General features: G+C 41.4%; 5 protein-coding genes across 14 annotated transcripts in view; 3 read left to right on the top strand and 2 right to left on the bottom strand.

Moving 5' to 3' along the window:
* Larp1 (La ribonucleoprotein 1, translational regulator) overlaps positions 1–71973 on the top strand; it is an 84338-nt gene extending 12365 nt beyond the window's left edge. Inside the window, exons 1-19 of one of the 3 annotated variants that reach the window (XM_027938770.2) lie at positions 20104–20977; positions 48351–48412; positions 48687–48752; positions 49844–50018; positions 51262–51390; positions 51470–51676; positions 51775–51937; positions 52826–52970; positions 56200–56374; positions 56499–56668; positions 58387–58779; positions 59606–59729; positions 59829–60034; positions 60467–60573; positions 61839–61990; positions 63624–63768; positions 65704–65813; positions 65986–66113; positions 68224–71973. In XM_027938770.2, the coding sequence (XP_027794571.2) occupies positions 20542–20977; positions 48351–48412; positions 48687–48752; positions 49844–50018; positions 51262–51390; positions 51470–51676; positions 51775–51937; positions 52826–52970; positions 56200–56374; positions 56499–56668; positions 58387–58779; positions 59606–59729; positions 59829–60034; positions 60467–60573; positions 61839–61990; positions 63624–63768; positions 65704–65813; positions 65986–66113; positions 68224–68433 (3303 nt within the window). In that variant the 5' untranslated portion in view covers positions 20104–20541 and the 3' untranslated portion in view covers positions 68434–71973. Of the gene's footprint in view, positions 1–20103; positions 20978–48350; positions 48413–48686; positions 48753–49843; positions 50019–51261; positions 51391–51469; positions 51677–51774; positions 51938–52825; positions 52971–56199; positions 56375–56498; positions 56669–58386; positions 58780–59605; positions 59730–59828; positions 60035–60466; positions 60574–61838; positions 61991–63623; positions 63769–65703; positions 65814–65985; positions 66114–68223 lie in introns of those variants that run through there. The other 2 variants (XM_071612032.1, XM_027938771.2) reach the window with 2 other exon arrangements.
* A 1070-nt stretch (positions 71974–73043) lies between these two features.
* On the bottom strand, positions 73044–104175 carry Faxdc2 (fatty acid hydroxylase domain containing 2). Of its 2 annotated transcripts, XM_027938613.2 has the most exons (9): positions 103728–104169; positions 88698–88766; positions 86738–86829; positions 86504–86607; positions 82825–82946; positions 77325–77530; positions 76744–76849; positions 76158–76324; positions 73044–75304 (listed from the first exon to the last, which is right to left on the bottom strand). In XM_027938613.2, the coding sequence occupies exons 2-9, from the start codon at positions 88764–88766 to the stop codon at positions 75148–75150; spliced, it is 1023 nt and encodes a 340-aa protein (XP_027794414.1). In that variant the 5' UTR covers positions 103728–104169; the 3' UTR covers positions 73044–75147. The 2 variants fall into 2 exon arrangements, with proteins under 2 accessions (XP_027794414.1, XP_027794416.1); XM_027938615.2 differs by lacking the exon at positions 73044–75304 and having other exon boundaries at positions 76318–76600; positions 103728–104175.
* A 9087-nt stretch (positions 104176–113262) lies between these two features.
* On the top strand, positions 113263–129841 carry Cnot8 (CCR4-NOT transcription complex subunit 8). Of its 6 annotated transcripts, none has more exons than XM_027938646.2 (8): positions 113263–113421; positions 114058–114180; positions 118498–118615; positions 120288–120481; positions 122971–123132; positions 124156–124300; positions 125586–125696; positions 129355–129841. In XM_027938646.2, the coding sequence occupies exons 3-8, from the start codon at positions 118499–118501 to the stop codon at positions 129502–129504; spliced, it is 879 nt and encodes a 292-aa protein (XP_027794447.1). In that variant the 5' UTR covers positions 113263–113421; positions 114058–114180; position 118498; the 3' UTR covers positions 129505–129841. The 6 variants fall into 6 exon arrangements, with proteins under 6 accessions (XP_027794447.1, XP_027794446.1, XP_027794445.1 ...); XM_027938645.2 differs by having other exon boundaries at positions 118488–118615; XM_027938642.2 differs by having other exon boundaries at positions 113264–113421; positions 118432–118615.
* A 2972-nt stretch (positions 129842–132813) lies between these two features.
* On the bottom strand, positions 132814–176464 carry Gemin5 (gem nuclear organelle associated protein 5). Its single transcript, XM_027938640.2, has 28 exons — positions 176239–176464; positions 175269–175429; positions 174384–174565; positions 171355–171506; positions 171025–171144; positions 169708–169840; positions 168038–168203; positions 166999–167211; positions 165887–165972; positions 164254–164336; positions 163201–163337; positions 161477–161550; positions 160411–160592; positions 157651–157790; positions 156479–156650; positions 154538–154765; positions 152653–152766; positions 152139–152261; positions 150512–150607; positions 149560–149697; positions 147450–147597; positions 144180–144299; positions 143458–143668; positions 141163–141414; positions 138990–139152; positions 137940–138432; positions 135077–135173; positions 132814–134531 (listed from the first exon to the last, which is right to left on the bottom strand). Exons 1-28 carry the CDS (start codon positions 176402–176404, stop codon positions 134364–134366), a joined length of 4518 nt encoding a protein of 1505 aa, XP_027794441.1. The 5' UTR covers positions 176405–176464; the 3' UTR covers positions 132814–134363.
* A 1549-nt stretch (positions 176465–178013) lies between these two features.
* Mrpl22 (mitochondrial ribosomal protein L22) lies at positions 178014–221536 on the top strand. 2 transcript variants are annotated; one of them, XM_027938639.2, is made up of 7 exons: positions 178014–178076; positions 178157–178205; positions 205527–205662; positions 211279–211344; positions 212079–212156; positions 213531–213600; positions 221246–221536. In XM_027938639.2, exons 1-7 carry the CDS (start codon positions 178049–178051, stop codon positions 221455–221457), a joined length of 639 nt encoding a protein of 212 aa, XP_027794440.1. In that variant the 5' UTR covers positions 178014–178048; the 3' UTR covers positions 221458–221536. The 2 variants fall into 2 exon arrangements, with proteins under 2 accessions (XP_027794440.1, XP_071468131.1); XM_071612030.1 differs by lacking the exons at positions 178014–178076; positions 178157–178205 and adding an exon at positions 186567–186632.
* Positions 221537–288358: the final 66822 nt, after the last annotated feature.

Genomic DNA, 288358 nt, shown 5'->3' with positions numbered 1-288358 from the left:
ATTAACACAGCTAAAGATAGAATTAGAAAATGAAAAGCAAATCAGTAGGAAGTATCCACATTATAGCACTTATAGTACAGAAAAAAGAATAATATGGAACATGATGAAAATTACTAAATGTATATAATCAAAGGTCTCAGGAAGAGAGAATTTGGAGAGAAGTCAAGCAAAGAAAAAAGAAATGAAGTAAAGTCAGAAGCAATATTTGGTGATGCTCAGTAATTAAAAATCCCTTTAAACTCCAAGTAGAATGCATTTTTTAAAAACTAAGCTAGGACCTATTATGGCATCACTGTCAAAAACCAACTGTATGGGGAAATTTTTGAAGGCAGTTGACAGCTTCTCAACAGAAATAATGGAAATGAAAAGGGAATGGAATAATATCTTACAAAGTGATGAATGGGGATAATATTGTGTGAGCTTTAAGGTTCTTGAGTTTTTATATGTGTCTGAATCACTGGGGAGGTAGACAGGAGTGTTAAAATTTTAGATTCTTAGATTCCACCCCCATACATGTGCATTTAGCATCTCTGGAGTAGCACCAAGACTACTCTCCATGAGCAGTCCGTGAATTCTGATGCAGAGAATTAATGGTAGATGGTTTGCCATGATGGCTGCAACACTTCCTCCTGTTCCTATATGCATACTCCTTGCAATGGGACGTTGCCACTCCTCCAACCAAGAAATGCAGTCTGGGCCAGGCATGGTGGCACATGCCTGTAATTCCAGAGGCTTGGGAGGCTGAGACAGGAGGATCCTAAATTCAAAGCCAGCCTCAAATATGGCAAGGCACTAGGCAGCTCGTTGACACCCTGTCTGTAAATAAAATACAAAATAGAGCTGGAGATGTGGCTCAGTGGTTGAGTGCTCCTGAGTTCAATCCCCAGTACCAGGGATTTTTTTTTTTTGACTCTTGACCTTCTAACTTTACTTCATTTCTTTTTTCTTTGCTTGACTTCTCTCCTCTCCTACCTGTGGCTTGGTTTGACCAATAGGTATTGGTTGTGGTAATGCTTTTATAGCTGAGACTTGGCTTCAAGTAGTCATGTATTTTGGGGTATTCACCCATTTGGAACTCAGTTGCAACAAGGGATTGACTAATAAGAAATCGAGAGAACTCTAAAGAATACAAGGAGCAGCCACCATCCCTGGGGCTGACATAGAACATCCGAGGAGGCATGCTGCCAGGACTGGGGCCCAGGTACTTTAGGAGAGCACATAGCTGTGATTCACTAAACGGTGGAAACGTTGCTATGGTGCCATGCCAGGCCCATGGAAGTTGGTAGAAATCATCCTCTGGAAGTTGCTGGAAATGTGTCCTCTCAGGTGCCAGGGAAAGCCATTCAGAGGGAAATGTCTTATTAGAGATACTGCTACAAAGTCACTTTAAAGGGATTCTTGGGAAGCTGCTGGCTGCTCCTGACCACTGTGCACCCCAGAAGTCTGATACTGGCACCCATGCTGCAGGGGCTGGGCATGGGACACCACCTGCACTGGGGGAGCCTCCACTCAGCAGGAGTCTGCTGAGCCTGCACACCGTACCCAGGAAGCCAAACTCATCTCTCACTTCAATGTCTCTCCAGCACTTCTGCTGACAAACTGAGCCTCCTGCCTTCTGGCAAAGGAAAAGAAGCCCTTCAGAGGCCCAGATCCACTTTAGTGGATCAGGAAAGAAGGGCAAATGTGGAACTGAGACAGTAAACCAATGACCCGCACAGGCCACCTTGAACCATCCAGCCCCAGTCAACCTGCATGAGCACAACTGTGTGAATGACCCTGTTCAGGACCAGCCGAAGAACTGGCTAGCTGCGCCCAGCCCAGATGGCCAAACCTTAGGCAAATGAGCAAATATAAAAAGTTATTTTTGAGTCCTAAATTTTGGGAAACTTTTTTTTTTTTTTTTTTACACAAAATATTGTCATATCAGCATTGGAAGAAAGCTAGGCTGTTTTCCATTTCCCATTCTTGTGACTTTCTTTGTGCTATTCCTTATGTCCAAAGTGACATCTTTTTTTTTTTTTTTTTTTTAACTCTTGCCAGATGAATGGATTTTCCTACAGTTAATTAACTTTTATTTCCTTTCTTTTTCTTTTTTTGTATGAGGGATTGAACACAGGGGCGCTTAATCACTGAGCCACATCCCCAGCTCTTTTTATTTTTTATTTTGAGGCAGAATCTCGCTAAGTTGTAGGACCTCACTAAGTTGCTGAGGCTGGCCTCACTGAGTTGCAGAGGTTGGCCTTGAACTTGTGATTCTTCTGCCTCAGCCTCCCAAGCCTCTGGGATTACAGGCATGTGCCACTGTGCCCAGCAAATTAATTTTTTTTAAACCTGTAACACATGTAGATAAGTAAACACATCATCAATGAATAGCTTCATAATTTTGGCCAAGTGTTTGTGTTCTTGCAACCAACAGCCATACATCCCCACCCCAATAACTCTCCCTTCCTGTCACTAACTATGCCCCGCTGCTGAAGCACAGCTCTGACTTCTTATACCATAGTTTAGTTTTGCTTGGTTTGGCACCTTGCATCAGTGGATCACGCAGAACATTCTTCTTTTGTTCAACATCATATCTGTGAGATACATCCCTGTTGCCATGTGTAGTTGCTGTTTCTGTTTGTTACTGTATCGCTTTCAGTTTTGAACATACCATCACTTGTCCATCTGTTCCCTTGATGTATAGTCAGGTCGTTCATGGATGCTGCTGCTCCCATAGGCCTTGGGTGACCATATATGTGCATCTCTGGTTATTCCTCCGAACTGAATTACTGGGATCAGCATCATCATACTCACAGTATATTAAAACTTTATAAAAATCAAATAGGAAATAACATGCAAATATTAATCACAATCGTGCGAAAGGAGGGGGCAAATAAACCACATACACCTGTGCAAAGAGTGATACGATATCAGAAGAGAAAAAGAAACAAAATGTTGACATGGTTGACGGGTAAAGAAAATAGGAGTGACTTTTCCTCTTGACATTCTGTTTCTCCCACAACTGTATCATAACCATGTAGTATTTTTATAATCGAAAGAAACATTTAATCCTATTGATCACCAGTGTCTTGCTCAAATGTCACTGCCCTCCAAGTAGCTTTAGCATAACCAGATAGCCATCCCCAGCCAATGTCTCACTGCATTTATACACCCCCTAGGGCAGAATCACATTTCTGTAGGAGCAGAGTGGCTTGCCTAAGAAGGTGCCCTCCGAATGTCCAGTCCTTTTCCTACAATCATAGACATTTCGTTAGCAACTCGCTTTTCTTTCTTTTTCTATTTGTTCTTTTTAGATATACATGACAGTACAGTGTATTTGGACATATTATACACACATGGAGTGCAATTTATTCTATTTTTTTTTTTATATTTATTTATTTAAGTTCTCGGCGGACACATCATCTTTGTTTGTATGTGGTGCTGAGGATCGAACCTGGGCCGCACGCATGCCAGGCGAGCGCGCTGCCGCTTGAGCCACATCCCCAGCCCCGCAATTTATTCTAAATAGGATCCCAGTTTTGTGGTTGTATATGATGTGGAGCTTCACTGGTCGTGTATTCATATATGAACATAGGAAAGTTATGTCCGATTCATTTTATTGTCCTCCTGTTCCCATCCCCCCTTACCTTCCTTCCCCTTAGTCTGATCCAATAAACCTCTATTCTTCCCTCCCACTCCTTATTGTGTGTTAGCATCCACATATCAGAGAGAACATTCCCTTTGATTTGGGGGGATTGGCTTATTTCACTTAGCATGATATTTTCCAGTTCCATCCATTTCCAGCAAATGCCATAATTTCATCCTTCTTTATGGCAGAGTAACATTCCATTGTGTATATATACCACATTTTCTTTATCCATTCATCTGTTGAAGAATACCTTGGTAGGTTCCATAGCTTAGTTATTGTGAATTGAGCTGCTATAAATGTTGATGTGGCTGCATCACTGTAGTATGCTGATCTTAAGTCCTTTGGGTATATACCAAAGAGTGGAATGAGTGGGTCAAATGGTGGTTCCATTCCAAGATTTCTGAGAAATCTCCATACTGCTTTCCATAGTGGTTGCACCAATTTGCAGTCCCACCAGCAATGTACACATGTAGCTTTCCCGCCCCACGTCTTTATCAACGTTTATTGTTACTTGTATTCTTGATAATTTCCATTCTGACTGGAGTAAGATGGAATCTCAGTGTAGTTTTAATTTGCATTTCTCTAATTGCTAGAGATGTTGAACATTTTTTCATATATTTGTTGACCGATTGTATTTCTTTTTCTGTGGAGTGCCTAATCATTTCTTTTGTACATTTATTGATTGGGTCATTTGGTTTTTGGTGTTAAGTTTTTTGAGTTCTTTATATATCCTGGAAATTAGTGCTGTTTAGTCAGGTCGCTCTGTATGGTGGTAAAGATTTTCTCCCATTCTGTAGGCTCTCTCTTCACATTCTTGATTGTTTCCTTTGCTGTGAAGAAGCATTTCAGTTTGATACCATCACATTTATTGACTCTTGATTTTACTTCTTGAGCTAGAGGAGACTTATTGAGGAAGTCAGTTCCTAAGTGGACATTGTGGGAAGTTGGGTTGGCCTACATTTTCTTCTAGTAGGCACAGGGTCTCTGGGCTAATGCCTAGGTCCTTGATCCACTTTGAGTTGGCAACTCACTTTTCTTAAAAGAGCACCCTGACTTGCCATTAAGAGAGGCAAGAATCTGAACCCAGGCTGGGGATGTCAGTGAGTGGTCGAGCTCTTGGCTAGGGTTTTCAAGGCACTAGGTTTGATCCCCAGCACTGCACAAACAAAACAATACACACATTCACACACACGCACAATTGCTGTCTCCATTTTTTTTTTTCTTGAACAATACAAAAATGTTGAAAGGCCAATTGTCATTTAGCAAATCATTGGTACAGGTGTTCAAGGGAGCTCACCCTAGTAAAAGGAATCTGGTGTGAGCCATAGAATCAACCAAGTATGGTCTGAACAGAGTAAAGAGGCAGAGGTGGAGATTAAGGGAAAAGCATGAACTTGGGAACCTCAGCTTTGCATTACAGCGGTGCAGCTTGCGGCAAGTTAATTTACGTCTCTGAAGATCCATTTTCTGTCTGTCACGTTGGAGGGATGATGGTGAACTAATTTCCAGGGTAACAAATAGGATTTGACTCTGATTAATTGGTGGTGGCTTCTAGAGAGCTGCATGGAGAAGGATCTTGGGGACCAGTCCAGGCTTTGTGGGGAACACTGCTGTGATTGATTAATAATTTTCTCCACGTGCAAGGGATTTGAAATGGATATTATACTTACCCAACATGTGTCCTTCCTGGACGCAGTCTATTCATCCCAGGTTTAAGTCTATCCGTGTGTCTGGTGGGCATACAATTCATCCCACAGGCAATTTTCTTAATTCCAAAGGGGAAGGAATTTTAATTATCTTCTAAAAACCATAGGGTTTGTCTTCAGCAATGGATGTGATATATATTTAAATAATCCGAGAGACTTGCAGAGCTCCTCGGAGGTGGAAGTGTCTGCATACAAAGTGTTAATTACATACTTATAATCATTCTTTTGAGATAAATGATATTATCATAATTTCCATATTTGACAGCCTTCCCTGTCTGTGCATCACCCTCCCCTCCGTTTTGAAGCCAGTCCTGGGAGGAGGGGATTTAATGGTGGTTGGTTGCATGGGCAGTGGCTGTAGGGTCTAAATGAGTGACCTGGGTGCTGTCCCAGCCCTAGCCACTCAGGGTCCTACCTGAAATGTCATGTGGCTTGAGATTTCTTAATGGAAGTTGGCCTTTGTGTTATCTTTAAAATGATAAGGGGCCATCAGGAGAGTGGTGGGGTATTATTTGAGCACATAAATTATGTGATTATGACTGTCAAAGAGACCCATGAACAAGGTGACAGGTAAGTACATCACCTTTTTAATTTTTAAAAATATATATCTATATTTTGGACCATATATATATGGACCTTTATTTTTTTATATGCCGTGCTGAGAATCAAACCCAGTGCTTCATACATGCTAGGAAAGCATTCTACCACTGAGCCACAACCCCAGCCCCATATTTTTAGTTTTTGAGGAGCCTCCAGACTGCTTTCAATAGCACTGCCCCATTTGACATTCCCACCAAGAGTGCACATAACTGCAGCTTCTCCACACCCTTGCCAACACTTGCTACTTTCTGTTTTGGGGTCTGTTCGTTTGTTTTAGCAGCCATCCTAATATTAGATGAGTAAATGTATTATTTTAATGCAATTCTATGGGGAATGTTCAAAATACTCAAAACAACAACAACACAAACAAACCCTTTTGATAACCTGGAAGCAGGAAAATTTCTTTTTAATATAACAAACTGTTCTGAAACCTCCAGAATTTCGTCTCATGAAACATATTCTGATATACAGCTAATCTCTCTCACCTCTGCCAGTTCTCAAAACCCTTTCCTGCAAGAAACCTCTAAAACTCACCATCTTTGATCTCCTCCTGCCTTTTAATCTCCTTTTCCTCCTCTGTTCCCCATTCCTGTCCCTTCTCATTATTTATTTATTTTATTTTATTGCAGTACTAGGGATTGAGCCCTCAATCCCCAGGCCTCAATGGACTGTTATTTAGCCATAAAAATGTCAGGAGTGCTTAACCACTGAGCCACATCCACAGCCTTTTCATCCTTTTTTTTTTTTTTTTAACTTTGAGACAAGGTCTCTCTGAGTTACCTAGAAAGGCAACTGATCCTCCTGCCCCGGCCTCCTGAGTCATTGGAATTACAGGTGTGTGCCACCACGCCCAGCTCTTAAACAAGGTGTCCTCTGTTGGTCCGGCTCCCCAGCTCTGCTCCGGCCCCCTTCCCCTTCCCCTTCCCCTTCCCTTCAGAGTGCAGCAATATCCCCTTCTTTCCTTCCTTACATCTCTGGGTTCCAGACACCCTGGGGACCCTGTGTTCAGCCTCAGAACCTCCTCCTGAAACTTGCAGGGCCCCTTCATTTTTGGTGAGCCCCTCTAAGGCAAAGGGAGTGAATCAGAGGTAGCTGGCATTCAGGTCTCGTTACACACTCTCCCCCCTCACTCTGGTGAGGTTCAGGATTGTCAAAACACAGAAACCTGCACAAGGAGACTGTCTGCTCTACTAGGCATTTCCTGAGCCCATTAAACCATGTTATCCATTATTTTTGGATGTTGACCTCATGCGGTAGGACTTGGCTATATCATTCTACCATTATTATTATTTTTTAAAATTAATTTTTAGGTGTTTGTTGAGCTGGGAATTGAACCCAGGGCCTCATGCATGCTAGGCAAGTGCTCCACCACGGAGCCACACCCCCATCCCACATTTGACCACTTAAAACAATGGAGTTAAATGTACAATAATATACTGTACAGAGTTTAAGTGTGTAGTTTAATGAGTTTTGTCAAATGTCCTATGACTCAACAATCAGCTTATTTAGAGAAATTGCAAGATCCCTAAAATTGGTGGAAGGAGCATGGAGTTTGGAGAGAAGAGATACCCAGTCAGGGTTCTGCCATTGATCTTCTAGGTGACCTTGGGCAAGTCCTCTCCCCTGTGTAGGCTTCTGTTTCTGATCTGTACAAGGAGAAGGCTGACTCTAGGGGCTCCTTCAGCTGTAGGTTCACATGACAGGGCAGGTTTTGGAAAAAGGTCACTTAAGATCCTGAAATTATGCAGAACTACTGTGTCCTGCTGACATTGGCAGAGTGAAAACGCCTTACCTGGAGCTTCCAGTCACCTTCCTGAAGAAGAGAAACTAGAGAAATCACCATCATCCTAATAAACAAAGATGGCGGAAACCAGCAAAACCAAGACCTGTCTCCCCCAGTAATGTATCTAAGTCGTTGCCATCAAATCTCTTTTTTTCCTTCCAGTACATAAGGGAAAGATTCTAAAGGGATTAGCTTGAAAATTCACAGCAAGTACCCAAAACACACTGTTTGCCAACTAGGTTGAGTTTAGCCACTTTGCTGTTTGGAAGCTAATGTGCCTTAAAAGAAGTCAGGGCTTTTCCAACAACATTCAGGGGAATCTCTCACATGCATGTGGTGGTGTTCACTTTGCAAAAGCTTCTCGCCCATTCCTCATTGGAATGGGCAGAAGTTGTTTTCAGAGGAGCATCCTAAGGCTCCAAAAGACGAAGTTGAATGTCTTCACAGACAGTGGTGAGCTCCCCCCTGTGTTCTTTGGTTTGGGCCCCACTCTCTATTTTGCAAACCAACTAACTCCGAGAACAATCTGAGTTCAAGAGGATCTAAAAACAACAAGAGCACTCCACAGGTGGCAGCTAACAGGAATTGACCCTTCTTGCCCTCCCATTAGGCCTTAACCCTTGTAATTCCTCCAACAGCTCAGTGAAGACTCAGTTTGACAGACAATGAAGCAGAGGCAAAGAGAGGTGTCATGGTTTGCTGGAGCTCCCACGGCAAGTAGGTTAGAGAGGTGGGATTCCACCCAGGCAGCCTGGCTGGAGGCCCAGGCCCTTCACCCCTATGCTACAGTGCCTCACATTACACCATGCTGCTGATTAAAGAACTTTCTAAACAAAGCTGTTCATTGGAGAGATGAGCAGCCTGATAGGCAAGCAAGGCCCCTATTTTGAGCGCTTTCAGAGGAGTCCACTTGGAGGGAGGTTTCAAGGCAGTTAGGTTTAAAGCAATGATTGAGCCCAGTGTCCTAGATGATCCCTCCTAACCCAGAAATGACAGGATTGGTGAAATCTCTTCAAGATTCCAGCCTGACAGCTCAGGATGGCGGCGGACAAGTCCCCCTGTCCTTGGGCTTCCAGATTGAACGTGCTTTCCCAGTCCACCAACCTGCCCACTCTCCTTTTCTTGTGGGCACTAGGATCACTGAGCTGAGAGAGCAGGTGACTGTGTGTGGATCATCCCGGAAAACTGACAGCATGGTCTCTAGCCCAGGGACCAGGAAGGAGGAATGGCAGGACACTAAATTACAAGGTGTTTGCTTCCCGATTTAATCAGTGCAGTGTGTGTCGCACAGTGGAAATGCAACACACTCGGCTCACTTCCGGGCCTGAGGCCCAGATGTTAGTCATAGAGCCATAGTCAGAGCTCCAAGGACTCTCTGCAGCACCCTGTTCAACTGCTTCACTCATGGGACTACAGAGGCCCAGAGAGGGGAAGCAACTTGTCAGAGGCCACATAGCATTCATTCAACAAATATTGAGTGCCTTCTGTGCTGAGCTTGGCACTGGAGGTACCAAAGGTGAGAAGAAGATGGAGCCACAGGATGGATGTGACAGGAGGCAATGGGCCAAAAGCATCGTTCACATACGAACTCAGATTGTGATCTGGAAGTTCTCTCTGAGAAGGGGCCAGTCAAGCTGAGGCTGTATGAGGCAGCCAGTCACAGTGGAAATGTGATGCCCTAGGACTCCTGGGGATGAGATTGGGGGAGTCAAGAGGGATTGTGTGTGTTTGTGTGTGTGTGTGTGTGTGTGCATGCACGTGCGTGCACAGGGTCTTGTGGGCACAGGTGAGAGGCCTGGAGTTTGTCCTTTTAATAGGAAACTCTTGGAGGGCTTCTTTTCAACAGAGTGGCAGATGCGCTCTAACCTTTCCTCTGTTTCCCAGATGCGGGGTTCCCTGGGTACCCGGGTATCGTGGAAGTTTGCAGAAAACACACCAGACAATGCTACCCTCACAGACAAGCCTGGTTTTTCCTTGTCTTTATCTGGTGATCTGTGTGCACTGTCCCCACATTAGGAAAGTAGGCCACTCGGGTTCATTGGAAGCTCCTCCTTCCCACCACGTGTCTCCAGTAGACCTTGAGATCCAAGTGTGTGGGCAGTGAGCAATGTCTCTGGTCCGGTGGCTGTTGCTGGGACTGGCACTCAGACAGCCCTGCCACTTGCCACAGGCTTTCCCCTGCCTCATCCTATGGTCAGCCTTCACCTCCATGCATGGTTAAGGCCCTGAGAGGTCCTGCAGAAAAACCCTTGTTTAATATTGTTCAACCCAACATTTCCTCAAATGGTTTGATGCCACAGACGTAAGGAAACATTAGAAACTGCTATCAGGACTGCTAGGACAGCCCGTGGCACACACCTGTAATCCCAGCTCAGGAGGCTGAGGCATGAGGACCATGAGTTCAAAGGCAGCCTCAGCAACTTAGTTAGGCCCTAAGCAACTTAGCAAGACCTTGTCTCAAAATACAATATAAAATGAGCTGGGGATGTGGCTCAATGGTTAAGCGCCCCTGGGTTCAATCCTTGGTACCAAGAAGAAGAAGAAGAAGAAGAAGAAGAAAAGACTGCTAGGATAGGAAGAAATTTCCAGAACATTTAGGCTTTTTTAAGAAAATGGGTAAACTGAAGTCTGGTCAGGGAAGGGGGAAAGGTCTTTTCTAGGTCTCATAGGAAGTAGCATCAGAGCTGGACCTGGAAAGCAGAACTCCTCCTACACTCCACTGTCTGGTAGTGAGTGGGAGGCCTTGTGACAATCCTGAGCCAGTGTTTCTCAAAGGGTGTTCCAAGGAACGCAGAGGATTTGTTCTACATCTCATGAGTTTGGAAAATGTTGCAATCTCTTCCTCCTTAGAGGAGGCCCTGAGACATCCTACACCAAAACACTGGTTTAACATTGTTTAATTCATTGTTTCCTCAATGGTTTGAGGACAGCATACATCTTTTTTTTTGTTGTTGTTATTTATTTGTTCTGGGGGTTGAACCTAGGTTCACCTAACCACTGAGCAACATCCCCAACCCTTTTTATTTTTTATTTTGTGACAGGGTTTTACTAAGTTGCTGAGACTGGCCTTGAACTTGTGATCCTCCTGTCTCAGCCTCCTGAGTTGCTGGCCCTGAGGTGTGCATGACTACTCCTGGCTAGAATAAATCTTGATGCGTATTGATTCATATTCTGGGGAGTTCTCCCTGGGGAGGAGGCCACCCTCCATGAAAACTCTCCTCTCCACAGGCCCTGGCTCATAGCAATGGCATAGTAAATGTTAGCCATTATCATCATCACCATCACTGAGGGCAGGGCCCACATTTTATATTTTGGTTCATGTGACTGAACCTCCTCCAGGTGCTGTGTCCTCAGGGATGGAGACACAGATCAATTGCTCTGTCAATCAGCCAACACTGACAATGTGTGTTGACTCTGGACCTCGCGGATCACGGGCCTCCCTGAGATAAAGGGCAGCTTACTTCTTTCCTCTTCTCTACCAAAGCAAAGGCCTGGGGAATCCTTGTCAGGAAAGCTCACAGACATCCCTGAAGGTCATCAAATGCCAACTTGACCTGCCCTATTCCCTGCCTTCCTTTTTAGACTGAACAAATCCTCCTCCCCAGATTCAAGTACCAACTCAACTCCAGCCACCTTCAGGAAGGCTTCTCTGGCTACCTCTTCCCTGTCCCTCTCACCTCTCCTTGTGACTGGCCCCTCTTTAGTCTCCTGAACTTGTCTATGCCATGTGTTTAGTGACTGGGATGACATCAGTCTGTGCAGGGATCTAAATGAGGGTAGTCAGGCGGTGGGGGGAGTGACACAGATAAGGGGTGGCCCTGAGGTTCACTAGTGTGGCTGGGCCCATCCAATCCCGTTAAATTCAATTTAAAGAATACTGTATGGGGATTGGGTATGTGGGTCAGGATGAGCATGTGCCTAGCATGTACAAGGCCCTGGGTCTAACACCAGGAGAGAAACAAAAAGTGCCCTTGGGCCAAAGAAAACACGCCTGCGGGGAGGGATATTAGATGTGGAAAACCTTCAGAAGTCCTAGACTTCTAGCAATTAGTAGCAGACTCCAGATAAAACAAATCATCTTTCTGGGCCTCACTATCCTCATCTATAAAACAGGGTAACACCTGTTCCACCATCTTTGTGGGATTTGGAGAACGTTTCTCCCAACAGTGCCAACAACCACTGCCCCCCTTAAGACAACAGCGAAGATATGTTCAGTGTTTACTCTATGTCAGGCCCTGTTCCAAGCACTTTGAATTCTTTAACTCACTTAGCCCTTTCAATAACCCTCAGGGGTAGGTACTGTTATCATTCCCACTTTCCAATTGAGGAAACTGAGGCAGAGAGAGGCAAAGAATTTGTCCAAGGTTACAAAGCTGGTGGGTGACGGAGCAGGGACTGTTAAACACCTTCACGAGTACTGGTTCATTTAATATTCTAAAGGCATAATGAATTTTATCAAGCAAATGTTTCTCTTTTCACCATTTTACATATGGAGACATTGAAGCTCAGAAAAGCAAAGTGATTTGTCTGAGGACACAGAACTAGGAACTAGGCAATAATGAAAGCTGGCCAAAGCCCAGTTCTTCTGATCTCAAACTCTTGGTCCACCTTTTCTGTGCCACGTGTCAAGGCCGGGCAGGTGGTCTATGAGGAGAACAGTGTGCTGGGGTAAGGAGTCGGGTTCCCTGGGCAAGGACCATGCCTGGTCCTTATCCTTTCCACTCCAGTCCTTAGGGCAGGACCCTTCTGTCCTGGAGCTCAGTGCTGCTGTTTGACTGAGTGACAGTTCTATTGGCCAATCCCACGCTTGACTGGTCACGGTCTTGTGGAGGGGGTGCTTTCCTGCCTTCGTTTTGATTTCAGATTTCCATTTGTCTCCGTGCACTTGGATATTTCCTGACCCTGGAATGTTTAAAAATGGTTACCTGAGTTGTTTGTTTGTTTTTTGTTTTTGTTTTTCTTTGTGTACTCTGTTTCTTGACTGGCTTAGGGGTCTGGAATGGGGGAGGAGAGATGGGGCTCAGATCTTTATTCTGCCACGCTGGCATCCTGGAACAAGACAATATCAATGTCTCAGTTTTTCACTGCCAACTAGGGGCAATCATGCCTATCCTGCCTTCATGAAGCCTTTTATAAAATATACAGTGTGATACAAACAGAAGGTGGGTCACTGTAATATAATGCATACCATAGGTACTCAATAGATGATATTTAATTGACCGTATGGAAAGAATTTGCAATGATGTGGAGACAGCAATCATAAAACAAAGTTAATGAAGGAAAAAAGCAAGAAGTAAAATTGCTCTATGTGCAGTATTACATAACTGCTCTATGTGCAGCTATGTAAAAGACAGAAAAAAGACTAGAAGAAAATAAACCAACATGTGGCCAGTGATTGACCCTAGGTTGGAGACCTATATGTGGATTGTTCCACTAGACTTAACTTTTGTTCCTGTTTACTAAAGTTAGCACATTTTATTTTGACATTATATTTTATCATATACGTCATGCAAATACATCATAAAATATAAAATATCATAGTTATGTACTTATCATATACAATTAAAAATGTAAATCAAAATATGTATGACTTACCTGTCAAATATAAAGTAGATAAATTATGATGTATAACTTATATATCAAAATATTTATAATTTATCTACATATTGATATCAATCAAAATATGTATAATTTAGCAATTGGCACTTAACAGTCTTGCTTTCATTACCAAAACTAATGTGATCAGGAGTGATTTGGAATTCATTCATTCATTCTTTTGTTCAGAAAATAGGCCCAAAGTTTCTGTTCTATATAAGGCACCAGTGACAAGTACCACAAGAGACACTATGAAGAATGAGGTATGATTCCTGCATAAAGACAGGGGATAGAGCATGCACAGAGCTAACCATAGTTCAATGCAGAATGTGAAAAATACTTTATATGCTTCAGAGAAATTTTTGCCAAGAGTTAAGAACAGGGAAAAATCTGTTCTAGGTATGGAGATGAAATAAGATTTTGTGAAGAAGTTGAAAGGTAAGTGGAATTCTGGGCCAGTAGAAATGGAAAGGTATTACTGGTAGTAATAACAATAATGAAAGGTAATTAATATTTCCTTAGCACATACCAGGCACCAGGCATTGTGCTATTAAATTGCATATATTATCTCAGTGCTCTCCGAAGAGATGAGGTAAACAGCATTCTCATCTCTAATTTATACACTGGGGAAACTGAGGCTTAGAGAGGTTTAAATCTGTGCCAGGGTTGTAAGGTGATCAAGTTGGCAGACATATTCAAGATCTCACTCTCAACAGCTTTGTTATTTGAACCGTGGCAGGAAAACAATTTGCCATAAGGAATAAGACAGGGAGCTTCCTAAAAGCTGGGAACATGTGTGTCTTGCACATCTCTCTCTGTTCGGAGCCTGGGCAGTAAACAGCAAGTTGTAGATGCTCAGTAAATTTGTCAACTGAGCCGGGCATGGTGACGCATACCTGTAATCCCAGTGATTTGGGCAGCTGAGGTAGGAGGATTGCAAGTTCAAAGCCAGTGTCAGCAATTTAGTGAGACTGTGTCTCAAGATTTTTAAAAAAAAAAAGAAGATTAAAAAGGGCTGGGCATGTGGCGGTAAATTGCCTATAGTTTTCAATCCCTGGTACCAAAAAAAAAAAGTTAGTGGAAAAAAATGAAAGAAACAGTGAGTGGTTCACTATTGCTGGAGTATAGGGTATGTGGTTAGAAGGCAGTGGGACAGGTTAGGATCAGGCTATACTGGGTGTGGATTTTGGAGATTTTGAGCAGAAGCAGAGGCTGTCAAAGTTCCTCATTGCAAACCTTCCTCCTCCTCCTCTACCACCCTTTACTTCCTCTGAGCCTACTCCATCTGTAAAATGGGGATGGAGAGGCTAATTGGATGGAAAAGGATTATCAATTCTTGCTGTTTACATCCACTTCACAGGAGGAGACCTTGGCTGGGCCTCCTCCTGAGAACTGAAATCATTTCATGGCATGTGCCAGAAGATCCAAGAATCTTCAGGGTCTGCCAAAGCCCCTCCCTTTTCAACTCCCCCTCTCTCCTGAATTGTTGGTATAAAGAAACCTCAGAGCCTATAATCTCAGCAACTCAGGAAGCAGACAGGAGGATCACAAGTTCAAAGCCAGCCTCAGCAACTTGGTCAAACCCTGTCTCAAAAAAACATAGACTGGAGGATTTAGCTCAGAGGTAGAGCACCCTTGGTTCAATCCCCAGTACCCCCCCCCCCCCAAAAAAAAGGTAGACTCAAGAGGCTCTGATATCAGGAGTGAGCAGTACAGTGCCAGTTCTTGTATAAATACAGGTCCTGTGAAAAATCAAACTCAAACTCAAAGGGGAACAGAACTACAGATCCAAGTATTGGGGTTTGAACTCGGGCACTCAACTACTGAGCCACACCTCCGGCCCTATTTTGTATTTTATTTAGAGACAGGGTCTTACTGAATTGCTCAGCGCCTGGTGGTTGCTGAAAGAACCATGCCCCCTTCTTTATCTACCTCCCCCCACCCCCCACCCTCCGCCACAAGACAGTTTCATGAAAACTTTGTAATTTCTTTCATGCTTCTAAGCTAGACAGGCAGGTATTCCATTTTTTAAAAATATATGTTTTAGTTGTAGATGGACACAATATCACAATATCTTTATTTTTATCTTTATGTGGTGCTGAGGATCGAACCCAGTGCCTCATGCATGCCAGACAAGTGCTCTACCACTGAGCTATAACCCCAGCCCCATCCATTTTGTAGCAACCCAGGAAAGCTCAGGAGGCTGCCCAGACTCATTCTACAAAGCCAGGAGAGGGGCCTCAGGTTATAAAACAATTCTCCCACCTCTCTAGTCTCTCCCCTGTCTCTCTTTAAGGAAATCAGCACCAGGAAAAAAAAATACATATTTAATTATAAAGAGGTTTTGGATCCACTTTAGAATTTTTAATTAATTAATTAATTAATTAATTTTGCAGTACTGGGGATTGAACCCAGGAGTGCTTTGCCACTGAGCCACATTCCCAGCCTTTTTTTATTTTGTGAGAGGTTCTTGCTAAGTTGCTGAGGCTGGCCTCAAACCTGGGGTCTTCCTGCCTTAGTTTCTCAAGTTGTTGGAATTGCAGATGGGTTCCACTGTGCCAACCTATAATCGCTATTTTTTAAGTTGGATTTGTGTCCCTGTGTGTGCGCCTGTGTACTGAATTTGAGAACATGATCTATTTAAGCCTTGGGCACAAGTTAGCTTGATTGTTGTCACAAAAAGCATACTCTGTCCAACCTTCTCAAACCTTCTTGTTTGGCCTGAGGTCATGGATTGTTTAATTCTTTGGTCCCCTAATTAGAGTTTATCTTTTAGAGACACAGGATTCAACATTTTTAGGATCTTTCAAGGCCTCAGTATTGATGGATATGACAATGAGGGAGGAGAGGCAGGCTGAACAAAGTGGTACATAAGAACAAGGTCTGGGAACTTAGACTGCTCTGAAGAACCCCACACTGACACTCCGTTGCTGCCTATGACCTTGAACATCCATCTTATTTTGTCACATTTTTATTAGTGCATTAAAATCATACATAATAATGGGATTCATGATGCCATATTCATACATGCACATAACATAATTTAATCAAGCTCATTTCCTAGTACTTTCCCTTTCTCTCCCTTCCTCCCCCTCTTCTACTTGCTCTACTCTTCTGATCTTCCATTATTGTTATTTTAATTAGTGCATCTCATTATGGTGTATTTGTACATAGACATAGCGTAATTTGGTAGATTTCACTCTCCAGTATTTCCCCATGTTATCCCCTCCTCCCTGTCTCTCAATCCCCTTCCTCTACCACCTTATAAAGGAAGTGTCCTTCCTTTATAATTGAAGACAATAACAGCTTCAGGGCTTAGTCTATTGCCTGGTACCTAGTAGAAACTCAGCTGACATTTAGGGAAAGAATACCTATCTTATTGGGTTATTATAAGAATTAAATGAGTTAATGAATGTTAAGAATGGGTTCATAGAACTCAGAAAATAATATTTAATAAAAATAGCTATTTTTCACTATTTGGTCGTGACTTGTCATTTACAAAAACAAACAAACAAACAAACAAAAACATACACATAGAATGCCACATTGGGTCAGGAATCCAAAACCTGAATTAAATCCCAATTCCATCTTTTTTTTTTTTTTTTTTTTTGGTACCAGGGATTAAACTCAGAGGAGCTTAACCACTGAGCCCTTTTTTTCATACTTTATTTAGAGACAGGGTCTCACTGAGTTGCTTAGGGCCTTGCTAAGTTGCAAGGCTGAATTTGAACTTTCGATCCTTCTACCTCAGCCTCACAAGTGGCTGGGATTATAGATAATGAGCCACCACACCTGGCCCCAATTCTGTCATTTTAAACTTGTACTTTCCTAGCAGTGGTGACAAATTTGAATTTTTCTCTCCTCTTATTTATTTATTTATTTTTATGGTGCTTGAACCCAGGGCCTGAGCATGCTAGGCAAGTGCTCTATCACTGAGCTATGTGCCCAACCCTCTTTTTTCTCTTTCCACATTTTTTTAAATTGTTGCATTATAGTTGTACAACCCTCTGTTATTTTAATGTAGGAAAAGCTACTGAATTTAGGATTAACAGATTAAGAGGTGAGGACTGGTTCTTCCTGGAGTGGGTGCATGACCTTGGATAAGTAACTTTATTTCTCTGAGGCTTAGTTTCCTCATCTACAAAACAAGGAGATTGAGTAATCACTGAGATTATTTTTTTTTTTTTTTCCCCTAGCTTTAACACTCTCTAATTCCAAGATGTAGCCTAATGAGGATCTCTCTCTCTCTCTTTTTTTCTTTGGCCCCAGTGTGCCCCTCCCTGGTGCTGGGAAGGTCTAGGGTGTGTGGATCCTAGTTCCCCTCCAGGTTCTACAAAGCAGGGCCTGGCCAGGATCCTTTGGCTGTGACTCTCCTGGGTAACATGAACCACTTACTTGTCCACAAAGAACCCTTGTACTACTACAATTCCCAAAACAAAAAAAAAGTTTTTTTTCATAGAAAAAAAATGACCAACAATGACAATTACGTGCCCTGTTAACAACAGAGAGGGTCTAGTGTGAATAATATCACCGGGAAATATTTATAAATAAATATAGTGCTTCCAGTGGCAATGTACAATAGTTTGCCTCATGATTAGGAGTATATATAATGCCATTATGTAAAATCCTGCTTAAATTCATTGGCATACTTTTATTTGTTGCCTTCCTCGATACCACTTTTTAAAACTTCTTTTTGGTGCTGTGGATTGAACCCAGGACCTCTTGCATGCTGGGCAAGAATTCTACCACTGAGCAATATAGCCAGCACTTTTAATTAAATTTATTTACTTACAGTCCTTGGGATTGAACCCAGGGCTTAAATTTTGAGACAGGATCTGGGCTAAATTGTCCAGACTGGCCTCCAATTTGGGATTCTCTTGCCTCAGCCTCTCTAGTCTTTAGGATTATAGGTATGTACCCGGGGCCCTTGATACATCTTTAGAAGCACTGGTCTAAGTGTATATCATTAAAACAGCACTTTGTCTAACATTGCCTCACTTGATCCTTCACCGAAGTCCAGAGAGTTAAGAGTTAAGGCATTATTCACCCCCATTTTTCCTTCCGGAGACAGGGCTCAGAGAGTGTGGAGAGTTGGAGGAGACTGAAAAGTTGGAATAAATTTCAGATTGCCAGGCCTGTTCTCACCAGTACTTAAAACTCCTGATTCAGAGCCCAGCCTTGCTGGCTGGGGCAGTTTCAAGAGCCTTTTCACTAAGCCTTCCTCTACATCCAGCAGGTGGTGTGTCTAATCCTTGTTTTGGAGATGGCCAACATTCCAGGCTGTTAAGTCTGGGGCAGGTGGATCACAGCCAGTCAGAAGCCAAATCTGCCCCGGGGCCCACCTGATGTGTATAAGCGCTAAGGGGTCTTGTTAGACTCTAGATTTCTGGGTCCAATCCCAGGCCACACCTAATTTCTAAGGATACTTTGGGATCTGAATTCAAGGATATCACCCTAAGTGGCCAGTCTAGTCTCACTTATCACAGCAGTAATTACTGTCCTCATACTGAACAAGCATTTGTTTGTCACTTAATGTTTATTTTCTCTTTCCCCACTTTAGAATGTAAATTCCAAGAGGATATGGGCTTGTTAGCCTTGTTTATTTATTTATTTATTTTTTAGAAAGAGAATTTTTTTAATATTTATTTTTTTAGTCTTCAGCGGACACAACATCTTTGTTTGTATGTGGTGCTGAGGATGGAACCCGGGCCGCACGCATGCCAGACGAGCGCGCTACCGCTTGAGCCATATCCCCAGCCCCTAGCCTTGTTTATTGACAAACCCGTTTCCTAGAACTCTGCAGGCCCCCACAGTAGGAGGACAGTAAATATTTATTGAATTGAATGTACACTGAAATTTGAAACCGCTGTCACACATCGCGCCTTCATTTTACAGTGGGGAAATTGAGGCCCACGGAGATGGAAGTGACAGTAGAGTTGCGGAGTTGGTAGGGGTCAAGGCCAGGATAAAATTCATATCTCTGGAGCATTGGTTCAACTCTACTCAAAGCAATTCTTTAGAAAACACAAAAACCTTTTGAAAGAAAAGACATTTCCTGCCTATAAATACTCGGTTCCGGGGGCCTGACCAGGTGGGGGGGCATTGGTAACTCATGCCTACTTCATAGACATCCACTGCCCTGAAAGGTTAAGGGCTGGTCTTCCAGGCCCGGAGTCGAACCCCTCTCGGGACACAGTCGTGGCCCGTCCCGGCTGGGAGGAGCAGAGCAGAGCCAGCGGAGGTGAGGGCGGCTCGCCCAAGGTCACCCGGGCGGGGCCTGAAGGGGAGCAGGTCTGCAGGGCACCGGACAGGGGACGACGTTGGCGTTTCTTCGGTCTTGATGGGGTCCCCTCTTCTGCATGTTCGAAGTCAGGACTGATATCAAAGGGTCCTTACCGCGGATCCAGCATTCAAACTAAAGAGCACGAGCAGGCCGGGCCAGCCGCGTGGCGCGTCCCCATGTGCTCCACCTGCAGCAGTTCTCCAGCGCTGGCCCTTTAAGACATCTCCCCCTCTTCACCCCCCCTTCTCTCCAGTCCCTCTCGCCACCCCGCCCCCTCCCGAATTGCATCAGGCACGTGCTCGCCCCCGTCAGGTCTGGGCACCCCCACCCCCAGCCCGGGCGGTGCTCGGAGGAATCGGAGGCGAGGGGCGGGGAGAGGGGGCGGGGCCACGGGGCCGTGCGCGCGCGCTCCCGCCGCCCGTCGCCAAGGGCCGGCCCGGCGGGCGCGCCCCCGCTGCGCCGTCCCCTCCCCTCGCTCTCCGCGTCGCGAGGCGCGCGCCCGCCCGCCGCCTGCCGCGGATCGCGTGGTCTGCTCCGCTCGCCGCGCCTCTCCCCCGTCCGTCCATATTGCTGCAGCCCCCGAGCCGGGAAGCCCGGGCCGCCCCGGGGGCGGGGGGGAGGGAGGGACGGAACTAGAGGCCTGCCAGGCTCGGGGTGGGGGCGCCCTGCGAGGAACGGGCGGGGGGGGACGCGCGCCGAGGAGGCCTGGACCGCAGAGTGGGGGGCCTTCCTCCCCCCCCCGCCCCGCCACTGGGCCTCGGATCTACGGCGGCTGCATCCGACCGGGAAGGGAGCCGCGCCTAGCGTGAATCCCGATTCTCCTCCGTGGGGACTGGTGCCCGGCGCCCGGGAGGAAGGCGTCGCGGGCGCTCTGCGAGCCAAGTTCGAGGCGGGGGAGGCAACCTCGGGCGCGCCCGGCTTCTCCGGGGGGGCGGGCGCGCAGATGGCCACTCAGGTGGAGCCGCTGCTGCCGGGGGGCGCCCCGCTCTTGCAGGCCGAAGAGCACGGGGGGCTGGTGAGGAAGAAGCCGCCGCCGGCGCCCGAAGGCAAGGGCGAGCCCGGGGCAAACGACGTCGGAGGGGGGGAGCCGGACGGCGGCGCCCGGAGACCTCGGCCGCCCTGCGCCAAGCCACACAAGGAGGCCACCGGGCCGCCGGAGCGCGAGAGCCCGCGGCCACCGCAGCTGCCCGGCGCTGAGGGCCCGGCCGTCAGCGACGGAGAGGAGGGCGGCGGCGAGCCGGGCGCTGGCGGAGGAGCTGTCGGAGCCGCGGGCGCCGGGCGCCGAGACTTCGTGGAAGCCCCCCCGCCCAAGGTGAACCCGTGGACTAAGAACGCGCTGCCGCCGGTCCTGGCCACCGTGAACGGACAGTCCCCTCCAGGTGGGTCTCCCAGTTGGCGTCCGGGGGCCTCTTCCGGGGACTAGGCGTCCCCTCCCCCAGCGGCCTCCGGGACCCGGGGGGTCGGCCACTGATCGTGGTGACTCTGGTGTTTTTGAAATTGTCTCCTGGCTCGTTGGGGTCGCCGTGCTTCCCCCAGCGCACTCTGGGGACCCTGCCCTGCCGGAGGGCCAGGCCTCGGGGAAGCCACTGCCACCGCCTGGGCCGCAGCGGTTAGTGGGCAACGGCGTGGTTCGGGCCTACCTCGCCAGGAGAGGGTGGGCGCTGGCCTGGGTAGGGAGAGCAAAGCCGGGGTCGGCTTAACCTTTCAGGAAGGCCCCTCTGCCACCGCGCCCCACGCTCCTGGTTTTGGTAGCCTTGCGAGCGTCCCCATGTTGTAAATGTTTAATGAGCATATGTCATGGGCAGCCCAGCGCCGGCGAGGAGTTGCCGCCGACCGCACGGATTCGGGGTTTTAAAGTTATCAAGTTTTGTCCTCGGGAGGTGATAGGCGGCTGGGTCCCCAATTTGGATACGCGTTGGGGGTCAGTTAAGGGAAGAGGGGAGAAAAGGAAACCCAGCGTGTCATTGAATTCGGTGGTTTCCCTCCCTGATCCTGGCGTCTTCCGCCTTGAGGGGGAGACCGACGGCGAGTGTGCGGGGGGGAGCCGGTTAAGGGGCTGGCGGAAAATGTGAGGCGGGTGAGGGGCGTGCGGCGACTCGAGGGGCGTGTGCGGCGGGGGAGGGAGTGGCCGGCTGGGCGGGCGGGTGACAGTTGGGCGCCATGCGCCGCGCCGGCGGCCGGCGGGTTGCTCGCGGCCGCTGGGCCTCGGCGTTCGGTGCGGGTCGGGGCGCACGGCGGCGGCGGCCGGGTGTGCGTGTTCGCGGTGTGAGTGCGCCCCCTTCGCGGCATTCCTCCGCTGCCGGGAAGACGTGGTGCCTCCCCGCGCGGGGAGCTGCATGTGACTGCCGACCGGCGCCTCCCGAGCCCTCCTCCCCCTGCGTTTTTTGGTCGGTTTGGACCCGTCCCTTTCGGGGGAGGAGAGGGTGTAGGAAATCCCAGCAGAGCCGTGTCAGCATGGGGAGGGAGGCGGTGCAGAATATGGAGTCTGCTCTTGGCCTCCCTTTGCGGAGAACAGATCCGCGGCCAGTTTGGGGGGCGCGCCCTCGGTCCTCCCCTTGCCAGTGCTTTGGGGCACCGTGGGTCTCGGTTCTTCGGTTTTTGTCCTTTTGAAATGGGCCAGTATTAAAACTGGCTGGGTTAGAATGATGGCCTCTGCCAGTAGCCCGAGTGCTTTTCCAGAACTCCTCCCTTACTTCAGTCGCTGTTGAGGCTGACTTGTTTGAACCGTCAGAATGGGTAAAATTGTAGGGGGAGCCTAATGCCTTCGTATTTTAGAGAGGAGACTCACTCCCTGTCCCAGGGAAACCAGATCAGTCAATCATGAAAACAGCTTGTTACCTTTTTATTCCTTTTTTTTTTTTTTTTTTTACACCCCCGCCCCCTCCGCCAAAGGTTGCTTCATTTAGAGGAGGATTTGGGTTTTACCAGCAGTACCTCAAATCGTGTTTTTTTCCTTTTGCCTCCCTTCCTTTCCCTTCCAGAACCCTCTTTATGCAAAGAGCAGTGCTGGAACCTCCATTTTCTTTCACATCCCTCTTATCCACCCACAGAGTAAGGGAAAACAACTTTAAGACATTCTTTATCCTGTCCCCCTCTTTAAACTCAGAGGTATAATCATCACCAGGAGAGAGCACTCAGAAGTTTAACTGGGGCTACTCATCCTGTCTGCTGCTACTTAACTAATGGTGAACCTGCCTTGTGGGTTTTAAATCAGCCATGACATCAGGTGGTATTGGGTGCCTGAGCTGGCATTTTGTGTAAGTCCAGCGGCCCTTGAGAGCTTGCATCACTGGGGTTATTGATCGTGGGAAGAAGACAGTTTGGCTGGCATCTCGCCTTTCCTTCTGAACGGATAAGCTGACTTGCTTTAACTGCCCAAAGCAAAGTTCTGAGTTGGATAAGATTTGCTCTGTTCTTGTTTTTCTGGAATCTTAAGGCAAGAGAGTGTCTCTCATTGTTTAGAATCTTTGGAGTAGTCTTTGACAGAGTAACTGAATTAATCCAGTAACTTCTCTGTTTAAGCCTGTCATTAGGACTCCGATGCTTTTTGAGAGAAAATTATGTGATTGGGTTCTGTTTGGTGAGATTAGGTGGTGGTGGCCTTTTCTCTGCAGCCAAAATAGATGTCTAAGGCCCTTTCCTGCTCTGGTTTTATTTGCAGCCTGGACAAGTTTAATGTGACACCAGTGGAGTGACTGTGTGGTCTTGGGAATTTTTGTGTTCTGTGATACATATGTTTTTTGGGAGTCTACAGAAATGAATGCCTCATAAGCAAGCTAAAATCTTTCCAAGGCTTGCTGCAAATGCCTATTTTTAGCCCTCCTTTTGGCTCAGATGTTGGTGTTTTAGTTCTTTAAGGGACACAAGCAGTAACTAGTAATAAAATATGTTTTATGATCTCTCTCTTTTCTTGTGGGGTTCTCTATTCTGATTTAAGCTTCCAAGCCCTAGGTTTGTAGTTTTTTAAGTCTTGTGATTTGCTTTTTGGCTTTTTGGACTCCCTTCCTTCCACAGAGTATTTTTTTTTTCCGCCTTATTCTAACCATAACCCTTCTAAGGATGTCTAAGTTAAAAGAAGAAATGGTATATAGCAAAGGCGCTGGAGTCAACTCCCTGGGCTCAAATGCTAGCTCTGCCACTTGTTAGCTGTGTCTCACCTTTCCCATTCATGTAATAGAAATTAATTTATGATGTATTTGCCTTATGGGAACCATTGTGAACATTCCCTGTGATGATACATTTAAATTATTTAGCCCAATACCCAGCATAAGGTAGCTGTTGGGATGCCTGAGAGACTGGGACTTCCTGGGGCTTTTCTCTGAGTTTCATTTTTTCTTCATCTGTAAAATGAGGGTGTTGGCGAATAGAAGCCTTTTTGTGTGTGTATGGCATCAGTGCCCCTGAAATAAGTGGGTTCTCTCTCCTTAAAAATTGACTTTTGCTTTTCCACAGACATAGTATGGGTAATCTTAAGGGTTGGAGAAGCAAAGAATTGGCAATTTCTGCTTCAGAGTATAGTGAGTTTTTTTAAAAAAGAAGTGTTAACATTTTTATTTTTACTTTCGTGAAGACTATGGGGGGGAGGGTACACATGTGTTCCAGGGATGTGGAGAAAGGCCAGCCTAATTGGACTGCATGTGCTGTGGCTGCTGCGCATGTAAGTGCAAACCTTCTACCCAGCAGGGGTAATCCGTGGGTTTGTTGTGTACGTACCTTTACCTTGGTGTAATAAGAATGCTTAACTAGTGCTGGAGTTGGGGACAGGGTCAGAGACTTAAGGTTATCCTGTTGATTCATGGTACCCTAGGGATCCTCCACCACACTGAGCTGGCCCAGATAAACTTGTACTGTCCTTTCACTTTTCTTTTCTAGGTATGGACCCTTCACTGGATTCCTCAGCTGTACTAATTGGCATTGTTATAGATCTGGGGCATCACTATAACCCCACAATGTCAGGGCTACTGCAGACCCTGGCTCCTCTTCCAAGTACAGGAAGTAGCCTGGATAGAAGAAATTTCAAGTTCCTGCCCTAGAATCATATAGTCTGCACTTTGAGTCCTAACTCTCTTCTAACTTGGATGCATTATTCAGAGGAACCCTGTTGCCTCAGTCCTCACAATGAAAATAATGAGTATCTGAAGCCATTTCAGAGTATTGTGAGAATTAAAAGTGGTGTTTATAAATCCCTTAGTGGAGTATCAGGCACAGAACAAGCAACGATACTGCCTATTTAGTTATTGCTATGTTAACTTTTTTGTTAATAAATGATGAGCATTATTAGTGTCAATTCCAGTTTTGATCATGCTCCTGACCAGCATGGTGGATGCCAGCACATCCCATGATTTCTCTGCCTCTGTTTCTTCATCTGCAAAATGAGGGAATTGGTTTTGATATAAATGTCTTCAAGTTTTTTTTTTGTTGTTGTTTTTCTCTTTCTTTTTTTTTTTTTTTTATCAAAGCCACATACACCCCACCACCACCCAAATGCCATTGTGATTAAAATTCCAAGGTCTTTGAGCACCTGAGAGAAACTTTTGGCTTCAGGAACCTAAGTTAATGGATTGCGGGTTCATAAGGAACAGCCAAACACTGTGTGCCTTAACAGTGTGATAATCAAAAGTACATAGTACCACATATGAAAGATTTCCCCCACCAAATAAAAGTTATACCCAGCTCTAATAGAACCATAGGTCTAACTGCCAGTTTATAGGGAAAATAGGGATAGAAGAACAAATTAATTGTGAGGTAGCAGTTATCCAGTTTCTAAATGTGAGAACTCTAGGAAAAATTATTTTTTCAATCATTAAATTGCATTTTTTAATATTTATATTTTAGTTGTAGTTGGACACAGTACCTTTATTTCACTTACTTATTTTTACGTGGTGCTGATGATCGAACCCAGGGTCTCACGTGTGTGAGAGGAACACTCTACTGCTGAGCCACAACCCCAGACCTAATTAAATTGCATTTTTAAAGCTGGGAATTGGTATAGATGAAAGGGTTCAGTCATCAATCAATGCATTGTTGTGAATCCTGATTTGAAGAAATGGGACTATGAAAAGACATTGGTGACAATTTAGGAAATTTGACAATTTTAGATGATATTAAGTAGTATTTTATAGGAGCTGATAATGATGTGATCATTATTTCGTTTTTAACTTTGAGAGGTTATTTTGTTAATGCTTGCCCAATTCTTTGCACTTCTGTTTCAAAAAGAACTGCTAGTTTAGCCTTAGTAAGTGAGGCTTAAGCTACTCCTACCCCCCTTACTTTCTCCTTTCCCAGAGCACACAGTTAGGACATACTCTGCAGGGAGAAGATCACAGCCTTTACCTGGAGCCCTGGGCCACCTTGCCCTTCTCCTTCTAGGCATGGAGTTAGAATTTCACTGTGGCAGGGAAGGGAAGGTATTTCTGACTCTTTAAGGGAGGGGATAGTCATGAGCCCTCTTACCCTAAGGGGGGGGGGGAGGTGGCATTCTCTTTGCTGATCCACCCCTCTGCAATGGGACCTAAGTTGGAGTAAGCATCTTATTATTATTACTCAGCACCCATTCTGTTCTCCGGGAAGAGGAGCACGCCTGAAACCACAAAAATCTCTTTAAAATGGAGAGCTTGGCAGAAGGGAGTGCCCCTATTTGCAAAATCCAAGACAAGCTCAGAGGGGGTAATTAAGGTGTTGGGGGGAAGGGCTCTCAGTCCCACAGGTACCTTAGCCAGGCTTACTTCCATGGCTTGTCCAGAATGCGGTCAGGGTGTGACCAGAAGATATGACCTTACCTTGCCTGGGGTTCAAGAAAAGGAATGTCAGACAGATGAAAAACTTGAGAAACAGCACGGTTCTGTGAAGGGAGAAATTTATAGAATTCAAATCAGAGCATGTTCGGAGGACTTCTGCTCTTTTTTTTTTTTAAATTTTTTATTGTTGGTTGTTCAAAACATTACATAGTTCTTGATATATCATATTTCACACTTTGATTCAAGTGGGTTATGAACTCCCATTTTTAGGACTTCTGCTCTTATGCGCTATGTAACCTTACATAGGTTGCCTAGTCTCTGTTTTCCTTACTCTCAGAATGGGGCTAATCTTTGATCAGAGGTCTTTCTGAGGATCAAGTTGATATTGAGTATGGGGTAGCACAGTTTATGAATTAAAATGTCCCATACAAATGTAATCCATTTGTATTCCACAAGATGCATTCCAAAGCCAATATGTAAATTGAGGTAATCACCTGTTCTGAGGGCTTATCTGGGCCTGTCCTAAATGGAGGTTGATAATCAAGAGTTAACTGAAATTTCATTATGGGCTATTTGTGAAGTGTGGATCTACTGATGGATTTTGTAAAGCTGGCCAGATAAAACTCTGATATATGTTGAGGGACTTCTCTGTCAAGTTTGAGATATTAATAAACTCAAACGACCTTGCATCAGAGGTCTTGTTTATAGAACTCTTGGTAATAATCCTCCAGTTGTATGTGATCACCTTACCCTTATATATTCATTCCAGGAATTTGAACAGCCATTCTTTTCTTCTTGCTTTGGAATGAAGTTGCAAGCTTCTCAGAGGATTGAAAGTTCCAGAGTAGCTAGGAGCCATCAGGATGGATGGTCTGCCTGGGCGCTCTGTATGGTTTTTGCTCTGCTTTTCTCACACAATTTTATTTAGGCCTTGATAACCCCGAGACAAGTAATAGTGATATACTAATTACCATTTACTGAGCATTTCACCTGTTCTAGCGCAGCTTGTCTTGGCAGGTGCTCTTTTATACCCATTAAACACATGAGGAAAGTGGTTAAGCAACTCTGTCCTAGTTGCTCAGAGTAAGGACCTTGGGGTCATACTGCCACTGTTTCTTTGTTACTTCACATCTAATTTGCTAGTACATCCTTTTGACTCATACAAATTGCGTCCAACCTAAACATTTCTTACTGTCTTCTCTGTTGCCAGTCTGGACCACACATCATCACTCACCAGGAGAAATGTGGCAGCCTCTGGTCTCCTGTAACTCCTGCTCAAAATTTCTGCTGGCTTCTCATAGTAGATGGGAGCCTGGCACATAGTAGAAGTGGTAATGGTAAGAGTGCTGTTTTTCTTTTTTTGAGGCTTTGAGAGTCTGGAGACGTTAGAGTATTCTCCAAGAATATACCTGAGTTGGTCCTCCCTTCCCCCACCCCCTCATCCTTCACTGTCTGCTCCTTACTTCACTCCTTTTCACCATCCTTTTCCTGAAACTTGTCCTGTGCTCTTCTGCTTCAGGCCTTTTGTTCTGGAGTGCTCTTCCCACAGATCACTGTAGTGGAGAGTCCTTCCCAGACCACCCTATATCGACTAACAAAAGGCCCAACCTTGGACTCCCTCTCCATTCCTCTTACCCTGCTTCATCTTTCTTAGTTCTTATCTCGAGTGGGTCAAGATAAGTTTGATATTTGACCTCTACTGTATCCCTAGCACTTATAGCAATTCCTGGCCCAATGAGGTAGGCAGCTCAGGGGAATATTTAGTTAGTGAATAAATGGATGAATCTCATGCTTTTAGTGACATTCAGTGCTGTGTGTGAGTAAGAAGGTGAAAAGCATAGGGAAAGGAAAGGATGATATTGGAGGGGAGTACAGCAGGGACACTAAATTCAATCTAGGTCAGAGGAATCTCCTTGGGGGAAGCAATGGTTAGGCTTGAATGGGAAGGCTGAGTAGGAGTTACTGAGAAAAGCCCTGCTTGATCTGTTCATTATGGGTCAAGAAGAGAAAAGTCAGTGTGGTTCAGGGAACAGTTCCCTGTGGTGGTAGTGGACCTGACTGGAAGGTATGCAGTCAAGCCTTGTAGTGAATGCTGAAGTCCGGTCTTAGCTGGAAGGCAGTTGGAAAGCCATGGGAGATTTTAAGTGCGAGAGTGGCATGGTCAAATGTTTTTTCTTTTGAAACATAACTCCATCTGCAAGGCAGAACCTCTTAGGTTAAGACTAGATGGTTCGGGGTTTCTCTTCTGATCTTTTGGGGCAAAGTTCCCAGGTTATAAAAGGATGCAGACTCTTAAGTCATTACTAAAATGTAAATTAGCTGTCCCCTTTTAGGGGTGAGGAGTGGATGGGGTTGATGGGATATCTCTGACTTTCAAGAAGGCTGCATTATCTGGAATGCATCTCAGTTGCTTGAAGAAGCGTCATTGTGGATGGACTGTCCTAGAGGAGCTCATGCTCGCATGCTTACTCCTGCTGCTGCTGGCTGGATAGAAGGAAGAGGTGATCCTGGAAGTGTAGTGGCTAGAGGCAGGCTTCTGGGTGGCAAATTGTCCCCTACCACCAGGGGCGGCCCCATGGTGGAGGACTTCCTGGGCCCACATGCCAGGCAGTTGCTCACCAGCCGTTCTCTGCAGTTTGCCTCTGGACTTTTACAAGGACAGATAGCCATGTGCACAAGGTTTTCTTCCCATAAAAGCTACCTCTCTTTGGCTGCATCCAGCTCTATTTACACCCATATTGAGGACAATGAGTTTGCATATGCCTCCAGATAGGCTGCTGGAATGAGATCCTGTAGTGGTGGGCTGGTTAGGCTTACACAGCTCAATTCCTAGTTGTCAGCTCTGTCCCCATTGCTATACCCTCAGGGACTTGCTTTTCCTTTCCTTCCTTTGAGAGAGGTGGGAGTATTTAGAACTGTAAGAGGCCACAGAGATCATTGAATGTAAAACTCTTCGTTTATAGGTTAGGGTACTTTGGGCCCAGAATGAAAATAGGAGTTGCTGAAGCTCACAGTCAATTCAAAGCAAGGCTGTGACTTAAAATCACATCTACTGCAGTTCAGTTTTCATTCCACCTCTGGAGGAAGAAGTAAAATGGAATCGTTGAGCATGGACTAACCTAGTGCCCTTGACAGGTTGCTAACTTTTGGGTGCATTAAGCGAGGCTATGTCTAGAGTTCCCACCAACCAGGATCACTGTTGAAGGTGAGGTAGGTAAAGATATAGAAGTGTTTGATGGGAGCCTGGCACATAGTAGAAGTGGTAATGGTAAGAGTGCTGTTTTTCTTTTTTTGAGGCTTTGAATTTGACCCAGTTCTTAGACTAGCCTTGCTCTGTTGTCCTGGGTCCTCTTGCCCTTGATCATTGCAGTTCGGATCTGAGCATGCAAAGGAAGGCAGCCCATGTCACATCTTAGAACCAGTTCTTCTGACCTTGGATCATAGTGGAGGGGAATTTAAGGACTCTGGGGGTCGTGATCCAGCAGTGAGCAGTCGCAGTCGTGATGTTTGAGAATTCTCTAGTGGGAGAATATAACAGTGAAAGATAAGCTCAGGCTTTGCACTAAAATTCTGCCACTACAACTTTGGAGTCTTTCTACAGCTTTGGGTTTGTTTGGGAGAACAGAGATCTCTGTTCTTTTGTATGAATATGAGAGAGACCAGTTGGTGTGGAGAGAATAGCCTTGTTTTGGAGCCCATTGTAGGAGTGGGGTTTGGGCATAGTGTGTGAGAGAGACTGCCTCCAGGGAATGTGGGAAGGAGATAGGAAATCCGCAACACAGACAGTGGCTCACTGAAACTCAGGCACCTATGAGGAAGGAATGGTTGAAGAACCAGGATTATGTGTACAGGGAATCAAAGCTTAGGGTAGGTGGGAAATGCCAGTTTTCTTGAGATATAACATCTGAGTAGGCCTACTTCATTATGAGTGTTAACCCTCTATGAGGGTTAGGTGGGAGTTATAGAGTGTTACTGGATTTTGGCTGTGGTGAAGTAATAACTTTCAACAGTGCCCCTAAATGATTCAGCCATCATAGATACTGAATTCCTTGAGTGGTCATATTTTAACCATTTGGATGGTGATTTGCCGTAGGGTCCTGCAGCTGTAAGTTGACAAAGTTCTCTTTACCTTTGTTCATTCGAAATTTTTGAGTATCTGTTAGGGGCCTGAGAATTCAGTGGTAAACAAGACACATTGCTGTTGGGGCAGCGGGATGGGGCTTTATATTCTGAAAGGTAGAAGTCACAAAGGGGCATTCCCCATTGACCTGCTCAGGCCCAGTTTAGCCTGACAAGTTTTGGCTAATTTACATTTAAGAACACTTTAAAATAATCATCTATTTTAAAAATCAGGGAAGTTATCTAGAAGCCTAGGGATTTACAAAACTATCCCACTGCAGTATATACTTCTAAATGGATGAAGGCAGGGTACTATGAATTATCAAAAATGCTATTATGGTTACAGAAAACTAGAAGATCTAGCCATACTGGCCCTCTCACAACTGCTGTTCAGTGGCACTTAAAGGGTCACTAGAGACTTGCCATCCGTGATCCAAACTTTCTTCCAGCACAAGACCTTTGGGCTTAGGACTTCATAAGTTTCATCATTCAAAGGAGAAACTACAGTATTCTGTCCAGCTCACAAACCAAGGAGGATCCTTATGAGTAAACAATGAGAAGACTTTAAGGCCTAAGGCAAGAATTGTGGTCCCAAGGGGGAAGACTGGATACCTTGAGTACAGTGGCCTTTAGGCTCTCCAGCAGTGGTAGAAAGCTCTCTCAGAACTTAGGAATTAGCTTGCCAAGGAAACTGAGCTGTATTAGGCTTCTTTATCTCCACTCCTCCCATCTGTGCAATGGGTATAGCATCATTAATCTAAGTCCCTAAGGCCCTTTCCATCTGCAATGTCCTGTAGGTGTGGGAGTGTCTAAGGCAGATATTAGTTATGGGGTGGAAAGACCTTGGATAGAGGCTGTGGTCCTGCTGTTTGAGGAATGGAACAAAGGATCATTGGATCATTTAATTCTCTCTGGGGACAACGACCTTGGAAAGACTCTTCCAAAACAGCTCATGTTCCTGGCACAGTTTTTGGTCTGGGGGGAAAAAAAAACCCTAGACAGGGAATCTGGAGACTAATTCTCTATACCCTACTCTTTGGTTCACTGACTGGGACACTTTGGTCAACCTTCTGAATCTTTTGGACTTCCTTTCCATTTCCCTATAAATGAAGGTGGTTGAGCTAGAAGACCCTTCAGGATTCTTTCCCACAAAAATTAAAACTGATAAATCACACCAGAGATGAAGATGCAGTTGTTGAGAGAGATTTCATCCAATAGGATTGGCTTCTTCCACGCAGATTGGACGAATTTGAGGAATTCAAATTCCCCCTGAGCTTGGTCAAGGCAGCAGGATTCTTTTTCTTACACCTGGGGCATTCTGCCTTAGGCTTCTGAAAAATCTGGGGTAAGATAAGCTGTTGAAGAAGGTTATGAGTGCCTCAGCAGTGTGCAAACAGTGGTGGCCTACCTCTTGAGAGCAATGTTAAGATTCTGACATCCTGAACTTGGTTAGGCTGGGTGATGCTGAGACCTTTCCTTCTGGCCCTGAGGGTTAGGCTAGGTTGGGTAGAAGTCAGGGTCAAAGTGTCACCCAGCTCAGTTGAAGGGAAGTAGACCTATCTAAGGGGACTGTCTCAGTATTACAAGTGCTCCCAGGCTTTTCTAGAGAGCTACCACAGCTTGAGCTTGACCTTTGTGTGAAAGAAGCAAATTTGGCTGCCACCATATTGAACATCGTATTCAGTCCTTTTTTTGAGCAGCATATTTAAGAATTAGATCGTTTGACTTATGCTGGAAGCAAGACAGAAACTATCCTGCTTTCCTGGTTTCATTCCACTGGGGAAACAGTGAAATAAAAAATTTGTTGTTGCTGCCTAACAACAAATCACCCCCAAACCTAGTAGCGTAAGAAACGACCATTTTACTCACTAATCTGTTGGACAGGATTTGGACAGGGCTTGGCTCTGATTCTGTTCATGTGGTGGTGACATGGTCTGGAGGGCCTTGGCTGGACGACTGAATTCAGGTGGAACTACAGTGTCTTCAACTAGCTTTCCCAAGTGGTTTCAAAGTAGCTAATATGGTAGCTTAGTTCTTACAGAGGACATTTCAAGAGGGGGGAAGTAGATACTGTCAGTATTCTAAGATCCTAGGACATTATTATGATAACACTTTTGCCTTATTCTGTCAGTTGAAGTGGTAGTCCTAGATCATTTTGAGAATCAAGGGAAGGGGACATGGGCTCCATCTTTTAAAGGAAGGAATATCAGTTTGTAGCCATCTTTAGTATCACGTGGTAGTTCAAATAGTGCTAAGGGCTGTGAAAGAGACAGTAAGGCAATCTAGTAGAGAAATGTTGGGGTCAGTGGTGTGGGGCGGGCAGTCATGTTGTTGGAAATGGCTTGGAGAGTGAGCCAAGATGGGCTTGATAAGGAGCTGTTGATGAGCATTCTAGCCTGGGGAAACAGCAAGCATACAGGTAGTAATGAATTTAGAGTTCTCCAAGGAACAGAAGGCCTGCGTGAATAGGTGAAAGGGGCTCAAAAAATCAGGAGGCCTTTGGAGGCCAGCTTAGGAAGTCTGGGTTCTGTTCTGAAAACAGTGGAAGAGGTGACATGATATGATTGCTGCTTTGCCATTACTCAGTTCTGTGGAGCTGGGCATGGGTTGGGTAGAAGGAAGCAAGGAGCAAGGTAGGTATAGACAGACGTATTTGTGCAGTAGTCCAGGAAAGAGTTGGAGAGCAGTGGATAGTGGTACAGTGATATGGACCTTATTTATTTGTTAATTTTAACCCTTTTCCCTGATGGGAGGCCAGCATAAGTCAAACGATTTAACTTTTGGATGGCTATTTCTTACTCGCTTCTCAAACTGTCTAGAAACTGACAGAAAGGCAGCTTTAAGCAACCAGATGTTTTTCCCCTAGTTCTGGGTCTCTTGGCCCCAGAGCCAGCTGAATGCTATCACATGCTCCATGCCCCTGGGTGGAGATGGAAGAGGGGTGTGTGTGAGTAGCCTGGGGGCACCAGTAGGTTTTTGGTGAGGTGGGGAATGATCTTGACCCTGAGTCTTTGTATCACAGTTTTTGCTGTGGGGCTTTTGATTTCAGGTTACTTCTTCAGGGTGAGGTCAGAGCAAGCTGCCCAAACTGAAAGCTTGGGAATCTGAGTTCTGATTTCAGCCCTGTTCTCTAATTTCTCCTAGCTAGGTGATCATTTCTCGCTACATGAGGGAATTGAATCCATGATGTCCAGTGCTGTGCTCAGCTGTTGCTGTTGTGCCTCTGTGCTGTCTCTGGGATTATCAAGGTGTCCTAGAATCTGCCTCATGGGTGGCAGGGATGCCCCAGGGAACCAGACCAAAGTGCCAATATACCCTCCATTTCTTGTGTGCTTTTCAAACCTTCTAAGCCACCACATACATCCCATTCATTATCTCCATTCATTTTCACAACAGCCCTGTGGGATCTAGCTATAGTTGTGATCCTTATTTTGTAGTAAGGAAATGGAAGCTCAGAGAGGCTCTGTAATTTCCTCAAGGCTCTGCAGTAGTTAGTAAGTAGCTGGGATTTGCGCCCACAGCAGATTGACTCCAGAGTTAATGTCTTACATATTGTTTGGCCTTGCATTCTCCATGACCACACAGTGTTCATAAAATCCTGCAAAGAAAACTGTTTCTTGGAGAGAGAGAGGACCCATACATATCTTCAGATTTGATGGCCCTTGTAGCCCTGAAGTCCCCAGCTCCTCTGCCCCTCCTATGGCTCTCTGGCATTAAGCCTAGTGGGTGTGAGCCAGGCCCTAAAACTTCTGATCCTGCTGGGATCCCTGGCCCTCTTAGAGATGTTCCTCTTCAGCTCTGTCAGGCCACCTGCAGACTTGCTGGAAAGAGCTATCTATACCTTGTGGTTTTTTCAGGCCAGGCCTCAAGGCCATTAGGAAGGGAGGGGGCTCTCTGAGCTTTGGTTTATCACCAAAGGGGATGGAAATACTGTTGGTTTTGGGCCTTTTAACTTTTTTTTTTGCCTTTTAACTTTTTTTGAAGGGGAATTTTTTTTCAGATTACTCCGCACCAATTCGTTGTAGAAAAATACCCAAATATATATTAGCAAAAAGGAAAACAATCTTGGCAGTCCCACCAGCCACCAGTACTGTTAAGCAGTGATGGGATTGTGTATCTAAATAAGTGCTGCCTAATAGAAATATAAGCACATAATTTTAAAAATTCAGTAGGCATATTAAAAAATTAAAATAGATGAAATCAATTTTATAAAATAGCCCAAGATATTCAAAATATCAATTCAACATGTAACCAGTGTAATTATTGATATTTTATATATTCTTCATACTAAAGGTTTGAAGTGTGATGTTTTCATACTTAAAGCACTTCCTAATTTGGACTAACCACATTTCGAATGCTTAGTATCCACCAAGTATCTAGAGGCTGCTTTGTTGGATGACACATTCTGGGTGTGTGTGAGAGTGTATACACATATATATCATTTTTTTAAAAATAAACAAAATGAGATAATATTTGTGAGGTGTATTTCTGCCCCATGTAGAAATAGGCTTTCAAGGGCACCTATCTTACAACACTCCAAGCAGCCTTGGAAAGGAAAGTAGCATTTTCCTAATGAGAGAAGGGTTAAGGAGCTGGCCCAATGCTCTGCAGAGAAGAAATGAAGGCGCACATGCCCCAGCGCTGCTGCTCGCTGCAGGCACCCTGGGGTTGAGCCTAGACCATGAATTTGGGTCAGAATTCACACATACACGCTGCGTTTTGCTGAGGGAAGCAGGCCCAGGCAGGAGAGTCTATTTACCGAGGCTGTTACCCAGTGTTTAACACACAGGCATCCTAGACTCCTGTGCTAGTTCTTCCACCACACCCACCTGCCCTCTCAGAGCTTGCCACTTGGTTTTGAAACTTGTTCAGGTACAAAAGGAAACCAGTAGAGGATGAGCACAGGCTCCTTGTTGGTTTTTCTTCAGAGTGTCCCCAGGCCTACAGCACTCCCCACCCCCACAGAGCTAGATAGCATTGGTCCAAGTCTAACCAGGAGAACAAAGGCAGATAGATAAGCAGTGGGAAAAAGACTAGTCCTTGGAACAGAGTGGGTGCAATGGGTTGGCCTAAGTGAGGTTAAGCCTTAGAAATCTCAAAAAAAAAAAAAAATGGGGGGGTGGTTTGAACTCCGGGGCACTCCACCACTGAGCCAAATCCCCAACCCTATTTTGTGTTTTACTTAGAGACAGGGTCTCACTTAGTTGCTTAGTGCCCTGCTTTTGCTGAGGCTGGCTTTGAACTCGAGATGCTCCTGCCTCAGCCTCCTGAATGACTGGAATTAAGGCGTATGCCACTGTGCCCAGCACTAAATGATTGGTTTGTGAAACAGTCCTGTACTCCTTTGTGGCAAAAATCTATTTTTTCTTCTTTGGATATTGGGAATTGAACCCAGAGATGTTCTACCACTGAGCCACATCCCTAGTCCTTACGTTTTTATTTGGGGATGGCCTCAAACTTGTGATCCTTTGGCTCAGCCTCTGAATCTGAGTCCCTGGGATTTAAGGGGGTGCACCACTGTGCTCAGTTACAATAAACATTTTTAAAAAGATACTTGACTGTTGACCTTTCCATCCAGGAACTGTGACAGCAATTTACCCTTTGAAGGGGGAAGTTATCTTTTTAAGAATTGGGAAAGAAGCTTGAGGATTGTGGCAGACAAGGGATCATCACACCCCCACTCCCACTCCTGTTGGCTGTGACTGTGATTGTAGTTGCTCTGAGATTCTTGGCCATTTCAGATCTCCCTACCCCATTCCCTGACTTTGTGATTATAGACTTGAAAAGCCAGAGTTCATAGGAGATTTGGAAGCCATCTGGTTATTTCTCATTTTAACAAAAAGCCAAGGCTATCTTGACCAAAGTCTCCCAGGTGGCACCAAAGGGCTCACAGTGTCCAGTGCCTGGTCTGTTTTCATTCTGCTTTGTTGCTTTGAGGAAGGAGAGAAAGGAGGCCCTTCAGGTGGTGGCTGCTGCCGGAGTGGAAATAGAGAACTAGGCCTGGCAATGTGAATCCCCGAGGCAGATCTAATGTAGATGCTGTAGCTTCTGGCCCTCCAGACACATGCCTTCAACAACACTCTTTCCTGAATCCTGAGAGGGCCAGGGAAGTCCTGCCCAGATGGAGAAAGTGTTGCCTGGTGATGTTCTGTGTTTCCTGGAAATAGGCTGCTTGCCCTCCAGATGAGTTTTTGGTGCTAGGGTCAAAATGAAGCATCTGCTTGGGACTCCAGAACACTAAATAGATATGCAGGGCAAGGAACCCGAAGGAGGCCCACCAGTGGGCTTGGGGATAGGGTAGAAAACCTTGTCAAGTGGTGTTCAGAGATTTGTAATTTTCAGAATAAAAGCAAGTATTGAGTACTTCCTATGTGCCAGGCACTTTTCCAAGAACCTTATAAGTAATGACTCATTTAACCTCTCAATTCCATGAGGTTAGGGACTCTTCCCATTTACAGAAACCCATCATCACCCAGGGAGAAGTGGCAGAACCTGGACTCTGACCCTGGGGTTCAGCCCAGATGCACTGCCCTGCTGGTGGGATGAAGGAAGGTGGACCAGGCCAAGCTTAGAGGAAGGGGGCAGTTTTTCACACCCCCAGCCTACACGCTTTCCATCCACAGAGGTACTGTTGTATAATTCTTGCTCATTTCTACATTTTATTCTTCTGGGTCTTAATTTCTCTAGAAGAACCCAGGCCTAAGAGTTGCAGGTCTTGCCTGGAATGAGGACAGAGTAGTCCCTGGAAGGAAAGAGCCCACCACCCCCCTTGGCAATCTTGTCCACTTCTATATTGACAGTAGCTAGCACATAGTATGGGCTAAATATTTGTCGAGCTGGAGAGCAGTATTCAGTCCTTGACAGACTGGAATTACACATGCTTATGTTCTGTGCCATTCTTTCTCCTGCCCATAACAGACTTGGACCCAGGTTTTTCCTGAGCAGTAGGCTGCCTGGGGTTCCTCTGTACAGCACCCTAGGCAAGACAAGCCTTCCCAGGTGGAGTTAAAAAATTAAAGCCCTTATGTAAACTGAGCCCTGGGAGTATAGAGAACTGTCTTGTTCACCACTGCTTCCTTCCTCTGTGCCTGACACAGATGGAGTGTTGGGTGGAATTCTCTTTAAGAGCTTCTCAGCCCTGGTCACCATAAGGTAATTTCTCTGGTGGTTTATACTCTGTTTTGTTCTTCCCTGTGCCTTGAAGAAGAACCTATAGAACCCCTGCTTTTTCACCTCCTTTTCCCCTCTGCTGCTGTCCTTTGACCTGCAGGGTCTCTTTAGTTTCCTCCATCCATGTTTTCCTGTCTGCTGGAAGAGGTAAAATTCCCCTGGGGCTTAGGTGCTGGCCTGAGCCCAAGGTCTTCAGGTCAAGGGTGGCCTTGGAGTATTGCCTTTGGAATAAACAGTGCTTTAATTCTGATTGTGCTCCCCCTTCTTCCCTGTGCTAAGTGGCACTGTCCTTACCTGGCAGGTACTTATGGGACTGAGAGAAGAGGATTCTGACATGAGTGTCCTCAGTGCTCTGTATGACTTGCAGACTTGAGCTTGGAAGTCCTTTGGGGACATAAAGAACCTAGTGTTTGTCACCTTCAGTACTGAGAGGGGTCTGGGATAGCCTGGGATTTCAGATCTTTGGGATCACATACCTCTCACTGTGTGTCCTTTGATGACAAATAGCTTTGCTTCTTTGAGTCAGGGACTCAAAGGGACAGTAGTTTCTCCATGGTGAGGATTTAAAAAAAAATGCACAAAAGGCTTGTAGCAGGAGGCCTGACTTCCTGAGGTAAATGTTTAGTAAATGGAAGCCATTATTTTAAGGGACCCAAATGTCAGGGCATTGGGTGAACAGACAGCAAGGTTTAGGGTAGGAGAAGGCAGAGGCTGTTTGGCTGAAAAGAGGAAGCAGATGGAAAGCTCCCTTCAGAAACTTCATTTCTCCTGGCACAGCCCCAGTTTGGAACTTGTAAAACTGAACCCAAGCCCAGCCCAGACTGAGCCACGTGACCTCAAATCTGACAAGACATTCTCTTGACCTGACCATTCTTGGTTTCTGGTGCTGGAGAGGGGACTATGGGTAAACAGGGATGAGCTTCTCAAACACCCTGGCTGCTGAGTGTGTGTAATCAAACTGCTGTAGCCTCCTGTCTGCAGGTGCAAGCCCTTGGACTTGGTGACAAGGTCCTTCCTGGCTCTCTCACTCACTGGCAGTTCAGTTCTCACACATTAGTTGGCATCAGCCTTGTACAGAAGAAGCTTGTTAAAACTTGATGCCCCAGGTTGGCCCACCTCCCCACATTAATATCTGGAGTTTGGGAAGAGGCAGGAGTCTGTATTTTAGCCAACCCTGCGCCTCCCTGCCAGGTGCTAGCCGGTGCTCCAGTGTCCACAGACATGAGGTGAGGGTTTTCCACACGGGTTTCTGCTTGGAAACTCCAGCTGAGTGGGAGGCAAGTGAGGAGGGGACTCGGGGCCCATTTCTCTCAGAAAAGCTCTTGTCATTTTGTTCCTTTTTTTCTTTGGTACCAGGGATTGAACCCAGGAGTACGTAATCACTGAGCCATATCCTCAGTTCTTTTTTAATTTTTAATTTTTTGAGACAGGGTCTCACTAAGTTGCTTAAGGCCTATTTAAGTTGCTGAGGCTGGCTTTGAATTTGTGATCTCCCACCTCAGCCTTCTGAGCCGCTGGGATTACAGGCATGCACAGCAACACCCTGCTTTATTTTTCTTTTCAAAAAATTCTTAAATATTTAATATATAAGAATGTAAATGTACTAGCGCATTTTTATTTTATTCTGTTTTGCAGTGCTGAGTGGGGTTTGAACACATGGCCTCATGTGTACTAGGCAAGCATTCTACTGCTGGGCTACACCCCTAGCCCAAGAATGTAAATGTAAATAAAAAGAAATATTAAAACTAGAACCCAAGTACCTACTATTGGCTTAAAAAGTGCAGCCTTGATTTAAAAATGTCAAATGTAGCAGTTCTGGATAATAACCCCTCAGAAGTAACAGTTGAAACTCGTTGGATTGAATCCAAATAACTGATAAATATGTCCAAAGAAAACCAATTATCTAGCAGATTCCTGACCCCACTATTCTTGAGCAGAAATCAGGAGGGTGAGATCACAGGATTCTACATTTTGATGAGCTTCTCAGCTGATAATTCGGCATTCAAAATATTGGGGTTGAAGCCCTTTGTAGCCAGTTTCAGGGGACGCTTGTCCTCCTGGTAAGCTGGCTGCATTTAAGGGGATCTCTGGTGTAAGGACTATAAAGACACTGCAGATGACAGAATTCCACCCACCCTTACCACAGGCCTCTGAATTGAGAGACTAAAGACACTCAGGGAAATTCACACCAAGCTTTACATATAAAGCTTTTTATATAAGATAGCTTGTGCTGCAGTACTTGAGCCAGACCTGGCATCCCAGCCCAGAGGTCTGGTCACTCCCCTACTTTGACCTTGGAACATAGAGCAATGGTCTTTCTTTCTATGATAGCCAGATTTAGCAAATAAAAACAGGACACCAGTTAAAATTGAATTTCAAAGAACAATGATTTTTAAGTATAACTGTGTCCCAACTATTACATAGGATATGGTCTTAAGAAATTACTCACTGTTTATCTGAAATTCAGATTTAACTGGATGTTCTGAATTTCATTTGCTAAGTCTGGCAACCCTGTTCCTTCCCCCATTTCTCTTTTTAGGTCCCAGGGAGATTCTGAAATTGCCCCAAAGAAATAAAAAAAGATGACTGTGGGGTTTTTTTTTTTTTTTTGGTATATGTGTGTTCTAAATTTATTTTTAAATTATCTCATTTAATCTGTCAAACAACTCTGTGAACTATTGTGGATCCCTTTCATAGTTTTGGAAAATGGGTGATTAGATCTAATGCCTAGAATTCTCTCTGTGTGTTGCCTTTTTTTTTTTTTTTTTTGTACATGGGATTGAACTTGGGGGTACTTTACCACTGAGACACATCCTCAGCCCTTTTTATTTATTATTATTATTTTGAGATAGGGTTTTGCTAAGTTGCTGAAAAGGGCTGGGGGTGTAGCTTGGTGGCACAGCAACCCTGGGTTCTATTTCTAGTGTGTGTTGGGAGTTTTTCTTGAGAGTAGAGGGATACTGTGAATAGTGTGAGGAACAGTTCTGTGCCACTTTCAAATCCCTGAGCCCCACCCCCACCCCGCCCCATGAGTGACTGTGGTTGTGCATAGAGCTTTTAGTTGGGGGAGAGTGGGGAAAGCTGTCATTGACTTCCCAACTCCCAACCTGCCGAGTTGGAGGCAGCAATTTGATGGTCCATCCCAGGTCTACAACAATTCACTGGTAACTTTGGATGCTGCCAGGTCATTCTTAGGTCTCAGTTTTCCTGTGTATATATGATGAAATTTCTCAAGTCCTTTTCTGCCCTAGTGGGGTCTGGGATTAGCTTCTCTGCTTCAGTAGTGGGGTTCATCCAAAATAATTTCTTGAGGATTTGGATGCCTCTTTCAGCAGAGAATGCCCTAAGATTTAGGAAATAAAAGTGAGCTTGCTGTCTTGTTTTTATCTACTCTCCATTTGTTTTCCCACAGCTGACTTTTGGTGCTTGACTTGAAGTGTGCTGATTCCAGTTCCAAGGAGAACTGAACCTAGGTCCAGAGACATGCTGAGAAAACCAGATTGTACTCCTATGCTGTTAAGTTGTAATGCAAAGGAATAATTAACCTCTCTCTTTCTCTCCCTGGAAGATAATGCTATGGAAATTGAGAAGCAACCATACTTACGTAAATTTCTTCATTAAGTAAATATTCACTGTGGGCCTACCACACACAGACTGCAATCCTTGACTTGGGACCAGTGAACAAGGTAGAAATGACTCCCTCCCCTCATGGAGTTCCAGTAATTTTCTACATAGGGCACACTAAAAACTAGGAAGGTTAGGGATGGGTGGTCAGTTCCATCTCTGCTGCTACTAGTTTGACCTTGGTTGAGCAAGCCATTGAACGCTAAATCTTGGTCTCCTCATCTGTTAACTGGAGATCATTGTCATACTTTCTCTAGTGGTTGTGAAACAAATGATCTGTCCATGTCAAGAACTTTGGCATTGGACAAGGATGTGGGACCTGAGGATGATTGTGGTCTAGGCGGTTGAGATGTACACAGGTGTAGCCATTTGAGGAGGTGATGGGTACTCTGAGACACCACACTAAAGACTGAATTAGAAATTGATCCAGGGTTGTTGCTGGTTGGCAGCACCTGACACTGGGCAGCTGGGAGTATTTACACTGAGATCTGTGACTAGGAGGAATCCACCATCTTGCTTCAAAATGTGCTGTGTCCTTATATAAGAGCCTTTCTTACAAGTAAAGGAAATTGTACATACAAAGCAGCTTATATCAGTTTTTGGCACCTAATCAGTCCAAGGTGAAAAGTAGTTATTAATTTTAACTAGAATCCAATGTACTCCTTAGAAAAGGCTGGTTAAGGATCTTGGAGGCCAGGGTTTTAATGGCTGCTGATATATTCAGCTGTGATGATTATTAATCAACTTTTGGGCAGGATTTCAGGGACTGCCATAGCCATGGGGTGGCTGTAGGGTTGTAGAGCCCATGTCTGGGCAGGGAGAGTAGAAGCGTGGAGCAGCGCCTGGGTCACCACAGGCTAAAGATAGTCATCTGGGCCTGGGCCAGGCTGGCTAGCATGTGACTGGAGCCTGGCCCGCCCTCTGCCCCTCCTCCGTGATCAAAGGGACACAGACTCCCTGGCTTGGTGGCTGGCCTGAAGCTTCCTTTCACCAGGGCCCCAAGATGGTTTGACCTTCTGAAGGTTTCCCTCCCTTCCTCTCTGCCCACTCCTCTTCCAGACTCCAGAGTGCCTTTCGGCCCTTTCTTGTGTTCCAGCTGCAGGGTGGGAGGGCTGGGCAGAGAGAGGCCTCTGAGAAGTGGCAGCAATGGCAGCCGGAGGAAATTGGTGAACAAGGTGAGGAGGGTTAACCCAGCATTCTTTGAACTCTGTAAAAAAAAAAAAAGAAGAAGAAGAAGTGGTCCTGTCAAGCAGGTGCTGGGGTCTGTAAGGGTGGGGAAGAAAAGCTCTCCAAGTTCCCCTGTGACTCCACCTCATCCCCAGGCTGAGTGACAGCTGAAGGTAGTCAGGCTTTTCATAGACTCTATGCCCAGACTGGCTTGGGAGGGAGGGACAGGCACAGGTGGGTGACTCTCCGCCTGGTTTCACTGCCTTCCACAGTCAAGGTCCCAGTCCGCAGCTCAGACAGTGCTGGCTCTATCTAGGGAGGCTGAGGGTGGGGCGAGTCCTTGTCAGCTGCATCCCCCACTCCAGCAGCTTCTGGTCTAGGGTGTGGCTGAGAAGCCTCTCTGGGGCACAGTCTTCAGTAGAAGAACTAGGAGGTGGACCTGAAGGGAACATTGCTTTCCTTGTAGGGCTGCCACAGTGTTAGAGTTAGCGATTCTGGTGGGGTACACTTGATGGCAGTTTGCCTTGATCCACTGTCTGGAGGTGGGGGATGCTTGTCAGGTCATTGGTATTTGATCCTGGGAGTTTCACCCAACTCTGACCTTAGGTAACCTTGTCATTGAGAGCCTGCCCTGTTTATTGCCCAAAGTGAGGTGGTTACATGGACCCTTCCCCATCTTCTCTTTCACCTCCTCCTGGTGGTTAAGAACACAGGTTTTTGACTCAGAACTATGTAGCTTCAAATCCTGATGTTCTGCTTGGTGACTGTGATCTTGACAAATAACCTTTCTACCATGTACCTTGATTTCCCTGCTTGTAAAATGGGACCAATGAAAGGTACTAATTCAGTGTTATTTTAAGGATTAAGAATTACAGAGTGTAGAGCAGCATGGAGCACTCTCTGCATGCCGTCTGATGCCATCTGCACTTTTTTTTTCTAAATATTTTTTTTTTTTAGTTTCAGGTGGACACAATATCTTTATTTTACATTTATGTGGTGCTGAGGGTCGAACCCAGTGCCTCGTGCATGCTAGGCGAGCACTCTACCACTGAGCCACGATCCTAGCCCTGCCATTTGCACTTGTTTGATACTGTCTTCATTGTGCTGCTGGCACCTCTTTCTTTGATGCGAAATCTGACACCTTGCCTTTTTTTCTCCTCACACCTGTAGAACCAGTATTCCCTTTAATTTGTTGAGGAATGTGTGGCTCTGGTAGTGCAGGAGGGTCCCCACTGTTACCCAGCTGACCAATGCTCGAGTCTGGACAGGGACTTGGCACTGATTCCAGGCAGACAGTTGTCTGAGAGTCAAGTCTGAGCTGAGGCCTGGGTTCCTCTGGGACCCTTCAGTGTCTAGACATTTGTTTCTCTGTCCCTGGGAGGACTGTGTTGCCAGGCTCTGAGCTAAGGCACTGGGGTCGCTGCCCACAGGGAGTGCATAGTCTGGAAAGGCAGATAAGTAGCCAGGCAGTTAGCAGAGGGTAGTGAGAGCACACAACAGAGGCACTTGACTGCACTTGGGATCTGGAGGATCTCCCTGAAGAGGCTGACTAATAGCCCAATGGAGGGCAGCAGACTAGTGGTGAATGTCATGCAGCTCTAAGCCCAGCAGTCAGGGTGAACTGGGCCTCTTCAGCTGCCAGTCTCCAGGAGATGATGCTAGCTCCCAAGAACAAGATAATGTAGAAAATACTTGTTAAACTTTGTATCTGGGTTTAGACCTTTTGGTAGGCTGGAGAGACTGCTGGAGGCCCTCTCTGCCTCTCCCTACCTGATGTCTTGAAGAATGACTAAATTTTCCCATTACTGTAAAACTCTAGGCCTTTTCCATGTCCGTCTTTCCTTTCCAACAAAGCAGAGTTTGATATCCTGCCTGTGGAATCATGGAAGATCTGTGGTAAATTCCCTCATTTTTCTTTCTCCATTTAAGACTGCAAAATTCTGAAAGTTTTTCTTTTCTGGAAAAACTTGCCCTGAGCCCTGTCTGCAGCTGTCTCCTGTCTACAGGGCAGTGCAAGGGTGCACATGCCCTGCCCCCGCCCCCCAACCCTCCATGGATCATTGCCTGGAAGAAGAGCCAAGCTGGGTGGGGATCATTTGTGATCTGGTCTGGGTGAACTGCACCAGTTGATTCCCAGGAGTTCTTTCGATGCCCTCCAATTCTTAAATGATAAAAAATTGGTGACACTGCTCTTTTTCTCTTGGTAAGGATAATGATTGCTTGGAAATATTAAGCTGCTTTTGTGAATTTGAATTGTAATTCTCAGCAGTTGTTGAGTGTTTACTGTGTGCTAGGCACTCTTACTGTCTTCTAAAAGTGTTCCAATGGTCCTGTACAGTAACTAACTGCCTTTGGTTTGTACAAAGGAGGCCTAAGTTCACAGGGCTCTGCAAAAGGCAGAGTAGACAGGGATTTCAACCCAAGTCTAGTAATTTAAGTCTCTTGTGCTTGACAGCAGGGCTGTCTGGCTTTCCTAGGGAATGTTTGAATGAAGGGGTGTTCCACACTTGAAAGCTGAGGCTCATCCCCAGGAGTTAGACCATTGAGACTGTATGGTCAGCCACTGTACCCATCTGGGCACCTGCTATGCTTTCCTTCCATCCCCATATTAGTTCCTCTGTGGTGCCATTCCTCCTTAGCCACCCTATTTCTGTCCTTTTTTTCCTTTCTTTATTAATCAGCATTAGTGGATTAGCTTCTGCTCCTCACCACTCAGAATCATCTGTTTTTAAGTAAAATAACCTAAGTAAAGATGGTGAGTTTGCCATGCATATACAGCTTCAGGAAACTGCCTCTAGTGCCCCTACCTCTACTAAATTCAGATTGCTTCTTGCACATGGACATTTGGTGTGCTTCACTTTTAACAAATGCATGTGTGTGTTACGGAAGCCTTTGACCCTAGAGTTAGAGCCAGTACTGGCTCCTGGCTGATGATGGTCCTGTGGGACAGAAAGTGCTTTTCTTCCTATTCCAGATACCCTTTAGCCTCTGATATGCCTTAGTTGAGGAGGAAGACCCTCCTAGGGCCTCTGTCTGCCATCTTCCCCCCTGGAATCCTGGGCCCCAGAGATCTATGGACAGGTAAGCCAGCTGGGCCCTGCCTGGGCCTGCCTTTCCACACTTGCCCCTCCCTCTCTGAGGACTGCTTCCTTGCCATCGCCAGGAAGCACTCTAACACCAGGGAGGTTTTTGACCCATTCCTGAGACAGTGGAGCCACTGGAATTCCCAGGAGTATTGGCCATGGAGTGGAGACTTGGAGCTCCCATCCCTGGGAAGCCTCTTCCCCTTTTGCATCCTCAGTTTTCTGTCTACAAATAGAGAAGATCAGAACTATGGTCCTTTTTGCTGCTCTGACTTTCTTTCACCGTTTTCTTGGGCAAATGAATAGTGGTGTTCCTTGAGATGGGCTTGGGTCAGTGGTGGCAGACACAGGTTTTAGAATGTAGAAGTAGAAGGAAAGGACTTGTGTCCTGACTAGTTGGGATGGCGCTGTTCATGGGGATTGGTGTCTGCACAAAAGAATGGATTTTGTTGGAAAACATTTCAGATACCAAGTCCTGCTGGACCTGTGTATTCTCTTTGTGGGGGTGAGTATGCACACAAGCTTGCACACACAGTGGGTGGCTGAGAGAGGACCCAGAAAGGGATATATGATTTAAGTCAGAAAACCTAGCCTTTAGTTCAACCTCCAGTAGTGCTGACAGCAGCTCATCTGAGTCTTCTTGGGTTTTCCTGAGGCCCCACATGATTTTAACAGATCTGTGAATTTTATGCAAAGGCTGAAAGGGTTTTCTCTCACTAGTGGATTTTTCTACTCCTTTGGGGGCTTTGTTCTCCTTGTCAGGCAGTCTGAAGCTTTAGCTGGAAGCTAAGCAAGAGCAGGGCAGCATGGATCCTAGGGACAGGACTTGGGTATAGAGCTTTTTCATCTCCACATAGGACTCATGTAGGAATATTCCTGTATATACCCAGACCAGCTTCATTCCACTCATTAGTTTAGGATTGCTGGTGGAGGAGGGAATCAGCAGGGCCTTCTTATGGCAGGAGGTCCTTTATATTGACTGGAGACTCAACTTTCAGTGCTTTACCGTGTTCCATTGTGATCTCTGATAAACAAAATGTTGGGCAGGGTGGTCACAATATGTGTCTCTTTTTAGTTTTGAAAGTATTTTAATAAGAAGAAACAAAAAAGACTATTGACCTGAAAAAACTGCCCCACCTTTTCAGGGAAAGTGTTCAGAACACTTTGCCCCTGAACCCGATTCCCTTTCCAAACTTCCTATTACAGGCCCTTTGGCCTGCTTGCCTCTGGTAGCATGTGTGCAGTATTGTTGAGGACTGGGAGAAATGACCAGCATGGCATGGATATACACTAGCCTGGCACTGAGGCAAAGCAGGTGAAGATCTTTAGCCTAATTAGGGAACGGGTGGTTATAGATCTGTCTGGGTCAACTTAGGAGTTATAGGTCTGGGGGTTTAGAGCTGCCTGCTGGGCCTGAGGCCTCCATCTTCTTGGGACTAAGATACTGTGTTTCTGTACTGCCAGTGCTGGGGGTGAGGGATGCTATGGGTTGGGCCTCACTGCATCAGATATCAGAAGGTATGGGGTATGATGAGGGGGCAGTGACTGGCGGAAGCCAGGAATGCTTGAGCCGCACAATCAGTCAGGCAAGGACACTCTCTACTCATTAAGAGAACATGGGTCTGATCAAGGAGTAGAACATTCCTTTTGAAGCCAGCTGAGTAGATTTCTCTGGTCAGGGACTAGGGGCAGCTCTTGCCCTGGCATGGCTGGCCAGCAGTATAGGCAAAGTGAGGGGAGAAGTGGGTGAGTAGAACCCCAGGATGAATCTTTTCCTGTGGTCTCTGGAGCAGGAAGAGGCAGAAACCCTTGATCTTCAGACATGCTGAGAAAATAAGTGCAGTTGTATAAGGTACTGGACCTTTTAGAACCATTTCCTTTTCAAAAAAGGGGGGAAAAGGACATGTTTCTTTTTTTAAAAAAAGAGTTCATATCTACTTTTGTACAAGAATTAAAATCACTGTAAACACACTACTTCATTCCTGATAACACTCATGTATCCTCCCTGAGTTTTTACTTTGAGTGTGCATATGCACATTTTAATTTGTTTAACAAAAAAGAAATGATTATCATTTATTGTGCCCATCTTGTCATACATATAGAGATATTCTCTTTTTAATGACGGGTGTGAAAATGGATGATCTTAAATTTATTTGGACAGTTACTATCAGATTTATAGGAGTGCTTCTAATTCTTTGAAGTTATAAGTAACGCTTTGTTGGGGTCTTTCTGAACAGTTTTTTTTTTTCTGATTTGCCTCATCAGGATAAAATTTTACTGGTGGAAGTATCAAGTCAAATGGGAGCCCACTTTTTCTTTGGAAACTTGAGAGTCTCGCTGTTTAGAAGATGTTGAGGACAAATATGGTCCCTGGACTTGATTGCCTTTTTATCTTGCCTTCCCAATGGTCACTAGCTCTGGTCTGTTCACACAGATACTTCTAGAATGTTAGGGCCAGAGAGATCTTTCAGATTCTGACTCTGAATCTGCTGTGATTTGGGAGCCCTGAATTAAAGTGCTAGTTTGGGCATGGATTTCCCTCGGGCCCAGGCCCCATTTTATAGTAGGGTGTTGAACTTGAGCCCTGAAAGGGCTCTCCCACCTCAGAGTCTGGGTTTCTGGGTTTTGGCAGCCAACTCTTTGCATGATCTCTCTTTCCATGATTTCTTCAGGGAAGGGCTGGTACAAATGTTACTGGTGCTTGATCTCATCTCTCCTCTGTCCACTCTGACTTCCTCCTCTGGGAATCTGAAGGTTGCCTGGTTGAATAAGGATGGTGGTGAGGGCGAGGAGTTGGCAGTGGCCCTTCACAGGCTTTGCATAACCATTTTCTCTCTGCCTTGTTCCCACAGAACATTCTGCTCCAGCCAAGGTGGTGAGGGCAGCTGCTCCTAAACAGCGCAAAGGCAGCAAGGTAGGAAATGGCATGGGTAGGCCTTGGGGGCTTACTGGTGGCACTGCAGTGCAGTACATTTTTTACCCTTGTAAAGAGTGCTTCTGGACTGCCAGGTACTGCTGGCTTCTCTACAGATAGCAGGGGAATGCTTTCTGGGCCCCAGGATGGATGGTCCTAATGAATAGACTGATTTGGCTCTTGATCTCTCCTCTCGGTAGAGCTGGACCTTGAGTGAGGGGCTGAATGGCAGAGGCAGGGTCACCCTGGGGCCCTCATAGAATGTTCCTTACAGGTTGGTGATTTTGGAGATGCAATCAACTGGCCCACACCTGGAGAGATAGCCCACAAGAGTGTGCAGGTGAGACCGGGAAGGGATGGGCAGATTTGAACTCTGTTTGGCTTCACAAACTTTCAAAACCTTGGGTTTTACCTTTCTTAATTTTTAAAAAAGGGTTTAGTTGGGGACTGGGGTTGTGGCTCAGTGAAAGCACTTGCCTAGCATGTGTGGAGTACTAGGTTTGATCCTCAGTACAACATAAAAATGAATAAAATAAAGGTATTGTGTCCATCTACAATTAAAAATATTTTTTTAAAAGGGGAATGGGTAGTTGGTTGGGCATGGTGGTAAGCACCTGTAGTCCCAGCTACTTAAGAGGCTGAGGCAGGAAGAGGATCATTTTAGTCCAGGAATTTGAGGCAAGCCTGGGCAACATAAAAATAAATGGTCGTTACTATAATGTGGGCGACATTGAAATAGCTAGGCATTCTCATTATTTGAGCCAGTGCCTTCTGTTATGGACTGTCAGATACTGTCTGATCATCCTCTCCAAGTCTCAGAGAAGTTACTTCAGCTCTTGGTGGCTTGTGGGAATTGGCTGTCCAATATTTTGCTGTATTCCAAAGCCTGTCTTCTCTATCACTACACTTGCATTTCCTATAAGCAACACAGGAGAGGATATATTAGGCCAGGTACTGACCTCCAACTTGGGGAAGCTTATGTAGCTCTTCTAGTCAGTTCTCTTCTTCCTAGCACTTGTAACCTAAATCCCTTGTTAACTGGCTGTGACCACTTTGAGTGGGTGAAGTCCTTATTTTGGAGATGATGTAAGTAGGCCAGGGGCCAGCATCTATTCCACCACACAGACTACCAGAACTACATGGTAGTCCCTATTGTGGGGAATAAACATTAGGCTCCTGGGCATTGTCTTTGACATTAGACACAGGTAAGCCTGAGAGACAAGTTGTCTTTCCCACCTCCTGGCCTGTGTGATCTTGCTTTCAGTAAAGGCATCTCAGGTGTTGAAGTAGAGTCTTAGGTTGTATCTAGTCTACCTGCCATCACATGCTGTTGCTCCTCTCCCTACTTTTCTAGTGACAGGAAGCTCTTCCACTCATCCCAAAGGCTCTCCTGCACACGCTCACTTCCTATTGCCTTACTTTCTGCTGTAGCCACAGTCTCACAAGCCTCAGCCTGCCCGTAAGCTGCCACCCAAGAAGGACATGAAAGAACAGGAGAAAGGAGAGGGGAGCGATAGTAAGGAGAGCCCGAAAACCAAATCAGATGAATCAGGGGAGGAGAAGAATGGGGACGAAGACTGCCAGCGAGGCGGGCAGAAGAAGAAAGGTGAGTTGAGCAGGACTTGAGAGGAGATGGCCGCACAGAAATGAAATGTCAGAACTCTGGGGACTGCTGGGTGCTGTGGCACGTGCCTATAATCCCAGCAACTTGGGAGGCTAGGTGAGAGGATCACAAGTTTGAAGCCAGCCTCGGCCATTTATTGAGGCCCTAAGCATTTTAGTGAGACCCTGTCTCAAAGTAAAAAATAAAAGACTGGGGACGGTAACTATGTTGAATCCCCACTACCAGTTTAAAAAAAAAAAAGAACAACTCTGGGGGCTGCTGGAGGATTTTTAGGTCCAGCAGAAGGCTGATTGCTGTAGCCATTGAGATAATAGTATTCTCTGTGGCTGTTGGTCCATTAGTTCACCCTCTTGAAGACAGGAATTTACATTGCTATTTTAAGAGTTTCCAAAAAATTGCTGAAATGGTTCAGATACAGATTCAGCTTTTCCAGTAGAGATCCAAAGTAAAAATGGTTTAAATAAAATAAACGTTGGTTTCTCTATGGGTACGGTGGTGCATGCCTTGTAATTCCAGTGGCTCGGGAGGCTGGGGCAGGAGGATCATGAATTCAAAGCCAGCCTCAGCAAAAGCAAGGTGCTAAGCAACTCTGAGATTCTGTCTCTAAATAAAATACGAAATAGGGCTGGGAATGTGGCTCAGTGGTCAGTGCCCCTGAGTTCATTCCCTGGCCCCCCACCCACCCACCCCCACAAAAAAAATGTTGGTTTATCTCACAGAACATTGGTGTCAATCAGCCAGTCTAATACGACAACTCCTGCCTGCTTTCCTTTTGCAGCAGTGCCTTGGCACTTCAGCATCCAAGATGGCTCCCTATTTCCTGCTCACTCTAGCTATCAGGAAGGGAGAGAGGGAAGGACAGCTCTTTTCCTTGTAGGTACTCCACCTGGAATTGGCTCCTTTATTTCACAGGCAGGATTTTGACATGTGTCTGAAGAGAACCTAGAAAGTGTAGTCTTTAACATCCTGGGTAACCATGTTGATGACTTTAAAAGTTTGTTCTCATACTCTGTAGAAATCAAGATTGAGAGTTAGCCAGGAGTCTCCATCACACTGAAGGCCATAGACCTCCTTACTTTAGAGATGAAAAAGAGGTCTGGTGTGTGGGAAAGGAATCTGCCCGAGGTCACCATAATGTGATTTAAGCCAAAGCCCAGGGCAGCGGGAAAGCTGGGCAACAAAAGCCTCTCTCAAGCCTTTTTCATGTGTTCATGCTGTCCTCCAGGGAATAAACATAAGTGGGTTCCCCTGCAAATAGACATGAAGCCCGAAGTTCCCAGAGAGAAACTTGCCTCACGCCCCGCTCGCCCACAGGAGCCGAGACATACACCTGCCAACCGCGGGGAGATCAAAGGTACACAACTGTCCACTATAGAGGGCCTGGACTTGGGAGATAACCTCAGGCCTGACCTGTTGCTCACTCTCCCCTCTAGGGTCTGAGCCTGCCACCTACATGCCTGTGTCTGTGGCCACCCCCACCCCAGCCTGGCAACCAGAGACCAAACCGGAGCCTGCCTGGCACGACCAGGACGAAACATCGAGTGTGAAGAGTGATGGGGCTGGTGGGGCGCGGGCTTCCTTCCGTGGCCGTGGACGGGGGCGTGGTCGCGGCCGGGGACGCGGCCGGGGTGGCACTCGAAGTACGTGAGGCCCCTTTGGGCTCCGGGATGTCCAAGGGAATGCGGCGGGGGTGGTGGGCAGGAATCTTCTTTCCCTCACAGCACCCATTTCCCCGTAGCCCATTTTGACTACCAATTTGGCTATCGAAAGTTTGATGGTGCAGAGGGGCCTCGAACCCCCAAGTACATGAACAACATTACCTACTACTTTGACAATGTCAGCAGCACTGAGCTTTACAGCGTGGACCAGGAGCTGCTCAAAGACTACATCAAGCGACAGATGTGAGTGTTGAGGGGAGCAGGGTTGCTGAGAACTGGGCGGGAGGTGAGGGGCTTCCAGAGGGTTGCAGCTGGCAGGCAGAGTAGGGAGTGCTCCCTTGGTGGCTAGCAGCAGCTAGGTGACTTTTCTCTTGGTCTTTCATCTGACTTTTCATAGTTAATTGTTGATTACCAAAGTAAAACCATATTTACCTTAAGGAAATTTGAAACTACCACTAATGAAAAGGAGGAAAGATGCCTAGAATCTGCCAACTGCTGTGCCTCCATTGGTAACGAAAGCACTGACTGAATGCTAGCAAATGTTTATAGAGTTCTCACTGTTGGCCAGGCTCAGTGTTAAGTATTTTATAGGCATTATCTTATTTTATACTGTGATCTTTTTTTTTTTTCCAACTGCTGAATTCCTGTGAGTTGGGTCTTTTGTCCCCATTTTATAGGTGAGCAGACAGGACCAGTACACAGCAAGTATTTAACAGTGCAGATCAGAATCCACTTCTGTCTGGTTGCAAAACCTTTGCTCTTAATCACTCTAATATATAGTCTCACTGAGCTTGGAGAACCCAGAAAGGAAGTAGATAATTGCAGTACGGTATTACAAGTGTTTTAGGAGCAAAAGAGAAAGTGGCCAACTATATTGGAACTGGATTTAAAGAGAGATGAGGAGTTTGCCAGTCATGCCAAGGCACTGAAGGGCAGAGAGAATGATTTGATCTAAAGTTAGTGGCCATTGAAGGTATAGCCTCATTTCTTTTCAGCCCTTATACGGTAGGAGAGAGGCAGGACAGGTGAGAGGCAGTGTGAAGGGGGCTGGGGTGGATAATGAAGCAGGGAAGGTGTATTGATGAATTATGCTTCAGTTCCTCAGTGATGCCTCTTCTCCCCTCCACTTAGTGAGTACTACTTCAGCGTGGACAATTTAGAGCGAGATTTCTTCCTGAGAAGAAAAATGGATGCTGATGGTTTCCTTCCCATCACCCTTATTGCTTCCTTCCATCGTGTGCAAGCCCTTACCACTGACATTTCACTTATTTTTGCGGTATGTCTTTCTCTCTGGGGTTAGGGTACTGTGGAAAGAGAGGTCCTTACTTAAAGAGCTGGAGTTTGGAGCTGAGGCAGAATCATTCGGAAGAGGTCCCTATTTAATATCACTAGATATCTATCAGTTTCAGATTCATCCTAATTGTTCCCACTCAATTTTTTTTAAAAATAGTTTTTGAAGATCAGGATTCATATAAGACCCATATATTGTTTTAAGTTTTCTTCTCCCTCTTTTTTCTTGGCAGTTTATCATTTGAATAAACCAGGTTGTTATCTTGTAGGTTTGCCACAGAACAGAGATGTCATTTAACATGTTAATGTGGCCAGGTACAGTGGTGCACACATACCTGTTATCCTAGCGACTCAGGAGGCTGAGACAGGAGGATCACAAGTTCAAAGCCAGCCTTGGGCACTAAGCAACTCAGTGAGACCCATCTCTAAATAAAATACAAAATAGGGCTGGGATGTGGCTCAGAGGTCGAGTGCTTCCGAGTTCAACCCCCAGTACCAAGGGGAAAAAAAATGCTAATCTGTACTACAGTTTTTGGTAAATTGGTGACCTGAAGGCATGATGAGGTTCAGGTTTTTAGAGTTGTTTTTTTTTTTTCCCCTCTTGACAAGGGTGTTACATAGATAATGTGTTTGCTTCAGGTGACTCAACATTTCTTCTGTTTGTCCCTCTTGTAACATAAGCTGCTATTAACTATCACTGTGTATTGTTTCATGAGGAATTACAAAATGGTGATATTCTGTCAGTATTCATTTATTAGCTATAATACCTTTTTGAGGAGAAACTTGCTTCATCAGTTATTCAGTTGTACAGGGAGGGCAGATTTTTTTTATTGTTTTTCCTTTTGTTAAGTTTACAGAAGTATGAGTTGATTCCTAATAACCTTGAGGGTTGACTAATGAGAGTTTTTTTTTTTTTTTTTTTTTTTTTTTTGAAGCATAAGCATGTGAATTTTTATTTTAGTCCATTGCAGTTAATGTTAGATCATATTGTTCCATATTTACTTGGCCAATGGGATTCTCATTCATCTTGTACATCTCCTGTTCCAGACCTAAAATGGCTTTTAATTTTTTTTTTTTTAAATAAAAGAACTCTAGTTCCTTTTGGGTGGGGGAAATAATATTTAGAAACCATGGTCTGAGTTACAGGGATGCTTATTGCTACTTGATTGATCATTTTTTCTAGAGATTTGTTTTTGTAAGAAGTATATTTTGAGAATAATACTGTAAAATTCAGGAGTGCAGGATCTTTATCTAATCCCAACAATCTTATATATCTTCTTTCTACTCTGCCAGAAATACCTAATGGTATCAGCATAATTATTTGTTGTATTCCACAGTATATTCACATTCTTACACTAATTCACATTCTTACACTAATATCTCTACTACCACTGAATTTTATTTTCCTTTTTCGATTTATGTGACTGTTTTCAGTTATATGAAAAACCTGTGTGGTTATAAACTCATTCATGAAAGTTTAACTTAAAATTCTTTTTTCCCATATTTTTATTGATATATTATAATAGTACATAATAGTGAGATTCATTGTGTTTGGACATGCGCACAATATAGCAATATAATTTGGCCAATATCGTTCTTAAGATTCTGTCACTTCCACCTTTTTTCTCTTAAGATTCTGTCACTTCCACCTTTTTTCTCTATCTTCCCCTCTAGGTAACCTTTTCTGAATTCTTCCAGCACCAGCAAAATCGAGGTGCTAAGCAATTCAATGAGACCCTGTCTCTAATAAAATACAAATTAGTGCTGGGGATGGGACTCAGTGGTTGGGTCCCCCTGGGTTCAATCCCCAGTACCAAAAAAAAAAAAAAGAAAGAAAGAGATATTCCTCATTTCTGTCCTTCACCCATGCTGCATGTTTTTTGTTTTGTTTTAACCTGTTGCCTTGTATGGACATTTTGTTTCTAGTATTTTTTACTAAGGCACAAACTGCATTGGTGTTAACAAATAGTTTTGTGTATTTCGTTTTTCATATTTTTACCAGTGTGTCTTTGCTGTAGGTTTCTAGAAGTATGACAGCTAAATTAAAGGTGAATGCATATTTAAATTTTACTTCCTTTTTTAGGGAATGTGCCTTTTACATTTTCACCAGCAAGTTATGAATGCACCTTTCCCCACCTTACGAACACACTATATTTTCACAGGTTGAAATTTTCCCTCTTTCACTTTGAAGATTTTTTTAAAATATTTTTTTTAGTTGTCAGTGGACCTTTATTTTATTTATGTATGGTGCTGAGGATTAAACTAGCCTCTCACATGGCTAGGCAAGCGCTCTGCCACTGATCCACAACCTCAGCCCCTCACTTTGAAGATTTTTTTTAATGTGTTTTTTTTTTTTTTTTTTTTTAGCCAATTACAGTGGCACATGCCTGTAATCATAGCAACTAGAGAGGCTGAGGCAAGGGGATCCCAAGTTCAAGACAGAAGTCATCAATTTAGTGAGGCCCTAAGCAACTTAACATGACCCTGTCTCAAAGTAAAAAGGACTGAAGATGTGGTTCAGTGGTAAAACACTCCTAGATTCAATCCCCAGTACACACATTCCCCCGCTCCCCCGCCAAAAAAATAAGCTTTTTAAATAGACAATTTTCTTCTCCATTCTAATCTTCATTCTTTTTCTCAGAGATAATGCCCATAGCAGTTTACTTGTGAATCCTAGAAAAATTTATGTGTATATCTTTGTTTTTACATAAAAACTGTAAAAGGGATCTTGCACATAGTAGCCAACTCCTGCTTTTTCAACTTTAATATATTTCGTGTCTTTCTATTTCTCCATATGCAAAGCTGTTTGTTTAGTGTCAGAGTAGTGTTCCACTGAATAGATATGCCATAATTTATTTGAATTGCTAGCATGATTGCAAGTTAAATACTTTTTAGGTATTTTTCCTGTATTACTGTGAATGGCCTCTTGTCTAAATCTAAAACATACAGATCCCTGTGTGCAAGTATTTGCTAGATTACTGGAAGTAGAATAGCAAGGACAGTGGGTAGGTGTGGTTCGCATGTTGGTATCTTCCTACAAATTTCAAGATCTTATCTATCTGCCAGTCAGGGAAGAAGGTGCCAGTTTTTTAACATTACTGTTTGCACTGGCCTTAATACCTAAGCCTATGGGGACCCAGTTGTCTATCATCTCCAGGATCTCTGGCTGTCCTTGTCTTTCCTCTTCATTCCTTTTCCCTCCTCCTTTCCTGCAGGCCCTCAAGGACAGCAAGGTGGTGGAAATTGTTGATGAGAAAGTCCGAAGGAGGGAAGAGCCTGAGAAGTGGCCTCTTCCTGGTCCCCCAATAGTGGATTATTCCCAGACTGATTTTTCCCAGCTTCTCAACTGCCCTGAATTTGTTCCCCGCCAGCACTACCAGAAAGAGACGGGTAGGTACCCTGCTGGCATGTAACTGCCTCCTTCTTGTCCTTGTCCTCTGGCTAGCAGTCCATCCTAGGGCTGGCCTCAGGAAGAGGAGTAGAGGGATGAGGACCTCACTTTTCCATCCTGCAGAGTCGGCGCCTGGCTCTCCCCGTGCAGTCACCCCAGTGCCAACCAAAACGGAGGAGGTCAGCAACCTAAAGACACTGCCTAAGGGCCTGTCTGCCAGCCTGCCTGACCTGGATTCTGAGAACTGGATTGAAGTGAAGAAACGGCCTCGGCCCTCCCCAGCACGGCCCAAGGTAGGCTAGACCGTCCCCTGCCTTGGGTTCTAGGACCCTGGGTGGGAGGACTTGCAGGGCCGTGGGGTCTCGAATAGGCACAGAACTCTGGCTCTGAGGGTCAAGAACAATCACAGGTGGTCCAGGGTCGTAATGTGAGTTGAAGTAGTGATTGTAAGAAAATTGATATGGCCCATTTCTACTTTCTGAGACCTCCTTTCAGGACAGCATTGGCAGCAGTGGCCCAAGTTTCCTGATTCTTGAATGTTCTTTTTGCCTCATTGAAATCCCAAGTGCCATGTTTGCAGTGCCTTTTCCCTGAATTTGTTCTCCCTGTCCTATATAAGTGCTTTGGCTCCTTAAAAGAGGGAAGGGAGAGTGAGCAGATGCATGGCCCACATATGGTGACTTCACTGACTTTGAGTCTGGACTGAATCACAGGTCTCCTGCACTGATGGCTCAGTGATTTGTGAAATGTGTTAAACAGCAAGACTTCAGTTAACCATAGGGGATGGTGGAGTTAAACTGCTCTGAAATCTTAAGCTGGGGTGCAGTGGGGGCAGGGGCGAATAGAATCTACTGTTTGAGAAATATTTCCATCTTAAGCTAAAATACTGCCTGCCTCCTTTGCAGGAGCCAAATTTATCTCTACCTGCTCACCCCATCCACTCTTTGGTGACTTTTTTTTTTTTTTTTTTTTTTTTTTGGTAGATGGACACAATATCTTTATTTTCATTTATTTTTTAAATGTGGTGCCGAGGATCGAACCCAGGGCCTTACACATGTGAGGCAAGTGCACTCTGCCACTGAGCTACAACACCAGCCCCAGAGATGACCTTGGACTTCGGGTCTAAGGAATTCTGTGTTTTTTATATTTTCACTGGCTCTCATCATCTTCTCTTTCTGTTGGTTCCAAGAATTCCCCACTGTTATGGCTACAGCCCTTTAAAAGATGCTGTAGACAGGCCCGAGGCACAGGGGAAAGGGAACAAAGGCGAGAGAGGTAGGTTGTGAGTTTACATGGGGTGCTCTTGGCACAGCAGGCATTACTTTTGGAAGTGTGTATTGTGAGGTAGACAAATGGTTTTCCCCAAGAGTATCCAGCGACACTTAGATGCTGGGTTAACTGCCCTTGGGACATGCTGTTCTTCCTGACACTCTATCCCTGTCTTATCTGACTTACTTATGTTCATCTTTTAGTAGCCATTTCTTCCCAAAAGCCTCCCCTAGCAATTCCCACTCCCAGTTGGTTAGGTACCCTCCCATGTGCTCCCACAAATCCTATTTATAGCCTTTATCATACTATTTGCATTTGGGTGGTTTCTTGACTTTTCTCCATTAAACTGAGCTTGATGAACATTAGTTGCTAGGTCCTGACACATATATGAGTGCAAGGTGACTTGCCTTGTAGAGCTTCAACTTTATTATGAGGTGCTGAATAGTTGGAATAATAGATGAATCAACCTGTGGAATTTCTGCTGTGTGTCTACTTCCAGACTAGGTGCTGTGTAGGATGTAAAGTAAATGAGAGCATAATTATGTTTGCAAGTGACTGTTATGTGAGCTGTGCGTGAAGGAACGTGGGTTCCAATGGACTACCCATTTCTCCATGAAGCTCATTCCAGGGAGGGCAGTCTCATGCTCAGGAGCCAGAGCCTCCCTCTTGTGGGACAACTGCGGAAGCCTGGTCCAAGGACCCCTTGGTGTGATTCCTTCTCCATGGTCTGTCCCTGTTTCAGAAGTCAGAGGAGCCCAGGTTCGCCCACCCGACATCTCTGCCACAGCAGCTTCCCTCCCAGCAGTTGATGTCCAAGGATCAGGATGAGCAAGAGGAATTGGATTTCCTGTTTGATGAGGAGATGGAGCAGATGGATGGGCGAAAGAACACCTTCACTGCCTGGTCTGATGAGGACTCTGACTATGAGATTGATGACCGGGATGTCAACAAGATCCTCATTGTTACCCAGACGCCACCTTATATGCGCCGGCATCCTGGGGGCGACCGTACAGGCAACCACACCTCTCGTGCCAAGATGAGTGCTGAGCTGGCCAAGGTCATTAATGACGGGCTCTTCTACTATGAGCAGGACCTGTGGACTGAGAAGTTTGAACCCGAGTATTCCCAGATCAAGGTGAGGCTTAGGCAGAGCAGTGTGTGTGTGCTTAGAGTACCTCTAAGAGAGGCTGATTGGTTTTGTGATCTCCAGCTGGTCCATCAGTCCAGAGCCTCGTATTCTCCTGTATGAGAAGCGTGGCAATTAAAGCAAGAGGAGATGTGTAGACACAACAAACAACATGGGGTGTGATTTATTGTCTTCCTTGAGCATATTTAATATCATAACAGTTGGGTAGATATTTCATTGTTGAGAATAGAATGAGTAGATTATCACATCTATTCCTAAATAATTAGGCATATATAAAAGTTTAAAATCCTTTTAAGGAACTTTCTTTGAGTGTGGAAAATGGAAAAAGATAGTTTTTTGGGAAACAGTCAAGACATCTGTTGCAGTTTTTTGCAGAGTGCGTATGTGGGGTGTTGGTGAGCCTGTGCAGTTAGACAGTGGCAGAGATGTGGGGAGGCACCATACTGCCTAGGGGAGAATCTGTAGTAAGCTTCTGGGGCTCTGCTGTGAGCCTGATATTGGGCAGGAAAGGGGAAAGGCAGACAAAGCCTCATCTCACACAGAGCCCCTACACTTTCCTGGCCTATTGTCTGGGGCTGGGGTCATGCTGCAGGGAGGGCGGGGCTGCACTGCCCTCTCCTAGATTAGCAACCTCATGCCAAAGCAACTGGGATTGAGGAGTAGTGAGTGGCAGCTAAAAGCTTGGGGACCAGGAGTCCCATGGATGTGGATGTGGGAGCTGTCCTCCCCAACTTCCTGCCAGTCTTGATTCCTAAGCAGGCTGGAGCAGCTTGCTGACTAACATTTTTCCCCACCCACCTCACATCCTCTGCAGCAAGAAGTCGAGAACTTTAAGAAAGTCAACATGATCAGCCGGGAGCAGTTTGACACACTGACCCCTGAACCCCCTGTGGATCCCAACCAGGAGGTTCCTCCTGGGCCTCCCCGGTTTCAGCAAGGTAAGGGGCCAGGCCCTTGAGACCTGGCATGGGTGAGAGGGTCTGAGCGCCCATGTTGGGGGCCTTCTGCCTCTTGTTGACCCTTTTCTGCTTGTGCAGTTCCCACTGATGCCCTGGCCAACAAGTTGTTTGGTGCTCCTGAGCCCTCCACCATTGCCCGCTCTCTACCAACCACTGTCCCAGAGTCGCCAAACTATCGCAATGCCAGGACCCCCCGTACACCCCGGACCCCACAGCTCAAAGACTCAAGTCAGACGTCACGGTTTTACCCAGTGGTGAAAGAAGGACGGACGCTAGATGCCAAGGTGAGGTGCGCCTGCTGGGCTAAGTAGGCCCACTTGATCACCTTCCAGTGCTTTGCTTCTCTCCCTTGCCTTGTCTGCACCAAGAAAGGACCAGATCCCCGCTATTCTTCATATCCTTAACCTGAAGGACTCACCCCCATATCTGCAAAATAGACTGGGTGTGGGAATGGTGGCCTAAAGAGACCCAGAGAGGACTGACTAGGTATGAGTCCTTCAGCAGATTCCTCACTCCCAAGCTGCCATTTCTGTGAAACAGATGGATCAGTTGCTTAGCTACAGCTTTGACCATTATGTGGGAGAATGGATACTAAAATGCTTTTGTAAAATGTGAGGAATAAGACATATAGAACATCTTACTCCTATAATCTTACTCCTTGATGCTCCTCAAAATTGTAGGAGTACAAATAGCAAATTCTGGATTCACCTTTACAGATGCCTCGAAAAAGGAAGACAAGGCACAGCTCAAACCCACCCTTGGAGAGCCACGTGGGCTGGGTGATGGATTCCCGAGAGCACAGACCCCGAACTGCTTCCATCAGGTACTGGGGGCCATGGGAGAGAGAGATCTGGTTGCCTAGGGATGGATGAGAGAGTCTTGAAATCCACTAGACCCAGATTGATCTAAAAACTAAAGGGATCCCCAATCTTCCCCCCACTACACCCCCTCCCCCAATCTAAATTCAAACAACCAGAAATATGGCTCCTTAGCCCAGGATCTGGGTAGGGAATGCCTCTTTCTGAAGAGGTGATATCAGAGCCACCTGGAGACCTGATTTTAATAGATTTGATAGAATATTTCAAAATTGATTTAAAAACCTGGGTATCTGCTACCTAACCTGAAAGAGAATGGCCAAGTCATTGAATAAAAATTTTGGGGTTGGGGATGTTGCTAAGCAGTAGAGCCCATGCTTAGCATGGCTAAGGCTTTGAGTTGGATCCCTAGCACCACCAAAAAAAAAAAAACCAAAAACAAGGGCTGGAGATATGGCCTCACATGCCCAAGGCCCTGGGTTCAATCCCCAGCACCATCAGAAAAAAAAAGAAAACAGAAACAAGATTCCTTGGCCCTGCCCTAGCTCTACTGACTGAACTTCTCAGGGTAGGGTCCAAGATCCTTTTTATTTTCCTTAAAATGGCCCCAGTGTTTGTTCCTTGTGTTTTGAAGCAAGATTTGAGGGCCCCAGATCTGTGCATGGTTTCCTGCACAGATGGCACAGACTGAAAATAGGCAAACTTTTGGGAAAAATAGAGATCAACCCATGATGACTCATTAAGGAAAGTTAAATGTTACAAATTAGGTAAATAAATATTAAAAGCTCAGATTTTGAGCCAGCAGGTGGCATACGCCTGTAATCTCAGCAATTTGGGAAGCTGAGGCAGGAGATTGCGAGTTCAAAGCCAGCTTCAGTCAGCAAGAGCCAGGAACTAAGTAATTCAGTGAGATCCTGTCTCTAAATAAGTAAAATACAAAATAGGGATGGGAATGCAGCTTAGTGGCCAAGTTCCCCCGAGTTTAATCCCCAATACCAAACAAACAAAACAAAAAAAGATTTTGGCATCAGACAGATCTCAACGGTTAAATAGCTCTTTGGCTCTAGATGAGTCTCCCAGTTTCTGTGATCCTTAGTGTACCTCCTCTTAAAACTCTGGCTCCAAGAGTTGACTCACAGTACATCAGACCACGTGTGTAAGTTAGAGCCCAGCACAGTGCAAGAAGCTGGATCTTGGATGATAGAGGGGATCAGAAGAACAACGGGCTTCTGTGGGGATTCCAGTGACCTGTAACATCTTATGGCCTCTATAGCTCCAGCCCCTCAGAAGGAACACCTGCAGTTGGCAGCTATGGCTGTACCCCTCAGTCACTGCCCAAGTTCCAGCATCCTTCCCACGAGCTGCTCAAGGAAAATGGTTTCACACAACACGTCTACCACAAGTATCGTAGGCGCTGCCTTAACGGTAAGAAGTCCAGGGGGAGAGGGCAGAGCTTCTGAGTTTGTTACTTAGACCCCGAGGATATGGACTGGAGGTCAGAAGGAACAGGTGACCATTTCTCTGATCTTAGAACCAGAAATAATAGGGCATCATTTCAGCAAGGGCTGAAGTTAGATGCAGGCCAGATAATTTGGAACTTCAGGAAGCTAGGGGAAAGTAGCACTTACAGAGTATTTCAATTCGTGTTCTTCCTTCATTGCTACAGAAAAGCTCTTTCTGTCAATGACTCAGACATTGTCCAGTATGACCCACTGTTCATCACAAAAGGGTATGCAGGAGGTGGGATATATTCTCTAGAATAGGGATTCCAAGTGATGACTTGTGGGCCAAGTCCAGCGAGTGATCTGGAGCTAAGAACAGTTATTATGTTTATGGAGTTATGAAGAAAACAAATTTGTGATACATTCATGTTTCCTGCAAGGCCTAAAATATTTACTCTCAAGCGGTTTACATTAAAAATTTTTCTGGCACTTCTCTAGAAATTAGCATGAAGAGAGAGCTTTGACAAATGCTCTTGGGTGTTCCCTTTTGTCACAGAGATGCCCTTTCCTTATAGATGTTCTGATAGATTGGCTGTAAAGATGTAAAACTTTGCTACTAAATTCTTGGTTCATCTGCCTTATTTGTCCTTAAATGTGCATTTATGTAAATGTAATAGCAATTTCATTGAGATATAATTCACATACCATGCAATTCATTTATTTAAAGTGTATAAACTAGTGACTTTTAATATATCCTTAAGACTGTTTACTGTAGTGGCAGGACTATTTTACTTTCCTAACATTAGGATGTGAGGGTTCTGATTCCTCTGCATCCTCCCAAGACTTGTTATTATCTGTTTTTTATTTTATCCAACCTCTAGGGTGTGAAGTGGTATTTCCTTATGGTTTTAATTTGCATTTCCCTGATCGCTAATGATGTTGAACATTTTTGTGTGTGCTTATTGGCTATTTGTGTATCTTCTGTGGAGAAATATCTGTTCACATCTCTCTTTAGCAGGATTATTTGTCTTAACCACTAAGTTATAGGAATTCTTTATATTCTAGATACAGGTCCTTTGTCAGATACATGATTTTCAAATATTTTGTTACATTGTGTGCATCATCTTTCTACTTTGTTAATGCATAAAAGCTTTTCATTCATATGTTATCTACTTTACCTATTTTCATCTATTTATTTTGTTGCATGAGCTTTTGGTGTTATGCATTTTTTTTTTTTTTGATGTTTCCAGTTTGTACTTGTTAATATTGGTAATGAGCAGAATATAATCTGTTAGAATTCTCAAAAAAGTATTTGTTCATGCTTGGCCTTGTTGTACCTGCGCTTGAAAGGGACAGGTTGAAATGAAGGACTGGAATGAGGGCCTGATCCAGAAGCTGGTGCCACCTGCTTCAGAATGGCCTCAGCCCAGTACCCGGCAGCAGGGACTCATAGAGAGTAGTAAATGCTTAGTAAACATTTACTGAATGACTGAAGTGGCAGATGATGGGTAAGGGAATTGAGAGGCATAGGAGTAAGGACTTGTTCTTAAATCCCAGCATCCTAAGCAAGGACAGCCTGACCCTGACACATGCCTTTCCTTTTTTCCCCCCTGTAGAGCGGAAGCGCTTGGGCATTGGCCAGTCTCAGGAGATGAACACTCTCTTCCGCTTCTGGTCCTTCTTCCTCCGAGATCACTTCAACAAAAAGATGTATGAAGAGTTCAAGCAGCTGGCTCTGGAGGATGCCAAAGAAGGCTACAGGTAAGTGAGGTTGGCCTGGGGGTTCTGGTTGGTGCTTGAGGGCTAATAAGGGGTCCCCAGTGACTCTGCTTTCAGAACTGTGGTTGGAAATCTTTTGCATGTGTGCCTGTCACTTTAAATGGGAAATATATTCACATGGTTCAAATTTCTCAAGAGTTTTTATTTTGTAGTAAAAAAGACTTCTTATCCCTGGCTCCTGCCATCTAGTTTTTTTTTTTTCTCACAGGTAACATGTATTGTTACAATGTTTATAGGTCCTTTCTAAAAAATAGTTTACATCTGTGTAAGCAAGTAGTTCTCTGTTTCCTCTGCCACACCACCATCCGCTCTCAGTCTATACTAGAGATGACCTACATTTTATATAGTATTTTTTTGGGACCTTTTTCTTCCTGCATGCTGGGAATTGAATTTAGGGCCTCAGACATGCTAATAAGCAAGTGCTCTGTCTTGTTGAGTTGCCCCAGTTGGCATCAAATTTGTGATTCTCCTGAGTCACTGGGGTTATAGACGTGCACCACCCTTACCACCCTTATGTCTAGCACACATTGCCCTTTTTTCTTTATTTAGTGCGTTATCTTGGAGGATCATTTTATAACTGAACATAAATACATTTTTTATTATAACTGGTCTTGTTTTGTTTAGCTCATATCCTATTAATAGATAATATAGGTTGCTTATAACACTTTGCTTTTAGAAAATCTCTTTTATTCGTTTCCTCCTCCTCTGATTTCCAAAGTAAAACATTCTCTGTGTAAGCAATTTGAATGTTTGAGGAAGTAGAAGAAACATCCTTTGGTCCAGAGACAACAAGTATTAATGTGCTGTCGTCTAGATCATCCTGTGAGTTGGGCACCAGTAATTCTAGCTACCCAGGAGGCTGAGACAGGAGGACCACAAGTTTGAGTCCCATCTGGGCAATTTAGTGAGACTGTCTCCAAAAAAAAGTTGAAGAAAGGGCTGGGGATGTAGCTCAATGAGTAGTAGAATACCCCTGTGTTCAACCCCCCCAAGTACCTCAAAAAGAAACAAGTCCTGTGAATGTACTTTTCTTAACTTATTTTTAGCATTTATAAGCATGAGCATTTTTCCATGTTAAAATATATAACTTTTCCTTCTCAAAGAAGTTGTTAAATACCTTTTATAGAAAGAAAATACAGATAAGAAAAATCACTTGAGGGCTGGGGTTATAGCTCAGTGTAGCTTCACTAGCATGTGTAAGGCACTAGAGTTCGATTCTCAGCACCACGTATCATTGACAACTAAAAATTTTTTTTAAAGAAAAAGATCACTTGAAAATCCAATTCCCATAGACAACCAATATTAATATTTTTAACTTTGTGCTCTTTCAGACTTTTGCATGCATGTGTAGATGTATAGTTTACATATTTATCTATAAAAATGGGGTCATTCTATTCATGTCCTTTGAAAAATGTCCTTTTTACTTGATGTACATTTGTACTTTTAATTTTTGACAACTTATATCTCATTAGGGATTTACCATGATTTTTTCTTAATGTTTCTGTATTCCTAGACATGTACATTTTGTTTAATAATATTGATACAAACAGTTAAATACTTTTGTAAAATCTTAAGTCTGACTTTGGGCCATTTCCTTGGCATGTGTTTCCAGAAGTAAAATTTCTCAAAAACAGGAACAGGCAGAAATTCTGTAAAAGAATAGGTGGGAACAAATGGATGTGGGCATTGAGGGATACAGAGAGTTTCCTGACTCCCCACAAGGTGCGAACATTTAATACTGGACCCACTTAGACTGCCACTAAATGTCAGCCTTCATAAAGCGTATTTGCCATTTTTTCAGTACAGGAAAAACACATTTTTTAAACTGTTTCATAGTTCCTCTGCTATGCAGGCACATTTTCCCCTCTTACAGATGAGGACACTGTGCCCTGAGTTCACTGACTTGTCCTCCCACAGATATGGTTTAGAGTGCCTTTTTCGATACTACAGTTATGGCCTAGAAAAGAAGTTCCGGTTGGATATATTCAAGGATTTTCAGGAGGAAACCGTGAAGGACTATGAAGCTGGTAAGAGGCAGAGTTGAATTTCTGTGCACCCTGGTCACCTAGGCTTTCTTCCTGTCTTCCCTAGTTCCACCTGGGCTTCACACGCACCTCTCAATGTATGTGCCCTTTGTCTCTACATTCTCTCCAGCGGTCCAAGCCCTTTCTACCCCTCTCTTTCTCCCTTTCTCTACAGGTCAACTCTATGGGCTGGAGAAGTTCTGGGCCTTCTTGAAATATTCCAAAGCCAAAAATTTGGACATTGACCCCAAACTGCAAGAATACCTCGGCAAATTTCGACGTCTAGAAGACTTCCGAGTAGATGTAAGCAAAAGTCTCCCCTCTGATCCTAGTGTTCAGGAATCAAGATACCTGGATTCTGGTCCCTACAGTGCCACTAGCCCCAAGGACACTTTCCCTGGCCTTCCTTCCTCTCCCAGTTTGGGTTTCCTTCTTAGTTTCTTCATCTATGAAAGGGAGGGTGAGGATAGACAGCATCTGCAAGTTACAGTGGCATTTGCCACAGATTTCTTTTCTGAGTCTGTGTTGCTGGGCTGTCATGATACTCTCTCCCTTGTATCTAACAGCCCTCCCTGCTGCCGTGCCAAGTTTCCCACTAATTTTTATCTCGATTAGCTAGCTACAATAAATGTATTTAACTCCAGAAGTTTATAAATTAATATCTAGCATAGTAACGCATGCCTATAGTCCCAGAGACGCAGGAAGCTGAGGCGGGAGGATTGCAAATTCAAGGCCAGCCTGGGTGGCTTAGTGAGACCCTGCCTCTTCCAAATTAAAGAATTTTGAAAGAAGGTGGGGGCGTAGCTCAGTTGTAGAGCTCCCTGGATTCAATCCCCAATATCAAAATAAGTCAATAAAATGTCCAGTTCTCCTCCATCTTCTGGAGTGATGTCTCTACAGTGACATCTAGTGGTGAGTTTACTGCCATGGCTGGAATTACTTGTTTAACTGATTCAGCAAATGTCTCGGTGCTAGGAGCTTCAGGGACTCCGGAAATGAGTGAAAGACTCTGCTTCAAAGAGTTTATAGTGGCTGGGGTGTAGCTCAGTGGTAATGTGTGTGCTTAACATGTGCAAGGACCCAGCACCAAAAAAGAAAAGGACATAAAAAGATCTTTAACCAAATAAGTCCATAATGTAGTAAAAATTTCTGGTGGTTTTTTTTGTTTTGTTTTTTGTACCCTGAATTGAACCCAGGGGCACTTAGCCACTGAATCATATCCCTATCCTTTTTTATATTTTTTATTTAGAGACAGGGTCTGGCCAGTTTGCTTAAGTCCTCACTGGGTTGCTGAGGCTGGCTTTAACTTGTGATCCTCCTGCCTCAGCCTTCCAGTCCCTGGGATTACACACATGCACCACTGCACAACTGGTAATCATCTTAGTCACATCAAACCTTTTAGCAAAAAGTCAGGTAATAAGTAAATGGTAATAATAGCCCTCACATTTATTATTTTAAAACTGCCACTGAGCCGGGCACAGTGGTGCATGTGAATTCAAAGCCAGCCTTAGCAATGGTGAGGTACTAAGCAACTCAGTGAGACCCTGTCTCTAAATAAAATACAAAATAGGGATGTGTTCTATCCCTAGCACAAAAAAGCAAATAAATAAATAAAACTGCCACTGAGTGGTTATTCTCAAGTACTATGCTAGATGATTCTTGTTGACCTCATTGGACACTTTAGTGGTGAAGTAGGAAGGGCTTATTATTATCACATACCCACAGATGGGTACACTGAGGATTGTGACTATCCAGGGGTATAGAAAAATATTTCCCAAGCCTCCTAATATATTCTATCCTTGGGGGGAGGGGTGTACAATTGCAGCGAGTCCTTATATAATTGATTGGTAAACCTCGTAGGTGGAACAGAGGTTTAATTTTGGTACCCGAGAGGGAAGATAATGTTCTTAAGGTCACAGGATCTTTGTTGTGGTGATTTATAATCTTGACATTTCATTCAGTGGCCCGTGGAGGTGCCTGGAGGGGAGTGAGGTGTCCTCCAGAAGCATCTAGGCCTTCTGAGCTGAGGCATATAGTATACTGCATGCCACATTCCATACATCATCCTTCAGCAGATCCCAAGCAATATGGATGTGGATGAAAGTCTGGTCTTTGGGAGAGATGGACCTAGATTTTGTGTTTTCCATTTAAACAGCTATGGGATCCTGGGTAAATTACTTTCCTGTGTCTCATTTTCCACACATGTAAAATGAGATCATCAAAGAAAGATGAGAGCGCCACAGGAGAATATGCATTAAATAGCATAGTCTATGTCATAGAGAAATGCTTAATATCTGGTATTCATTTTTAAGGTCAAATCCATTGTCTACATTTGGAGGTAGATCTCTAGGCAGCCCTGGTAAGAAGTGGATAGTAATTCCCTAATTACCTGTGACTTTCTGCTGTGTTGCAGCCCCCCATGGGTGAGGAAGGCAACCACAAGCGACACCCAGTGGTAGCAGGAGGTGGCAGCGGTGAGGGCAGGAAGCGGTGCCCCTCCCAGTCTTCCAGCAGGCCTGCCACCGTGATCAACCAACCCCCTACACCACCTACTGGCCAGCCCATCCGGGAAGATGCCAAATGGACAAGCCAGCACTCGGATACACAGACTTTGGGAAAGTGAAAAGCCCTTTAGCCCTGGGGTTTAGAGTGGGGAAGGGGTGGGGTGGTCGAGGGTCCATGGGGGTGCCCAGTCCCAGGAGAGGGGACAAAGAAGGGACTGGCCTGGAATTAATAGAGCAGGCCTCTGTGCTGAGTAGCAGTGTGTACACCATTTGGGCTATTAGAGGTACCCTGGGCAGAGCCTCCACGTAACTCCCTTCTCCTCTCTCCATGACTCTTCCATCCCAGCTTCTTCTAAGGGGGGAGGGAAAGGGGGGAGATTTTTTTTATATATATATACATATATATATATATATATCAAGTTTTAAATTATTGATAGTTTGTCTGGATTACCAAAATCACTCTTCAGCCCTGCCCTTGGCTGATATGCCGCAACCCTGGTCCCCACCCACAGCCTCTTCTTGCTCCCCCCCAAGCCAACTATGCAGCCCACCAGAAGGCCCTGTGGGCCCTGTTGCCCAGCACTGTCCTGTGGAAGGCTCTAACAGCGCCTGGGCCCCAGGAGCACTAGCCCCTGACTATGTGGGGTTTGCCATCACCGTGTTCTCTCCCTGCTGTCCCTACCATGCCCTTCTGCCATCTTCTGGGAGAAGGAAACCAAAGGATCTAAAAGTGGGGGTTGGGGGAGGTTTCAGCCTCTCCCACTCCCCTTTCCCCACACCCCTTACTCCCCAGCCCAGAGAGACGCTGCTCATACCAGAAAAGACTATTGAAAGATGATTTATTTTATTTTTCTCTGACCTTTCCATCCTTGGAAAAACGAAAAAAAAAAGAAAAAATAGACCATAAAAAAAAGAAAAAGAAAAAAAATCAGAAAACCCCCACCTAATCCATAGAAAGTGATGTCTTTCCCCTCTCCTTGGAATTTTTTTTGTTTGTTTTGTTTTGTTCTTGGAAATAATATTTTTTTAAAAGTTGCCTTATTGTGGAGCGGGAATCTGAAATAATACCCAAATGCCTGTTTTCCTCGGTGGAGTCGACCTGAAGAGCTCCCACCTTCTCTGGATGTGCCTGGGCTTGGACTGGCTGGATCTTTCTCTGGACTGAGTTGCATGTACAGTGCCTCCCGCCTGGAGGCAAGAGAGTTGGGGGCGGCTGTCAGAGCCGTGCCCAAAATATCCCTGCTGTTGCATCGTTGAAGCTGACGTCCTGTGTCTGTACACTGCTGCCACTTTCGTGTCCTTGCTCTGCTTGCTGTTGCCTCACGCCAGGCCCCGTCCTGCCGTGACACCCTTCATCCTACCCTTGGAATCCCAAGGCCAAGTTTGCTTCAAACTGTTGGAAAACAGAGTTGGCCTGGATCTGGAACACACTTGTCCTCAGCCCGAGCGTCTTCCCCATGCCAGAGGGGAAAGGGGAACACCTGGTAGCTGAGGCTTGGATATGTTTCTCACATTGTCCTGAAAGATCACCGAGACCTCAAGGAAGCTTTATGTCTCGTGAAAGGTGGAGAAAGGTGCCGTTCTTTTCCGAGGGTCTGGTGGGGTCTCCCCATCTTGCATCCCCCCCCCTCTGCAAGCCATCTCTGCCCACCCTCTCTCTGATCAACCCCAACTGGGAACGAGACCCCGCCTGGGAACGAGGGATGAGGAGGAATTGGGGGCTGGGGGGAATCCTGCCAGTTGGTGAAGCCCTGTGGCAGGAAGGTATATGTGGACATAGAGTATACCTAACTTCTCTTCTCCAGCCACTGACTGCTTGAGTTGGGCTGTGAATGACAATGGAATGGCTGGAGTCTACTGTCGTCAGAAGCTAGGGAGGGTGACCGACTGACCCGCACAGACTGGGATGTGTGTCAAGTACGGGCATGACTGCATGTTCACCCCCAATGGGAACTGGGCAACACGGAGAAGTTTGCAGTCTTGTTGCTCAATTACTGAAACTTCTTTGGCCCTCCTTTTCAACAGGTTTCTCTGTTGGCACAAAGGTTGGGAATAGGAGACAGTATCCCAGGCTGACAGGGGCTCACTTGCCCTCTGTCTTTGGGTACCTCATTGCTTTTAGTTTGTGTGCCCCCTCACCTCTGTCATCCCAGTGCTTAGTATGTGGGAAGCCCATCTCACTTCCTGTGACCCAGTCGTCTTGAACCAAGGATGAATGTCTGGTCTCTGCTATGACAATGGGATCTGAGGCCTCTCCCTAACCAGTCTGGTGTGCCTGCCCCACATTGTCCCAGACACTGGACTCCTGGACCTCCTTCTCCCTCCCTTTCCCCCTTTTTTTCCTTTGGGTCATTCAGCCCTGTATTGTATCCAGCACCGCAAAAACCTCAGTGTTTGACCCTTGCTGGGTTTGGGGACACAAGGAAGCCTTGGAGGTGGGAAAAGGCTGCTCTCGTCTAGTTACTCCCAGGCCAGGGGCTGCCATCCTCTCCCTGATCCTCTCAGATATCCCTGAAGGAGGAAGCACCTTTGGGGTGAGTAAGTGAGAACTTCATCTCAACATAGGCTGAGGAGGGGTGAGGGGCTATTTTCTTTTCTTTTCTTTTTCTTTTTTTTTTTTTTTGTAACATGTTAGGAGTTAATGTTGCAAAGAGTAGTTTACATCTTCACTTTCTGAAGACACTTGAATTTAGGACCGATGTATCTGTGACAAGTATGAGTGGCAGGGGCCATCAGGACTAGCCACTTCACATCCACCACCTTCCCATGGGAATCTTAAGACCTGAGACACAAAGCAACAGCCTTCCCCAACCCCCTGTTTATTCTCTGCCCTTCTAAGGTTGGTCCATGCCAGAATGACCTGTAGGTGTCAAACAGAAGGTCTGTGTGTGCCTAAGCCCTGATGAGGGACAGGTTTTTCTTGTGCCCTCTCCAGAACCTGAGACACATGCACTATCAGTAGAGAAGGCTACCCAGTCCTGCCTCAGCCTGGACCCCTAGGGCTCAGAACGACAGCAAGAGGCACTGAGCCCCCATGTCAAAGTTAAATGTTTTTGTTTCATTGTAGCTCTTCCCCCCCCCCCCCCCTTTTCTAATGATTGATTTACAAAAGAAAGTAAGCTGCTCAGGAGGCTCTGGAAGTGGGGTGGAGGAAGCGAGAAGACTAGCCTTTGGGAGAGCTAGGGGTGTTTTGCCAAAAGCCTGGGTAGAGTGGTCTGGATCATCTGGCACCCTCCCAAATGGGAACCTCAAAGTACCTCTTGTGTGGAAGGGTTCCTGGATTCTCCCCAGCCCCACCCTCTCCTTCAGCCATGTTGATGGCAGAGGCAGAGAACATAAGAACTTACAGCCCAATTCTCACTGGAGAGGAAAACTTGTCATCTGGCTTTGCGAAGAAGGTTCCACCTTACGCTCGTAGTACATTATCTTTACCATGTGCTAGGATATCACATTTAAAAGGACAAAAAAAAAAAAAAAATGTAAAATACTTGAATGAGCTTGTATTATAACATTAATATTATTGAGAGTATCTGCTTTCCAGGCTGAAGTGATTCATTCATTATTCTAGTCCTGCTTTAGTCCTTTGTAATTTGTGGTAATTATGCTTTTCTTTTTAATACAAAAAAAATGTATAAAAATAAAAATTTGAAAAGGCAAAATACTGGCTTGTCTCCCATATGGGGTGCTGCTATTGGGTGTGAGATAGAGCCCAGATAGGGTTCCCCAGAGCCAGAGGAAACTTGCGCTGCATCTGAGTGGCACCTGCAAGGGCATTATCAGTGGACTTTGGGGGAGTCTGCTGAAGGCAGGGCCTCCATTGGGCTGCCAGTGCATCGAGGTGGCTTCCTCAATGGTCTTTAGAGCCTTTTTTTTTTTTTTTATACCAGCTTTAAATCCATGTCTTAAGTGAGAGTTGGGGGACATAGACTGCCAGATGTGAGTGGGAGCGTACTTGATGGCACTTGGGCTCCATCCGCTGCCTGGGCCTGGTCTTGTAATCAAAGATAGCCAAGAAGAAAAAGTTAGTGTCCCTTGTAGAGTGTTGGCACAGCTCCTCCCTGAAGAGACTCTTGTGAGTGAAGAAGTAACGGTTCAGTAATCATACCTTGTGGAACCTGTGTCGTACAGGGATCCCTGAGACGGGGATGGAACAGTGAGCCCCACTCTACAGAGAAAAAAGTGAGTCATAGCCTCACGTGGTCATCTGACCATTTTCTGTCTCCCATACATGGTGCAGTCCCTAGCAAATGGTCTTCTAGAGTTGATTTTTCCCCCCACTAGTCTTTGATGGGCACTTAACTTCAGTACCACCCAGGACCTCTACTGGCCAAAGGAAGCTTAGAAGTGGCCAGGGTTCTGTGGATTGGTACTTTGGGAACAGGGAGATGTATTAGTTCATCCTCACTTCCACACATTCCTGTCAGGAATGGTCATCAAAGAGGCTACTGATTGGGGCTGGGGATGTGGCTCAAGCGGTAGCGCGCTCGCCTGGCATGCGTGCGGCCCGGGTTCGATCCTCAGCACCACATACAAACAAAGATGTTGTGTCTGCCGAAAGCTAAAAAATAAATATCAAAAATTCTCTCTCTCTCCCTATCTCTCTCTCTCACCTCTCTGTTTTAAAAAAAAAAAAAAAAAGGCTACTGATTGCACTGTCTTAGCTCCCAAATGTCATGATCATGAGCATTAGAACAAGTCTTATAGGAGGAAAAAAAAAAAAAACAAAGTATCAGGAATAAATGGAAGCAGGTTTATTTTAAATGCTTTTTCTTCACATTTTCTGCTGGGACTTTAAGGCTTTTTTCTTTTTTCCCCCAGTCTTATTTACCAACTTCAGGGCCATTCTATTTGAGAAAAGGATAAGTGTAGGTGCCAAACAATGGCAGCCAGGACAATAACAGCCTCTTGTCCCTCTATGCCTTTTGTACAGCACCTTGAAATCTAAAGCAATTCTCATATAGTCTCCCCATCCCCCATCCTCTCAAGTGTACTAAGGGACTTGTTTCCAGATGCTTGGTTGTAGGTGAGTGCAGGCCAGCAGCTGGGAGAACTTAACAGTTGGATACACTAGACAGGACTGGGCCCCTCAAGGCCAGAGAGGGCAGGGGGGCTTGGAAGGCCAGGGAAGGTGCTGCCTGCTGAGTGTTGACTTGGCCTACTGGGCAAGTCCTCTGCGGTCCTGGTGCTCAGGCGGAAGTAGTTTGGGGTAGTCTTGCTTGGAGGCTTGGCCCTGTGTGATCTTCCTTGTCTCCAAAGAGATGGGGGCTCACTGTTGCAAAGAGACTGGCCCCTCCTGCCTCAGCTCCCAGGTAGCTGGGTCTACAGGTCTGTACCAGCTATGTTAAGGTTTTTGTAAAACCACAATAGGTTATTTTCCATATATATATATACACTTTTTCCTGCTACTAAGGATTGAACCCAGAGGTACCTTTACCACTGAGCTCTGTCCCCAGCCCTTGTACTTTTTTGAGGCAGGGTCATGCTAAGTTGTCCAGGCTGGCTTTGAACTGGTGATCCTCCTGCCTTGGTCACATGATTACAGCTGTGTGCACCATCTCACCTGGTCACAGTAGGTGGTTTTCTTGGCCCAAAAGAACTGAAAGTCAGTAATAGGCACAAGTACACATACAAGAATTTAGTAAATGAACTAGATGTGGTGGCACTTGCCTCTATAATCTCAGTGACTCTAGGTTGATAGTAAGAGTCTCACCAGGTCAAGGTCAGTCTGGGCAATATTTTCTATTTTCAAAATAGAAAAATAAAAGGGGCTGGGGATGTAGCTTAGTGGTAGAGCACCCCTGGGTTCAATCCCCAGTAGGGTGGGGGTAAATGATAATAGTAGTAATGGTGGCCTTTCAAAGAGTAGTCTGAATTTTTGGGAGCTACAAGGTTCAAGAGCATGTTGCTCCTAAGGGGAGGTAAGGGAGGTGATTGTTTCAAACCCAGATAGCCCTGTGGCTTTGTTTCAGATAAAAAGGGTCCTGGTTAGATTTCATTTGAAAAATGTATCTGCTAAAACCCAGTCAAATAATCCCTGTTAAGAAAACTGGTTAACCATTTCAGAGAAAAAGAGTTTTGCCCTTTGGCCATTTTTTTCTGGACTCCTCAGGTATCCCCAAAGGGTTGTGACCCTGATCCTTCTGGGTGTAGCCTGTGCTTCCTTGTTATCAGTTGATCAGGGAGGAGCACCTGTGGGTGTTTATGTGTAGTGAGGCAGAGTTGAAATGGGACCTGTGTGTGTGTGTGATGGGAGTGGGTGGAATGGGGACTGGCACATGGCATGTGAAAATCAGACCTGTAACTATTTGCCAGGGACAACTGGCCCTGGCCTGACTAAGGTATGGAAAAGCCCAAAAGGGTAGGAAGAAGCAAAGTGATAGATCTGATTCCCCCACTCCTTGACACCAGAAAGAGCTCTCCCTGGGGCCCAAATTGCCTTAGTCCTACTTCCCTCTCCATCATTCTCTGCATCTTACCTAGGCCACAAGACAGTGGGAAGGGGATGACCTTCCTCCATCCCACAGCAGAGGACCAGAGGGCCTGGCCAGAGCCCTCTTAAAGTGGTTTCCTCCTCTGACTGGCCTCCAGTCTGAGGAACCTTTTTTCCCCTTTTCCTTAAGCTAACTCCTGGTCCCATGAAGGGACAAGGACAGAAGTTTGGGGGAAGCCCTGGCCCTATCCTTGGCCCTGCTTTTCTAGGAAGCCAGCCTCTCCTCTGCCCTAATGGTGCCATCATTAGAGTGTGTGGCTGAAGGAGGCAAGTTGTTAGGTGCAATCATGAGGCCTTGGTGTCTTGGAATCCCACTCTTGGGATAGGACTGGCAAGGGCCCTTTCACTCCATCTTCTTTGGGGAGTCGGGGATGCTCTCCGAGAGTGGGGTGAAGCCCAGCAGCAGGATGTGCCTCTCATAGGCCTTGGTCTGCTTAAACATGGTGTCGGTCCCATGGAGGTGGTCCAGCACCCCCAATACGCCATAGCATTGGTTGAACCTAGAGGAGAGGAGGGTACTGCAGTGCTGGATGGAGGACCATTTGTGGATCTCTCTGTCCTTCATGCTGGCCTCCTATCCACACCTATCACCACCATCCTGACCACATCCATCAGAACAACCTGGAGAGATCCTATGAGCATATATAAGGGGCCACTCCAGACCTACAAAATCTGGAGCTGCATCCCCATCTCCCTGCCCCCCTTTTTTGAGATAGGATTTTGGTAAGTTGCTGAGGCTGGCCTTGAACTTGCAGTTCTCCTGCCTCCCCCTCCAGAATCACTGGGATGACAGGCATGTGCCACCACACCCAGCTTGGAGTCTTCCCTTGGAAACCTCACCATGTGATTCTGATGCGCATGTGCTTAAGAACCTGACAGGACTGTGCTTGCTCAGATATGGTCCAGGGGCCACCTGCTTCAGAACCTCTTGCCACATGTTAAAATGCAGGTTTCTAGGCTGTGCTCCTGCAAATATTTTGATTTGAGATACGGAGTGGAACCCAAGAGCCCACATTTTAAACAAACATTTCATGTGACTCTAGGAAGTACAGAGACCACACTTGAAAAAATCCTGGGGGCTTTCAGAAAACACAACTTCCCTGGAAATGCGTGCAAGATTTTCCTGCACACACACATTTTTCTGAAGACTGTCCATAACTACATTAGAGACTCAAAAGGTTAAATTCCCAGCGACAGAAGAGCCCAATGTCAGAAAGAAGGAAAAGGTCAAGATGGTCATTTTCCCGCCTCCAAACCTCTCTCCCCACTAGCACCCACACAGTGTGCTGAGAGGCTTGAAGAGTGTGGGTGGTGGTTGTTGGTCAAGGACCCCTGTGGGGAGGAGGGCCTTACTTGAGATGGTGGTAGTCATGGAATTCAGGCGAAGGCAGGAAGGGTAGGTGGTAGCCACAGTGGGAGATGGTGGTGATGATGAGGGCCAAGGAAAACCACACCGTGATGGAGGACAAATGGGAGCCCATCACAAAGGGGCCTGCGATCACTGGCAGCATGTTGGAGGCCTGGAAGAGGAAGGATGATTGGATGCAGGCCTAGGAGAGGGAGGGGACCCAGGTGGGTGTCCACTTTGCCCCAAGGTGGTACCAGGAGAAGACTTGCTTGACTCAGATCTGGAGAAGATGGAAGTATCAGGACCTTGTTTTGTTGGAGACATTCACCTTTGTACCTTGGAACATGTTATTAATTATTTGAGTCCCAGCTTCCTCATCAGCAAAATCAGGATTACAGTGGTTGTTGGGCGAATTAAGGGATTCAGCTTGTGAGGCTCCTAATATAGTCTGGCACAAGGCAGGTTGACAATAAATGGCAACTAATTAATTGGAAGAAGAAAGGCCTTATGTGGCCTGATTCTCTGCAGGAGCCCTTAGGGAAGATGGTTGGGACCACCACTCTTCTCTGGAGATCCCGGGGCTGTACTCACCACATGCTCTATAGGGTGGGCATAGAGAGAGGTCACCCCAATGGGGGCTGTCCACTCGTGATGTTTCTTGTGAATTCTCTTGTAGAATGTTGGGTGGTGAAGGAGCCTGGGAAAATAATTAGTACTTAATAATCTGCCAATTCTCCTTTCTCCTTTCTCCCTCCCTACCATCAGAAGTCAATGGTAGGGACTAGGGGTGACATCTGTGGAGTCAAGTGGAAAACACTGATTGCACTCCTCTAGGTCTGACCCCACTCCTGAGGCTGTGTGCTCAGGGAATGGGTTACTTGGTCTCTCTCACATTCGAATTAGCTGTGAAATAAGGGTGCTGCCCAGAAAGGATTCAATAAGGCAATGAATGGGAGACCGCCCACCCCCCATACAAATGGAAAAGCTCTTTCTTGGCTGGACATTCCTCAGTCGCTTGAAGCCGTCAGTTATGGGAAAAATACTTGTCTCCCTGCCACCCACTAGCGGGAGACTTGAGATCAGAGGGTGTTGGTCCCACACTAACAGAAGCTTCAGTGCAGAGCCACAGGTAGGATGGGGGTGAGCTGTGCTCAGGCAGAGCCCCTGCTCACCGGTGTGAATAGTAGAACAAGACTTCCTCAATCAGGGTGAAGATGGTCAGCTCCAGAAGGAACAAGTGGAAGGTAGGCAGCTCTCGGCCGCAGGGGTCTCCCCGCCACTTGAGGAGGGGAAAGAAGAAGACTGCCATAGGGAGAGTGATCACGAACTGGTTGAAAAGAACTGTGCGCACAGCCTGGCGGAGTTTCATGGGGTCTACCTGTTGAGGGAAGGAAGTGTGAGAAGTAGGTCTTTCCCGTCTGGAAAAGTGGCTCCACTGTGACCTGCTCACAGGAGCCTGTAACTCAGAGATAAATTTGGGGTGATGTCTGGGCATAGCTGGAATCTCCTGCCTGACCCCCAGCCCTGGGACTGGGGACATCGCAGCAGGAAGGCCCTGGCTGTCGGGTGGATGAGTAACACCACTCCCTTGGAGACTGCGCCACGCAGTGTTCAGGCTGCCCAAGACTGCTTCTCCCTTCCTGGTTCTGCAGATAACACCACTGTCCTCTCCATCTCAGGCCAAGCATCATGTCTTCCTGGCAGGCATCCTGAGGAGCCACCATATTTGGAGAAGGTGCCAAATCCCCTGAGTGGGAGAACCTTGTTAGTGAAGAATGCAGAGACCCGAGTTATCTGCCTCCTGTGTGTCCAGCCTCACTGAACTGGGCCCAGGACAGACAGGAAAAACAAGGCAGGGTTGCTCTTCTAGCCTCTTGACTACCTCCTGGTGGTGGTGATGGGCTGTCAGGAGGGAGGCCTGCCCAAGCGTTTTCACCTGGGCCCACTGTGCACAGCTCACACCCCCCTTTGACCTCAAAATTCACTCATGTTTTATTTCTGTCCCATAATGAGGCCAGACCTGGCCAGCCTCATTTGAGATCACATGTAAGATGAGGCCATGAATGTCTTCTGGAAATCTTGACCAAGAAGAAGGTGCCAATCTTGTCTGTTTGTCCATCCATGCATTCAACTGGTACTTAGTGTTTACTATGTAGTGTTCTAGGTGATGAAAATCATTAAACAACAAAATTCCTGGCTTAATGGATTTATATTCTGGTAGGGAAGACAGGCTTTGCAAATATCAAAATATATATTGGGTGATAAGTGTTTTAGTGACAAGGAAGTTTAAAGGAGAGAAGGACAGCAGCAGGACCCCCAGGTCAGGGGCGAGGCACCTGTTCACCCTGAATAGACCCGGCAGGGTAGCCTCACTGACATGGTAAGATGTAGACACACAAAAGAAGAGAAGGGACCCGGCCAAACAGACACGTAGGGAAAACGCCTTCAAGCGAAGGCCAGGCTGGTAAGAAGGTCTAGGACAGCCATATTCCTGGCCTGTGTGGCTGGAGAAGAGCAAGGAGGCCGCAGGGTATTTGAGCCTGGAATTCAAGAGAGAGTTCTATAGGAGCCTCAGTGTACAGGTGGTGTTTAAGGTCATAACACTGAAGAGATAAGGAGGGAATGAAGATAAAGAGGAAAAGAGGATCCAGGCCAGAGCCCTGGGGCAGTCAACTTTAAGAGGTTGGGGAGAAGAGAAGGAACCAGAAGGCGTGACTCTGAAGGAGATAAGGGGAGCGCCTGAGAGTGGGGTGTCCTTGAAGCCAAGGACAAGGGAATGCACAACTGTGGTGATGCATTTGGGGACTTAATGACACAAGCCTGAGCCTGGATCATTGGTGACCTTGCAGAAAGGACTTCTGGTGGAACCCTGTTTGGGGGAGACCACCCATTGGAAGAATGTTTCTAGAGAGGCTGAGCTTTTGTGATTATTCCTAGGAGACGTAGGCTGAAGGACTTAGGGATGAAGTCTTACAATGTCCTGAGCTTACCTTCAAACATTTAGGTAAAATATTACACATGCGTATATATTTATACATAAAGCAGAAACTGTAAAATGTTTACAATTGATGAATCTGAATGTATGTAAATGAGTGATTATTGTAAGAACCTTTCAACATTTTTGTGTCTGTGTGTTTGATTTTTTTCATTATAACAAAATTTTGGGGAAAAAGTTGGACGGGGATGATTGGGAACTGGCTACCATGCTAGTGATTTGGGGGAGGCGGGGTCAAGGATTGCTTTCTTTTTTATCATGGGAAAAATGAAAAATTATAGCCTATTTATAATACAGAGAGGAATAATCTGGGGTTGTGATGGGGTAGAGAGAGAGAGAGAATACAAAAAAAGATGAGCCAGGTGTGGTGGCACACGCCTGGGATCCCAGTGGCTTAGGAAGCTGAGGAAAAAGGATCCCTAGTTCAAAGCCAGCCTCAGCAACTTATTGAGGCACGAAGCAACTCAGTGAGACCCTGTCTCTAAATAAAATACAGTAAGGGCTGGGGATATGGCTCAGTGGTTAAGTTCCCCTGGATTCAATCCCCAGTACCCACCCACCCCCCCAAAAAAAAAAGAGAGAGAAAGGTGACTGGGTATGGCGGCGCACATCCGTAATCCCAGTGGCTTGGGAGTGTGAGGCAGGAGGACTGTGAGTTCAAAGCCAGCCTCAGAAACTTAGTGAGGCTCTGAGTAACTTAGGGTGTCCCTGTCTCAAAATAAAATATTTTTAAAAAGGGGGCTGGGGGGGCTGGGGATGTGGCTCAAGCGGTAGCGTGCTCGCCTGGCATGCGTGCGTCCCGGGTTCGATCCTTAGCACCACATACAAACAAAGATGTTGTGTCCGCCGAAAACTGAAAAATAAATATTGAAATTCTCTCTCTCTCTCTCTCTCTCTCTCTCTCTCTCTCTCTCTCTCTTTAAAAAAAAGGAGGGGGCTGGGGATATGGCTCACAGATTAAGCACCCCTGGGTTCAATTCCTGGGACCCCTCCCCCTGCCAAAAAAAAAAAAAAAAGGTGAGAATTGCTGAAATTGCTAAGGCACTTTCCTGGTGCAGACAAGAGGTGATAGGTGCTGCACACAGAGTGCAAGAAACTGCAGGTCAGAACAGGAAGAGTTCACCTGCAGAACCAGATGGGCAGGCGGAGGACACAGACACTGTTGCCAGGAGGCCCATGAGGTGTCTGCGAAGCTCTCTTGTGCTTTAGTTCTCTGAATGAAGCAGGGAGCAAGGCCAACCCCAGGGAGGGAGGTTAGTTGGGAAGGCGCTGGTGATTTGAGCTTGCAGGTGTGCCCCAGTCATTCAGGGGAGTGGGACAGTAGCTAGACAGAGATGGACTGTGTGAGTGCCAGGTAGCATTTGGCCCCCATTTGAGGATCTGCTTCTGATAGTTTCTCCTGGGGTCAGTCCTTTCTGGAGAAAGCCAAAGACTAAATGGTCCTGGGAGGTTCCTTCCTACCTGTGTGCCCACCTGGGCTGCACACAGTACAGGAGCACTGAATTTGGAGTCAGCTGGGATGGGCCCTGGCTCTGGGTCCTAGTCACAGACTGATCTTCAGCAAGTCTCTGCACCTTTCTGAATCTTAGCCTCTGCAAAATGCAATGGAACCTCCCTACTATCTCCTCATCATAAACTTTCAGGTTGTACAGAGGTTGGTGATGTTCTTGAGCTGATTTGTTGTTGTTGTTTGGTACTGTGGATTGAACTCAGGGGCACTCGACCACTGAGCCACATCCCAGCCCTATTTTGTATTTTATTTCTCAGGATCTCACTGAGAGACAGGCACTCACTGAGTTGCCTAGTGCCTCGCCATGGCTGAGGCTAGCTTTGAACTCGCAATCCTCCTGTCTCAGCTTCCCAAGCCACTGGGATTACAGGTGTGTGCCATGGTGCCCGGCTTGAGTTGATGTTGACTGGTAGTTAAGAGCATGAGTCCTGGAATCAGGAAGCCCAAGTCTGAATCATAGTTCTACCTATGGAACATTTTAGAGCCTCCGTTTCCTCATCTGAATAGTGATGCTAATTATAGTTCTTGGCCTCGAAGATGTAAGAATTTAGTCAGTGGTGGCTGCTAAAGAGAGCCATCATGCTGGGAGCTGTGGCCCACGCCTGTACACCCAGGGACTTGGGAGGGGCAGGATGATCGCAAGTTCAAAGTCAACCTCAGCAACTTAGTGAAGCCCTAAGCAACTCAGCAAGACCTTCTCTCAAAATAAAAAATAAAGGGCTGGGGATATGGCTCAGCGGTGAAGCGCCCCTGGGTTCAATCCCTGGTACAAAAAAAAAAAAGAGAGAGAGAGAGATCCATCAATGAAAGATGAATATCAGGCTTTGACTCTCTGGGCTCATGTCCTGCCAGGCTAGACCTGGAGGAAGTCTTCCCGGCTGGCTGGTGGTTGTCATCTCAAGAGAAGGGCAGTGTGTGCCAGGCCAGCAGCTCCCTTTCAGGAAGGGGGCATTCTGAAGGGCTGAGTCAAGAGCACAGTTTACCTGTTCCGCCTTTCTGAAGTGCTAGGCCGGGTCAAAATGCCCTGAGAGCTGGGTGATTCACCCAGGCACCTAGCCACATGATCAAAAGATGATTGTTGTTTTAGCAAGGAAAGCAGCCAGAATGTATTTAGGGTGGAGCTGAGGAAAGAATCTGGGTTTCAGAACCAGGCTTTTTCCTGTTGTGTAAGAGAAGGTTTGTGGAGCTTGTCAGAGCACCAAGCAGGCCAGCCAGGCCCCTGGAGTGGTGGGACTCCCTTCCTGGTGCCAAGCAGGTTGGAGCTCCCCCTAAGCAGGGTCTGGGATGTTGTTCATCATAGATTTTCCCAAGTAACTTGCCCCATTGTTTCAGTTGAATAATTAGGAAGGAGGACCGGCTGAAAATGCAACTATCTCAAGCTGGGTTCTGTGGTCCACCACTGTAATCCCAGCTACTCAGGAGGCTAAGGCAGAAGGATCGCAAGTTCAAGGCCAGCCTGGGCAACTTAGTGAGGCCCCCATCTCAGAATAAAATAAAAAGGGCTAGGGATGTATTTCAGTAATAGAGTGCTATTATTATTAGCATGTAATAAGGCATGGGTAGACTCCCTAGTACCAAAACACAACAACAATACAACTGCCATCTCTGCATTCAGAATCCATACTCCTCTGTTAAGGTGAGATTATTGCTTGTCTTGGTGGCTGTCAGTCTCACTACCCAGTGGCAACCGCATCCTGCTCTCCTTGTCTAGGTTCCCATGACAAAGAGGAGCCATTCAACATCCCTGGCATGGCCCAGTACCAGGCTGAGATGACTACTTTTTTTTTTTTTTTTTTTGGTGGTGGTGCTAGGGATTGAACCCAGGGCTTTGTGAAAGTGATGCAAGCACTCTACCAACTGAGCTATGTCCCCAGCCCCCTGAGATGATGACTTCTGTCCCTACAATGCCAACTGTAGGGTTGAAGGGCAGCACCCCAGGTACAGAGCCAGGCCTGGGAATCAGGAGACAAGAACACTGGTGTACACTGACCCCTGGCTGAGTGACTCTGAGATTCAGGGCAAATGATTTTCCTCTCCTAATCTAAATTGAGGGAGACTTGTCAATGACTTCTTTGCTCACACTGGCCTTTGTCCCTCTGGGCCGGCAGTAAGAATTCTGAGACTGGCTTTCTGGGCTTTGACCAAGAGAAGTCACAGCAACTCTTACCGGTTCGTTCTTGCCAACCTGAATTCGATAGCGGGAGATGAAGTTGGGTCTTCCAGTGGTGTCCACCACCAGTAGAAGCCCATTGAAAGCCCAGAAGAGCAGACAAGGCACTTGGGTGGCACCTGCAGTTTGAAAGCAGAAGGGAACAATCAGGGTGGCATCGGGCTTTGCAATACACATATTAACTGAACACAAAAGTTAGGGTGACTGTGCCTGGCTATGGGGGACACCTGGCTGGACACCAAGGGCCCTACTTAGAGTCCTGGTTGAAAAACCAGCTGTGGGACCATGGACAGGTCACTTAAGAAATATCTGTATTTTTTTTTTATCTTGGCTGTAAAATGGGGACAACAATCTTTAAGGTTGTTAGATACAGATGTGCTCACACACACACACACACACACACATCAAAGGGTGTTCCTGCACATCATATACTCTAACAGAAATGATTTGAAATTGGCCTTTGGGAGGCTGTGCCTACAAAGCCTTTATGAACTAACTGGTGAAGTGCTTGGGTATGGAGGGTTTGCGGTGGGCCCTGGTCTAGGAGTCACCTGGGGAACCTGATCCCTGTTACCTAGCATGGAGGAGTGGGACTTCAGGTGTCATCAGGGCTGCATTTCCTGAAGTGTAAGGTTCTCAACTCTTTCATCAGAGTCTTCATGCCCTACTCTTTTGGAGAACCCCGTCTGGTCCATAAAAGTGTATTCACGGCTCGGAGAATTCCTACAGCAGGAAACCTGTTTGATTTTGTTAATATCAATCTTTCCCAGCCTTGTTTGACCTTGTTTTCTCAGAACATCTAAAAATAGGATGTCACGTGTCCCTGTTTGCACAGGATGATTTCAATTTACAGCTGGCATTGTAGAATAATTATGAATAACACCTCATTTTACCCTCATGAGTTTCCTTATTTGGATAATAAATAGTATATCCTCTTCCACCTATTAACATTCTACAGCATTGACTTGCTACAGAATATTTCAGAAAATATTCAAAACTTAAAACAGATTTGAGTGGTGCACACCTGTAATCCCAGTGGCTTGGGAGCCTGAGGCAGGAGGATCACAAGATCAAAGCCAGCCTCAGCAATTTAGCGAGGCCCTAAGCAACTTAGTGAGACCCTGTCTTCAAACAAAAAATAAAAAGGGCTGGGGATGTGGCTCCATGGTTAAGTGCCCTGGTGTTCAATCCCTGGTACCAAACAACAACAACAACAAAAAAAACCTTATATTTTGTTTTTTGCTCCACATCCCACTTTTTCATGAACTCATTCCAAGCATCTGATTTCCCACTGTGAACAAATAGCACTTTGTCCACCCCAGGTGGCAGTTATTCAAGTGATATTACAGGATTGCCTAAATCTTGAACTGCTAGCTTTATTTCTCCATATTTTGCCTCCTCCTCTAGATTCAAAATCCCAGAAGGCAAGGACGTTTCAAGGACAACTTCACTCTGGGTCTCTGCTCCCCTTCCCCCAGCCCCCTCCATCCTCCATCAGTGTCTTGTGGTAGGTAGGACATGGGAGAGACCTGGCCATCACTGTAGGGGCAGATGATTGGTGCAAACCATCTGGAGGGTAATTTGGTAATATCTGAAGTAAAAAAGAAAGTGAGACAGAGACAGAAAGAGAGAAAGAAAGCAAAAACATATAGATTCATATACAAACATGTCCATCACAGCATTTTTTTTAATCATAAGAAAACATTAAAAGCAGACTTAAAGTCTGTTAGTAGGGAATGGCTAATATGTTAGAATCCTTTTATATAATGGAATAGACTGGGCCACTGAAAATATTGTTTATATTGATTGACATAACAGCCTATTCAATGAAAAAAAAATGGGTTTTAAAAAAATAGTTGGTGTGCTAATCATGGTGGTACACGTCTGTAATCCCAGCAATTTGGCAGGAGGATCTTAAGTTTGAGGTCAGCCTCAATAACTTAGAAAGACCCTGTCTCAAAATAAAAATAAAAAGGGCTGGAGATATAGCTTAGTGGGAAAGCCCCCCTGGGTTAAATTCCCAGTCTATATATACTTGATGTCTGATAGGTATCACTATATATCCAAAGTATTAGAGATGCACATTAATATATTAATAGTGGTTATTACAAGTTGTCTGATTTTTATTTTTAACAATGAACACGTGTATTTTTACACTCAGATATAATAAATAATTTCTTTTTATGCTGGGAAGAAAAATGTTGGGTTAGTAGTTACCCAGGGTGTAGGGGTGTGTGTGGGGTGTCCACTAAAGTTCCTACTTGGAATTGTGAAGGTGAGTGGAGGAAGGCAGTATGCAAACCACTATGTAAAATGCCCTTGAACTTTCCAGCAAATGTCTTCTCTCTCTAGTGTTTTTCTTACCTCCCAGATAATAGGTGGTTTATCTGTTTCATATCATTGAAACAGAAGCATATAAAATGATTTCTAGTCACTTTCCCACACGTCTGTGATCTGTTGTTCTCTCAGTGATTGCTTAATATCCCACTGAATCTTTTGAGTTTGATCAGAATTCTCCCAGCTGAAAATGATCCCCAGGGACATTGTTTGTACTTTTGCTTTGGGAAAACTGACACTTTGTTTGGTTAACAGTGGGGACTGAACCCAGGGATGCTCTACCACTGAGCTATGTCCCTTTTCATTTTTTGAGACAGGGTCTTGCTAAATTGCCCCGACTGGCCTCAAAATTGCAAAACTTCTTCCTCAGCCTCTGTTATTGGGATTATGGGTGTGCCCCACTGTGCCAGGCTGGGACTGACACCTTTTATCTCCCCTTCTGGACTATGACCTAGTTTTTGAATAGGGTAGGCAAATACTTCATCTGAAATATTTCTATATCTTCATATAAGTTTGGCATATTGTACGATTTTGTTTTGTTTTTTGGTACTGAGGATTGAATCCAGCGACCACTCAACCACTGAGCCACATCCCCAGCCTTTTTTTATATTTTATTTAGAGATGGACTGGCTAAATTGCTTAGGGCCTTTCTAAATTGCTGAGTCTGGCTTTGAACTTGAGATCTTCCTGCCTCAGCCTCCCAAGCAGCTGGGATTACAGGGATGTGCCATCAAGCCCGGCCACATTGTACTATTAATATCATTTGAGTGAATGAATGTGTAATTGAGGATGTTCACTATGATAGATAATGTTACAAATGTCTAGGTTTAAATGGATTTTTCCTTCCATGATGTTTTCTTAGGCTAGTTTGGAGGCATTTATGCTATCTAAATATTATCGAGTGGCCACTTGCTAAGAACTAGATTGTACCAGGTACAGGAGCACAGCTTAAGACAAAATAGTGTAGTTTTCTGCCCTTGTGGAGTTACATGTAGAAGCAGGATTATGGCTCTAAACATGCATTCGTTTTTACATAAAACATTTCTTATTTTTCTATATTTGCAGTAGAGGGTCTTCAACTTTTTTTTTTAATAATTTTGTCTCCATTTTTAAAAAGTTGTTCTACTTAGTTATACATGGGGTCTTAAACTTCTTAGCTTCTTTTCTTAGATATCCTGTGTCTGTACTGTCCTCAAGCTTAGTACTCTTTTGTAGCACCCTTGTCAAGTCCTCATCCCTGGGAATAAAGAACTAAGAAGTCTCCAAGTAGAGAACAAAAGAAAAAGAGTGAAACCAGGCTGTGCCCCCTCCCCTAGGCACTGTGGTCTGGAAACCTCACCTATAATGAAGAGGATCCACTCTTTCCCTTCAAAGGTCGACAGCAGTCTCTCCCACTGGGCTTGCCAAAAGTAGCCAGAAGCACCCCAAAATCGCTGAAGATGCCTTGGAAGAAAATCCATTAGGTTTCTGGATAAAGACTGATAGGCGGAGAGTTCCTTCCTCCAAGCTCTGCCCCCGACCACACCACAACTGCCCGCAGGTCCTGGATTTGAGCTGGGCCAAGCCGACTTACCATGTGACTGAGTTCCAGAAGGCCACAAACAAGAGAAGACCAGAGCCCAGGATGAAAGCTGTCCTCCTCATGGAGCCCCAAATGTGTCCCTCCTGGAGGAGGACAAAGAAGCCTCAGACCCAGCAAGCCTCCTGCCTTCCCCCAGTTCACTGCCGAGACACAGCTGGGACACCGCGGGACTATGGTCACCACCAGCTGACTTTCTCTCACATCCTGTGGGAGGCTGTTTGCTATCAAAGGTTCTGGGCCATACCTGGGTGTGTTATATAAAGCAGAGCTTCAGGTTCAGAGAGGGAAGGGAATTACTCTGACCCTGGAAAAATTGTTTGGCAATTTAACATTCAGAGAGAGACAAGCAAGTTTTTCAGCTATTGTGCAATTTGTCAGCAGGCCTCTTGGCACATGGAGATAAACCATCCTCTGCACTTTGGAATCACCATTAAAATATATATCACAATGCCCAGGGTCCTCTCCAACCCAGTTACACAAGAGTCTCAGGGAGGGCCTGGATCAATCTTTCCAGTAATTCTAATGAACAGGCAAAGTTGAGACAATCACCAGGGAAGGACCTGCGGAATCTACGAGGAGCAAAACTCTCCTAGGTCAAAGGGGCTCACTGTGTGCATGGGTCAGGCCTGTTTTCCCAGCTCCACCACCCTCTTATCCTTGAAGAAGAGTGTGTTGAACACACACTCTTGACTTTTAATAATCCCTTTGTCTTAGATTAGCCGGGGCTGCCAGCTGGAGGGGAAGATTAGCTGTTCTGAGAGAGGCCATTGCTGGGTGGCCCTCATATGTTCTTTCCAAAAGGTCCTTCTCTGAATCAGAGGTCACTGTGAGCTCAAAGGGCAAAGAGCAAAGTGCCAGACCCGAGCAGGAAAACACTGGCTTCTAGGTGTGTCACTAATTCCCCTTGCACTATGGATAGGAATGACAAATGTCATACCCATACTGTGTGTCTAAGTCTCTTTGTAAGAGAGAACTGGAGGTGGTAGTCCCAGCTCATCTACAGTTGGTGAATGAGGTCAGGTACAGGGGATTAGGAGGGGTTGCTGACTGAATGAGGGCAGGTACAGTTCAATCCAGACCTTCAAGATCTGAGGGTTTTTGAGATGAGGGTCTCCTGTGTGGCCCAAATTGGCCTTAACCTCGTGGTCCTCCTGCCTCAGCCTCCTAAATAGCTGGGATTATTGGTGTGTGCCACCATGTTCAGTTGAGCACATTCAAGCAGTCTGAATTTTCACTGAACTAAATTATTTCTCCTCAACATTACCCCATCCCACATTTGATCAAACAACAACAACAACAAAACAAGTCATTTTTCTTTTCCCCATGGCCACTCAGATTTTTGCAGGACTGTGCTTGTCAGGATGCTGAACTCTGGAAACAACTCCTCTCTCTCTCTCTGCCCCCTGCCCCCTCCTTCTTTCTCTCTCTCTCTCTCCTTCCTGACCCTCGTCAGACTGCATTGGCCAGACAGATTGCTCTTCCACACAAACCATTCCGAAGTCAACCTGAGTCACTAAACGGGTTACCTTGGGCTATTCAGATTATTCCCTTTTTAGGATTCCCAAGACTCTTTTCAGGAACTTTTCTTGGGAATTTTTCATCTTTTGAGTATCATCAAACCAAATTAAAACCTCAATTTCATATACAGGATTATAAATTTATCAGGGATGGTGGGTCTTCTAATTTGCCTAGCAGCTCCCCGAAATTGTAGAAAGGGGTGGAGCAAGCTGCGGGCTGCAGGCGGGCAGGGCAGGGCAGGGGACAACAGTGAGACTGAACCCCCTCCTTCCCTCACTCACTAGGGAAGATATAGGGGAGTTTGGAGTCAGCTGTCCTCTGTTCAGCCAATAAAATGAGACCATCACCGTGTGGCGGCCACCCCTAAACCTTGGGGGAAACCACAGATCCACACCAGTGCAAATATGGAAAGAGCCCCTAGCTACCGTCTTACCAGTATGCTGGGTGGGGTGCTCACATTGAGCTGCTTGGACTTCCCGACATTCCCAGCCTCTCCCTTCATCTGGAAAGAGAAAGCACGGGTGAGCGGGTTTCCTTCCACATGCAACTAAGCAAAGGGGGAATGGAAGAAGTCAAGCCTGGCAGGGGATTTAGGGTAAAAATGGGAGTTCATAACCCACTTGAATCTAATGAATGAAATATGATATGTCAAGAGCTTTGTAATGTTTTGAACAACCAATAAAAAAAAAAAAAGCCTGGCAGGGGTTTTTATTTTTATTTATTTATTTATTTATTTATTTTGGTACAGGGGCTTGAACCAGGGGTGCTTGGTTATTGAGCCACATCCCCAGCTCTTTTTAGTTTTTATTTTGAGACAGGTCTTGCTGAGGTTGACCTGAAACTTTGGATCCTCCTGCCTCAGCCTCCCGAGTTGCTGGGATTACAGGCATGCACCTGGCTAAACTGGCAGCTTTTGTCCCTGGAACCAGACAAATTATTCTAAAATTTATACAGAGAAATAAATAAGCAGGAAATAGCTAGAAAAATGCCAGAAAAGAACAAGAGTGGTACAAGGAAGGGCACAAAATACTAGATCTACCTACTGTAAAAACATAAAGCTTCTTTAGAAATGTGATTATTCTCTTGCTGGGTGTGGTGGCACATGCCTGTAATCCCATCAACTCAGGAGGCTGAGGTGAGAGGATCATAAGTTCAAGGTCAACCTCTACAATTAAGTGAGGCCCTGAGCAACTTACAGGGTCTTGTGAGACCCTCGCTCAAAATAAAAAATAAAAAAGCTGGGATGTGGCTCAGTGGTAAAACACCCCTGGGTTCAATCCCCAGTATCATCAAAAAAAAAAAAGAAAGGAAAAAAAATGTATTCATTCTCTCATTTCTTGCAGTTAGTAAAGAGTTTTTGCTATAAAAGAACAGACTTGCTGGGCACTGTGGCACATGCCTGTAATCCCAGCTCCCTGGGAGGCTGAAGGAGGAGGATCTTGAGTTTAAAGCCAGCCTCAGCAATTTAGCAAGGCTGTAAGAAACTTAGTGAGACCTTGTCTCAAAATTTAAAAAATAAAATAAAAATAAAAAGGGCTGGGGATGTGGCTCATGGTTAGGTGCCCTGGGTTCAATTCCTCATATCCCCCCACAAAAAAAATTCCAGTGTTAAACTTAAAAGCTGATAAACACATCTTAAAAACTGATAACATCTCTACCAGATAACCCATATGAGGCACTGTCCAATGTATATGCTGAATTAGATATTTCTTAATTCTGAACATACAGACATATTGAATAAAATTTTCCTCTGCTTTATTATTTTATATATCCCAGTCAACGTGTACATACATAAACTCCTTTGGATTTTAGAAAAACTTTATTCTAAGTAGATTAGGTAGTACTTTGGTACTACAATTTTGGTCTAACTTTGGTAGAGGAAGATTATTTCATAAAAGTTTGTCAACAACATCCACAAAAATATGTCCCCTACTTTTATATGAGATGTTAGTCTGGTAACAGACTTTCTGGAATTTCCCGATAGACTTTCTAATGAAACTCTAGAGTAACATGTCTATGATGTACACCCAAGCAATATCTCAGAGGCAAGAGATATTTTAAATAAAATTTTGAAAACTGGGAATGTTGCTCAGTGGTAAAGGACCCCTGGGTTCAGTTCCCAGTACTGAAAAAAACCCAATTTCCCACCAAAACAAAGACCTTTTTCCAGGCTAGATTCTTCCATGGACTCCTATAATCCTGCCTGGGGCAGCTGAGGCACACCCTCATTCAGCCACTGCTACTCATAATAGCCAGGAACAAGCACGTGTCTGAGGATGGCTGAAGAGATAAGATTTGGTTATGCACATAGGATTGAATTTTATTTGGCCTTAAAAAAAAGCAAATGGGCGAGTGTTACGCAAGTCACAGTAAGTGAAATAAGTCACAAAAAGAGAAATACTGCATGAATCCACTTTCTGAGGTAAGGTACATAAGGTAGTCAAATTCATGGAATCAAAAAATTAAGTGGTGGTGACACGGGGTTTGGGTGGGGAGGGGAAATGTGGAATGGTTGTTGAATGCATATGAGCATCAGTTTTGCAAGATGATAAGATTCTGGAGATCAACAGATGTGAGCATATTTAGTGCTGCTGGACCAGACACTTAAAAATGGCCAAGATGGTGCCAGGCAGCGGAGGTGGTGCACACCTGTAATCCTAGAGATTTGGTAGGCTGAGGGAGGAGTTTCGTAAATTCAAGGTCAGCCTCAGTAGCTTGGCAAAAACTTGTTTCAAAATAAAATTAAAAATAGGGCTGGGGAAGTAGCTCAGAGGTAGAGAGTATGCCTGGGTTAAATCCCTGATACCATAAATAAATAAATACTGACAATTAATTTTATGTTTTATACCACAGTTCGGGAAAAAAAGCTTTAATAATTAAAAGTGAAGTGCTAGTACTTATTTTGGTGGGGGGGGGTATCAGGGATTGAACTCAGGGACACTCGACCACTGGGCCACATCCCCAGCCCTATTTTATATTTCATTTAGAGACAGGGTCTCACTGAGCTGCTTAATGCCTCGCTTTTTTTTTTTTTTTTTTCCTGAGGCTGGCTTTGAACTTGTTGTCTTCTTGCCTCAGCGCTGGGATTATAGGTTTATAGGCGTGCTCCACCGTGCCCCACTTTGTTAATTTTTGTATGTGGTGTAAGGAAGGGGTCCATCTTCATTCTTTTGAATGTGAATATCCAGTTGTTCCCACTCCATTTGTTGAAAACCATTCTCTGTCATTGAATTGTGTCCGTGTCCACCCCCCTACCCCCCCCACCCCCATCACACTGAATTGAATTGTCATTGAAATGTCTATTGGCAACAAGAGTGTTTCTTTGTGGTTGAAATGTGGGGCCATATGAATGTGTTAACTGGCCAAAACTTCCAATTCTAATTTTTAAAATTACGATTGATAATCAGAAGGCACTTTCTCCTCCATCATTCTGTCATCTTGGCAGACATCACCCAGCATCTGTCACCTGAGCCTGGACAAAGCTCACAGGCACAGCCACAGCCAGGGCAGGCATGTCAGTCCAGAGGAGGTGGCCCAGGTTAACCCTGTGGCACCCCTGGTGCTTAGGGTCATCAGGTGGCTGAAGAGGAGCATTACAGATCATCAGGGGGCAGGGATGACAGAGCCCAGACTAAGGGAGACCAGGTGAGCTCCCAGAGTCTATAGGTGACATGCCAGAGAGCCAGGATCAGGCCTAGCTTCCACGTGGGACTTCGTGCCCCTTATTTTCCTTTCTACAGGTATGTTTTGTTCTTGGTTTTACTATTTCAGAGGCACAATGACCAGTTGTGACTGTGGGGAATACTGCTCCCCTTGATCCACCATCCTTATTGACTGCTTAGTCTGGGGGAAATGGCAGAGAGAAGGGAAAGTAGCTTTCCAGTGTGTGAGGAGTTGGGACATCAGAAGGAGGCGCCAAGCAAGCTGAATTCCAGGAGGCACATCCTGTCAGCCAAGAGGCTTCCAGGGGAGAACTCCTGAGCCCTCTAAACCCACTCAGGGAGGCAGCCTCTGACTCAGGAAAAGTCTCCGGATACTTGGTGTGTGGGTCTGACTCCCACTTGGAGCCAGGACAATGGATTTCAGCCACGCCATAGGACAGGGCTCTGTCCCTACCCCTGAGCCTGCTCTCTCCTCCTACACCCTTCCACACCACTGCCTGGCTGACAGCAACCTGCTGTGGCTTGTCCATGTGCCGCATCTGCCCCAACAGGAGCTCTTACGAAAACCAACAAAAGAGAAGCAGTAGAGTGAAGCTGTGGCCTTGGCTCTCAGTTCTGCTGGGATGGCAGCTCCTCTGTGCACCTGCGCCCCGTCTTGTTCTGCACCGCCTAAGCTTTTCAGAAGGATGGGCGTGAAGCATTTCACCATTCAGCTCCAACCTGCGGCAAACACTTCTCCACCACCAGGTTTATGAGGACTTGGAAGCATAATCCTTTAAACAACAAATTTCTCTGATTTCCTTGTCCTGAGAAGTTCCTAGGGCTTCATCCTGAGTTCGGCTCACATCCCCAGGTGGATAGGGATCTGTTGGAGAAGCAACCCTTCCCATCAAGCTAGGATTCTGGGGTGAGGTGGTGCGATTTTTAATCTGGTGGTTTGCTTGCTGTCTGGGGTCCTTGTAAACAGGGTGCCTTATGCACAAGGGAGATGGTGGTGCTAGGTTTTTTTTGGGGGGAGCTAAGCCAATCAAATGTTTTCAGACATGAAACAAATGTCAAAGGAAACGAAGTGGGGAAATAGTTGGAAATCTGAATGTCCTCAAAACATTTGCAGACAGGCAGAGCCTTCGTTATCATCAGGGGTTTTCCTCATCCTGGCTTGTTAGAAAGTGTGAGAAGGACCGTTGACTCTCAAGTTAGCCATCTTGTTTGGGAAGGAAGCTGAGGGGGGTTTGGGTCTGTTTGTTTTTAACGTGTCCAGGACTCTGATGTCATGTCACATGCCACAAGGAACTTCACTCTCTGACTCAGTCTCCTTGGGGCATCTGCCCTGTCTCATCAACCTCAGCATCTTTGCCAAGAGCTCTTGGGACATGGCCTTTGATCTTGGGGGACTCCCGATCCCCAGAAATGTATGTGCGTGGAGCTGGGGGAAGCCCTGGAGATGCACAGGTGAATGAGAAACTTGAGGTCTAGATGCACAAATCCACCATCCAAAAGTCTCTCTCAGAAGTACTGAGCTAGAGGTCAGGGCCACAGCTAGGAAATTTCTGAGTAAAACACAGACTTGGTACACCCAAGAAACTCTGAGAGGACAGTGTCCAGGCATTCTCCCTGCTCATGGATACACTGTAGTCCAACCCCAAATAAACCTTTTCCTCCCAGATTGATTCTAGCTTATCCAAGGAATGCTATTTTTAGTCATTATATATATATATATATATATATATATATATATATATATATATATATATATATATCACACTGAGGATTGAATCCAGCGACATTTTACCACTGAGCTACATCTTCAGTCCTTTTTATTTTTATTTGAGACAGGGTCTTGCTGAGTTGCTGAATACCTCGCTAAGTTGCTGAAGCTGACCTAAACTTTCAGTCCTCCTGCCTCAGCTACTTCAGTTCCTGAGATGATAGTTGTGCATCACACATATATTTTTTAAAATATTTTTTAGTTGTTAATGGACTTTTACTTTATTTATTTATATGTGGTGTTGAGACTCAAACCCAGGGCCTCACACATGCTAGGCAAATGTTCTGCCACTGTTGTTCTGCTACAACCCCAGCCCAACACCTATATTTTTAAATCAAAATAGATGTAAGATTCAGATATATGAGTATCAAAACTGCCATTAAAGATAATCTTTATTTCATTACTGAGTTCCAGAGAAGCAGCTATACAATTTTTATGAGGATGTAGATGATAAATTCCAATAAATAAATTAGTGCGCATAAGTTCTTCTTTCTGAAAGAAGTGGAACACTTTCCTGTGGAGTGCAAAGTCAACTGGACAAATCATTTTTCCCTTCCTTTTTCCTTTTTCTACCAGTAAGCTCAGAGTTAAATTTAATGCTCCATTATACTTCTTGGGATTATTTTTCTGATACATACTCTTGTGTATTCATTCAACCAAATGAGAAAATAAGACAAATCAAAAACCAGAAATAAATCAAAATGACAGGGAATACAAATCGTATCTCAATAATAACTGTGAATGTTAATAGCCTAAACTCATCAATCAAAAGATGTAGACTGGCAGATTGGATTAAAAAACAAGATCTAACAATATGCTCTCTTCAAGAGACTCACCTCATGGGCAAAGACATCCACAGGCTGAAGATGAAAGGATGGGAAAAAACTTATCACTCATATGGATGAGTAAACAAGGAGTTTCCATTCTCATTTCAGATAAAGTAGACTTCAAACCAAAGTTAATCAGAAGAGACAAAAAAGGCCATTTCATACTTCTCAAGGGAAGTATATATAAGAAGGACATAAATTGTAAATATTTATGCCCCAAACAATGGAACATCTATGAACATCAAACAAACCCTTCTCAATTTGATCCTTCAAGAGTTAAATAGACCACAATACAATAATACTGGGTGACTTTAACACACTTTTCTCACTACTGGACAGATCTTCCAAACCAAAACTAAATAAGGAAACTATAGAACTAAATAATACAATCAATAATTAAGACTTAACAATTATATATAGACTATTTCATCCATCAATGAGCAAATATACTTTCTTCTCAGCAGCACATTGCTCCTTCCCTAAAATAGACCATATCTTACGCCACTAAGCAACTCTTAGTAAATACAAAAAAAAAAAAACAAAACAAAACAAAACAGATAATACCCTGCATCAGAGCACAATGGAATGAAATTAGAAATCAATGATAAAATAAAAAATAGAAGCTACTGTAACAAATGGAGACTAAATAATACACAATTGAATGATGAATGGACAGTAGAAGAAATCAAGGATGAAATAAAAAATTCTTAGAGGTAAATGAGAACACTGATACAACATATCAAAATTCTGGGACACTATGAAGGCAGTACTAAGAGAAAAAATTATTGCATTGAGTGCATTCATTAAAAGAATAAAAAGTTAACAAATAAATGACCTAACACTACATCACAAAGTCCTAGGAAAAGAAGAACAAATCAACACCAAAAGCAGTAGAAGACAGAAAAAATCAGAGCTGTAATCAATGAAATTGAAACAAAAGAAATCATTGAAAAAACTGACAAAAACAAAAAGTTGGTTCTTTGAAAAAATAAATAAAATAGATAAACCCCTGGTCATGCTAATGAAGAGAAAAAGAGAGAAAACTCAGATTACTAAAATACAAGATGAAGAAGGAAATATCACAACAAACATGCCTGAAATACAGAAGATAATTAGAAACTATTTTGAAAATGTATACTCCAATAAAATAGAAAATATCAAAGACAATCAACAAATTTCTGGAGACATACAACCTACCCAAATTGAATGAGGAGGTCACACATGATTTAAACTAATCAATTTCAAGTAATGAAATAGAAAACTCCATCAAAAGCCTACCAACCAAGAAAAGCCCAGGACCAGATGGATTCTCAGCCAAGTTCTACAAGATTAAAAAAAAAAAAAAATTAACATCAATACTCCTCTCAAAGTATTCCATGAAATAGAAAAGGAGGGAAACCTTCCAAACTCATTCTATGAGGCTAATATCACCTTGATACCAAAACCAAAGACACATCGAGGAAAGAAAACTTCAGACCAATATCCCTGATAAACACAGATGCAAAAATTCTCAATAGGATTCTGGCAAACAGCATACAAAAACATATTTAAAAGATAGTGCACCATGATAAAGTGGGTTTCATCCCAGGGATGCAGGATTGGTTCAATAGACAGAAATCAATAAATGTAATTCATCATATTAATATACTTAAAAATAAGAATCATATGATCATCTCAATAGATGCAGAAAAAGCATTTGACAAAATACAGCACCCATTCATGTTCAAAACACTAGGAAAAACTAGGGATAGTTGGAACATACCTCAACATTGTAAAAGCTATCTATGCTAAACCCAAGGCCAGCATCATTCTAAATGAGGAAAAATTGAAAGCATTCCCACTAAAAACTGGAACAAGACAAGGATGTCCTCTTTCATCACTTCTATTCAACATCATCCTTGAAACTCTAGCCAGAGCAATTAGACGAAAGAAAGAAATTAAATGGATACAAATAGGTAAAGAAGAACTCAAACTGTCACTATTTGCTGATGACATGATTCTATACCTAGAAGATCCAAAAAATTTCACCAGAAAACTTCTAGAACTAACAAATGAATTCAGCAAAGTAGCAGGATATAAAATCAACACCCAAAAATCAAATGCTTTCCTATATATCAGCAATGAATCCACTGAAAGAGAAGTTAGGAAAACTACCCCATTTATAATAGCCTCAAAAAAAACAAAAAACAAAAAACCTAGGAATCAATCTAATAAAAGAGGTGAAAGGCCTCTACAATGAAAATTACAGAACACTAAAGAAAGAAATTGAAGAAAACCTCAGAAGATGGAAAGATCTCCCATGCTCCTGGGATAGGAAGAATTAATATTGTCAAAATGGCCATACTACCAAAAGTATTATACAGATTTAATGCAATTCCTGTTAAAATCCCAATGACATTCTTCATAGAAATAGAAAAAGCAATCATGAAATTTATTTGGAAAAATAAGAGACCCAGAATAGATAAAGCAATCCTTAGCAAGAAAAGTGAAGCAGAAGACATCACAAAACCAGACCTTAAACTATACTACAGAGCTATAATAACAACAATGGCATGATATTGGCACCAAAATAGACTTGTAGACCAGTGGTACAGAATAGAAGACACAGAGACAAATCTACATAAATACGGTTGTCTCATGCTAGACAAGGGTGTCAAAAACATTCCCTGGAGAAAAGATAACCTATTTAACAAATGGTGCTGGCAAAACTGGAAATCCGTATGAAGCAAAATGAAATTAAACTGCTATCTCTCACCCTGCAAAAAAATCAACTCAAAGTGGATCAAAGACTTAGGCACTAGAACAGAGACCCTGAACCTAATAGAAGAAAAAATAGGTCCAAATCTTCACCATGTTGACCTAGGATCTGATTTCCTTAATAAGACTCCTAAAGCACAAGAAGTAAAATCAAGAATCAATAAATGGGATGGATTCAAATTAAAAAGCTTCTTCTCAGTAAAGGAAATAATAAGTAATGTAAGGAGAGAGAGCCTACAAAATGGGAGAACATCTTTACCATATGCACCTCCAATAAAGCATTAATCTCTAGGATATATAAAGGACTCAACAAACTTAACACCAAAAAAAAAATAATAATAACCCAATCAATAAATGGGCTAAGGAACTGAACAGACACTTCTCAGAAAAAGAAATATAATCAGTTAACAAATATATGAAGAAGTGTTCAACATCCCTAGCAATTAGAGAAATGCAAATCAAAACCACTCTAAGGTTTCATCTCATTCCTGTCAGAATGGCAATCATCAAGAATACAGCAACAAGCCTGGGGATATAGCTCAGTTGGTAGAGTGCCTGCCTAGCATTCACAAGGCCCTGGGTTCAGTCCCCAGCACTGTCAAAAAACAACAACAACAAAAAAAACAACTTTACAACCAACAATAAAAAATTAAAAAAAAAAAAAAAGAATACAGCAACAATAAATGTTGGCGAGGATGTGGTGGAACAGGTACACTCATACATTTCTGGTGGGACTGCAAATTGAGCAACCACTATAGAAAGAAGTATGAAGATTCCTCAGAAAACTGGGAATGGAACCATGAATCCCACTCCTTTGTTTATACTCAAAGGACTTAAAATCAGCATACTATACTAACAGCCTCAACAATGTTTATAGCAGCTTAATTCACAATAGCTAGACTATGGAACCAACCTAGGTGTCCCTCAATAGATGAATGGATAAAGAAAATGTGGTTTTATATCCAATGGAATATTACTCAGCTTTAAAGAAGAGTGAAATTATGGCATTTGCCAGTAAATGGTTGGAATTGGAGAATGTCATGCTAAGCAAAATAAGCCAATCCCACAAAACCAAAAGTCAAATGTTTTCTCTAATATGCGGGTGATAATTCACAATAAGGCAGGGGGCACTAGGGAAGAATAACATTACCTTAGATTAGGTAGAGGGAAGTGGTGGAAGGGAAGGGGAGGGGATATGGGGATAGGAAAGACAGTAGAATGAAACAAGACATTATTACTGTATGTATATATGTGACTGCATGACCAATGTGATTCTGCAACATGTACACTCAGAAAAATGAGAAATTATATATGATATATCAAAGTGCATAAATGCATTCTACTGTCATATATAACTAATTAAAACAAATTTTTAAAAAAACAATGACATATCTACAAGGATGTTCATTATGACATTGCTTTTAATAGCTAAAGACTGGGAACAATCTAGATGACCACCAATAAAGTCTGGATATGGGCTGGGGTTGTAGCTTATTTGGCAGAGCATTTGCCTAGCATGTGTGAGGCACTGGTTTTGATCTTAAGCACCACATAAAAATAAATAAAAAATATAAAGTATTGTGTCTGTCTAATATATATATATATATATATATATATATATATATATATATATATTATATATATATATTTGAAAAAGGACTGGATAAATAAATTATAGTGCAGTTTACCACAATGAGATATTACCTCACCCCAGTAAGAATGGCTATGATTAAACTCATGAGATGAACCTGGGAATAAGGTATAAGTTAACAGAATCAGACATTAAAATCAAAAGCAGAAGTCCGTAGAGACCAGGCTCTCAGTACAATCATAAGACCTTGACCCTGGAATGAGGCAGGCCTGGTGCACTTCAGGTCATTGTGTCTGTGGAAACTGGCCATTGATACAACTGAGTGATTAGGGACTGATATCCAAGTTCAACCTCTGACCGTGAGGTTCCACAACATCTCTGGCAAAAGGGAGAATGACTTTATCTTCTGGTGGTGAGAAAGTCTGTATGAGTATGTGTAGGAGTAGCAGCATTTATCTAAGGACATCTGATTTTATTAGCACAACCGAAACATTTTCTAACTTGCCCCTTATTCTTCAGCTTTGCCAGAACGCCTGTAACCAACTCCTGAGATAATTATCTAGGTGTTGAATCCTCTAAGATTCACAACAGTATCATTCTGCTGAATATTTTATACCAAATCAACTTGCTTTCTGAGCCTCTCTGCCTTCCTGTTGACACATTTTCAGTTTTATGTGAACACAGTAAGAAAGTTTCTGGAGGAGACCTCAAAAATGGGGGTGCAGGTGGGTCTTTACCCAAAAAAGCGTTCTTTCCCAATCATAGTGTTCAAGTTAGAAAATTTGCCAAGTAAAAGCTGGACAGGGTTCACCTGTAATCCTAGCTACTCAGGAAGCTGAGGCAGGAGGACAGTTCCGGACAACCTAGAAGATTCTGTCTCAAAATAAAATAAAAAGAGCTGGGGCTGGATTTGATGGAGCACACCTGTAATCACAGCAACTTGGGAGACTGAGGCAGGAGGACTGCAAATTCAAAGTCAGCCCCAGCAATTTAGCAAGGCCCTAGGCGACTCAGTGAGACCCTGTCTCTGAATAAAATACCAAAAATGGGCTGGGAGATGTGGCTCAGTAGGTAAGTGCTCTTGGATTCAATTCCTGGTACCAAAATTAATTAATTAATTAAAAGGGCTAGGGATGTGGTTCAGTGGTAGAGTGATCTTAGGTTCAATCTTAAGTGCAAAATAAAAAAAAAAAAAGAAGGAGGAAGAAAATTTGGTAAGTAAAATTTAAGGCAATTTTGTAAATATTTAAAATATTTAAGTACTACAATCATTATTTTTTAAAAAATATTTTTATAGGGTGACACAATACCTTTATTCATTTCTTTTCTTAAATATTTATTTTTTAGTTGTAGTTGGACACACTACCTTTATTTTATTTATTTATTTATTTACTTTTGAGAATATTTTTATTATTTATTTTTTAGTTTTCGGCGGACACAACATCTTTGTTTGTATGTGGTGCTGAGGATGGAATCCGGGCCGCACGCATGCCAGGCGAGCAGGCTACCGCTTGAACCACATCCCCAGCCCTACTTATTTATTTTTATGCGGTGCTGAGGATTGAACCCAGGGCCTCGAATGTGCTAGGTGAGCGTTCCACTGCTGAGCCAAAACCCAGCCCTATTTCTTTCTTTTTATGTGGTGCTGAGAATCGAACCCAGTGCCTCAGAAGTGCTAGATAAGCACTCTGACACTGAGCCACAACCCCAGCCCATAATCACTATATTTTTATTGGGTTTTCTTTCTCTGGCTTGACTGTCTTCTTCTCCTCCTCCCCTTCCCCCTCCTCCTCCCCTCCTCCTCCCCCTCCCCCTCCTCCTCCCCTCCTCCTCCCCTCCTCCTCCTCTTTTTGAAATCTCCCTAATCTAAGAAGTTGTCTAGAGCTTGTTTCTTCTGATGCCCCCATTTCCCTTCTGAAGAAATGGAGGCATAGAAATGTTCAGTGTTTGGCTTCAAATTTGACATAGTTAGAGGCAGAATTTGAATTTAGTATTCACTATCACATCTAAGACTGTAGAAAGTATAGAATGTGTTGATGTTGATGAATGCAGGATGTCAGAGATTGAAAAGTCCACAATGGATAAGACCAGCCATGAATAATGGAGCTGCTACTAAAGTACATGTTTCTGTTTTTGTTTTTAAATCAAAGACTATTTATTTCCTTATGGTGCTGGGGATTGGACCCAGGGCCTTGTACATTCGAGGCAAATACTCTACCAACTGAGCTATATCCCCAGCCCCTAAAGTACATATTTTCTCTAAAATATTAATCATTCTTTCAGGAGATATTTATTTATTTAATTTTTTTTAAAGAGAGAGAGAGAGAGAGAATTTTAATATTTATTTTTCAGTTTTCGGCGGATACAACATCTTTGTTTGTATGTGGTGCTGAGGATCGAACCCGGGCCGCACGCATGTCAGGCGAGCACGATACGGCTTGAGCCATATCCTCAGCCCCTCAGGAGATATTTATTATGTGCCAGACACAATGCTAGACATGTGGGATATGAGGATAAATAAGATAAGATTTTTTTGCCTTATTTCATAAAATAATATTATATAATTTGATTTTCCAATGATAAAGTATTGAAGAGGAAAACATGAAATAGTGATTTAAGAAGGAAATGCAGTCAGGGAAGATAAAGAAATAAAACTCACTAAAAGTAAAGTTTCTAATATTTTATAGCTATGGATAGCTATAAATTTTATAGCTCCTCAAAGGCAATCTGATATAAATTATGAGAGTGTCCAAATTAAATAATCTCTGTGGGTTCTTATTGAAAGTAGGTGATTCTGGCTGTGCAAGCTTTTTATTGAAAAATCTCCAATCTAGATCAATGATACAACAAAATCATAGCTGGTGTTCATGATTGTAAGAATTTGAACACAGGCCGGAAAAATAGGGTAAGGGTGGGAGGAGTAGAGACAGTTGAATTTTGAGGTTTTTCTGCATCCAGTCTTTCAGATTCTAGGTTCCTGGCTTGACTGCATGGTCACCTATTCCTTTTTCATAGGTATATGATATATCATCTTCATGGGAAGATGTATTGTTTCTTTATAAACATAAAATTATTTTAAAAATTTACCCTTAGAGGACAAACGAAAAAAAAAAAAACACAAAAAGCCCTCATGATCACCTGGTCTACCTTTTCCATCTTAGAGATAAGGACATGAAACTTAATAGCAGAGGGGACCCACTCCAAACTCCACACAGTTTCTGGCAAAATCCAGGTTTCTAGCTGGATGTAGTGGAACATGCCTGTAATCCCAACAACTCTGGAGGCTGAGGCAGGAGGACTGCAAGTTCAAGGCCAGCCTCAGCAATTTAGGGAGTCCCTGTCTTGAAATTAAAAAATAGAAAAAAAAAATAGGGCTGGGGATGTGGCTCAGTGGTAAAGCCCATCTGGGCTCAATCCCCAGTACAGCAAAGGGGAAAAAAAAAAAATTTCAGGTTTCCTAACACTTTGTCTGGTGCTGCATGTGGTTTTGGAATAGCACAAATAAGTGGGGAAATGGAGAGACACGGGGAGAAGGCACCTGAGGAAGAACGCCCCTTACTTCAGCCTTTGTTCTTAGGCTGTTTGTATTCTAAAAAAGAACCAAGCTTTCTTCCTCCAGAGCTGGGGAAATTGAGCTGAAATGCTGGAACACAGCCTAACACCTCTGGTGAAGGTTCTGAGAGCTGCTGCTATGACCCACGGTCTGTTCAAGTGTGAGGCTCCTACAGAAGGAAGAGCCATAGGTATTGATTCAGGAAGAGAAATGCTTCCAGGTAAAGGTTAGCCTCCGAGACAGAAACAACTCCCTTTGGGCTGTTTTACTCCTTTTGCTACATGGTCCTTGCAGTGCTAGCAAGGACCTTGAGTTCACTGCCCCACTTGACTGCACTCCTGGGAGGGGACTCAGAGAGCCTGCCTGTCTTGTTTACTATGAGATCACAGGACTGCACCTGGCATGGAGCAGACACTCAGGAAGTGTTTGCTGAATAAGTGAAAGATGAGAAAAAGCAACAAAAAGCATTGCTTTTTGTCCTGAGAATGTGTCCAGCGTTTGCTGTTGAGCATTTCAGTGACTTTCCCTTGTGCTACCTACTATTTGGTCAATATCAGAAGCTTATGCTCAGTGCATTTCTGTTCTAGCAAATTGAATCACATCTCTGTGTTCCAACCAGAGAAATGTAGTTGAACTTCCATATGAAACTGACACAACCCAAGAGTCAGCATCTTGTCTTGCTGATCTGAGGCTCCAAAGGGCCTGTAGGGGTACCCTGAAAACACTGGCCTCGGATTTCTCTCCATCTACACACCCTGAGGGCATGCTTCTCACTCCATAACCTTGGTGGGAGTCCTGTGGGTCCCATCAGACCACTAACAATTCCATACCTGGAACCACTATGGATAGATCTTAGAATGTTGCGGGAAACAGATTTGACCTGGTTGTCCAGCTCAAAGCCCACACATCCTTTCAGAGATTTAAAAACTGTTATTATTGCCCCATTCCCTCCAGGTGATGTCAGATTAGAGATGAGCAGCAGTCAACAGTAGCTTCCCAACAGTCTTCCAGTTTGATTTGCCTCTTGGGAATTGTTCCTGTGCATGAATCTGAAGCCAAACCCAGTCCATTCGAATTACTTGTCAATTGCCAGGAAAACAAATAGGCAGAGGATTCAGACATCTGTGAGAAACAGGTAGGAAAATGTCCCAGGACATTATTCGGAGGCAGACCTCACCTGTGGTGTAAGTAGGGAGGACAGGATGGTGGCAGAGGTGGGAAGAGTACATTTTGCCCTTCTGTAGGTGAACTTGAATGTGTCCTGACCTTCCCAAACAGCTCTCCTCCCCAGTAGCTCCCACTTACCTCTGCGGTGGGCTGTTCCCAAGCTTCTCCAAGGTCCTGGTGAGAGGTCAAGCCTGGATCTCTTCCCTTTAAAAGTGCTCAAGTGTCTGTTGCCGGCTTACCCTGTTGTTATTTGGGTGGGTCGGGAGGCTGGCCCTAGAGATCTGATCGCATTACAAAGCCTCCCACTGGCTCCAGCCAGGCACGTGATGAGAAAAAAAGTTTGGGTCTGTTTGGACTGAAGACAAAATGCCCTTTTTTTCTAAAAGGCATGTCCTTAAAACTGAGAGGACACACGCACTTCAAACAAGAGCCTGAATAAAGTGCATTTAGTCACTGGTCTGGGTTCCTTTCTTTTTCTTTTCTTTTATTTTTTCTTTTAAAAAACTCCCTTCCTCTTCTATACTTAAGAAAATGTCCCCATCTTGTAGGGGACAGGTTAATAAAAGATTTGGGAATCGGATGATGGAAGGCAGTCTGCGTTAATAAAAAGAGTTAGAGACCGGAAGATATAACTTTCTTCTTTTGTATTGTTTCTTTTCCTGCGGAGGCAGGCAGGGAGGGAGGGGCAGGAGAGCTGCACATGTGCTGTTGCTTCTAGAGACTCCAGATGTAGGAAAGGCAAAGCTGTAGAGGGTCTGTGTATTTCACAGGGGAAGTTAGCAAACAGGAGGCACATCACGGAATGGGGAATGCCATTGTAAAAGAACTGAGTTATTTTAAAATTTCTAAAAAATCTTTTTAAAACAGGCAATATATGCATATGATATAAAACACAAAGGAGTCAGTCCAGGGGTGCTCTACCACTAAGATACATCCCCAGCTTTTTTTTTTTAATTATTTTAATTTTATTTTTTATTATTAGTTGTTCAAAACATTACAAAGCTCTTGACATATCATATTTCATACATTTGATTCAAGCAGATTATGAACTCCCATTTTTACCCTGCATACAGCTTTTAATTTTTCTTTTAAGACAGTCTTGCTAAATTGGCTAGGCTGGCCTTGAACTTGCAGTCCTCCTGCCTCAGCCTCTCTAGTAGCTGGAATTACAGGTGTGTACCACTGTGCCCTGTTGCCCTGTTTATTTATTTATTTATGTACTGGGGATTGAACCCAGGGGGACTTTAACATTGAGCCATACCCCTAGCCCTTTTAATTTTTTATTTTGAGACAGGGTCTTTCTAAGTTACTTAGGGCCTCACTATAAATTGCTAAGGCTAGTCTCAAACTTGCAATCCTGCCTTAGCCTCCCTAGCCGCTGGGATTACAGGTGTGAACCACCACTCCTGGCTTCCATGTTCTTTTTAGTGGTGGTATGCTGTGCCACTGTATGGATGTGTCATACTTTATTTGACCAATAAAAGACCATGTCTTGGGGGCTGGGGCTGGGGCTCAGTGGTAGAGTGCTCACCTAGCATGTGCAAGGCCCTGGGTTCGATCCTCAGCACCACATAAAAATAAGTAAAGGTATTGTGTCCAACTACAACTAAAAAATAAATATTAAAAAAAAAAAGACCATGTCGTAGACATCTTACCCTGCCTAATTCCTTCTACAAAGCCAGGGCTCAGTAAATCTTCAATGCTTACTCACAAATTTATTACGTTTTATATAGTTTATGTTTTTGCTCATTTCTCAGAATATTAATACTTTCTCTCTCTCTCTCTCTCTCTCTCTCTTTTGGTACTGGGGATTGAACACAGAGGTGTTTTTACCGCTGAGCCACATCCCCAGCCAGGGTCTTGCTAAGTTGCTTAAGGACTCCCTATAAATTGCTGAGGCTAGCCTCAACCTTGCATTCCTCCTGCTTCAGCCTCCTGAGCTGCTAGGAGTATAGATAGGCATGAACCACTCTACCCGGCAAGAATACCAATCTTTTTTTTCAACATTCTAGATGCTTATGTTTTCATCCCCTGGCAGGCCAAATCTATCTTGTTCACTGATCTAACCTGACTACCTGACTTCCGAGGTTCTCCTTAGTCTGGCTCCTTTCATATAAGATTATTTCCACTCCTTTGTCCTTACTAATGCTCAAACGTCCTTGTCATTCACAATTGTTGTTCACTGATGACAATGCACAGAAACTGTTTTTCTTTTCTTTTCTATTACCCCTACCTGAATATCACCGCTGATGCTGATCCTCCCGCTTGGAACATCCTTCCTGTTCCTGTCCACTCTTCTATGCCAGTGCTTTTCTTTCTGAACTTTTTTTTTTTTTTTTTTAGCTTATGAGAACAACATGCAGAGTAGCAGGAACTGTTTTCCTATAATCATTTCATTTAGGACCTTTATGTATTTCCATGGCACTAATAACTTTGGTATATAGTAGATCCTCAGTAAATAGCTGATGGCTGGACAAGAATTACAGGGAAGACTCTCTTTCCAGTGAGAGTATCTCTAGAGCTGTCTTTGGAAGGCTGCTCAGCTTTTCTTGTCTCATGGGATGTGAGACACCCCCTCCTGGATGATCTTCTTGAATGGAAGTGCTCCTGGAGATAGGAGCCTGTCTGAGCTCAGAGCACTGTCACCAATCAGCTATTGTGACCTCCACCTCACTGAGTCTCAATCTTTCGTCTGTAAAGTGAACGAAGCGGATCAGTGGATCTCTTAGGCCTCTCCTGATTATCATGTCTGAAGATCTGGAATTGAGATTTATAATCATGTTTATCAATTTCTCTGGAATACGTTCCTTATGGCCCTTTCTACCAACACACATCAGGTTAGCAACTTCAGAGAAACTCTGAAGCCTTTGGGGTCCCTTTGCTACTAGGACATTATAGAATGTTACCGAAATTTTGAGACAAGATTCTTAAATGCTGTTCATAAAAAAAATCACAGAAGTTTTTGTGATTGGGCTGTAATATTGAAGACTATGGGTGTTGTATGCACACAGAGCAGAGAGAGAGTTTTAGAACTAGAGAATTCCAAAAGACAGATTTTACTCTTACCTGTAATAATGTACTCTCTTGCCTTCTTTCCATTGGCCTATATTTCCAACCGCCTAGCTCTGTAAAGACAAAGATCATCTTTCTTTGCAAAGTACCAAGTGTTCAGTTAGCAGTCTCAAAGATTTTCCTAAGGGAGGCTGGGGATATGGCTCAAGCGGTAGCGCGCTCGCCTGGCATGTGTGCAGCCCAGGGTTCGATACTCAGCACCATATACAAAATAAAGATATTGTGTCCGCCAAAAAATAAATATTAAAACTCTCTCTCTTTAAAAAAAATTAAAAAAAAAGATTTTCCTAAGAACAATTTTTATAATCAAAAGGATGTAATGACAACTAATTCTCAGTTTTCTAGTAAAATTTCCTAAGTTGTCACCTTATATTTCCATAGGCAACATACTTTCTATGCCTGGAGAAACTAGCTGTCTTTTTCTTCTTATCATGTTTAGTAGAATTAAACAAAACAACAACAACAACAAAAAAAAACAAGCTATCTTTATTCTATGTCCATGAAGTCAAGGTAACTTGAAAAACATAAAGCAGGATCAGGTCATTCCACTTAGAAAAAAATCTTCCAGGGTTTCCACTGCACTTGGAATACAGTCTTTTCGAAGACTGTGCTCTGCAGCCTGGGGTCCAGCCTCTCTGCCTCTGGTCCACCCCATGCAGCTGCCAGGGCCTCTTATCACTACTTCTAACCTGAAAAACTTGTTTTTTATCCTCTGGCACAATTTACTGCTCTCAAGTCCTTATCTGTTTCTCTATGATTGGGTCCTTCCTGTCTTCATCCCTGCCTATAAGTCACCTCTTCAGTGAGGCCTTCTTTGACCTGCATGGAAGTGATTTCCCCTAATCCAGTTATTCTCAGTCACATAATCTCATTAGTTTCCTTCAAGAAAACTACCACAATTTCTCATTATCTTTCATTTCTTACTTGAATGTTTGTTTTGTCAGTCCCTCCCATCAAATGGTCACTGCGAGGAGGCTAAGAACCATGTCTGTTTTATTCACCAATGTGTATCCTCTAGTGTTACCATAGAGCCCTTGTCACAGCAAATGGGCCATAAATAAAAATGACTGGATGAACATTTAATCCCCCAGACTGACCTGGGAATCAGAAACTCAAATCCCCATCTTATCTCTGGAAGCTGGGTGACCTTGAATAAGTTATTTTATTCCTTTCTGTGAAATTAGGGGATCTGTTGGTTGGAATATTTATATTTTTTTAATTTTTAAAATTAATTACAAATTAATTTAAATTAATTAAAAATTAAATTGTAGTTGGACACATGCCTTTATTTTATTCATTTATTTTTATATGATGCTGAGGATCAAACCCAGTGCCTCACACATGCTAGGCAAGTGCTCTATCACTGAGCCACAACCCCAGCCCCTGGTTAGAACATTTTTATGAACTCTCTCAGCATTAGAAATTTAAAGGTCTATGATTACTTACTTTTATTTTTATTTATTTATGTTTGGGGTACTGGAGATTGAACCCAGGGGTACTCTGCAACTGAACTACATGTCCTTTTTGTTTCTTATTTTGAGCCAGGGTCTCATTACGTTGCCCAGGCTGGCATCCAATTTGTGATCCTCCTGCCTCAGCCTCCTGAATCACTGGATAAAATAGATTTAATATATATTTCCAGATTTAAAAAAGATGAACTGGGGGCTGGGGGTTTGGCTCAGTGGTAAAGTGCATCTATAGCATGCAGGAGGTCCTGGGTTCATTCCTACAAACAACCCGAAAACCAAACAACAACGGATTAGAAAAACTCTTCAAAGGCATGAAATCATTAGAGATCAGAAAGTGGTTTTGATTGTAATCAAAATAATGCTCAAATGCTTAATTATGAAACATAACATTTGCTCTATTTTTAGGGGAATTTTGATGGTCTGTGGATAATTTCCAAGAGCCAGAAGAGTTTTTCTTTTTTTATATTATGTAGGAAAAACAGGAACACACACTTTCAAAAGCAGGAACTACAAAAAAAAAAAAAAAAAGCCACTGGGTACTTCCACAGTTCTACTGTAAGACAAATATAAAATCTATTGAGGGGCTGGGGTTATAGCTCAGTGGTAGAGTCCTTGCCTAGCATACTTGATGCACTGGGCTCAATTCTCAGCATCACATTAAAAAAATAAAATAAAATCTATTGAAAGACAGCTTTATAAAAAGTGACAGATTTGTCTATGCCAGGGGAGGAGAGGAGAGGAGGGGGCAAGAATTAAAAAAAAAAAAAAAAAGGAGCTGGGTGCTGTGGCACACAACTGTAATTCCAGTGGCCCAGGAGGCTGAGGAAGAAGGATTGCAAGTTCAAAGCCAGCCTCAGCAACAGCTAGGCACTAGGCACTAAGCAACTCAGTGAGACCCTATTTCTAAATAAAATACAAAATAGGGCTGGGGATGTGGCTCAGTGGCCGAGTGCCCCTGAGTTCAATACCTGGTACCAAAAAAAAAAAAAAAAAAAATGGAGTTAATCAACAGGTTTTTGAAATGTGGGCACAGAGTATGACTTCTTTTTGTTATTAACCTGAAATCATTTACCTTCTGCCCCATTTTCAAAATATTTCAAACTCAAATAAATGTTTTAAATATTTATTTTCCTGTACTTATACACACAAACATATGTAATTTCCTATATTTATATTTATCTTCCTATATATTGTACTTTTGAGAAGTGCATCACGGGCTGGGGTTATAGCTCAGTGGTAGAGCGCTTTCCTAGCATATGAGGCACTGGGTTTGATTCTTAGCATCTCATATAAATAAATAAATAAAATGAAATAAAGGCCCATCAATAACTAAACATATATATATTTAAAAAAAGAAATTCATCCTGCTAGGTTTATTTAGAATTGGGAATAATAAGAAGGCTTGGCTGACCAAGAATGTCACCTGACTGGTTATTTAAAAAAATTTTTTTAGATGTCAATTAACCTTTTTTTTCTTTTTAAATATTTTTTTTAGATGCATGGATCTTTATTTTTATTCATTTATTTATATGTGGTGCTGAGAATCAAACCCAGTGCCTCACACATGCTAGGCAAGTGCTCTACCACTGAGCCATAGCCTCAGCCCCTCAATTAACCTTTAATTTATGCCTCACGCATGCTAGGCAAGCACTTTACCACTGAGCTACAACCCCAGCTCATGACTGGTTTTTAAGAAGACCCATTTAAAAAAAAAAATTATTTTAGTTGTAGAGAGACACAATACCTTTTATTTATTTATTTTACCAGGAATAAACTCAGGGGCACTCGACCACTGAGCCACATCCCCAGCCCTATTTTGTATTTTATTTAGAGACAGAGTCTCACTGAGTTTGGCTCAGTGGTAAAGTGCACGTATAGCATGTTTAGTTCCTCACTGTTGCCAAGGCTGGCTTTGAACTTGCGATCCTTCTGTCTCAGGCTCCAAAGCTGCTGGGATTACAGATGTGTGCCACTGAGTCCAGAAATTTCTTTTTTTCTTTTCTTTTTTTAAAGAGAGAGAGAGAGAGAGAGAGAGAGAGAGAATTTTTTTTTTTAATATTTATTTTTAGTTATCGGCGGACACAACATCTTTGTTTGTATGTGGTGCTGAGGATTGAACCTGGGACGCACACATGCCAGGCAAGCGCGCTACCGCTTGAGCCACATCCCCAGGCCTGAATCCAGCAATTTCACTTTAAAAAAAAAATTTTTTTTTTTAGTTGTCACTTGATCTTTACTTTATTTATTTACATGTGGTACTCAGAATTGAACCCAGGTCCTCATACATGCTAGGCAAGAGCTCTACCACTGAGCTACAACCCCAGCCCAATTTCATTTTTATTTATGGCTCAATATGTATACTACAATTTCTTTATCTATCTGTTGATGGACACCTAGGCTGGTTCCATATTGTGAATTATGCCGTTATGAATGTGGTATGCATGTATGACTTTAATTCTTCAGAAAAATACAGAGAGGTATTATAGCTGAGTCATATGGTGGTTCCATGCCTAGTCTTTTGAGGAACTTCCATACTTATTTCCATAGTGGTTGTACTAATTTACAATCCTTCCAACAGCGTAAAAGTGCTCCCTTTAAAAAAAAATTATTTTTTAGTTATATGTGGACATAATACCTTTATTTTATTTTTTTTTATGTGGTGCTGAGGATCTAACCCAGTGTCTCATGCCTGCTACGTAAGCTCTCTGTGAGCCACAACCCTAGCCCAAAAGTGTTCCTTTTTTTCCACAACCTCTCCAGCATTTATTATTGTCATACCTTACTATGTAGTTTGTAGTTCAAAAACAATACTTTTTTTTCCCCCCACGTATGAAGTTACTTAATTCATTTCCAACTACTCTCTCAGTGGTTTGGGGCCTTTCTTCCATTAAGAATCACTGATTTCCACAAATGTTCTTTTTTTTTTGGATAATTTAAAAAATTTATTTATTTTTATTAGCTATTCAGCCACAAATGTTCTAATTTTGCCATAGCATGAGTATAGTATAAAAACCATTGTCTATAATGTAATACTACAATGCCTCCTGAAATATAATCCATCTAGGTTTGGTTTATATTTTTCTCCTATAATGAAAAAGGAACACCCAGTTCTAGGAGAGGGGTGGTGGAGGGGATGGAGATGGTGTTTCCTGTTTTGACTGTTTGAGTGCATATCAGGCCTAGGACTGCCCCTCCTGATAGGGCTACTCTTTACCGAATCTAATTACAAGTGGGTGAAAAGGACATTAGAAACCCATAGAACTGACAGTGGGCAGTTGTCTTATTTGCCTTCTCCATCCTAACATGCCTCAACAGAATGACTGTGCCTTGCAGCTGAGCTAATGAACATTGTTTGTTTCAGAGAACAAACTGAGACAGGCCAGATACCATTATTTATTTTTCTTCCTTTGTGCAGGGTGTCTCCTCCATTTATTAATCTTCACCACAACTTTGGGAGAGAGTCATTCTTGTCCCTATTTTATAGTTAAGGGGACATGACACTCATTTGGAGGGAAGGAGTTGAGTTCAGAAATTGCATGTGACACCTGGAGTGGTGGCAGATGACTGTAATCCCAATATCTTCGGAGGCTGAGCAGAAGGATCCCAAGTTCAAAGCCAGCCTCAGCAATTTAGCAAGGGCCCCCAGCAACTTAGGGAGCCTGTCTCAAAATAAAAAATAGCAAGGGGCTGAGGATGTGGCTCAGTGGTTAAAATACCCCTGGGTTCAATCTCCGGCAAAAGACAAAACAAAAAACAAACAAAAATTAAGAAAGAACGAAAAGCAAGAACATGTGATCTTGTGATGCTTGTGACGCTCTTTATCCAGGAGGCTGGATTTCCCCAGAGAATAGCTTTTGGGAAGCCATTTGCTGCTTAAGGCCAAGCTAGCATCCACCATGGGCAAAAGAATTAGGATTTTGGAGAATCAAACCAGGGAGAACTGTGCAACGTGCAGGAGTGAGCGGGAGGCAGGCACTAGGGGTACAGTTGCTGCATGCACACCAACGTCCCTTTTGAGGCACCTGGGACTAAGACTAGACGTGTGTGTGTGTGTGTGTGTGTGTGTGTGTGTGTGTGGCCCCGCCCCCTCTCTCGGACAGGGGCGGGGTCTTGCAAGAGCGACTGTGAGGGCGGTCGGCAGTAGACAGCTGCGTGCGCCGAGTCGGTGCTTTGTCTTCTTTTCCACCAAGCTCCACGCAGTGGTGCGACCCAGCCTGGCCAAACGCTCCCAAGGGCAGGGCTGGCAAAAAGACCTTTCTCCAGCCAGGACTGAAAAAGGGTCGAGGGTGAGACCTCCTAGGTCCGCTTGGGCCCCTCAGCTCTAGCGACCAAGCTCAGTGCGTCTGCTCAGCGTCGCGCCCACTTCGGGGCGCCTCGGAAACCCGGGCGATGCCTGCTCCCGAAGGCGTAGTTGTCTTTGTGCTCCGGCGGGCCGGGGCGAGCCGGTTGCTATGGGAACCCTCCTCGCAGGAGGTGGGCCTTGGCAGTCGCCCAGACTCGGTTTGGGAGTGCCGCCCCACCCCCAACCGTTTGCCAGAAAGAATCCGTGAGGTAGAGGTTTTGTGAGGGGCCTGGGGGCTGCGTTAATACAGAGGGCGCGACCGGGCTACACCCGCAAACTTCCCTAAGTCCCCTCCTGCCAAGGATTTTAAAGGTACTTTAAAGCAGGGAGGAGGGGGCGTTGTAACCTGGGGGATGTAGTCAGAGGGGACACACCCGTCACTAGGCCTTAGGTCTCCCTAGGCCACGCCCACTCGTGGGGACTAGTTGTAGGCCACTCCTCTTCCTTGGGCGCGCGGAGGGACAAGCTAAATAGAGTAGGAATCGAAGATCCTGGGCCGCTAATCGCGCGGACTAAAGCCGGCCGTCCTCCGCATACGTCTTCCACCCCACCTTTTTCACGGCGCGCGGCTGTTCCAGCGCCTGCGCAGTTCTACCCGCTAGTTCACGAGCTGAAAGAACATGCACGGAATCACTGGGGCGCGCAAAAAGGGAGGAGCCGGCGTGATCCCTAGCGCGCGCGCTCCTGGAGTGACGCAAGAGAGCAGGCGAGTCGGGAGGATCGGGCGGATAGAGTGACACAACCAGGTTGTTGGTTGGGCGGTACGTAAGGCCGCTCTGGGAACGAGTGCGCCTATCTCACTGGCCCGCTCGGTTCTAGGAACAGATCCGGGGCAGAGGGAGGAGAGCGCAGGGTTAGGGCTTGCTGCTGCTGGGGCTGCCGCTACTGCTGCTGGGGTTTGCCGCCCGCCCGCCCGCCAGCCCGCGCTTAGCGGGCACTGACAGTCAGGGTAAGTCGGAACCCCTTACTGGGCGGATGACCGTAAAGATGAAGTAGTGTGGGAGGTCAGGGGCCTTGTGGGTGGGAGGAGAGTGGGGGCGTGTGTGTGGGGCAAGGTTCCTAAGAAGGGGCAAAAGCCCGTCGAATAGTAGTAGTAATAGCCAGCACAACAGTAGTGTTCTAGTGATATATGTCAGAACTTTGCGGAGTACCCTTATATCCTTCATTCTACGTAGCCACTAATGCAGTCTTCATAGCTGCGTGCTGCTTTCAGACCCATTGTACAAGATGGGAAAACTGAGGTGTAAGAGGTTAAGTAGTTTATTCCGGGCCACACCTTTAGTACATGGTCAGGCTTTGAATTTGGGCTTGTCTGGCCCTAAGGCCTGTAATGTTTAAATCTTTGCCTTACCAAGGGAGACAAAAAGGAATGAGGTGCTAGAATCTCGGTGGGCAGGGCGGGGTGAGTGGGAGAGTATGGTTCGAAGTGGAAGGGTGACCCTGAACTGGAAGAGAATGACGGCGGGAGTAGGGGAGCTGACCCGAGTTTGGAACTTTGCGGGCCTCCCCCTTCTAACTCGCTGCCCCTCCTCTTTAGTTCTTGCGGCCTCACTTTTCTTTGCTGTTCTTTGACTTTGTGAATCAGAGCCATTTTGGAGGAGCCAGTGCACAGATTTGGAGCCCTCGGCCGTTTTAAGAACTGAACTGCGGTTTTCAGGGCTGTGTCTTCGGACACTGTTTTCTTCGGAGATGCATTGAGGAGACGGAGGTCAGCGGCGGCCCTTGGTGCCGCTTTTTGTACCGTGCGTCTACCACTTCCTTTTTCATCTGTCTACTCACGGCAAAGCCTTTGTTCATGCTCTCTGGGGAGGTTCAATCTAGCGAAGTGATGTTTATTTTTTTTCCTTGCACATAGGCTAAAACCCAGAAAAAAACAAAGAGAGTATAAATGTCCTTTTCCCAAGCAAGCCTCGTACTCTGGACTGCTTGCAGGGGAAACTGGTCGCTGGCTTTATCATTAGTTGCTCTTCAAAGGTTTCCTGGATGAGCAAGAAACTCGTGTTTAGGAGTTTACATTACAGTTCATCAGGAGCGACCTGAACAGATGACTGTGCGGGTCAGCACAAGGCAGGGATCTTGGTGATTGATTTTGTGTGTGCATGTTTGTATCTGTTTATGAACATATATATATATATATTTTTTTAAGTTTCATACGTAGCTCACGTGGGAGTCAGGTTTTGATGTCAGCTTGTAAAGTAAACATTGCTTAGTGATCAAAATCATTTTCTTTAAAAATTCCTTAGGAAAGTGCAAAGTTTGTAATTACCATTTTATTTCTGAGTACATCCAGCGCTGTCAGATTTTTTCTTCTGTTTTGAAACTTCTTACTGTTTCTTTGGTTGTAACCCAGAAAAGTATTTAGGTTATCTTTAAGGGGTTGTGCTCTGCAAATATTTGAAAGGCATGGAGTCATTCTGCCTGTGAAATGCTGGCATTGAGACGCTTAAAAGAAGGAAGATAACCCCCCCAAAACAGCATGTTTGTGGTTCCTATCTCAGACTCATTTTGGAGCAGTTGTTCACTGAGTGGAAAGTGGCAGGCCAGTTGCTGGTATTCAGTTGCTCTTTCTCTCACCTTTTTACATTACATTACATTCAGTAATTTGACTTGCTAAGTTAAATGTCCATTGAGTGACTTGTCTTGTTTTTTAGTGGTACATTAGGGACTTGCAAGCTATCATTTATTTCCCCACAGATTTTCTAGCTAAAGATTTGATGCAAGAGTGTCTTATAGATTCGATTTGGGGGGAGGGTATTGGGGATTTCCCAGGGGCATTTTACCATTGAGCTACATCCCCAGTCCTTATTTTTTATTTTGAGATAGGGTCTCCTGTCTCCCTAGGTTGCTAAGTTGCTGAGGCTGGTCTCAAATTTGTGATCCTTTTGATCCTCTTGTTTTCTTTTTGCCAGTGTTCTCTTGTGTAGTCCCCATTTGTCAGATATGTATAACAATGGCATTTTTTTTTAGAGTGGTTAGCATAGCATTTTAATAACAAATTGGTAAAATGAAGGCCAAATTTTTTTCTTTTTCTGTTTTTTAAAATTTTTTGGCCTCTTTCTCTTTTGTTGCTTTTGCTTTTTGCTTGGGTGGAAACATCTCTCAAAAACTCCAGACTGGAAAAAAAACAAAAACAAAAACTAAACAAACCCTATACTGATACTCACTTCCCCTAAATAAGTTGTCTTTGAAATGACACCAGAAAGGAAGTATACTTTTCAGTGAGGGAAATAGGAAGTGGTACTGATTGAACATTAAATGGAGATGGAAAATGGTTTTAACTCCTTTTGCAGGGGAAAATCATAAGCATGGTTAGAAATCTAAAATTCTGAGCATGTTCTTAATTATGGTCAGATAGTGGAATTCCTCCACATTCAGTTTAACTTCTTTCTTTTTGTCTTTATCAGTTAATTTATTAGCTTTTTTTTTTTTTTTTTTAGAGAGAGAGAGAGAGAATTTTATTTTATTTATTTATTTATTTATTTTGGCGGACACAACATTTGTTTGTATGTGGTGCTGAGGATCGAACCCGGGCCACACACATGCCAGGCGAGCGCGCTACTGCTTGAGCCACATCCCCAGCCCCAATTTATTAGCTTTTAATAAAACAAAAACAAGAATAAATGGATTCTCATCTAAGAAGTTTCTCTCTATATTTGTTGGGGAGATATCATATAGTCTACTTACATTTAATAAGTGTAATTTTGGAAAAACGTGTATAAGTGTAGGACACCTTGAATAAATGTTCTTAAAGGATGGTTGACAAAGCAGTAGATTGGTTTCTTGATGTTTGACAGTGCCATTTTGTTTTGTTCCAGATTCTCATAGTTCCATCTGTCAATCTTATAGAAGAGAGCAAAGATTTTTCTTGCTCTGTCCTTTGGAAACCATTCACATTCATTTTGCTGTTTCTAGGAAATTGCCCTGAATATATACACTTTATATTGTGTTCTTGGATTCATGTGATGGGCTTGCCTTAAAGGCTGGGGCTCAGGCTCAGGCTCAGCGGTAGCACACTTGACTGGCATGTGTGAGGCAATGGGTTTGATTTTCAGCACTCATATAAATAAATAAATAAATAAATGAATAAAATAAAGGTCTATCAACAACTAATAAAATATATGTATTAAAAAAAAGCAAAGGCCCTTAGAATAAGCTTCTTACTTGGTCTTTTTTTTTTTTTTCTTCCTTAAGATGAGACCTTGAATGTTGCTCAGAATGTTGTTATAGGACTGGGGCCTTCTGGGATACTGAGGCAGCAAGAAGGCCTTCTTTCGAATCCTGGTTCTTGTGATCAAGTCAGAAAGATTTCAGACGGGTCAGAGTAACAGGCATAAATTTATTGTAGGGATAGAAAAAGAGAATGGGTATACTCTCAAGGGAGAGAGTGCTTCCTTTCAGACAACAGCTTTCCACATTTATTGAGATCTCAGAGAAGTTTCCAGAGAGTCCTGCCTAGGACTCTCTTTTGACTGACAGCGAAATGACATCATACTTTTAAGTTTCTACTGCCATGACCACTGTAGGTCACTTTGACCCATGCTGACCAGTTCTAATCGGAACCTGTTCTTACAGATTTTATGGTTAGGGAGTATTATCCTTATTTTCCTGAATTCTGGAGTCTTGTCTGTGAAAGGGTCACAAAAGTCCCTCCTCCATCTTCAAAGTAATTTGAGTTCTTCTTATTGACATTATTTTGGGCCTTCATTTCTCCTGCAGATAACAGGTAGTTTGCTGAGGAATGTGATATATTCTGTCCAGTTTAGCCAGATGGGTCTATGGATAAATTGCTTTTTGGAAAAGAAAGCACATAGGGGTCATTTTACAGAATTATTCCTTTAACCCCATGTTCCTGCTATTCATGTCTGTATGTTTCCTGTCTGTTAATCTCAAACTAGTGATCCTCTGGCCTCAGCCTTCTGAGTAGCTGGGGTTACAGGTGTGGTCCACTGTACCTGGCCATAGTATGCTTTTTGAGTTTTTTTGTGGTGCTGGGATTGATCCAGGACCTTGAACATGTTAAACATGAGCTCTATCACTGAACCCTCTCATGTGGCATTTATTGTAATAATAGCATTACCCTGAGGCTACATGATATTTAATTTTGTCTTTAGAATGTTCCTCTTCCCTAGTTTCATCCTGGAGGCATACCATAATTTATGTATACCTGCCATCCTCTCTTCTTACTGTTGAATTGCTATTTAGTTTTTTTTAACAATATTATGTATTTAAAACTAGACATTAGTAACTTAAATTTTGATTTTCATTGTGGTTTTTTAAGGTTTCAAATTGATTTTTACTGTTTACAGCCTACCTTTCATAATGTAGTTGCATAAATATAAAGATTTCATTGTCTCCAGTCGTATTTGAGTTGGATTGTGGGGAAAAATAATTTCCTTTTTTGGAGAATGAAAGGAGGAGTCCCGTGTCCTTCTTATTCATCAGGAGTGTAAAGACAGGAGTGTGGACACTTGAGTGAGAGAGTTTAGGTCTCCCTTTGTTATTTTAGGCTTTCAGAGATTATAAGTACATTTAAAGGCTAAAGTGATTCCTTAAGAAATATTTCCACGATTTGCTCTTTGTGCAAAGTGATGTCAAAGTCATGGAAAAGGGCATATTTGTGGACCAAGGGAATAGTTTATCTTTAGTAGTCTGCAGAGTGCTGAAAAACTGGTTTAAGGTAGTGTTTTCAATTTTGTGCTAAAGGACAATTTGGGCATATGTCCTTTAATAACTTTAGTTTCTTCAGGTTAAAGAAATTTTGTGTGTACCTGTGTTCATGTTTGTCTGTCTTGACAAAGGCAAGCTTTCCTGTCATATAAAATGGAAAATAAATATGCTTATTTTATCCTTTTAGCTTAAACTAATGAAGTTATGGCAAAATGTTGTTTTGGTGTTTTTGTTTTTGTTGACATACTACTGTACTAACTTACTTGATTTCAAAATATGTTTTTAAATCTAGATCAGATCAAACATTGGATTACTTTCTCACATAGTTAGCTAAAAGTGACTTCTCAGGTTTCTTCAGGATGCCTGCAGCACTTGTGGAGAATAGCCAGGTTATCTGCGAAGTCTGGGCCAACAATTTAGAAGAAGAGATGAGGAAGATCCGAGAAATTGTGCTCAGTTACAGTTACATTGCAATGGTAAGGAGCACTATTCTATTTGATTCACTTTCTTGTGTGGACTCAAGAATGTTTAACGTGAGATTTTGAGAAGAAATTATTATATTTCTGTAAAGCCTTGGTAAGTTAAACTTCATAGAGTTTAGTATTGTTTTTATGAAACATGAGAGTGACCAGTGGGTCTCTGAGGAAGGTGTACTCTGTAATATAACTGTTTGAAAAGTTAAAGCAGAAGTTGTATCAGCCCATAGGGTGCATCTGTTCCAGTGATATGGTGAATTTGACTATAGTGTCTTTGAAGGTTTGTTTCTAGAATTTAAAAATCATGAGCCCTCACTTAAATTCCAGATTTCTGGCATCTCTGGAAAAAAAAAAAAGAAGATTTGGAAATAGATGGTACACATTCCTGCCTAACTAACATCCAGTGGCTGGAGAGGACAGGGTATCTTGGCAATTCCTCTTGTAGAGAGGCATGTGCTCTCTATTTTACTCCAGGGCCCCTGGTGTGTTGCTGTTTCTTTCTTTCTTTTTTTTTTGGTACTAAGGTTTGAACTCGGGCACTCGACCACTGAGCCATATCCCCAGCCCTATTTTGTATTTTATTTAGAGACAGGGTCTCACTGAGTTGCTTAGAGCTTTGCTTTTGCTGAGGCTGGCTTTGAACTTGGGGATCCTCCTGCTTCGGTCTCCCAAGCTGCTGGGACTACAGGTGTGCGCCACCGCACTTGGCCGAGTCCTTACTGTTTTCATAGCTAGCTTGGTTTATTCTTTTATGTAAGTTACCTGGAGTTTGTGACTCCTGTTTTAAAGGTAATATGGTTAAGTCTTTAGCCTAGTATTCAGAACTCTGTGATTTCTGTTCATTCTTTTTATTCAAGATAAATGTGGTGTTATTATTTTTTTCTGAGAGGCTATGTCACTTCCCTGTATTTTTATTTTAATTCATGTGTTAACTATCAATCTAGAATTTTTTTTTTTAAAAGAATGTTCTTAATTAACTCTCTGTAGTTATCCAACAACTACTTCTACTTACATCCTGCCTTGGTTGGTTGGTTATCTATCTATCTATCTATTTATTTATTTATTTATTTTGTACTACTGGGAATTGAACCCAGGGGTGCTCTACAAGTGAGCTATATCTCTAGCCCTTTTGTTTTTTATTTTGAGATAGAGTGTCACTAAGTTGCTAAGGCTGACCTTGATTTGTAATCCTTATGCCTCAGCCTCTGGAGTAACTGGGATTCAGGCATGGACTACTGCATCCAGCTACTTAGGATTTTTATGTTTTTTATTTTTTATTTATTTATTTTTTAAAAAAGGGGGGTGGGGGGGAGAGAGAGAGAGAGAGAATTTTTTTTTAATATTTATTTTTTAGTTTTTCGGCAGACACAACATCTTTGTTTGTATGTGGTGCTGAGGATCGGACCTGGGCCACACGCATGCCAGGCGAGCGCGCTACCGCTTGAGCCACATCCCCAGCCCAGGATTTTTAAATAGTTGTGCAAAGCTTTATGATTCTAGTGCTTCTTCAGTAGATATAAAAAGATCACTATTTTAAAATAGATTTTTTTGTGCTCAAGTGTGGGGTTTATCTCATAACTTTTATATATTGAAGCAAAATTTTACTGATGTAAATTTGTATTTCTGAATTATCAATTTGTGAAACCTAATGAGAGACTTTTTCCTTTTTTAGGACACAGAATTTCCCGGTGTTGTGGTCCGACCAATTGGTGAATTTCGTAGTTCCATAGATTACCAGTATCAGCTTCTGCGGTGCAATGTTGACCTTTTAAAAATTATCCAGCTGGGCCTTACATTCACAAATGAGAAGGGAGAATATCCTTCTGGAATTAATACTTGGCAGTTCAATTTCAAATTCAATCTTACGTAAGTTTCTGAGACACTTCTCAGTGTTACTCATTGATCTGCTATATCAGTGCAAACTGTGATTTCTACTGATTTTAAGTTTTGTTTCTACTGAACCCAGCTAGATGTTGAACAGAATATAGTGAAACAGAGAATGGAATAGGGAATCTTAGAAACCCACTTAAAGAATTCTTAAAACTTAACATGAAAGACAACTTTGGGTTGAGAGTGTAGATCAGTGGTAGAGACTTTCCTAGCATGCACCCTAGATGTAATCTCCAGCACCAAAAAAAAAAAAGACAACTCAATTAAAAATTGGTGCTGGTCATTGTGGAGCTTGCCAAGCTACTGAGGAGGCTGAGACATAAGGATCACAAATTAGCAGTACCCTAGCAACTTAGTGAAACCCTGTCTCAAAATAAAAAATGAAAAGGGCTGGGGATGTGGCTCAGTAGCTAAGCACCCCTGGGTTCAGTCCCAGTATCAAAAAAAAAAAAAAAGGAAATGGCAAATGATCTGAATAGGGGTTTTGCCAGAGAAGATACAGAAATGGCCAGCTGGTGAGAAGATGCTCAATAATTAGTCAAATCAAAACCACACTACTGGGCCTGGGGTTGTGGCTCAGTGGTAGAGTGTTCACCTAGCATGCATGAGACACTGGGTTCGATCCTCAGAACCACATAAATGTAAAATAAATATATTGAGTCCACCTAAAACTAAAATATAAATATTAAAAAACCTCCCACTACTTCACATCTACTGGAGTGGCTATAGTCAAAAAAGATATAATGACTTAGAATAATATTTAATAATTAACAGAATTTAGCATAATGTAATTGAGTGTTGGTGAAGGTGTGGATATATTGAAATCCTCATACATTGCTATTGGGAAAGGTAGAATTCTTGGAACTATATTGGATAATAGTTTGACAGTTTCTCAAAAAGTTAAAGAGTTGCCATATGACCCAGCAGTTCCACTGCTGGGGTTATGCACAAGAGAAGTGAAAGCTTTACTTATTTAAAAACTGTACATAAGTTCATAGCACATTATTCAGAAGAGCCCCAAAAAGGAAATGATCCAAATGTCTATGATTTGGGGAATGGATAAATAAAATGTGGTTTGTCCATGTGAAATAATGTTATTTTATTTTATTTTTTGTGGGTTACTGAGGATTGAACTCACTCAACCACTGAGCCACATCCCCAGTCCTATTTTGTGTTTTATTAGAGACGGTCTCACTGAGTTGCTTAGCGCCTCGCTCTTGCTGAGGCTGGCTTTGAACTCATGATCCTTATGAAAAGGAGTGAAGTTATGATTCATGCTGCACATAGAGGAACCTTGAAGCATTGTCTGTTTTTTAAGAATAATTTTTTGACTGTTATTCATGTGTTTTGGAAATCTCTTTGAGGTTCAGATAATTTTAGGAGGTGATTGAATCTTTCAGATCATAGTGGTTTTTTTTTTTTTTTTGTTTAAATATTTTTTAGTTATCAATGGATATTTTATTAATTAATTAATTTATTTGCGGTACTGAGGATTGAACCCAGGGCCTCACACTTGCCAGGCAAGTATTCTCCCACTGAGCCATAACCCTAGCCCTGTAATGGTTTTCTTTATGATTATTTCATGCAATTATATCTGGAAACAAAATTGTGAAATCTAGGTGTTGGGGTTGTGGCTCAGCGGTAGAGCGCTTGCCTAGCATCTGCAAGGCCCCTTAGCACCACATAAAAATAAGTAAATAAAATAAGGGTATTATGTCCAACTACAACTAAAAAATAAATATGTAAAAAAAAAATTTGTGAAATCTAGTGGAAAAGGAGTTATTTAGCTTAATATATTTTCCTATTTTTGTATTTTGTGGTATTATAAATATTACTCTATTTAAATTGATGAGAATATCTTTACAGTGAAATATTATGCCAGAGTTAAAAAGGATGTTATTGAGTATTGATTTCAAAAGGTAATCTATGGTACACAGATATAGGGATGCAGTTATATTTGTGTAGGTAGAGAAAATAGTATTATAAAAATAAATAGTTATTTCTGTAGGGTAGCATTATATAAACATTAATAATATAATTATCTCTCTCTCTCTCTCTCTCTCTCTCTCTATATATATATATATATATATATTTTTTACACACAGGAAATTTGTATCTTTTGTAATTAGGACATTTAGCTGGGGCAAAAATCTCATTTTTCCATCTATCACAGAAATAAGGTTTTTTGCTTTGTATGCTTGCTGAAATACTGGAAGAAATTAATGAAATGAAAGATTTTTTTTTTTTTTTTTTTTTGGTGGTGCTGGGGGATTGAACCTAGGGCCTTGTTCATGTGAGGCAAGCACTCTATCAATTGAGCTATATCTCCAGCTATATCTCTATTTTTAAATTATGAAAAGTATTTCAAGAATATGTGTACTATAAATACAAATTGATGGTACTATAGTTGCCTTCTACTTGTTTTGTGATCCACCAGCTAATTAAGAGAACACTTTGTTTTTCAGAGAGGACATGTACTCTCAGGATTCCATAGACCTCCTTGCTAACTCAGGACTACAGTTTCAGAAGCATGAAGAGGAAGGGATTGACACGCTGCACTTTGCGGAGCTGCTTATGACATCAGGAGTGGTTCTCTGTGACAATGTCAAATGGCTTTCATTTCACAGGTCAGTTCTGGAGAATGAGTATCTCTCTCTTCTTACCCTTTAGCAAGAATTGAATTATTAGTTATTTTTGGAGTCCTGTTGGCTCTGTTCTATTCATCAGCAGCAGTTAGAAGTTGAAAATTGTAACTGGGCACAGTGGTGCGTTCCTGTAATCCTAGCTACTCTGGAGGCTGAGGCGGGAGGATTGAAAGTTCAAGGCTAATCCGAGCAACTTAGACCCTGCCTCAACAATAAAAAATAAAAATGGCTGGAGATGTAGTTCAGTGATTGAACCCCTGGCTTCAAACCTTAGTACTGAAGAAAAAAAAAAACAAAACAAAAAACCAAAACTCAAATGGTACTTACTTACAAGCTTCAGTTTTTCAGAAAACACTTTGAACATGTTGGTGATTATATTGGTTTATGTTACATAGTATTGGACCCATCATTTGGCCATCAGTGGCTGTGTTTCCAAGTGGAAAGATGGAGGTTGGAAAGGATTACACACTTGGTTGTCTTTGTACTTACTCTGGAGTTTCCCAGTTATTCAAAATGCAGATTCCTGTTAGTCTTTTCAGTACTTTTGGATTTTTTTTTTTGGTACTGGGGATTGAATCCAGAGGCCCTCAACCACTGAGCCACATCCCCAGCCCTTTTTTTAATTTAGAGAGTGGGTCTCCCTAAGTTGCTTAGGACCTCGCTAAGTTGCTGAGGCTGACTTTGAACTTGTGATCCTCCTGCTTCAGCCTCCCAAGCCATTGGGATTACAGGCATGCATCACGGCACCTGGCACTTAAATTTTTGATGAATCAAACCCACATTTATAAATCCTTGGGTTCTCTTGTATTTCTTGCATGATAGCCTGTTATATGTTACTTAGTAGAAAGTTCACATTATAGTAGAGTATACTATTTGGAAGAGTGAAAGCTCCTAACATGAAGTAGCATTATAAAGTTTAAGAAATAAAGTGGTTGAACATTGGGATCTGGTAACTGCTGCTTTTTTTTTTTTTAATTAATTTCCTTGCTTTATTCTCTCTTATAGTGGCTATGATTTTGGCTACATGGTAAAGTTGCTTACAGATTCTCGTTTGCCAGAAGAAGAACATGAATTCTTTCATATTTTGAATCTTTTCTTTCCATCTATTTATGATGTGAAATACCTGATGAAGAGTTGCAAAAATCTTAAGGTACAGAATATTTTTCTTAATATTAGCAAACAGAAAAGCAGACTTGTCATTTTGCTTTATCCCTGTGTGTTCTGCATGCATTCTTTTTTTTTTTTTGGTATTGGGGATTGAACTCAGGGGCACTTGGCCACTGAACCACATCCCCAGCCCTATTTTGTATTTTATTTAGAGACAGGGGCTCACTGAGTTGCTTAGCGCCTCAGCCTCCTGAGCTGCTGGGATTACAGGCATGCGCTACCAAGCCTGGCCCCTGCATCATTCTTGAGTTTCTGCTGGGTGCCAGCATTCTGCTAGATAGGGTGTCAAATAGGACTGATTTTTTTTTTTTTAATTAGTTGTTCAAAACATTACATAGCTCTTGACATATCATATTTCATACATTTGAATCAAGTGGGTTATGAACTCCCATTTTTCCCCCATATACAGATTACAGAATCACATCGGTTACACATCCACGTTTTTACATACTAGTGTCTGTTATATTCTGCTGTCTTTGCTATCCTCTACTATCCCCCCTTCCCTCCCCTCCCCTCCCCTCCCATCTTCTCTCTCTACCCCTACTGTACTTCATTTCTCTCCCTTTTTTTTTTCCCCCCTTTCCCTTCAGCTCCTCTTATAGGACTGATTGATGTAGGATTTATTATTATTATTTTTTTAGTTGTTGATAGACCTTTATTTTGTTTATTTATATGTGGTGCTGAGAATTGAACCCAGTGCCTCACACATGCCAGGCAAGTGGGCTACCACTGAGCCCCAGTCCCAACTCTGATACAGGATTTTGTTTGGCAGTTGTCCATGCGGGATGACCTGGGCATGAAGGGAGTTCTCTGTTTCTCTCATTCTAAGGCAGTGTTCTTCACCTGAGGCCCACAAAACCAGGGAAATATCTGGTAACATGAGGTGTATGTTCAGTGTGTTAGGGATGGGCTCTATGTTGTGTCAGATTCTCAGAGGGGTTCTTAACCATAAAAGTTCAAGAAGTCACTACCCTAATGAATTGTTGGCATAAGAGATTTGCTATCTAGAACTGGATTGGTGTTTATCATTTATTTAACCCATTTCTATATTAAAAATGTAGAAAAGAAAGGAGTCAGAAACAGAATGTAACACAATGTATCAGTTGGAGTGAAGTAGAGTTAAACACCAAAAAGAGGATTGGGAGGCATATTAAGTAAATGGCCTCACTTCTTGCCACCACAATAAAATGAACTCACAAGTGGACTTAGTTGAATCCAGTAGGGTAGTGTTGGGTCTATAATATTGTCTGTTCTCTGGACATCTCCAGGGAGGTCTTCAGGAAGTTGCTGATCAGTTGGATTTGCAGAGAATTGGAAGGCAGCACCAGGCAGGCTCAGACTCACTACTGACGGGAATGGCATTCTTCAGGATGAAAGAGGTAAACTCCATTGACTATGAGGACCTCTCTGAAGGGTTTTGCTATTTAGAAATGGACTGGCAACTAACTTGCTGAAGGATAAGGAGGTTGGTGATCTTTGTGGGCTGAGTTTGTCAAACCTTTATAGTTTCTGCTGGAAGTTAGTGGCCACTCTGAGAGCAGTTGTTTTTGTTTATTATGGTACATAATCAAATGTAGTTTGAGAGGCAGAAGCATTCTGAAGTGAACCACTTCAGAATACTCAAGTATTCTTGAGCATACTCAAGTCCAGAGTATATTTGGTGTTCCTAGCTGCTCTAATTCTTTAAGTTATTTATTTTTCTTATTTTAGGAACACAAACACATTTGTTAGGCCACTCATTTATGTATTGCTGAATTCTGTTAATTGTTAAATACATGGAGTTTACTCTAATTCATTAATGAACACTGAATATTTCCTTTGATTTCTTACTTAATTCTAAGTTTTAAAATGTATTTGAAGAGATAGAAGAGTGAAAAACTGCTTTGAAAAATTAAAATGATTTTATTGACACCTTTGAGAAGTGAATTAGATTAATTGATATGTTTTCTTGTGTTATTCCTAGTCACAAACCACACTGTTAGCCATGTTCTGGGAAATTGTGTTAGTCCACATTCCATCACTGTGATAAAATACCTAAATTGGGCTCTGTGTTGTGTCTGATTCTCAGAGGGGTTCTTAACCATAAAAGTTCAAGAAGTCACTACCCTAATGAATTGTTGGCATAAGAGGTTTGTTGTCTAGAACTGGATTGGCATTTATCATTTATTTAACCAATTTCTATATTAAAAATGTAGAAAAGAAAGGAGCCAGAGATATTCAACTTAAGGTGGAGAAGTCAGTTTTGGCTCACAGTTTCAGAAATCAGTTTTGGCTCACAGATGTTATTGGCTTTGTAGTCTTGGGGCTGTGGTGAGTCACAAAATCATGTCTGAGAGTGGGTGGTGGAGGAGGCCTGTTTACCTCATGGTGGCTGGGAAGTAGGGAGAAGGAGGCGCTGGAGTCCCAGTACCCCTTCAAGGGCGCCCCCTCAGTGATCTAACTTACTTCCACTAGACCTTACCTCCTAAAGGTGCACCACCTCCCAGTAATGCCACATACTGGAGGCCGTCAACACATGGCCTTTGGGGGACATTGGAGATCTTATCTGTAACATTCTGCCTTTGACCACCAAAGGCTCATGTCCATCTCACAGTGCAAAATACATTGAGTCCATCTCCAAGAATTTTCAGATTGTTATTGTTACAGCATTCCTCCAGTGTTCAAACTCTCCTGAGACTTAAAGCAAACAGCTTTTAGCTCCAGTAAAAAAAAATAAACAAACAAAAAAACCCCTAATTTTCAATTACATATTTCCAAGATAAAATGGCGTAGGGTAAACATTCCCATTCCAGAAGGGAGAAACAGGGCCTAGGAAAGGAAGGATTGAGCCAAAGCAAGACTGAAAACAAGCAGGGCTAACATTAAATCCTGTAGTTTTGTCCAGCATCCTGTGTACACGGTGGCATGATGTGAATTCCAAAGGACTTGGACAGCTCTGCCTTCATGGCTACAGACCATGTGGCCACTTTTGGGCTGGTTCTGCTTGTGTTGTGCTTCCTTTGCCCAGACATTTTGTGGCTTCCTTGAGCAGATGTTTTTTGTTTTGGGCATCTAACTTCCTGGGGTCTCCAGTGCAGCTTTGGCTTTACTGTCATGAATTTATGTCATGTATCACAGCTTTATGTGTCACCCTGTCAGGGGCTGCTTACAGGCATTTGACCCTGACATATACTGCTTGGTTCCCTGGCTTTCCTATGAAATCTTGGTGGAAGCCTTTGGGACCCCATAATTCTTGGCATTCTGCACGCAAAGTCAGCATCATATGGACTGCCACGGTTTGTGGCTGCCTGAGCTATTCCTGGGTCCATTTGAATCCTAGCTGCAACAGCCTTAGTGCCTTGATAGCTGAACAAAGAAAACAAGAAAAACAATTCTATACATACCTCTGTGAGCAGGGAACCCAAGGATAGTGGTGGTGGGGTTTTTTCCTAAATCTTTGAGCCTGCCTTAGGTGGGGTCTTGATGATCCCTGAGGTGTCCTCAAGGCATCTTTCCTGTTGTCCTTGAATAAAGTACTTTGCTTCCTTTTAATGATTTTCATGGCACTAATTTCTTTGCTCCAACTTTAAATAGACTTCTTTTCTGATCAAATTGCATGTTTTCCAGATCTTTCTGCTCTGATTTTTGCTCCCAGTTTCGCTATAAATCTGGCTAAAAGAAGCTAGCAGTTTCCATGCTGTTGCCTGAATGCTCTGCTTTTTTGCAATTTCCTCTGCCACATAAACTTGTCTTTCATTTTTAAACTCAGCCTCCTACAAAGTTTCAGGGCATGAACAAAATGTAGACTTCTTAGCCAGAAATGTAACAAAAATGGACTTGAATCCATTTCCCAAGAGTCCTATTTCTCTGAAACCTCATTAGCACAGCCTTTACTGTCTGCATTCCTATCAGCATTTTGATTTGGGCTCCTACCAGAATTACCCATTAATCTCCACTCTAGCAATTCAGGCTTTCTCTCGCCCCCTTTTCCACACTTTTCCAACTTCTTCCTGCAAACCAGTTCTAAAGACTTCTGAGCCATATTGTGAGGAACAGTCACCAGTTTTCTGTTAGCTTTTGATTGCTGTGACAAAATACCCAAGACAATCAAAAGGATGAAAAGTTTATTTTGGCTTATATTTTCAGAGGTTTGAGTTTATTGTTGGTTGAATATTGTTTTTGGACCAATGGCAGACCAGCATGACTGGGAATGTGTGGAAGAGATTTGTTCACTTCATGGCTGCTAGGAAGTAGAGAGAAGGGAAGGGGCAGGGTTCCAATAAATAGCCCCTTAAGGGCATACCCCTAATGACCTCCTTCCTCACACCAGGCCCCACCTCCTAAATGTTCTGCCACCTTCCAGTAGTACCACAGGCTTGTGACCAAGCTTCATTATGGCCTTTGGGGAAAACATTTAAGATCCAAACCATAACAGAAGTGTTTTGGGTCGGTGGTTCTCAACTGGGAATGATTTTGCTTATCCCAGTAATGTCTGGGGACATTTTGGGTCACCATAACTTGGTGGGGGAGGATGGTGTGTTGCTGGGCAGGAACATTGCTAAACATCCTGATACACTGCCAAATAAAGAATTATCTTGCCCTGTAGTGACATTGTTGAAATATCCTGCTCTAAGTGCTCAATGTCCATAACTCATGCCTTGTAACATTTCTGTTATCCCATTTTATACATAAGAACCATGGCTTAAAAATTCTTGAAATGACATTGCCAGAGTCACAAGGTGAGTCAGTCTGAGTCCAGAGCCCAAATTCTTAACTGCTGACTCGCCTGTGAAAGAGAAGGGGCAGGGGTACTAAACAGTACAGGGATCCTGCGGTAAGCAAATTCCTGGGAGGTCTGAGTTTGCTTAGGAGACAGTCTATGTTTAGAGAAAGAATGAAAAGACTATGTACAGGAAAGGTGTGGAGCCCTTTAAAATTAGTTTCTAGTTTGCTAGATTTTCAGGGTTTTTAGAGAGCTGAGAGGGGTGATGTGGCAGTGTTTAGACTGGTGTGACTCCTGGACTGATTTTCACTGCAGTTCTCTGTCCTACTCTGCAGTTATTTTTTGAGGACAGTATTGATGATGCCAAGTACTGTGGCCGGCTCTATGGCCTAGGCACGGGAGTGGCCCAGAAACAGAATGAGGATGTGGACTCTGCCCAGGAGAAGATGAGCATCCTGGCGATTATCAACAACATGCAGCAGTGATGGTGGCAGGCTCTGCTGGGTGGGCCCGATCCCAGAGTGGTGCTTCCTGTGCTGACTGTGTACTCATCTTCCCCAAGAGAGAACACTTTTGAGCAAACTGTACCTGCCATCTGCATCGAGCAGAAAGACTTGTTTTACTGAAGACAGAAGATGTCTTTATTTTAGATCCAGAAGAGGGGAATTTGCTCTGAATTTGTAAACAAGTCTTCCCTGTTCCTCATCCCCACGCCTCTCCTCTCCTATTGCCTCTTACCACCAGCATCCAGGGCTCATTTGACACCTTTTAAAATATCCAGGACAGGTCTGAAACAAACTAGTAAAATGTATATAACTCTTACCTGTTGTCATTCTTTTTATTTTAAATTTGTTGCTGATCTCTAATGAAAGATTCTTGCTATGGTTCTCAGCTGAGCTGAGCGCTTCCAGGGAAAATGGTACAAAATGGTGTTCTTGGGAAATGGGTTATACATTTTGAGGTTTTTCCCTTTCCTTTTTTGACCCTTCTTGAGGACATTTACTTTCCTCATACTTTGGTAGTCCTTGATGTACTGTTATATGGAAATGAATTGCCCACTGCTGAAATTTGAAGACAATTTTACATCATCTTGTCTACCCTTCATTCATGATCAACTCCAGGATGGATATTAAGTTGACCACTAAAGTACCTTGAAGTCTGCTCCACTGTGCCATTGAGATTTGGTATCACTCAGGCATCATCTGAGGTCATTTTAAGTTTTCATATAATGAATTCGATCCTGAAGGAAATGAGTAAGTTCAGATTTTAGGGTCTTATGCATATTGTATTTTTAATAATGTGCTTTCAGATGGTTGTCTGTATTCTCCCACCTCTTCTCCATTTTCCCTGTTTAACTTTCAGCAAACTCCAGGAATTAGATGGATTAATGAGTACCAGGAACGAGACTCTTTTAAGAAAGTTACAGTAACTTATAAACAGGGCAGTAAAGGAACTTGGTTTAGAAAGATCTCTTGGAGTAATATCCCACAAATGGGGATAGAAAGCTCAGGACTTTTTTTTTTTTTTTTTTAAACTAATCATTTAAAAAGTACACTGTGATTTTTCAAATGACTACAGAATGGAGTTTTGAAAAACCAAAAACCTCTTTGGAATGGTGGAAATAAAAACCAGTAATTCGCTGAAGTGGATGAATAATCTTGCATTTTAAAAGCTTATGGAAAACTCAATTTGAAATGATTAAAAAATGTCAAGTATTATAAGCTGGTATTTAAGATGCTTGTAAATATAATTTATGTTTTTAATTTTGTAAAATAAAGATTTTTTTAACCACTGGCATGAAGGTTTGGTCTTTGGAAGATGGAATGACGCGGAAGGGTCTTGCCTTTATTATGTTACATTCAAAACATTTCATCTGGTAGGAACTTACTAAGGAGCACCAGTGGACAGAATTGTCTGCTTCTTACGCTGCTGTCAAGCCTTGCTACGAAATCAATTTTATTTTCTGGGGCCACTCATCATCTTTGGTGGATTAGCTTGTTGTTAATTAATGGAATTCTTTAGGATGTACGAATGTGAGGTATGCTAGACTTGGCTCAGGGTATTGTTTCTGTCTTTCTATTCTACTGCATAAAAATGTGGAATTATAAATCCAAAACAGAGCTAATATTTAAAAATTTGTATCCAGTCTGGGTTTTGTTGTTGCCCAGGCCAACCTTGAACACCTGGGCTCAAGCTGTCCTACTGCCTTAGCCTCCTGTACAGCTGGGACTACAGGCTTGTACCACTGTGCCCAGCAGATCTAATTTTGGCTGGGAGGGAGGTCGTGTATAAGAGGATATTTATTACTGTAAAATTTGGAAAGCTGCACTCAGCAGTCAAGGAACCCTGGCACTAATGAGTCTCTTACAGGTGTCCTTCCAAATTTGGATTAAAATAGGGATTTATCTTTTCTACAACTGAGAACAGAATTACATGTCAGGAGAAATGCTGAGATGAAGGGTTGAGGAACCCAAATGTTGAGTAGAGGTCTGATCACTGCACGGGAGAGGCTTGAGATTATTAAAGTGGTTTTAACTAAAGAACTGGCCAGAACTCTGCATAGTGTGTAAGTAGTCATTTTCAGAAAAGCATGGCGTAGAAGGGTCAACTTTGGGTATAGTTCAATCCTATATATATTGCCCAATATTTTGAATTCCCGTGTTCTGTTGTTCTGGTAAGGTGGACTGTCAACCACAAGCCACTGCTGGAATGAATGAAGTCACTTTAGAGCTCTTTTAAGTCCAAGCTACCAGTGAATTAATTTTCTCATTTATTCAAGTCAGTGAATTCTCATTGAGCACCTACAAAGTACTGGGCACTTGCTAGGGTCTCTACCCTCCCTGGAGTTTACAATTTCCCTGTGTTGTCAGACAGTAAATAATTCATACAAATAGAGTTTAACGTATGAGTAACTGGGGTTGACATTGAGGGAGTATTTTCAGAGAAAGGGCATTTAGGCTGAGAACTAAAAATGGGTTAAGTCATCCAGGGGAACAATATAGGTAAACCCCCAGAGGTGACAGAATTAAAGTTGGTGTGTTCCAGCAATAAAGACTATTGTGGCTGGAATCTAGGAACAGGATGATAGTAGCCAAGAGGTGGCATGGGAACAGGCTTGCCCATGTAAACTACATTGAAGATTTGTATCTCCCCCCTCCCCCCGCAAGACTCATGGGAAAGGTTGTTAAGAAGGGAACTCATGAAGCTAGAGGAAGAATGGAGAATTAGTAATAAGCGTGCATTCAGAGAAACTCTGGAAGGCCACTGCAATCATCCAGGTAACTAGGTGGTGGTAACCAGATGTTGATCTGGGATGTTGTAGGGGTAGGGGGAAATTAGAGATGAAGAACCAAAACGACTGCTTTGCCACTTAAGTACCTGAGTCATCTGCTTGGTGCTCTGGCTTATTATGGTTCTGATAATTAGGGAGATATAAATGATAATTATTTACTCAAATTATAATAAACATACTATACAGTATTAGACTAGGGAAGGAGTTTAAGAGGAAGATGAGTTGTTTTTGTTATACTTCTGCTATTGTTTTTTTTTTTTTTTCCTTTTCAGAGAGGAAAGCAGATGCACATTCAAGGGAGAAGGGATATCTCAAGGGAGAGACATCTTTTGGGGTTAAGTTAGAAGTACACATTCAAGGGAGAAATGTGGACCATCGATAGGAGACAGCCTTGTTTTTACTGCAGTTTTCAAGTAGCAATTCTTGGGTCTTACCAAGCAGTATTTGTATTTGTGCAGAGTTCCTCCTCCCACAGGTAATGTTTTAGTGAATCACACAGGAGTTTGGAATTTCTAGTTTAATAACTGCTCATTACTCAAGTTGGAAGGGAATACATTTTTTTTTTTTTTAAATTTGTTGTGGAACCTGCCATCTAGTCTGCAGTTAGCCACACCCATTTATCTTTGCATTCAGAGATTCTCTACCCTTAGGACCACTGCATCTTCTTATTAAAGTTCAGTTACTATGTAAAGGACTATGAGGATTTAAATTTTACTGTATTTCCTTTTTGTGATTTAGCATTTTTTTAAACATTAAAGCTAGGCACTTACAAATGTCTTTTAAACAAAACTGTCTCTCAAGCCTTTTTCTTATTTGAGAGTCCCTGTTAATTTCATTCTTGCTGTTTTTACAACTCCAACCTTAGGAATTAATTGAAAAACTAGATACCCAAGCAAAAAAGCCTTCACAATGAATCTTAAAAGAAAACAGTTAAATTATTGGGAAGGAGTACTCCCTCCCCCACCTGAGATTGTCTAATTTTCCTGTCTTAGTAACTGGATATGAAATATTGTTCAACTGTTTAAATCTGCAGAAGGAAGAATAAGAATTTACAGGGGCTGGGGTTGGGGCTCAGTGGTAGAGCGCTTGCCTAGCACACATGAGGCCCTGGGTTTGATCCTCAGCACCACATAAAAATAAATAAACAAAGGTATTGTGTCCATCTACAACTAAAAATATTAAAGAAAAAAAAAACAATTTGTAATTAAATAGTATTAGGGTTCCTTTGTGGTAAGACTGTAGTCCAATGATCCAAAACTTATATACATAAAATTAAGAATATGCATTTTTCTCCAAAGAGTATTTGTGGTTTTAATTCTCAAAAGGGTTCTGTGACCACAAAAGATTAAGAATCACTGAAATAATTTCTTCCTGAGCTAATTGATCACCATCAATCATTTGTCACAAAACTGAAGGGATAACACACATTTGAGATAATTATTTGTTGCTGTAAAGCTTTAGTAACTGATTTGTCCAAATAAGCAATTCTGTAAAACAATAAAATCAAACTTTCAACCTAAAGTTCAGATGAAGGATCAAGAGTCAACATGATGAGAAAGGCCTATATCACATTCAAACTTGAGTCTTGGAAAGAGTATGTGTGGGAGAACCTAGGTTAATAAAAATAATTAAAAACAAAACTATACCAATAGCCATAAAATGTGGCAATTCCACCTTCAACAAAAATGAGTTGTTTACGATCAGGTGAAGTATTTATAAAGGTAGCTGTGTTCAAGAACATAACACTTTGGGTGGTTACAAAAGTTTCTCCTCTTTGGGTGAAACCTGCATAAGGCTTTAGAGATGACATAATCACTCTGCAGGTATTAGTTCTGAGCAACTATTGCTGGCTTCCCATGATTTTGAGTTCCAAGTCAGACTCCACTGTGTCTAAGGGTAGACAGTTGATTCAAGCTTAACCACCCTCACTGTATTAGTCTGGATTACTGAAAACACATCTAGGGATCAGAGTGAATGCCTGGCGAGGTGTAACTGCAGAGTTGAAAGATGTCAATAATTCTGTGGCACAGTTTCTGCAAGGTCCCTGAAAGTTCACGTGCAGAAGGTCTGGCAGTGTCTTTTGTAAGCTTTAGTGTTGCTGTATTTCTGAAGGAGTTCTTGGGCCTGTTGTTGCATTTCTTGGGTCACACAACCAGGGTACTGGGACCCAATATGAAGCAGGACGAGGCAGCACTCCAGCACATCTGGGAAGGGCCAGGTCTGAAAGATGTAAGGATGAATAAAGACACATTTGCAAAAGAGCCACAGACGACACTACTAATCCAGATTCATCTAATCATTCTTCTCAGGCTGGACTGAACCATTTCTCTCATAAATGACATGCAAAACTAGGGTGGCTACTAGATTTCCTTGTCAAGTGATCATTTTTCTAGTGGCCTACTAAAATCAACTCAAAAAATGCTGCTGCTCTTCTTCTAGAGCCACAGCCAATTTTCTTACATATTTGTAAGCTATCAAATATGTGGCACCATTTACATTTTACTTCTTACCTTCCAATTGTAAAATGTTTGATTTCTCTTTGGACTCAGTTTTCAGACTATCTTGTGTGATCAATAATTCTAGTTTCATTTCCACAAAACATTTTAGCTAACCAGAAACAACTGGATCCTAAATTTTTAAGTACATAAATATTTAGATTTTAGAGACTCTTTGAAGAGAGAAGTAGATTACCTTTAAAAATCTGTAGAGTCAAGTGATAACACAAAAAGTAGTGTCTTATCAGAAGTACTGCTTATAGAGCTTACCTTAATGCTCTCAGGAAAGTCAGCCATTCTTTTGTTTGCCTCCGTAAGCCTTTTGGTTAATTCAGGCAGAGAGACCATCTCATTTTTTTCTTCTTTACTAGTAATAATAATAAAGTACAAGTCAGGTATCTTGCCTTTAACTTTCCCCCTTAATTATTTTTATTACGGTAAAATACACATATCATAAAATTCACTATCTTGACCATTTTTAAGTACACTTGTTCTGTAGTATTGAACACTTTCCCCTGATGTTGTAAAATCATCATTCCCATCCACACCCAGAAATCTGTTTCTTTTTATCTTGTAAGATTGAAATTCTACACACATTAAATGATAACTCTCCATTCTCTGCTTCCCCCCTCTTGGCAGCCACCACTCTACTCTGTCATACAGTTGGAATCATAGTCTCTATCTTTTTGTGACTGGCTTATTTCACTTGGCATAATATCCTCAAGATTCATTCTCAAGAGTTGTAGATAAGCAAGGAGGGAAATTTTGACATTCTCTCTCTCTGGATATTTAGGTTGTTTCCTTGTTTTAGCTCTTTTGAATGGCTCTGCTATAAACATGGCTATACAATTCTGAGACCTTGCTTTTTAATTCTTTGGCTGTATATCCAGAAGTAAAATTGTTAGATCATACGGTAATTCTGTTTTTAATTGGATGAACTGCCTATTGTTTTCCATAGTGGTTGTCTCGTTTATATTCCTACCAACACTGCAGAAAGGTTCTAATTTCTAATGTACCCTCATCATCACTTGCCACTTTTTTTTTTGGCAGGGGGTGGGTGGGATACTGGGGATTGAACTCAGGGGCACTTGACCACTGAGCCACATCTCCAGTCCTATTTTTTGAAAAAATATTTATTTTTTATAGTTGTAGTTGGACACAATACCTTTATTTTATTTATGTATTTATATGTGGTGGTGAGGATTGAACCCAGAGCCTTGCACATGTTAAGTGTGCGCTCTACTGCTGAGCCACAACCCCAGCCCTGTTTTGTATTTTATTTTGAAACAAGGTCTCATTGAATTACTTAGTACCTCACTTTTGCTGAGGCTGGCTTTGAACTTGCCATCCTCCTGCCTCAGCCTCCTGAGCTGCTGTGAATACAATTATGTAATGCCACCACGCCTGATTATATCTTGCTATTTTTCTTTTTATAGTAATCATCATAATGGATATGATGTGCCTTTTGTTTCACTGAAGTCTTGATTTACATTCCCTAATGATTACTGATGTTGAGTCTATTTCATGTGCTTACCAGACATTTGTATATCTCTTTGGAGGAATGTCTATTCAAGTCCTTTACTTATTTTGAACTGGGTTATCTGCTATGCATGGGTAATCTCCCTCCACCCTCCATGACACTGGGGATTGAATCTTGGGTACTCTACTACTGAGCTACCTCCCCAGACCTTTCATTTCTTTTTCATTTTGAGACAGGTTCTCCCTAAGTTGCCTGGGCTGGCCTCAGCTTTCTGAGTCACTGGGATCACAGTGCCACTGAACCTGGTGTGCCTGGGTAACTTTTCTCACAAATAACTGAGATCAAGAGATGGCAATTTAATTTGAGGTGATTTACTCATAGGCAGGAAGGGCCTCATGCATTCCTGGTAAGCACTCTACCACTGAGATACACCACAAGCCCAGACATAAAATTTTCAAAATGTACTATTGTTCTTCACCATTTTCCAAATCCTTCAGACACACAGCTCCAATAATAATAATTTAGGACTTTTCTGCATTTGACTGAAGTCAAATGTAGGCCTAGGTTTCTTTAGAAGATGGTTACACTGAGCCAGGGCTCCTAACTACAGAGATGTGTGGATGCATTATTTTTTTTCTGCACAGAGTATTTCTTAAGCTTCTTAAAGGGGTCCTGTGATTCAACTCTAAGAGCCACAGATTAGAATCCACCCAGGCCTTGTGTAGGCCAGGCAGCACTTTACCACTGAGCTACAACTTTAGCCCTAACCCATGTTTTCATGGGAGCATTTTGAAAGGATTTAAGGCTTCAAAGTTTTAATTTTTTTAAGGTAGTAATAATAGCTATGTTTATTGATTGTTCTAGTATTTTCTGGGCTTTGTGCTAGGGAACATAATGAAGGTAAAAGGTACTTAGCATAATAACCAAGCAGAAATTATCAGTCACTGTGAAGCTTCCAGCAAAGCTCTGTAGTGGTCAGTGATTGGCTCCCATCCTCCACTGGCCTGTTTTCACTGGACATGATTAGGAAGTGACAGCATCCCATAATTTAGATTTTGTCATCTAAGTGTCCAGTTTTATACACTATCCTTTGTGTGTGTGTGTGTGTGTGTGTGTTTAATAGCATAGAATAATAGAATTATTTTTCATTAATGATGCAGTCATGTGACTCCACATTTTATATGACTGATTTTTTGTGGGGGAGGTAGGAGTTGGTAGCCTCATTTTTCTTGGTGGTACTAAAGCTAGGAACTTCTGCCTCTAAGCTACATCCCTAGCTCTTTTTAAAATTTTATTCTGAGAAAAGGTCTTTCTCAGTTAGCCAGGCTAGCCTTGAACTTGAGATCCTCCTGTCTCATCAGCTTCTTGAGTAGCTGGGATTATAGGACTGTGCCGTCTGCCAGGCTCTGGTATATCCTTGGTGAGGAAACTAAAGCTGAGACATTAAAGAGACTTATCTGAGGTTATTTGGTGGGGCCAGACCCTAGAACTCACAACTCATTTCGAAGTCAGTGCCTTTGGAATTTAATTTAAATACTGTATTATGCTATTTCCAAATGACTCCAATCATTTACATCATGTACTTGAGACATAATGACATGAGAGTTCACGAGGATAATTTTCATTCTGTGTTGTGCTCAACTCAGTACTTACCACTGGCTCTGAGGACTAGCAAGGTCTTCTTCCTGTTCAGGTTCATTCTTATCAGGACCATTGGCTGTGGATTTACAGAGCTGACTTTTCTGGTGTTGACGGATCATTTCTGCTAAAGTCTCTTGGACTTCAGCAACAGTTCTGCGTGAGTTCTGGAGACTGGCATGCTTTTCTGAAAAGAGCTCCTTACAAGCACTTAGCACTCGCTTACTTTCTTCTGTGAGTCTCAATAGTAGTTCTGCAGGTCTGCTTGGCTCTGGCTGAGGAGCAGCTTCAGGGTCAGTCTCTTCAGCCCTGGCACTGTCCAGCTGCTCAACAGAGAGAGTCCTCCCATGACCAGCCCTCGCCGAGTCACTGGACTCAGGGCAAGGCCTGGAGAGAGACCACCAGATTTCATACAGACGCCCGTAAATAAAAAAGGCCTCCAAACTTTTGAAAGCTGGTATGGCTGGGGATTGATGGTCACCCAGTTTGTCTCTTAGGTAGTCACAGCCTAGGAGAAGAAGGAGAGTACCGAGTTGTACGTTTCTCTATTTGCCAGAAATCTGGCATCTTGCCCTGTTACCCAAGAGGAACACCCCAAGGAAAAGGACAGCAGGAATCCCACGCTTCTCCCCACAGCCAACTGAAGCTAAGTAGTTCCTGGCATGGGACAGTATGCCATCTGTCTTACTGCAGGCTCTGGGGCACAGTGACTGAGGTAAGATCACAATGTGCTCTGAAAAAAATCACAATGATTTACTTCAGTGATGAACTGTGCAGCTTAAGGAAGGTCTTTTACTGTGCTTTTCTAATCTTACTAGCTTGTGACGCATTACCATTTCTGTTCCTCTTAAACTGGGAAGGCAGTAAGGTGGCAGGTAAAGGAAAATAGTGTAGACATCCTGGTTACCTCTTAGGAGCTTGAATTAGAGAATTCAAACTTGCTATCAAATGACACAACTTGGCCAATCTTCATCTTTTAATAACCCTGATACTCCTGGTGACACAGCTGTGTATAGATTGTTCATTAATGGATGTGCCCCAGAGGCAGAGATGGGGGTCACTTACCATCAGGGAGGAAGGCCGAGTAGACTTCCTGCATGATGGTGAAGTTCCCAGAGTCGTAGCTCCGGATCACAGCCCGAAGCAGTGCTTGCACAGCCTCATCCCAGGAGGCCACCTGTTGGCTCAGCACTGCCAAGGTCAAGTCATGGCAAATATGAAGCAGGAGCTGGAGAGGGGCCAGAGTTTCAGTTAAACCTCCTTTTGTGGCAGGCACTGCGTGTAGGTACACTCAAGTCACAATTCTGAAAGGTCCCATTTTCACAACCCATCTTTGCTTCCCCATAAGAAACTTTCATATCTACTTTCATAGCAACATACAATGTCTGGAATTAAAGTATCACATTGAGAAAATGCCTTTACATTTTCATTTCCTTTAAATAAAAGCTATAATAAAAATCAAAACTGACAGTATAATTAAGATACAAATCAACCAGTTTTAGATACATAGTTTGATGAATTCTGGCAAATGTATAGTTCAGTAACGTATCACCAAAATCAAGATAGAACACCTTCATTAATCAAAACTATTCTGTACTCCTCACTCTAGTCCCTAGAGAACACCGATCTATTTCCTGTCACTTAAGTTTTGTTGTTTCTAGAATTTAGATAAATGGGACCATAGAATCTTATAGTCTTTTGTTTCTTTTAGTTAGCATGTTTTCAAGATTCACTGACATTATTTGTGCAGCAGAAATGTGTTCCTTTTGTTAACTGATAAAAATATTTAATTATATAAATGAACCTTTTTTTTTTTGAGGTACCGGGGACTGACCCAGGAACCCAGGCGGGGGCTTACCCACTGAGCTACATCCCCAGTCTGTTTTTGTATTTTATTTAGAGACAGGGTCTTGCCAAGTAGCTTAGGGATTTGCTTAAGTTTCTGAGGCTGGCTTTGAACTCATGATCCTCCTGCCTCAGCCTCTGGAGCTGCTGGGATGACAGGTGTGTGCCATCGCACCTGGCCCAAATGCACCTCTGTCTGCATATGGATTTACCAGTGGATGAATATTTGGGTTGTTTCTAGTTTGGGCTATTGTGAACTAAGTTGCTACAAATGACTGTATGCAAGTACTCATATAGACACCTGATTTCATTTCTTATAGTGAAATATCTAAGCAATGGAATTGCTGGGTCACACGGTACATGTATATTTAACTTTAGAAAAAACTAGGGCAGCCTTGGTGAAACATGCTTGTAATCCTAGCTAGTTGGGAGGCTGAGGCGAAGGACTGCAGGTTCGAGGCCGGCCTGTACAACATGAAATCCTGTCGTTTAGTACCCAGAACTGCAAAAGATAAAATAACAACAAAAACCCTGCCAGACTGTTTTCCAAAGGTTTTTTTTTTTTTTCCCCTTAAAAATATAAAAGGATCCTTTCATTTTAAAATGTAGGGGGCTGGGGTTGTGGCTCAGTGGTGGAGTACTTGTCTAGCATGTGTGAGGCACTGGGTTTGATCCTCTGCACCACATGTAAATAAATAAATAAAAATAAAGGTCCATCAATAATAATTAAAAAAAAAAAAAAATATATATATATATATAAAATGTAGGGGCTGGGGCTCAGTGGTAGAGTACCTGCCTCGCACGTGTGAGGCACTGGGTTCGATCCTCAGCACCACTTATTTAATATATAAATAAATAAATAAAGACACTGTGTTCATCTACAACTAAAAAATATTTAAGAAAATGTAGATAAATCAAGGCATATTCACAAAATGGACATAGGCAATCAAAATAAATAAACTTGATCTCTTTGTTTCAACATGGATAATTTTACAGTGGCCACTGAAATAAACAAGTCACAAAATAATATATATGGTACAACACAGAAGCTGCCTTTGATGAGCCAGGAAATGGGGATGGGGCTGAGAAAAGGAACAACAGTGATTTCAATTTTTTTCCTACTTTTGAACCAAACAAAAAACCCCAAATGAATATGTGTATTTACATTATTCTGTTTTTCTCCATACTATTCAGACTTAGAAAAAAAAAATACTGACCCAAGACTATTTCAAAGCTAAAGGGCTTTAAGTAATCTGAGGGGTTCTGGACCTGCCTTGTTTTTCTTCTGAAAGGCAACCTGTATTTCACTTGCTTCCCTATTATACTGACATGAATTAAGGAAGCCTTGTTACTGAGTGATTAATATCAAGTGCTGGCATAGATACCCAGGTACCTGTTTGGAGGGAGTGTTATTTGTGGCAGATGGATACTGGACGTTTTGCAGCTTCTGAAAGACAGCCTGATACTGCTCTGGGGTGTCCAGGCTGAAGATGCTCTTCCACACTGCAGTCACTCTCTGCACAAAGGGCCCTTCGGTGCCTATGGCCCAAGCGTGGTAAGAAGAGAAGCCTCTGCCTTCTGGAAGCTGTTTTTCCTCCAGATGCCTGCACAGGAGCTCAAGCAGGCAAAACACCAGTCTCTGACTCTGGGATCCAACAACAAAGAGGAGAAAGCATTACACAGAAAAGCAGTTGATTCCCTAGAGAGCTTTCCCCGTTCTTGAAAGTATTCCCCTTCGCATCTGCAGCAACCAAGGCCCATCATTGTGAACTGCCTGTTCAAGTCAAGTGATATATGAGTGGGAAAAAGAGGCAGAGTCTAATGGATATTTTCCAGGGGCCTTTTGGGGGAATTCCATCCTTTGGTCCTTGGAGCCCAAGAAACCATTTTTATAACAAATCCTCAACTATAGTATCTTTTACTATAATTTAAGCCACATATAAGGCCAGCCACCTAAAACTTGTGGCCCAGTTTGAGAAAAGATGGGCTGGGCTTATCAGGTTCCTTCTACCTTCCCAAGCCCCAGAATGAAGAATACAGAAGTAATGCATAAAGGCTGAAAGTATTGGGACAGACAAGCTTTGCAGATCTGAGGGAGGGGCACGGAGCACGGACCATCTCCAAGGAGGTTTATAAGGGAATCATCTGATACAGAACAAAAGCAAAGACCATACAGTCAAAATGCACTCTTCAGAATATTTAGTACAGCTGATACGTTTTTTTTTTTTTCTCCTTTGTTCTTTGATACTGTGTCAAAGGAAAAAAAGAAATGTGAAATAACTGTTCTGACTTTTTTTTTTTCTGTAAATTAAAGTCTCTTCAGATTTTGGTCATTTTATAAAAAATAAACTCAGTGGCACTCTTTAAGATATACCATTTGTGCATCCATTTTTTATTTGCTCTTTCTGAAAGCTACTCCCCATGTAGCATTTTCTTTGGGCTTTAAATACTCAGCTAGGAACTGTCTTAAGCCTATTTACTATTGCTAGGGAAGAGGAATTTAAAAAACTTTTTACTGGCTGGGTGTGGTGGTGCATGTCTGTAATCCCAGCAGCTCCAGAGGCTAAGGCAGGAGGATTTTGAGTTCAAAGCCAGCCTCAGCAACAATGAGGAACTAAGCAACTCAGTGAGACCCTGTCTCTAAATAAATACAACACAGGGCTGGGGATGTGGCTTAGTGGTTGAGTGCTTGAGTTCAATCGCCGGTATAAATCAAATCAAAACAAAACAAAACAAACCCAAAAACAAAGAAATAGAAAATCAACACTAAAAACAACTTCATTAGTATCTGACAAGCAGATATCTAAAAGGGACCAAATGTGTATATTCTTTGGAAACTGGGTGAAGAGTGCCAATGCTTTAAATGTCATCTCAGTTTTGATGTGTTAAAAAAAATCATTGGTAAGTTACTCATCATTATTTTTTATTGCTGAGGATCAAACCCAGGCCTTCAGGCACACTAGGAAGTGTTCCACCACTGAACTACATCTTCTATCAAATTACTAATTTTTAGCTACATAGGGACAAATAAGCATTTAAGAAATAAAACACTTCTATTTCCCTACATATTTTTATAATTTTTTTATAGCCTACAGCTGACGAGAGGTGTTACAGGAAAAGCATCATGATTTTTGTTGGAGGCCAACCATGCTCTCCCTTCCAGGATGACCCTGTGATTACATCAATGCAGAAACACTAGACTATAATCCAGAGGCTGGGGCCTAAAGGCTATTCACAGATTTTTTTTTTTTTGGGTACCGGGGATTGAACTCAGGGGCACTCGACCACTGAGCCACATCCCCAGCCCTATGTTGTATTTTATTTAGAGACAGCGTCTCACTGAGTTGCTTGGCGCCTCGCCATTGCTGAAGCTGCTTTGAACTCACGATTCTCCTGTCTCAGCCTCCCAAAATACTGGGATTACAGGTATGTGCCACTGTGCCCAGTTTCACAGATGTTTTGTATAAACTGATGAGCAAAGGGAATTACTGTGAATGTCTACATTACCTCTTGTAAGTACAGTAACTGAGAAGACATGGTACTTCAGTGGGATAAAATGGCCAGGGCTTGCTAGACACTTCTAAGGATAAAATTAAGAGTTTGTGCAATTGGGGTTATTCACTTGGATTTGACTAGAAAAGGATTTGGGACTCATCCCTCTTAAATCCCAGGAGAAAATAAGACTGACCTGTAGGCTTTCATGTAGCTGCAAGGCTTCCTGGGCTCCCACCCAATTCTTGGCTAGAAGCAGCTCTTGGGCACATCTGAGAGCCAGAGAAGCAGACAACTCATCCTCTCCTACGATTGCAGCCAGCTCCGCCGCTGTTTTAAGTGATGCTGCATCCCCTTTTTTCGCCAAAACTTTGGCAGCATCATAAGGGGAAGTGGCTCCTAAATAGCTGTAATGTGAAGGCAAAACCCAAACAGGGCATTGTCATCAGAGCACCTATCCCTGCCCACCCGAGGGTAGCATTACTTCTTTCTGTCCACTTTGCTATGGCCTCAGGTGCCACTGCGTCTGGTTGTTTTTGTGAAGGGTCAGGCCAGTGTAACTCAGCATGGTGTGTGACAGACAGTAGCTTGAGTTAAGAATATAGGGAACCTGGATGAGAGCCAATCTGAATCCAAACAGAAGGGTCATTCTCTCCATTCTCCTTATTGGGAAAGGTATAAAACATCACTAGAAAATGGCAGAATCTCTGGGCCTGCTATTGAGGTTTTCAGATGTTATGATGACTTATATAATACCAAACAGTCAGATCCTTCTAAATCCTGTGAAGTTGGGTTTAATACACATTTTTAAACATTTTCTAGCTACTTTGCTTCCACTTCTAGACTTGTACTTTAATTTTGTCCTGCTCTTGCTGGTGGAGGCTGTTCCTAGGTCACCCATGCTTCCCTCGAGCTTACCATTTGGCTGCTATGGCATAATGCCCATCTCTTTCTAGGATGGTTCCCCAGGTGAGGTACAGGTCCTTCAGGACTGGGTCCTCTGGGCGCAACCGAGCCTTGGCAACTGCAATAGCTTCCCTAAAGGCAAGAAGAGATACTTTAGCCAACACCAAAAGGTTCCTTTCTAGGAAGTCCCAGGAGGGACTGCAGGGAAGAATAAACTGTCCCTTTTATGTTGTCTGTAATGTTCCAACTTCCTGTAAAAAACGGAACTCCTCCGTAACACTGGCAAGTTAAAAACACATGATTTTGTTCAATCTTCATCAAGCCAGAAGTTCTTACAGAATGGTCTATGGATTCCTTAGGGGTTCAAGGCCCTTTTGAGGGTTCATGAGGTCAAAACTATTTTCATAATAATGCAAAGAGGTTATGTGCCTCTTAAAAAGTGTGCTGACATTTGCACTGATTGTGAAAAGTTATGGTGGATAAACTGGTGTCATGTGATCAGGAATCAAGAAAGTGATACTAATTAAACATTACTAATTTTACTAAACCCCTCAAGCCAACATTTTAAAATTTATGTGACAAAATGGGAAGAACATTTTATGTTCTTTGCTGTATTCCAAAGAATGACTGTCTCTAATAAAAACCTGAACTGCAAGTTGAACAAGTTGCTTTCTTCATGGCACCCCATTTCTTTAAAAAACAAAAAAAACCCCTAACAGATCAGTGTTATTTAGAGTTGGGTATCTGAAAGATGTTTTCTTAAAAATGAACAAAGCAAGCTTATCACTGTAGGGAAATCAACAGTAACCATTGCCAACGATAAAATCTAAGCTTGCTAGTGAAGATTCAAATTTTAGAAAACACTGGGAACCTGATAGCTTCCCAAAAGATAAAGACTTTTCTTATGAGATTGATGGTGATTACAGAGAAATGTGATTAAAAAAAAATATTTTTATAATGAACTGTGTCAACATTTGGAAGATCTGTATAACTCAGCAAACTAATATTTTCCAAATGGTGTACAAATTCTGAGTTGCGGCAAAATAAAGTTATAGCTGGAATAAAAGTGTTTTAGATTAAATATTTAAGAAGTATTGCAGGACTTCTATCTATAGTTGTAATGGAGCATTGGGACCAGAATTACTCCCTTGCCATAAAACTTTTTTTAAACACTGAGTAGAATTTGTATGAAACAATTGTTTTCTTTTTTTTAAAGAGAGAGAGAGAGAATTTTTTTTTAATATTTATTTTTTAGTTTTTGGCGGATACAATATCTTTGTTTGTATGTGGTGCTTGAGGATCGAACCCGGGCCGCACGCATGCCAGACAAAGCGCGCTACCACTTGAGCCACATCCCCAGCCCAAAACAATTGTTTTCAACAGTGCAAAGCTGTCATCTCCAAGAGAAAAGGAACAATGTGAGCCCTATTGTGACAATGACTTCCTATCTAAAGCACTTTCTAAGTGGAATCTTAGTGAAGATTCAGCAGACTCAAGAGTTGAGGAGAAACAGAACAAATGGAATTTGAGGGACAGGATACTAGAAAGGAAGAAGCTGTCCAGAGAAAGACTGCCAAAATTCTGCATGGGATTCTGTTTAGTCTCTGGCTAAATACAAAGCCATGATGTGTAGGACATTCCTTAAGGATGAACAAAGGACATTTAGGGAACCATAAGCTGAGCGATCCCAGAGCTCATTCAGAGCTTGGAGACATCAGATTTGTGAGTTGCTGAATAACACAAGGTAATTCAGTGAAGACTTCAGAAGGTAGAAGAGCTAAACTACTTCTGGGCTATGGATTTTTCTAATCCTGCCCTAAAAAAGCTTAGACCATGTCATGAAAAAAATCTAGATGTCTTCAACTTGCCAAAACAAAACAAACTTCAACACTCTCTGAAGGAAGAGAGCAAAACCTAACCAGGATAAGCAAAAGAAAATCTCACCAAAGCACATTATATCGAATTGCTGCAAATTAATGAGAGAAAAGTCCTAAAATGAGAGAAAAAAAAAACCAAAAACCCACAGTTCCTGCAAAGAGAGAAATTTAGCAGTCAAGTAAAGAACAATTCAAAAAAGGAGAAAATAGAACTGCTGAAGCAGTGACAAGACAAACAAACAAACAAACAACAACAACAAAAACAAAGAATTTGTTGCTGGCAGAACATAGTATAAAAAAGTGTTGGAAGTTCTTCAAGTGAAGACATTGATAGCAAATGGAAATTTGGATCTACATAGAAGAAAGAAAAATGTTAGGAAATAATAAACATGGATAAATATAAATGCTTAAAAAATCACTAAAAGGTAAAGAATTGTTTAAAGCAAAATATTCATAGTGTAATGAGGGGTTATTACATGTACAACATATTAAATATCATATGAAAATAGCAGACAGGATGGGAAGAAGGAAGTACAATGATACACATTTACTTGAAAATAAATTGTGATAAATTAAAAATACTCAATACAAACTCCAAAGGAACCACTAAAAAGTAAAGAATATACAGCTAATAAGTCAATATTACAGTTTTAAATTAGAAATTAAGGGGCTGGAGTTGTGGCTCAGCGGTAGAGCACTTGCCTGGCATGGGACCCTAGGTTTAATCCTCAGCACCGCATTAAAAATAAATAAAAAATGGGGGTATTGTGTCCAACTACAACTAAAAAATAAATTAAAAAAAATACTTAGAAATTAAAAACACTCAGTTCATCCAAAAGAAAACTGGAAAAGAAGAAAAAAAAAAAGAATGGGACAAATAGAAAACAAATAGCAGGGCAGTAAATTTAAATCAACCACATCAATATTTACATTAAATATAAATGGTCTAACCTTCCAACTAAATGGCAGTGATATCAGACTGGGAAAAAACAAGACCCAATTGTATGCTATGTACAAGAACTATTTTTCTCATATTGTTTTTGGTAATTACATATGTAGTATAGTGAAACATAATATATATGGGAAAGATTCGTATCATTCTCAGGAATGTTGTTACTTCTAGAGAAGAGGGAATTAGGATAGAATAGAGGAAAGGCATTTCAACTAAATGTGGAATGTTAGATTTTTATTTAAAAAAAAGGGGAGGGGTGTCAGGAGAACTTCTGTAGTGGCTCAAAAGATCCTGTTTCGTTTCACAGGCGGGCTTCAAAAGGGAGTAGGGAGTTCCCACTGTAATAACTTGTTCATCTATTACCTGTTTTGTGTAGTTTCTTCATTTTACATTGCTTTAAAGTTTAGATTATATTATGTACAACTACTGGATAAATTCTAGGACCATACAAACCTGTAAAAGTGGTTTGACTTGAGCAGCTCCACAGCTTCATACACTTTGTGAATAGAAAGCAGATGAGAGGCAGCTTTGACATACTGATCCTGGAAACACAACTGTTTGGCAAAGGCTTCCACAGCCCATAGCCATACATGGTAGCCAGCTGAAAAAAAGGAAAGATAGTGGTTTAAAAAAAAAAAAAGGTTTATGGAAGGGGAGGAGGGAGCAGGTACATTTGGGCTGAAAATTTTGTTTCCCTAGATAATGCATTAAGCAGAACATTCAGATGTTGATTCAACTGCCATTATAGATCAGTTGCTTCTTTTGCCTCTTTTCACTTCCATGTTCAAAACATAAATAGTTCCTTTGCTTATATTATTCAAAAGACACAAAAAAGTATTAAGTTCCGGAAAGTGGTTACCCCCTTTGGGGTTAAGGGAAAGAGCAACTGGAAGGTAGCATGGGGTAACTTCCAGAGTTTATCTAGTGGTATATTTTCTTCTTTTTTCTCTTTCTTTTTTTTTGGTACTGAGGATTGAACCCAGGGGGGCTCAACCACTAAGCTATATCCCCAACACTTTATTTTTAAGACAGGGTCTCCCTAAGTTGTTGAGGCTTGCCTTGAACTTGCGATCCTCCTGCCTCAGCTTCTGGAGTTGCTGGGATTACAGGCATGAACTATCATGCTTGGCTGTAAGGATATATTTCTTGATATGGGTGCTGCTTACGAGAGTACATTCAATTTGTGAAATTTATTGTACACTCAAGATTTGTGTACTTCTTGCTCTACATATATAGCATAACTGGATAAAAAGTATAAAACAAAACTAGGATGGCATAAAAGGTTTCTTTTTTATCTTGGAACCTTTCTATCATATCTTGCCCAAATTCCTTTCCCTTTAGGCAATACCCATTACCAAAACTTAGGAAACAGTCTATGAATATGTAACTACATTACTGTGTAAATACAAATGAATATTGCAATATTCCGTTGTGGACCTATACCCTGATTCTTTTCTGTCTGTATTTTGGATGTCCATTCCATGACAGAATGCATACAGCTGCCTCATTCTTTTGGTATCTACAAAGACTTAATGTATGGATATACCTGCTGTAATCAGTCTCTTACTGATGCTGATGGACACAGAGGTTCTTGCAATCTCTGCTATTATAAACATCACTTTGATGAAAGTCATTCGTGTATCTGAATATACTTAAAATCCTATAATTAGAATTGCTGAGCCAAAGGTTATGTGTATTTTAATTAATGGTCAAACTGTCCTTCAAGAAGTTTTCACTGGCTATGGTTTAGATGTGTTTTGTACCTGTTCATGTGCTAGAGGCTTGGTCTCTACTGTGGCAGTGGTAAGAGGTGTTAGAACCTTTAAGAGGGGGGCCTAGTGGATGATAATTAGGTCAAGAGGGCACCACACTTGGAAATGATGTTGATTGTATAGAATGGACTGATTCCTATGACAGTCGGTTCTTAGAGAAAGAGCAAACCTTGGGCTGGTGATATAGCTCGTATGTATATTTAATGTGTGTAAAGTCTGGGTTTAATCTTCAATGTGTGCGCTGAAAAAACAAAATCCAAAAAAGCAACAAAAAATCCTCAAGAAGCCGCTTGACCTTCCCCTGATCTCTGGCTTACTGTCTGCCTCTGTTCTGCTTACAGTGCTACCACTATGATGCTTTTGACCAGAAAGTTCTCACCAGAGCTGAACAGACACTGGCATTATGCTTTTGAACCTCTATCCTATGAGCTACATAATACATAAGCTCCTTTTCTTTAGGTGTTTTATTATAGTCACACAGAATGGACTAATGTGTCGCCAATTATGCTTTTGGCATTAATGTGTCAATTTCCTGCCCTCTTGTGGGATCTGAGTTGAGGTATTAGCCTACTGTATTATAGTGAATTGAACCATTTAAAAAAAAATATTTATTCTTAAGTTTTAGGTGAACACAATATCTTTATTTTATGTTTATGTGGTGCTGAGGATCGAACCCAGTGCCTCATGCATGCTAGGCAAGCGCTCTACCACTGAGCCACAACCCCAGCCCTGGTGAGCCATTTTTAGTGGTTATATATTAGATGATAGTACTTTTGTCAGAAAGAACATACCTACTGGTGCCATAGCCACAAGATTATCTGTCAGCTCCCCTCTTTCTGCTGCTGTTTGGAGAACACCCTTTAAATCTCCTTTCCAAAGCATAAGCTGGTGAAATAATTCTGGGTGGCCATTTTCCAAGTGACCTTTTCCTGTATGGAAGAGAGACAGTATTTGAAAGATGTTTCAGAAAATCTGTCTTTGATGATTTCTAGAAACAGGCAGACTGAAAGAGGAAATTAAACAGTCACTCACTTATGAATTAGTCACCTACCAGAATGATTTTAAGGGGGCCTGGAACCAGGGTGGTGAGTTGCCCACTCAACTATTTTCATGTGCATCCTCTCACCCAAAATGAACATGTTTAGGGCATTATGATAATGCAGGGGATGGATACAAATATCCAAGTCAGGGGCATATTTGCAAATATGTAAAAGCATGGAGTTATGGAAAATAATATTTTTACAAAATAGCCCCCAAAGGAAAATGAAGCAAATGGAGGAGGGAGGGAAGTTAGCCAAGCATTAATGTCCCTGGGAATCCTTTTCCAATTACAACAGGCATTGAAGGAAGGAGGCAAAAATACCCATTCCTCACAATCTGGGCTCCTATCTCTCTAAGTAACAATGAGTTTCAGCCTTTTAATCTTTTAATAACTAGCCCCTGACTATCCAACCGGCATGCCCACAAGTTCCAATGATGAAACCACCCTAATTGTATCCTATAAACCCCAAATCCTCCCTATAACCAAAGACCACTGTTGCATCCATGAAATGAGCCCCTACAGTGCCCGAGTGCTTGAATCCTCGAATGAATAAACGGCTTCTCTCAATCTGCTGAGGTGTGCACCTGTCATTTTGTGCTTACAATGACAATAACAGAGAATAGCAATCACAAAAAGAGGTGCATATAAATGTTAGGGAAGGATGAATACGGAAGGGATTACGTTGACTGGATTTGCCTCACCTTCAGTTTCAATCATTCTGTACAAGGTAGCCCTATCTGTGAAAAGCCCCAGGTGAAATCTTTCCTCAAGATCAGCAGACACATCCTCATTTAGCTCTGTTAATACAAAATAAATAGAGGAAAAAAAAAAAATCAGATGAAATCATCACATAGTTTACTGTTTCCTATCCAATAACTTCTGAATGTTTTTCAAAACACCCACTTAAGACAGTAAGCAAAGCAGATCTGTGCCCTTAATTTACTCCAAAAGGGACCCTAGCTCATTGTGAAGGTAGCAAAATATGAAAATATATCTAAAATTTTTAGCTCAGGTGGGCAAAATCCAGAGACAATGTAGTTTGCTCAGAACAAAATTTTTGGTGAAAAAATGTTAAGGAAACCTAAAATTCAACATTTAAATGCTACATCTAAATAAAAAGCACGCAAAACAAAACTAACAGGCAGGGGCTGGGGATGTGGCTCAAGCGGTAGTGCGCTCGCCTGGCATGCGTGCGGCCTGGGTTCGATCCTCAGCACCACATACAAACAAAGATGTTGTGTCCGCCGAGAACTAAAAAAAATAAATATTAAAAAAAAAAAACAAAAAAACCAAAACCCCCCAAAAAACTAACAGGCAAAGAGTGTCCTTCGTATTCACTGCCATACAGCTGGGTGTGGTGGTGCACGCCTATTATATTCAGGAGGCTGAGGTAAGAGGATTCAAGGCAAATTCAAGGCCAGCCTGTCACAAAATAAAAAATTGAAAGGGTAGAGGGTACAGCTCAGTGGCAGAGAAGCTCTGGATTCAATCCCTAGTACCAAAATAAACAAAACTATACACTGGGACCTACTGTAAAGGTTCATTCTCTGATTTTCAATAAGGGAAACAATGTAAAACTATATCATTAATTAAATAAAGGAAGTCTTTGCAAAGATCCAAAGGCTATGTATAGTAAAAAAGAGCATAAAATATCTCTGGCAAGACACAGGAAACTGATGATAATGTAGCCTCTAGGGAGGAAAAGAGGAGAATTGGGTTTTGGGGGAAGATTTACTTTCTTTTTGTACTATCAGAGTCTCATTTTATCATGTGCATCTCTTACAACTCAACAAATTGAAAATAAAAAAAAATAAAGTTGCTCAGATATCAAAATAATGGGCATTAAATGAGGGCTTTTTTTTTTTATTAGTTGCTCATGACAACACAATGATCTTGACATATCATACATTTGAATCAAATGGGGTGTAATTTCTCATTTTTCCAAAAATAAAATAAAGGAACTGCCACATTATGAGTGTATTTCCAATAAGGAAAAATGGCACCTAAGATACTGTTCAATCGGGGAAAATGGTGGAAGGAGTTGACTTATGCTGAGATATTAAAGCCAAAATCCTGGTTTGGGCACAGAGATAGCTGGTAGCAGCTAGATGAGAATAATTAAAGCAGAGCACTACATCTAAAAGGAACTAAACAGGGAGTCTGACAGCAGGGTGTGGGGGTGAAAGTGGGTGCAAAGGATGCCAAAGAATGCAGAAACACAGAAAACAACTTTAGAATCTGTGCTCATTAATTTAACAAATAGTAAGCACCCGATACATGCCAGTTCCCAGAAGACTACACATGGGTCGAGGAAATGTATTTCTGTACCTCTGCAGTGTTTTGCAGTTGCTAGCACCAAACAGTCATGATGAAGCTCTTCTTTGGACCTATGGTCCAGGCTTGTGCTCAGAGGAAGCATGGAACGAGCTTTTCTCTTTTTGATTAAGGCTTCTGAAATGTAATCAAAGTACAGACCGTCTCAAGAGCAGATCAGAAACACAACAGAATGATTACCTCTTATGGGATTGCAACCTTAGCTAGAGGGATACTACGGGACACACAAGTTCTTACTCCTATAAACAAACTTTCACACTTAATTCGTGGGTGCAATGTGCACACCATGTATAAAATGCCCTTGGTAACATTTATGAAGCAATGTATCAACTATCAACTCCAAAACGTTTCATCAAGTGCTAAAATAATGTTTAAAAAGAATGAACCCGATGGAAACACAATCAGAACACCCACAAATATTTAAAACCTCAACAAACTAATCAACCTCAAATACTTTTTTGAGTTCTCAGTTGCATGTAACAAAGTATTTCAATTATTAGATACTGACCTGGCTTCTCTTTAGGTGGCTCCTTTTTCGGTAAAGTGACTTTGTTATTAATAGTGCCTTTTGACTTTTCAAAGCCTGAGGAAACTGGAGTACTAATAACTGGTTCTCTAGAAACTGCACCACAAAGGAAAAACAGGAAAAATGTTTGGGATAAGAATAATGTAGAATTCAGTTTACTTATATATATATATATATATATATTTTTAATTAAGAGCTTTATTAGGCCTAGTAATGTAATTTTATCTATTACCAAAACATGCTTTGGAAAGGATGTATGGGTGGTCTCTCCTCAGCCTCACCAACTGGCTGTTTCAAAATCCTGTACGTTTATTAATCAGAACTTTTGGCTAAGAAAAAGACTTCTAGCCTCTTTAACTACATTATCCTCAAACTCAAGTGATAAGTTGCTTTTCATATATTTAGGTCACTAAATAGTAATAACATTTATTATGTAAACAAGGAATAACTTAACTATTAGAGAATATTAAGTATACATGTTACAGAATCACAACCCATAATCCTAAACACATATTTTTTCCCTTAAAAAACAAACAAACAAAACAAAAAAACAAAACCAACACACAAAAAAACCAGGCTGGGGTTATGACTAGCATGTGCAAGGCCCTGGGTTCGATCCTCAGCACCAAATAAAAATAAATAAAATGAAAGTATTATGTCCAACTATTCAAAAAAAAAAAATATTTAAAAACCAAAAACAACAATAAAACAAAACTTGCTGGACAGGGTGGCACAAGCCTCTAATCCCAGTGGCACAAGAGGCTGAGGCAGGAGGATCCTAAGTTGAAAGGCAGCATTGGCAATTTAGCAAGGCCTCAAGCAACTCAATGAGATCCTGTTTCAAAAAAAAAAAAAAAGAGCTGGGGATGTGGCTCAGTGGTTGGGACCCCTAGGCTCAATCTCTGATACCAAAACAAACAAAACCAAAAAATCCTGTTGGCCTATAGGAGTAAAGAACATTTGTATAACCATTAGGTGATATGAAGACATTCTGATGAACCTAAAATATAAATTATGTTTTTAGCTTTTTTTTTTTTTAACCCAGACTACGGGTCCAGCAGCCATTCTTTGGGACACAGTAGGTCAGGGATGCCTCTATACTATATATTCTGGTTGCACTGATTCTGCCACATCAAAAATAGTGTTTTAGAATTAAACATAAATCATCAGTTCTATTTATACTGTCTTCTACTTAATCATATTTTTTAGTTGGTAACAGGCATCCGATATTTAAGGTTGTATATAAAAGGATAAAAGTGTTAACACTTTACTTATCTACAACAATTTACTTATCCTTAACAATTACTTCTCTTCAAACATGAACTAGAATACATTATTGAAAATTAGTAATGGAATTTTTTTTGTGTGTGAGAAATCTGAGAACTGCCATATAACTTAACTGGATGGAAGAACTTAACAACTGTTCTTCAGTTTCCCTCTGATAAGGCAGAAAGGTAGGAATGAGCTCCAGGGAGGATGGGTGGGAACTCCTAAGTTCCCAGAGAGGAGTGGCTTGTATAGTCAGACATTTTTAAAGGACAGTGGCTTCTTTGAGTAGATATGACCAATAACGTCATACTGTTAAGACCTTTTCCTGGTATTCTCTACAGGGTTCTATTTCCTTTATTCCTTCATCAAAGATGTTTATTTTAGAGACTTTAAAAGCTTTGAAGAAAACGCACCAAAGACACCAAGGTTGCACCAAGCAACCAAGGTTGCTTGCTAGGGAGTTGGGAAATGAGGAAAGAAAGTAGTTGGGAAATAAGGCAAGTCAGAGATAGAAATTTCAGACCGAGTAAGAATCCAGCTTAGTTTCCTAGATATGACAAAATCTTAAGAGTTAGTGGCATCCAGTATCTGCACACACCCACTAAAGCAAGGCCACAGGGTGACTCTGGCTCCTGTGCTTCTTCCTCCCCTTCCTGGTCTGACACTCCATTTTCAACAGGTCCTGAGTTCTCCTTTATGCCCTCTTCTTCGTTCCCGTCAAATGACTCTTGCTTTACAGGCACACGGAAGGTGGGCTTTTTCTTCTTTTTGGCCTTTGGCTTAGGTTGAGAGAGCCGTTTTTTCTCTAATTCAATACTTTTTTTGCCTGCAAAAATCACAAAAAAGAAAAAAAAAAAAAATCACAAAAAAGCACAGGCTGAACTACACATTCATGGTTAAAAGTGCCCTGGATGGTCATCTCCAGTACATCATTATATTACTCTTTGCTCTGACAGCCTTACTCGCCTTACTTTCTTTTCTTCCCAATGAAGTTTTATAGTCTTATTATCACAATGTTAACCAAGCCTTTTGAGATTTCATTAAATCATCAAGAAAGACTTTCTCCAACATCACCATGCCACAGCCGCTGAGGTCCGAAAATCAACACTGCTACACTATCTACTCCCCACACTCATTAATCAACTTTTGCCAACTGCACCAAGGATGTCTTTATAGCAAAAGCAACTGAACCAGGACCACCCACTGCATTGGACCGTCCATGCCTTCAACCTGGAAGAGTTGCTTAGCTTTTCTTTGACTTTCATGACTTGAAATTTGAAGATTACAGGAGAGTAATTTTGTTAATTTCCCTTCAATTTGGGTCTGCCTGCTGTTTTTTAAAGATTCAGTTATGCATTTTCAGCAGGAATATACAGAAGTGAAGCTGTGTTCATTTCAGGGCAGCCCTACCTATGAGGTAGCATGTAATTTTTATTTGTTCCATTGTTTGGTTTAATCACTTTAAATTAATAGGGCATACTGTAGGTTACCCACCGAAAAAGTAAAATATCTCCTGTTTATTATTAAGCATCCATGGATTTTTTTTTTTTTACATCAGTATGAATTTCTTCATTAGAGTATAATTTGTTAGTGTTACTCATTTTTTAAGTTTTTATTCTTATTTTAAAAATCACCTGTACTGTGGAATGATTTAATACAATAAATACCCACATTTTTAATACTTTGATAAATTGTGACAGATCATAATTGTGTAACCCACCACCATGAAATGCATCCCCGCCCCAAGCTATCACTGACCTGCTATTACTCTAGTTTTGCCTTGTCTAGAGCTTCATAAATAGAATTATATAGTATGTAGTCTTCTGTGTTCAGTTTCTTATGCTCAGCATAATTTTTTTGAGATTCACTAATTTTGTTGTTTATCAGTACCTTTCTATTCTTTGATTTGGGGACTGAACTCTGGGTCTCGTGCTAAGCACATGCTCTACCACTAAGCTGCATCTCGCCTGTTACTTTCTCTTTTATGACCAAGTGGAATTCCATTGCAGGGATACTACACGATTTACTCATTTATCTACTGATCAGCATTTGAGCTGTTTTTAGTTTTTGGCAACCACAGATAAAGCTGCTATGAGCATTCTTCAAGTCTTTATGTGAACACATAATTTCATTTCCTTTGGGGAAATTTCTAGTTGCTTAATATATTCTAATTTTTCCAGTTGCTTATGGCCAGAGTAGAATTTTCCTTTTACTTATTTTCAAGTACAAATCCTCTCAAATTTGGTCAAGCTGGCTTTTGTGTCCTTCTGATGTGTCTCCTTAATTCTTTGAGTTCATCTTTCCTTTCTGGCATAAAGGAAGGTTCTAGGTTCATATTTAGCAACCAAGATCTGACCCCTAGGCACACTTGCTACTGTCTGAGGGTGTTGTTCTCAGCCCCCAAAGCCTGCCTGCTTTGCATGGGCTGCAGACCCCCTGCATGAATGTCTTCCTTGCTTGTCTCTTATAAACTCAATTAAGAGAGCAAGAGAGAGAGGGAATTAGGCAAGCACTGTATGGGTTCCATGTTCTGACTGACCTTGAGGAGGCCGGGAATGAACTTGCATGGAAGTTAGCCATTTGTATACACAGAAGTCATCTGCCCCTGAGTAGATGCAATCCGGATCCAAAGGAGACCATGCCACACAAAGCAGTCGGCCTCGATGTCCTCGGAAATTATAAAGAGGCTCTTCTCGGAGAGTATCCCATACCTGAAACCAGAAGTCACATACATGACAATAAATTTTCTGGTTATTCTATTGTTTGGGGGGGGCATAATTTATTCAATTAAAAAAATCTGTAGGGGGGGGTTGAGTTGTGGTTGAGTGGTAGAGCACTTGCCTAGCATGTGTGAGGCACTGGGTTCGATTTTCAGCACTGCATATAACTAGGTATATAAAGGTCTATCAACAACTAAAAAACATTAAAAAACAAAAAAACAAAAACAAAAACCTGTGGGCTCTTTATTTCCTCATGTGGTTTGTAATTTCTCTCTTAGGAGTTCAATTTCACAGTACTATTTCACGTGGGAGGCTTATATGCTCCAGTGAGTTTAGGTATTCCTAAAGGGAGATTCTGAATGGGCTTTTATTGATGCACCATGGATCACACTGTTCCAAACTGGATCTATCTGCTAATATTTGGTCTGGGGCTTCTGGCATCATGAAAAAAATAATCCATACCTACATTAGAAATTGGAGTTATAATTTCCCATAGGTAATTCTTTTGTTCCCAAGTCCTTGGACAAATGATTAGCTGCTTTGTTATTTCTTTAATTATCTTTGTGTCCAGTTCATAGAAAGCAGGCCTGTCTTCATGGCTCCCAGTTTGTGCAAACAACTGAATTACAATTCAATACTGAGACAGACACCAATCACAGATGTTAGTTCCCTAGCTGCTATGGTCAATTCTGGTTTTAACACCTAAACTTCTTCAACATAGCTCTGGCCTGGCAGCTCATCTTTATTTTCATTTTTCTGTTTGAAGAAAGAGAACTTTTCATATCAATTTATCCTACCATATTCATGGTATGTCACCCGGCTTGGCCTGCTAAGGGTCCAGATAAAACTAAAATGCCTTCTAGAGTTCAGATAATCTCTTTCTGTAGAGGGTGAGAGTGGAGATGGAAAACATGTTCACAACTGGAGGGGGAGGGGGAAGAGGACAGAGTTTAAATTAGTGAGAGCCCAAGTGGCCAGGACAAAACAGTACCTGGGCTGTACCATCATAGGAAGCAGACACCAGCCTTCCATCATGATGTGGGCTCCATGCCAGACTAGTGATCTTGGCCGTATGTCCAGAGAGGGTCCGGTAGGGCTCTGTAATGGTCACTGGAGCCTCAGGATTGCTCTCTAAAAGGTAGGAGAAAGATGTTACTACTACTGTTACTAGCAATAACAAAACAGACTAGATGAAGGTGTTAACTCTTATTAATGCAAGAGTCAAGATTCTGTCAGATCTGATTTTTAGCAGATAATACTGTTAGTGGCTAAGTATATGGGCCTATTAACAGGGTCTGGGCAAATACAGGTTTAACACAAAAAGTGTTAGCTATTATTATTTCCTTCCAGAAGCCATCACAATGAAAATAATGACTTTTAGATGTAATCCTATGAAGTACATATCCTTAATGGTACAGTATTCTAGATAAAAACATATAATCTCAAGCTAATTATGAGAAAATCCCAGATAAAACCAAATTGTAGGAACTTGTAAAAAAATAACTGTTTTGAGCTAGGGATATAGCTCAAATGGTAGATTGCTTGCCTCACATGCACAAGGCCTTGGGTTCTAATCCCCAGCACCACAAAAAGAAAAAAAAAAAAAAGTTTAGTATTCATCAAACATAGCAAAAATGCTAAATGAATCTGGCAAAAGGTAGATGAAAGTCTTTGCATTCTTATTGCAACTTCCTTTAAAAACTGAATTATTTAAAAAAAAAAAGAAGATAAAAATATCAAAACTAGGATGGTAGCTGGGTGTGGTGGTGCACTCCTATAAATCCAATAGCTCAGGAGGCTGAGACAGGAGGGTCACGAGTCCAAAGCCAGCCTCAGCAAGAGTGAGGCCCTAAGCAACTCAGTGAGACCCTGTCTCTAATAAAATACAAAATAGGGCTGTGGATGTAGCTCAGTGGTAAGTGTCCCTGAGTTCAATTCCTGGTACCCAAAATGAATGAATGAATAAATAAATAAATAGTTAAAAAACAAAGATCTGTGCTGCTATGAAAAATAAGTTGATGTCCTTTGCCAAAGTGGATAATCACAAGGACAGGATTGGCTCTTTAACAATGCTCATTAGTTATAGTGTATCTACTATGTATTATTACAACCCTAATGTGTCTAAACTTTAATACTTTTCCCACATTGCTTTTAATTCAGGAGAGTGACTGTTAGAATAAAAAAAAAATTTTTTTTTTTGTTTCAGAAAACAAAAATTAGTTCCACAGAAATTAAAAATCAACTGTTTTCACTATTGCTGAAAGAAATCACTCTGCAACACTATGAACAGTTTAGTGATAGGTAATTTCTATATATTGGGGGAAAATGTAATCTCATTTCCCTGATATTAAAAAGAAAGGTCCATTGGGGCTGGGGTTGTGGCTCAGTGGCAGACCACTTGTCTGGCATATGTGAGGCACTGGGTTCGATTCTTAGCACCACATATAAATAAATAAATAAAATAAAATTAAGTAAAGACAAATAAATTAAATAAATTAAAGATAAATAAATAAAGATAACTAAAAAGAAAAAAATAAAGAAAGATCCATTAGGTGTGGTGGCTCATGCCTGTAATCCCAGTGACTTGGGAACCTGAGCCAGGAGGATCCCAAATTCAAGGCCAGACTGGTCAATTTAGCAAGATCCTGTCTCAAAATGGCTGGATATGTGAGTCAGTGAGGGTGCTCCTGGGTTTTGTTTAATTGCCAATACTGCAAAAACAAAACAAAATAAAACAATAACAACGAAAAGCAAAAGCCCTTCTGACCTTCTGAACTGTGGTTATCAGTAGGTGCTGAAAGGGACTCAAAGCTGTTTAAGGTTCCTTCAGAGGTAAATCACTCATGAAAAAGTTAAACTACCAGGCAGGAATAGTATTCCTAGAACACATGCAGACTCTGGGATGAGGCTGTAAGCTTGGGTCTCGACTCTGTCGTATACTAGCTGTGGAAGAAGTTAGCTAACCTCTTTGGACTGGACCTCAGATTCTACATGAGTGAAGTGAGGAGAACAACAGCCATCTCACAAGATTATGAGCTTTAGATGTCATCAAAGATGGGAATGGGCTGTGTGTCGAAGGTGGATATAACACAGCAGCCCTGCTGAAGGGAGTATAAACTGGCAGCTTTTGGGACAGATTTCAGCATTAACTATTTAAAAAACTGTTTTTTTTTTAAAAATATCTTTTTAGTTATCAATTGACCTTTATTTTATTTATTTATATGTGGTGCTGAGAACTCAGTGCTCTGCCACTGAGCCACAACCCCAGCCCCCCCCCCCAAAATCATGTTTTTAATGTCCACATCTCTTCACATCTACTTTTAGAAATTTTATGTAAGAAAACTAGTCATGCTCCTGAAGATTTCAGAAGTAATATTACTTCTGAAAAAATGTAAATAATTTTAATGATAATCAATTGTGAATGGATAAATTCTGGTGTATTCATATTATGGAATGAATACATATTTGCTAATACCAAATTTTCATGTTTTGAATTTGTACAAGAAAATTCACAATATAAATATAATAATATATAATGCGTACACATACGTGTATGTATTCTTCATTCTCTAAATTAACATTTTTGTCATGTTTGTAAGACTTTTAGAGTAAGATGAATACAGTGTTTTTGAAAGGAAAAAAAGAAAGGAAAAAAAAAGCCAAAAATAAAGTAAAAACATACAAAGAACAGAATGGAAAGTAGGTGAATGAGCAATATAACCCCCCCAAGTATGGAAGAAACCAAAGTTACCTAGGACAGTTCTCAGATTGTGCACATAAATGACGGCATTGTTGGAGCCAGAGGCCATCAGATAGCTCAGCTCAGGCTGGCTGCCATGATCGTGATGCCAGGAAATGGTATTCACAAGCTTGTGATGCTGTTGGATGGTGCAGATCAGTCTTAAGTTGGGAACCTGAAATATTTCTATTGATCTGGAATAAGAAACACCAAGACAAGAGGGATAATCAAATTACAGTGCAGTGCAAACAAATAGCTCCCTTATCCACCAGTCTAGGAAAGGTGAAATAGAATGAGATAATACTCACCGTAAAGGCCATTCTCTCATGGAGAACCAGATATAAAAGGTTGCTTTATGAAATAAGCATATTCAGCATTTAAAAATTCTAACATGGGCTGGGGATGTGGCTCAAGCAGTAGTGCGCTTGCCTGGCATGCGCATGGTGCTAGGTTCAATCCTCAGCACCACATAAAAATAAAATAAAGATGTTGTGTCCACCGAAAACTAAAAAATCAATAAAAAAGAGATTATTTCTAAAAAAAAAATAAATAAATAAAAATTCTAACACTGTCTGGAAAGTTGTATTTGTTAGGCATTAATAAATAATACATGGTGGTGGGAAGCTAAAAGAATTAATGACCGTTGTATGAACTTGGACTATGTATGTCATTGTGACTAACAATGGAAGGAGTGAGATCTACAAAGGATTTCTGCTTATTATTATTAAAGAGATGCTGGGATTACAGGCATGTGCCACCGCACCCAAGTTAGTATTATTTCTTAAAAATGGAGTGTAATGAAGGCAGTTTAATGAAGGAGATGACCATTTGTGAGGCATAAAATAGCCTAAACATACTATAGGCAAATGCTATCTTTGAACTAAAATTAATCTAAATAATTCTGCTGTTCTCAAAGATGCAGAGAGCTCCTGGATCAGTTAAAGATATCAATGATAAATCAGAATATGAATTACAACGTGGCTTCCCTCATTAACATTACAGATGGCATCAGCCAGCTTGTGATTCAAAATACGTACTACTGCAAAGTTATTTCTTTTTTAAGAAAACAAATACATACCCATCTTCATTGCCAAGAGCCATGATTTTGCCATCTGCTTTCCAGCTGATCTCTGTGTGTACAGGCAATTTGTACTAGAAGCAAAACAAACCAATCCTGACTATAAACACTGTTCTTTTCTCCACACATCTTATAAATCAGTGATGACAGGATGGTGTGGGGGGGAGTCCCCAGAGTTAAAACATGTTCTAATTATACAACAGCCATTCTCCTAAACAGTCTTCTTAATTAGTTCAAGAATTACAAAGAACAAAAATTCTTATTATGACTTCCAAAATGGCACAGAGAGACCAGTAACAACTAAACATCTACAATGTTTAACCTTGTGAAATAAAATTAACTGAAGCAACTTTTGTCCCACAGGGAAGAATGAAATGTGCCCACTAGTCTTCCCAGAAGGTTTCTTGGTCCTTAACAAAAGCTTTTCTTGTTTTCTTCTTATCCTTTCAGTTTTCCAGAATTCCCACCCTTGCCACCTTTATATTTTGTAGGTCCCTAAGACATCTTGGGTCCTCTTCTTTTCTTAGTTTTATTTTTCTTTTTAATCCTATCTCACACACACCCAGAAGTTTTTCATCTATCATTTATGTGAAGGGATTCAAAATTTCTATTTTCAGTTCAGACTCCTTGTATAAACTTTTGATGCATATAACCAATTGCCACTAAACTAAAAACTTGTCAGAACAGTAATTTCTTTTCATTATTGAAGGTTAATGTATAGATAACACTTTAGACAATGAAGGAATATAATTAATTTATGATTAAGTGATATTTTTATTCTGGCCATACAAAAATATTGAGCAGTGATTAAAAAGAATACTCATTTGAAGGGCTGGGGTTGTGGCTCAGAGGTACAGCGCTTGCCTAGCATGCGTGAGGTACTGGGTTAAATCCTCAGAACCACATAAAAATAAAATATATTGTGTCCACCTAAAACTAAAAAATAAATATTAAAAAAAAATACTCATTTGAAAGGGTAAGGAAATCTTATGGTTAGACTTTAAAAGACATTTCTGGCATACACATGCATTAATAGGAAGTTAAAGCAAAAGTGATTAAATATTGGAATCTAGGTAAAGGAAACAAGAAAATTGTATTTTTTTTTGCAGCTTTTGTAATTCTGAAATTATTTCCTTTAAAGACAAAATTCCAATTCAGTCTTGAGAAAAAAAAAATCTGTAGCCACATTTAGAAACCATATGACAGGGCCATTTTTGCCACAGTATCATTTTGGTTGAAGTGGTTGGCATAAAAAGGATGTTTATTGTCAAGATCTGAAAATCAAGTGGAGCACACCTGTATTCCCAGCGGCTCACAAGGCTGAGTCAGGAGGATCATGAGTTCAAAGCCAACCTCAGCAAGAGCGAGGTGCTTAGCAACTCAGTGAGATTCTATTGCTAAATAAAATACAAAATGGGGCTGAGGATGTAGATTAGTGGTCGAGTACCCCTGAATTCAATCACCAATACCTCCCCGCCAAAAAAAAAGAGATCTGAAAATCATAAATCACTATTGCAATTGAGACACTTTTTTTTTTGGGGGGGGGGGCGGGATTCAAGGATAAAGACTCTTAAGATATATATTAGAACCTAAGTTCACTCACAGCCTGCTTCACGGTATCTGCAATGTCTGACTTGACAAGCCGCCTCTAAGAATGGCATTTAGTATGCAAGATGGAAAAACCAGAGGAATCCAACAGGAAACTCCAGATCACGATAACTCACTTTGAATGAATTGGTGTCCCTGATGAGTTTGTTGATGTCAAAGGCCTCCCCACTCAACTTCCAAGGGTTATGCTGTAGGACAATTCCTTCCCCTCCACAGCTGTATAAAGTGAGGGAAGGTCTGTCTCCTTCTCCTCCTACATGAGATAAGAAAACTTATCAGTCTTGAACTTCACCAGTTTAACTATTTGTTATTACAGATTTGACCATGCCCTACTATGAGAATTAAGAATTAAAAAGAATTATGCATTTGAAGCATTCTAATACATGAGAATAAAGTTACTGTTCTTTCCATCTGAAGAGTTATTGGGAGAAGTAAAAAGGTATACTAATTTTATGTTAAATTCTATGATGGAACACATTCACTTGAAACATTCTTCTAACATTCAAAGCTTTAGAGAATTCACATTTTCTTCTAGAAATAAGTACTTTACTTTGGGCATTTAAATACATGAAGCTACAGGATTTCCCAGGACTAGCTATAAGGAGGTATCTTCAAAGGAGTGATTTTCTAAGTATTATAGTAATCCTCTTGTTGGATGAACAGAATATAATTCCAATGCTGCTTGAGTTCTGATGATACTATTTATCCTCTCCACAGTAAGGCGATTACTATGGAAATTTACAGTTGTTTCATTGTAGTTAAGGAAAGTGTATCAAAGACTTTCGTTGAATACACTCAAAAAGATATTATGAAAGACCCATCACTTATGGGAAAGACAAGACTGAGGGGCTAGAAGTGGGAAAGGGGTGAAAAGTAGTAGTCAAAGGCCACGATCCAGCATGAGAAAACTACGTAAAATGAAAAAGTTCAAGTTTAAAGACAGTAATGCTTAAGAGTTGTGGGGGCAGTCTGGAGAAGCTTATAGGTAAATGTTTTCTTCTGCAATTCTAATTTGTAACCTGCCACTATTGCTTTCATGGACCCCTAGGACTAGCAGACAACCAAGCAGTCACTGCACTAGAACATTTATGACTCTTTCTTACTTTCATATCCTAGAATTAAATTGAAGAAAAGAAATTATATTTGTTAAGAATGGCTCAGACACTTACCAAGTGACATTGGGGGTACGGGTGGTCCCCAAGCTAACGTGTACACAGTCTTCTTATGATATGTGCTAGAAATCTGGGGAGGTCTTTGCGGGTAAGGAGAGGTGGAGAACAAATAAAGATTTAAACTAAAAGGCACGGTGAAAAATACACCATATTTTTCTCAAAAGTCCCTATTTATAAATTTAGTTGCTGTATTATAGAAAAACTATTGAGCATTACTCTTCTCCAAATATTCAACTATAAAAAAAGCAAACATTTAAATAACATACAACATAATAATATCCCATCATAACCAAAATGATTAAGCCCTAAACATATTTCACCCAGATAAAAATGTTACTCCCATAACACTTGCCTAGCACACACGAGGCCCTGGGTTCGATCCTGAGCATCACATATAAATGAATTAAATGAAGGTGTTGTGCCCAACTACAACTAAAAAGTAAATATTAAAAAAAAATATTACTCCCATACATCTGGCAAGTTTGGTATGCTTTTTCTCATATCTCCTGCTTTCTTTCTTTTTTGGACTGGGGATTGAACCCAGGGGCTCTTAACCACTGAGCTACATCCCCAGCCTGTTTTTTACTTTGAGACAGAGTTTCACTAAGTTGCTTAAGGCCTTGTTATGTTGCTGAGGCTGGCTTGAACTTGCAGTCCTTCTGCCTTGGCCTCCTGAGTTGCTGGGATTACAGGTGTATGCCGCTGTACCAGGCTAAAAGGTAATTTAAAACTAAAATATTTTTGAGATATTTTGTATTCTTTTCTAATACTAATACTTCAATATATTTTATACTTATAGCACATCTCAACTTGGACTTAGCACTTTTCTGGTGCTGACTAGTCACCTATGACTAATGACTACTGTAAAGGGATAAGGTTGCTTAGCTATGACTTGCAGTTGATAGCAAATATAATAGGGATGATAGGAATACATAAATGAGTTAGAAATCACCATAAGGGAATAACTAGACAAGTACAAGATATGGAGTAATCTATTTATCTAGGGGCTGGGGCTGTAGCTTGGTGGTAGAGGTCTTTCTTGCCTCACACGCCTGTAATCCTTAGTGGCTCAGGAGGCTGAGGCAGGAGGATCGAGAGTTCAAAGCCAGCCTCACCAACTTAATGAGACCCTAAGAAACTCAGTGAGACATTGTCAAGCACCCCTAGGTTCAATCCCTGGTAAAAAAAAAAAAAAAAAAAAAAAATCAAAACCAAAAATCCTGCAGAGGAGTGTCATGATACCTGCGACCTTGTTTCTTGAGAAGGGGGAATATCACAATTTTATGTTTGAAACTTTGTTTCATGTTTTAGATGAGATAAATACAGAGACACACAGATAAATGGTATGGCTAAAAATTGAGATAAGGCACAGATGTTCTACTTGTCTTTCAACTTTCATGTCTGCACGAAAACTTTTGTAAAAATAAAAGCAAATGATTTATGTTAATGGTTCCCCCAAATCAGATGGGCTGAATCAATATCACCTGAAAAAAATTAAAAAAATAAGATTCTGAGTTCTGAACCTCATTCTTCAAGTTAGAATTTTTTGTACATTACGTGTATAAACTCAAATTAAATCCATCACTGACATTTTGGTGAATTGGCCAAACAAGAATCAAGTATTGCTTACTTGCTGGAGTAGGTGTCATACAATCCCACTTTTCCATCATCAGTTCCAAATGCTAAGCAACCTTCCTTGTTTGGGTGCCAGCACAGCTACAAGAAAAGAGTTTCCAAATGAAAATATATGAGAAAGGGGACACACTGTTATGGGAATCTTAAGCATCTAAGCATTCAAGTGGGAGACTTTCTTGCTGTTGATTTCTTTTAATTTTCATTGTTTAAAAGAAAAAAAAAAAAAGATGGATTAATAGCAAAGTGAAAGTCATCTGTAATTTCACCATGCAAAACAAAAATTAATTGCCAATTTTGTTATCTTTCTTTTCAGACATTTTTGTGAATAAACTTAAATACTTATGATAGAAAAAACATGACATATTGTAGACTAGGGTAAAAGATTCTAGAATAGGGGCTGGGAATTCAGCTCAGTGATAGAATGCTTGCTTAGCATGCATAGAAACCTATCCCTGGCACTATAAAAAGAAGAAAAAGATTCTAAAACAATTTAGAAAATACAGTTTAATTAATAATTAATAAATTTGGAATGATGTATCTCAAATTGTCAAGACTATTTCTCTGGGTCATGGTAATGGGGGCATGGAGTAGAGGGTATTGTAGAAAAGAAAGTCTAGTTTCTACACTTCGTTATTTAGTGTTCTTTTAAAATCACCCATATTTATTGGGTTTAGACTAAATAGCCAACACAGAGGTATCATTTTAGAGAAAACAAAAAATCAAAACATGTTTTCTACCCTGCATTCCATTTTATAATTTTTATAAATGATTAACATCCTTTCATAGTTAAAAAAACCTCACTACTATTTTTAGTAATTTGATACCATTCTAATATGTAGTTATATTATAATAATAATCTCCCATAAATACATATTTAGGTTGTTTTTAATCAATTTATTTCTGTTAGAAACATGACAAGTAAAACAAAGCCTTAATAATTTCAAACTCTGAATCTAGGGATGGTGAGTTTGTTTGGAGGATTCTGCTTTCCTAGTTTCAAACTTCATCAAAAATACCTTTAAACAACTTTTGATTTATAACAGAGTTCACTTAAATGAGTGGATATTCTTAAAAAAAAAAAAAAAAATTCAAAGAAAGTATCCTTACCGCTGTAACCTTGGACTTGACACCCTGCCAAAAGTTTTTCACATCATAGTTGTTCTTTATGGAGAGAGTGTTCCACACACGGATCATGCCATCCCCAACGCCTATAGCCAAACAGCCCACATCCACAGGAGAGAAAGCTAGGCTGTAGGCAAACCCACCGAGGGAAGGCAGGGTCCAGCAGCACTCCAGTGTGGCCAGGTCCCAACATTTTACCTGGAAAGATTAAAAGTTAGGGCCTAAATATTTCAAAAAAGCAGAGAAATAGGAAAAAGACTCCAATATTCCAAATGGGAATAAGCTCATAGTGAGCAAGGACAATGTAATTTAACCATTCAGTAGGAACTGGAAAAAGCATCTCTTAGGGGAAAAAAATCAGCAATAATCACACAGCTCAACAAGATCTTGGAATATATTTATTCCCAGAGATGTCCAGTGAATTCAGGGTCATAGAATAAACCAGAACCCAGACCTCCCATTTCCCAGAGGTCAGTGGTCTTTCCATTCCTGGTAATCTCCTCATTCAGCAAACTAAATAAGGAGGAACACTTCTTCAGCATGTGGAAAGATGGGAGTTACAATCTAAAAAGCAAAATGGCTTACATTCTAGGAGTAGAAAGTTTTTAGTTATTACCTAAATAGAGAGACTTGAGAGAAAATGAAGTTTATGAGCCCAGCTTAGAAGCAGAACAGCAAGGTCATGGGCTCTAAATACAGCCAATTCTCCCTCAGAGAGATTTCACCACGAGCAGATGATTCTGCTTCTTAAACTACAGATGGGGATAAGTCAAAGCATGATGATCTTATGTGCCCTTCTGAGGACACTTCTGCTCATCTTTATCATAAACACTTTAGCAGAAAAGCATCTTGGTGGTTCCTCACATTTCTCCTCTCTGTGCACTGCTGATATATAGAGTGCCAACTGGCAACAGCACCTCTAAAACTTTAAGTAGGGAGGCGGTATGAAGACCGAGACTTTCTAATCCCACCCAGATTGCAAATCCCTATTTTACAAAGCTGATGAAATCTAAGCAGTTCTTACATCTCTATCCATTGATGTGGAAAGAAGCAGCTGCTTGTCGTCCTCAGTTTGCAAAGGACATAAATTAAACACGATTCTGGAATGATTCTGTCCTTCTGATGAAGTGCTAAAGAGGGTATATTTCCGTCTCCAAGACTGAGTGAGATCCCAAAGCAGCAGTTCACCCCTGTGAAGAAGAACACAAGCAATCTAAAGCAAGGATTATTGAGTCAGAGTCTGAGTCCACAGTTGTAAAATAATTATTATTGGTCCTTTGATAAAATAAAAATCAACATGGCTGCAGAAGGGTCAAAAAGAGAGCCATCTTCCTTTTCTGAGCCTTAAGAGATTCGCTGCCATGCAGAAATGTCACAAACCGAATCTGCCAGAGGGAAAATACTTGACTGCCTATTTGCCTCTTGACTTGAACATTCCAAAGGACTGGTAACATTTATGACAACCCTGCTCTGTGACAGTTTCCAACTGCTAGACCTGCTTCAATCCCCCAGACAATGCTAAGTGGCAGGTACCCACTTCTTGTTAGAAAGTACAAACCCATGCATTTCCAATTTGCAAATCTGTTTTGCACCTGAATAAAAGTAGTTTTACTTTTCTTTTAACCTTGTTTGTGATCTTGATTCACACCTTTATGGAGAGAAAAGCTGCATTTTCTGCCATATTCACAAAATATTTCTTGGAGAACACAGAAAATCATGAATGCCTACAGAAAGAGAAGCAAGTAACATGGACGAGAAGTAGGAGGGGTGTTTTATTATGCATGCTTTCATTCTTCTTTGAAATATGTAAATGTTCTAGACTAACTTTTGAACAGAGTTCTCTACCAGCTTTAATTATAAAATACCATTATAATCTGAATAGCTTCAAAGCTCAAGAAACAATCTCTTTTTTTGGATATTGGTGGAAAGTAGGGTCGTGGTTAATATTTTGGAAGGACTCTATGTGTTTTACCTGTATCACCTCATTTAAAGGAAAGAACTTGTCTACTAAATTAATTTATCATCTTCAGCAACTACGCATTTAAAATGTCTATGGCTTGCCTCTCCCACCCAAAGTGCATGCTGGTCCCCTGGGAGCCTTCCAGAGGCTCAACTGGGGGGCATGACATTCTGCCAGAACTGAAGTGGAAGATACCTAGCTGCAGAATTAATCACTTGCTTGCTCGGCAGGAGAAATCCCCATGCCTTTTGGAGTCTCAGAAGTCTTCTGGATTGATAATTGTGGTGTGAAAACAGAGGAAAAATGGTTTGTATTTTCCCATGGAAAGTGCTCAATCAGTTTTGTTACTGAGTGGTCACAGCCATGCTATGGGACAAAAAATAGTATCACCCTCTATGCCTCTTGCACACATAAGGCAGGTAAGCAGCAGGTTGATTCTGAAATTCAGATGTGTCTGACTTCAGAGTCAGATACTCTTTAACTCCAGGCTTATTGTGTGTGTGTGTGTGTGTGTGTGTGTGTGTGTTTTAAACAATTTTGTTTGCAGACAGCACAGGTCTCATGATTTTTACATTTCAACTGGCCCATCATAACACAAGTCAATACTTGGGTCATAATGGGCCACTTGTGTGTGTGAGACCCATCTTCTGTGTCTCTAATGAGAAGCCTAGGAATCTTGAGGCCACACAGGAAAACAAAATTTATCAGAAAAGTTATGACCAAAGCAGACTTACCCAAAACAACTGGACACCAGCTGCGTTGGCTGATCCCTGGGCCAGTAGAGTGTCAACCATAGGCGCTCTTTGACGATTGGGTCTACACCCCCTCCTCTTCTCTTCAGAAAAGGTAGTTTCAAAATCATCACTCCTGTAGGTGAAATGGCCAGTGAGCACGAAAGACACTGAAACCATCAACTTAAAGACAATACATGATCTGCGATTTAAAGGTTTGTATTTTCCCATGGAAACATTATACATGGTGATTAATACCAGCTCACCTACCTTTAGGTCAAGCAAGATCTTCAGGCTGTCTTGGCAACCCAAACACATTAAGGATATTTCTTTTGGTCTGGAAAAATGAGCTCCCAATTAGAACTGAGAACTCAAAGTGGTAATGCAACCCAAATTCAGAGCTGGAAGGACAGAGAGCAGGAATCCTCCTCCTGTTGGTCATAAATCCCTTTGGCAGACAACACATTGTGACAGGGGAGCATCTCTTGTCAGCACTAAGCTGGTGGTTCCTAATCTGTACTGGGTGTTAGAACCACAGGTATAGTTTTAAAAAATACATGTGTCAGGGTCCAGCATCTAGATTCTGATTCAGTAGATTTGAAGTGGGGTCTAGGAGCCTATATTTTTCCAAAACTCTCCAGCTGATTCTGCTGCACAACCAGAACTGAAGGCCACTGTATTACACAGCTGTAAGTTTAGAGGTTACCCTGCTGGAGGGATTCCCATCCAGATGCCCACATGTGGATTTTTAGCTTCTTTGGACAAAGTGAGTGTTTGTATGTAAACACATATCTATGCTGGAAATACACACACACACATATCTATGCTGGAAATACACACACACACACACATACACACTCTTATTTATTTAATTATTTGGGTGGTACCAGGGATCAAACTCAGGGTCTTACACAAACTACGTAACCTCTCTACCACTAAGCCATATTCCCAGAATATGTTATTTATTCTGCATTTATACAGTAGAGATCTTTTTCTTTCCTTTGCCTCAGGTCTTGCCAAGTACCAACATTCATGTCCTTAAATGTCTTTCTCTCCGTGGCAAATAGTGACCCTTCTATAAAGCAGGGGTCCCTGCCTTCTCTTAGAATGCATCATAAACTCTAACACTCAAAAAAATTCAGAGTACAAAGTTTTAGCACAGGCTAAACCAGGGCAGCAATTTTTATATACAGGAAAGTAAAAAACAAATTTCGGACAGATGAGGCACTCTCAGAACAAGAAGACAGAACAAAAGAACAGCTAATTTCACTGGATCAACATAGCTTATATTACAAAAGAAACATCCAACATCAATTTTACCTCGGCCTCGAGAGCAGCTCCAGATTCGAATGGTCTGGTCTTTGCTTCCAGTCGCTAAGTAACAGCCTTTTGTTACTGGAGTTTGAGCTATAAGTTTCCCATTGGGGATTTCAGGCTCTTCTAAAAGAAAGAGGGTAATTTTGTTTTTATTTTGCATTAAACATGTACTTGTGAAAGAAAAATTAGTTTCCAAGGGTTCCCAAAACTTAGTGATCACTTTTCATAGGTCTGGTATGTGAAATCTCAAGTTTTAAATGTAATTCAGACAACCCAAGTCTACCTACTTTGTTTTTTAGGTCTAAAGAATACTCTCCTTTCATTCATCTCTACCTGAATTTTCCTCTTGGTTTATGGATAAACAGTCTTCACCAGGCAGGGGACACCAGGCTATGGAGTGGATTTCATCATCGTGGCCTCGAAGCCTGTGAATAACTTCTCCTTTCTTACTGATGTCTATTATAACCACTATGCCATCCTTATAGCTAAAAAAACAAGAGTTAGAAATATTAGTGAAAAATGAAGACAGATAGTCTCTCTAGTAAATATTCTTGCTTAGGATTTATCACTGTGAACTTCTAAAAGTTATGTAGGTGCATTTGGGGTAGGGGAGAAGGAGAAAGAACAAGAAATACTTCTGTTGTTTTTCCTAAGTGTTTGATGCTTCCTAGTTTTGTTAACACCCTTCTCCATGTTGCCTTTCAAAAGTTCCAGCAGTGGAGCATACTTTTATTCTAAGGGAACTGACAGGAGTTCCAGTTCTGATAGAAGTCCAGCAACTCCTCTAAATTAGAGATGAATTTATTCTAGTTCTCTGAAAAGTTTCCTTTTCATAAATGACACTACTTTTCTAACTGGAAACTGAAAAGCCAAAGCACTCAATATTCTAGATCTGTATGTTCCATGGTTGCCATTTTATGAATCTAGAAAAAACCAGAGACATTCTAAGAGCTTTAAAAATATGATGAATTATTTCAGACACATAACAGAATATCTACCACCTAGCATAAGAAAAAAATAATTACCAAAACATCTGAAATACTTTGCTTTACCACATAGATCAAACCTCTTTTTCCCCTTCCCAGAGATAAATCACTATTTCTTAACTTTGCTAGCCTTTTTTGGGTATATATTTTTAAATATAAAATAGAAGTAGTCTGTATATCTAAAAACCTCATAGTAAAGGTATCATGCAGGTTTATTTACTATTTTTTTTTTTTTTGAGCTTGCTTTTTCCACTCATTCTGTTTCTGAATCATCCATGTTGATACATGTAATTCTAGTTCGTGGTCAGTCATTCACACTATTGTATGTATGAATCCTGTATTATATGGACTACATCACAGTTTACTCACTCAGAGTCCTTTTGAAGGGTTTCCATTTTTTCTGCCATTACAAACATAAAAGCTGCTACTAATGTACTATAACAATTTCACATGTGATGCCTAGAAATAGGACTGCCAGAATGTAAGATATGTGCACCATTGCTTTACTAGATAGTGCAAAACTGCTTTCCAAAGTGGCCACATCTACTTACACTCCCTATACAACAGATAATTCTACAGGGAAAAAACAACACTGCAGATTAAAAAACAAGCAAAAAAACCCCAAGAATATATCAATCTTTTGACTACCTGGACTTTGAAGATCATCAAGTTATACTACCTGTCACGAGATCCAGCTGTTTTGAAATCTTGAGTTAAGCTTTCTGGGAATAATGTCTTAAAGATCATCTATAAACAAATGCTTCTGAGCCAATCTTCTGTGCCTGACGATGCAGTTCCCTCCTCCTTACAGACTTTACTTCTAAGAATTGCTGCTTTTTTCAAGGTTTATTTGATTTAAGTTTCTTTGACCCCTGGACACTACTACCCTTTCTGCTCACTCTCTAGTACCCTCACTACAACAATGCTCCCACTTCCTGAGACTGCCCATCTATAGACCCCCGATATTTTCGTTACCACTTGCCCTCACCCATCTTCCTACCCTTCCCTTCATGCAGAACAGATTTCAGGATCCATAATTATAGTTGCTCTTTAAAACACTACAATCTCCCTTTCTTCTCTCCCTCAGGGTTATTTATTCCACAAAACCCCAAACCTTGTTGAATCCAAAGATCTCCTTTTTCAATCGATTTGACTAATTTAAATTCATGACCATGGTCCTTAGCTTGGCCACTCAGCAGTGAACACTGAACCACCAATTTCTCTAAGTTCATTTTCCTATTTTTTGGAGTGTTCATGCCTTCTTCTTGACCCTGAACTTGACTCTACCTCTTTCATTTATGCTTCACAGAGAAAATCTGAAGCCACAGAATGGAATATTCTCTACTTCCAAACCTACCTGTAATTATTTCCATATTCATTTTCTCTTTCAGTACCGAAGACTGAACCAAGGGGCGCTCTATCACTAACTACCTCTCCAGCCCTTTTTACGTTGAGATGGGGCCTCACTAAGTTGCTGAGGCTGGCTCCAACTTGATATCTTCCTGCCTCATCCTCCCAAGTCTCTGGAATGCATGCATTACCACACTCAGCTTATTTCCATATTTTCAACTGTTTTTTATTCTACTTGTTATCTAAATCCAATCTCAACTTTTCCATAACAATCTTCTGTATTTATCAGTTTACCCTCAATAAGCTGCATCCCCGCCCCATTATGGCAACATGTCCTTGTATCTTTCATTTAATACTCTCTTGATCCCATACCTCATATCCGTGCACACTTTTACAAGTGTGTTAGGATAAGTTAATAGAAATAAAATTTCTCACACTTGGAGAAAAATTTATTTCCATTAATTTATCCTACCCCAAAACAAGTCTCTCACATCCACTTCCCTCAGACTTTCATCTCTAACATACTAGTGGAAATACTTATGTGAAATCTTCAAAACGGAGGGAATAAATATCTTTGTGTGAGAAGTACATGGACTGGAGAGGGAAGGGGATGCCCACTCAGGCAGCTCATGTGGAACAACCTCAGTGATCAGGAAGAACACAGATCCCAAGGCCACATCACTTCGCCAACCTAATGGGAATGACTGGAACCAGAGACAGCAGTCCTCTGGGAATCATAAAAGATAGTGAGAAAAAAGTGAAAGAGGACATTTCTAACATTTGAAGGTTGACTGGAAAAATCAGATAAGAAGAACAAGGAAAGCAGAGTACAGCAGAAAAGAAGAAAACAAAGAGGGAGGGAGAGAGAGAGAAAGACTTAGAGATCAAAGGAATAAATGATCCCAAGGGCTCAGGGGAGCAGTTAACATCTGTATTCGAGGAGTAAAGGCATTGGAGAAGGTAATGCAAATGAAAAATATGAGCAAAAACAAAGTAAACTATCCATACAGATGGCAGAGCACTTACCCAATGGCAACTAAATCTTCATGATGAGGTGAACAAGTAAGACAGAAAATTGTCCTGGGTTCTATAAAGAGGTGCTGGCTGTCATTTCTGTTAAACCAATAACAGAAAACGATTCCTTTTTCATCCCCAGATACTATTAAGTCCTTTACTCGAGGAGACCAATGCAACGCTGATATTGTATGCTTCAAAACAACAACAACAAAATATTTGTTTCTGATTTGTCAATGCCCAATTTTTACTTATTTTTAACCTGTTTCACAAATAAGCATAATGTTAAGCATGATATAGGTACTTCATAAATACTTATTAATGCTACCTGTTTAGCAACACTATATTAACTGTAGAAAAATTTGGACTACTAGGGAATTAAAGAATCGTTAATTTTTTTCCTTCCTTCAATGCAAAGTTCTTACAAAGTTTAAGCAGGTCTTTTCCTTTCCTTTGTTCTCTTAAAAGGCAGGTACATCATGTAATCATCTGTTTTAGAAATGAGTTTCAGTCACTCATTTATAGTTTATACCAGGTGTCTATTTTAAATGCACAACCAACTATTGAATATTTTAGACTTCACGAGTCTTATTGTCTCCTTTGCAACAGAATTTTGCTGTATGAAAGCAGCCATAGAAAGGATTTAAATGTGGCTGTATTCTAATAGTTCTTTGCAAAAACAGGTGGCACAGTAGTTTGCTAACTTCTGATTTATAAACAAAATACGCAGCCTCTTTAAAAAAGTTTTGAGACAACTTACAATATAGGGCTTCTTATTTAATTAATGAGTACATTCATAAGTTACCCTGCAATGATAAGTTACCAAGACTATTTGAAACAAAAGAACTCCCAAAATATACATAAAAAACATTATGAGAAATCAGCAAGCCATGGTACCTGATGGAGTGCATGTTCTGTCACAACTGTTTTTGTCTCTACATCCCAGATTTTCACAGTCCCATCATCGGAGCTGGTGGCACAGAGGTTGTACTGACCAGGGTGATGAGAAAATGTGAAGCCAGAGACTCTTTCAGTGTGTCCCACCAACTCTCCTATGACTTCAGGTAAAATTACACTTTAGGTTAATTAAACTGCTATCCCAAATTCCAGACAGAATCATCCTGTTGTTGGATGATAAGTTAGCAAATGCTTTGGAGTTACTTAATCTATGTATAATAAAAATACCCACAGACTTATAACCAGAACTCTAGGTGCTTGTACTGGCTCTTCAGACAAGTCATTTTTTCCCTTTGAACCTCAATATTCTCAACTGTAAAATAATGTTGATATCCCTTGCTGTGCTTAGTTCACAGGCTGGGGGGCAACTCAAAATAAGAAATATAAAAGCCATTCAACTTCAGTCTGGCTACAGGTAGTTTGAAATGGAATAAATATCTGGCATGTCATATTCTAAAGCATAATCAAAACCTAGTTTGGAGCTGAAAGCATCTGACTCTTCCCATTTATCACACGGAACCAAGAGTGTCACATAATTTTGCAGGATCTTGTATAGGGGCTGCAGCTGCAAGCAGTCCCCAACTCCTGGAAGGCTCCCAGGGGACCAGCGCGCACTTGGGTAGGGGAGGCAAGCCAAGACATCTTAAATGCCTGGGTCTGGACACTGCTAACTTCAGTAAGCTAGCGGTCCCACGTGCGAGCGTCGGGAGGCGGGACCGCTCGGCCACAGCGTGGTGGGGATCATTCTTGTAGACTCATCGCGACTCATCTTAGTGACTTTGGGCAGACCCCTTCTCTCTGCCGCAGTCGCAGACTATCTGGAACTATAGGAAAAGGGGTGACTGGAGACGATCAGCCGGCGTTCCGGGGAAGAGCAGGAGGGCTGCGGCCCAGAAGTGGGGGGAGTTACCTCGAAACGCGGGAGTCCCCGGGGTCGTGCCTGCTCCCGGGCCCACGCGCACAAGGAAGACGGAGGTCCGGGCCGCGAAACCGAAGAGGCCCCCGGGCACTGCATCGCTGCAGCGGGTGCAGTACCAGTTAGGAGAGGGCGGCAGCGTCCGCGGTTCCTGCCCCATAATCACCGGCAGCCGAGGCAGAAGGAAGCAGCTACAAGGATGGATCTTTCGCAGCTCCACGCCGCAGCCTGGAAGGGGGCGGGTCTACTTCAAGCCCCGCCTCCTCGGGCCGCCGCTACGGCGCGCGCCGAGGTCCACACGGCATCGCGCGCTCCTTTCCCGCTACCTCTGGGCTGGGAAGGGCGGGGCCGCGCCGCGCTCACTGCGCTGCTCCTCCCAGCCTCGAGGAAGGCAAGAGTACGCCCAATCCGGTTGGAGGGTTCTGTCCTGCCTAAGCTCAGCCCTGAGGTTAACTATTTTCACTTCCCACAGCAAACCATTTAATTAACGGTTTAGACTGTTGGAGCCACCTCCGCCCACTGCCGCTTTATTCTTTGGCCCTGTGCGATCACTGGCCCATGCGAGGGTACCTTGCTAGTTCCAGACATATTTTAAAGACATCTGTAAGAATGTAGTCAATGAAAAATTAAAATATGGGTCAGAAATCAGAAAGGGAAGGAATAGTTTTTGCAGCTGGGTCCGAATCCTGATCCTGAGATTTTGGTATTCAAAGATTAAAGAGGAATGGAGTGCCTCTTTTGGTTTGCTTGATTGTGCGCCAACTCTGAAGGGAATTGTATGCGGTTAAATTCTGTGGAGGAAAAAGAATGGAACTCCTTCCAACTCAAACATGCCAAAACGCTCATATTGTGTTCCACAACTGTGTTGTTTATTGCTTGTTCGCACTGGGTACCTGGTGGCAAACAGAAACCTGAAATACCTATCCTCAGAATAGAGATGTCAAATGTATTGGGATGTCTAGGGGCACTAACTTTGGAGGCCCAGAACCCTACATTGATCACTGGCTTTGCCAGTGCTTAGGCGAGACTTTAACCTATCCAGAGTATGTTTCCCATTTGAAGATGTTAATCCTTGCCTTGTTGGATTGCTGAGATGAATACACGAGGTTTAGTGAAGCGGCGGCCAGGCACATTGGCGGTAATAAATATCTGGCAATAAATATCCTTACCACTGTTCTACATCTCTTGGATGTAGGGGTTAGAAGATCATACGTCGTATTTCAGGTATCTGTTCTTTTAAAAGGCTTTACACGACTTCCAATGACCTTTACAAACTTGTGCCACAGGGAGTTATTTCTGACAAGAAAACTCAGGTCTATTTCGGGGACTCTGCACCCTTACTCCTTTCAGACCACTTGTGAGATAAGGCTTCATGATTTTTCTAAATACTGGTGAATTTCTACAAATCCACCATTTTTCGGTTTTTTTTTTTTTTTTTTGGCTCTGAAGGTAAAGCCCAGGGACGCTTTACCACTGTTCTACAACCCGAACCATTTTTATTTTGAGGCAGGATCTCTTTAAGTTATAAGGATTTCGCTAAGTTGTTGAGGCTGGCTTGTGAACTTGCGATCCTCGGTCATTGGGATTATAGGCTTGCGCCACCGCGCCCCGTTAGCTTTCGGTCTTTATTAAGTCATTCAATTTCAAGTCAGGCTGGCCTGGCTATACTTTAAACCTGGGCCGCGTCTTTGCTGTCTCCATGGCAACACTGCTTCCGGGTGAGGGGGGCCAATCCTGAGTATCGCGCATGCGCCTTGCCTCGCTGGCCTTTGAACTCGGAGGCTTTCGCCGGGGGAGGGGAAAGATGGCGGCGGCGGTCCTTGCAGACTTTGGTAAGAATTGGTTAGTGGTTCAGGGGCAGGAGAAGGGTTAATAGGGGGGTGCGAGTTGACAGTTTGTATTAATGTTGCAGGTGCATCATGGATACAGAGCCTGAGGAGCCGGGGGAAGCTGGCCTTGGGGTAAGTCTATCGCCTTGGCATTTCATTGGGGCTCACGGCCACCTGACTAGTCAGTGTCTGCTTCTGGGTCAGTCTGTGCTTTAGGCTGTCCGGCCACAGAGGTGAACTAGACGGCCTGAGTCTGCCCTGTCACCCCGTTTTTCCACCGTAGCCCCCGGCTGTTCTAAATGTGTGTTTTTAGCGGCCGCCTCGGTCTTTCTGAACGCCATGTCATTCTCCCCCCTTACCTATGGGAGAGACTAACCTTTTTGCTTACCTCTTTGGTCACTTGCTTACGTGGGCGGGAGCTCTGTTGTGGACAGTCTTGGCTTGCAGGGTACCCGACTTGTTGTGACGCGTTGGATGCATTATCACTTCCTCCTAACTTTCTGCATACATAGTAGGTACAGCTTTACCCATTTTTTTGGAGAAAAAAATTGAAGCTTTCAAACGTGACCACTTTCCCAAGGCCACTCCGTTATGGGAAGTTTTGAAGCTTTGTACTGTACTCCGCAGAGCATTCTGTAACCTCAGGACAAAAATGTTCTTTAAAAGTGAGGAAATGTCATGGAATTGGGAGCTGGGAAGAATCCTGTCCTCTTCTGCTTGTCTCTTCTGCAGTACAGTATTGATATTGGAGATGGATAATTTTTTTTTTTTTTTAAAGAGAGAGTGAGAGAGGGGGAGAGAGAGAGAGAATTTTTAATATATATATATTTTTTTAGTTATCGGCGGACACAACATCTTTGTTTGTATGTGGTGCTGAGGATCGAACCCGGGCCGCAGGCATGCCAGGCGAGCGCGCTACCGCTTGAGCCACATCCCCAGGCCTGGAGATGGATAATTTGATTGTAAATTTTCTGATTGGTTCATTTTTTTCACGTTTATTAGTTCATAGGTTCTGGAGACAGATGAATTGGGTATGAATTGGGTATGAATCCACCTATTAACTGTGTGATTTAGGAAAAAAGTTACTTATTCTTTGTGTCAATTATCTCTTATGTGATATGAGTGATGTTATCACCTATTGCATACATTTTATTTTTCTCTTGCCTGAACCTAGGGCCATTGGAATGCTAGGCAAGCTCTCCACCACTGAACTACACCCACAGCCCTTGTAATATTTTTAAATGAGGATTAAAGGAGATAGTGCTTATGAATTGTTTAGTATAGTGCATGTAATAATCCCACCCTAAGTCTCAGCTGCCATTAATATTGTCATTACAAGTTATTATTAAGTTTTTATTATATTTAACTGTGTCCTAGGCTCATGAGTCCTAGGTGGATGAAGAGGTAAGCTAAAAAAGGCGAATAAGAAGCACTGGCTCTTGGGATTTGCCACACTTTGCTTTCTTAGATTACTTCTGTTACTCTGCCCCCCAACTATGCTGTTTTCTGAATATTCTGTTCATCGACTTGCTTCTTGGTTTTTCATGCTGTGCTCTCGCGTCTTGCTTATAACAGCAGGCCTACTCATTACTCAAATCCCTGTTCAGATATTTCCCCTTCAGAAAGTTTTCTCAAATCTTTCTAGAACTGGAGAAATTAATTTTTCCTTTCTCTTAGCATGTGTGCCTTGTTTAATGGCTACGTGTATGTGTGTGTTTATATTTCTGTGCCTTTACTAACTTGTATATTAGAGTGGTAGGGACAGTTGACTTGTTTCTCTTTGTAATTCTTATATAGGGTCTTAAAAAATATTTTGGTAATGTTTGTCAATTTCAATTGTTTTGTGCTGACTTATACTAGGAAACTTTTTTTGGTACTGGGTATTGAACTTAAGGGGGCTTTACCACTGAGCCAATTCCCAGCCCTTTTAATTTGTATATTTTTGGAAACAGGGTTTCACTAAGTCGTTTAGGGCCTCACTATGTTGCTGAAGTGTGCTTCAAACTTGAGATCCTTCTGCCTCACTGTGGGAGACCAACTTTACACATGACTGAGTACACTCCCTGGCTGGGTGCTGAGGCGCTCAGTTGCAGAAATGTGCCAGAGCTTTCCCCCCCCCTTCTTGGGTTCGAGGGTCAGTGTCTTGTGCATGGGTGTATCTTGTTACAGCCCCATGGGTGATGCTACGCTCACCTGTTCCTTTGTAATATAACCCCTTGCCCTATTTAGGATAGAATCTTCCATGGAAGTGTCTTGTGTGTGTCCCCTTCTCTTACTGTGCTCTTGGGTGTGGCCTACCCAGGTGTCAGTCAACCTGTTGACAGTGGACATCACGAAGATACTCAGCCCCCTGAAACTTGACCCCTTGCCTCATTTGAATAGCTTCCCTCAATAAAAGGGGTCAGCGAGTGCTCTTGCTCTCTCTCTTTCTGCGGACCCTTAAGGTCAGAGGAGCCGTCACAGCGACCCCAAAGAAAAAGGTATTTGTGTCTCTTGTGTAGCTATTTCATGCAGCCCAGTTAGCCCAGTTTAACTGGAGTGACCCCTGAGCCTTTTAGTTTCGAGAACAGAAACCCGGCGCCTCAGCCTCCTGAGTCTCTGGGATTACTGGTATGTGTCACCAAACCTAGCTTATACTAAAACTTTGAGTAAATAACTTGAGCAATTTGATTTCAGTTTTTCCATTTATGTCATGATACAAGAATGTGTTAGGTAATCTGTATGGGTCTTTGCAGTTCTGAAGTTATATAATTTTATGAATCCTCATTCTGGACTTTCTAATCGGGGAAATGACTATATGAAAACTAAGTAAAATGGTGTAACTAATGCTCACATTAATCATGTAAAATCTTTTTTTTATTATTATTAAAAAATAAACATGACTGTTTAAACTAGGGATTTAAGCCAGGGGCATTTTACCACTGAGCTACATCTCCAGCCTTGTTTATTTGGTTAAGAAAATAATATTGTTGGCCAAGAAAAGCTTTTCTATAATCTGTGTTTAGTAGCAGACTGACAGGTTTCAGTCTTTTAATTTAAAGTCTAATATTTTACCATTGGGTGCTTTTGGTAAGTTTTGTGACTTATTGAACATTACACAGTTAATTTAGGTAAAGTTAGTATTTAAACAAAAAATTTTCTGGCCTTAAGTTGTACTCCATCACATTATAGGGATGGCAAAGTGATGGGCTCAGAAGGAATTTGTCAGGTGGATCTTTTTTGCAAGGGGTGATTTTAAAGTTTAGAGAATGAAATAGTATATTTTGGTGGTTTCAAAATAAAAGGGTTAGTGTAAAAGTGTGAGGGGTCTAGTGTTTAACCTGTGTATAGGTTAAAAATTTCCACAATGAAAGCCAGGTTGGAATTGACATGATTTAAAGTTTGGAAAAATGATGATAGCCGTATGATATATTCGAATAACCATTGGGCTGCAGGAGGTAGGTCTGGATTTTATATGTATGCCTAGGACATATGTTGTGGCCTTGGGTAATTTGCTTAACTTCTCTGAGGCTCAATTTCCTTATCTCAAAAATAAAAAAGAATGAGAATAGTATCTACCTTAGAGAATATTGTGAGAATGAGAATGAAGAGGCTAATATGTAAAGATGTCTACTGTAGTATCTGGCCCTGTGGAGGTGTGGTGTGGGGATGATACTGCTATGAAGTTCTTTAAAGGAACCAGACTTTATGCTGAAACCATCAATAGCTACTCTGTACTCTTTTACAAGAGATTGCATGTCTTTATTAGCCCTGTTTACATAGAACAGTTAGCAAGATGATAAGAACTGGGACATAAATTAGTCTACTTTTCTGTTGAGCCAAGTTACTCTTTGAAGACTTTTCTGAAGTAGAGGGTAGAAGTTTACCTTTAGTTTTCATTTATCTGTGCTTTTAGTATTCTGATTGCCATGACTAATGGATTTTGACAGTTACAATGATTTTGTGTCCTCTTAATTAAATCTTACATCATGACTTGATGAGTTGTGTGTCCTTTAGGAAAATGGTGCTTAAATATGAGTCATACATCTCTTTAAAAGTGTAAGGAAATCGATGAAACATCTTTGTGATAATTGCATTTCTAGTTTTGCTTATAATTTCATAATCTTCCATGTAGACATCATGGATTGTTTTCCAATCTTTATCTGCTATCTTTATGTTGCCTTTTTCTTTGTGTCTGTCTCAAAAGTTCCTTTGCTTCTTGCATAAAAGCTTATGTAGTTGTGTTTATGGCAAAATAACAACCCAGGATAAGCTCCTTGCTTTTAAGATCCCAAATGGGGTCACATCTTTTGCCATTCAGATCCCAGGGGTCAGGATGTTCACATGTCTTTAGGGCCATCATTTGGCCCACTGCATTCTCTTTCAAAAGAGGTCCTGTGGATCATTTTTTTTTTTTTTGAAGAGTAATGTATTTTATTAAAGTCAACTGATTATGAATATTAATTACATCTGCAAAGTATCTTCACAGCAACATCAAAATGAGTGTTTAAAAAACTGGGTACCAAAGTCTAGCCAAGTTAACACATAATAACACATGATAGAATATTAATCACTGTTAAAAAATATGCTTTTTTCCCCTTAATATATTTTACAAGTCATTCTTCATTGATAAAATTTTATTATATGAAGGTATCATAATCATATAATTAGTCTTTAATTGTTGAATATTCAGTTACTCTTTGCTTTTAAAAACATTGCAGCAAATATTCTTTTTTTTTAACTCACCAATCATTTTTATTTTTGTTTTATTTTTTTCATATTTTTTATTGGTTCCTTTCAGTTATTCATGATAGCAAAATCTATTTTGATATATTTATACAAACATGGAATATATCTTATTCAATTAGGATCCCAGTCTTGAGGATTCATCATTGAGATTCACTATGGTATGTTCATATATGTACATAGAAGTTCAGTGTTATAGCAAATATTCTTTTTTTTTTAAATTTTTTATTGTTGGTTGTTCAAAACATTACAAATTTCTTGATATATCATATTTCACACTTTGATTCAAGTGGGTTATGAACTCCCATTTTTACCCCATATACAGATTGCAGAATCACATCAGTTACACATCCATTGATTTACATATTGCCATACTAGTGTCTGTTGTGTTCTGCTGCCTTTCCTATCCTCTACTATCCCCCCTCCCCTCCCCTCCCCTCCCCTCTTCTCTCTCTACCCCCTCTACTGTCATTCATTTCTCCCCCTTGTATTATTTTTCCCTTTCCCCTCACTTCCTCTTGTATGTACTTTTGTATAACCCTGAGGGTCTCCTTCCATTTCCATGCAATTTCCCTTCTCTCTCCCTTTCCCTCCCACCTCTCATCCCTGTTTAATGTTAATCTTCTTCTCCTGCTCTTCGTCCCTACTCTGTTCTTAGTTACTCTCCTTATATCAAAGAAGACATTTGGCATTTGTTTTTTAGGGATTGGCTAGCTTCACTTAGCATAATCTGCTCTAATGCCATCCATTTCCTGTGGATCATCTTAAAGCATTTTTTTTTTTTTTTTCCTACAGAAAGATGCCCTGTAGTCACACCTTTACTTCTGCTACTACTCCAGCCTAGAGTGTACTTCACTTGGTCTCTGTGCAAGTCTTGGTTTGTTCAACACTCAGCTTGAGTCCCATTTCCTTAAAGTCTTCCTAATTTCAGCCCTTATGTTTTTCCTTTTTTGGCATCTGAATGCCAAATGTATATATGTGGTTAATTAACTGAATCTTAAATCACTTGCGGGTTGGAAATGTTTTATCTCTCTGCATTCTCATCACCTAGAATAGTACCTATGGTATAAGAAGAAATAGAAGTGTATATATAAGTTGATAAAATGTAAGCCATCCTGAAGAGATCTAAGTTTTACTCTGGAAGGAATTGGGATTCATGTTTTTCTTTTCCAGTGCCAAAAAGGAATATTAATTGCAAATTCAGCCTAGTACAGATTTCCATCTTTATGTAATAGCATAGCTTGTGTGCTTTTCCAAATGGTTTTCACTGTTTCAACTATTCTTTAGAACTAAATGAGGCCTTTAGAAGTTCTGTCTACTCATGCTATAAGTTTCTGATTAGAAAATGACTTAATACTCTGAATAATATAACAGTGATCTGAAAGGGATAATGTCTTATTGCCAAATGATATTTGACACCAAAGCCTTCTCTTTGTTTATATTTTGGGTCTGTGAAATAGGAAGTTGATCAAGAATATATGTATCTCCAGGCATGATGGCACCTGTGTATAGTCCCAGCTACTCAGGAAGCTGAGGCAGGAGGATCACAAGTTCAAAGCCAGCCTGGGCAATTTAGCAAGTTCCTATCTAAAAATAAACAATGAAAAGGACTGGGGATATAGCTCCGTGAGATAGCACACTTGGGTTCAATCTCCACTACTGAGAATGAAGAGGCTAATATGTAAAGATCTCTACTGTAGTACTGAAAAAAACCACTTGAAAAAAGAAAAAAAGAATATATGTATGTGCTTGTTGATTTAGTCTCAGATTATCCTCAGAGAAATCTAGATATGTTGTTAGGAAAGGGACCTTATGAGGGTCAGCAGCAACAAATTGGATATGATCCTGCCATGTACTCACAAATTGCTGCAGCTGCGGTTAGGGCATGGAAAACTTTACAGGGGCATGGAAATTTACAAGGTCAATTATCTAATGTAATACAAGGAACTAATGAACCTTATGTTGAATTTGTAGATAGGCTTATACAAACAGCTACCAGAATCTTTGGGGATATAGAACAAGCAATGCCATTAATTAAACAGCTAGCCTATGAGCAAGCAAACAAATGGTGCAGGGAGGTCATTAGACCATGGAAACATGAAGATTTAAACACATATATTAAATTATGTAGAGACATTAATGAACAAGGGCAAGTCTTGGCAGCTGCAGTACAGCAGGTTTTAGGTACCAGGCCAAAAACATGCTACAATTGTGGACAAACAGGACATTTTAGAAGGAGTTGCCCCATAGGAGGAGGGTTTAACAAAACTGGATATGATCAAAGGGGTAGAATACCGGGTATTTGCCCATGATGCCATAGAGGGAGACATTGGGCTAATGAATGCCGTTCTCAAACCACCATAGAGGGTACTCCGTTATCAAAAAACGAACAAGGACCAGGTGTTTACCCATGATATCGTGGAGAAAAGCATCGGGCTCCATTGCCAAAAAATGGACAGTGGGGCCCAATGCTCCGGGGCCCACAACCACAAATTTACACGGCAATGGAGGAACACAGCAACACCATCAGGGTAGTGCCCAGGACACATTATCCATTAGATCCCTCATTAGACAAACCAGAGGGAGTGCAGGGTTGGACATCTGTGCCTCTGCCAGAGCAGTACTAACTCCAGAGATGGGAGTTCAAATCATTCCCACAGGGGTAAAAGGACCTGTTCCTCAAGGAACAGTAGGCTTATTATTAGGACGCAGTTCTTCTACTCTAAAAGGACTTATGATAAGTCCTGGGGTAATTGATCCTGATTATGAAGGTGAAATAAAAATTATAGCCAGTTCTCCAAGGGGTATATCAGTAATTTCACCAGGAGATAGAATAGCACAGTTATTAATAATACCCAGCCTACATGATAAATTTTCCAGCCGTACTATAGAAAGAGGTTCTAGGGGATTAGGCTCCACAGGTGTAGATTGGGCTATGCTTTCTTTAAATTTAGATTCTCGCCCCATGCTAAAACTAAATATTCAAGGACATGAATTTAGTGGGCTACTGGATACAGGTGCAGACCTTAGCATCAACTCTCATCAAGAATGGCCAAAACATTGGCCATTACAACAAGCCACTCAAACGCTTCGAGGCCTAGGAGTGGTGACTAATCCCCACAGAAGTGCAATGGTATTAGATTGGAAGGATCCTGAAGGATGTGAAGGAACTATACAGCCATATGTATTGGATCATCTTCCCGTAAATTTATGGGGACGAGATGTCCTAGATCAATTAGGTTTGACATTAACAAATAACATCAATCCAAATGCGCCCACTATTATGGCTAGACAAGGTTTTAGGAAAGGAAAAAGATTAGGAGAACAAGAACAAGGTATAGCAACACCAATACAAATAGATCAAGGAACAGACAGACTTGGATTGGGTTTTCAGGAGGGGTCACTGAGACAATAAAAATTCCTTGGAAATCAGAAAGGCCAGTATGGGTTCCTCAGTGGCCCCTGACTAAAGAAAAGATACAAGTAGCCAATGACCTGGTCAAACAACAGTTAGCGGAGGGACATATACAACCTTCTGTATCTCCCCATAATACTCCCATTTTTGTCATCAAAAAGAAATCTGGTAAATGGAGATTATTGCAAGATTTAAGAGCTATTAATAACGAGATGGTTATTATGGGACCTGCTCAATCAGGGATTCCTCAATTGTCTGCTTTGCCAAAAACCTGGTATGTTTTAGTTATAGATATTAAAGATTGTTTTTTTTTTCAATTCCAATTCATCCTGAGGATAGTCCACGTTTTGCATTTACTGTCCCTGCGTTGAATCATGAAGGTCCTGATCAGAGATATGAATGGAAAATACTCCCTCAAGGTATGGCTAACAGCCCAACTATGTGTCAAATTTATGTTAACAAAGCAATGCAGCCACTTAGAAATCAAAATCCTGAACTACAAATATTTCACTATATGGATGATGTATTATTAGCACACAAAGATAAAGAAACACATTGCTAGAATGTTATGCCACACTTACAAACTTATTAAAAAATTATAATCTAGAGATAGCAATAGATAAAGTACAATTAAATTTTCCAATTAATTATTTAGGAGTTCTATTATCCTCAACCATGGTCCGTCCACCAAAAATTCAAATACGAGTAGATAACTCAAATCACTTAACGACTTTCAAAAGTTATTAGGAGACATAAATTGGATAAGGCCTTATCTAGGCATACCAACAGGAGAGTTGGGACCTTTATTTGATATCCTAAAAGGTCCATCAGATCCAAATTCACCCCGCATGTTAACGCCTGAAGCAAGAAAGGCATTAAAAATCATTGAAACATATGGAAAATATGCATTTGGATAGAATTGATATAAGTTTGCCTTTATTATTTATTGTACTACCAACAAAAAAATACTCCTACAGGAGTATTTTGGCAAAATGCCAGGGCCATTCCGACTCGGCTGTGGCTCTCAACAGAATATATGTATGTGCTTGTTGATTTAGTCTCAGATTATTTCTTAATATTGTTCTGTTGATACTGATTTTTATGATTTGTTCTTATTCCTCTATGGTGGTCCAAAATCCCTGTTATATACGTTATATCATGGAAAAGGAAAGTAACATAGGGACAGGAAAGAATGGAACATTCTTTAAACTGTTGCTTTAGGGCTATGCTGATTTGTCTCAAGAAGTTACAGACTGAAGATCTGTGTGACAAATCACACTTGCAGATGTGTGTAGTTTGCTCTGCACAGTGTAAAATCTTCTTTTTATTTTTTATTTCTTTAATATTTATTTTTTTTAGTTGTAGTTGGACACAATATCTTTATTTTATTTTCATGTGGTGCTGAGGATTGAACCCAGGGCCTCACACGTGCTAGGCAAGCACTCTACTGCTGAGCCACAATCCAAGCCCAAAATCTTCTTTTTAAATTGACATTTAAAATGGGCAGTTTTGTCAGATGAGATGTGGTGGCTCTGCTTGTCATCCCAGTGACTGAGGAGACTGAGGCAGAAGGATCATAAGTTCAAAGCCAGCCTGCAACTTAGCAAGGCCCTAAGCAACTCGCTAAGACTCTGTCTCAGAATAAAAATTAAAAGGGCTGGGGATGTGGCTCAGTGGTTAAGTGCCCTTGGGTTGAATCCCTAGTACCAAAAAAAAAAAAAAAAAAGAAAGAAAGAAAAAAAGACAAAATTTCCATAAAAAATGAGGTTTCTAGATTCTTTTATCCATTGCAAGGCATGGCAACAATTTTATATAGTTGAAGGATGTGCTGCCTTCATATGGGTCATTTACCCTTCGGTATTCCACAGTTTTTCTGCCATGTATAAATTTTTTGTAGTTACTCATGCCTAGCCTTCCTACTTTACCTGCGGCCGCCTGTATTCTTTCATTCATTCTACACATATGTATTGTTGTCTGCTGTCTGCCAGAAATGATATCCTAGCACTGAACAGAAATCCCTAGAGCAGCATATAGAGCATAGAATCTTGTGAGAGGTGCAAATGATAAGTACTATATAGTATATATTAGTGACATCTTAGGAGAACATGCATGCTGAGTTTGGAAATGTGGGGATAGGATTATGCAGGGTTTTTTTTGTTTTTTTTTTCTTTTAAATGGTGCTGGGGATTGAACCCAGGGCCTTGTGCTTGCGAGGCAAGCATTCTACTAACTGAGCTATATCCCTAGCCCGAGTATGAAGGTTTGGATAGAGAAGCCTCTAATGTTTGGGAACAGATCTGAAGGGAGTAAGGGAGAAAGCTGTGCTAACATCCAAGCAGAAAGCGTTCTAGACAGAGGAGACCATAAGTGCAGCAGCTTAGAGGAGCCATGTCTGGTGGTCAAAAACAGGGAGTGCAAGGCTGGGGATAGTTGTGGGAGGTGAGTTCTGGGATAGGAGGAAAGAGTAGGATATCCTGGAGATCCTTGGGGAGTCATTGAGAATACTTTTGGTTATTCTGAGTGGGATGAAAAAATTCATATAGGAGTAATATGATCTGACTTAGGATTATGAGGGGTCTTTTTGCTGCTGTGTTAAGATTAGGGTGGGGATAGGGAGCAAGGATAAGAGGAGAGATCATCGGATGTTTCAGGTAGAGATTTGCTTTCTGGCAGTAGTGGCTGTGAAGAGATGGGTACATGGTTATGTTCTGGCATCATGTTAACAGAAGCTGGTGGGACTTGCTGGTGGAGTATGAGAAAGCATGGTGACCCCAGACTTTATGACCTGAACAACTGGAGGGATGGAGTTATCATTTACTGAGGTGGGAAGACTGCCAGAGGATCAGGTCTTAGGGAGAATATCAGGAGCTCACTTTGGGGCTTGTTAGTTCTGAGATGTCCAGTTAGCATCTGAGTGGAGATGTGAGTTAGCAGTGGGGTATAGGAGTTTGGAATTGTGGAAGGGATGTAAATTTGGGTGTCATCAGTGCATGAATAGTACTTAAAGCTTTGAGATGGGTAGTGAGGGTAGATGGGAAACAGAAGAGTCCAAGGGCTGATTCCTGCCTAGGATATCAATGTTATGATAGGTCAGAGAGATGAGGAAAAAACAAAGGAGACTGTGGGGTAGTGGCCAGAGAAGTGAGAGGAAAACCCACAGTGTCCTGGAACCCATCTGAAGATAAAGTTTTAAGGAAGGGAGAATGACCAGAGATATTTAGATCTTTCTCAGCTGAGGACTAGAATTAACCGACGGGTTTTGCAACAGATATCTTCAGGGAGCTTGATGAAGCAGTTTTGGTGGAATTTGTTTTCCTAGACTGTAGGAGCTAGGAAAATAAATGGCCTTAAGGACCATTTGGGTTTATGAACACAATTGTAAAATTTAAGCATTTGTCTATCCTTGGCCTACACATTAAGGAAATATGACTTATTAACCATTCATATGAATACCACATGATGATGTCAACCTTTTGCAATAGAGAGGTTGTGCTTCTCATTCTGCAACACAGCACTACTTTATTTATTTTAGTGTTACTACTGCTAATAGGGACTTTCATCTGGGGGCAATTTTACCCCTCCTCGTGCAGGAAACATTTGACAATGTCTGGACACATGTTGGTTGTCACGACTTGGGCAGGCAGAAATATTATTGGTATCTAGTAGATGTAAGTGCTAAATATCCTATGTTGCCCCAAATGTGAATACCTCAGAGGTTGAGAAACTCTGAGTGTATTTTTGTTCAAAGTTTCTGGAATTTCATTTTTATGAAAGTTTGCTAAACAGTTATTTCCTTGTTTGTCCTTGACTATCCCAAGGTAAAATTATATTGAGCTATGAGAATATACATATTGCTTCAGTCTCTTTATTTCAGATTTTAATTGAGACAAGAGGGAGGATGTTCTTTTATTCAGTCTCAAGTGTATGATTCACTTATTGTTCTGATAAGTAAATACAGAACAAAGAACCTTTTACTTTGATGAGTGTAATAGCACGGTATTCTTAAGATTGAGCCTGAGGCCCTTACTGTCTTCACTTGGGGCTTGGGCATACCTTGCAATGAATTTCAAAATGAAACTTTCAGCAATATATAGGAGGTATTATTCCTCTTTCTCAAATTGTGACTTTAGAAAGTCCTCAGACACACTGTCCTATCTGAATTAACTATTAGTCTTAAAATTTGATTTATCTGCTACTCTTCATTGCCTGATGACTGCGGGCAGAACTTTAAAAATGATACTTAAGTTTATCTGTGTGGGCAGGTGGGAAATACCTGGATACTGAGAGTGAAAATCCAGATAGGAGTTCACAGGTACCACTGTCTTGGCAGGTGCTCTGGCATCCTGACTGCTGTTCGCTGCTGTGTGTGTGTGTGCTGTGTTACAGTCATCCTGGAGACCTGGTTCTTTTTTTTAAACCCAGTTTACAAAGTTAGTGTGAAACTCAAGGACCTGAGTTTCCTAGTGAATGAAAGGTTAGAGGCTATGATAACGATATTTGAATTTTAAAATGATCCAAGTTGATCCTGGGCGTTTTATAAAGTTGCCTTTTGGTACTTCTTTCTTTCTCTTTTTTATTTTCTTTCTTTTTTCTTTTTTTAACTTTCACTTGTTTGCTTTGTTAGAATAGTAGCAGTGAACTAGAGCTATGTGCAAACTTAAAACTTGTTTGGAAGTTTTGTTTGAAAAAAATCACAGTAATCCTTGCCATCAAATTTAATTCCACCAACTTCCTTTTCTTGAGTTTGTTTTCTATACTGACTCTTTTCAGGCTCACTCATGTAAAAAGTCTTATAAGATCTTTACTTTTTGTTTGGTTTGTTTTTTTAGCACTGGAGATTGAACCCAGGGGTACTCCACCACTGAACTACATCCCCATCCCTTTTTATTTTTATTTTGAGACTGGTGGCTAAGTGGCCCAGGCTGGCCTTGAACTTGTGATTCTTCTGCCTAAGCCTCCCTGGTAGCTGGGATTACTGACATGCACTACCATGCCTACCTGTCAGAACTACAATTTTGAATTGGTTTGTGTCTTTTAAGTTTGAGGTTGCTTCATTTTTATTTAAATTTTTTTTTGCTTCATTTTATGTGCTTTAATTTGGTGTTATTCTAATAATTGGCCAGGAGAGGGCACATAGGAACTTTTGATTCAATACACATTAATTACTATTTGGAATAATATTTTAATTTGATGGCAGTATGTTAGCATTTACTCGATAGTTCAGTTTATGAACATTTGAACCTTAAAGTATTGTAGGTATTCAGAAAATTTCTTATTTTTAATTCATAACATTAAATTTATTAAGCATCATACTTAATTCACCAAATATGTATTGTAGATTTAAGGAGTGCAAGGCACTCTGCTGCTATACAGGTGGGGGTTCAGAACGCAAGGACCTTGCCCTCAAGAAATCTCGGATTAGTATAGTCATGGTGTCACTGAAGAATTGAAATCAAAGCCAAGATTTGTATTTCTGTCATCATGCTGTCAGTAATGAGATAGAAGGTAAGTAAGGTTAGGAGGGAACTAGAAATGATACATTGTTTTTACAAACAAAGAAACCAGGCACCAAGAGGTGACAAACAGAGTGTACCCACTAATTGCAACTACATAGAAATATAAATTCTCATGATTACAAATTTAAGAAGAAAGCTTGAAATTATGTAATGTAAATCTCACACTTGAGAGGATTTATTTTGGGGGTGATGGAGAGAGAAGTATTCATAGTGCTTAATTTTAAAAAAATACTAGCTATTACTGTTTATCGTGCTAGACACCATAGGATGCATCATATCCATCAATTGCACAAGGAAGTAGTTTTTATTTCTCATTTTGTAAATAATTATATTTAAAATTTATTGAGTCCTTTAAAATATCAGAGTAAGTATTTTACTTGGAATATCTCATTTTGAGGTAACTTATTGATGGGAAAATTGAGATCTATAAATTTATATGACTTCCCCAAGGTCATTTTCCAAGTGCATTAGAGTTAGGATTTAAGGCCCTGATCTAGCCTCTGCCCTCATCATCTGGCTTATAGATTCATTAGGATATTTTTGCACTGCAGAATCATGTATTCTTACTTTGTACTTTTTAGTTAAAACATTGGAATCTAAATGTGGATGGCAAAAGTACACATTTTAGTAGGTATTTTGATGGCACTGATTTTGACATTAGGATATGAGATGGCAAACTTGAGGTGAAGTAGAAGAAATGATCTACAGGAAGAGAACAGATTTGTTTGATTTTTAAGTCTGAATGGTTTGAGGATCAAGCAAACAAACAAATAAATAAAACAAAACAAACAAACAAAAAAACACCCAACTTTGACAAATGTATCATCCAAGTCCTAGAGTGAGAATCTGCCAGTACACAACTGGGTTAAATTTTTACTCAGCATCTGTGTGCCAGACAGAGTCCTTGGTGGTAGAATACAAGAATGTTAGACTTGCCTCAAGTTGCTCAATGTCTGCACTCTCATTGCATATGATTCTAGTACGTGAGTATTTGTATTTATTTGAGTGTACGATCCAAGTGGCTGTACTAGGCTTCATACGGTACAGTGGTCAAGTCACTGTTGCATGGCTAGCAAGAATGAAATATTAAAACAATGACAGGAATCTCCATGGGGGAAGGGATCAAGTGAGCTTCATGTAGCGTGACTTTTGAGCTGGAGCTTAACATAGGATAAGTATTTCATTCTGGAGGTAATGAGAGAGGAGAAAGCAGCCTGAGTAAAGGTGTGAAGGTCTGAAAGTATGCGGCTTATTTAGGAAACAGTGAACATCTGTGTGACCAGCCATAAAGTGAATAAGGCCAGGAAGGACAGATTGGGGCCAGATTATAAAGGGTCTTCTGTGTCTTGCTAAGGAATTTGGACTCTGTATTTCAGATAGTATGGAACTGTCAAAGTGTGTGTTAACTTTTTACTTGTATACACTGAGACATACACAGAAGTAGACAATATGATGAACTTCCATGTACCCAACATCCAGCTTCAATAATTACTTATGACCGACCTTGTCTGTAATTTTTACTCTCCCTCATCATATTTTTAAAGTAATTACCCATAATATATGATTTTATCCATAAATATTTAACTATGTGTCTCTTTAAAAAAAGGATAAAATATCTTGTTGATGTTTAAATTTCCATTGGCTTAACTGTCATACTTTTGAAACTGTGATAGTTCACACATTAAAATTGACATTTTTCTTGAGTCTTTTAATCTGTAGGTTCTTTATTCCACTCTCTGTTTTTCTCATGTAATTTATTTGTAGAAGACAATGGGTGGTTTGTCTTTTAAAGAGTTTTCTATTGGCTGAATTTTGCTGTGTGCCTCTGTACTGTATTATTTAACATGGTTCCTTTTCTCTGTATTTTTTGTATTGAATCTTGAGTCTTGATCAATTCAGTTTCATATTTTGTGGGAATGACAAAGTCAGGGAGAGTTCCTGGTGTGTTCTTCTGTCAGGAGGCACTTATGCCTCCATTATCCATTAATTCACTACTAAGGATTATAAAAAAATGCTATTATAATTATTCTACTTTTACATTATTAACTCCATAGAAATCAGACTTTTCTACATCTATTGCTTGGCCACTTAGTGATATAGTCCGTATAGAGAAAAGGATAAATGCTTGATTCTGTCTCTTCATTCACCAGTTTTTAAAACATATTGACTCACTAGCATCTTCTGATGGTAACTAATTTTTTTTAAGCTCTATTATGATCTCATGGCTTTGAGCACATTTGCTGTATTTTAACTTGCTGCAGTTATTATTCTTATTAATGCTTAGATTATCCCATCTTTGGTACAAATTATCTCCTGAGTGGCTTTGACATACTCCTGGTAGTCTGGTAGCTTCCTTGCTTTCTGGTATGATGAGTTGTTCCTTGCTCATCTTGTACATTTTCTGTCCAAGGTCTGCAATCAGCTATTTCTCCCAGAAGTTTAGTTCTTTTCAATGGGAAATGAGATTCAGAGTCATAATCTGGATACTAGAGGTGCTCATTGTTCCTAGTGTTACCGCTGTTTACTGGTGAGGAGTCCTTGCATCCCCAATGCTGAAGTATAACACCAGAGAAGCACTCCCAGGCAAGTGGAGAGCAGAAAGTGGAAGGCTTTATTAAAGGACAGCAGAAAAGACTTCCTCCCAGAGGAAGAAGGGGAAAGGTGGGATCTGTGGAAGAGGGAGGTCTTCCTTTTTTTATATTTAAGGTCTTCTTTTAGTCCCCCCACATTCCTGTCCTTTGTTTCCCTCTATCCTGCAAGAATGTAGGTGGGAAGGCCAAAAGGTGGGAGATGGGGGTGAGAGTAGTCTGGGCAGGAAGGGCCTGGGGTGGTTTGATTAGCACCCACCCCTCCCCGTTTGCTGGGAGCTACTTCATTAACAGTTCCTTAGGATGCATTCGGGGCCTTGGGGACATTAACATTTCAATTTCCCCTGGTGTTGTTCTGGTTTCCTGGACTCAATTTTCTTTATCTTACTTGATATTAGACCCGATTTACCTAACTACACTAACTATATATCTTTAAATGTGGCTTCACTAGGTTGGTCATTGTTTCTAGACCTCTTCAGTGGAGAGATCTAACACTTAGATCTTGGAGAGCATTTTGAACCTTATTTTTTTTATATGTGTTTGTGCATCTACTTCCTCTCACACCAAGAATCTCAGTTCTCAATGGCACTGAAAAAAATGTTGGAGTTAGTATATTACATAATTAGCATTTGCTTTATCCCAACAAAGGTGTCTATGCTGAAGAATGACATGAACAGCTAGCTGTATTTTATAGAAGGGTAACTAATTTTGTGCTCAGGCAAAGGAAGATGGTATGGAATAGGTTAGTTGATGGAAGAGGGAGCAATGTAGAGGCTATAGCTGTAGTTCTGAAAGAGAAGAGGTCCTGAGCCAGGGTGGTGGCAGGATTGGAGAAGAGAGAAAGCATTTGAGAAATTTAATGAGAAACATCTGTAAGACTTGGTGGCTCTGGCAGGATAATGTTTGGGAAGTTGAAGATAGGGGACCATTCAAGAATAATTCCATGTAGTGGTTTGGAGGGGCAGAAGGTTCTGTAAGATGGGTGAGGTGGATGAGCATTTGGAGTTGGGGAGATCAAGGAATAGTGAATTTAAGGCCTTCGTTATCAAGTCTCTCAGCATATTAGTTTGGCTGAGACTTTACCCTTGACTACCTTTTTGATATTTTCCAGTACCTAACAAGATTCTCTGATTTATTTAGACTTCTGTTATTTCTCATCTCTGTACTTCTGCGTAGGTGATACATGCCTTTGCCATTGTTGGGAGTGTATGTCCTCTGCTTGTTGCAGTCTTGTTTGAGATTAACCTGAAGCCACATGAAATCCTCTACCTCTGTTCCCTGTGTTATAGTTATGTATGGTTTTATGTTGACCTTTAATTGTCTTGTTTATTTGTCTTGTGTATTCAACAAAGCTGGGCAACTTCACAGGTTCAGTCAGGAACTCATTATGCCTTTTTCAATCTTACTTGGGCCTGAGCTGATTTACAGTAGAGAGTCAGCATTTATTGGCCAGTCAGGGGCAAAAGATCTTGGGTTAATATATTTTTATTATTTGGCTCAATTGAGTTATTAGTTCTTTTTTTAAAAATATTTTTAGTAGTAGATGGACGTAACTTTATTTATTTTTTTATGTGTTTCTGAGGATCGAACCCAGTGCCTCCCACATGCTAGGCAAATACGCTACCACTGAGCCACAACCCAACCCTTATTGATTCTTTTTAGTTTTACATGACAGTAAAATCCATTTTGATAAAATTATACAAGCATGGATTATATCTTATTTTAATTAGGACCCATTCCTGTGGATGTACATGATGGTGGGATTCACTTAGGTATTTTCATAATGTACATAGGAAAATTATGCCAGATTCATTCTAATGTCTTTCCTATTCCTATCCCACCTCACTTCCCTTCATTCCCCTTTGTTTATTCTACTGAACTTCTTTTCTTCTCCTACTTGCCTTTATTATGGTTTAGCTTCCATATATCAGTGAAAACATTCAACCTTTGGTTTTTTAGGATTGGCTTATTTCACTTAGCATGACAGTCTCCAGATCCATCCATTTATTGGCAAATGTCATAAAGTCATTCTTCTTTATGGCTGAGTAATATTCCATTGTGTATATGCACCACAGTTTCTTGATTGACTCATTCATCTGTTGAAGGGCACCTAGCAACCTAGCCACCTCCATAGCTTACTATTGTAAATTGTGCTGCTATAAACAATGATGTGGGAGGACTGCCCACCTTACCCCTCCACACTGGGGCCTAGAGATCTAGAGGAGAGGCCTAACTATACCACATCCAAAGATCCGGAGAGCAGCCCACCCTGCGCCATGTGGAGAGCCAACCTGTGCTGGTGTTCCTTATTCACCAAAGCATGGTTCCACAGCCCAGTGTCAGGGTACATATAGGCTGCTACCACCACAAAACTGGGATATCGATACTTCTATCAAGGGACAACAATAACGACCTGATAAAACGTCACCAAGGTCCCTGTGGGCCTGGCTGCACCAGAGGATCTCTAGTAGATGTGGTAACAAGGAGTCTTGCATGGAGTTGCCTATCTCTTGTTTCTCCTACTAACAGCCAACTTCTTCTTCTTCTTTTTTTATATATTTATTTTTTTAGTTGTAACTGGACACAATATCTTCATTTTTATTTATTTTTATGTGGTGCTGAGGATCGAACCCAGGCCCTGCACATGCTAAGTGAGCGCTCTACTGCTGAGCCACAATCCCAGCCCCAACAGCCAACTTCTTATGATTACCTTCTCACTAGTCATATAATCTAATACCTCCATATTCTCACATCCAACTCCCCAAACCCCCTTCCACCATCAGAAACTGTAAACCATTTCGCAAACCTATTGACTATATGGTAGAAGATAACTTATAATTTCTAATTATAGTGACAGAACTGTAAATGTAAAAATGGAAGCTAACTCATATATGGCTGCATGTTGGGTACATTGAGTGCTGTAATATTGATCTCTCTTAAAAGTGAGGTAACCTATAGGGACTCTATAAGACAATAGGGCAGAAGCTGTAATACCATGGATCTACACTGCAAGAGAGGAAGACACATAGACATTATGAAAAAACAAGGGAGGAAAGTGCCCTTAACAAACCAAGACACTACAACAAGAGGATCCATAGATAGCGCAGATGGTGAAATGTCAGAGAAGGAGTTCAGAATATACATAACTGAAATGATTTGGGAATTAAGAACAACCTAAGTGAGCAAATACAGGCAAAAATCAATCACTCCAACAAAGAGAAGAGAACAAATACAGGCGACCATTAATCACACCAACAAAGAGATAAGAGAACAAATGCAGGTTGCAAAAGATTACTTCAAGAAAGAGAGATACTAAAAAACAAGTAAGCAAACAAACAGACAAACAAACAAAACCAAACAGAAATCCTTGAAATGAAAGAAACAATAAGCCAATTTAAAAAACTCAATAGATAGTATCACCAATAGACTAGATCACTTGGATAACAGGACCTCAGACAATAAAGACAAAATGCACAATCTTGAAAATAAAGTTGACATCACAGTGAAGATGGTAAGAAACCATGAACAGAATATCCAAGAATTATGGGACACCATCAAAGGACCAAATTTAAGATTTATTGGGTTGAGGAAGGTTCCAGAGATTGAAATCAAAGGAATGCACAATCTCTTCAATGAAATAATATCAGAAAATTTCCCAAGCATGAAGAAAGAACTGGAAAATCAAATGCAAGAGGCTTATGGGACACCACATGTACAAAATTACAACAGATCTACACCAAGACACTTTATAATGAAAATGTCTAGCATACAGAATAAGGATAGAATTGTAAAGGCTGCAAGAGAGAAAAATCAGATTACCTATAAGGGAAGACCAATTCGGATCTCAGCAGATTTTTCAACCCAGACTCTCAAAGCCAGGAGATCATGGAACAACATAACATATACCAAGCTCCAAAAGATAATGGATGCCAACCAAGAATCTTATATCCAGTGAAATTAAGCTTCAAAATTGACGATGAAATAAAAACCTTCCATGATAAACAAAAGCTAAAAGAATTTAGAGCAAGAAAGCCTGCATTACAGAACATTCTTGGCAAAATATTCCACGAGGAGGAAGTGAAAAACAATGAAAATCTCCAAAGGGAAGAAATACAATAAAGGAAAAGCCAACCAAAGGAGAAACCAAGTCAAGCCAAATACCGAAAATAAACAAAAATGACTGGTAATGCAATTCATGTCTCTTTCAACCTGTTTTGATAAATTTTTACACATAAAAATTTTAACTACAATATCATCTAATTTTTCAGGTTTTTGTTTATTTCATATTTTTTAAATTTTCCATTTCTCTTCACAAAATTACACAAATATTTTCTTTAAAAGTTTTAGCACTTTATATGTTATATTTTAATATATAATTAATCTGGTGTGTGTATATATACATTGCCTGTGATATGAGATGAAGTATATTTTACTTTCTTATAATTAAAAAAAACATTATTCAAGATTCAAGGATGAAAAAGACCAGTCAGGGTAAAAATTGTTTAATAAGGTAATTATAAAGGTAAGGGCAAGATTGAGGGAAACCAACAAATTTTATGAAGCACCTTTCCTTCCGTAGACTTGGAGCAGTAGGAGGTGAAAGAAGAGAGAGCCATTATGAAAACCTTCTAGGAGAAGGCCAACTAACTGAAGTTATTCCCACTAAAAGCATGAAGAAACCAACTCACAGTCTAATAGGGTCTGATAGGGTTGAATAAAGCACCTCGTTCTATTCTTGTGTATTCTAAGTTCATCTCTTTGGTGTTCCTTTCTGATGGAACTCAACAAGAAACCACATAACAAGAGGACTTATCATGCAGCCTATAACATATGTCTCACCAAAAGGTGAAAGATGGAGAAAGGAGCCAATTGGTTACATGAGGCTACTGCATATTTGAAATTTGTCTAGTCTGAATTGAGGTGTCCTATGTGTTAAATAAACATTAGATTCCAAAGAATTACTAGGACAAATAAAATGAACGTGAAATATCTTATTAACAATTATTTTCTTTGCAAATTATGTGTTGGTAATCCATTGGATTAAATGAAAATGTATAAAATTAATTTCTTAAATAATTTTCTTTTAAAGAAGGACAAGGTAACATATTCTGTATTTTGACTGTAGTATTATATATACATATATATGTTATCATTTTTATATTTGTGTTGTCAAAATTCATATAACTATAAATCTAAATAGGGCAAATTGTACCATGTATAAATTACAGCTCAACAAACATGACTTTAAAAAGAAAAAAAATTAATGCTGACATTATTTTGACCATATATTCAGTATGTTGGAAAAAGATCTTCTTTATTCCATAAATAAATAAAAGACTATGACACTATTATTTTCAGGACAATCTCCTCAGAACACTAACATCAAATACTCAAATGTAATTTTTCTTTTTTTTTAATATTTATTCTCCTGTTTTCCACAACATCTTTATGTGGTGCTGAGGATCGAACCCAGCACTGCACTCGTGCCAGGCGAGCGCACTACCGCTTGAGCCACATCCCCAGCCCTCAAATGTAATTTTTCTGATGATATTTCATTTGTGTCTTTTCTAAAGCAGATGTTGAAATAACAAGCTGATTTGACTGATATTTGGAAACAGGATTTTTTTTTCCCATTTATAAACTTCTAACAATCACTTAGCCATGAGTTTTCTCCATATGCTTGATTAAAATGTTAAATTTCATTTAAAAATAAAAGTCATGCATATAAATTAAGTTTATTTTTAAATACTCCCTCAATTATTCAAAATTTCAGGGGGTTAATCATTGTATTTTGAAAATAATTAGGATGTTACATATTCATAGAACATTTTAATTTTTTTATATTGAATCATGAGTATTTGTCATGACAAATGTTTGAGTAATTCAAAAATTATAAGGCAGTGAACAAATTTATAATAAATCTTAGCTGTTTGACAGGAAAAAAAATAACAATGATATGGCTGCATCACTATATGCCGCAGTCCCGCTGCAGCAAATTAACGGGGGGGGGGGGGGGGGGGGGGGAGGGGGGGGTGAGACGAGCAACTTGTGTAGATTGATACAGCAGGAGTAGGAGCCATTTATTGTAGGACAAGAGGGGTATATATACATTCCACACAGCTTATCTAATTAACATAAACTAGATACAGCAGTCAACCAATAAGGAATCTCCACACTTAATGGCTCGCTGGCGTTACTTCACAAACCACTCCCTCTGGCAGAATGCCAGGCGCCATCTTGACTTGTTTACAGACCCTAACAACTATAGAATGCTGATTTTAAAGCCAAGGAGTTAGATAACTGGGTCAAATGGTGTTTCTATTCCAAGTCTTCTGAGGAATCTCCATAATGCTTTCCAAAGTGGTTTCACCAATTTGCACTCGCACCAACAATGTATGAGCATACCCTTTCCCTCACATCCTAGCCAATGTTTATTGTTGCTTGTATTCTTGATAGTTGCCATTCTGATTGGAATGAGATGAAATTTCAGTGTAATTTTAATTTGTGTTTTTTTAATTGCTAGAGATGCTGAACATTTTTTCATATATTTGTGAGCAAGTGCTCTACCAACTGAGCTATATCCCCAGCCCTTCATATATTTGTTGACCATTCGGATTTCTTCTTTTGAGAAGGGTCTGTTCAGTTCCTTTGTCTATTTATTGACTGGGTTATTTAATTTTTTTAGTTTTAAATTTCTTGGATTCCTAGAAATTAATGCCCTATCTCAGGGGCAGGTGGAAAAGATTTTCTCCCAACTGTAGGCTCTCTCTTCATGCTCTGGATTGTTTCCATTGCTGTGAAGAATCTTTTTAGTTTGATGTCATCCCATTTAGTGATTTTTGATTTTATTTCTTGTGCTTTAGGAGTCTTGTTAAGGAAGTCAGTTCCTGAGTCAGTATGTTGGAGCATTGGGCCTGCCTTCTTTCTAGTAGTGCAGGGTTTCTAGTCATTCCTAAGTCTTTGATCCATTTAGAGTTGGTTTTTGTGCAGAGTGAGAGATAGGGGTTCACTTCATTCTATTAAATATGGATTTCCCTTTTTTCCACCACCATTTGTTGAAGAGGCTATCTTTTCTCCAGTGTATGTTTTTGGCTCCTTTGTCTAGTACAAGTTAACTGTATTTTGGGTTTGTCTTTGTATCTTCTGTTCTGTTCCATTGGTCCTCTTGCCTGTTTTTGTTATTCCAACTCTTTAGTATAATTTGAGGTTTGGTATTGTGTTGTTTCCTGCTTCATTTTTCTCACAAAGGATTTCTTTGGCTCTTTTGGGTTTCCTATTTTTCCAAATGAATTTCATAACAGCTTATTCTATTTCTATGAAGAATATCATTGGAATTTTGATGGGAATTGCATTGAATCTATATAGCACTTTTGGTAGTACGGCCATTTTGACAATATTAATTCTGCCTATCCAAGAACATGGAAGATCTTTCCATCTTGTAAGGTCTCCCTCAATTTCTTTCTTTAGTGTTGTGTAGTTTTTTGTTAGGTTGATTCCTAAGTTTGATTGTTTTTTGAGACTATTATGAATGGGATGTTTTTCCTAATTTCTCTTTCAGCTAATTCATTGGTGGAATATCGTGGTTTTTTTTTTTTTGGGTGGGTCGGGTACCGGGCATTGAACTCAGGGCTCCTTAACCACTGAGCCATCCCCAGATCTATTTTTTTTTTTTTTTTTTTAAGAGACAGGGTCTCACTGAGTTGTTAGGACCTTGCTAAATTGCTGAGGCTGGGATTACAGGCGTGCACCACTGTGCTTGGCTGATATAGGAATGCAGTTGATTTGTTGAATATTGATTTATGAGTTTCAGAAGTTTACTGGTGGAGTGTTTTGGGTCTTCTAAATAGGGTACCATGTTTTCAGCAAACAGAGATAGATTGAGTTTTCCTTTTCCTCTTTGTATCCCTTTAATTTCTTTCTTTTGCCTAACTGCTCTGGCTAGGGTTTCAGGAACTATGTTGAATAGAGGTGGTGAAAGTGGGCATCCCTGTCTTGTTTCTGAGTTTAGAGGGAATGCTTTCAGTTTTTTTGTTCATTTAGAATGATGTGGCATTGGCTTTGTTGTATATAGCTTTTATGGATTTTGAGGAATATTCCTTCTATCATTTTTTCTAGTGTTCTAAACATGAATGGATGTTGTATTTTCTCAATTTTTTTTCTGCATCTATTGAGATAATCATATGGTTCTTTAAGTGATGTATATCCATTCTAATTATGTTACATTTATATTATTATTTATAAATTTATTTATATTTATAAATATAAATTTATATATTTATAAATTTATTTATTTAATTATGTTACATTTATAATGTTACATTTCATTGAGTTTGGCTCTGATTTTAATTACTTCCTGTCATCTATTGATTTTGTTGTTGATTTGTTCTTCTTTTTCTAGGATCTTGAAATGTAATGTTAGATTATTTATTTGGCATCTTTCTATTCTTTTATGAATGAGTTTAATGCTGTGAACTTTCCTTTTAGAACTGCCTTCATAGCGTTCACTATTCTTATTCACTTTTAAGTTTTTTTAAAATTTCACTCCTAATTTATGTATTCATTCATCACTCAATTGTGAATTATTTAGTCTCCAGGTATTAGTTTCTACTTTTTGACTAATTGTTGCTTTCTAATTTCAATTTCTAATGTATTATGATCTTACAGAATGCAGGGCATTTTCTCTCTCTCTTTTTTTTTTTTTTTTCTTTTTTTGGACTTTGCTTTGTGGCCTAAAATATGGTCTAGTTTAGAAAATGTTCCATATATACTGCTCAGAGAAGTTATATTCAGTCATTGATAAATGAAATATTCTATGTATATCCATTAGATCTAGATTATTAATTGTATTTTTTAGTTTTGTATCTTCTTTATTTAGTTCTTGTTTGGATTATTTATCTAGTGTTGAGAAAGGAGGGTTAAAGTTATCCAGTATTATTGTGTTGTGATCTATTTGATTCTATTTGATTCTTTATTGTTTGTGTATGCTCCATTATTTGGTTCATAAATAAATATTACTGTTATATGATTTCCTTAAGCACTATGAATGACCTTCTTGGTCCCTTCTTATTAATTTTGGCTTGAAGTTCATTTTAGCTGATATAAGGATGGAAACCCTTGCTTGTTTACAAGATCCATATGAGTGGTATGTTTTTTCTCATTCTTTCACTTTCAGTCTGTGGATATCTTTGCCTTCGAGGTGAGTCTCGTGGAGACAGCACATGGTTGATTCTTGTTTTCTTAATTCAATCTGCAGGCCTGGGGCTTTTGATTGATGAGTTTAGACCATTACATTCAATGTTATTATTAAGAGATACTTTTCGTTTTCTATCATTTTGATTTATTACTAGTTTTTTGGTTGAATTAGATTCTTCTTTGATTGACTGTTCTTCTAGTGTAGCTTCACCCTCTGCTGGTTTTAATTTTTATTCTCCATTTCTTCTTCATGAATATTTTATTTATTTATTTTTAAATACTTATTTTAGTTGTTGCTAGATATTTATTTATTTATTTGTGGTGCTGAGAATCGAATCCAGAGCCTCACACATGCTAGGCAAGCACTCTATCATTGAGCTACAACCCAACCCAGTGAAATATTTTATTGTGTGTTTCATAGTGCTGGCTATCTAGTTGCAAATTCTTTTAACTTTTTTCATGGAAGGTTTTTACTTCACCTTAAAATCTGAAGCTTAATTTTACTGATTATAGTATTCTTGGTTGGCATCATTTTCTTTCAGACTTCGGTATAAATTATTCCATGACCACCTAGGTTTAAGTTCTGGGTTGAAAAAAATCAATTGACATCTGGATTGGTTTCCCTCTAAATTTGATCAGTCATTTTCTTTAGCTGCTTTAAAAATTCTATCCTTATTCTGTATGTTAGGCATTTTCATAATAGTATGTCTTAGAATGACTGTTGTATATTTGGAGTCCTGTATGCCTCCTGTATTTGATTTTCCATTTCATTCTTAAGGTTTGGGGAATTTTCTGATATTATTTCATTGAAAAGATTGTGTGTTCCTTTAGTTTGTATTTCAGAGCCTTCATCTATCCTAATGAATCTCAAATTTGGTCTTTTATATTATCCCATATTTCTTGAAAATTGTGTTCATGGTATTTTAACATCTTTTCTTTACATTCAACTTTATTTTTAAGATTACATGTTTTGTCTTCATTGCTGGAAACTCTTTTCTTCCAAACGCTCTAGTCTATTGGTGATGCTTTTCATTGACTTTTTAACTTGGTTTATTGATTCCTTCATTTTGAGGATTTCCTATAGATTCTTCTTCAGAATCTCTTGTCTCCTGTTCTTTCACTTATATTTTCTCTCTGATTTCACTCCTTACATCATCTTTTACCTCATAAATCAGTTTAACTATAAACTTTCTAAATCCCATCTCTGACATTTCCTCCACTGTATTATCAGTGGATCTCTTGTTGAGGTATTCTGTGTTGTTTGTGATGATCTGTTCCCTTGCTTTTTCATATTGTTTGTATGTCTACCTATCTATCCAGATGGAACTGAAGCAGTGGAATTTTTACCCTACATGCTTATAGTATCTTTGTAGGTTTCTCATGCCTCTCAGATTAGCGGTGAGCCCAATAATAGCAACAACTTGTGCAAATAATATATAGCAGTAGCCTAGGTACTTTGTTCCTATTTTGTTGTCTACAATATTAATTGGCACAATAAGCAGTGCCAAATAGTAGGGTCAGCAACTTCCATCAGTAAAAACAGTAAATAATCATAGATTATGTCTGGTATAAAATCAAATAGTAGGTGTTGTATATGATTTCTGCCATATTAATTATTGCTATAGCATTGACAGTGGGGATTGGCAGTATATAAACCAATTAGTGTTAAGAGGTGTTAAGGATAGAGTTGATCAAGAGGAAAGAAGAAGAGAAAAGAGGGTAGAAAAGTGTTTGCAATTTTGAGGGGTGAATAGGGCGGATGTAATGGTGATGTAGAATGTGTTGGTTATGAGAGAGGAGAAAATTTAAAAATTTAAAGGAAGAGTGAAAGAAAAGTAGCCTCACACAAACCAGATCTTTGTGATATTTTTTGTAAAAGTGGTCTCTATTAGTGATTACTTCTAGAATGTTTCCATTTGTGATCTTTAAATTGTTTTCAACAAAATGGAGCTAGCTAAAGTAGTAAAGAAGATGTATAAACTCTGCAGAAAGGTTCTAAGTTTCTCTTATCTTGCAGGCTGCTTTCATCTCACAGTGTGTTACCCCAGTCTTCCATCCACATAAGTGCTTCACTTGACATTTCTCGAAAATGGGAGAAGAAGAATAAAATAGTTTATCCTCCACAACTGCCTGGAGAACCTCGGAGACCAGCAGTAAGTTTGTGGGTAGAACTAATCTCTTAAATTTTGATAAAATTTATTCTTCCATGGCAAGAAAAGAAAAAATTATACAACAATTTGCATGATCTTTAATATATCAGATTTCTCTCTGTAATTTACAAAGGTACATCACTGCTTTACTTGTTTGTTTGCCTTTAATAAACCTCTTCATAGGCCCTTAGCTCTAAAACTAAGCAGAAAGTTTAAGACACATTGATTTTGATTCCAGGAGGTTTGCTGATGAATTCTTGATGGAGCATGATGAATTGGCAAGAATGACTTAAACCAGCTGGGCAGGGTGGCTCATGCCTGTAATTCCAGCACCTTGGAGGCTGAGGCAGGAGGATCATGAGTTCATAGCCAGCCTCAGCAAAAGCGAGGTGATAAGCAACTCAGTGAGACCCTGTCTCTAAAAACAATAAAAATAGGGCTGGGGATGTGGCTCAGTGGTTGAATGCCCCTGAGTTCAATCCCTGGTACCAAAAGAAAAAAAAAAAAAAGATTTAAACCAATGGCCAATATTTAAATATATATGGCTTTCTGATGTTATATGTTTGACTAGACATGCTTTTTTTTTCTTTTTGTAGTACACAAACCTTTGAACTTAATGTTGAATTAATCATTGGATTCCTACCAGAGATTTATCCTATTTTTAGCTGTTCAGAATAATTTTACCCTCTCCAAACTGCTAGAGATTATTCTAGTTTGAGATAAAACACTAACTTAACATCTTAATGTGTATTTATTGTGGCATACATACACATCTGCTAAAAAGTCTAAGCAAGTAATAACATAAATAAGATGAGAACATTTAAATCCTTAAGACAATAAACCGTGATAGAATTGTTGTGTTAATTATAGATTATTCAGTTTAGTAGATAATCTGTTATTAAGGAGCTTAGTTTTTATATGGACTTGAAAACATACATAAAAATTTATTTATTTATTTATTTATAATGGAGATTGAACCCAGGGATGCCCTACTACTGAGCCTGCATCTCCAGACCTTTCGTTTTTTTGTTTTGAGACAGGGTCTCGCCAGGTTGCATAGGCTGGCCTAGAAATGGTGATCCTCCAGCTCCTGAGTTGCTGGAATTACAGGTGTGTGCCAGTGCACTGGACTCTAGACAGCATATGTTTAATAAAGACATACTGAGTTGCTAAGTGTTGGTGTGCATTAGTACTGCTTTATGTACTTTTTTTTTTTTTAATCTGGTGGAGTTACTTTATTGACTTTTAAAAGAGCTCTCACTTGGTTAAGAAATAAGAAAAAGAGATGCTAATAATTTAAACAAATAACTTTTAAACTTTCATATTTTATCATGATAGCAGAATTTGAAGGTTGTATTTGTTACAGAATCTGAGCTATAAAGTATTGACTTCATTTTGTAATTAAGCAAAACTTAGTTACATATTTGATAAATACTGTACATAAAATATTATATAATTAATGTACTTTCTTTACTTCTTACCTGAGTTCTTTGAACTTAGACATTAATTGGAACTATATCATGATAATAGTATCTATCATCAGATCCAGAGTCTGAGCCGAATTTTGTACTGTGCAGTGCCATTCTTTTTGGTTACTAAAAAATAGTACTTCAGCATAAATCCCAAATGTCAAAATTCAAATAGTTGATATAGTATTTAATCTGTTTAACTGCAGGAAATGAAGAACAATGTCAGTCTAGTCATTTGTTTTGTATTTATATTTCACCACACATGCTTACATGCACCCCGCCCCCACATGTCCTTTATATAAATGCCAGTGTGAACATATTTGATTTGATTCCATAATCCTTTTGGAGACAAATTATGACTTTAGGAAAATAATGTTTGGTAAGTTGATGTTGGTGTACCAGTTAAATCTGTGAATCAATTACATTTATTATGACTATGAAATATTAATATCTTTTATTGTTACCTAGCTTACTTACAAGGAATTATTTACTCATCCAGCTACACACACACACACACACACACACACACACATATACACACATACATATACTTACTTATTTATTATTTGATACTGGGGATTGAACCCAGGAGTGCTTAACCACTGAGTCACATCCTCAGCCCTTTTTTATGTTTTATTAGAGAGAAAGGGTCTCACTGAGTTGCTTTGGGCTTCGCTAAGTTGCTGAGGCTGGGTTTGGACTCACAATCCTCCTGCCTTAGCCTCCTGAGTCACTGGGATTACAGGCGTGCACTATAGTGCCTGGCTACAAATTTTATAATACTGTACCATTATGCATAGTGTTCCTTAGACTTGCTCAAGTGCTAGTTGAAAACTTTACAATTTTTTTCTGTTGAGGATTTGATTTGGAGCCTCTGTGTGCTAGTCAAGAAGTACATCCCAACCTTTTTTATTTTATTTTGAGATAGGGTTTTGCTGAATTATTGGATGGATTTAAGCTTGTGATCCTCCTGCCTCAACTTCCTGAGTAGCTGGGATTACAGACATGTGCCATTGCACCTTGCTGTAAACATTTTAAAAATTAGTTTTGTCTTGGTTTAAAAGAGATAATATCTACTACTCTACTTAGTTCTGATATTCTGCTTTGGAATACTTAGTTAATAGCTGATAAATAGAGGTAGTAAATAAATTCTGCAGCTGTAAATTAAATGTCACCTATGTAGACATGTTTTAGGCCACTCTCAGTATTTTTAAGATGACTGTTCCTAATATGGCTAGTACCAATTTTCAAACAAAGTAGATTCTTATTTAGACTTATATGTGGCTTCATTATGGTAAAGAAAATAAGAGAGAAATTAAAAGGGCTTTGTTCATGAGAGTCATACATTACTTGGATTTGAGTTTTCTTTTGCAGAATTTAGAAAAGATCCATGTGAAATAAATTAAAACTATAGTGAGAGTATATCAAAACTGAACAGCCTCTTCTATAACAGGCATGATTTTAATGTATGGATTAATCACTATACTGATAATAAGCCACATGTGGATACCATAAAACTTTTTCGTAAGGACTATGTGGCACTTTCTATTTGAATCATTATGTGCATTTAAAAATAAATTGATTTTGGGGTTGGGGGTATAGTATAGCTCAGTAGTAGGATGCCTAGCATACATGAAGTCCTGGGTTTGATTCTTGGCATGATACACATACATGCACACACACACAATAGATAGATAGATAGATAGATAGATAGATAGATAGATAGATTTTTGAAAAAGCTATTGGTTTAGATAGTTCATGGTTTGGACTTCCTTTTACTTAATTTGAATAACTGTTTTGTGCATCTGTCCTCACTCAACTATATCTAGTATATATGTATACTATATTTATCTAGTATATAGTGTATATGCAGTGACCTATAACTGTGTCTTCTGACTCCAACTTTGTCACGTTCTCTATTTGCTATGATAGATGTATATATTGCGACTTTGTCTTGTTATATTTAGAAAGTGTTCTTTAGACTGGGGGTGTAGCTGAGAGGTTGAGTGCTTATCTAGCATGTCTAAGGTCTTGAGTTCAATCTCACCAGCACAAACAAAGGAGGGGGGGAGTATTAGTCATTTCACTTTTACAAAGTACATGTAGAGTACATGTTTGCTCTTGCTAGGATTACTATCTGTATATTTAGATTATTTTTAAACTAATTAATTTTTTTTAATTTTTAATTTTTTTCACTGAACATGGGCACAATACCTTTGTTTTATTTATTTATTTATTTAATGTGGTGCTGACGATCTAACCCAGTGCCTCACATGTGCAAGGCAAGTGCTGTACCACTGAGCCACAACCTCAGCCCCTAAATTAATTATTGATAATTAATTTAAAAATATACATAGTTGAAAATAAGATATATTTTAGATTAGTTTTAAACACACGTGTGTATATTATTATTATATTATTATTATTGTTAATAATAATATTATTATATATATATGAAAATATATGAAAAATTTAAGGACAATAACATAAAATTCAGGTTTAAAATATCCTATCATGGGAATCCATTAATTGAAAAGCTTTTATAGAAAAGATTTTATCAGGTGGATTAATTTTTGCAGATTAGTATTATCAGTCATGACACTTCTCTTGCTTGCTCCCTAGGATACTTTATTGCTGAAAATGTAATTAGGCTATTGGTATAGTTTTCAACTTGTCAGCTTCTATTGCAACTGAAATGAAATTTGCTATATATTTGTTTTAGTCAGCTTTTTCCGCTGGCTGTGACTAAAAGACCTGACAAGAACAATTTTAGAGGAGGAAAAGTTTATTTCAGGGCTCAGATTTTAGAGGTCTCAATCCATAGACAGCTGACTCAGTTCCTCATGGTTGTGGTGACCCTGAACATGGTGGAAGAGTATGGTGGAGGGAAGCAGCTCATATGATGATTAGGAAGCAGAGAAAGAGACTCCACTTGCCAGATACAAAATATACCCCAAAGGCGTGCCCCCAGTGATCCAATTCTCCAACCACATCCTACTCACCTTCAGCTACCACTTAATTAATCCCATCAGGGATTAATTCACTGATTGGATTAAGACTCTTATCACCCAATCATTTCTCCTCTAAACCTTCTTGCATTATCTCACACATGAGCTTTTGGGGGACACCTAATATCTAAACCATAACGATATTAAAAGATGACTACTTGAGAAAACTGCTATTTCTAAGGCATTTGAAAATTTCCAGCAGGAGTCAGAATGTTAAAAAATTGTGAGATCTTCTCACTCTTGTGTGCCTTGAATCTTTTCTGATATTAAAAAAAAAAGCTAGTAGGGAAAATAGTGGAAAGAAAGTGGTTATTAGAGTCAGAAGGGAAACTTCAGAAGGTACACATGTGAGTTACTTTCCTGTTTTTTACTTTGTTTTTCTAAGTTTTGTGTTCTTAGAGAAGTCATTTGATTTCTCAAATTTTCAATTTACAAAAGGATTATAAAATGTTTTCTTTCCCAAGTCATAGAGTTTAGACTAAATGAAATACTGGGAGTGCTTTATGAACTAGAACTTGTTTAACAGATGATTGATTAAAAGAAAAGAAACAAGGTATGTCCACTACTTGAAATAGAAAATTAGAAAAGCTGACCAGCAAAATGTTTCAAGATACTTTCATTCAAACCTTTTACTGTCCTTCTGAACAGAGATGTTGCAAATGTTGGCACATACTAACCATTTTTAGAGTTTCTACTTCTTATTTAGTAATTTTATTTTATTTTTTGGGACTGGGGATTGAACCCCCAGGGGTGCTTAACCATTGAGCCTTTTTTTTTTTTTTTTTTTTTTTTGAGACTGAGTCTCCCTGAGTTGCTTAGGGCCTTGCTAAGTTGCTGAGGCTGGCTTTGAATTTGCCATCCTCCTGCCTCAGCCTCTTGAGTTGCTAGGATTACAGGTGTCCACCACCATCCTGGTTTCTTTAATCTTTTAACATAGTGTGATTTAAGAAAAATTCAACTTTGTAGGGAGAAAGAATCTCCAAATTTTTACTATGTTTTATTTCTTATGGCAGCATTTGTATTGGGCATAGAAAGCAGAAACTTGATCAGTGTATATCACTGTTATTTTGATAAACTTGCTACAGTTTTTGTCATTTTGATAAACTTGTTACAGTTTTTTTTTTTTCTTCCCTGTTTGTAAGGAAGTCTATCATTGTCGAAGACAAATAAAATACAGCAAAGACAAGATGTGGTATTTGGCAAAATTGGTAAGCTAAAATAACTATTACTATATAATGCTTAATAACAAAGCCATGAATCCCCCCCATTATTTGAACAATAAATACATACCTGTTCTGATTTTCCCCAACAGTGAGGAAATATAGCTGCATAATACATAGCTGCATAATACATGTTCAGATAATAAGATAATTTAAAAAGTGATTGTTCAGAGAAGTATGATTTTTGCATGTTTTAATCTTTCTTCTGAGAAACTAAATCACATTGATTTAGTTTTCAAAGGCACCAGGAGTCTGGCTGTAACCAGAGCATCCAGGAAGCTTACTTGCTTATCTGTAAAAGTTGATTTGATCCGTTTTAATACTGTTGATTTTTAAGTTTTTTTCCCCCCAAGGCATGACATTTATCAACGAGAGAAAAGCAGCAAATGTAGTTGCAATTCATCCTGCAGGTGGAAGAGATGCATTTAATGCTAATTGCAGTTGTTGCCAATTTGTGATCTTTTTGTCATGCCATTCTCTTTTAATGTACTTAAAACTATTACATCCCAGGCCTTACAGTTAAGGTGTTTAAGTTCACTTTTGATTTAAAGGTGGGTGGTATCCCTCTTCACACTTGTTTTCTTCTTGTTATGTGGATTTAATTCACTGTTTCTAGAAGTTATTCAGATTATTGTAAGCCTTTTTGCTTTTCACTGAAAAGGGAACATTGATTTTATAAACTAATTTGTTTATTCTCTCTGGTCTGTCACCCTTAATTCTAGATTCGAGGAATGTCCATTGACCAAGCTTTGGCTCAGTTGGAATTTAGTGATAAAAAAGGGGCCCAAATAATTAAAGAGGTAAGTTTGTCAAGCTGGGAATGGAGGAGATAAGGACATGCAGCTATCTTTCAGGTGTTAGTAAACTCAGCTCAAGTCCTGAATTTCCCGAATCTTCTGGTGTAAGTATTCACTCTATATAATACTGATTTAGATTTAAACTTAGTTTTGTTAATTTTTTCCTCAGGAATGTGGTATGCTTCAAGCATTTTTTTCTTAAGATGCTTTTATTTGCACCATGCATTTATTTATTTTTAGTCTATGAAGTGATTACCTTATTTTTAATGATTTGGTGTGATTTTTTTAGAAGATTCTTTTGGGAGAGGGGATCAATTCCAAGAGAGAGCCTATGATTTTATAACTAGCTGAATAGAAGGAGCAGTGGAATGGAACTGTGGAGAATTGGAATCTCGTCCTTTCTCTTACATTTTTCCTGTGACCTTGGACAAGACATTTATCCTGTCCAGTTTTGTTTTGCCTGTGTACACTAAGTGGAATTGGATCTGGTGGTTTCTACAGATCATGCCAACTCCTAGTGTAGCTGATTCACTAGGTACAAATGTGCCAATGGCAGTGGTGCTGACTCATTCTAGGCCCTGATGTTCCTTTTTCAAAAAGCTGAGTCACCATTATCCCTTATAGGTATTTCAGCATTATTTTTTCTCTCTTCAGTTAATTTGCCTCTAAAGTCAGTTCTTACTTTTCAGGTTGTAGTTGACTAGTTGAGATTGGTGAATTCAGGCCTCCCATATAGAGCTTGGTCTTGCGTGAACCAGTTCAAAATGCATTCGCCAAGTGTCTGTTGCTTAGCATTGGACCTCATTCTTTAAAGGAGTAAAAGATCTAGTTTCTGTTGTTTCTGACAAATTGTCCTATTTTTTAAAAAATGTGAGGAAGTTAACTTATTTGAAAATATCTATGGAGCATCAATTTATAATTTTAGATTTTTTTAAAAAAATAATTTTAGCTTTTTGATTTTGTGAACTGATATTGTTTATAGTTACTTTGGATCCAAAGTTTAGAATTTTCAATAAGATGTAGCTCTTGAATTTCTTGGACTTTTTGACGAGTTCCTGACTGAAAGGCATCGTGTGCCTTGTCACGAGCACTGCTTACAAGCACTGCCGTGTTCCTTTATGGCTTACACATGTCACTTAAAATCCAGCAGGATAGACTGCATTCCTGCAATAGCTATTCTTGTCTGAGGAGGGAAAGCTCACTGTATCCCTTATCCTTAGTACTTTCATCATTTGATTTTCTCTTTTTAAAACTGACTATAAAATGGAGGCCTGTGATTAGCAGTCATATTAACAGAGATAACAAGAGATGAGAAATTTAATTCTGTTTTAGTTCAGGATTAGCCGTATGAGAATGCCTTTCTTTTCCTTGTTTAAGGTTCTTTTAGAAGCACAAGATATGGCAGTGAGAGACCACAATGTGGAATTCAGATCCAATTTATATATAGGTAAGATTTTTAATATTCTTAGCATTAAAAGTGTCTTTCAGTGCTGATGCCATATCCCCTATCTAACGATAGTCTTTGATATCTAACTACTTAGGTTGCTTTGACAGTAAAAATTGCTGCCAGTGGCTTATTCTTCAACCTTAAACATATCGATGCTAATCTGTTATAAGTAATATTAACTACTGTTTTATTCTTGCCTGTTCTGAATGAGACTAGATCATGAAATCTCTTGCCAATAATTATTAAATAACCCATTTCAAGATGGGTACTAGCGTGATCCTTTAATCATACAAAAACTAAGAAAGAACATAGGTGATTAAAAAAAAAAAAAACATTAAATTCTTTGTCGACTGGAAGGCAGTGAGTAATCACATGTGGACTTAAAATATCTTTATATGTACCATGCCAGGTTCCTAAGCCATAAAAGTGTCTATAATTTAACCTTCAAGTTATCAGGATGGAAAATCTCTTGAACTGTCAAAGCCAAGGGAACTTGGAAGGTTCACTTGACCCAGATGTTTGTGTCTCTTTGTTATTATGTCCTAAACCATTATCTCTGCTTTTATGTGTTTGTTCCACATCAGATTCGATAAGTGTAGATGGAAATGTTTGGGAAGCGTGATGTGCTATACAAATAAATGTAGGGGATTCTTTGCAGCATACCTTCACACAGCTCTTGTCTTATGAGGAGATCAACAATTATGACAGAGCCATGGTAAAATGGACACTAGCTGGACTTATTTTTTTCCTTCCAGTTCAGCAGCAGTTACTCCTAACATCAGCAGTTTTCTGATCAAAGATGTTGCTCTTGAGGCAGAATTTTCTTCATCTGTCAAACCTACATATCAAAGAAGGATTATTTTATCTAAAGATATTCTAAATTTCAGATCCTGGGAACTGTTATTCTTCAGAAATTGGAGGGTTGGATAGGGCTGATACATTACAGGTGGAATTAGTTGTACTTTTAATTTTTCCAGCAATTAGATTAAAAAGAAATAATCTAAAATGTACTATGTCACATAATCTCTGCCCTACTGGAGATATTTTGCTTAAGTTAAAAAATCTCATCTCTGCTTACCCTAGAATTAATGCCAGCAACCATACCTCCTCCTTAAATTCAAATTAGTTATGGTTTTCAATTGAAATGTCTTACTTTAAAGCTGACTTCTTTATAACTAATTTTATTCTGATACATGCACAAATGTAGAGGGAAATCAAATTGGCAACTCAGAAGATGCAGGGCCATAGTAGTTCAAAATCATGAGCATTTTCTTCTGGAAGCAACATGCATAAATATTAGGAAAGAGCCCAGAATCATTAGATGGGATGAAGAGGATAAGGAGTCAACCCATTTGCTTAAAACCTTGGTGACCTTTCCTGCTCTGTGATTCTGAATATCAAATCAAATTTAATTAATTTTATTCAATTTCATAGGGATATGAGATACTTAGCAGTTAGACTTTGTAATGGATTCAGATACAAATGAAATTGGGATTGTCTTTAAATCTTTTTCACAAACTTTCTTTAAATCCTTTTCAATAATTATAGTAAAGAGAGTCTCAATAATTATGGTAAAGAGAGAGAGAGAGAGGGAGGGGAAAAGATAGGCAGGGGAGAGAGGGGTGCGCTGAGGAGCTTAAGTGAAAGAGCAAAGTCCAGTGTTGCCTTTAAGCAAAAATATACTTTACCAGTCCTATACAGATGGGCCTTTAATTCTGCTGAAAATCTCTGCCCCACCTACAGTCTGTTCAGTTTTGTGTATAAATAATTTTTCTTCAATAGGATTAAGAAGTTTGGATTTGTCTTAAAATTTTAAAAATTTATTAAGTCTTTTGATATGCCTACTTCCACAATCAAGAGATGAATACCCTCAGGCAGATGAAATATCTTTTTTCCATGTCATGTAGACATTCTATCACTATTTTTTGCCAAACTTATTAATAAGAATCCTATGAGGTTCTTACATACTCAGACCTTGCCACAATCCTACTGAACCAGAAACCCTAGGGGGCAGACCTGGGAAACTTTAATAAGCACCCTAGTGATTCTTATAAAATGTGGGAAACCAGTTATTTCATTTTGTTCTTGGAAAGGTATAGTCATTTCATTTCATAGACTTCTCTTAGAATTTTGAAAGACTAATTACTTATTGGCTGCCATTTTGGTTTATTAATGGCTCTTTCAGGGCCCTGAAATAAGTGTACATATTTAAAGGAAAATGCTTTTTTGGTTCTCATTATAAGGTGATTCCTTCAGATGCCTGTCATCGTTCTAAAGCTGATATCTGGTGTTGCACAACTACAGATTTAGAAAGTTCATTTCCTTTTCAAACTTATAGTGATGACTAACGACATTGTGAACAGAACTTAACAAGTGGACTGATGTCACTGTGTAGTGATTCATGGCATCTAAAATGATTCACTTAAGAGAAAGTGATCTGCTGCCTTTGTACATCAGTCTTCTGGGATTAGAGTGCTGAAATGGGAGTTGGGAGGACTTCTAATGTTAAAATGTTTAGATTCACATACAATCAAAACATTGACAATATTTTAAATATATGATACCTATTGGGTATTATCTTAGAAGCATAGGTCATTCCCATTTTTGTGATGTTTTAATGTTTTCTTTCATTTAAAAATTATTTGAATACTTAAACTGTGCATACCACCTACATAATTGGTAATGATAAACCTTATATATCAGTTTAAAACATCTAGCACATGTAATTTTGTTCTTTGACAGTAATATTCTTTTGGAAGGATACATAAGTTCTAAGTTGGAGCAAAACCATATATACCATTAGCATTATATGCATTTTGGAAAACTTTGAAACTTGTATCAGAATTTGAGTAAATTTCTAAGGATATAATTATTTAATAATGATATTAATTAGCAGAGGATGATTTTCACAATAATTTCTGTTCTTTGTGGATTTTTTGGCGGTAGTACAAAAGGAATGTAAGTGGTTGAGGAAGAGATTTCTACATATGAAAAATAAGCATTTATAAAGATAGTGTTTGATTTGGGACCTAAAAGAGTAATACAGAGACATGCTATCAGTATGGGTTAGAGTAGTCATGGATATTTTCCAGGAAAGTTTGGCCTTTGTGGGTAGGTTTTGGGAAACTGGAGTAGGGTCTAGGAGAAGAGCATATTTTTAAAGTGGGGTAACCATTTAAGCAAAGGCACATAGACTAGAAGGAGCAGAAACTGTGTGATATAACTATGAGTGGGACAAAGTGAAGGAGGTGGAGTAGATGTAATTGGAAGAGTAGAGTAGGCTAGGCCTAGGTTTCTAGGGGGCTGAACATGGTAGGTTGTGGCATTTGCTTGAAGCTACATTGAAGAGGAATCACAGGAAGTTTTTGGGCAAGAGATTTATGTTATTAAAGTTAAGTTCACTGAGACTATTAACTATAAGCAGTGGTTTTGAAATTGTCCTCAGAGGGGCCTTTGAGATAGGGCCCATGATATCTTGGTCATGTTATACCCTTGGAGCCCATTATTGAGCCTGGTACCCAGTGGGTACTCAGTAAATATTTGTCAAGTGGAGTGGCACCATTGTGAGTCTTTCCCCACCTGTTTCAATGAGAACAGATTCACATGACAGTGGTGTCTATCTCTATATTGTGCCATTTTAGTTGCAGTGGTTCCATAACAAAGGCAGTTTGAAACCCCTAACATAGAGGACTAGTGGAGGAGAGATTACTCAGCTTTTCATTACTGTAAGAAACACCTGAGACCAGTCAGTTTAAAAAGAGGAAAGTTTAATTTTAGCCATAGTTTTGGAGGTTTTAGGCCATGGTCATCAGGCCATGACCCTATTGCTTTTTGGCCACTTGTAAACCTGCACATCATGGTAGCAGCATGTGGTGAAACCTTTTACCTCAGGGCTGGAGGTGAAGAAAGAATGAGACAGGTTCCTGCAGTACCTTCAAGGGCACGCCCCCAATGACCGGAAAACCTCCCTCTAGGCTTCATCTCCCAAAGTTTCTGTCACCTCCCAAGAGCACCAAACTGGGGACTAATCCTTAAACATGCATGGGTTTTGGGGGGACATTCCAGATCTAAACCATAGCAGTGGCTGTTGTGAGCATTCCTGTTACTGGATAATAAAGAATATTGGCTTTTCAGAAGAATTTGTTTTGACACAAAGAAATGATGGCATTGTGTGGTGAAAGATGGGTAGGTGACCTTTCATGGCTTTATGATGGAATCATGGCTGGTACTTGGCAGGTATTGTGTTTCTGTTCTTGTGCAGACCTGCTCTGAAGTTTGTGCTTGTGGGGAGATGGAAGGAAAATGGGAGTTTAAACATCTGTAGGGTTGATCATTGTATTTTGATGGATTGTATAGTGTGCGCAGTTGACTAGTTTCAATGCTTCTTCGCTAGAGTTGTGTTCCTTATCTTCAGTGTATTTGGAGATTGGTGCTCTCGTAGGGTGCAGTAGCAGTTTTAGATAGAAGTAGCCATCTTGTTTGTAAAATGCTTTTTAGAAATCTCCTGCTCACTTCTGTTTCACCATTCATTTGTAGGTTTCCACCAGGCAGGTTGATCCAGGGAACCTAGTGCTTACTCAAAAGTGTGTAAGGCTGCTATTTTTGTTGTTTGTTTTTAAATATGTTCTAATTAATTACACATGACAGTAGAAAATGCACTTTGACATGTCCTACATAAATGGAGTATAACTTCTCATTCTTCTGGTTGTACATGATGTAGAATCACACTGATCATATAGTCATATATGTACATACAGTAATAATGTCCAATTCATTCTACTGTTATTCCTACCGCCATACCCCTTCTTCTCCCTTTACTCCCTCTGTCTAATCCAAAGTACCTCTATTCTTCCCTAGTCCCCCACACCCTTATTGTGAGTTAGCATCCACTTATCAAAGAAAACATTTGGCTTTTAGTTTTTTGGGATTGGCTTTTTTCGTGTAGAATGATATTCTCCAGCTCCATCCATTTACTGGCAAATGCCATAATTTCATTCTTTTTTTTAAGGCTGCGTAATACTCCATTGTGTATACATACCACACTTTATCCATTCATATGTTGAAGGGCACCTTGGTTGGTTCCACAGTTCAGCTATTGTGAATTGAACATTGATGAGGCTGTTATCACTGTAGTATGCTGATTTTATATTCTTTGGGTATAAACTGAGGAGTGGAATAGCTGGGTCAAATGGTGGGTCCATTTCAAGTTTTCTGAGGAATCTCCATATTGCTTTCCAGAGTGGCTGCACTAATTTGCAGTCCTATCAGCAAGGTATGAATGTACCTTTTCCCCCACATCCTTGCCAACACTTATTGTTGCTTGTATTTTTGGAGTGAGATGATGAGTGGAGTGAGATGATGAAGTCTTAGAGTAGTTTTGATTTGAATTTCTCTAATTGCTAGAGATGTGGAACATTTTTTCATATACTTATTGACTGATTGTATTTCTTCTTCTGTAAAGTGCCCATTCAGTTCCTTAGCTCATTTATTGATTGGGTTATTTCTTTTTTTTTTTTTTTTTTGTTTTGTCTTTATTTTGTTTATTTATTTTTATGTGGTGCTGAGGATTGAACCCAGGGTCTCACATGTGAGAGGCGAGTGCTCTACCCATGAGCCACAACCCCGGCCCCCTGATTGGGTTATTTAAAAAATTTTTTTGGTCTTAAGTTTTTTGAGTTCTTTATATATCCTGGAGATTAATGCTCTATCTGAGGTGCATATGGTAAAGATTTTCTCCCATTCTGTAGGCTCTCTCTTCAGGTTGTTGATTGTTTCCTTTGCTGAGAAGAAGCTTCTTAGTTTGATTCATCCCATTTATTGAATTTTGATTTTATTTCTCGCACTTTAGGAGTCTTGTTAAGGAAATCAGTTCCTAACCTGGTATGGTGAAGATTTGGACCTACTTTTTCTTCTATTAGGTGCAGGGTCTCTGTTCTCATGCCTGAGTCTTTGATCTACTTTAAGTTTTGATTGTGCATGGTAAGAGATAGGGGTTTAATTTCATTTTGCTACATGTGGATTTCCAGTTTTCCCATCACCAGTTGTTGAAGAGGCTGTCTTTTCTGCAATGTATATTTTGGCACCTTTGTGTAGTATGAGATAACTGTGTTTATGTGGGTTTGTCTCTGTGTCTTCTATTCTGTACCATTGGCCAAGTGTCAGTTTTGGTGCCAATACCATGCCGTTTTTGTCATTATGGCTCTGTAGCGTAGTGTAAAGTCTGGTGGTGTTATGCCTCCTGCTTCACTCATCTTGCAAAGGATTTCTTTGGCTCTTTGAATCTCTTATTTTTCCAAATGAATTTCATGAAGCTGTTTTCTTTCTGAAAATTCTTACTAATGTTTTCAGTGCTGAGTAGATGGAGTTGGTGTAAAGGCAGTGACACTTCACTGAGACCTTAGGCAGCTTTCGTAATCACTTTCATCCTTAGCTTTCTCTCTGGCAAAGCTCGGAGGAGCTTCTGCTGGAACCCACTCCAGGACAGGGTGTTGTGGTTACAGGATTGTCCATATTACTTAGATATCGTCCTTGTATTTATAAAGTTAGATTATAGTAAGAATGTAGGAATACCAAGTGTTGAAATGGATGGGTTGATATACATTCTGTAAAATTTACTTTCTTAAAAGGCTTATTAACTCTAAAAGTAACTGACTAAATATATTTAGGAAATAGTAGAAGGTGGCTACTACTAAGAGTGAACAAGTGATCAGTCTCTTACGTACTATTTAAAAGATTTCTTCAGAATTCCGAGGTTAGACTTTGATAGGCCACATGACAGAGGGGAGCTGAGGGTGAGGTTGTGCTATCCACATTCCTAAAACTGGCTGTGAATCAAAATTTCAGATGGGAGTATTTGCTAGGGATTTGATTTCGAAGACCCACTTTAAATATACTAAATTAGAATCCTCAGAGATGGGGGTATCAGTGTCATATTTTAAATGTGTTCCCTAGGTTAGTCTGGTATAGTCTTAGGGGCAAATTTGGGAACCCCTGACTCCAGTGGCTTGTCATCACAAGTATAGAAGAATCAATTAGAACTCTTGACCCCAGCCTGCAGGGCCCTGCGTAACCTGTCCCTTTCTTCATCTCGGATTCCTTTCTATTTTTTGTGCCACACTTACCCTTGCTTAATATAGTTTAGCATGCTGGTCTTTTTTTCTTCCTAAAACAAGCCAAGTACATTCCTTCCAAATGTTCCCTCTGCCTGGAATACTTTCTCCTTAGACATTTGCTGGAATGACTCATTCTCACCTTAGATCAAATGTTTCTTCCTCAGGGATGCCTCTTGACATCCTCAATGTGAAGTTGCCCCCACCATCGCATCAATCTCTGTCACATCTCTGATTTAATTAATTCATTGTACTTGCTACCAACCAGAATGACTGTGTTTTCCCCCTCCAGAATGTGAGTGGTGTGGCGGTAGGGGCCTCACCTTATCTTGTTTCTTCAGCACCTAGAATAGTGCTTGGTCCTTGGTGCTCAGGAAGTACTTGTGTAGAGATGAGCCTACTTCAGCCAGCCAATGAGGCTCATGTAATGAATGCTAGGATCTAGGTGAGGAAAGGTCACGGGTTGCTCCACTGATCAAGCTGTGGTCTTGTGGGGAGCAGTCATTTCCTGTAACTCTCTTTTTCCTCCCTTGTAGCTCAGTCCACCTCAGGGCGAGGCCAGTGCCTGAAACGCATCCGTTACCATGGCAGGGGTCGCTGTGGGATCATGGAGAAGGTTTATTGCCATTATTTTGTGAAGCTGGTGGAAGGACCCCCACCTCCACCCGAGGCACCGAAGACAGCAGTCGCCCATGCCAAGGAGTACATTCAGGAGCTTCGCAACCGGACCATCATTCACACTCTGTGATGGTGAAATTCAGACTCCACAGTGTATATATTTTGTCATTTATTTTTTAAAAATAAAAATTAAAGACAACTGCTTTTTACGATTTGTTGTGGAATTATTGAAACGTGGTATATAACTGCATATTTTATATGAATATTTATAAGGTCTTGCCCATCTCTCTTGAGCCTCTGGGTATGTTTGTGTGCATTTGGAAGCTCGAAGGGGAAGTTAGCTTTCAACTTCAGTTGCAGAATGTATTTCAGAAGGGTTTCTGAGTGTCTTTTGAAGGGAATATTAGCTTTTCAACCAGTGTCCTGCAGATGGCAGCTTCTGTACAGGGATTGAATAGAATGTTCTAAGAAGCTCGTCCTAATTCACTTGATTTCCCCTTGGGGCCAGGGGATGGTGTCGTGGGGTAAGTGTGGCTGCATGTTGCTTCTTTACAGTATTTTAGGGCACTTTCAGCAGTTCTGTTTTCCTTTCACCCTCAGTGTAGACTGGTGTGGGAATGATTATATATTCCTTTACTGTTCTAGCAGTAACTTTAAATTAGAGGAGTTAAGTATACTAATCGAAAACTCCATAAACTCTTCAAATTTCAAGCTTGTTTAAATAAAGCCCATTTTCCTCTCCTAGCAACAGTACTTTGGATATCTTGTTCAAGACTGATTTATTTTTCAAGGTGAATTCAATTGCCGAGAGGGGACTTGAACCAACCTCAGCATTGCATTCTAAAATGAAACAGTAGGTGGCACTCACTCACCTCCTTTTTAGCAGAAAATTGATCTTATCAGATTAAAATGTTCAGCACTACCTGGTTTCCTTTGATATGCATGTTTTCATTGACAAGAGTCACTCTTTGTCCATAGCTATGTGAATAATGTATCTCATACTTTTATAGGCAGAGAAAGGTTCTAAGGTGCTTGCTTGTTAATGCAGACTTGTGGGCCCTACTCCAGTGATTCTGATTCATTAGGTCTTATGGAGGGGCTAGTTCCAAAAATCTATGTTTTAAACAGGCACTTCCAGGCAATTCTGTTTTAGGGGACTACGTTCTGAGAACACTCCTGTAGGAGAACGAAGAATGTAGTTTAGTGCCATTTGGAATCAGTAATAGCCAGTACTTACTGCAATCCCTTTATTGGCCAAGCTCTGTGCTAGTTTTGTAGTAACTCTTCACAACATCCTGCAAACCTAAATATTGTTTTGCCACTTTATAAAGGAAGAAACCAAAGCATACAAATAACTATCAGAGTCACACAGTGTGTGTATGTATGTATATATGCTGTGACTTAAATTAGGTTTCCAAAGAACCTGGCTCTGCATTCCTAACAAAAGCTGGGTTTTTGTTTCTCTCCAGTTAAAGTAAAAGGCTTCAGGGCTCAATGGAAGAAGCCAAAGTTTAGGGTGGACTTCCTCTGGATCCTGAGCCTTACAGTATGGAGTCATGGAAATAACACTGGTGTGTAAAGGCCAGTCTTCATTCTAGTCCTTGGGTGTTCCTTACCTACAAAGAAGACCCTCGGCAAGTCCTTTCCCTGCTGGTCTCCATTTCGCTCATCTATAAAACGAAACTTAGTGTTCTCTGAGGAATTACTTGAAGAATATGTTAAAAAATGCAAATTCCTGGGTTCTGCTCTGAAACTGAGTGAGTCAGAATCTCTGGTGTGGGAGACCAGGAAACACCTGTCCCAGTGGTTTGCTTGTTGAAAGACTGGGCCAGAGGATCCCTGTTCTGTTTCAGCATAGGTGCTCCATGATTCTCAGCCTTGGAGCTTAGAGGTCCTCAGATTTGACTGAAATAAACCAGATGGTGGTGTGAATGCCATAACTGTAAATTATGTAAATGAAAGTACTGCTTTAGTCAGGCTATGAAAGCTGTTTTGAAAAAGGTAAGGGAAAAATTGAGCTTTTTTTTTTTTTTTTTTTTTTTTTATGGTGCTAGGGATTGCATGATAAGCACATGCTCTACCACTGAGCTTCACTCCCAGACCTCTCACTCTGGATTCTAATGAAGAAAATTTGTTTGTGATCTAAGGTAAAAGCCTTAGATTTTGGAACTACTGTGGTGTATTTTGAAGTATTAATAGCTAATGTAGCATTTACCATGTATGTGGTGCCATTTTAAGCACCTTATGTGTATTGTCTCAGTGGACTTTTCCCATTGTGACTGTGATGTAGTAGAAAACATCTGGTGAGTTTCCATGGCTGAGCATGTACTGACTGACATAAAAGAGCGTTGTGGTCCCCAGTCGAAGTTTAACTTTAGTTTTCAGAACTGATGTCCAATATTCTTGATTAATGTCAGTCACTGAATCCTTGTAATTTCCTTTATCAAAAAATTTTGACAGACTTAAACTTTTGTTGCTTGAGTGGGTCACGTTTAGAAGCACACTGACCCCACAAGCATACAGCTCAACCAGTGATCAGCTGGTGAAGAAAGGTGCCCAAGTAACCTCCACTAGGTCAGAAAAGAACATTCATAGCGACTCTGGTACCCTTCCTGCCCCCTCTAGGCACTGCCCACTCTCTGCTCCCCAAAGATAACCATTATTCTAACCTGGTATGTATATTTTTCTGAGTTGTCAGCTTTTTTTTTTTTCAAACTTGGCAAAATTAATTGGAAAATCATCATACTTGTTGTGCCGAGGTATAGCTAATGAACAGAGTAAAGCTGACCACTGCCCAGTGGAGCTCACACTGAGATGGAAGAGACTGTAAATCAGTCATAGCAAGTGTTTGCTGGGTTGCATACGAACATGAAGGGATCAGAGACGGGAGCAGACTTAACTGGTGATCTGGAAAACAGTTTTTTGTTGTTCGTTTGTTACTTGAAGAGATGCAATAAGAGGTAAGGGTCAAAACAGCCAATATGTGAATCAGTGAAGAGTTATATTGACTGGAAAGGTTTTGCTGTTCAGAGTATGAACATAAGGCTCATTTCTTTCCTTCACAAGATATAGGATATAGTATGGTATATATACTATTTTTGTAGCTGAGTTGGATTCAGCAAATTTTATAAGGTTTTAAATCCCAGAGAAAGTCAGGTGAAATGTACCACAAACATTGCAAGTAAAATGAATGTGTTTATCTGACAGTTAAGAGAAATTAGATCTTTTCCATTCATTTTGTTTTAACCCAGGCTGCAAAAACAGTTTTAGTTGTTTACAAGGGCCTCAATTACATGTAGTTTTAAGATGAAATGTTTTTGGAGCATGTGAGTATCTAGATAGATTCCTAAGCAGGAGAAGGGACACAGGTGACATGACATTAAGAGAACTGGCACCTCTTAGGCCTCTGTTCCTGGTGTAACCGTCCAGGATCAGATTTCTTTTTGAAAGGTCTATGCTTTATTCTTATATTAAACCAACCTAGTGTGAATTCTCTTAATGTATAATTTAGAGCCAGGTGCAATGGTGCACACCCGTAATCTCAGCTACTGAGGCAGGAGAATTGCAATTTCTAGGCCAGCCTTGGTGATTTAGTGAGAACTTGTCTCAAAAAATGAAAAGAAGTGAGCACTGAGCTTTTTAGTTCAGTGTTGGTGTGGGAGGCCCCGGCATCAATCCCCAGTCATGACGGGGGGAAAGTATAATTTTAGGATATGTCTATTACAGTGGTGTAAATACTTTGAATAAAAGAGGAAATACTGGTAGACGGATTTTACTTGTATACTAATTTTTTTTTCTTTTAATGCTTCTTCATTAGAGATTTGAAAGAACAAATCATCGTTATTCCACTTTGGAAAGCAAGGGATGGCAACATGGAAAATCTAAAGAAAAATTGTTAAATGAACTGACTGTTATTTAATGTAAATGTGGAGGAACATATTCTGCAATCAATTTGAGAAAATTTCTAAACCTCTTAAAGGTCACCTAAAGGACTTAAAAAGAGCATACTACAGGGACACAGCCACATCAGTGTTTATAGCAGCACAATTCACAATAGCTCAACTGTGGAATCAACCTAGATGTCCTTCAGTAGATGAATGGATTAAAAAAATGTGGTATATATACACAATGGACTATTACTCAGCAATAAAAGAGAATAAAATCATGGCATTTGTAGGTAAATGGATGGAGTTAGAAAAGATAATGCCAACTTAAGTTAGCCAATCTCCCCAAAAAACAAATCTGAGTGTTTTCTCTGATATAAGGAGGCTGATTCATAGTGGGGTAGGGAGAGGGAGCATGGGAGGAATAGAGGAACTCTAGATAGGGCAGAGGGGTAGGAGGGGAGGGGAGGGAGCATGGGGTTATTAATGATGGTGGAATGTGGTGATCATTATTATCCAAAGTACAGGTATGAAGGTATACTTTGTATACAACCAGAGATATGAAAAATTTTGCTCTATATGTATAATAAATATTGTAATGCATTCCACTGTCATATATAAATAAAAGATCATTTATAAATTCCAGGTGCCCATGGTGGACCCTACAGTAAATAGTTGTGATTTTAATGATTTAAGTGTGTCTAGCCATAGTTCTTCACTCCTCCCTATATCCTTGCTCTTTGCACTGACTTTGCAGCTGCTCTGGAGGAAAGAGTCTTGGAATCTGGGCTGACTTTGTGACTTCTTTAGCTTTGCATTAGGAGTGACTATTGCCAATTTTAAGTCTTGGCTTAAGAGACTTTGCTTGTTTCCTCTTTCTTTCTTGGATCTCTGTTTCTGCTATGTAAATATGCCCAGGCTCCCCTGCTAGAGGATGGGAGACCACATGGAAGAGAATAGTGGGCCCCTGGCTGAGAGCCAGCCAGCCCCTCAGTGGCAGAGAAGCCGGCCTATGAGACCAGAATTGACTACAGAAACATGAAAATCCCAGTTGAGGCTAGAACTCTCCTACCCCCCGCCACTGATGATAGACTCATGAACAATAGTAACAGCTTATCGTTTAAGCTGCAGAGATTTGAGGTGGTTTGTTAAACAGTAATTACTCTGGTAAATATTTCAAAGTTTGTACCCTATAGAAATTGTCTGTCCTTTTCAAATGACTGTAAGAGTCTACAAAATTGATCCAAAGCTTATCACACAGAGAGTCATCCAAATTTAGTAGACAACTTTTAAAATTTATATTGTCCTAAAAATAGAAAGTTGTTCTTCTTTAATAAAGTTTAAACATTATTCAGGCTATTGGATAATAGAACTCTCCTTACTCTTTGTTCTTTGGAGGACAATCATTGAAATGCCCAGACTTGTGAAACCAATCAAGAAATACAAATGAAAAAATTAGGAGTGGGAAAAGGGTATACAGAAAAATATTATGACTCCTGTGTTGGAATGTGCTGGATCATTATTGTCAGCTTGGCTGACCTGGAAGTACATTTCCCAGAACTCCCTTTCCTATTTGGTTTTGGATTAGAGTTGGCCAAAAGATGAACTGGAGTAAGAGCGAGCAGTTGGAAGTAATGCTCTAGCTGTCGCTGTGGCATCCTGCTATCTAATATAGTGGAGCCTCAAAGACCCCAAAGCAGCAAGTGTCTGTGTCGTCCAGCCCGGTTATGCCAGGGCAGTGGGGTAGGTCGCAGACAAGCCAAAGAAAGTGCCCAGAGACAGTATGGGAATCACTGTGGAGAGGTAAGTTTACAAGAGACCAGCGACTGCTCCAGTGGGAGTTCAGTGCAGAGGCCGACAGCATCTAAGCTCTGCCAGGCACCACCGCTTCTCCCTCATGGTGCTTTGTCCAGTGGCAGCTGACTGGATGAGTGTCACATGTCCTTTCCACAGTGCCCTCAGTTTTACAACTGTCCCCAGGAGTTTTATATGTTAGGCCTCAGAAGACGTGGCATCATCAGCATTATCTTGCTCGGTTTGCTTTTTTAATTTTTAGTTGTAGATAGATAGAATACTTTTATTTTATATATTTATTTTTATGTGGTGCTGAGGCTTGAACCCAGTGCCTCACACATGCTAGGCAAGCACTCTACCACTGAGCCACAACCCCAGATCTCCGTTTGCTTTTTATTTTATTTTTTATTCTTCCTCCTTTCCCAAGGTTTCTTTGGCTTAGCAAAATTGGCAGCCTCAGGTTATTCTTATAGACTTTATCAACTCTCCCATTAATCCCAACCCATAATATCAATGTCTACATTTAAACACTTGAGCTCTACCTATATATGCAAATAGAGGATATATATGCACACATATATACAGATATATGTGTATATATAAATTTTATATATAAAAAATAGATAAGGTTTTATATATAAGACCTAGACACACATATACTCATATATGAATGTGTATACATGTATTTCCATCCCCAAGAAAACTAAATGATGAGTCACTCAATGATGAGCTCAGAAGTCACTGTGGACCCCATTTTTAAAGTAATGGAGCTAGGGTGCAATCACTTGGCACACGGTACCCTTTGGTATACTTCAGTTTGCTTTTTTGACAGCTTCCAAGGGGCAAGAAAATATCTTCCTACAGATGACACTAATTTGCCCTAGTTACCAGCATAAGAGAAAGCCATTGTCCTTTAACATTACAGGTGCTTGGACTTCAGCACAGGCTTGCTCTCATTGTTCCCTTAACTTGGCTGGGTTTTGGAGAACAGAAAGGGAGCATTCAGGGACGTGATGTTACACTGTCCCCCTTTGTTTTAGGGGTGACACAGCATCCCATTCCAGTATCTTCTAAGAGTAATCTAAGATAAAGTGAATTAATAAGGAATAATAAATAGCTCAAAGAATTGATGAGAGGGCCCAAGAACTTGGCTTTAAAGCTGCATAGCCAGGAGCAGTGCAGCTGGGGTTGACATAGCCAGGAAAACAACCCTCCCTCCCCACAACGGGACAGTTCCAGAAAAAAATGTCACCCATGATGCTGTGGACTTGATACCAGGATTCTGCCATAGCTGCACAAAAGGACCCCTGCATTGTCTTGCTGGAATGTACTGTCTCCTGGTCTGTGATGACCTCATTCTGTTCTCCTCCCATGTTTTAAACTTGAATAAGTAATTGTTATGTATCATCTATGGCTGCACCTTAGCTGTAAGGAGTCTCGAAAGTACCTTTTAGTCTTTTTTTTTTTTTGTACCGGGGATTGAACTCACAGGTGTTCAACCACTGAACCAATGCCCAGCCCTTTTTGTATTTTATTTAGAGACAAGTTCTCATTGAGTTGCTTAGGGCCTTTCTAAGTTGCTGAGGCTGGCTTTGAACTCAAATCCTGCCTCAGCCTCACAAGTTGCTGGGATTACACGCATGTATCACCACTATGCCTAGCTAGTATTTTAGTTTTATAAGCATGGCAGTATCCTCCAGCCAGGGATATCCTTCTGCATGAATACAACTGTAGTTGAGCCAGTTTGCTTTATTGCTTTTGTGGTGGGGAGAATATACATCATGAGGAGTTGGGGTTTGGGGTATCTTAATGAGAGGGCATTAGAACCGATGGCCAGATTTGGGCATTGGTTGGGTGATTTGTGGAGAGTCTAAGGAAGCAGGGGTTCATTCTGGATTGAATGCTGTCAAAAGTGGGGCAAATCTATTGACTTATTTCAAATTGAAGGGGCTTGTTGAATAAGCTAATTTATCTTATCTACTACAAGTCACATCACATTGAATGGAGAAGCTCTGGTGTTACGCTGAAGTCAGGTACAGTGTGCCCGCTGTCCACAATAATTTAATATTTTCTGAAAGTTCAGTCAAAGCAGTAAAGCAAACGAAATAAGGAAAAAAAATATTTGGAAAGGAAGAAACTTGCATATAATTGTCTACCTAGTAACCCACGAAAACCAACAGAAATATTATTAGAAGGAGAATTAAGTAGGACAATTAGGTATAAAATCAGTGTGCAGAAATCGATGCTTATCTTTTAAAATCAATAATCAGCAAAAAGCTGATTTTAAGAAGGCATTAAAATAAGAGATGAAAATATCTAGGAGTAAACTAACATAAGTGAAGGCCCATATAAGTAAAACTGTAAAGCCTTATCGGGGAGCTTGAACGAAAGCTTGACTATATGGTAGGATGTAGGGCACTTGTGGGTGGGATAACTCAGTAATTATGTCATTTCAGGTGTAATAAAAACCTCTATATGTGTGTGTGTGTGTGTGTGTGTGTATGTGTGTTTGTTTGTTTGTTTATTTATTTATGTACCAGGGATTGAACTCAGGGACACTTAACTACTGAGCCACATCCCCGGCCCTTTTTATTTTTAATTTTGAGACAGGAATGCACTAAGTTTCTGAGGCTGGTCTTGAACTTGTGATTCTCCTGCCTCAGCTTCCTGAGTCATTGGGATTACAGGCAGGTATCACTGCTTCTGGTTAGATGGCATAATTCTATTTTTTTTTGGTACCAGGGATTGAACCAGGGGCGCTTAACCACTGAGCCACACCCCATCCCTTTTTGTATTATATTTTGGGACAGGGTCTCACTGAGTTGCTTAGGGCCTTGCTAAGTTGCTGAGCCTGGCTTTGAACTCATGATCTGCCTGCCTCAGCCTCCTGGGCTGCTGGGATTACAGGCGTGCGCCATCTAGACAGCATAATTCTAAGGTCATCCCAGAAGGATGAAGAAATTTTGGAAGGTTAAGGAGTGATTTACACAGCTGGAAGGGAAGATTTATTATAAAGTAGCATAATTTGGGGCTATTGAATAACAATAGCCCCAAGACAGGCTTAAGTCTATACAATTGGTATAGGATAAAGGCAGAATTTAAATGTACTCACACTCTGCTGAGGATATAGAAAGCTGCAGAATGCACCACTCCCACCCAAACTACAAGAAAATGACAAATAGCAAAATTGTTAATTTTGTTGAGCCCATGAGATAGATGAGGTTGTGAGGCAACCATGTAACCTCAAGAGACAAACTCCTCCAAGGACAGAGGGGCTGTGCAAACTCCTAGCCTGGCAGAGCACAAGAAGAGGGGGCACCATGATGCACAGGGGTAAGAGGAAACCAGCCTGAGTGCCCAGCACTGCCCATCCACACGTGGGTGCAAGTGTGAACCTGGAGGAGCTGAGGCAGCACTCGGCTGCAGACTCTTTCCCCAAGATTTCCACAGGGTGCTCCCAAAGAACTACAGAGACAGCAGAAGACTGGCTCCCTCCGGCCCACATCCCTGGTGCTGGCAGGTAGGTGGCACTCAATGCTTGCTGGGAGCACAAAATGCCATGTATTTCCCTGGATTCCTCCCTCATAGGAATCAACATCCTTAAGCCACTGCGGGTAGGTAGCAAATTCACTGTCCCACAGAACTTGAAGAGGTCAGTGGGTATGGAAGAGGCACAAAACCTCACTCCTTGGACAGTTTTCCCTGGACAGTAAACGAAGGCCTCAGGAGACTCTAATGGCAAAATATTCCAGGGCAGACTGACAAGGGTACAAAGCTCAAAAGATGCATGAAAAGCATTTGATAAAAGTGAGCATCCATTTATGGTAAAACTCATCTAACTAAAACTTCTCACTCTCAAAAAGGGCACCTACTAAAGACCTACAGTCAGCATTGTGTTTAGCACTGAAAGATTGAATCTAAATTGTGGTACATCCATGCAAGGGAATACTACTCAGCAAGAAAAAAAATACAGCCAGCATTGTGATTAGCACTAAAAGATTGAATCTAAATCGTGGTACATTCATGCAGGGGAATACTAACTACTCAGCAAGAAAAAGGGTGAACTACTGATGCACCTGGCAACATGCATGAATCTCGGAAGGATCATGCCAGGTCAAAGGAGCCAGACTCAAAGGCTCTCTACTACAGGATCATGTATGTTGATATTTGGGAAAAGGCAAAACTATAGAGCAGAGAGCTGATCAGTGGTTGGCAGGGGAGGGGGGTGGGGCAGAGGAGGGGGACAAGGGATCAACTCCAGAATGACACAAGGGAACTTTTTTTTTTTTAATTTTTATTATTAGTTGTTCAAAACATTACATAGTTTTTTACCTATTATATTTACAAGGGAACTTTTTGGAATGATGGAAATATCCTATCTGTGTATCTTGAATGTGCTGGTGACTGTAAATTGTGCATATTGACCAAAATTCAATACTCTTAAGGGACAAAATTTTCTCTATGTGAATCATATATTAAGAACCTTAACTTTTAAAAATGGTTCAGAAAGAAAGTGTCATTCTGAATAATGCTGAAATTAATTGGTAAACCATTTGGAATACAACAACTTTCCATTTCTCTCATGACATAAAAAGATGAATTCTAAATGGATTATAGATATGTGTGAAAAAACTATTAAAAAAACTTAGAAGTAAGAAGAAAATATAGGTGATGATTATGTAGGAGATAAAAGCATAAAACAAAACAAAGGAGGGAAGAGGTTAATGGGACAGGTTGCCAGAAGGTACAGGGGATGCATCCTTGAGAACAAGACCCACTGGAGTCCCCCGCTGCCCTCCCCGCCTCCTTCCTTTTCAGAGTGTGAATGGTAGGGAGTTATGTGGACATTTACCAGTTATACTCCACACTGTGTAGCCCTCTGTGTGTGACCCATATTTTACAATAAGGAAGAAAAAAAGAAGCTAGGGGTAGCACATCTGTAATCCCAGCACCTCGGGAGGCTGAGGCAGGAAGATTGCAAGTCTGAGGCCATCCTGGGCAACTTAGTGAGACTCTACCTCAAAAAGGGATGGGGATTTGTGACTCAGTGATAGAACACCCCTGGGTTCCATCCTAGGACCACACACAAGAAACGCAAGAGGCAAATTTGGGGTCCACTTATAATTTCCTGCATTTTACACACAGGGGTATGTAGGCTAGGAAGGCCAAAAATTTCTCCCATTTCCTAGGTCAAGTTTCCATTCCTTATCCACGTCCTTACAGCCAAAGCAGCTGCATGATTTAGCAAAAATTAATACACTCTGAACTTTTTTTCAGGTGTGTGTGTGTGTGTGGTGCCGGGGATTGACCTCCGGGTCTGGCACATGCTAGGCAAGCATTCTACCACCAAGCCACCATACACCCATCGTTTGAATTTTTTTTTTTTTTTTTGGAGACAGGGTCTCACTAAGTCGTCCAAGTTGACTTCATCCTTGCGATCCTCCTGCCTCAGCCTCCTGAGTAGTTGGAATTGCAGGTGTGTACCTCCACTCCTGGCTGAGTGAACTTCTAAAAATTAAGGTCAGTTTGAAAGAACCTGGGTTGCAGATATGAGATATTTAATAAAAAAGAATAAATATTTATGAAATCTATTGACCTGGGACAGAGAAAGCCATTTTATAAAGCAAAGGCAGAAACCATGAAGAAAAAGATGGGTATTTTGAGAGTGTTACAGCCATATGTGGGTGATAGGATTATGGGTAACTCTTAGTTTTACTATGTGTGTTTTTCTGATTTTTGATATTTTCTAGGTGGAATGTATATCATCTAGGTGACTGGAAAAAAAAAACAGTAAATTTAAAAATAAGTCTCATTTTGAGAACAGTGTACCGGGGTATCACGGAGGAAGGCAGCTAACCCAGGAGAAGTGAAGGCTTCGGGCTGCTCTCAACGCTGAGTTTTCACATGAAACCTTACGGGTTTTAAAGGTGGAGAGCAATTGATTAAAGGACCTTGAGCGGATGTTGGTGAGAATGTGGCCACATTAGGATGTTGAAAGAAGACGGGGCTTTGACACCTGCCAGCCTTGGACATGCAGGTTGTAACCTGAACAAAACTGTTTTCCCACCCTGCCTTGATCATCACAGATGTTAAGGTCCAAAGAAGGCCCAGCACCGGGTGGAGGACAGATGGAGAGCACAGCAGGAAGCCTGGGCCCAGTCAGAGAGGCGAGGGGAGCCCCTCCACCTTCCACCCGGTGACTTACGCGGGAGGATAGGAGACAGCGGACTTGGTGGCGTTCCTGCTGGTGGCTCCCGGCACTGCATCCTGCAGCTGGGTGCTCCTCGGTGTCTGAGTTCCCTGTTCTGAGAATCGGTTGGTGTGAAGCGAGAGTGTCCAGCGTGGCATCTTCCTTGATGATCTTCCTCTGGTTAAGCTGTGTTAACTGTGTTCATGGGACAGAGAAAACCTGTGACTGAATGAAATGTACAGAGGTCTGTACCCCGAAAACCCTGGCCTAGTTTTACTCCCCTCTCTGCTCTCTAATATTTCACTGCACCGTTTCTGTCATTCCAGGGGCCTTCGGGACAGTGGCTACTTCTCACCTTGGCACATAAAGACCTGCTTTTCCTTCTGCAGAGCAGCGCCCTCATTACCACATACTCCAGTGTACAAACCAGCTGAGTTCTCTGACACTGGGCACGCTATTTCATGGTTCTGGGCTTGTATAGTCTGGTCAATATTATCAGCTGTCTACTGTGTGCCAGGCGCTGTGCTAAACGTATAACCCCTCCTCAGAGCATCCTGTTGAAGTCTTGGTTGTTGTCTCCATACAAGAGAGGACTGAGGTTCAAAGAAATGAAATAATTCGCCTAGGCTCACACAGCTAAGTGACAGAGTTGGGATGGGAATGCAGGTTTAACTCCAAAGCCTGACTTTTTCTTGTTAAAATATAGAAAAAAATGTATCACATTAGCCTTTTTAAAGTGTATTATTCTGCAGCATTAAATACATTCACTTTGTTAGGCAGCTATCACTACTATCCATATTCAGAATTTAACTTTTCCCATCTAAGACTCTGGTATCCATCAGACACTAACTCCCCATTTCCCCTCCCTGGAGTCCCTGGAACTACCCTCCTAATCTTGTCTATGGATTTGACTGCTCCGGCTAGCTTGTGTAAGTACAATCAACCAAATTTGTCCTTTTGTGACTGGTTTATTTTATTGAGCTACTAGTATTTTATCTTTGATCACTACCCAGGCCGGCAGCTGGCAGGTGTCTTTACTGTAAAGTTATTCTTTATTCTCCTCGTAAAAATAAATATCTTTGAGTCAGTACATCTCTCTTTCCTCACCAACCCTTCACTCACTGAATTCTCAGCATCCGCTGATGTTTCTTTACTGAATTAACTACTATTATGGTTGCTGAATGGCGACTTTTTAGTGTAGTGTTATTGTCATTTCTTTTGCATCTAGTAGTTGTATTTGTACTATAAAGTACTTTCTCTTTCCATTTATTTTTAACAGCATGGATTTATGAGTGCATATTGTATTCAATAGTTTTTTCGGGGGGGGGGGGGATTGATCTCAGGGGCACTCAACCACTGAGCCACATCTCCAGCCCTATTTTGTATTTTATTTAGAGTCTCACTGAATTGTTTGGCACCTTACTAAGTTGCTTTGAACTCGCGATCCTTCTGTCTCAGCCTCTGGAGCTGCTGGCATTACAGGCATGGGTCACCGTGCCCAGCTATTCAATAGGTTTTAACATGCTACTGTCATTATTTTAATGATCAGAATTTCCCAGTTTGCCCAGTAGGAGCCACTTCAAAGTGGTTTCTGGTTTTTATTTTTAATTTTTATTTTTTTGGAGTACCAGGGATGGAACCCAGGTCACTTCCCACTGAGCTATATCTCCATTTCTTTTTATTTTATATTTTCAGATAGGGACTTGCTCAATGGCTATGTAAGTTGCTGAGACTACCTTGTATTTGTGACTGTCCTGCCTCAGCCTCTTGAGTCCCAGGGATTAGGGGTGTGCCACCAAGCCCAGCTTCTGGGTCCTTTTAACATGACTTCATGATTGCCTGAGCACTTCCTTACTTTATGACATAAAAGGTGCCCCAAGCTCATGTTAGTTTCAACCTGGATTCAACAATCTGAATACAGCAGACCTAGGGCGGTGGTGCACACCTGTATTCCCAGTGGCTGAGGCAGAAGGGTCTCTCGAGTTCAGAGCCAGCCTCAGCAAAAACGAGGTGCTAAGCAACTCAGGGAGACCCTGTCTCTAAATAAAATACAAAATAGGGCTGGGGATGTGGCTCAGTGGTCGAGTGCCCCTCAGTTCAATCCCCAGTATCCTCCTAAAAAGGCTACCCCTAAATGTTTAAAATGCAAAAACAGAGTAAGTTACTCAGGTTGCTTCTTGGGCCTATTCTCATGCCTGTGCCTGTTTGAGACTTTACCCAGTTTGTTACCAGATTCGTTAAGTAGCAGCCCCCAAGGAGGAAGTGTGCATTTTATGGCCAATTAAGCATTAGCTGTGAACCTGAGCATCCTTGAGAGGGGATACAGAGAGGAGCAAACACTGATGTGCATTGCAGGATTGCAGGGCTTTCTCCTCTCAGACACCAAGGGCCTGCCAGTGTGGGAGCTCTGTCTGGAGGGAGGAGAGTTTTACATATTTCTCTCTAATGGTAATAGAAGTGAGACTGTTGTTGTGAAAAGACACGCGGTTTAGAATGCACCATATGGCCCTGAGAGGTGTTCATCACTGCAGCCTCTCATGGCTGAACTCAGAATGGCTCATATTTCTGCATTGATGGAGGATGAGCCACTGACTGCCAGGAAATACCCATTGTAGCAGCTCTTCAGCCATGTAATTTAAAATAATTACTAATTAAATGAAAATAAAATAGAGTCCATAATAACAATAATAACCACTGTAGCATTGGTCATTACCCAAGTACTGCTTGCTGGAGCGTTACCTAGGGGAAGATCGCCTGCGAAAGGAGAGGGACTTCCAGGCAGCCAGCGGCTTTGTCGCTGCTGTTGAGCAAGGAGGAGGAGCCGCCTCGGTGCTTGGCGTCCACAGACCTCATTTTCTATTCCCCCTCTATGGCTGATCTCATGTGGTTTCAAGGAATTTGTTCACTAGTACAGAAGGCAGGATGCTATTGAAAAATCAAGGCAAAGGGACCGCCATGGGGCACTTGGTGAGGGATTAATATTGTGGCTGGAAACAACTCACAGACAATTACCTTGTATTTGATGGGCATCTCTCTGATCCTCACCTAAAGGCAAGGCCCTTTTGCAAGAAAGCCTTTGAGTGCGTGTCTTCAAAATCCAGTGGCTGGGAGCAAGGGATGTGCACAGTGTCCACGGAGCAGGGTCCTATGACTTACAGAGGTCTTCGGGGACTGAAGAAGGGAAAAAGTGGAGGCTGATCAGCAGGTTTTCTGGTTTTCTTTTGGGGTGGACTAAAAGAATGTGCATTCTCTTCTTCATTCATCCATGCAACAGATGTTTATTAAGTATCTACTATGTGCCAGATGTTGTTTGAGGTGCTGGGAATATTAATTAAGGCAGACATGGCTGCTGACCTCAGGATCTGACAGTCTGCTAGGTAGGGAGGAATATATTAATATGAAAGCAGAAAAGTATTATAGAGGGAAAGAAGAGAGAGCTTGGGAGGATAGCAGAAAAACTGTCAGCAACGTGGCATTTCTGAAGGACAATTTGAGAAAGCGCCATTTCTGCTGAGGCCTGAAGTCAAAGGAGAGTTTGGCTAGGTAACTTCTGAGGGGAGAATGTTCCAGGCTAAGGTATGGTTATGGGCAAAGGCCCTGAATGAACATGCAACTTAATTTGTTTGAGAAACTAAAGAAAGTCTAGGGTGTATGGATTTCATTCCAAGTTCAATGGGAAGTCTCAAAATCAGGAAGTAGCAGCACCTGGTTTATATCTGTAAAAGTTCAGCCTGGTTGCTGGTGGGGAAGATCAGGGCCTGAGCAGAGGCAGGAAAACCAGGGAGGAGTTCCTTTAAGAATTCAGGTAAGAGAGTGCCGCAGTCTGGCTGGGCACAAATGCCGCAGTCTGGCTGGGCACACAATCACGAGCCACCACACAGCTTGTAGATTCAAACAGCAACTCTTTATTCCTGAACTCACACCAGCCGTCTACAATCACGTTCTGGGGAAATCCACGTTCTCTGCCCAAATCCACGTTCTCTGCCCAAATCCACATTCTCTGCCCAAATCCACCTCCACTGGGCATCTGTCTCCCAAAAAATACTGTCTAAATCCCGTGAGAACTCAAGGGGAACTCAGGCAGCAGGATACGCCCTATTCCCAGGAGGATTAATCTTAAACCCGGAACGCCCTAAACCCAATTATCTTAAACCGGGAACACCCTAATCCGCCTTGGTCCTTGAGCAAGGTCACCTACATTCAATGTCACTGCAAATGTCAGCAACATGGGGTACGCTGGCCAGGAAATTGTCATACCTACTTGGCTAATGGCTCCCAGCAAGAGAGGAAGGTCACTTGCACTAGGGAGATGGCAGGAGATGACCGGAAGGAGAGAGATTGGGTGTTTTTTCATTTAGGCAGCAGAATGGACTTGGGATGCTCAGGAGAAGGGAGGAATCAGGGCACAGATACTTGGCTTGAGCACTAAGGAGAATGGTTGCACAGTATGCTCAGGTGTGAAATATCAGAGGACAAATGAACCTGGGGATTAAAGTATTTGGGTTTTAAATTATGGTTAAATATATATATAACATTAAACTTACCATTTTGACCATTTCTAAGGGTGCAGCTCAATTGTATTTCTTGCAGAGTCATCATTATTCTCCGTCTCCAGAACTTTATCATCTTTCCTACAGATGTCCCCTACCCTTCCCCAGCCTCCACTTAGCATTCTGTTTTATGAGTTTGGCTGCTTCGGATGCCTCCTAGAGGTCCCATTGTGGTTGGTACACTAGTACCAAATGGATTTCAGAAGAGACCTCCTGCTTAGTCTGAATCCTACAGGCCAGGGTGCGTAGCAAGCTCTTTAGGAATAATTTATCATGGTGGACCTTCCATTATTATTATTATTATTATTATTTGGTACTAGGGATTGAATCCACAGATGCTTTACCACTGAGCTACATTCCCAGTCTTTTTTAATTTTTTGAGACTGGGTCTCCCTAAATTGCTTAAGGCCTGGCTAAGTTGCTGAGGCTAGTCTTGAATTTGAGATCCTCCTGCTTCAGCCTCCGGAGTCGCTGGGATTACAGTCATGCAACCCTGTGCCTGACTCCATGTTTGTTCTTAAAGGTTCCTATTCCTACCCGGCTGCTCACTATTTGAGGATATGACCATTCTGGTGAACACTCTGCACCTGGTTCTCTCCTTTCTAATCCATGTTGTTGCTTAGTAGAAAATTAATGAAGAATAACCAAATATGAGCTGCAAACAAAAGTGATGGGAAAAGGGAAGTTTATTGTCGTTTTGGGGGGAAGATATATCTAGTGAAAATCAAATACTTTTGACAATCTTTAGAGTGCATGGAAGGCATTTTGTTTGTCTTTCCTTTTCTTTTTGGTAACAAACAAAATGCAGTTTTAAAGTGTTTTCCAATTTCTCTCTGAGCTCCCTTTCGTTCTCTGATTTCTTAACTCCTAATGGGGTAATATAAACCAGTTTTCTGTCGTCTTAGTATTCTTCAAAGCTGTCGATTTACTCTGAACACAACGAAAGCAAAGATGTTATTAAAATAAAACAGCTTCCAATTGAGCTGCTAATAAATGGTGAAATGCATCCACATTTTGCCTATTGATTGTCTCCAGCCGACAAAAGCAAACACAAGCTTGTACGGCATGCTGCCTGTGGAAATGAAAGATTTAATTAGATGAAAACCGAATGAGCTGGAAGATCTACTGCGCTCGGGCCTCCAATGATTGTTATTCATAATTGGCTGTTTGAAATGTCCCCCCTTCTTGAGCCTTTTCACTTAAAAAATTCCCCACAGTGCATTAAGACAAGCTCATTGTTAGACTCTTTCCCCCTGTGCGTTTCCCCAGCTCAAGGATGTGGACTAGAATGAGCCCTGTCAGGCCATAAATCAGGTGTAATAGAACATCTTAAAATTGAGAATTAGCAAGCAAGAGCGGGGAGATTGGTTCCTCTCCATCTCAGGCCCATCTCCAAATGCTGGAGGTGGGAAAGAGGTGCTGGTGGAAGATGTAAGAAAAGGTCCATAAACTCGGAGAGTGGAGTTCTTTAGAACTCACTGGCTCTGTAAGTATCTGCATTTAAAGTTTAGTGTCTGGTAAATGCACTGATAGTTGGCGGCGGGAGTGTATTAAGAAGTTGGTATTTGCTGTGCCAGGAATGTTTCAAACACCTTTCAGGCATCTTGCTTTTGGGAACTCCGCCTAGACAGGTTTCCTGCTTGGAAACCCAAGCATATGGCGAACCCTCGAAGGCTCTGCTTTCTTTCTTCACACAAGGGGGATGTGGATTGTGCCTTTCTCATGGGTTAGTTATGGGGTAAAGCTTTTGGCACAGAGATGGGGCAAATGGGAAGTACTAAATGACTGTCAGCTCTGACCCATCATCCCTTACACATCTGCAGGTCCCAAGAAGAAGATAACATTTCTTTTATTTCCCATAGCACCTTGGCCAACGTCATATACTTCTGCCCACTATAAAAATTAAAGGCCATATCAGTGGCTCAGTATTTAGATTCTCAGAGATTTGAGTGGGAGTTGACAGACATTCAACTAGTATATATTTAAAATCTTCAATTGTTTTTAAAATATCACATTGTGAACAGGCACGGTGGCTCACACCTGTAATCCCAGCGGCTTGGGAGGCTGAGACAGGAGGATCATGAGTTCAGAGCCAGCAACAGCAAGGCGCTGAGCAACTCAGTGAGACCCTGTCTCTAAAGAAAAGCCAAAATAGGGCTGGGGATGTGGCTCAGTGGTCGAGTGCCCCTGAGTTCAATCCCTGGTACCCTCCTAATAAATAAATAAATAAATAAGCACTTTGTTTTTCTGATTACAAAGCAGTAACAACTGATCCTTGTTGAAAATGGTGGTCAAAAGGGCAGGTACATGGAAGCTAGACTACGGGTTGTAGGGCGGGCCTAAGAGGGCTATAGTTAGGCTCCCTTTCTTAGGCTTCTGGCAGGCTATGTTTTTAGTATGTGGTCAAGGTCTTGAACACTCAGATTCAGCATATGGATTCAAAGTCATAAGCATCTGCTCATGCACCTGTCCTTTATGTAACCTGTTGGCATTCTGCCTCTTGGTCTGGTCTGCATATAAAAAGACCTATGGCAAGACTCAGCAGGGAGGGGCTGCTGCCACATCTGAATAAAGCATGTCTACTATCCTAACTGTGCCTCACATCTTTTTCCACCTGCCAAGATCCCAAATCTGTTTCCCAGGGTCTAAGCCCCTGCAGGACCCTGGTGCACGGTCCTGCTCCCCACCAATGGAATCAAAGGACTGTATGGAGATTCCATGAGTTAGTATGTATGCAACATTTGGAATGGGGTCTAGGACATAATATGTGCTCAATAAATACTGACTAGTATTAAAATATAGCCCCCCAAAATAACAGATCACTCATTCTAATGGCCCTCAGATAATTGGCATATGTGTATACATACACATATACATACAGACTCTTTATTTAGTTCTTAATGCCATTGCATACTGTGCTCAGTGATTTGCACATATTATCTCATTTAATTAACATAGTAGTCCTATAAGGTAGGTGATACTATTATCCTTTTGTTTGTTTGAGATGAGTAACAGAATCAGTAAGGTTAGGTGATTTTTCTAAGGTAATATAAGTGAAGGAGCTAAGATTCAAATGCAGGTCTCTGATTCCAGAGTTTCTGCACTACCTTAGAAGCCTGACACTGAATTCAGACAATGCAGCTCGTGTGAAAAAGACAGAAGCGTGATCTAAATTGACTCCATGCTATGACTGCAGCTCTGATAATCGGGCCCCAGATTCTATCTTGCCACAGTAATTTGGACATTGAAACAAAGCTGGCACAGGAGGAGAAACCCTGTCATCTCCAGCACAATGCCACATGTTAAATAAACACTCAGGAAACCTGGATGGGTTCTTCTAAGAAGTCTCTATTGAGTGCTTACATGTTCAGGTCTGATTCTTCGTGTCTTATTATGCTGCATTTATGTGGCCCTAGAATCTCAGGCTACATATTTCCCTTTAATATCTAGTCCCTTTAGTCACTACTACTGTATAAAACTACTGTGATGTGTTCTTGTGTCTCAAATGCAATTTCCAGTCAAGTCAAGCAGATAAATAATGTCAATGAAAATATCTTTTGCAGATGCTGACAGTACTTATCCATCCAGAAATGAGGAGATAAAGGATGAATAAATGTTTAATTTTATTTTGCATGTTAACATAACCATGGAGCACTCTTGGTCACCAAACAAATTAATTGTCACAAAATGAGAGTCAGTGACACACTGTCTGTGCTGAACTGTTGTCCGTTGAATCAGCCACCCTGAGCATGGTATTGTAGGAAAAGCAGGTTTCCAAATCCATGACCAACTGTGTTGCATTAGCATATTGGAAGGGTCCTTGGAAAAGCCAGGGCATTGTTTGCTAGCTTCCTGTTGGTTCTTGGCACAGTGTGGAGTTGGTTATGCAGTGAAGTTTCCCTTCCCTTGTGAGGGGAGGTGCAGGGCAGGATTTAGAGGCTCTGACGTGGAGGCTAGTTTCCTCAGCCCCCAGCGGTGTGACTTTTACAAGTCACAGCCTCTCTGAGCTTTACTTGGTTCATCTGCAAAATGGAGTTGTGACTAATAATTATACATATTTTAAATTAAGATAAAATACACATAATCTAAAATGAAAAATCCTATTTCTAAGGGCACAAGTTCAGGAGACTAATAATTATATCTAAATATAATTGTAATAGTACCAATATCACCATCACTTGCCTAGAAGAGTCATCATGATGATTAAATAAGGAAAAAAGATGGTAAGATGTCTAGTAAAAATAAAGTCTCTTGCAGATACCAGTTGTTACGGTAGGTATGACCTCATCCCCCCCCCCCTTGACTTGGTTTCCCCACTGGGGACTTAGACTTCATATGCCTCACTCCTAGCACTTTGTGAAATGTGAATTCTTACTTGGCAGACGTTTCCGTCTCAGTAGGGAGACAAGCCTTATGCAAAAAGACTAAGTTTTCTCTAGCGAGACAAGCTTCATTATGCATACTTTATCACCCAGGGAGGGAGTCACAGGTAAAATCAGTGTGGCTTTTTGTGATTCCCCATATTTCTCTCCATCTATCTCTATCTTTATCTCTATCTACACCTATATGTATATCATATCTTTCTAAATCTATATCATCTCTATCTGTATCCATATTCATTTATTTTAAAAGTATTTATCCATTACCTCCAAAGTGCTAGGCACTATTTGAGGTCCTAGGGATACAGCAGTGAATGAGAGAGCAGAATCCCCTATGGGGCTTACATTTCAGTGCAGAAGGCAGACAACAAGTCAGTAGATATAAGTTATCAAGTAGGAAGTGACAGATACTATAAAGAAAAATGGCACAATGTAAGGACATGGAGAGTGAGAAAGGTCACTCTCTTTAAATGGAATGGTCAGGGGACGGCTCTCTGAAGAGTAATGTTTAATCAGAGACCTGAATGAAGTAAGGAGATCAGCATGTGCAAGTCTGCGGGAAAAAAGCAAATCAAATCCAACAGCACATTAAAAAGATTATTCACCATGACCAAACGGGATTCATTCCAGGGATGCAAGGATGGTTCAACATAGGCAAATCAATAAACATGCTACATCACATCAACAGAATGAAGGACGAAAGCACCTGATCATCCCAATGGATGTAGAAAAGACATCTGATACAATTCAATGTCCCTTCATGATAAAAACTCTCAAATTGGGAATAGAAGAAACATACCTCAATGTAATAAAAGTCATACATCACAAGACAGAATCATACTGAGTGGAAAAGCTGAAGGATTTTTCTCTAAGATCTGAAATAACACATGGGTGCCCACTTTCACCACTTTTAATCAACAAAATACTGAAAATCCTTGTGAGAGCAATCAGGCAAGAAAGAAATGAAAGACATCCAAATTGGAAAGGAGGAAGTCACATTATCACTGTCTGTGGATGACGTGGTTTCACATACACAACCAAAGATTCCACCTAAACTCAGCAAAGTTGAAGGATACAACACACAAAAAGAATAAGCAGGATTGTTATAAATGGCTAGAAAATTATGTGAAGTAGAAATCAAGAAAGCAATCCTGTTTACAATAGCTAAAAAAATTAAAATACCTAGGAATAAATGTAACCAGAGACTTTAACCAAAAAGATTTCTACAATGAAAACTATAAAACATCAATGAGAGAAATTAAAGTGGGCACACCAAAAACGGAATGACATCCCATGTTCATGGATTGGCAGAATCAATTTTGGCAAAATGCCTATGCTACACAAAGTGCCGTATAGATTCAGTACAATCTATATCAATCAAAATACCAGTGACATTATTCATACTACTAGAGAAAACAACCTTAAAATTTATATGGAAACACACACACACAGAGAGACACCCACCCCCAACCAAACCCAAATAGCTAAATCAATCTTAAACAAAAAGGACAAACAGGAGACATTACACTACCTGACTTCAAAATAGATTACAAATCTACAATAAAAGCTTTAATAATCAGTGCTGGGAAAATTGGATATCCACATTCAGAAGAATGAAACTAGACCCCTACCTCTCACATATCCAAAAAAACCCAAAAAACAAAAAAACCCAAACCACTCAAAATGGAGTCAAGACCTAAATGTAAGACCCCAAGCTGTAAAACTACTAGAAGAAAATAGGGGAAACTCTTCAGGGCATTGGAAAGGACCAAGATGTTTTTGGATAAGATTCCCAAAGCATGGGAAATAAAAGCAAATGAAATTATATCAAACTAAAAATGGAAAATAACCAACAAAGAAAATAAAATCAACAGAGTGAAGAAACAACCTGCAGAATGGGAGAAAATATTTTCAAACTACACAACTGACAAGAGGTTAATTAACCTGGATATATAAAGGACTCAAACAACTCAATAACAAAAACAAAAGCTAAACCAAGTCACCGAATGTTGGGCCCGTGAGTTGGAAAGTAGCCTATGCTGCCTTATGTGAGGGGTTCTCAGGGCTCAGCACGCTGAATCCGGATATTTGTGGTTGGAACACTAACCAGGCTCTGCCCCATCACCATGGTAACCTGGCCACCTTCAGTTGCACAGCATGTTCCTTCCCTTCTGCTTTTTTTTAAACCACTGATTTATTTATTAGCCCATTGGTTGCTGCTCATAAATGTGTTGCTAGCTGCACATAAAAGGCTTGCCTATGAATAATAAAGTGGAGTTCCCTGAAACTGGTCTGGGTGGTCCTCCGGGGCCTGGGCTCCCTCTGTTTTCTTTCTGTGAATATACTAGAGACAGCCCTGGGCCATGGTGTCAAGATGACACACAACACCTACCATTGTGTTCTGTGTTCCAACCAGCAGGAAGGGGAGAGGAACCGGAGGGCAAGGCTGGTTAGTTTTAAGGGTGTAACCTTAGAATCATAGACATCGTTTTATCTTCCATCGGCCATAGTGTTGCCAGACTTAGCAAATTCAAAAACCAGTTAAATTTGATTTTCAGCTCACAATCAGTTTTTTTTTTTCCCAAATGAGACTAAAAATGGAAAATAACCAACAAAGAAAATAAAATCAACCATGTGAAGAAACAACCTGCAGAATGGGAGAAAATATTTTCAAATCACCGGACTTTTAATTTGGGACATATTTATACTCAAAAGTTATTGGTTGTTTACCTGAAATTCAAAGTTCACTGGGGGTCCTGCTTTTCACCTGCAATTCCACCTGGCCATAACCTGGTCACAGGAATCCACCTCTTTGCAAGATGGTGGGAAACGTCACTGTGAGCTGGTTGGTAATGTGTCCATCCACCACTTGGTGCTTCAATTGCTTTGAAGGAAGAAGGGAAGAATAAATGGGGCGGGGGAAGGGAGGCGATGTGTATCGATTAGCAGTCTTTGCCACAAGGGACATGGTCTCATTCATCTTATATTAGTATTTATCAGGCACTTCTCAGAGTTCAAGTACTGGATAAAGAAGACCAAAAAAGCCTCCTGCTCTCAAAAAGTTTATATATTAACATAACCTGCAGTAACATTGTAACATGTAGAATTTCAGGTAGTAATAAAGAAGTTCTGAAGAAAAATATGGCCAGGTTCCAAATTTGTTAGGGAAGCTGCTTTTTATTTTATTTTATTTTTTTTTTTAGTTGTCAATGGACCTTTATTTATTTATTTTTAAATTTATTTTTATGTGGTGCCGAGAATTGAACCCAGGGCCTCACACATGCTAGGCAAGTGCTCTACCACTGAGCCACAACCCCAGCCCTGGGAATCTGCTTTTAAACGGGGAAGTTTCCTTGGGGAGAAGACACTTGAGCTGAGACCTGGTCACGTGAGGGGACAGCCAGGGGCATGGACTTCTTCTGGACCAGCTGGTACAGACGCCTCAGCCTTGGCATGCTTCAGGAGCTAGGGGAAGTCCCATGTAGCTGGCATGCAGGGCCTGAAGGGGACGGCTTAGAAGGCCATGACAAAGAATTGTTTTAAATTCTAGGAAAATTACAAGCTCCTGGAGGATTTGAAACAAGACAGTCATGTGCTTTGACTTTCAAATTTTAAAAAGCTCACTGTGTGCGGGTGTAGACAGTGGGCTGCATCAATAAGAGGGGAAGGAAGGAGAAGCAGTAGGCGGATCTTCCAGTGCTGCCATTTGGATGGGGTCCTGGGGCAGGGGGAGGGAGAAGTGGCAGGAGCCAGGAAGTGCAGGTAGGCACCTGGGTCCTCACCTTACAGAAGAGAGGCTCCGAGCTGGAGCTGGACTCTGGGTCTGTGGGACTCCAGCGGTCCACATTCCCCTAGGTGGTAGCGAGGCACGTGGTCTTGCTGCTTTGAGAGTGGCAGCCCGGATTCTGACGTTGCAGTAGGAACAAGAGAGAGAACAGGGGAGTGAAGGGGACAGAGTTCTCCCTTCCACATGTAGTTCTCTCCAGCACCCAATTCTGAGACTCAGGATCCGAAGTAATCTTGTTATTGGCTTCCTTAGAATGACGTCTTATCTCACCCTCTACGGAGAAAAGAAAGCGTCTGTGCCAACTGCATCATAGTTGGCAACTCTGATACCAGTAGAAATGTCAACTCTGGCAAGAAGGAGGTGATGGGTTTTATTCTTTGTGGTCATCAGGCCCTGGGGTGTAGAGGAAAGAGGCTCTGACACAGCAGCCACACCTGGTTTTTTTTTTTTGCATCTGCAAAGTGGGACCCTGGAACAGCTGCTCCACATAGCTGCTGAGCTCTTGAAGAGAGAGGGAAATGTACCTGAGGGGACCCGCAGCCAGTACATGGGATTCTACTTCCCTTCTTTTGCACAACCAGGCAGGCATGGTTGCTGGATATGAAAGGTTTTATGGGATTGTGGTTGCTCTCAGCACTCGTCTTTATCTTCCCACCAGCTCCCTTAGGATCCTAATCTTTTCAACATTCCCCACCCCCTTCCTGCTGGGAGCCATTAGCCAAGTAGGTATGACAATTTCCTTGCCAGCGTACCCCATGTTGCTGACATGTTGCAGCGACATTGAATGTAGGTGACCTTGCTCAAGGACCAAGGCAGATTAGGGTGTTCCCGGTTTAAGATAGTCGTGTTTAGGGCGTTCCCAGTTTAGGTTCCAGGTTTAAGGTTTAAGATTATTCCTGCTGGGAATAGGGTGTATCCTGCTGCCTGAGTTCCCCTTGAGTTCTCATGGGATTCAGACAGTATATTTTGGAGATAGAAGCCCAGTGGAGGTGGATTTGGGCAGAGAATGTGGACTTGGGCAGAGAACGTGGACTTCCCCAGAACGTGATTGTAGACGGCTGGTGTGAGTTCGGGAATAAAGAGTTGCTGTTTGAATCTACAAGCTGTGTGGTGGCTCGTGATTGTGTGCCCAGCCAGACTGCGGCATTTGTGCCCAGCCAGACTGCGGCATTTGGTGGCCCGTACGGGGAACTTCTGAAGTTTAGAGGTAAGTGAAATTGCTCGCCCCTGAGGAAGAGCGAAAGAATGGGTGACCAATTCAAAAAACAATGTGTTATTGTTTTGATTTATTTTGTTTTTATTTCAAGTTGCCTGTTCCTAGAACTTTCTCAGGCAAACTGGGGGAAATGGTTGACTCAAGGTTTGAAGTTGTTCGCCTCCGAGGAAGAGAAATTGTTAGAGAAAGGAGGCACCCCAGTAAGACCAAGAACAGTTAGGACATATGTTGATACAATACAAAAATGTAGCCCATGGCTTTTTAAAGACAAGTTATTAAGTATATCAATGGGACCATCATGGTATCCTGTAGAAAGATTTTTCTTCAACAAGAAAGAGATGCTAGTTCTGTTTACTACATTTGTCTAAGATCTTGGTTTTTACAGACATCTGATTAATTTACAAAGCTAAAGTGTTAAAATATCAGCCACTAAATATGAAATCAAGTACTCTTTACTTATTAAGTTCCATAAGGTAATATATTTAAACATTATGTGTGTTTTCATAAATTGGTGAATGGAAAAAGTTTAATATTGCTTTGTGTCTGTGTCTTTGCTAAAACAAGGTTACTAAGATTTAAGATTCTATCATGTGTAATTTATATACAAAGTAGAAAAATTTTCAGTTGGGTTTCAATTATAGTATTATAGTATCATAAAAAACATGAAAGTCTTTCATCTTATTAAAGTGGAGTAATTTGTCTAAATCAGAAATTTTATAAGAGTTGTTTCAAAATGTGAATTTATAAAAAGGGTTAACAGTTAAAAAAGAGAGAAAAAGATTCAAGATGTGGAAATATATTTTAATATAAAAGGTTAAAGGAAAAAAATGTTTCTAGATGAGATAATCTCTGTGTGGTAAAGTAAAAAGTTGTAAAATGCCATTTAAAAAGATTTTGAGGAAACTAGACTTACTTTAAAAGCTTGAGAAAGGAAGAAAGAAGAAAAAGGTATTTGTACATGGCAGATTGAGACAAAGCTTCTCAATGGAGTTAAAAAAAAAAAAAAGAAGGCCTTTGGTTGAAGGGCAGCCATGTAAACTAACATTAAAGCGATTTAAACAGAATCTGAGCCTCATTTAAAAGAGTGAAGTTGTAGGTGGTGAAAAAGTACATTTAAAAGTACAGTATAGATGATAATTAAAAGGCTTTAAAAGGTTAAATTGAAGGTGGTCGAGATACCTTCATGGCGGAAAAAAGATTGCTTTATTGCATCATTTGAAGCCTAGTTAATCTTAAAGGCATTACTTAAAAAAAATGGGAAGATAATAGGATAAAAGATATTTAGATAAAGAAGATTAAAAATTTAAAGTGAAAAACTTTAAAGACAGAAGTATAGAAAGTTAAAAAGAGAAAAGATAAAGAAGATGTACAACAAAAAACTAGGAGGAAAATAAGCAACTAAGGGTAAATATACAAACCTTAGAAAAAAACTAGAAGATAGAAATAAGATAAAAAATGGTTGAAAATGTCAAGTAAGGTATTTCAGATAGAAAAATGCAAAAAGCTAGACAACTATTAGATACAGACATATACTTATTAAAGCAAAAAGAGGGAATTGGAAAGGGGTATATATCCCCCATAGATAAACTTAAAATAACCCTTTTTACTCTAAACTTTTTAAATTTGGATTCATCATGACTTAGTGCTGCGGAAAGACATATGTATCCAAAAAATGTACATAAGCCTAAAGTACTTTGGAAAGATATTCTAACAGGACAATGGAAAGGTCCTGACCCAGTGATTGTCTGGAGTCGGGGGTCTGTTTGTGTTTTTCCACAGGGAGAACAGCAGCCGATTTGGATTCCAGAGAGATTAACTAAAACAGTTTCTACAGATCGAAAAGAAGATGATTTGACTCAAATCCATAACAGCTGATATCCAGAACTCCAGCTTGGCCATTCTTACATCTGCGACAGTGATTAACCAGGATGCTTTTTTTCAATAGCTATTTTATTATTACATTTTTCCACATCATAAGGTTCTATTTTTATTTTTTGAGCTCATACAAACCTAGGTTAATGTTTTTCTGATCAGTTTTATTTTTTGACTGTGGAGTTTTTAAACATTGCAATGGAGATTTCACCCAGGTAAAGCTACAAGGCCTTTACTATTTTCTTATGTGTTGTACGTTTGTGTACACTCTTGTGTTTTGTGTTGTATGTCTGTATGTGCGTATGTCCATATTTCTTATATGAGGAGCGCTCATGAAAAAATGGATCCGAATTATTATTATTTTTATTCACGTGATTTAAATGGTTTAATTTAAATTAGGTAAACAGCTGTTAAGGATTGTTTTTAAAGGTGGTTAACAGATCTGTTTGTTTACTAGTTTAAATTAGGTAAAAGGCTGTTAAGGATTGTTTTTAAAGTAGGTTAACAGATCTGTTTGTTTACTTTCACCTTTCCTTTTCGTTATATTTAATAATTCTTTTCAGGATAATGTCTCTTTAGCATCATTGCCAGAATTCCTATCTCCATCCCAGTGCCGGTGAAGAACTCAACAAGTAATGCTCAATCAAAGAGTCAACTTACTTTGGGAGGAAACTTACTTTGGGAGGAAATGGACATATTGATAGATTCCTCCGCTTTGAACTGCTTGCAGAACTTGCCTGGACTATGTAACTATCGTTTGGTGCAGCGAATTGTGGTAATGCTGGCATATCTTTGCTGATGGTGTCACCAGTGATGCAATTTTTTCCCAAGGAGCCGTCAATTGGCTTGGTGTCGTGGCATTTCTGTATCCTCCTCCCTTCTGCTAGTGATGGTCTAAAATTTGGGGGCCAATGGCTTATGCTGGACCGGTAGTCAGTGACGGGTATGATCCAATTACAGTGGTATCAACCTAAGACAGGAGGCTGACGCCTAAAGGTCAGTTTTCCGATGACGGGTAAGAACCATATGTTGAATTGGACAACCTACCAGGCACGGTCCTTAAGCCACATTAACCTCACTCCCCCACTGGCACCAAGGCCAAATTTGGGGGCCAACAGAGGTGAGGCAAAGAACCTCACCCCCCGACTGGTGCATAGACCTATCCACAAGTATGGCTGTATGCTGGACCGGTAGTCAGTGACGGGTATGATTCAATTGCAGTGGTATCAACCTAAGACAGGAGGCTGACGCCTAAAGGTCAGTTTTCCGATGACGGGTAAGAACCATATGTTGAATTGGACAACCTACCAGGCACGGTCCTTAAGCCACATTGCTTGTTGTTTAATTAATCAGAAGGGGGGAGATGCTGGGAGCCATTAGCCAAGTAGGTATGACAATTTCCTTGCCAGCGTACCCCATGTTGCTGACATGTTGCAGCGACATTGAATGTAGGTGACCTTGCTCAAGGACCAAGGCAGATTAGGGTGTTCCCGGTTTAAGATAGTCGTGTTTAGGGCGTTCCCAGTTTAGGTTCCAGGTTTAAGGTTTAAGATTATTCCTGCTGGGAATAGGGCGTATCCTGCTGCCTGAGTTCCCCTTGAGTTCTCACGGGATTCAGACAGTATATTTTGGAGATAGAAGCCCAGTGGAGGTGGATTTGGGCAGAGAACGTGGACTTGGGCAGAGAACGTGGACTTCCCCAGAACGTGATTGTAGACGGCTGGTGTGAGTTCGGGAATAAAGAGTTGCTGTTTGAATCTACAAGCTGTGTGGTGGCTCGTGATTGTGTGCCCAGCCAGACTGCGGCATTTGTGCCCAGCCAGACTGCGGCACCTTCCCTCCTCTTTCTATCCCGTCCTGAGGCCTGGAGGCGCAGACCCCATGGCCTACTTGGAAACTGGAATGAAGAGCAGAGGAGAAAGGCTGGGAGGAGGGGTCAGGAAATATGGAAGGCCCTTCCATTAGCCTGATCCCTATAGGAAGGCAAAATATTGATTAAAGGGAAAGGCCTTATGAACTTATTGTTCCCTCTTCCTTCCAGAAGCACACAGCTGATAAGAAGCAAATTAGGAGTGTAAGTTCCTCCCCACCAAGTGCTATAGAGACAGAGCTGGCCTTCTCCTGTTGGCCAGTTAGGCTCAACCCACAGCATTAACACAGGTGGAAGTCATCACTGCCTCACTGAGGCTGACAGAGACCAGAACCAGAATCTTCAAAAGGGACGGGGAGATGCCACAAGGCCTCTGGCTGCTGCTGAGGGTGGGTGGGGAGCAGATCTCATTTACTGGGTTTCAAATGTAGGCCAGCTGGCCAGAACTTACTTGGATGTAAAGATTCATAGAGCTGTGGACTCACAGCAGGAAGAAGAGCTTTAGAAACCAGGAGAGCTCTTTTTTTTCTACAAAGAAGGATACTGAAGCCCAGAGAGGGTGGCAAAATAAGTAACTTGCCCCAAATCATACAGCTCAAAGCTCTTGGTGGTCTTTGGGGTCAGAGAGAGAGAGAGAGAGAGAGAGAGAGAGAGAGAGAGAGGTATTCAAAATTTCAGTCTATCACTATATTTCTTGGTTAAGTTACTTATTTTTCTAAAGGTTTAGTTTCTCACTTAAAAGGTGGTGCTAAGGGCTGAGGCTGGGGCTCAGCGGTAGTGCACTTGCCTGGCATGTGTGAGGCACTGGGTTCGATTCTCAGCACCACATAAAATAATAAAGGTCTATCAATGACTAAAAAAAATGTAAAAATTTTTAATACTTAATAGGGCGATTATGAGGTCTAACAGGGAAACCCATTTGTTATGGCTTAGATATTAGGTGTCCCCCAAAAGCTCATATATGAAACAGTACAAAGAAGTTCACAGGTGAAATGATTGGGTTATAAGAGTCTTACCTAATCTGTGCATTAATCCACTGATAGGGATTAACTGGGTGGTAACTGTAGGCACTTAGGGTGTGGCTGAGGGAGTGAATCATTGGGGTATGACTTTGGGTATATATTTTTTCTGTGGTGAGGGGAGTCTCTCTCTCTCCCTGCTTCCTGATGTGATGTCCTCAGCCGCTCTCCTCCGCCACACCCTTCCACCAGGATATTCTGACGCACCTCAGGCCTGAGGAATGGAACCAGCTGTCTGTGGACTGAGACCTCTGAAACCATGAGCCTCAAACAAACTTTTCCTCCTCTAAAATTGTTCTTGTCAGGTCTTTTAGTCACAGCAGTGAAAAAGTTAACATACCATAGTAGGGAACTCGGTGCTTGACACTTAGTAAGTGCCGAGTAAATATTGCTGCTTTTCTTTTCTGTGCTGTTAATGATGATGTATTTTGGGGGTCTCAGGGATGGGCCAGTAGGATAACCCTTCTATTGTTAACATGCTTCAGGCCTCTGTAAGGATGGGGGTTGATTTGTGTTCCCCCGTAAGTGCTGACTCCTGGTGCCTGGGAGCATATTTGGAAATAGGGTCTTTGCACATGTAATTAAGCTAAGATGCAGTCATAGGAGTCGGGTCAACCTTCACCCAATGACCAATGCTAAAGAACCGGATTTCTTTCTTCTTTATAAGAAGTGGGAAGCCTGGATTCAGACATCTGGGAAAACCTGTGTGGAGACAGAGGCAGAGATTGGGATGACGGTGCCACAAACCAAGGTGAACACAGAAGGTGTTCTGTCTTCAGGTGAGGTGAGGGCCGGGAGAGTATCAATCTCCCCACACAGAAACAAGGAAGGGTTCTGTCTAGAGCTTTTAAGGGACCTGCCAGCCACCTGATTTAGGACTTTTAGCTTCCCCTCTGGGCAACACTCAGTTTCTGTAGTTTCAAGCCACCCATCTGTGGTGATCTGTTATGGTGGCCCTAGGAAACCAGTACAGAGAATCTCAGTGAGAGGGATCCTGCTTTGCGCCCCCATTTAGGCATCTGGTGGATACTGTGAGCATTCAGGTGTGAATCAGCCACTGAGCAATAACTCCCCACGGAGATCTTGGAATTTGCCTCCTGACTTGGTGATGCCCGAGGCCCACGCACGTGTTGGTTGTAGGGGACCCAAGTGCCACAGTTGAGGAGAGCCAGAGTCGTCATGGGTGGGCCGGACGTTGGAGATCACAGAATGGCAAGCACACACTTGGAAGAGACCAAGGGGACACTATTGGTCAGAGGACAAAGACGTCTGTGGCTAATCTGTCCCAGTTGTGTCAACTCCCTCTCCTTCCCTGTCGAGTGGGTGTTGGGGGGAGACTCGGAGACACTTGCTGGGGTTGATACAGGTGTGGAGAAGGCCTCTTTCTTCAGGTGAGGTGAGGGCCGGGAGAGTATCAGTTCTCCACACAGTGAAGTTACACCAGGTGCCTGAACTTCCCAGCATCAGCCAGGTGTCTGTGAGTTCCTTTGTGTTGCCCCAGGATGGTCCTGAGAGATGGAGGAGTCCTTTTCTAGGACAGAATCCCACCACCCCTGATGCCCACTAGCACCTTCTTCTCTGCTTCTTTTTTCCCAGCAGTGGGGCTGGCAGGTGCACGCCAGGTTCTCCCCCACAGAGCTGTACCTCCAGCACCGAGCAGCTCTGAAAGTTCTCTCCTGCCTTCTTCCACCAGAAGGGAGACAAAATTCACAGACAGAAACCATGAATCAGTTTCATTGTTCACTGCCAGAGCTACTACTATGGGAAGTACTAGGATTAGCTTTGAAAGAAGAGATAATACATCAGGAGAAGGTAGGCAGTTTTCCCAGTTCCTGATTCAGGGGTGAAGGCCAGTGGGAGGTGGGGGCAAGGGCCTGTTCGGTGAGGGGCCCATCCACCAAGGACTTCTGTGCCTGGGCTGAAGTCTGTTGTTTGGACTGCTGGACTCCAATCAAAACCAGTGCCATTTTGACTCTGAACCTTCGCAACCCAAATCAAAAGAGTTACATCATTAGGATTTCCTAGGCCATCCGCTCAGGGGAAGGCTCGATTCTTAGGCCATTGATGGAGAAGCCTTGTTAGGCGAAAATGTGAGACAGGGAAGTGATCAGTCAAGGAGGCAAGAGTCCAGTGGCAGCTCATGGCAGGCTGGGCGGTCAGGGAAGGCACTGAAAGGTAAAGAGTCTCTGCCCAGTGCTTTGAGAATTGGACTCTGGCCTGCAGGATGAGGGGCTTTTGAGGATTGCTGCAGAAGAGAGTCCCCTCACGTGGAGTGTCCACTGCTGGCAATTCCAGGGAGACAGAGAGAGGATTGATGGTTTCTAGAGGATGGGGAGAGGGAGGAATGGCAACGGATTTTCTTTTAGCGTGAAGTGAATAGGTAGAAGTGGTGAGAAACCAGGTGGACTGTGGTTGTACAACATCGTGTTACTAAATACCCCCCCAATTGTAGACTTAAAGCAGCACATTTTATATTATGTGAATTTTAGTTCAAGAAAACAGAAACTCAGACAGAACTCTTTCTCTGGATGGCCTCTGTGGACAGACAGCCGGCTGCGCTGTGAGCCAATGCAGTGCCCTCTATGTGGACACCTCTGTCTTTTGGCCTGCCCTGTCCTTCCCACTCTGAGAAGAGGCCACAGAGTTGCCTCCACCAACCCCACCTGATAATGAGCATGGGCTTCCTGGGACCCTCACCCACGTGTAAGTCCTGATCCTGCCACCCACAGGGTGGATCTGAAGCCACATGTCCCTGGGCTTCGGTTCCCTTCTTTGTTAAGTGGGGTTGACAATGTCTACCTCACAAGGTAGTGGGGGAATGAACTAAGTGTGTCAAGTATTTATCACAACGCAGGACACATCATCACCACTCAGTAAGTGGAAGCGGCTATACAAATAATAATCCTGTGGTCTACACCATCTGCCCCAGCAGAGTTTGGATTGCCAAGATCCAGGTGTAGAAAGAATTTTTTTCTAATGGGGTGACTATTTCATGCACAACCAGAGAAGTGAAAAATTCTGCTCCATTTGTGTACAATGAATCAAAGAAGAGTTTTCTACTGTCTTGTATAACTGATTAGAACTAATATATATATATATATATATATATATATATATATATATATATATTTTTTTTTTTTTTTCTGGTTCTGTTTTTTTTATTCTAATTTTTATTGTTGGTTGTTCAAAACATTACATAGTTCTTGACATATCATGTTTCACACTTTGATTCAAGTGGGTTATGAACTCCCATTTTTACCCCGTATACAGATTGCAGAATCACATCGGTTACACATCCACTGACTTAAATAAATATATTTTTAAAAAAGAATTTTTTTCTTTGGCTAAGTCCTTTAAACAGAATCCTCAACCCCACCGCGTTTTGTTTTCCACCCTGGCTGAGAGAATCTTGAACCAATTGAAAAATAAGACAGAAGTCCAAGGAGAGGGTTAGGAAGGTGTCACCTTCATACGGATCAAACTGATTCTGGGGCTTAAAGGGATTTCTTCCAGTTGAACCCCAGATGGTGACTTCTCACCCATCACAGAAAAAGCCGGGGCTGCCCAGACCAGCGTCTGCTCCTGCTGAATGTCATCCTCTTAGCTCAGGGAACGCAGCAGCCAGCTCTCAGAAAGGTAACTTATTCCGAAGCCGACCTCCCAGGGCAGGGATCGGCCTCCAGGAGGGAGGCCAGGAACGTGGCCACCAGGGGGCAGCCTTCCGAGTGCAACAGAAGGAGGCAGGGCTGTTGGCTGGCTGTGGGCCCATGGGGAGCAGGGGGAGGCTCCTGGGCCATAGGATGGTGATCCCAGCTTGTCCTGCCTGGTCTGCCATGGGAGTGCACATTCTACAGAGGGTGACTCCTTCCTTTACTTCAGTGAGCACTTCTTCATTACCGGAGGAAGAAGAAGAGCACACACACACACACACACACACACACAAAGCCTGGAAGTAGCCTCATTCTATCCAACCTTAGGGCAATTCCAAAGCACAGTACAGGCCATCCGCTCAATGGAATGTTAGGAAGCCGTTTAAAATGGCGGTCTGCAAAGAGTGTGTTACCGCGTGGGAATTATGTAGCATAATGTTGTGACGTCAGGTGGAGACACAATGCAAAATTGCACACACAGCATGTGAACTCAGCCATGTTAAGATTTGCCCAAGGAAACTGAAAAATTTGAGGGGAAATTTCTAAAATAGTCATCGTGGTTGTCTTGTTCGTTTTCCCTCTCCCTAGAGCTAACAAGTGTTTCTGTAATAAGCACGTATTTCCTTTGCAATGGGAAAACCCAACTTTATTTAAAAAATAGAACTAGTTATACAATGGCAAGGGTCATACATTACCAGTCAAACCAACAATTAGAACTCCGTGGATTCATGAGATTGCAGAATGCTAATGTGGCAAGGAACTCTAGAGATTTTCCTAGTTTGAGGATTTTTAAATAGTTTATTTTTATTTATTTATTATTATTATTTTTTTAGTCACAGATCCTTCTGAGAATCTTCTAGAAACTATGACTTTTTTTTTTTTCTTAGAACATATATACATATCGTCATTTAAGTGACTTTTTGTTTCAAGTTACACAAAGCCCTAATCAAAGCATCTTAAATAATGGAGAAAATTCATTGACTCATATAACTAAACAATTTAGGGGGATCAGGTGAAGCTTGATCTAGCACTTGAATAATTTCAACAACACTGTTATTTCTTCTCTCTCTCTGCCATGCCTCCTACAGTATTGGCTTATATCCCAAGACTGGATCACCTGTGGGCTCCAAGATAACTGGTGGATGCTCTTGAAATGTAATTCTTAACATTTATGTCTAGCAAGAAAGAATCTGTTTCTGCATTGCTAGCAAATGTCATAATATTTGATCCGATTATAAAGTTTAGATGCATACTTATCCCTGAACCAATACTTCAACCAGGACATAGAGGACCAATCACCTTAGTTCAGTTACTTGTTGTGCCTGAAGCTGATATGGAATTAATGTCCTTGGGACTACATTACTCTCCACGTACAAATTGAAGACATAAATGTCCCTATACACACAACTCTCTGCATATAATTTATCCTTCTTTTTGTTTCCAGTATTGGTGGCTGAACCCAGGGGCACTCTATCACTGAACTACATTCCCAAGCCCTTTATATTTTTTTTTCTTTAGAAGCAGGGCCTCCATAAGTTGCCCAGGCTGGTCCCAAATATGCCATCCTCCTGCCTCGGCCTCCTAAGTAGCTGGGATTATAGATATGCACTACTGCCCTGTTAGCCTTATTATTAAACTCCCTGAAGTTCTGCAGATTAAGAATTCCTGGTCTAATATGACCCTCCTAGTTTAGTGATCAGGACTTAGAGACCCAGAAAGAGGTCATAAACATCCAAACCACAAGGTCCACTGTCTGCCTGCCCCACACTCCTTCCCAGTAAGAAGTCAGAGATGAGTACATAATAAGTTAGACACTTTGCAGATCCCAAAGCTTCCTGAAGACCAAGACCAGTTGCATTTGGATGAAGAGACAGGGAAGGCCTTGTATCCAGGGGCCAGAAGTGTCCAGAAGGGGTGAGGCAGCTGCCCTGAGCTGTGGCTAGATGTCCCCGATGTAACCTGGCATGGAAGGAAAACATTCAAAGCAAGGAGAGAGGAGCAGCAGTTGCATTACTCACGCCCGTATTTGGAAGATAATCATTGTAATTTCCCTTCCAAGATCCCTGCTTGCTCGGGAAACGACTATTCTAATAAGCACTTGTTTATGAAACAGCGCGGTAATTGGATTGGAATGTGAATTATTAAACTGGATGTGGGTTGGCAAGGCTCGCCAGGTGTTTAATGATTATGTTTGAGTGTGTGGGGCCGGGCCCGTTGGTTGAGAAGATAATACTCCCAGGAAGAAAATCATTTAAGTGTGGGTCAGGGCGGGGGTGTCTTCCACAAATTTCTGAAATAGCTGTGCAGAAGAGGACTTGCGAGGGACCGGGTCCAGCTGCCTCCTTTTAGAGATGGGGAAAGTGAGACCCAGCATGGATTTGTTGAAGGCTTGCAGTTAATTGCTGCTTTATCTGTTTTCCCATGGTATGCACAAGTCCCCAGGCAGAACCCTTACTTTGGCTTATCTAAACCACCAGTTCTTTGTCCCCCTCCCTACCTGGAGAGACTGGAAAACTATTTTTTATTTTTATTTTTATTTTTGTAGTAATGGGTATTGAACTCAGGATTTTGCACATGCGAGGCAAGCACTCTATCACTGCGCTACATCCCCAACCCCAGCTAACCGTTTTGATTACTGCTAAGATTCCTGCTGCAAGGTCAGTTCCACCAGGTGGCTGCTGTGCCTGAGGCTTCTCTGCAACTGGGGCTGTGGAGGCGGGTGGTGGGGATGTGGGCGCCTCCAGGGTCCTAATGGGCAGGGGAGCCGGCGCTTTATAACCCCGGGATTGCAGCCATAGCAGCCTGTCCTTGAGCTCTTGTTCTGTCTCTTCTCCTTGGAGACCCAGACTTCTGTCCTTGGCCTTCTGATGCTCACGGTCTCTCTCTCTTTTGAGCTCATTGCCTGTGTTAAATATCTTTCTATTTGTTAACGCAGTGATTTCTGCTTCTTACACTCACCTGTGAAGTCCAAAAGTAACACCATCACCTTCATCGATCTGCCCACGGTTGACTTTCCTTCTGTGTGGTTTGGATCTGGACTTTCTCTCAAAGGCCTGGGTGTGGAAGGCTGGCCCCCAGCCCACGGTGCTACTGGGAGGCAGTGGGACTTCAAGAGGTGGGACCTAGTGGTGGAGCTTCTCTTCATTGAGGGTATGATTTTGAAGAAATGGGGGACCCTGGCCCCTTCCTCTTCTTTTTTTGCTCCCTGGCCATGATCTCAGCCGTTCTGCTCCACTGCCCACTTCCCACTATAATATGCTTCCTGGCCACAGGCCCAGAAGGCCAGATGACCATGGACTGAAACTTCCAAATCTGTGAGCCACACTAAACCTTTTCCCTTTATAAATTGATCATCTCAGCTATTTGTTCTAGTGACGGAAAGCGGATTCACACACCTTCATCCATCCTCTTTCCCCACTTCGTCCCAGTAAACTCAAATTTGGAGATAGTTTGGGCTTTTCTTCTACTATTCTCATATACAATCAAATCTTATAGATTCTACTTTTTATGGTAGTCAGCCTGTTAGTTTTATAGGATCCCTTTAGATTGGATTAATGAACAGAGAGAATGTGTAGACTTGCCTAACTGTAATGGGCATCAGGCATGGTTGGATCTAGGAGTTTAGCCAATGCCATTGGGACTTGTTTTGTCTCTCCTTTGCCAGGCTGTGCTTTCTGCGTGTCTCTCTCCAGTGGTATACTGGTGCACCGCGAAGCTCTAGGATCACATGATCTTTACATCAAGCCTGTGAGAAGCCGGGCATGGTGGCGCACACCTGTAATCCCAGCTACTCAGGGGGCTGAGTGAGGTGGGAGGATCACAAGTTCAAGGCCAGCCTCAAAATATAATAAACAGGGCTGAGGGTGTAGCTGTGCGGTAGAGCACTTGCGTAGCATGTGCAAGGTCTTGGGTTCAATTCCCAGTACTGGAAAAAGTTCTAGATAAAGTCTTTGTGGGTAAAACTGACCTTACCACTTGTTATAGGTTGAATTGTGTTTCCTCTAAAAGATGCGCTAAAGTCCCAACCTCTGGTACTTCAGAATGTGACCTTACTTGCAGATGTAATGAGTTGAGTCATGATAATGTAACAGTAGAGTGGCCCTGAGTCCAATATGGCTGGTGACCTTATAAGGAGAGGAGAGAGAGGCACAGGACAACACCACGAGACACACAGACAGGGAGGAACGGTGTGTGTGTGTGTGTGTGTGTGTGTGTGTGTGTGAAGATGGAGGCAGTGCTGCCCCAAACCCAGAAGCTAGTGGAGGTGGGGAAGCATCTCTCGGGGGGCCTGTGGGGGACAATGGCTCTGCTGGTGCCTCAATTTCAGGCTTCTATCTTCCAGAAGTGGGAGAAAATTAATTTATTTTGAGTACTGGGGATTGAACCCAGGGGCGTTTAACCACTGAGCTGCATCCAAGCCCTATTTTATATTTTATTGAGAGTCAGGGCCTCACTGAGTTGCTTAATACCTTGCTAAATTTCTGAGGCTGGTGTTAACTTGTGATCCTCCTGCCTCAGCCTCCTGAGCCACTGGGATTACAGGTGTGCACCACCATTCCTGGCAGATTTCTGTTGTTTTAAGCCACCTACTTCGTGATTCTTTGCAATGGCAGCCCCCACTGTTTCAACCCCCACTGTTGCCAGGCAACTGGAATAAGATGCTTGGCCAGGCCTGGGTCCCCCTGTCCACCCCATGTGCCATTTTTCACTCCAGCAACATGGACTGGGAGGGAGGGAATTCTGGATCCATAGAGAAGATTTGGGGAGGCATGTTCCAGAAAAGGGGGACTGGAAGCTCCGTTGGTGAGAACTAAGGTGTCCACTGTCACTCGAGTGCCCTATTTTAGGTCCCAGCGCTTCTTGCATGAACTGCTGATATAATCCCCCAACTGCCCTTGAGTTTCTTCTCTTCCTCTTCCAGCTCATCTAATATGAGATGTTGGATTATTGGTCCTCGTTTTGGGTTTCAATCTTTCCACTCTCTGAGAAAAATCCTTCCAGGGCTCTCCAAACCAGCAGAGTTAAGGTTCCATGCTTAAAAGGTAATTTCAAGCTGGCTTCCACCACCCCTCCATTTCCTTATGGATTTGTTTGTTTAGGGGTGTGTGTGTGTGTGTGTGTGTGTGTGTGGTGTTGGGGATTGGGTCTAGAGTCAACTCGCTCTTGAGGTCTAAATCAAACTAAGTCTCCTCCAAGACTCTTTCCAGATTGAAGAGAAGCTTCCAGACGTCGTCTTAGCTGGAAGTTTTCAGCAGGCCGAATTTCCCCCCTCCATTTCCGTTAAGGCTCCTGTGTTAGTTTTCTACGGCTTCCACAAGAAAATACTGCAGAGTTGGTGCTTTACCACAGGAGTTCATTTTCTCACCACTCTAGAGGCTGGAAGTTCAAGGTCAAGGTGTCAGGAGGGCTTTCCTTGTCTTGCAGAGCCTGTCTTCTCTCTGCGCCCTCACATGGCCTTTTGATTCCAAGAATTAAATGAAAATAGAAAGCGGTGATTAAGTTAAAATGAGGCCATTAGGAAGCCCTGATCCAATAGACTGGCGCCTTGTAAGAAGAAAGACAGCATGGCGGGAGGGGGGGTGGGGGGGTGGGGGGTGGGAGTGGGGGGGGGTGTGTGGCAGTGGCGAGCCCCACAGGCTCTACCCGACCTGACCGCTCCCAGGCCCCGTCTGTTCAGTGTCCTTCTCCACTGGGCTGAGTCTTTCCTCCTTCATTTCTCTCCACTCCAGCCCTTTGCTGTGCCACCATGCAGGTGACACTGGGTCTTTCTGTGTCACCCTCTGCTGTGTCATCCAAAGCCTCTGGATTTTCTCCAAGTCTCCGTCGACACTCGAGCTTCAGCATTTCCCCAGTCCCCCTACACCTCCACGAGTAGCTCCTCTTCAGTTGTGGTGTTTTGTTTTTGTTTTGGGTGGTGCCGGGGACTGGACCCAGGGCCTTGTGCATGCTGGGCAAGCTCCCTACCAACTGAGATATCCTCAGCCCCTCTCCAGATGTTTTGATTCAGTCCTGTGGAGAAATGGGTGGGAGCCGGGCGCCTCTCATCCACCACCTTGAGTCTGTTAATCACCTCTTTGAAGGCCCTCTCCAGATATAGTCCCATGGATGGGGGCCCACCCAAATGACCTCATTTAACCTTAACATCTCTTTAAAGACCTCATTTATGAAAAAGGTTATATTTTGGGATACTGGGGGGTTTGTGACTTCAATATGTAAGTATTTTACTGGGATACAACTGAGGCCATAACAGTACTTAAGACCTTCTATTTTGCTTTTTGAATATATGTATGCTCAATTTTTTTTTTTTTTGGAGGGTAGCAGGGATTGAACCCAGGGGTACTTCACCACAGAACCACATCCTCGGCCCTTATTTTTTAAAAAACATTTTATTTAGAGACTGGGTCTTGCTAAATTTCTCAGGGCCTCAATAAGTTGCTGAGGCTGGCTTTGAACTCTTGATCTTCCTGCCTCAGTCTCTTGAGTCACTGGTATTACATGAGTTTGCCACCCTGACGGGCTCTATGCTCATTTTAACTCTTAGAAGATGGTAAGTGCCTCACAGGTAGAAGGTGTACCTGTCTGTATCCTTTTATCTCCCACAGTGTTTAGTAAGTTTTCGTGAACTTACTAAATGCTCAACAGTTTTGTTGAATGAATGAATGAATGATATATAAAATGATTTTTTGATTAATAAGAATTTCCATTTCCTGCCAGGCACATGCCTATAATCCCAGTGTCTTGGGAAGCCGAGGCAGGAGGATTGCAAGTTCAAAGTCAACCTCAGCCACTTAGTGAGACTCTGTCTCAAAAAAAATTTCATTTTCCAAATTTTATATAAAAAAGTTATCTAGTGGTGGTAACTTTTGGGTTTGATGTTAAGATCCCCAGTTTCCCAACCCCCCAACTCTGTCACTCTGTGTATTCTTGAACAAGTTACTAAATCTCTGGGTCTGTGCTTCCTCATCTGTTAAATGGGGATACAGATGTTTTAAATGATGTTTATGGATATTAATGAAATAGTTTAGTCATTCAAAATATCTTGGGGAGCCTACTATATATACCAGACACTGTTCTAGGCACTGGGGATACCATGGTGAACAAGCCAGCAAGGTTCCTATCCTCATGGTTCTTGTGGAGCAGCTGACGGCAAGGTTGGAGCACAGAAAACCCTTGCAGGAAGTGCTGAGTTCTGTGCGGATGTTAAAGCAAAGGCCGTCTCAGTGCAGGTGCAGGCTCACCTCCTGGAAAGGTGCTTAGTGACCTCTCTGAGGAGGTGATATTTGACTGTGATGTGAAGAAGGAGAAAGATGCGTCTGTTCTGTCCTTGTGGGCCAGGGAGACGGGCATTCCAGGCAGACGAACCAGCAAAGGGGGGGGTCGGTGAGTGTGACCATCACCTGAGCTGGCAGAGCCATGACAATAAAGAGGCTCAGTCCCTGCGCAGCCTCCCCAGGCCTCACAGCAAGGCCCCGGGGAGCTGGGGCTCTACTTTTGACTCCACCCAGGTGCTCACCTGGGACATCATTTTGCTTGCATGCAGACTCGGCCACCTTGCCTCTTCCCTGCCCCTTCAGGCTGCCTGTGCTCAGAGAGGATCAAATGAGACGTGGATCAAGATGCTAGGAAAATCTGAGGTGCTGCCTGAGTTCCTGGTGGCCTCATCATTTGGAAACGCATTGCCCACCATCAGGGGATGTGGACTTTGAGTTTAGCAACTAGCTGGGGATGGGACTTCTTATGGAAAGTGGTTGTCACACCAGCTCAGACCTTAAATAATGCCTGTGCCCAAGCAAACTGATAAGATTTAAATGGATGTGGCCTCAGGGATTTAAAACCTGCCTTTCGTAGGTGTTGAACTCCAACTTTCTTTTCTACTGAGCTCTATACCTGTTTGGTATGTGCAATCGCCTTGTTGGGGCTTTTGGGTGCCTATGAGACTATTGGGGTTAGGCATGTGTGTGCGTGTGTGTGTGTTTGCATTGTAAAAGGGTTTTCTGCCCAGTTACCAAGCATCCTACTGCTGCCAGTGAACTGTACACATTATTTCTTCCATGATGCAATTGTACCCAGATGCATCTAAATGACACAACAACAGATCATTATTTCTAGTTTTTTTTTTTTTCTTTCTTTCGGTACTGGGAGTGAACCTAGGAGCACTCTAACTCTGAGCTACATCCGCAGCCCTTTTTAGTTTTCACTTTGAGACAAGTTCTCGCTAAGTGGACCAGACTGGCCTTGAACTTGCAATCCTCTTACCTCAGCCTCCTGAGTAGATAGGGTGGCAGGTGTGCACCACCAGGCTTGGCTTCTTCCCAGTTGTTGGCAGTAGCATGTATTTCCTTTGAACTTGTTCTCCGGTGTCCCCCTCCACCCCATGAACCACTTCCCTACATCTCTTGCCCCCCATCTCATCTGCTTGATGCTTAAATTTTTGTAATTTAAACATCCTTAAGTGCCCAGCGACTCCTGTTCATTATCGTCACTCTGAAGGTTGGCTGGGAGGCGAGGCCTTTGAGATAATGGATGTGCATGCAGGAAAGGTCACGGGTGCTGAGAGAGAATCTGCGACTGTCAGGGAAGAGGAGCACGCTTCCCACTTTTATCTGTGTGAAGGCAGAAGCGCCAGGGGAATTGAATGCAGTCTGAGTTTAGAACATAACCAGGGTTGTGCTGAAATCCTTCCTGAGCTGTGGAAGCTTAGAGAATTCATTGTCTCCTCTCTCTGCCTCTTCCCACCTGGGTCTCTGGGTCCAACTCTTGCTCTCTGGCTTCTGTGTCTCTCGGTCTCTCTTTGTCTGGTTCTCTGCTGCCTCCGCCCTACCCCACATCCCCTCCTGATTGGCCACAGTGGAATGAAGCTCTGTTCAGTGAAGGGGCATATCAAACCAACAGCAATGGTGACTTTTATTTTTTCAAGGAAAGTTATCAGTTACGAGTGGGTAAGTAATTAAAGATCAAAAGAATCCTATTTCCCTAAACTAATGAGTGGATTTCAGAAGGAGATGAAATGGAGATAGTAGGCATTTTTAAAAGAGAAGGGTGAAGAGCTGGAGGTACAAAGCTCTGGACCGAGGCAGTTTCTTGCTTTGGGTTCAGAGTCTTGAGCAACTGGGTACCACGTGGAGGGTGGGCAGCCTGGGCAGGAGTGCCCAGGAAGTTTAGCGGCTGGGGGCTGCTGGATGGGCCTTTGTAGTCCAAAGGGTTAATACTAACTCAACAGCTACTGCCAGACTGCCTTCTTTTTCCGGCATCAGTGCCTGCTGTCAGCCTCCTGCCGTCTCAGTATCCTGGGGCTTTCAGAGGACAACGCAGCCAGGAGGATTCCCCAGACACCCTGGAGCAAGCCTCTCCTGAAGCCCTCATCCTTGCACATTTCCTGGGTTTGTTTGTCCAGGGAGGTGCAATAGCTGTTTTGCTAATTTTCTCTATCTCTTTGTGTCTCTCTCTCACACACCCACACCCTGCAGAAGCCTCATTCCCCTCAAGCACATTCTCAGCGACAGACTCTTGTGGAAGCACATTTGGCTAGTTAATGGGGGAAAAGGACTAGTGTTATAGAATTGATGAGTTCAAGGAGTTATGGAATAGTATGTTCAACATAGAAAAATTAGAAAATATAAACATAAAACCAAAATTCAACATATATTTATTTTTAAGTTAAATCCTAGCTTTTTAAAATTGAAAAAAATATTCTACAAACAGGAAAGATATAGTCATATACAATGGATGTGGTGGTGCACGTCTGTAATCCTAGTGATTTGGGAGGCTGAGACAGAAAGATTTGCACATTGGAAGCCAGCCTCAGCAACTTAGCAAGGTCCTAAGCCCTTAGTGAGACCCTGTCTTTAAAAAAATTAAAAGGACTGGGGATGTAACTTGGTGGCTAAATCCCCAGTATTGCAAAAAATGAATAGAAAATAAACAAAATCAAAGCTAAAAAATTACTCATACACTTCAGAAGGTTCTGAAATAAAGGGCAAGATCGCTGTCACTGAATCTCTAGTCTTTTTCTCTTTTTGTAACAGGAATTAAACCCAGAGGTTCTTCACCACTGAGCCACATCCCCGGCACATCTATTTATTAGTTTTTTTTATTTTGAGACAGGATTTCACTAAGTTGCTTAGGGCATCACTAAGTTGCTGAGGCTGACTTTGAACTGGTGAGCCTCCTGCCTCAGCCTCCCAAATGGCTGGGATTACCGGTGTGCACTAACATGTCTGGCTCAATCTTTTACTCTTAAAATAGAATATTCCAGAGATTTCCTGTGATTGTATATGCAATCTTAAAAAAAAAACAAAAAAAAAAACACTCGCAATCAAGACGAACACACTGTTCTACACCCTGTTTTCTTCCAGAAGAAAATGTTCATGTATTTATTACAAAACTGACTTACTGATGCAGAGTGTAGAAACAAAGAGAAAAATCATATTCCACCAGAGAGTGGTGGCTTTTCAGCTTGATATGGCATAATGACAGTGACCTTGCTACAGAGTTATTGTGCATGTCCTGCCACGATCAAGTCCTCTTGGGCCTAGCTGGGTACTTCTCCTATGTCTCCTCTTGGAGTGGAACCTGACTCTCCTGCCAGTGCTCATCCAAACCCACTGGTGTATGAGCAGTTTTGCTTCTGTATCTTGGCCAGGAATTGCTTGGTCCTGAGAGTCTTGAACGAGGACACAGGAAGGAGTGGAGTCAGGCACACACACCACGCCAGGGAAGAGCGAAGGAGCTGCCTTGCGTTTTTATTGATTGCATTCCAGACACCTTCCCACGACAGCACACACAGAAGACTTGTTTAGCATGGCAAGCACTCCTTAGCTGCTGTGTGCGGTTATGAGAGACCATGCCAACCTGCGAATGACTCTGCAATACATATTAGAACAAAGAGAGGTAAAACAAGACAAAACACCAGAGACACTCAGCACTACCGGGCAATGGTATTTCGTTATTCAATAATTCATTATATTCATGCCATCTTTGTGGAAGGTTGTGGAAAATAAATCGATTTTCTCCTCTCTAACCTGAGCTCTCCCACTGAATTACCTCCCTTGATGTCAGCAGTGGCACAACCCCCATGCCCTGGCGATACGTAGACTCCGTCACATTTTGTTGGAGGACCCAGGCAAGAACACACCTGCCTCCCTGAGCCCGAATGGAGTTGGTGTTGAGGGCAGGTGTTGAGGGCCTGGGTCGTGCTTGCTCATGTGGAGTTCTGATGGGTGTAGAGAACATTGCCTTTTATGGGTTGAATCTGGAATGTCCCTCAAAGTCCCCTGTGTTGAAAGCTTGGGCCTCAGGATAGCAATGTTCAAAGGTGGAGCTTTTGATGAATGATTGGGTCATGAGGGCGCTAACCTCATCAGTGGATGGATCCGTCAGGACATTCATAATTTGAATGAACTGTTGGAAGGTAATGGAACTGCAGGAGGCAGGAGCTGGTTGGAGGAGTGGGCCTTTGGGGAGTGTGTCCTTGGGGACTATACCTTGTCCTTGGCTCCTTCCTTTCTCTCTGCTTCCTGGCTACCATGAGGTAGCCACACAATCCCCACCATGATCCTCTGCCTCACTGCAGGCCCACAGCAACAGGGCCAAGTGATGAAGGACTGAAATCTCCGAACCTGTGAGCCAAAGTAAATCTTTTCTCCTCTACATTATTTTTCTCAGGTATTTTGTCACAGCAATGAAAAACTGCCTCTTTCTTAATATATGGGGTCCGGAGAAGAAACTCCTCCTATACAGGTTTGTGGGTAGGCCTGTGCCTGATAAGGTTATTCAAATTACATCCATATAGTTGGCAATTACTGCTCCTCTGAGTTTCTAGTGCTCTGTCCCCATGACTCCCTTCACCCTGTCCCTCTCCAAGGATCACCTCACTGGCTCTTCCCCTGATCCAACAATCAAAAGGTGAATGTCAAGTAAAGCCAGGGCCTCCAGAACACTGCTCCAGACCTATTGCTCGTGCCTGTTCTAATTGGCGTAGAGGGGATGGTGGATGTGTCAATCAAGCTGTTAAATGCTTTGAGTGTTACCCTGCTTATGAGTAATAGTCAGTGTAAGCAACACCCCAGCTTCTGCAGAGACAGTTTTGTGACAGGGAGACTAGTGCTGAGCAGAGTAAGGTAAGTATTATGAGAAAACAAAGCCCGGGTGACAGCTGGGATGCTACAAGCCACACCCACTTCACCAGGTGGCGTCCTGAGAGCCACTTTGACCACTTTGGTTTCTCCAGAACAAGCATTTCTGGCAGGATCCCAGCAGCAAGGCAAACTGGAATTGTGGCAGGTGGTTATGTTGCAACCACCTAGCCACGACACCTGGAGAGCCGAGCTTAGGAGCTCCAGAAGATCCTGCTGGACAGCGGTGGAACACTCAGAAAGACACAGGGTTGGTGTCAACTCTTCCTTCTTTGTCACTGTAGTAGACAAGTCCCTTCTTAATGAAACCTAAAACGTAGTGAATGTAATTTAATTGGGTAGATCAAGTGGAAGTGGAATAAATTGCTTTTCTCTCCTTAATTCTCTTAGGTACCCAGGGACCCATTGGAACAAAACATAATCTGACTCATTGGAGATAAATATCTATAAACACATTTTCTCCTTCCAGTCTTTTTTTTTTTTTCCTGGACAGCTAAATATAAATAGGTGGGTGTATTTTTATAAAACTGAAATGATTCTGTTTTACTTAGTTTTGTATTCTGCTATTTATACCTGGCATTATATTAGAAGCAATGAATAGATCATTAAATATGCTTCTAGAACAGAATATTTCATATTTGTGTAATATTTTATCACAGAGCTATATCAACATTTATTTAACAGTTCTCTCATTTAGGGTGATTCCCAAATTTTGGCTAATATAAATAGCTGTGTGATCGTCATATCTTTTTACACATCCTTGCCTTAGAATAAAGAATGTCTCATCTTCAGAGGTATTTCTTTCTTATTTTGTTCATATGACAACATATCAACTTAGATGCAGCCATTATACTTAATTTTCCTTCCATCCTTTTTATGGTCCTTGCACCAATCAGTTCCTTAAATTCTCTTTGAACCCTCCCTTAGCTCAATGAGAGAATCCAGAGGCCAATCAGTAGCTCTGGTCTCTGGGAACCTCTCTGATTTATGGATTTTCTGGACAAAGGGGCAGGTTGTGGCTACTGCCAGCAGCTCCTAAGTTTGTAGGTGTAGTGTAAGTATCTAATAAGGGAGGGAGTCTTTTGTTAGGGATAAATAAACAAGTCAGGATGGCGCCTGGCATTTTGCCAGAGGGAGTGGTTTGTGAAGTAACGCCAGCGAGCCATTAAGTGTGGAGATTCCTTATTGGTTGACTGCTGTATCTAGTTTATGCTAATTAAGATAAGCTGTGTGGAATGTATATATACCCCTCCTGTCCTACAATAAACGGCTCCCACTCCTGCTGTATCAATCTACACAAGTTGCTCGTCGCGGCCCCCCCCCCCCCCCCCCCCCCCCCCCCCCCCGTTATTTTGCTGCAGCCGGACTGAGGCAGTCTTTCTTCCTGTCACCTCCTGCTTCTCTCTTCTCCCCTCTCTCATTTTATCTCTCTGAAGTGGGAGAGATTGGCATAACCCGAGTCTCTGCTCACATCCAGACCCATAAAATGTGGGCCAGCTAAGTTGGGTTACATAAATGAGCATAGCAAATTCTGCTACAGCCTTGTGCTGAATGGGAGGAAGAAGAAGGTCCTAGAAAAACAGACTGGCCAGACAGGGTCTCTGACAATGAAGTCCCCTAAGACAGGTTCTGATCCAGGCTCTGCTACTAACCTGCTGTTTGAATTTAAGCCACTCTGCCTCCTCCAGGACTCAACGTGCTAATCTTGGAGAATAGACAGTTGGCCTGACTGGTCCCCAGATTCCCCGGAGGGTTCTTTGGCTTGTTGGTAAGGTCGAGGCTGTCACTGAGGGCGTCTGTCTCATGGCATGTGTCCTCTGGCTAGCGGACTTCTCCAGTCTAGGTTTGTGATGAGTTCCTTGACTTCCATCTGCTCCACCAGGCCACAGTGGAGACCCTGACATTTGCAGTTGACTTTCAAGAAAGACAAGCGTGAGTGTTTCTCGCTTTACATTGTAAGTGACATGGGAGTCACAGGATTTGGGACAGTCATTTTCCCATTGACTCTGTGATGGCATTGTGATTCCAGATGTGGATTTTGCTTCAGTGAATATGAGATACCAGAAGGCTTTAGAAATCATTTAATCCATGATTTTTATTTATTTATTTTGTACTGGGGATTGAATCCAGAGGCACTTTACTACTGAACCACAACCCCAGCCCTTTTTAGTTTTTATTTTGAGATAGGGTCTTGGTAAATTGCTTAGGGCCTCGTTAAGTTACTGAGGCTGGTCTTGAACTTGCTGGGATTACAGGCATGCACCAGCATACCTGGAAATCCAGGGGTTCTGAATCTGGATTTTATGATCCATGAGGTTTGGGAATATGAAAATTTTAGGGAAAATGTTGTGTATATGTATGTTATGGATCCATTTAAAAATCCAGTATGTTTTTGAGATGTTATTTACATTAAAAATACAGATCAAGTATTTATTTGATAAGTCCATAACCTGATCAGCCACCATCCAAAATAAGACTTACAACATTTCCATTACCCCAGAGGGTCACTCTTGGTGACACTTTCTGGTCAGTCTTCCCTCTGCCTGCCTTATCCTTGTTAACCACTTTCTGACTTAATTCACCATGGATTACATATTATTTTACTGTTCAGAATTTTTATGTGAATAAAATCACACAGTTTTTACTTTTTTGATCTGGTGTCTTTTTTTTTTTTTTGGTACCAAGGATTGAACTCAACCACTGAGCCACATCCCCAGCCCTATTTTTATTTAGAGACAGGGTCTCACTGAGTTGCTCAGCACCTTGCTTTTGCTGAGACTGGTGATCTTCCTGTCTTAGCCTCCCAAGCTGCTGGGACTACAGGCGTGAGCCACCATGCCTGGATGGTGTCTTTTGATCTGCCTAAATTTTTAAAGTGTTAAAAAAATTTTACAATCTTATTTTTCCTTTCCATATTTTTAAATTGGTGCATTATAGCCATACATAATAATGGGATTTATTGTTACATATTTGCACATGCTATATAACAATATAATTTGGTCAATATCACCCTTCACCATTTTCTCCCTACACCCCCCCCAACCCACCCTCTGGTCCCTTTACTGATCTCTCTTTGATTTTTATCAGAACCCTGCTCCCCAGCCCTGTTTGTTTTCCTTTTTCCTCTCTAGCTTCTATATATGAAAGAAAACATACCACACGTGACCTTCTGAGTTTAGTTTATTTTGCTTAATACAATGGTCATAAGTTCCAACCATTTCCCTGCAAATGACATAATTTCATTTATCTTTATCTGCCTATTTTTTTTTTTAAGAAACCAACTTTTAGAACAATTTTGGGTTCACTGCAAAATTAAAGAGATTTCCCATGTGTTCCCTGCCCTAGCACATGGGTAGCTTCTCTGATGGTCAAGGTCTCCACCCAGAGTGATATATTTGTTACAAATGACAAATCCATGTGGACACATTGTTATTACCCAAAGTCCATAGTCTACATAGGGCATTAGGTTCACTTCGTTTATTTCTTCAGTTCCAGGGATGAATCAGGGCTTTTTTTTTTTGCATGCTAAGCAAGTGCTCTACCACCCAGCTACATCCCCAGCCAGGAGGGGTCGCTCTTTCCCCTGCTTTCTTCCTTTCTCCCTTTCCTCCTCCTCCTCCTCCTCCTCCTCCTCCTCCTCCTCCTCCTCCTCCTCCTCCTTCTCACTTTTTCTCTCTCTCCCTCCCTCCCTCTTTCTTTCTTATAGTGGGGAAGTGGGTTTTTCTTCCTTCCTCTCTTCCTTCCTTCCTCTCTTCCTTCCCTTCCCTTCCCTTCCCTTTCTTTCCAGTCGTGGGGAAGTGGGGATTGAACCCAGGGGCACTTTACCACTAAGCCATGCCCTTCACACGATTAATTTTATTTTAAAAATTTGAAACAGAATTTTGCTAAGTTACTTAGGCCCTCACTAAGTTACTAAGTCTGGCCTTGAACTTGCAATCCTTCTGTCTCAGCCTCCCAAGGTATGCGCCACTGTGCCTGGCAGAATTCATGCTCGATGTCGTATATTCTACGAGTTCTGACAAAGATACAATGGGACATGTATCTACCATTGTAGTATTAAACAGAATATTGTCACTCCCCTACAATTCTTCTGGGCTCTGCCTATTCATCCATTCCTTTCTCCAACAGCCTGACAAGCACTGACCTTTCTGCAGTGGGCATAGTTTTGCCTTTTCCAGAATGTCATATAGTTGGAATCTAACAGTATGTGGGCTTCTCAGATGGGCTTCTTTTGTGTAGTAATATGTATTTAAATTTCTGCTGTGCCTTGTTATGTCTTGTTAGCTCATTTCTTTTTAGTGCTGACTAGTATTCCATTGTTTTTATATATCGAAGTTTTATCCATTCACCTCCCGAAGGACAGCTTCAGAATTTTAGCAATCCTGAATAAAGCTTCTACAAATATCAGTGTGCAGATTTTAGAATGAACAGGATTTTAGCTTTTTGGGGTGAATACCAATCAGTGTGGTTGCTGGTTGCTAAGAGTATGTTTAGTTGTGTAAGAAATCACCAGACTGTCTCATACCCTTTTCCATTTCCACTGGCAGGGAATGGGAGGGCCTCTTCCTCCACATCTCACCAGTATTTGGTGTTCCAGGTTTGGGCCATTTTCCCAGGTGTGTCATGGTATTTTATTGGTGCTTTTGTTAGCATTTCATTGATGACCTAGGAAGTGAGCATCTTTTCATACGTTCTTTTGCCTTTTGTATATCTTTTGTGATTTTATCATCTGCAAACAGTCATAATTTGACTTCTTCCTTTCCTATTTTTATCCATTTTATTTCCTTCTCTTGCCTAATTTCTCAGGATAGAATTTTTAGTACTATGTTGAATAGGGATGGTAAGAGTGGACATTCTTATTTTGTTTCAAATTTTAAAGGAAATGCTTTCAGCTTTTCCCCATTCACTATGATGTTGATTTTAGGTTTGTCACATATAACCTTTGTGTCGTTGAGATGTTTTCCTTCTAATCCTAGTTTTCTCAGTATTTTTTTTAATCATTAATGGGCGCTAAATTTTGTGGAAGACTTTCTCTGCATCTGTTGAGATGACTTAGTGATTTTTGCCCTTGATTGTATTTATGTGATGCCAGACACTTACTGATTTGCATATGTTAAAACATTCTTGCATCCCTGGGATAGAACCAACTTGATCATGATGTGCAATCTTCTTGATACATTGTTGAATGTGGTTTGCTAATATTTTATTAAGTATTTTTGCATTTGAGTTCATCAGGGATATTAGTCTGTAATTTTCTTTTGATGTGTTCTTATCTAGTTTTGGTATGAGGGTGATACTGCTTCAGAGAATAAATTTGGAAGTGTTCAATCCCTTTCTATTTCATGGAATAATTTGAGGAGTACTGACATTATCTCTCCTTTAAAGGTTTCATAGAGTTCAGCTGAGAATCCATCTGATACTAGAATTTTCTTTGTTGGAAGCTTTTTTATTACTGCTTCTCTCATTGTTGGTTATTGGTCTGTTTGGATTTTCTATGTTCTCTTGATTAAATCTTGGCAGGTTGTATGTGTCTAGAAACATATCTATTACTTCTAGGCTTTCCAACTTATTGAAGTATAAGTTTTCAAAACAATCCCTAATTATTCATTAATCCTCTGGATTTCTGTGATGTCTGTGGTGGTTTTTCCTTTTTATCTCTAATTTTTATTAATTTGGGTCTTATCTCTTTTGGTTAATTTTGCTAAGGGATTATCTTGTTTATAAAGAACTAACTCTTAATTTCATTGGTTCTTTGTATTTTTAAAAAATTCTATTTCACTGATTTCAGTTCTGATCTGAATTATTTCCTTCATTTCACTGGCTTTGGAATTGATTTCCTCTTCTTTTGCAAAGGACTTGAGATGCATCATTCTATTGTTTATTTGGGATCTTTGTGATTTTCTTATGTAAGCATTCAGAGCTAAAAACTTTTCTCTTAAAGCTTGCTTCACAGTGTCCCAGAGTATCTGGTTTGTTGTATCATTATCTCAGTTGAGTCTAAGAATTTTTAAATTTCTCCCCTGATTTCTTCTATCACCCATTCATGAATCAAAAGTGTAGTGCTCAATCTCTATGTGTTTATACAATTTCTGTAGGGTTTTTTATTTTGTTTTGATTGCTAATTTCATTCCATTATAATCTGATAAAATGTATGGAATTATATATATATTATTTTATATTTGCAAAGAGTTGCTTTGTGGCCAAAAATATAGTCTGTTTTGGAGAAAGTTCTATGAACCACTGAGAAAAAAATGTATTTGACTGTTATTTAATAAAATATTCTATAGATGTCTGTTAAGTCCATTTGATTTACAGTATTTTTCAGGTCAAAGGGTTTTTTTAACCGAGTTTATGTCTGTATAACCTATCTATTGGTGAGAGAGGTGTGTTGAAATCACCAAGTAATATTTTCTGGGGTCTACCTGAGTCTAATTCAAGTAGTGTCTGTTTTATGTAATTATGTGCCCCAATGTTTGTCATAAATATTTATTATTTTTATCTTCTTGTTGAGTTGCTCTCTTTATCAGCATGAAGTCACCTCCTTAGTCTCTTCTGATTAATTTTGGCTTGAAGTGTGCTTTTTTGAATATGAGAGTAGCCACTCCTGCTTATTTTGGGGCTCTAGTTACATGGTGTATCAATTTCCATCCTTTGCTTTCAACCTGTGACTCTCTTCGCCTATAAGTGAGTCTCTTGCCAGTGACACATAGTTGGGTCTTATACCTAAATCCATTCTGCCAGTCTATTTCTTTTAGTTGAAAGTTGAGACCATTTATATTTAATGTTATGGAGAGATCTTTATTAATTTCTGCCATTGTGATTGATTTCTAATGTTTAATTTGGTCCTGTTTCTCATTTGCTTAGCTACTCTTTAAATGAGATTTGTTCTTTTTTTGAGTTCTGGAGTTAGTTTTTATTTATTTTTTTCTTTGTGGAGTATATCTTCATGAATATTCTGTAGTGCCAGCTTAGTTTTACTTTCTGCTTATCTTTGAAGGTTTTTATTTCTGCTTCAATTCTGAGGGATAGCTTTGCTGGACATAGCAATCTTGGTTGGCAGTTATTTCCTTTCAGGACTTGGAACACAGAATTCCAAGCTCTTCTGGCTTTTAGAGTTTGTGCTGAGATGTTATAAGTCATTTTAATTGGCTTCCCTCTAAATATGACCTCATGTTTTACTCTTGAGGCTTTTAAAACACTATCCTTATTCCACATGTTAGGTATTTTAATTATAATGGGTCATGGAGAGGTTCTTTTTTTATCTTGTTTATTTGAGGGTTCTAAAATGCTTCCTGTATCTTAATGTTCATCTCATTTTCAAGTTTCAGAAAATATTTTGTTATTATTTTCCTAAAGAGATTATCAGTTCCTTTACCTTGCATCTTACAACTCTTTTCAAGGCCAATGGTTCTCTCTCTTTCTCTCTCTCTCTCTCTTTTGTACTGGGATTGAATTTAGGAGAGCTTAACCACTGAGCCATAACCCAAGCCCCTTCATTTTCAATTCCAATTATTCTAAATGTGTTCTCAGTGTTGTCCCAGAGGTCTTGTATACTCTGTTCATGGTTACTTTAATACTATCTGAATGTTCAAGGCTGGCCACTTTGTCTTCCAGTTCTGAGATTCTATCTTCAGCATGGCTTCTAATTGGCTTCTAATTCTCTATTAGAGAGATTTTCAACTGAATTTTTAAACTTACTTATGTGTCTCTTAATTCCTAGATTTCTGTTTGGTTCTTTTAAAAATATCCCTATCTCTTTACTGAATTTCTCATTCATGTCATGTACTGACTTCCTTAATTCATTCAGTTGTTTTTATCTTGGAATTCATTGATCACTTTTAAAATATTTTTGTGTACCTGTTTTGGGTTTTATGCATCTGTAGGAATAGATTTCTCTTCATTCTTACATGTGGGCCTTTTTAGGGCACAACCTGCTCTTGCCAAAGTGTACTAGAGTGATCTCCATGGAAACCCCCTCATAGGTATGGTATCCAGTATCCACAGTCTTTGTGTTAATTCTGTTTTTGCTGTAGGAGTGTATGTCCATGAGTGGGACCTGAGGGCCCTCCCCGACCATTCTACCTGGGACCTGGTCATTTATGTTTGTTTCTGTCTCTTCTATTTGTATTAAAGTACAGCTGAAGTTTGAGTGTGGTTAATTAGTGTGTGGAGTTAGGTGTGCTGTCTTTTAGCGGGTTTAGTTCAACAGCAGAGTCTCTATCATGAACTTGTAGTGTCCCTGTAGATTCCCAGCAGTTTCTGAGGTTTAGTCTATAATCAGTTGATGCCAAAGCTCTGGGTTCAAGGTGAGATAGAAGGTCATGGTAGAATAACGCAGCTTAGTTCATGACAACCAGAAGCAGAGCTATAATAGGGGATTGTGGGAGGCCCCTGGAAATATGTCCTTTATGGAGCCTGAGACAACAGTGACTACTGTTGTCTAGCAAGCATGCTTAGGTCTTGGGCGTGCCCCTCATGAAAGATCAGCTGCATTCTTGTAATGGGGATAATTACACAAGTTTTGTAAATTTACTACTTATGGTCATTTGCTTTTATGCTTTACAACATATTATGAAAAACATGTCTTTCAGTTTTGGTGGGGGATGCTGGTATGGTTTTCAAGTTGCTTTCATGAAGAAAGCAATGAAAGAAGTCTGAATAACTCTGATACCTGCATCTATTACTTTGTGAGACAAGCTAGGCTCAGAATAGCCAGGATGGGTCAAGAATCCCACTTTCCAGCAGAAGGTAGGGGCAATGCCAGAAGCATTTCATATCAGTTAAGTTTCTTATATTTCTTGCTGTTAATTTTAGGGAAGAAATTTATTAAAGATTCTAGGATGTTCACAGAATCTCAGGGAAGGCCAAATCACACTGTGAGGTCCCTGCAGAAGGGAGGGACACCATTGCTCAGCATCAATGCTGGCACTCTCACTAAGAAAGTTAGGGAGTGGATTTCCTGCCTTATGAATCAAAATACTTTGATTATTTCGTTCATCAGAATGTAGATTTGGCACAATGTCTGCTTCTTCCTATGGTTGATTTCCAAATTAAAACCTCTCATACATCTGATTGGCCAAATTAGATTACATGCTTAAACCCGAGCTGCAAAGGCAGTTGGAAAAGTGAGGTCCTGGCTTCTGTCTTATCAGAGGTGAGCTAAAAACATGCTCACAAGATTCGAGATAGCTGTAATATATGTCTATTGTTCAGAACCACACAATTACATAAAGGTGATGTTACTGAGCACGGCAGTTAGATGAGATTAAAAGGAGAGTGAAAACATTTTGATTAGCTCTGCCTCTCTGTTTCTAGGAAAATTAACAAAATGAAACAAAGAATGGTTTGAATAAGGAGAGGAGAAATCCCCAATTCTGTCTGGCCATGAAAGAGATTGTATGAGTTTATTTATTTGCACAAGGTTTTATAACCTATTTATATTCCTGTTTTGCAACTGAGCTAGTCTTGTAGGATTAAGGAGGTTTTTGTGGGCTGGTCTGGGGACCTAATCATCATATGGAACATTGTGCAGTGAACAGAGACAGAGCAACAGCTGAGACAACACTTCCCACTTTGTGATTGATCATTTCCTGATGCAGCCCCAGCCACGCTGGCTGCAAGAAGCATCTTGGCAGCTAATAAAGTCATCTCTGGCATTATGAAAATCTGTAGGTTACAAAAAACAGAATCCATTCAAAAGTTTATTGCAAGACTACAGAGTTATCTCTTGGCATTCAAAGGTAGGAAGTGCAAATGGGTCCCGCAGAGGATTGAGCCAGGACTCTGAAAACACAGAAACCAATAGAGTGTCTCTGTCCCTCTTTGTCTGTCTGTCTCTCCATCTGTTGCAGCATGCTTTGCATAATTTGTCATCTCTCCTTCTCTCCAACCATCTGCTTCATTCTTTCCTCTCTGAAGACTGATTTTCTCTGCTTTTGTAGAAAATGGTGACTTCACATCTTTATATGTCCTTTCTGTCCAACAGCCAACAAGGACAAACAGGCCTTTCCAAGTCTGGGTTCCAAGTGCCTGGATTAGATAATCCCTGAACAGTGTGATTAGTGTCTCCCCCAACATGCATGTTTACCTGGAGCCTCAGAATGTGACCTTATTTAGAAATAGGGTCTTTGCAGATGTAATCCATTAAGGTGGGGTTATTCCTGATTATGGTGGGCCATAATCCAGGGTCTAGGATCCTTATGAAAAGACAAAATTGAACAGACAAACACAGGAGAGAGTGTTATGTGAAGATGAAGCAAAGATTGAAATTATGCTTCCACAAGTCAAAGGATGTCAAGGTTTCAAGGAACCAGCAGAAGAGGAGAGAAGCATGGATTAAATTTTCCCTAGAGACCAAAGGCAAATGCCAACACCTTGATTTTGGATTTATAGCCTCCAGACATGTGAGAGGATAATTTTCTGTTTTTCCAAGCCACTCATTTGTGGTGCCTTGTTCCAGTAGCCCTAGGAGACTAATGCAATCTCTTTGGCTCATTTGGGTCTAATGTCCACCCAGGTCAGTTGTGGTCAGTGTTAAGAAGTTGAAGCCAGAGGCCCTAAAGAAGCTGCTTTAAGAAGCAGGTGTGGGAGGGGCAGGCAAATTGATGAGCAGATATAACAATTTTTCCATGCTTCCTTAGAGATTCTGGGGGCTACCTGGTAGTGACCAGAGGGAACAGTGGGACTCCAGGATTAATTCTTGACCATTAGTCCTTTTATTTCTTGTTGTATTTGTGGGGATGGGATTTTGGTAGATTGCAAAAGTGCTGATAATACCTTACTCCTCCTACCTGTATTTATAGCCTTTGCAATGCTTCCAATCAATAATTAGAATCTGTCAGGTACTGTAGCGCATGTCTGCAGTCCCAGCGGCTCGGGAGGCTGAGGCAGAGGATCACGAGTTCAAAGCCAGCCTCAGCAAAAGTGAGGCACTAAGCAATTCAGACCCTGTCTCTAAATAAAATACAAAATAGGGCTGGGGATATGGCTCAGTGGTCAAGTGCCGCTGAGTTCAATCCCCAGTACCATTCCCCCTCTCCTACCAAGAAAAAAAGAGTTAAAATCTATTTCCCTTCCTTTCCATTTTGAATTAACCTTGTCACTTGGTTTGGCTAAACATGCAGCAGGAAAGATGGGTGTTGGTTCTCTGCCCAGGCCTCAAAAGTATTGCATGCTTCTACTTGCTGTCTTGGGGCTTTACTGTTGCCATGTAAATAACCTCAACTAGACTGTTGCATGACAAAAGAGACATGACCAATCACTTCCATCCCCCCAGTCACCAGTCAGCCAATTGCCCAACTTGTTAGTATTGTCATTCTGGACCCACGGAATCCCAGCTAAATAGCCAGGGAATGACACACCATGAGCACACCCCTGAAGATCAGTTGATTCTTGTCCAAATCTACAGAATCACCAAGCTGACCCATAGAATCTGGAGTGATATTAAGAATAGTTTTAAGATACTAGGTTTTGGGATGCTTTGTTATGCTGCAGTAGATAGCCAAATCAGGAAAATATGGTAATCTAGATTTTAGTAAACCAGATTTGAAAAGTGGAAAGAATTTATTCATAAAACAGGGAATTACTAGCTTCCATGTTGATAGCTGGGTCAATTGGGAAAATTACTGTAATATTCCTGGGTGTTGATCTCCTTGCCTGGTCTCCGAAGCTAGGGTTCTGCTAAGTGGGTTATTGGGAAGAGTAAATAGGACACAGTATAGAGCAGCACATGATAAATCATCCTTTGTCTACACTCTGACTTTTGGTTCTTCACTGAAGCATTGATGAGTTGAGAAACTAATAGAGTCCACTGTATAGTCTCGAAAGCAACTTGCTACTTAGTGTAGCCTGGGAGGCCTGGGCATGGTCTGGCCTCTTAGCTTTCTGTTTGCTTTACTTTCCTCCCCGGCTCATTACACCCTGAACAAGGGTGTCCCTCAGTTCCCTATACACCGAACACCTTCCCACATGAGAACCATCATACTTCTCTCCACCTCAGAGAGCCTTCTTTTCTCTCTCTCCTGGTTTGAGAGTTTTATATCATAAGATATAAACCCCATGATCTTGGCATGTTTGTAGAGCTGAACTTTACCACAATAATCGAATTTCAGGATATTTCTATTTCCCCAAAAGAAACTTCATGCTCATTCTCAGTGGCTCCCTTTTCTGCCCTCCTGAACCCAACCACTAACACAGCTTCTGTGTAGATTTGCCTTTTGGGATGTTTTTATAGCAGTTACGTAATTTCGCATCTCTTTTACTGACCTTCTTTCTTGTTCTTTGCATCTCAGCTAATGTCTTACCTCCTCTTCCCTCAAACTTAGCTGTTATTCTTCATGTCAGTTCCTTATTTCTGATCTTTGTAGAACTTATTGCAATTTTTAATGATTTGACTTTTTTGTTTACTTGGTTTTTTCTGTCTTGGATACTGAAAAATAAAAACCAAGAAAACCAAAAGACAGCAAGTGTTGGTGATGATGTGGGCAAATTGTTACCCTGATATACCATTGAAGGGAGAATAAATTAGTACAGCCAACATGGAAAACAGTATGGAGGTTCCTCAGAAAACGAAAAACGAAACTACTGTATGATCTGACTATCCTACTTTTGGGTATTTGTCCAAAAGAATTTCAATCAGGATCTTGAAGAAATATTGGTACTCTCATATTCGTTGCAGAATAACTCACAATAGTTATAATGAGAAACAACCTAAAAATCCACTGATGGATGAGTACATAAGAAAATGTAAATATACACTGGGATATTATTTACCCTTAAAAAGAGGGAAATTCAGTAATATGCAACAACATGGTGAGTCTTAAGGACTTTTTGTTGAGTGAAATTAGTCACAGAAGGACATGATTCCACTTATATGAGGCATGGAAAAGAATTAAACTCAGCTAGGTGTGGTGGTGCATGCCTGTATTTCCGGCCTCTGCGGAGGATGAGGCTGGAGGATCGTGAGTTCCAAGCTAGCCTCAGCCATGTCAGCAAGACCCTAAGCAATGTAGCAAGACTCTGTCTCAAAAGAAAAAAAGTAACAGAGTTGGGAATGTGGCTCAGTGGTCAAGGGCTCCTGGGTCCAATCCCTGGTGCCAAAAAAAAAAAAAAAAAAAAAAAAAAAAAACCAAAATAAAAAATAAAAAAAGGAGGTTTTAAAGTCATAAAGTCATAGAAGCAGAGAGTACAATGGAATGGAATGGTGGCTGAAGGGGGAGGGGAAGTGGGGACTTGCTAATCAGCAGATCAATAGGCATAGAGTTTCAGTTATGCAAGATGAATTTGTTGTAGAGACCTGCTGTAGGACAGTGTGCCTATATCGAGTAACCTTGTGTTGCATGTTTTGTGGAAGTTAAGTCTCTTATTATGTGTTCTTATCACAATAAAATAAAATTTAAAACAATGTTGAATTTGAAAGACAAGCTCCAAACTTCTCCCTTGCAGAGGTCGCAAACGATGACAAGCAGCATCCACGAATTGTCACAATTGTTTGGAAATAGCTTTCCTATTGAGGTCCAATATAGCACATGTCCATTGCTAAATGACTGGGAAAACAGAACAAAGACTGTAACTGATTTGTATGCAGCATTTTCTAACCTTCTGTCATCCAGTCTGTGGAGCTCTTGGTTTGGGGCTTTGTTTATTTTTTGGCAAAGAGGAGAGTGATGGGCCCTGCATTGTTCTCTGAGTTCTATTCATACAGCTGGGCTGTTTGCTTGGCCTGTTGACTGTGAGGTATTCTCCTACATCAGCTCCTGGCTTGTTTCTTCAGAGGTTTTGGACCAAAAGCATTTCCTTTGTTCATTTGCAAATTGAGGATTAGTGGCATCTAGACTTTTTCTGATGGACCAGCAAAACCTGTGTTTAAAACAGAGTGAGACTGCAACGAGACCTGTGGGAGTTGGTGAGCAGACTTTGAACTGAGCAGAAATGGAAAGGAAGCTTTTAGGGGTCTAGCATGCATACAGATCAGGAACCCTTTGGTTTAGGGGGCTGCGGAGCAATCCAGATCAGGAACCCCTTGTTTGGAACACCTTCCCAGAGCCTTTGCCATTTCTGTGACCTTCTTACCTGCAATTTCTCATTTAATCTCATTTAATCCTCCCAAACTCCCTGGAGGTAGGAAATTTATTTTCATTTTTGTGTTATGGAGAAACACACGAAGAATACCATCTAGGGATTCTTAGCTAGCAACTGGCAGGGTTGGGATTTGAACCATCTGATGTGAAAGCTCCCGTCTTTTTAAAAAAAAAAAAAATCATTGTTCTTAGTTGAAATAATTCTTAATAATTAGGCTTACTAATTATGGGCCAGATCCTGCAGTCCACTCTGTAAAGGGCCTAGAGACAGAAAAAAAAAAAGTCGCTATAGTGCTTAAGGAACACACCCAAATAGGCATTCAATTTTATAACTGTCTATGTAACCTTGGAGAAGTGATGGGAACTTTCTGCGTCTCAGTTCTCAGGCAAGTCAAACGAAATAGTCATCTGTACCCACTCCAAAGGGTCATTGAGAAGATTTAGAGAGAAAATAGATCATTCATTCACTCAACCTGTAACTATATATCAAGTGGTAACCACATGCCAGGCAGAGAGCTAATGTCACTCTCCTGGGCAACACACATGCCCCAACGGAACTTACAGTTTAGAGAGGAAGATAGAAAACAAGTAGTTATGAAATATAAATGAGGGATACCATAATAACAGAAGCAGGGCATACTATGGAAATGTATAGCATGGACACTCAGCTTCCAAGCGACTCCAAAAATCTTTGTGAACCTCCTAGCCTTGCACATATTATAAGGCATAATTATTTCATCCACAACATTGAATTATCTAATTTCATTAAATAGGCTGAAGCCCAGTGCAGTCAATCTAGGGTGATCTGACAATACGAAATCTGTTTCTGCCAGAGATGGGATTGAAAGAAAGCTCTGAAGGCTTATTGGAAAAAATGTGGGCAGGATAGTCCTAACTCTAAGGTAAACCAAGGGGTCTTGTTTCTGCATGTGGATTAGAGGTTAAAGCCCAGGCATGGACATTGGGTAACCCAGCTTTGTCACTGGCCTGGAGCATTACCTGGACAGATCACTTCCCTCACCAGAATGTGAGGGCTACGAGGGCAGGGATTCTTTCTGCTGTTCTTTTGTTTGCTGAAGTATCCCAAGAACATTGAACAGGGCCTAGCAAATTCTAAGAACCAACAAACAGCAGATGGACTGCCTGATTAAATCCTTGTGCTCTCATTTCTCTCTTCTACACATGGGAACTGGAACTGGAAGGGGATTGAACTGGTTGATGAGCTCTTCTGAGTTTCCAATGGAGTCATTACAAATAATAAACCCCAACAATAAGAGCCCACAGTGGTCACAGGAATAATGTCATTAGCACGTGAGTGCCTGGGAATTTCCAGTTGGATATATATGGTTTTAAAATACTCAACTTTTGGATCCAACTTTTCCCATGAATGTTTTATTTTTCTCATTTGCTCTTTGTGGGATCTCATGACAAGCTACCTGAAGTCATGAGGATTGTAATAGGAAATAAGAAAATAATACATTTATTATTATTAGTGCTTTCGGAATGAACAACCCAGAAGATATAAGATGACATTTTTTAAAGATGACATTTAAAACCACACATTTTCAAGAAAAGTAAAGACGCACATATTCGAATAGTCTTTTTTTTTTTCTATGTACGTGGCTGCAAATTTTGCCCTAGCCTGGATGTTTATAAGTAATTGTCTGAACAAGTTTATACATTGTTCAAAATAAGATGACATGAGCTTTAAAGATGTTTGCTGAGGATCTGTCAGGTTGCAGCAACTGTGATGGGTGTGTTCCTACCTATCACCATTATAGATGTGGCAACTGAGGCTCCTGCCATCTGTCCCAGAGGGAAACAGGAGGCAGTTGAATTTGTAAGATGTATGAAATATTCAACGAATATTACTTATTACTGTTATTAGATAAGGTCCCATAGCTAGTGATTGACAAACCTGTACAAACGCATCTGTCTGCTCTTCTGACTCCAATAGTAGCATTGAATAATGCCACATCCCAACATTCTCTAGTTAAATAAACATACATGTGTTTATTTCATATGTTTGTATATAGACTATATGTGTATAAATATGTGTGTGTATATTATATGTGTGTGTGTGAGTGTGTGTGTGTGTATATTTTTAATTTTTTTCCCTTTCTAAGTTCTGTCTTAGGCAGTTTGGGCTGCTATAACAAAAATACCATGGATGGGTATCATGGCCAATAGAAGAAGCTGGAAATTCTCAGACTAAGATGCCAGCAGAGGAGGTGTCTGGTAAGGGCCTGCTTCGTGGTTTGTAAAGGACTGTTTTCTTGTTGTGTACTCACTGGTAGAGAGAGAAAAGACAGAGGCAAAGCAAGCTCTGTATTTCTTCTTATAAAGTACTAATCCCACTCTTGGGGGCCTCAACCTCATGACTAGCTAACTCCTAAAGGCCCCACCTCCTAATACCACAGCACTGGGATCAGGGTATCAGTGTATGAATTTTGGGGGAACACAAAGATTGTCTATAACAAGCTCTGTATGTGGCTTATAAAAGTTTCTTGTTACTATTAATACTTTTTAAAAAGTGTCTTTCTCCCTCCCTGACCTCACTGAGAGAATACAGAGAGGTCTCTTGGGACTTCATGGAATTATGCCTTGTCAGAGAAGAATGTGCCTTTTTAAAGCTCAGGTGGTCCAACCCCATTTATGTGACTGATGGGAGTCTGATGCTCAGAGTGGCTGGATGGCTTTCTTGTGGTCACTTGGTGTATTAGTGTGATGGTGGGGATGACAGCCCGGCTCTCCCTTGGTGCCTTTGTGAGGGACTCCTCGGGCCACGGCGGCAGCCTGGCTGGGAGTGGCGAGCAACTGCCGGAGGAGGCTCAGAGACAAGCAAGGCTGAAGGCTGTAACAGGACTTCGTACTGTCAAGTGCAGAAAACCACAGCATGGAGTCTGGATGCACGGCAGGCAGGCTTTCTGCATTAATGTGACTGCAGCCATTGCTTAGTGACAACAGTGTCAATGTGAGAGCTGCTTCTCTCTGGATGCTTAATTTGTCAGTCCTCGAAAGTCCTATAGGTAAAGTAGTAGTGTTAGTTCAATCTCCTCTATTTCCTCTTCCTGAAATACCCATGGGTTGCTCTTGCTGTACATGTTATTACAGCATAATCCAACATGGAGTGCTGGAAGGAACCCTGGATTCAATCCCAGGATTGAAGAAAGCTCTGGATACAAACTGCCTTGCTCTGAGGCACAGCTCTGCTGCTTCCTTGGTTGTCAGTTTGGGTGAGTCACTTAGATGCTCTCTGTCCTTCCCTGCAAAATGGGCAATGATGGAATACACTGTGGGGATTCAGTGAAATACTGTGAATGAGGTCCTTGGCAAAGTGCTTAGATATAATAAGTTCTCAATGAATGTTAACTATAGGGAAAAAAACCCCTTCAACCTTTCTAGAATGTGGATTTGGGGAAAAACACTTCTCTTCTCTGAAGCTCAGAATTTTCAGCTGTAACTAAGACGGCTGTCCTAAAGATTCTTCTGGAATTGTAGTCTTACCATGTCTTTCATCAGTGATAACCTCTTCCTTACAATTCCTGAAAGTCCTGCATTTGGACTTCTCTCTCTTTTTTTTTAAAGAGAGAGAGAGATAATTTTTAATATTTTATTTTAGTTTTCAGTGGACACAACATCTTTGTTTGTATGTGGTGCTGAGGATCGAACCCGGGCCGCACGCATACCAGGCGAGCGCGCTACCGCTTGAGCCACATCCCCAGCCCTGGACTTCTCTTATGATGCATGTCCCACTCTTTGTCATAATTATTTTCATCTGTGCCCACTCATGAGCCTGTCTAACCCAGTGACTTGCTCATACTAAATAATCACTAAATATTTGTTGAGAGGTTGGACAATATTTAGTATTTCTGGTCCCAGTGCATCACAGAGTTGAGTGGTCATGTTGGTGTGTGGTGCTTTTTTATTAACTTTTTATTATAGATAACTCTGAATATGTACATAAGAAGAAAGAATAGTAAAATGGATGCCATGACCCCATCGCTCAGCAACATTAATTATCCATCACACCTAATCTAATTTCAACTAGTCTTCACACTGTTCTCTCCCCTTAGGTTTTTGAAGCAAATTGCAGACATCACATAAAGTTCTACAGAAGAAATTCAGAATGTACTTCCAAAAGAAAGAGGGTATTTCCATATGTAACAACACCCTTATCACACCCAGAAAATGACTATATATTTCTAATATTATTGAATATTCAGTATTAATTTTTCCCTGATTTTTTTTGTACATGTATACATATTTACAATTTGTTTATAAGAATTAGGAATCAAATGAGGTACGTGCATTGCTTTGTATTTCGTTGACATGCCTCTTGAATTGTCTTTTTCTCTCTTCAATTCTGTTGGTTGTTTTCTTTGTGTATTTTGGGGCTCTGTTGTTAGGTGCATATATTTTTATAATTGTTATGCCTTATAGATGGATGACTGAAAATTATGAAATGTCCTTCTTTGGCTCTATTAACAGTTTTTGTCCCAAGGTCTAGTTCATATGATATAGTATAAAAACTCCAGCTCTCTTTTGCTTGCTGTTTTCATGTCCTTTTGTTATGTCTTTTCCAATCCTTTTACCTTCAACTGATTTGGGTCTTTGAATCTAAAATATGACTCCTATTAACAGCATATGGCTGGTTCATTTTTAAAAAATCCACTTTGCCTAAAAAGATGTTTGATACACTTGCATCTAATGCATTTACTGATAAAGTGGATTTGTGTCTGCAGTTTTACTATTTGTTTTCTAGCAATCTATTTATTTTTTGTTTCTCTGTCCTCAGTTTTCACCTTCTTCTGTGTTAGATGCAGATATTTTCCAGAATACAATTTAAATTCCATTGTTATTAGTTTTATTATAGTTTTTAATTAAAAAAATTTGAGATTACAATTAACATCTTGATTTAAAACATTCTAGTACGTGTTAGTACCAACTTAATTTCATAACATTGTTCTTTATAGTTTTTTTTTTGTATTGTGGATTGAACTTAGGAGTACTTAAACACTGAACCAAAATTCCAACTCTTTTTACTTTTTATATAAATTCCAGAGATGAAAAGTATAATAAATCACATGAAAAATTCTCTAGAGGGCTCAACCGAATATTTGAGCAAGCAAAAGATAATAATCATTAAATGTGAAGATAAGTCAGTTAAGATTGTTCAGTCTGAGTAATAGAAGAAATGAAGAAAAATGAACTCAGAGAACTGTGGGATACTATCCACTGCACCATGTATGCAAAAATGAGAGTCTCAGAATAAAAATAAAGAAAGGAACAAAAAAGAATATTTGGAGAAATAATGGCCAAAATTTGCCAAATCTGACGGAAAAGCATTGATACATCCAAAAATCTCAACAAACTCTTAGTGGGATAAATTCAAAGATGCCTCATCTAGACACATCATAACCAAACCATTGAAAGACAAAGAGAGAATCTCAAAAGCCTCAAGAAAGAGGTCTTTTGTCAACTATAAGGAATCCTCCATTAGTGAACAACTTACCTCTCACCCGAGCCAACAAACTAGAAAGCAATGAGGTGACATTGATAGAAATTCTATCAACTAAGAATTCTTTATGTGCCAAATCTGTCCTTTAGAAACCAAGAAGAACTTAAGCATTCATCGATAAACAAATATACAGAATTGGTTACTAGAAGAACTGCCCTACAAGAAACCCTAGAGAAAATCCTTTGGATTGAAATCAAAGCACACTAGACCATAGTTCATTCATATGAAGAAATAAAAATAATTGGCTAGGGGTGTCGCTCATAGGTAGAGTACATGTAGGAGGCCTTGGGTTCAATTCTCAGCACAAAAATAAATAAACAAAATGCATATAAATAATTAAATAGAAAGATAAATAATAAATAATAAAGAGTACCAGTAAAGATAACCATGTAGGTGAATATAAAAGCCACCATAGAAATATTGTTTCTTTGAAGTTCTTTCTCCTATATGATATCAAAACTGCATAAAGTAATGATAAATATGTGTTGATAAGCATACAATGCTTAAAGATTTAATTTGTAGCTGGGCACAGTAGCACACACCTGTAATCCCAGCAACTCACAAGGATGAGGCAGGAGGATTGAAAGTTCAAGGTCAGCCTCAGCAACTTAGTGAGACCATTTGAAAAATGGATTCTCTATAGTTTGTATTCTTGTCATGTGTGGTCTACCAAAGCCTCTGGTCAGTTAGCTTAGTGGTCAGCTAACAATTAGACCAAGATTTTCACAAGTGTCTGGAAAAAAAATGCGTCCTAGTTCTTGGTAAAGAGCTCTGTTTCTGCTGGGGGTACAACTTCAATGTTCAGTCAGGCAGTTGACAACCTTGCTTTAGCCTTAACTTTAAGCTTGAATAGTGCCTCAGCGTTAGCCAGAGATGAGAACTTGAGACTTCAGCATGCATACCACCCAATGTTTGCATGCAGACTTTAAATGTGCAGCAATATGTTAGAGCTTTTCAAAACTATCCATAGACATTTATTTCTTACTTATTCCTCTTGAGCTTTTTTGGTTAGCCCATTACTTACCTCAGCTATTATCCGATACCCCAGGCACCCAGGATGTTAAATAGCAATTGCTTGGATAAATGC

The sequence above is a fragment of the Marmota flaviventris genome, chromosome 5, assembly GCF_047511675.1.
Source record: "Marmota flaviventris isolate mMarFla1 chromosome 5, mMarFla1.hap1, whole genome shotgun sequence".
Lineage (NCBI taxonomy): Eukaryota > Metazoa > Chordata > Mammalia > Rodentia > Sciuridae > Marmota > Marmota flaviventris.
This window is presented reverse-complemented; position numbering and strand designations above follow the sequence as displayed.

Coding starts and splice junctions, on each gene's coding strand:
- Faxdc2 (XM_027938613.2), bottom strand. CDS start 88,766: ATGAAGGGAGAGGCTGGGAATGTCGGGAAGTCCAAGCAGCTCAATGTG. Junction 86,608..86,737: donor TTCTGGAACTCAGTCACATG/GTAAGTCGGCTT, acceptor TTTTCTTCCAAG/GCATCTTCAGCGATTTTGGG. Junction 82,947..86,503: donor GTGGATCCTCTTCATTATAG/GTGAGGTTTCCA, acceptor TTCAAACTGCAG/GTGCCACCCAAGTGCCTTGT.
- Cnot8 (XM_027938644.2), top strand. CDS start 118,499: ATGCCTGCAGCACTTGTGGAGAATAGCCAGGTTATCTGCGAAGTCTGG. Junction 118,616..120,287: donor GTTACAGTTACATTGCAATG/GTAAGGAGCACT, acceptor TTCCTTTTTTAG/GACACAGAATTTCCCGGTGT. Junction 125,697..129,354: donor CATTCTTCAGGATGAAAGAG/GTAAACTCCATT, acceptor CCTACTCTGCAG/TTATTTTTTGAGGACAGTAT.
- Gemin5 (XM_027938640.2), bottom strand. CDS start 176,404: ATGGGGCAGGAACCGCGGACGCTGCCGCCCTCTCCTAACTGGTACTGC. Junction 161,551..163,200: donor GGGACACCAATTCATTCAAA/GTGAGTTATCGT, acceptor TTTTGCTTCTAG/TACAAATTGCCTGTACACAC. Junction 143,669..144,179: donor TATGCCATAGCAGCCAAATG/GTAAGCTCGAGG, acceptor TTCACATTACAG/CTATTTAGGAGCCACTTCCC.
- Mrpl22 (XM_027938639.2), top strand. CDS start 178,049: ATGGCGGCGGCGGTCCTTGCAGACTTTG. Junction 212,157..213,530: donor GGGCCCAAATAATTAAAGAG/GTAAGTTTGTCA, acceptor TCCTTGTTTAAG/GTTCTTTTAGAAGCACAAGA. Junction 213,601..221,245: donor CAGATCCAATTTATATATAG/GTAAGATTTTTA, acceptor CCTCCCTTGTAG/CTCAGTCCACCTCAGGGCGA.